Source organism: Dunckerocampus dactyliophorus, chromosome 8 (assembly GCF_027744805.1).
Source record: "Dunckerocampus dactyliophorus isolate RoL2022-P2 chromosome 8, RoL_Ddac_1.1, whole genome shotgun sequence".
NCBI classification, from domain to species: Eukaryota; Metazoa; Chordata; class Actinopteri; order Syngnathiformes; family Syngnathidae; genus Dunckerocampus; species Dunckerocampus dactyliophorus.
In genome coordinates, this window is record NC_072826.1 from 25,415,230 (window position 1) to 25,681,068 (window position 265,839).

At 41.3% G+C, this 265,839-nt stretch overlaps 12 protein-coding genes and 1 long non-coding RNA gene across 27 annotated transcripts; 7 read left to right on the forward strand and 6 right to left on the reverse strand.

The window, feature by feature from the left end:
* Window positions 1-601: 601 nt before the first annotated feature.
* Window positions 602-35,364, reverse strand: LOC129187063 (SPRY domain-containing protein 3-like). The gene is made up of 11 exons (XM_054785991.1): window positions 35,259-35,364; window positions 34,305-34,451; window positions 34,119-34,194; window positions 18,195-18,319; window positions 17,604-17,736; window positions 13,386-13,571; window positions 8,790-8,939; window positions 3,971-4,028; window positions 2,718-2,837; window positions 2,518-2,636; window positions 602-2,426 (listed from the first exon to the last, which is right to left on the reverse strand). The coding sequence occupies exons 2-11, from the start codon at window positions 34,430-34,432 to the stop codon at window positions 2,292-2,294; spliced, it is 1,230 nt and encodes a 409-aa protein (XP_054641966.1). The 5' UTR covers window positions 34,433-34,451; window positions 35,259-35,364; the 3' UTR covers window positions 602-2,291.
* A 2,434-nt stretch (window positions 35,365-37,798) lies between these two features.
* Window positions 37,799-40,965, forward strand: LOC129187064 (insulin-like growth factor-binding protein 6). The gene is made up of 4 exons (XM_054785992.1): window positions 37,799-38,278; window positions 38,436-38,464; window positions 38,542-38,661; window positions 40,117-40,965. Exons 1-4 carry the CDS (start codon window positions 37,969-37,971, stop codon window positions 40,216-40,218), a joined length of 561 nt encoding a protein of 186 aa, XP_054641967.1. The 5' UTR covers window positions 37,799-37,968; the 3' UTR covers window positions 40,219-40,965.
* A 763-nt stretch (window positions 40,966-41,728) lies between these two features.
* LOC129187061 (phosphatidylinositol 5-phosphate 4-kinase type-2 gamma-like) lies at window positions 41,729-58,421 on the forward strand. 4 transcript variants are annotated; one of them, XR_008572344.1, is made up of 10 exons: window positions 41,729-41,947; window positions 42,061-42,158; window positions 44,422-44,518; window positions 44,915-45,064; window positions 46,888-47,034; window positions 49,768-49,806; window positions 50,918-51,031; window positions 54,912-55,163; window positions 55,255-55,358; window positions 55,437-58,421. XR_008572344.1 is itself a non-coding variant. In XM_054785988.1 (10 exons), exons 1-10 carry the CDS (start codon window positions 41,798-41,800, stop codon window positions 55,515-55,517), a joined length of 1,236 nt encoding a protein of 411 aa, XP_054641963.1. In that variant the 5' UTR covers window positions 41,729-41,797; the 3' UTR covers window positions 55,518-58,421. The 4 variants fall into 4 exon arrangements, 3 of the variants coding, with proteins under 3 accessions (XP_054641963.1, XP_054641965.1, XP_054641964.1); XM_054785988.1 differs by having other exon boundaries at window positions 54,912-55,167; XM_054785989.1 differs by having other exon boundaries at window positions 41,813-41,951; window positions 54,912-55,167.
* LOC129187059 (arf-GAP with GTPase, ANK repeat and PH domain-containing protein 1-like) lies at window positions 58,212-96,023 on the reverse strand. Its single transcript, XM_054785980.1, has 20 exons — window positions 95,440-96,023; window positions 92,378-93,543; window positions 80,426-80,484; window positions 80,254-80,341; window positions 78,922-79,007; window positions 78,627-78,768; window positions 77,961-78,095; window positions 77,760-77,881; window positions 72,533-72,694; window positions 70,709-70,792; window positions 70,400-70,504; window positions 70,171-70,330; window positions 69,822-69,950; window positions 67,781-67,918; window positions 67,628-67,687; window positions 67,366-67,517; window positions 66,031-66,121; window positions 63,423-63,645; window positions 63,036-63,339; window positions 58,212-62,559 (listed from the first exon to the last, which is right to left on the reverse strand). Exons 2-20 carry the CDS (start codon window positions 93,480-93,482, stop codon window positions 62,278-62,280), a joined length of 3,627 nt encoding a protein of 1,208 aa, XP_054641955.1. The 5' UTR covers window positions 93,483-93,543; window positions 95,440-96,023; the 3' UTR covers window positions 58,212-62,277.
* A 3,982-nt stretch (window positions 96,024-100,005) lies between these two features.
* On the reverse strand, window positions 100,006-111,755 carry cdk4 (cyclin-dependent kinase 4). Its single transcript, XM_054785556.1, has 9 exons — window positions 111,609-111,755; window positions 111,413-111,532; window positions 107,593-107,823; window positions 107,381-107,516; window positions 107,116-107,283; window positions 104,619-104,728; window positions 102,845-102,895; window positions 102,638-102,773; window positions 100,006-101,446 (listed from the first exon to the last, which is right to left on the reverse strand). The coding sequence occupies exons 3-9, from the start codon at window positions 107,811-107,813 to the stop codon at window positions 101,345-101,347; spliced, it is 924 nt and encodes a 307-aa protein (XP_054641531.1). The 5' UTR covers window positions 107,814-107,823; window positions 111,413-111,532; window positions 111,609-111,755; the 3' UTR covers window positions 100,006-101,344.
* A 1,293-nt stretch (window positions 111,756-113,048) lies between these two features.
* Window positions 113,049-129,527, forward strand: LOC129186267 (E3 ubiquitin-protein ligase MARCHF9-like). Its single transcript, XM_054784352.1, has 4 exons — window positions 113,049-113,243; window positions 121,106-121,261; window positions 124,805-124,997; window positions 128,944-129,527. Exons 1-4 carry the CDS (start codon window positions 113,049-113,051, stop codon window positions 129,315-129,317), a joined length of 918 nt encoding a protein of 305 aa, XP_054640327.1. The 3' UTR covers window positions 129,318-129,527.
* A 10,180-nt stretch (window positions 129,528-139,707) lies between these two features.
* rbl1 (retinoblastoma-like 1 (p107)) lies at window positions 139,708-150,782 on the forward strand. Its single transcript, XM_054783657.1, has 22 exons — window positions 139,708-140,034; window positions 140,765-140,898; window positions 140,972-141,178; window positions 141,261-141,325; window positions 141,403-141,531; window positions 141,620-141,783; window positions 141,851-141,915; window positions 142,007-142,181; window positions 142,253-142,419; window positions 142,502-142,614; window positions 145,423-145,526; window positions 147,286-147,423; window positions 147,498-147,662; window positions 147,779-147,920; window positions 147,984-148,193; window positions 148,283-148,470; window positions 148,563-148,739; window positions 149,151-149,222; window positions 149,298-149,388; window positions 149,464-149,609; window positions 149,668-149,835; window positions 149,904-150,782. Exons 1-22 carry the CDS (start codon window positions 139,873-139,875, stop codon window positions 150,093-150,095), a joined length of 3,174 nt encoding a protein of 1,057 aa, XP_054639632.1. The 5' UTR covers window positions 139,708-139,872; the 3' UTR covers window positions 150,096-150,782.
* Window positions 150,783-150,910: 128 nt separating this feature from the next.
* On the forward strand, window positions 150,911-155,361 carry tmem74b (transmembrane protein 74B). Of its 4 annotated transcripts, none has more exons than XR_008572175.1 (5): window positions 150,911-151,048; window positions 152,237-152,433; window positions 152,504-153,140; window positions 154,258-154,312; window positions 154,775-155,361. XR_008572175.1 is itself a non-coding variant. In XM_054783670.1 (3 exons), the coding sequence occupies exons 2-3, from the start codon at window positions 152,287-152,289 to the stop codon at window positions 153,014-153,016; spliced, it is 660 nt and encodes a 219-aa protein (XP_054639645.1). In that variant the 5' UTR covers window positions 150,911-151,048; window positions 152,237-152,286; the 3' UTR covers window positions 153,017-154,182. The 4 variants fall into 4 exon arrangements, 1 of the variants encoding a protein (XP_054639645.1); XR_008572173.1 differs by having other exon boundaries at window positions 152,504-154,138; window positions 154,775-155,352; XR_008572174.1 differs by having other exon boundaries at window positions 154,258-155,361.
* On the reverse strand, window positions 155,057-158,215 carry psmf1 (proteasome inhibitor subunit 1). Of its 2 annotated transcripts, none has more exons than XM_054783669.1 (7): window positions 157,847-158,215; window positions 157,365-157,517; window positions 156,505-156,587; window positions 156,134-156,313; window positions 155,986-156,042; window positions 155,445-155,606; window positions 155,057-155,377 (listed from the first exon to the last, which is right to left on the reverse strand). In XM_054783669.1, the coding sequence occupies exons 1-7, from the start codon at window positions 157,973-157,975 to the stop codon at window positions 155,326-155,328; spliced, it is 816 nt and encodes a 271-aa protein (XP_054639644.1). In that variant the 5' UTR covers window positions 157,976-158,215; the 3' UTR covers window positions 155,057-155,325. The 2 variants fall into 2 exon arrangements, with proteins under 2 accessions (XP_054639644.1, XP_054639643.1); XM_054783668.1 differs by having other exon boundaries at window positions 155,445-155,609.
* Window positions 158,216-158,423: 208 nt separating this feature from the next.
* pigu (phosphatidylinositol glycan anchor biosynthesis, class U) lies at window positions 158,424-178,831 on the forward strand. Of its 3 annotated transcripts, none has more exons than XR_008572171.1 (12): window positions 158,424-158,586; window positions 159,947-160,011; window positions 161,856-161,915; window positions 162,374-162,436; window positions 162,675-162,784; window positions 162,876-162,976; window positions 163,044-163,141; window positions 163,213-163,367; window positions 164,854-164,997; window positions 165,080-165,204; window positions 169,404-169,666; window positions 177,105-178,001. XR_008572171.1 is itself a non-coding variant. In XM_054783658.1 (12 exons), the coding sequence occupies exons 1-12, from the start codon at window positions 158,457-158,459 to the stop codon at window positions 178,142-178,144; spliced, it is 1,308 nt and encodes a 435-aa protein (XP_054639633.1). In that variant the 5' UTR covers window positions 158,424-158,456; the 3' UTR covers window positions 178,145-178,831. The 3 variants fall into 3 exon arrangements, 2 of the variants coding, with proteins under 2 accessions (XP_054639633.1, XP_054639634.1); XM_054783658.1 differs by lacking the exon at window positions 177,105-178,001 and adding an exon at window positions 178,031-178,831 and having other exon boundaries at window positions 169,404-169,546; XM_054783659.1 differs by lacking the exons at window positions 159,947-160,011; window positions 177,105-178,001 and adding an exon at window positions 178,031-178,831 and having other exon boundaries at window positions 158,444-158,586; window positions 169,404-169,546.
* A 1,474-nt stretch (window positions 178,832-180,305) lies between these two features.
* LOC129185957 (cytochrome c1, heme protein, mitochondrial) lies at window positions 180,306-182,775 on the reverse strand. The gene is made up of 7 exons (XM_054783667.1): window positions 182,645-182,775; window positions 181,655-181,845; window positions 181,438-181,564; window positions 181,194-181,351; window positions 180,965-181,125; window positions 180,800-180,900; window positions 180,306-180,716 (listed from the first exon to the last, which is right to left on the reverse strand). Exons 1-7 carry the CDS (start codon window positions 182,723-182,725, stop codon window positions 180,612-180,614), a joined length of 924 nt encoding a protein of 307 aa, XP_054639642.1. The 5' UTR covers window positions 182,726-182,775; the 3' UTR covers window positions 180,306-180,611.
* Window positions 182,776-196,677: 13,902 nt separating this feature from the next.
* raly (RALY heterogeneous nuclear ribonucleoprotein) lies at window positions 196,678-238,877 on the forward strand. Of its 6 annotated transcripts, none has more exons than XM_054783660.1 (8): window positions 196,678-196,794; window positions 213,288-213,567; window positions 213,648-213,720; window positions 220,328-220,375; window positions 225,294-225,451; window positions 228,500-228,645; window positions 236,389-236,537; window positions 238,561-238,877. In XM_054783660.1, exons 1-8 carry the CDS (start codon window positions 196,684-196,686, stop codon window positions 238,640-238,642), a joined length of 1,047 nt encoding a protein of 348 aa, XP_054639635.1. In that variant the 5' UTR covers window positions 196,678-196,683; the 3' UTR covers window positions 238,643-238,877. The 6 variants fall into 6 exon arrangements, with proteins under 6 accessions (XP_054639635.1, XP_054639638.1, XP_054639636.1 ...); XM_054783663.1 differs by having other exon boundaries at window positions 228,500-228,619; XM_054783661.1 differs by having other exon boundaries at window positions 228,503-228,645.
* On the reverse strand, window positions 204,106-205,224 carry LOC129185960 (uncharacterized). Its single transcript, XR_008572176.1, has 3 exons — window positions 205,062-205,224; window positions 204,936-204,990; window positions 204,106-204,502 (listed from the first exon to the last, which is right to left on the reverse strand). It is a non-coding gene; the product is annotated as an uncharacterized LOC129185960 (long non-coding RNA).
* Window positions 238,878-265,839: the final 26,962 nt, after the last annotated feature.

The window sequence follows — 265,839 nt, forward strand, 5'->3', positions numbered from 1 at the left end:
ACTTCCTATGATATCACAGTGGGACTGTTTCCGGTGAATTTCTGATAATCCTATTGGCCACTTTGGGAAATTTGGAGGCGGAGTCTGCTTTCTATTGGCTGTAAACTTTCCAATGACATGTCACTCACACGCGAGGCACAAATGACAACATCGCTATTGAACACGCATAATTTGTGCCAGAATGTGTTAATTCCCAAACATTAGTCACGTGTCCAAATACCGTATAAATACATTTTGACTAGTAAGTAATTCAAAAGTAAATTCGTTTTTTTGTGTAAAAAGTCGCTCATCCACAGCTTCTACGAAATGCTTTTATAACGTCTCTCCGCTTTATTAGCAACACATTCGTTTTTCACAATTGATAATCACTTTTTATACGGCCACGGCATTTTCATAAAGGGGATTTTAAGTCTAAATTCCTATTACGCTAAAATGAAAAATCCACTTTTGACTTAGTGGCAAAAAACGTATTAATACAGCATGTAGCTATGTAAAGTATATGTGTGTGTGTATATAGATCTATGTATACACTGTATATATACTTTATATATGCAAAGTATATATATACACACACACACACACTATGTATTTTTACACTATGCTGTTGTGCATATCTGAGTTAAGACTTCAAAAACCAAAATATACAAGTATCATACAGTTTACCATTATTGTACAAGAACAGACACACATTCTGGTGAAATAAAATGTCATATTTATATCCGACATTGTTTTTGGCATGCTTGCATCAAATCTGAGGCATAGCAATGGACAACATTGCTTGAGGAGGATTTTAAAGCCATCACACATGAATTGAAAGTGCAGAAGGGCACAAAAGACATTTTTATACAGCATTGTGCTAAACGCATTACAGTACACACACGTGTGAGGACAGTGCGTGTTCACACAGGCACTTTGGTCAATGATTGGCATTGTACAGTTAAAGTATTGTTGTGAAAAAGCAGCCTTCAATCGCCAAAGTTAAAGCTGGTAATCCCATGACAGCATCCATACATTCAATCATTACATTTTTTTCTACATTTTCTGCCTTAAGGATGCAAAAAACAATGCAATGTAGGTCAAGATATGCTCAACTATGTGAACACATCATCTTAGCTTTGTGTTATAGGCAACAAGGTAAATTAGTGTCATATCTAATAACATATCTCATTAATTATCAATTGCGGTTTGCTCCTGCGGTACTCCGGCTTCCCCCCACATTCCAAGAACATGCATGTTAGATTAATTGGAGAGTCTAAGTGTCCATAGGTATGAATGTGAGTGTGAATGGTTGTGTACAGTATATGTGCCGTGATTGGCTGGCGACCAGTTAAGGGTGTATCCCGCCTCTTGCCCAAAGTCAGCTGGGATAGGCTCCAGCATTCACCCTAGTAAGGACAAGCGGGATAGAAAATGAATTATTAATGGCATTTTTTTGAAATGCCAGGGTCAATAAAAACAAACTGTGGGCCAAAATCAGCAGTTTGGACACTCCTTGCCTTACCCTGTTCTGGCTCATAGAGACGCTGGAACCTACCCCAGCATAGAGATATGGTGTTCAGTGAAGCTAACATGTACATTTTTGGACTGTGGGCCACCACAAAAATGTGACATTTGAACCCAGAGCCGCCTTTCTGTGCCTGCAGAGGAATAGAATTAAGGCCTGAAACCTAAAATTAAATTAAATCCGTAACTAATATTAAACTATTGATTAGGCACCAAAAAATTGATCCAAGACCCCAAAAAAACAAAAAACAAAACAAGCAAAGGACGTGCGTCTAGAATAAATAAATCATTTTTGACAAGTAAATATTCCTGAGATCGGTAAAAGTTGTTTATGGCTTCATTGTCAAGAACTCGAAATGAATTGTTTTGGTCATGAATTGATTCATATTAAAATGATTTCATGTATTCCCTTTTTGTTTTCAACAGGCTGCTGACAACTTTAAAAAAAATTATTTAGTATGCCTTCCAAATTCTTGGCATTTAATTATTTTTATTTACTTACCAAGAATTATAAAGACGGACTGGGGGAGGGGAAATAGGATACTAAAAAACGACTGCACTACCGCATCCGACCGCTAGGTGTCAGCAACACAGCAGTCATTGGACATGCGGTTGTACAGCGTGGCTAAATTATTTCTCATAACATGAATAAACCTACTTTGCTCTGCTTCTTTTTTTTTAAGTACAAAAAGGCCACATTATGATTTTTTTGAGGCACAAACACGTCAAACACGCTGCTAGCATGTTGCAGCAGCCCGTTAATGATGAGGTAATGTTGCCTGGAGTCTTCATCCACTAAGAGGGTGCAGGTCCACTCTAACTTTTTCCCCGGTGCTCATCATGCCAATGGTGGGGTAGAAACCTCCTGCAGGTAAGGCCACCTCCCTGCGGCCCACCACCTTTCCATTCCGGGTGAAGAACACCTGCTCGGCCACACGAGGGCAGCAGAGAGACTGGTTGTGAGTCAGGTAGCCCAGGAAGAGGTCCTGTCTGTGGGTTTTGGCAGCATCTCACCGTGACCTTAGATCCCTCCAAGTCTGCACCTTCATCGTCGTCGTCATCGTCGCTTGCATACAAGTCGTTCTGAACGTCACTGGGCTGTGGAAACACCTCCAGATCCCATCCGTCGTCATCTAAACAAAGTCGTAAGCGAAAGACGAGATGATTAGGACGACATCACAGAATGGGGGTTGGCATCATGTGAAAAGACTCGCCTCCACCCTGGTGGCTGAAGTCGCGTGGAAACATGATCCCGCAGCCCATGATGTCTCCCGCAAAGCAGCGCGGTCCAAAGGCGTCCCCGACGCCGCTGCCCTGGAACAACTTGCCGTCGTCTACAAAACCACCACACCGCTGCTTTGAGTCCAGGACCTTAAATGCTCCAATTAACGCCTCTGTTCAACTCAATCGCAGCGTCACAGAAGCAAATAACCGCCGGAGTCTCTTATTAGCGAGCGGACAAAAAACATTGGCACAACTGGTGTGGCTGTAGGCAACCGCGGATGTAGTTTTTAGTAACTCCACGAAATAGCACATTGGTTGGGTTGTGCAATATACTTAATTATAAATCCCCATGTGGTCAAAAAGAGCTAGGGTTTCCTTTCCATTTTCTCATGCACTCCAAATCATTATTTTAAGTTAAAAAAAAAAAAAAAAAAAAGATAACAGGGGTCTGAAACACGCGGCCAGCGGACTGGACCATATTTTGTGGCCCCCTACTTGACAAAGTTTATTGTAAGTGCGGCCCACACACCCCAGGGAGCTGGTCGGGGGTGGGGTCACTAGACAGAGCACTGACTGCAATCACGGCGCGAACACAAAAATGACAGCAGTAAATCCACATAAGGCGACTACGACTACGGGGAATAATAAACAACTAAGTTAACTCTAAACATGTAACCTGAGCAACTTGTTACAAAACAAGTGCCGCAAAGCATGCTGGGAAGCCGGAAGCCACTCCTCCTAGCGACGGGAGTGATGCCGCTGGCTGCCTACATCCGCCCCGTCCTCTTTGCGCTTCAGGTAAATAAAGATCCTGGCTATAATGAAGAGCATTTAGGGCAGGGGTCTCAAACTCAATTTGACTGGGGGCCAGTGGAGGTAGAGCCTGGGTAAAGCTGGGCCGCATCAAGTATTGGGAGTAGGTATGGGCATCTCAGGGTACCTCACGATACGATACGGCTTACAATACATCCATGTGATAACACCACGTTAGTTCAGTGTTGGTGTTTACTTGCCCCTGGAAGTGTGGAAGTAACACTGAGCTTGGCCGGATGTTGCGGGCTTCAGTTACACTACTCTTTGATGTCCTGTCGTGGGCCGCAAATGGCCCGCGGGCCGCGAGTTTGAGACCCCTGATTTAGGGTATTCATAACAATGGTACGAATCATTCTGGCTGCCAACATTGGTTGTAGAGAAGCGTTCACATGCACAATGACTAATAATTGTGTTTTTAAATGTTGCTCACCAGCATGATAAGCGATGGACCCTCTGCTCCAACCTGGATGTCGGTTTTTCGGATAATCCTGGAAGGCACAAGTTGGAAATTCGGTGCTGGAAAATTTGCATGGAATAATAAAATATGTACTTTTGCACAAACTGTATACTTTATAACAATCATGATGATAATAATAATACAGATCAGTGTTTTTCTCTTATGTACCTGTCTTTGTCTTTTTACATCAAGGCTGTCCAGCTGTCCTTTGATATTTATAATTCAAATTAAAAATTCTAATAAAAATGACATGCACATACATACATTATACATACAGTACATATACAGTACATTTCAAGACAAATCTTTATATTCTGTCATTTTGCTCTATTTTTCCACTTTTGCTGGGTTTTTGTTTAGTTGATTTCTGCAATGAGCCACGGATGGCCCCTGCGCCACACTTTGGATAGCCATGCGTGTTTTGCTAGGAAGGCGCGGTGCAGCGAGGCGACGGGGGATTGTGTCTAAACTCTGCCTTCTTGGCTTTGTCAGTCAGGGGCTGGGTTGCATTGTGGAGGGATTTTTACAACTTTCAGACGTGCATTGCACTGCATTACGAAGATGGAGCTCACTCCCGCTCTCCTGCTGAGTGAATTCTTCACCTTTGTTGATGGCTTGTATTTAATTACCGAATAAATACATGATGCAAAAAACACTAACAGTACATGCGCACCCTTAATTGTTAAATACAGTGTATATCAACCATGTCGCTATATTGTCAACATGGATCTTGTCTATGTATGAGGTGTGTTATGAAGCAGATGGTTGTCAGTGCTGGAAACTTTGGCGCTCTGTGATTAAGGGCGCTTACAATTACAAACATCCACGTGGGTTGATCTGACAAATCCTTAAGTAAAATTTGATCAAATGTAGAATTACTACAGCTTCTGCTTGGACACCAACAAGTAGCAAACTGCTGTTTAACGGCGATGGAAAAAACAGCCACATGTCACTCTGTGAGGTAGGTTGGATCGCAAGGTGTGCCTAAAGCACTTAATGTGCGCTTCCAATAATGCCTTGCACACTGCCACTTCCATATTACTGCATTATCATCCATAGTAGCCAAGCCATTCTTCACAGTCTGATTGGCTTCTGGCTGCCCTGTTCTCGCGATACAGCTTTTCACCACGTTTTACACCCCTGTAAAGAAGGAATCTTGCTTTGCGGAAATTCACTTATCACGGTGGGGTCTGGAACCAATTAACCGCTATAAACGAGGGATTATACTGATTCCTCGTTCTCATTCGTTTCTCATGTTATTTTGCATTGTTTTCTGCATGTACAAATATAATTATTCTCTATAAAAATGTACTGTTTTTGTCGGTGTGTGGAACAGATTAATTGGATTTACATTAGGGGTGTCTAAACTGTGGCCGGGGGCCATTTTTCTTTTCTTCTCTCTCCTTTCTCGCCTTGGTTGTTTTATTTTGTGATGACTGGGGGCACATTCCATTCTAAAAGCATTTAACAACAAAAAAAAAAATCAACTAACAACAACGGAAAAATCAGCAGTAATTTTACAAGAATAAAGTCAAAATATTAAGAGGGAAAAAAAAGTGTGTAATCTAACAAGAAAGTAAGTGATTTTGAATTTCACTAGAATAATGAGGAAAAATAATGTCATTTTAGTAGCATAAAGTTGAAATATTCAAGAAAAAAATACTTTTTTTTTTAAAAAAGTCGTAATATAATGAGAAACAGAGAAAAAGAATGAAGTTGTAATTTTTGGAAAATGAGGTTAGGGAAAAGTTATATTACAGTAATAATGTAAAAATATTATGGGAATATAGACAGAATATTACAAGAAGAAAATTCATAAGAACAAAGTTGAATTACTTGTGAAATTATTAAAAAACAAAATTATTAAAAAAACACTGAGAAAAAGTCGCAATTTTATGAGAATAAACTTGCAATATTTTGAGGGAAAATAAATAATATTACAAATATTATTACAAATAATATTACAAATAATATTATTATAATATTACTGTAGAAGAACTGCAATTTGATGAGAATAAAATCAAAATATTAAGATAACATTGTAGTCAAATGAGAAAAAAGTTGCAATTTTCCAAAAATAAAAGGGGGAAAAGGTCATTTTTTTGTAGCATTTCACTTATATGACAAAGCTTGAGATGCAGATGCACTATATATAACTTCTTAGCATATCAGTTGCATTTTTCATTTTTAACCATGTGGCCCTCGCTGGAAAAAGTTTGGACACCCCTGATTAGCATTATTTCCTACGGGAAAAATTGCTCGTTTCAGTTTTCGTCTGACCTTTTGAAATGAATTAATAACGAAAAGCGAGGTACCACTTGTACTTGTGTTCTATTATGAAATAATGTTTAAAAACAGGAAATCATGTAGCACGTTTTACCCGTTCGTACACAAACGCTGAAGCCTTTACCTTGGCCGGGGTTTTCCAAAAGCTTCCCAAAACAAAATGAAAGGAAAGGAAAAATATGCCTTTTTAAAATACCCGTGTTCATGTGGACACAGCGTAAGATCAGCGCTACTTAGGAGCAAAAGTTGTGGAATGACTGAGCAAATAGAAAGTGAGAAACGTGTGTCGCCCTGACAGAAAAAGATACTTTGTTTTGATTTGTGCAGCTCCAGCAAAGAGCATGACTGCTCTTTAAAAAAAAAAAAAAAAAAAGCTTCAGAAAAACCGCAGACACTCATAGAAAAGAAAAAACAATTCCAGGAAAAACAATCAGCAAATGACAGCTCTATTCTCCGATGCCGCCTGACCCCAGGGCGTGACACGCCCACGCACGGCATCGCCAGCACGAGTCAGGAGGAGATTAGGGAAGGTGCAAGACAAAGATCCACTGCCTCCCAGACGGCGAGCGCCGTCACACACAGCTGGCACGAAGACCCGCAGGCGTCAGTTAGCCGCCGCCAAAGAGAAAACAATGAGCGCATGGCGGAACATCTCCGTTTCGGAGGCCCCGCCTTCTTTTCTGTTATTTTAATGACACAACGCCTCCATCATGTGTAAAACATTCAGCAGCTCTTCTTTCAGGACGCAGCTCCCTTTCCACCACCACTGCCATCAAACAACACCTACAGGAAGTTTCCCCAACTCCGCTCCGCTTTCCTCGCTAATGAGGCAGATTAGCATCGAAGTGGAACAACCTGCTAGCATCTACATGGGAAAACGACGAGACATCATTCTTTCTGTTGTTTTGCTTTTTCCGCCCTCATCCATCATCAGAGCGGCGGTACGTGTGGAAGGGAAGTGACCGCAGCGTGTACCGCCAACTCAGGGGTGTCCGAAGTGCGGCTCGCGGGCCTTCCGCATGTTCTAAAAATAAAATGAATTCATTATTATTGAGATCTATTTTTAGATATGACACTAATGTGCTTTGTCACCTAAAACACAAAGCTAAGATTAGGATGTTTTGCTCAGTAATCTCTCGTTAATTGGTTCCAGACTCGGTCGTGATAAGTGAATTTCCACAAAGCATGACTCCTTATTTATAAATGGAATATTTTTGTAGCTGGATCATAGAAAACCTGTTTTAAACCTTCTAAATATGCTTTTTAACATTATTAAGGCCCTCTAGACATAAAATAAACACCCCTATAGTCTCCTTTACACTCCTCTAGTACCCAATATAGTAGACAAAATAAGACATAAATAAGACTTGTGCTCATGCGTGTTACAATAAATGTCTTCCATGTGGACAGGAAGTGGCGTTGGGGGTTCAGAGTTTTAGCTGGATTATGGCCACAACAGTAGCTCGTGTTGTTGTTATTAGGATTTTGATGATGATGATGATGATGATGATGATGATGATGATGATGATTATCATTACTATTGTGCCTGTTAATTTAAACCTGCAAAAAAGACTGTTGTTCCGGTGATCAAGTTTGGTGCTTGTATCGCCAAACAATTACTGACACCCAGTGACCAATGTAGGATGCTACATTCTCATTTTTTACAGCGGCTTCTTAATTCCTTGCATTTGTATTTTAATTCATTGAGCCATTTTTATCCTTGAATGCTTCATTTAGGCATAAAATACGTAACATTCATTTCAATATGCATATTTATTGACTAATAATATTCAAACACAAAACAGCGTGATTTATCATACGTATGTTTGGAAAACCGTGATAGAGTAAAGCTGCAAAATTTTAACTATAATGTGGCCGAGGGACGACTGTATTGATCTGCACTGCATTGCTTTTAGCATCTTTAATGTAGAAAATGTATCTTATATATGTTATTTATGTCTTATTTTCTAATAGGAGTGTAATGGTGACTGTATGGGAGTTATTACCTACGGTCGTAAAAAGGTTTTCTGCGCTAACTACCAAAATATTCAATTTATAAATAAGAAATCCTACTTGGCGGAAATGTACTTATTACGGCCGCGTCTGGAACCAATTAACTGCAATAAACGAGGGACAGCTGTATTTAAGCTTCACTTTCAACTATGGTGCATTCAAGGACCGCCAGACAAAGTGCGACATCTGGTAAAAACATTATCAGTGATGCATAAAGACATGAACGTGTAAAGAAATGATGGGCTGGTACATGTATGCTGTACATTTTATCATGTACTTACATGTAATTACTCACTTACAATGAATGAAATGTTTTCTTTGGAAACACAGCCTATTTGGGGGGGAAAAAACATGTTTTTTTTACCATAAATCTGCAAATTTGATGGGTGGCAAACGCCAAATTGCTCCCGCCCCGCCCCCACGCAAACCTAGGAGAAACACTGCCACTGCTTATCAAACATGCGATCACCAAGACCGCAAGGAGGCCCGTTACCTTGCGCGCCAGGCCCAGGGCAATGTAGCACTTCTCCCCGGCGTCGGCGATCTCCAACTCGTAGTAGTGGAAGCGCGTGTTGAGCGGGCGGAGCGCCTGAGCCAAGCCCACGTCCACGATGCGCTTTCCTTTCCCCACGTACTCCAGCAGCTGAGGAAGAAACACATTCACAAGTTCACGCTTCAAATATATACACTGTCGGAACTTAGGTGCTCATTTTTCACACGTGGATGTGAATAACTTTTGTGGCGCCCCCTATGGGTTGTTCTCAGTACGCTTGAGTACAGTGATTCTCAAGTGGCAGGTTGCGCTTTTTTCTGATTTTTTTTAATGCAGCGGAGTGTCGTCTTTTAAAACTCCTACAGGTGGCGACAACGCTCTTTAGTGCCGTCTGAAACCTGCTGTCATTGGAGAAGAAAAGGAGGTTTGTTAGTGGTCTACTGCCATTAACTCATTCAATACCAAAGAGGCATTTATGTGTTTTTATAAACCTGAACGCCTGATCTCAAAGACGTATTTATAGAGGCAAAATGCGGTGATGATGCAACTGCACACTGTTAGAAGTCACTGTCACTACATTTTTAAGCCATACAAACAGCCACATGGTGGCATAAGTGCATTTGATAAGAGCTCCACATGGCTCATTTGCATGTATTAACACACTCTACGGCAAGGAGGAAGTGGAAAAGCATAAATAAATTGTTATTTTGATGTAAAACAACACTTTTTTGTGTTGTTTCAAGATCCAAGAGAGTTTTATTGTCATGTGCATAGTACAACAGCAGTTATACCATGCAATGAAAATCTTATTCTGTTCATTCTCCCAAGAAAAGAAAGAAAACAAATGAAAGAATAAGAACATAAGAAACATAAACACATAAACATATATACCAATAAATTAAGCAACAACAACAGACGAGACATTAATACAAGTAAATAATACAAATAAATAAATAAATAAATAAAGTGCTATGAGTGTGTGCGAGTGCTTCGTTGAGGAGCCTGATGGCCTGTGGGTAAAAGCTGTTTGCCAGCCTTGTGGTCCTGGACTTCAAACTCCTGTAGCGTCTGCCTGACGGTAGGAGTGTGAATAATGAGTGTTGTGGATGTGTGCTGTCCCTGATGAGGTTGTGTGTTCTGCGTAGGACTCTAGATTTATAAATGTCTTGCAGTGAGGGGAGGGCTGCCCCAACAATGTTCTGTGAGGTCTTGATCACCCGCTGGAGTGCCTTCCTATCACGTGTTGTACAGTTACCGTACCAAACAGTGATGGAGGCGGTAAGGACACTTTCGATAGTGCATCTGTAGAAGCAACTCAGGATTGTGGTGGACATGCCAAATTTCCTCAGTCTTCTCAGGAAGTACAGTCTCCTTTGGGACTTCTTCAGAATTTGTTGGGTGTTGTGAGACCAGGTGAGGTCCTCGCTGATGTGTGTGCCAAGGAACTTGAAGGTTTTCACCCTCTCCACCTCAGTCTCATCAATAAACAGGGGTCTATGCGGCTCCTTTTCCCTTGTTCTTGGGTCGATGATCATCTCTTTAGTCTTATCTGTATTGAGAAGGAGATTGTTATCACGACACCAAGCTATGAGGTCCGCCACCTCTCTTCTGTATGATGTTTCAACACCACCAGTGATCAGTCCGATGACTGTAGTGTCATCTGCAAATTTAATGATGCTGGTGTTGTTCTGGGAGGCCACGCAATCGTAGGTGAAGAGCGTGTAGAGGAGTGGACTCAGCACACACCCCTGTGGGGTCCCAGTGCTCACAATTCTTGAGCTGGATGTGCGGTTGTGGACTCTGACTGACTGGGGCCTGCCTGTGAGAAAGTTAAACACCCAGTTACAGAGGGAGGGTGACAGGCCAAGTGTGAGGAGCTTATCTGTGAGTTTGTGGGGGCTGACTGTATTAAAAGCAGAGCTATAGTCTATAAATAGCATTCTGACATATGTGTCCTGGCCCTGTAGGTGAGAAAGGGCTGTGTGGATGGCAGTGTTGACTGCATCATCCGTGGACCGGTTCTGGCGATATGCAAACTGTAGAGGGTCCACGGTTGCCGCCGGGATGCTCTTTTTGATGTGGGTCATGACTAATCTTTCAAAGCACTTCATAACAATAGGAGTGAGTGCTATAGGGCGATAGTCATTCAAGCAGGTCACGTTGCTCTTCTTGGGTACGGGCACTATGGTGGTGGACTTAAAGCAGGTCGGTACAGAAGCTTGTGCAAGCGACAGGTTAAATATGTCAGCAAGCACATCAGCTAGCTCTGATGAGCAAACCCGAAGTGCACGTCCTGAGATGTTGTCTGGCCCTGCTGCTTTTCGTGGGTTTGTTTTGTTTAGAACCCTGCGCACATCAGCTGATGTCACCATGAGAGGTGAGTCCTGTGTGCTCCCCAGGTTCAGCCACCCTCTCTGCTCATCAGGAGTTTGGGTGTCAAAGCGGGCGGGTTTATGTTGTGGTGCAGTTGTTTAGATATTGGAGCTGTCACAAAAGCAAAGTAAGTTATGCTTGAAATGTATCTTTTCACAAAAAGCTGTTTTCCTCCCTTCTCTTGTTGGCAACTGATATTTTCCTGAAATTTACCTATGTTCTCCTGCTGATTACTAAAAAAAAACAAAAGAAACAAACTTTTTTTCTGATGAAAGACAAGAGTCTAATGTTTCTTTTGGTAGGTTCCATGTTTATACAGTATAGCCATAGAACACAATATTCTGTGTGCCTTGAAAAATCAGTCAAAACGGTCGATGATGAAGGGGTTGTCTTTTGAAAAATGGCTGGGATTGAATGAGCTAAGATGTTGAATGTGTCGGGTCCTGTCTCTTGTGGAACTTTAGGAAGTGTTTTGAAGTAGCTTACACCTATTCTATATCCGCTGTTTAAGTGGAATGTGCATCTTAGTTAGCTATTTAATTAGGGTGAGCACATGTCCACTTTTCCCAGGACATGTCCTGTTTTCAGAGGACATCTTTTTTCTTGTAATATTTCAGCTCTGGGCTACTAAAATTACATATAATATTTTTCTTCGTGATATAACGAGTTCATTCTTGTAAAACTGCAACGTTTTTTCTCGTTAGACTGCAGTCGTCCCTCACTATATAGATATATATATATTTTTTAACAGCGATAAACGATCGCTGTTTTGTGGTTGACTATTGCCTATTATTAGTTTAAAAAATACTCAAATATAAGTTACACAGTATGTATTGTGGTCACTAAGTATCAGTAATGTTATGAGACGTTTTTTTTCTCTCATATTACACATTAATTTTTTCTTTCATATTTACCCCTATGCCACTAAAATGACGTTATTCTTACTTACAATATTACAAGTTTATTCTCGTAAAATTGCGACTTTTTCTCCTGATAATACATTTTTTTTTCCGTAATATTTTCGCTTTATCATCCATTTCTGCTGTTGCTTTTTTAGTTTTGCTGTTGAATCATATTTTTTGAATGTTTTATTGCTTTTGAATATTTTTAGAATGTTAGAATCATATTTTTCGCAGTTTAGAAGTAAAGGCTGGGAAAAGGAACTTAATTGGTGTCTTTATTGAGAGCAGGTTTTTTTTTGTGAGCAGTGTATATACAGTATATAACGTCATATGAATAACATAGCAGTATCTCAGCCTGTTAGGACTACTCATTTTTTAACTGGAAGGTGGCAGACAGAAACGATTCAGATTATCTGACGAATAAAGGCTGGTTTGTTTTTTGTGTTGCGTTTTCTCCCCCCCAAAGTCCCCCAAATGACTGAGCAAAGGAATTTATCTTGCCTGGGGTGTGAAGATCCACAGAAAGGGCGTTATTAAATCATAGGGGCTGATTTGTAGAAATGAGAGCTGAATAAAAGGTGCTGGAGACGTGCGGGTTATTTGATGGTGCCCGAGGGTTACTCAGTCAGTGCACATCAGCGTCTGAGTCAGACCCAAAAACTGCAGTCTGGTCGTCTCCAAAGTGGGTGGGGATCATTAAAGTGGGGTAGGTCACCGAAAGAACTCTTTGGAACACATTTTATTGTGTCATTGATCATTTCCTATTAAGAAACGTCTGTATTTATATCTTTTTCCTGTCTCAAGTCTTTTTTGATTAATAATCTTCCCCAAATCATGATATTAGGTGGATGATGGCACCTCCCACCACCCAGGAAGGTTTTTATATATCGCCAGATCACAACAGCCATAATTTAAAGATACCATATTGTAATTTTATTTATTTATTTACAGTAATCCCTCGTTTATGGCAGTTAATTGGTTCCAGAACCAACTGTGATAAGTGAATTTCCACAAAGTAGGATTCCATCTTTATAAATGGAATATTTTGGTAGTCTAAACATGAAATAACAGCCGTACAGCCACTTTTACACTCCTATTACCCAATACAGTAGACATAATAAGAGCAGAATCCCCGTCACAAAAAAAAATGTTTCTTGCATTGGGAGGAAGGGGCGCATGCTGGGGGAAATTTGTGCGGAAGATCAGAATTTCCCTCATTTTCTCCTTATTTTTCTGGAACATTTCTGTTATTTTATTATATAATAAAAATTAAATAGCTTGTCGTATAAAGAGCTGGAACTTTCTAGTAGTAGGGTCTTACTGTGCCAGACACTCGAATGTCATGGAGGCGGCCCCAGTCGTCTTCATGGCTGTCCACTATCATCAGTCCGTCCTCCTCCTCCATGGCCCATTCAGCATGCAGGTCCAGCAGCACTTCCTCCCCCAGCGAGTGCATGCCCACTGCAGGGTAGAGCGCTTCAGACGCTGCCACGTCAAGACTGCCCACCTACACACATATTCATATATTCTTCTATGTCAAAAGAACCTGGACAACACAACAAATGATGTCTCAAGAATGAGGTTGAGGATAATAAGTCATGATTTAATTAAATTCATTAAAACATGAGTTCAGAACATTCGCAGACAGATTTCGCCTCCTAACGAAATCTGAGTTTTTGTTAGTAATCCGTAACAAATTCCACGAACACACACACACACACACACACATTTTGCCGTACGCTGTACACGCAACAGCAATAAACAGTTCCTCATTATCCACCAATCACGGTCACGGTGAGCGACGTGTATTGAACATGAACATCAACATCAAAATCATATTGTTTTTTTGGCTGGTTGCTATTTTGGGACGAAATCTGGATATTTTCGGTTATTATCAGTTTAAATACCGGCAGTTTCAAAAGTACAGATTTGGCCCTGGTATCAGATAATATGTAAACAATACCCAACCATAGGCGGGATCGGCCACGCTTCCACCTTCTTACTCTGCTATGAGTTATTTCTTGAATTCAATAGTGCTTCTCACCTTCTTTGTAAAACGGCTGGCACTCCCAAATTTTTTTTTTTTTTTTTTTCTTCCGACTGGGAAGGACGTATATGGCAGGAGCTCTGTCGAAGATACTGGAAATTTTAACTATTTTGGTGCTTTCCTGACTACACTTCAAAAACACAAGATCAGCACCGCTTGCTGAATCGCCCAACTTTAACTTGCATAGGCGAGAGGTACAGATTCCTTGACATAAACTAGTTCTAAGTGTTGATACCTTAGCAAATAAAGCTAACTGGCTAACTGCTGAAGTTCAAAGCGTTTGCCTAGCAACAATGCCAAATGTAAAGCAAAATGATACTGGCTCTGGAATTACGGACTCAAAATCAGAAATACGGTCAGTCAGGCTGTCGGAGAAGGTGAACGGATAAAGAAGCTGTCGGATAAAAAGACAACTCCTGAATTCGAAGATTCTCTCAAGAATAAGGCACAAGAGATTATTCTATTACAAATAGTGCATGGAATTGAGAATCTGCAAATAAAATCAGTGCACAATTCTGCAAATATAAGGATGGCTATATTGCTTCTGAAAGCAGATAATAAATGTAACTACAATAGCCTCTATGAAAGATCATAGATGTCCATAATGGTGTCACAAACATTGTGGAAGAAAATAGAGCAAAGAGCAAGGATACCAAAGCACTAAGAAGAAATCGAGGAGTTGCAAAATGAAAACGCGGACTTGCGTGCTGCTCTTAAGGAGGCTATAAACTCCATGGTAGGTGCCTTGTGCGCTGCTCTTAAGGAGGTTTAAGACTATGGAAGAAAATAGCGCATGATGCAATGATATCAACATTCTACAGAAATATATCAAGGCGCTATTGAAGGATAACGCTGCCTTTCGCACCACCCTTGAGGAAGAGAAAGAAGCAAAGGAAAATATAACGAAGCAAATGAAAAACTTAATTGAAGAGATGGATCAGAATGCACGAATGAACAATGTTACACCCGGGTCAAGAGACGTTCCTTCAATAAAGCAACACATTGCTAGCTTCCTACAATCAAAGGAGGTGGATGTAGATATCAACACCATCGACACTTGCGTCCCACTATATGGCAGAAACAACACCACACCTGTCATCATTGTTAAGTTCACCAACAGGGAATTCAAAAGTGCACTGCTGAAACAGGGAAAGAAGCCGAGAGGTCTACATGAATGAGCGTCTGACAAAACGCAACGCCGACATCGCCAAGAAAGCATGAGACTTGAGGAAGCAAGGAAAAATAGATACAAAGCACAAACGGTAAAATCTTCATCAAAGTAAATGGAGGTCGAGGAGAAGCAAAAATGCTTGTTGTCAAAGATATCAACAATCTGTATACATATTAAATATCATATTACTATGACAATAAGGATAATGGAGGATATAACCTACAAGAAAGAACCATGCAGCTAGAAGGATTACATTCAATAACAATGACCTTGATAAAATTGTTGCAAGGGCCAGCTCAACAAAGAAATAAAATCAGTGACACTCACAGGACAACACCAAAGACGGTAGGCTGTGGATATCAACATGTACAGTATGTACAGGGTCAGGCAAAATGATCTAACACATTTGTAGGTTACAGTAAATAAAAGGCAAAAAAAGTGTTTTTATTTTCGTACATATAATCCCATTTTTTTCATATAATGCCATTTTACTTTGTTTCTTTATAATGCCATTGTTTTTCGTTTCTTTTTCAGTTGCTGCCATGAATTGGACTGGTGGAAACGTTTATCAAAACAAACGAATCTGTAACTGCAACACAACGAGCGTTCCGTTTGCACTTCAATCTTGGTAGACATGATCCCGTAGCAGCTCCAAACACCATCTTGTTGTGGGTTACCAACTTCAGAGCTACTGGATCTGCATTGAGTGTGTGGACAATAATGGATCCCCTTTGACTGATTTAATTTTTAAAACATAATGAAACAGAATGGCATTATATGTACTTTTCAAAAATAAAAACACTCTTGTTTCTTTACTTTATTTGCCTTTTATTTAACCTACAAATGTGTCAGATCATTTTGCCTCACCCTGTATATACAGTATGTATACACTATGTATGTATGTGTATGGGTATATGGCAATTGATGTGATACGAAGAGGGGGTAGGATTGAATAAGCTCTGCTTCTTCCTACTCCTTTTCGGATGTGTGGAACTGTGACTCGTAACATGAAGCATCAAATGTATACTGTATGCATGTTTGAAATAAATTAAACCATAAACATGATGGCTTATTTAGAAGCTGCACTCAATAAAAAAAAACTAAAACATGGAGATTGAGTTATCAATGCATGAGATGCTTTGTTTGGGTGCTTGATTGAGCGGTATGATATACGTGCCACGTTGGGCCGTACAAAAACCCAGGCAGTGTACAAAAGCTGAGACGAAATTTCATCAAAAAAAAGTTCACCGAATACCGAGGTTTGACTGTATAAGTACAGGGGTGTCCAAGGTGAGGCTTCGGGGTCAAGTGTGGGCCACGGCTGTTTTTTTATTTGTCCGCAGCACATTCTGAACTTAAAACTTTAAAATAAAAACAGAAAAAAAACAGAAACAGCAAAAATGGAAAAAAAACAGCAGTAATTTTACAAGAATAAAGTCAAAATATTTAGAGAAAAAAGTTGTAATTTTATGAGAATAATGTAATAATAATATAATAAAATAATATAATAAAAACAGTAAAAATTGGGAAAAAAAGAGCAAAAAGTGAAGTTGATACTAATAATATGATGAGGAAAAATAACGTCATTTTAGTAACCTGAAATATTAAAGAAAGTTGTAATGTGACAAACAAACAACAATGATAAGGTTGTCAATTTTGGAAAATTTGGTTGCGGAAAAAGTTCTAAAGTTACAAAAATAAAGTCAAAATGTTATGGTAATAAAGTCATAACTATGATAAGAAAATTTACAAGAAGAAAGCTTAAAAAGTTGGGGGAAAAAAACAAAAAACAGCAGAAATGGAAAAAGCAGTTGTAATTTTAAAAGAATTAAGTCAAAGTATGAAGAAAAAAATGTTGTATTCCAATGAGAAAAAAGTAGCAATTTTACACAAATAAACTCACAATATTATGAGGAAAAATAATGTAATTTTAGCCACATAGAGTGAAATTATTAAAGAAAAAATATTATTTTTTATAAGTTGTAATATTATGAAAACTAAATAAAACACAATAAAGTCAAATTTTAGGATAATTAGGTTTGTTAGGTAAGTTCAATATTATGGAAATAAAGTCATAATCTTAAGAAAGTACATTTAAAAAGATGATTTAAGATGAAAGTTGAAATATTTGGAAAATTAAATAAAAAAAAAACAGTAAAAATTGGGGAAAAAAAAGAGCAAAGAGTGAAGTTGATACTAATAATAGGCTTTTTCACCTATATGACAAAGCTGAGACGCAGTTTTTTTCTTGAAATATATATATACATATATTTCGAAAATGTAATGTAATAATCGTTCTATACAAGCATGACAGTACTTACTTCTTTACCATTCTTGGTGAAAAACACAGTCAGCTGTCCATCATCAGATTCTAAGGATATTCCACAGCCGATTCTGTCCCCTCGGCTGCATTTGGGACCAAACTGTTGTCCAACCGTGTTGCCGTTATACAGCCTGCAGAAATACACGCCAGACACATCGCTCAGCTACCACGTCACGCCACCATTTTCAGAATTCAACAAGAAAACGCAGCAGTTATTTATTAGATATAATAAAGGATTTACACTACGGCTAAATGGGAGTTTATGTTGATGCAACTTATACTGATGCGTGTGCAAGATTGTGCTGTTGATTCCTCTCATTTCCCACCACTGTGAGACTTTTTAAGGGGAAGTGTGACAGTGGAGTATTAAACTCGCATTAATTCACAGCGCATGAAAAAAAAAAGGTGTATGAACATGTTGCACAATAATGGTGATGTGCAGATGTATCAGTAAATGTCAGTGCCTTAAATGTCAGTGGAACAAAGAAAAATTGTATCAATCTCGTCTAAGCTGCCGGGGCGATGTTATCCGTACTTTAGCATGACCGCAATGTATTCACTCCATGCATAACACGATGGTCACACATACTTGCCATCATCTGCATGCAAAGCCACAGAATTCGGGAGCCAGCCCGGCTGATGGTCCAACTTGTAGAGCTGAGGCACTAAACCCACAGCGATCATTCCCCTCACGCCTGTATCGATGATGGTCACCTACAGGAAGCAACAGGAACACATGTTATTTGAAATTATACATGTAAAGAAAAGGATTGTAATCCTACAAAGTAGCATCATGACGAATGAAGAAAATACACTCAGGGTTTCCACTACATGTAATGGATCAATAAAAGCCGCCACACCTTGGAAATTAGGCTTTTTTTTCTTGAAGCTGTGGTGGTGGGCTGCAAAAGAGGGCAGAATGCCGCCGCTGTGTCGTGCCGCTGCTGCGTTTGATGTTTTTTTTTTTTATTATGACAAATAATTCTTATGACTATTTATTTATTGACTTCTTTGACTTTTTTCAACAACCAGCAGAACATGATCCGAGAACACTGCAAAACTCTTAATTTAACGGCAAAGTCGCTGAGAGCACTCTAAAGTGAGTCTAAAATGTCAAGCCTCCTTGTGTTACCTGACCTATTTAGTCCAATAGTACTATGTGACTAGTACAAAAGTACATCCTTTTGTACTAGTCACTAGTACTATATAATATGTTTTACTTCAAAATAACATAACAAAATAAAATAACAATTTAAATATTTCTGTTACAGAAATGTGTCCTGTATAAACAGTATAAATTGAGAGTCCAGGGTTACGATAGCACAGGTGTATCCAGCTTGCAGCACTTTTACAGCTACTTTCACAAAATCAAAGAAGATGTGAGCTTTTTGTGTTTTATGGGACTGCCAAAGTTTAAATTGTACTTTATTTACAAAGCACATCTCCACTCAGGGTGCTAATTTGTCATTAAATACAGGCATCATGTTTGAATAGAACACTACGGAGGTGAAGCAAATATTCTTTGATGAACATCAGCCGGCGAGCTACTGCTAGCATACGAGCTACACGTTGGAGACCCCTGTGAAAAGGTCACTATTTTAAAAGGTGGAAAAAACTATGCGTTTATATTCAACAACTTCGACAAACAACCAGTATTTAGAAGACAAGCCGTAAGTATTACAGTATAATGATAACAAAAGAGCAAGATTGTTAAGTGACACTTTAAAAGAGTAAGTTGTGATGATGAGCGATGGTTGATGTATCCCATGAACATGAATAGCCACTTGTAGCTTGTAGACAGAAACGAGCTAGCGAGCTGCCGCCAGAGAGGGAGTGAGAGCCAGGCAAATTGTGTAAACAAAGATGCCAGAAAGTGGAATGAGACTGAAACATGAGCGATCACACACGCTGGCATAGATAGGCTTAGCCTGCGACAAGCTGTTGTCAATTTGCTACACATTTTACGGACTATTTTAAAACAAAGTGAACGTCTATCTGGTCACATGTGTGCAAGTGCTAACAGGGCAGACAGGCAATTCCGGCGCAGTGAATCATTTTTATGATATTTTAAATTATTTTCAAACTAATAGTGGTCAATATGTGCATAGATAATAATCTACATATATATCTATATAGCATATATATGCATTTAATACAATATATTACTTAACATTGTTTTCAAGTAAAAAAAACCAACTCATTTTTAAGGTGTGGCAGCTTTTATTTGATCAATTTTATCAATTATGTGTAGTGGAAAACCTGTATGATGTATTAGTAACAAAATGATGCCACATCATTTGATAGAAATGAAAATGATCACCCTATAGAGGGGGGAAATCAAAGACACCCCACTGAAGAGCACAGGGCACCAGTGGTGTAGTTGCCAATTCTGGTGGTCTATGGCAAATGCCAGTCGAGCTCTACGGTGCTGGGCAGGGAGCACAGGGCCCACTACAGGACGTCGGGCCCTCAGGCCACCCTCATGGAGCCTGTTTCTGATTGTTTGGTCAGAAATTTTGTAGGGCTCTGGCATTGCTCATCCTGTTCCTCCTTACACAAAGGAGCAGATACCGATCCTGCTGAGGGTTGAAGTACCTTCTATGGCCCTGTCCAGCTCTCCTGGAGTAACTACCTGTCTCCTGGAATCTCCTCCATGCGTCCAGGTACCGCACTGATGCCCTGGTCCAGATCTGGGAGGAGATCCCACAGGACACCATCCATAGTCTCATTAGGAGCATGCCACGACGTTGTCAGACATGCGTACAAGCACGTGGGGGGCCACACAAGTGAGTTGCTACAATGACATTTTGGCAAAAATGGACCAGTCTGCTGCATCATTTTTTCACTTTCATTTTTGGGGTGTCTTTGATTTCCCCCCTTTATAGGGTGATCATTTTCATTTCTATCAAATGATGTGGCATCATTTTGTGACTAATACATCACCCACTTATTGTCAGGAAAGATATTCAAGATCATTTTTCCCCCAGTTTAGATCTGATGTGTTTTCGAAGTGTTCCTCTAATTTTTTTGAGCAGTATATATATATACACAGTCAAACCTGTCTTAGCGGCCACCTTTATAGAACGGCCACCTGCCTATAGCAGCCAGTGAAAAATCCCCTGCAGCAAATTTACATGTTATAGACCCTGTGTAGAGCAGTCACCTGTCCAACGCGGCCAGCGGCCACCCATTTTGTCTCCCTTGGTCAATATCTGACTGCATATAGCGGCCAAATTACCAACTCAAGTAGAAGCTTCATGCATGAAAAAGTTTCATTTTTCAATCAATGGTCGTGTGTAGACTTTAATTACTGAGTCCTAGCTCAGTCACAATCATTCACAAGATCCACACAGACTGTCAGTTGTTCCACATAAAAAAGCCGTCTTCTTTTGAGCTTGCTATTTCCTGGTAAAACATGTAACTTTAAGAGCATTTGCACCAAAACATTACCGCAAATTAGGCTGGGAACAGGACGTGCTCCCAGCGACGCTACAATATAAAAAAAAAAAAACATACGCTAGCATGCATGCGGCAGCGGGAGCAAAACTGAGTTCGTTGTACTTAATTAAAGTATTTTAGAATGTATTCACGTTATTTTTCATCAATCCTCATCCACAAATCCATCAAAGTCCTCATCTTCTGTATTCTACACAAAAAAGGCGTCTTCTTTTCCGTTTGCTACTAGTCTGTTAACTTGTCAGTGTTATTCAGCTCCGAAGCAAAAAAGGAAACTTCTCCTGTTGCTTCTGCCAACTTTGTTTATTGAACGCGGCCACCAGACAGCAGCTCAGAACACACACATCTCTCAGCATTGTCTCTCCTTCCTGCTTGCCCACAAGGCAAAGGTTAAACAAGCCCCACTACATAGCTGTCCAGCCAAAGCCTGTAAGAAATGACACCGTTTATTTCCTGGTGTGCACTGCTCAATACTGTAATGCCGCTTGTTGTGGGGAAGGAGAGACTCACGTCGCCGATGCACTTTAATGGCTTTATTAACAGCGGAGAACACTGCAGGACTTTACATCCACGCCAACATAAACACACTTCCCAACTCTCTTGAAACTCACAGGCTCACAGGCTCACTCACTGAGCCTAGCTCTCCTGCTCGGGACGCTCACCGTCACTTCCCGTCACTTCCTGATGAACTAAAGCTGTAATGACACTGCCGTATAAAAAGTAAAATATTAAAAACAAGCGTAAGACATTACTAGCACAGCTTTGTTCTGTGAGTCGTGGATATATTCTATCAGTTATTATTAAGCCTCTAGCTTCCTTTTAGTAAGTAAAAACCTTGGCTATGATTGCACTACATTGTCATGTAGACCTACAAACTACACTTGGAAGAACAAGAGGTGAATAAATGTATTGCACCTGATGTGAAACTGATGAGGGGTAGGATTAAATAAGCTTTGCTTCTGCCTACTCCTTTTTGGACATACAAAATTGTGAATTGTACTATTTGATGTGCTACTGTTTGACTCATGCATGTTCAGGATTAAAACCATGAACCATGATAATAACAAGCCTAGTAGTGCTGTACAACTTTTATCCGCAGTCCGCAGTGCCCTCTACTGGTCAACATTATTATTATTTCCCCCCCCCCTTTTTTTTCTTTTTTTCCCCTCTACTGGTCAACATTCAAACTGGATGCCAACCTGTCTATAGAGGCCACCTGTCTATAGCAGCCACTTTTGCAGCCTCCCTCTAGTGGCCGCTATAGACAAGTTTGACTGTATATATATATATATATATATATATATATATATATATATATATATATATACAGTATGTCACAAAAGTGAGTACACCCCTCACATTTCTGCAAATATTTTATTATATCTTTTCATGGGACACCACTGAAGAAATGAAACTTTGCTACAATGTAAAGTAGTCAGTGTACAGCTTGTATAACAGTGTAAATTTACTGTCCCCTCAAAATAACTCAATACACAGACCTTAATGTCTAAACTGCAGGCAACAAAAGTGAATACACCCCTAAGTGAAAATGTCCAAATTGGGCCCAATTAGCCATTTTCTTTCCCCAGTGTCATGTGACCCATTAGTGTTACAAGGTCTCAGGTGTGAATGGGGAGCAGGTGTGTTAAATTTGGTTTTATCACTCTCACACTCTCTCATACTGGTCACTGGAAGTTTAACATGGCACCTCATGGCAAAGAACTCTCTGAGGATCTGAAAAAAAGAATTGTTGCGCTACACGAAGATGGCTTAGGCTATAAGAAGATTGCCAACACTCTGAAACTGAGCAGCAGCACGGTGGCCAAGACCATACAGCGGTTTAACATCACAGGTTCCACTCAGAACAGGCCTCGCCATGGTCGACCAAAGAAGTTGAGTGCACATGCCCAGCGTCATATCCAGAGGTTGTCTTTGGAAAATAGACGCCTGAGTGCTGCCAGCATTGCTGCAGAGGTTGAAGGGATGGGTGGTCAACCTGTCAGTGCTCAGACCATACGTCGCACTCTGCATCAAATTGGTCTGCATGGCTGTCATCCCAGAAAGAAGCCTCTTCTAAAGATGATGCATAAGAAAGCCCGCAAACAGTTTGCTGAAGTTAAGCAGACTAAAGACATGGATTACTGGAACGATGTCCTGTGATCTGATGAGACCAAGATAAACTTATTTGGTTCAGATGGTGTCAAGCGTGTGTGGCGGAAACCAGGTGAGGAGTACAAAGACGAGTGTGTTTTACCTACAGTCAAATATGGTCGTGGGAGTGTCATGGTCTGGGGCTGCATGAGTGCTGCCGGCACTGGGGAGCTACAGTTCATTGAGGGAACCATGAATGCCAACATGTACTGTGACATCCTGAAGCAGAGCATGATCCGCTTCCTTCGGAAACTGGGCCGCAGGGCAGTATTCCAACATGACAACGTATATATATATATATATATATATATATATATATATATATATACTGTATATATAGACACGCACACACACACACACGTATACTGTATATCAGGGGTCACCCGCGGGAACCAGGTAGCCCCCCACGACCACATGAGGTGCCCGCAGGCCTGCTTTTCATTCAGGTTTTCAGTTAATAATGTGAGAACACTAGAAAGAAATGTATTCTGAAACATAAAATGTAAGTTGTGGATACCAGCATTTTGTGAATGTTTTGGTAAAACAAGCATATTTGATTTGTTTGGGTTGAAATAAGGTACGAAAATCATTTCTACAAAAATGAGCAGCTCGTGGCCATTTTCATTTTCTAAAAGTAGCTCTCACAAGAAAAAAAGTTGGTGACCCCTGCTGTATATATACAACTTCTTAGCATATCTACATGGGTTGCGTTACAAATTATCAAAGTGGCAAAGTTGCATCTTGTCATTTTTCAGTATTTGCCCCTCGCTAAAAAAAGTTTGAGCACCCCTGCTCTAAAAGTAGAGAGGCATGCCCAAACAAGAACAGTTTCTCGCTTTGGTGGTACAAACCGACAAACCGACCGTTAAGACACGACAGCCATCTGGGTGGAATCACTTTGTGTGTTCCTGTTTATTTGTTAGAGGATAACTTATTAAATTTTTCTGGGAAGGGATGCGAGTTTTCCAATTTAGGAAGAAACAGTCTCTCTCCGAATGAACACCCACGTCCGCTTTGTGGTTTATACAAATAAACGTACGGATGGAGGCTAGTTAAACCGGCCTGACTAGCATCATACAATGTGCTACTCTATTTGTTTGGTTTTTTTTCCACCTTGCAGGATATCCAACTCATACTGAAACTACTGAGTCAAGCAATAACAAGGAACTGGCCTGTGCTCTTGTTATCACAACTAAATAGCGAACATGTGACATCATTCCTGGGAAGCCCTACACAAGTCGGAGCGCTGCTGGCAGACACAGGGCGAGCAGAAGAGGAAACTTCAAGTTCTTTCCCATGACCTCAACAGATCCCTCCAAGATCCCTTGTGATTGAGAAGGGAATAAATCTTTTTTTCCCCCAAAAGTGTCAGACGGCCCATAAAACCTGACATCAGATCTACAAGGAGGCAGCATCTCTGATTAGCCCTCATCCCCGTTGACGCAGATGGCGTCCCCCCCCTTTCTGTGCCTCCCACACGGTGAGTCAGAAGAAAGCAGCACACGCAAGTAGGAAGGTTAAGCGGTTTGGTTACTGTATCGCTACATGGCAGGTGGGTGTGCTCAGCAAGTTTGAACATGGTTTCCCTTCCACCAAGTATAGCGGAACCTCCAAACTAAACTTAACTAAACTCTTCCGGAAAAACATGCCTCAAAACTCAAACTAAACTTGAAGACACAGAATATGTTTTGCTTTTTCTCTTGCTTTTTCATGACGTCGCCACAGAAAGGTACCAGTGATGGCAAAGAGCAATGACAAAGTAATGAAAACCATAGAACTAGAAAAGGAACTTATTGTGATATAAAGTGGGGGGAAAATAAGTACAATAATCCCGCATAAACTGGTTTTGGATGCTCTAATTACGAAAATATTCAATTATTTGCAGCACAAAAATGTATACCACGCCAATATCGGTCGCCTGATATCAGACATCCCTGTTGATTTTGTACCTTACAAAGACAGTCCAAAATTTGTATGGTTTACTTTAACAGAGAGGCAGAAAAAATAAATTCATTTGTATTTGATTGAGTGAAATAAGTATTTGAACCCCTTCCAACCAACAACCATTCGGACTCCCACAGAGAGTTTATGTATCCATGAAGGACACAAATTAGTCCTGTCCCTTTAAGAAAGTACTCCTGTAACATACAAATGAATGAAAAATATTAATTAAATCAAATCAAATAAAAATAAACAAATGATTGAAAAAATAAAATAAACATACAAATGAATAAAAAAAATCGAATAAAAACATACAAATGAATGACAAATAAATAAAATAAAAAAAACGTACAAATGAATGAAAAGATGAATAAAACAAAAATAAATATACAAATGAATCAATAACCTTTATTTAACTCATTAAATACGTAAGAGACGTATTTATGTTGTTTTTTTTTAAACCGAACGCTCACTCCCAAAGACGTTTTTATACATCTTTTAAAGACCAATTTATATGTCTTTTACGTTTTTTTGCGCGAGAGGCAAAATGAGGTGATGGCGCAGACTAAACTGCAGACTAAAAGAAGTCACTGTCACTGCAGTTTTAAGCCATAAAAATGGCTACAAGGTGGCAGAAGTGCATTTGATAAGAGCTCGGCATGGATCTTTTACATGTACAGTAGACGCCCCTACAACGTAAATAATCCGTTCCGAGAACGTTTACGTTATAGGGTTTTTACGTTATACAATGCGTAAAATACATGTAAATAGCCTAATCCGTTCCAAGATCTTCCCAAACTCACCCCTTTGGCCCTTCAAAATATTCAAAGTCCACCAAATATGGTGGGAAAATATAAGAAAACATTAGCATAAACATAGTCCAGTAACATTCCAATATAAAATAAGGTAATAAATAAGATTACTGTAAATGAATAAAACTGAAAAACAAAAACAATCAACTAGTTTAAGGGCGATTACGATGAGGAAGGGAGGTTGAATGGAGAAGCCTGTCTCTCACACAAACTCACGTACAAGCTGTAAAAAAAACAGCCAATTTGTTGTTTACATATTTCAGCTGTCACAAAAGCAAACAATTTGTGTCAAATTGCAAGTTATGCTTGAAATCTTCTCACCAAAAGCGTTTTTTCTTCCCTTTTCTTGTTGGAACTGATATTTTCCTGAAACCTACCTATGTTCTACTGCTAAGTACTAAAGAACGGAAAAAGGTATAAACAAACTAGAGTCTAATCTTTCTTTTGGTAGGTTCCATATTTATATAGCCATAGAACACAATATTCTGTGTACCTTTAAAGATCAGTCAAATTCATCTAAAATGTACGGTACTGGAGGGGATGTCTTTTGAAAACTGGCTGGGAGTGAATGAGTTAATTGTTTTTTTTGTCCCCATTCTGTCGCTCCCTGTTACAATAAATCTGCCACAAAAATTCTACACTGTTCATTTCTTTCCAAGGAGGTAAACCTAAACAATCAGTAGTTGATGAAAAATGTATTTGCCCCACTGTTAGGAATAGGAAAGGGTCAATTCCTCAGCACAATATGACACAGTTAATGAATAAATATACATTTTGGACACAAATTTATTTGAGCAAGCATGTAACTGAGAGCTGAATAACTAATGACTAGCATGCAAAGTTTGCTACTTGTTACCCAATTCTCCGCTCATAGAAAAAAAAGACATGAATCATGTTCAAAATGGTGACATTATTGGCTTGCAAATGACTCCTCCATCGAGCCCTGTCGATGGCCCTTGTGCCACCTTGAAGCTCTGTTCGGGTCCTCTTTCTGGACCTGAGCAGTGCTTTCAACACCATAAAGCCGGACATCCTGAGAGACAAGCTGGAACGTTCAGGGGTGGACCATCACCTCACATACTCCACCAACTGCCCACAGTTTGTGAAGACCCGGGACTGTTCTCTGCAGTGTAGGGGCCCCCCAGGGAATGGTGCTGGCACTGCTGACTTTTCCCACTTGTCAGCCTCCTGCCACCTACAGACGTTCTCAGACATCGTTGGACTCATCACAGAAAGGGACTTTGTGAACGGACTGTGTGAACTGGTGCCAGTGAAACCACCTCCTGATAAATGCCAACAAGACCAAGGAACTTGTTGTAGGCTTTCGTCGGTGCCCTCACACACCCCTATCACCAGTGAACATCCAGGGAAGGGACATTGAGACGGTGACATCTTCTAAGTACTTGGGTGTTTAACTGAACAATAAGCTGGACTGGTCTGACAACATAAATGCACTTTACAAAAAAGGTCAGAGCAGACTATCTGCTCAGGAGGCTAGGTCGTTTATGATGCAGTGGGCACTCCTGAAGACCTGTCCTGGGATGTCCTCTGAAACAGGTGAAGGAGGTGGGCAAGAAGAGGTTAACAGCCAAGCTGTCCTCCATGATGGAGAAAGACTCCCACCTCCTCCAATACAAACACTCACTGCACTAAGGAGCGCCATTAGTAACATGGTCTTTCAGCTTTAATCTTGCAGCTTTCATAACAAAAACTGCTCCAAAAATCCTGTACAATAACTGTGCAACAAACCATGCAATAATCATGCAATGAACTGTGCAATAAACCGGTGGCTTGATCAACATGTACACAGCTGTAAATAGTGTATATAACTTCTTGATTTGTATTACCTTGATTTTGCTTTTCTCTGCTCTTGTACTTCCGCTGCTATAAACCTGGAATTTCCCTTTGTGGGACTAATAAAAGGCATATCTTATCTTATCTTGCATGACGCAAAAAACAACAATTAATGACAGATCATTTGTTTTCCCTGCTTTCTTGTATTATTTACATGCAGCCACAAACAATACAGATGATATTCTCAGACAATCCATCTGGGAAAGAGTTAGTTAAGATAAGAGGGGAAAAAAACTTGGAACTCTGTTTGATGGCAGGTCAGCATGACATAGTCATAGGCGCGCACAACCCGACTTGGAAATAATGGAGTACAACAACTAAAAGTCAGACATTGCAAGTAAGGCTGGGGTAAAATGATATCGTGAAAAATGTTCTTTGTGATTCTTTGATGAAACGGCTGCTATGAAAACACCCATGCTCGTATCTTCTGGGGCTACTATTGTTTACAACATAAGGATGCGTCCAAAGTCCAGCTCGGGCTCCATTTGTGGCCCGCAGCTCATTTTTTACTGGCTGGCGGCACATTCTGAACACAAAAATAAACACGGCCTCACATCAGAACAATTACAAACTTGCTTTGTCACCTATAACACTAAAGGGAGTTACATATATTCAACTGATTAGCAGATTTTGACCTGCAAAGAAGCAAACAAAAGCTGCACAATATGAACGTATGCGGCCACTGGGGGAGAAGTGAGACACTGCCAATGTCCATGTTCATAAAGACAAACAAACTCATGAACCTTCTTTCTTACGCTTAAAAAAAAATGTATGTTCTATTCTTTATCATTGGAATGGATGCTACTGCTAACGTTAGCTGCTAGACCTAGCTAACTAGGTGACGGCTAACTAAGGTTGCCAATCGTCCCTCGAAAAACAGAATTGCGCCTTATTTAGAAACAAAAGCACACAGCAAGAGCTGAAATAATAATGTTCATAATATCTAATAATGTGAAAACAGTATTTAGAAGGTCATGAATGGGTTTTCTATGGTCTAACTACAAAAATACCACATTCATAAAACCAACTGAAACCAACTGATTGTGATAAAAGAGGGATTACTCTACCACTGTAGTTAATATGATATTTATAACGCTGATGTTTATTTCATTGTTTGCTGTGGGACAGTTTGTTTCCAAATACAAATAAATCGGAGTTAAAACAGTTGTGGTTCTACTGTATTGTCAAGAATCCAAAAGATCGCAAGGTTAGTTCTAGCTTCTAGCCAGGAAGGTTTATTATTGGTTTATTATTGCACGATAGTGGTGGATGAGATCTGCCTGGAGTTCCTTAAGGGCCTGGATGCTGTGGGGTGTCTTGGATGACACAACTCTGCAGCATCGCATGGACATTGGGGGTGGTGCCTCTGGATTGGCAGACCAGGGTGGGGGTCCCACAGGGCATGTTTCAATCGAGGGATCACACTCCTCAGCATTCCTGGTAAGGTCTATTCAGGGGTTCTGGAGAGTAGTGTCCACTGGATAGTTGAATCTTGGATTCAGGAGGAGCAGTGTGGTTTTTGTCCTGGTAATGGAACTGTGGACCAACTCTACACTCTTGGCAGGTTCCTTGAGGGTGCACGGGAGTTGCCAAACACATGCCCAACTAGTCTACATGTGTTTTGTGGACCGTGTTCCTCAAGAAATCCTGTGGAAGGCCCTCCGGGAGTATGGGGAATCAGACCCCCTAATTCAGGCGGTTCGCTCCCTGTATGACCGGTGTCAGAGTTCTGCATTGCCAACAATAAGTCGGACTCATTTCCAGTAATGGTTAAGACTCCACCAGGGCTGCCCTTTGTCACTGATTCTGTTCATTACTTTAATGGACAGAATTTCTAGATGCAGCCAAGGCATTGAGGGGATACGGTTTGGTGGTTGCTGGATCTGCTTTTTGCAGATGATTTGGTCCTGCTGGCTTCATTGGGCTGTGATCTTTGGCTCGAACAGTAGCGGTTCGCAGACGAGTGTTAAACGACTTGGTTGAGAATCAGTACCTCCGGGTCCGAGTCCATGTTTTTCGCCCGGAAAAGGGAGTTCCAACTCCGGGTCAGGGATGAGATCCTGCCCCAAGTGGAGTTAAGTACCTCTGAGTCTGCATCTGCAGTGACGCAGACTCTGCATTGGTTCATACTGTTAGGATGTTCACGATAGCAAATTTTGCTGAACGATATGTCCTACAAATTATTGCCAATAAACGATATTATTGTCAACATTATTTTGAGACTATTTTTTCTATACTAATGCAAGTACATTGTATCAAAAGCAATAAAGTTAAATTTCTGAAGCATATTTACACATCTAATTGGAATGTCAAGAGCTTTTAAATAAAATTACACAAACAAACATAATAAAATAAACAACAAAAAAGACAAAAACACCCAGATGAAAATAAAAGCGTCTCTTTTTGCAAAAATTTCACTTAAATAAAAATCATCAATCAATCACAATATTTCTGATTTTGAATCGGTGTCACTTTTGTTATTGTCTGAATATTCAAAAAACAAATTGAGAAATAACCCAGAACATGTTCTTTCACATGTCAATTTATCGAAGGCATCATAATTATTGACCTGTTTTTCTTTTTATCGTTTGATCAATCAATTTATCAATCATCGGGACAGTCCTAGTGGCTGGGCTCTCTCCCATCGAGATAAGGTGAGAAGCACTGTCATTTGGGAGTAGAACCGCAGCTCCTCTGCCTTGAGAGGAGCCAGATGAGGTGGCTCGGGCATCTGTTCTGGATGCCTGCCGGATACCTCCCTGGGAAGGTGTTCAGAGTAAAGCCGACCAGTAGGAGGCCTCCAGGAAAACCCTGGACACTTTGGAAACACTATCTCTCTCAACTGATCTGAGAACGCCTCAGGATCCACTGGAAGAAGTTGGACGAAGTACCCCGGGAGAGGGAAGTCTGGGTTTCTCTGCCTAGGCTGCTGAGCCCGCCACCCGACTCGGATAAGCGGAAGAAGATGGATGGTCCACGATAATTATCGGGCCAATATGGGGAATTATGACAATGTACTGATAACATAAAAAAAAAGTAGGTGGATTTAGCGTGAGCAAATCAAGCACTCCTTTTCTGTGGAGTGTTGCAAATGGCCTGTCGTAGCTTCCCCTGAGCTTACTTGTGAACAAACACGGTGTAGATCATGTGGGACTTCTCACTGTTTCAAATGCTCTGCAAACATTCCGCAATAAGGGCAAAAACACATGGCGCTTCAACACATCAAACTTTATCAGCCACCTGAACCGCCAGCATTGCTGGGCTTGTTCCTATCGCTGCAGCGTTCGACAATTGTGAAAAAGTCTACAGAAATCTGTGATTTTATCATGGAGCTGGCCCTTGGAGCCAAGCTCTGTGCTATATTTTGTGTTTTAATAGTAGTGATGTCATGATGTTTAGTTAGGACAAAACTACAGGTACAGTTTGTCAAGTCCAACTTTTTTTGAGTCTTTCCTACCCTCAGGTGTGCACAAATTACAGTTAAATAAAAATTTCAAAAATAATACATGTATAAAGTTACTGGTTATTGGTATCGGATTGAAAGAAATACCATGCATCCCTAATAATTGGTATGACTCATGACAATGGAGACAGCCAATATCCGTGGCCTGTTACATCTCATCTCAGCATATAACCATGTCTTGAATCTACACAATGTGCAGATGACAGCCATATTTAATATTTCCTATAGATGTATAGACTCTGAAGGGGAAACACTCTGACAGTAAAGAACCCCCACCCACTCATGTAATTCACGGAAAAACTAAATACTTCATTAAAGACAATTGCGGACAGGTCATTGTTTAAGAAAAGTGCATTATTTGATGAGTTATCTCAAGTGTGTAGGTGTAGAAGGAAAAACGGCATAAATGTGGCTTAACATCTCCCATTGGGAGCTAATTCCACTTATATCTTAACATCCCTGACTGATTCACTGACAGCACTTCCGTGACCCAGGCTTGAGATCACGGGACTTCCAGTGCAGATGGCTCAGCCTGCGGGCCAGCCGTGTTACAAAACAGTAAGCTCTTTCTGCTGAAACACACCCCAGAGACGCTAATTACGGGCCTAACACCCCAACGCAAACGCTGGCAATTTCTTTGTCAGAGCAGCACGGTAAATACACCCCATGACATACCTACACGGTTTAGCGGTGTCACTATCCCATCATTATGACTTCATATTATTATACTATAGCTGCCACTACAGCTTGGCAAACATACCAAGCATCAGGAAAGCTACGTGAATACATTGTCACAAAATATGTAGTACCTAATGTACTTACCGTAACTGTGGGTGGGCTAATCATTAGTGTCTGTCAAAAAGATGAGATTTTGCACTGCATTGTATTTTCACAGCTTATTCTTACTTCATCAATCTGTTTTCTATTTTTACTCTTATATATATGCTGTTATCATGCATTAACAAGTACACTGATGATAACATGTAATGTCGTACAGTATTATGATGATTTAAAACATTATCAAAACTTCTTTCCCACGCGCATTAATTTCACATGGCCCATATACTGTAGCTAACGCGACTTCCGTCAACAACAGCAGCATAGACACAGTGACGACACTCGACGACACGAAATCCTTCGCAATACAAGTTGCCGATTGACTTTGCGATTTGCTTCGCCTTTTCCCAGTTGGGTGGAAAATTTGTTATCACCTGCTTGATGGTTCTCTGGTTGGCCTCAACTTCAGCTGGCTGTTTTTCCTCCTGCTTCGGGTGGAAACGTGCTATGTGGTTTCCCATATTTGTCGTGTTCACAAAATATTTTAAGATGGTATGACAAAGCTTGCATATTGTCTGGCTCTTGTCCAGCTCATTTTTACCTTCAACTACGTGAAAGTCAAAGTGCTTGTAGACGCTCGCTTTAAATCCAGCGGGTGCGGGTTGGAGTTTACGCTCAGCTATTTTGGTAGCGTCTTACACTTAGGTGCACCACCATAAACTGTCTGAGCGGCACTTCCACTTTCCATTCTGTTTTTTTTTTGTTCCGTCAGCATCGATTATTGACATTTATGAATCGATTAATAATCGTCAATGTCTGCATCATGATGCATCTAAGAATTGATTATTTCCCCCACCCCTACCACACACTAGCAAAGACGAATATAGACTGATGGAATAAAGTCATCAGAATTCGACAATAAAAAAAATTGCTGAACATACTCTGGAATTTCAACTTTCCACCAAGCATAACACAGCAGCAATGTCAAATTTGGCAAAAAATGATCAATTATTCATCTCAACAGCAGAAGCAGGTAAGCTAATTTCAACATGCATTTATTTTTTATTTCATGCATTTATTTATTTGTCAGTGTTTTACTCCTGTGTTTATAATTTATTTACTTATCTTTAATCTCTTATTCACTTATAGAGTGATTCAATCACTAATTTATTCACTTATTTACACTTCTCTGAATAAGCTATCTATTTTTACATTCTGTATTCTTTTTGCTACCTATTAAAAAATGATGACCGAAACACAGGGAGTGAACAAACTTTTGACTTTTTTTTAATTAAAAAAATGCAAATACAAGTTACTGTAAGTCTGAACATGTTAAAGTTTAGGAAAGTGTAGTGTATCTCTGTCTTGGCTGCTCAGTACAACATGGCTGAAGCAACAATAATCAACATTATTAATAAAGCTAAAATGGTACGCACTCCAGAAATTCAGCCTAGTTTTTGCCATAGCACAAGTCCTGGTTTACTTACTTTTACATTTGTATGACAGAATATAATGTTTAAAATCACAGAAAGTTTGTAGTTTGTTACAGTCTTTACTGAATTTTCACACTTGCATTGCAAATATTAAAATGTTAAAAACTGCCCATATTATAATAGCAAGAGTTTCATCCCCGGTAGTTCTATTTTCATTATTCACTGACCTCAGTTTTGTTTTTGTAAAATCTTACACAGAAGATTCTTTTTGCGAGGCTTACGTTCAGAGACCACCAGCATATTTTTGACACGTCTCAAATTTCTGCATATATTTACGTTCCAGCTCAAACATGATATGTTCATGGACCGCCAAAAAAAATGCAAAACGCTTGACGAAACAAACGTTGCCAGCGAAGTATAACAACATAAACATCTCTTTTTAACATGTATCCTGTATATTTAACCTACATTATCGCGTATTTATAAATGATTACCTACTTATGGGTAATCTTACTTTTGGAGAAAAAAATATAAGAATTTTTGGACCCAAAATCCACTCTATCTATAGTCTACAAACAACACTGACATTTTACAATTTATGTCAACTGCACTTCATTCACACTTACTTCAAAATAGCGACTTCTCCTCGACAACGGCCTGGCCGCCACAAAACAGCCAACTTCATCTGAGTTCCCGTGGTACCTGCAAACAGATTATAGCAACAAAAGACAAACAGCATTGAAAATTAGAGCAACTAACAGATTGAAAGTGAAGTCGGTACAAAAAAAAAAAAAAAAGTACAATGGCATTACCTGAGTACATCCCCATCCCTCAGCATCCTTTTCAGGCGCTCCCTGTATCGCACTGCTCGCACATCACGAATTTCCCGTATTCGCCTTCTCCAGTTCAAAAAGCGATAACGTAGGTTGATGTCTTCCATTAGTGAGAATCATCACAATCTAAATACCGAAGAAACAAGACACAAATGTAGAGAATTTGTATTCAATCCTATCTTTAAATTCACATCCACAGCTCAGATCATCACATACTGTATCATTTTTGTTTGCAAACGTTTCGAATTTTAACAAGTATCATCTTTATTGAGTATCATCTTTATTGTGTTTCATTTAAAACCAGGAATGTCCAAACTTGTTTCCATCGAGAGCCACATCGAAAAATGAGGCAGGGCAGTTTTATTTTTTTATTTTTTTAAGAAAATGGCTTAAAAAAAGTTTGTGTTGCTTTTTTTTGCTGTATTATTCCTGTATTTTGTTGTGTAATTGTATTTCTACAATGTGCCATGTCCACAAACGACTCCTGTGCTGCATTTTGAACACCCCTGATTTGAACACACTTTTACGGTCTACATTTATGATCGGACATAAAAGACTTGCAATGTCTGGTAAACGCAACCGAATGCAAACCTACCGTACTTGATATACACAGAGTGAGACGTTACAGTCCGTTGACAAAACCCCAGTGGCCAGTCTAAAACACACGCTCCAACATCTAATACTCAAAGTTTACCTGCAGTATATATATATATATATATATATATATAGTCCATGGACTAAAAAAGCAGTCAAGTCAATACTTTAGGTGACATATTAACGATGTCTCCAAACGCACCACGAGACACCCAACCAGTCTGCTGGCCGGCTACTTGCTACTTTCGCGGTGTGCGATTAAACCCGCTGACAACACATCGACACCTCAGTTCAGACTCCAACTACCGGTGTTCTGGTTTTTATATTCTGCTTCCTTACTATTTGACAAGCCGTAACTCGATGTTCTTCACGGCTTTCTTCCGATTTTAGGGAGCTGAAGTCTTCTACTCCGTGTCCAACCTGTGCTGCCGGAAGTTCCGCCTTCACAGCCAATCAAATCATCGGATTAATACAACGTGAGTATATGCGGCTGAAGTACATATAAATATGCTACATATAAGTAATACTTTATTATGGGTGACACTATGTGAATGGATAAATTCTTTCATCCATCATCAGTTAGGATATTTTGTTTATTTTCTCGTTTTTTTAAAAACCAAACAAACATAAATTATCTACAATGTAAAGCAGTTTATAGCTCTGTTTCCATTCATCCATTTTCTATACCGCTTCACCTCATTAGGGTCGTGGGGGTATGTTGGAGCCTATCCCAGCTGACAGGCGGGGTACACACTGGGCTGGTCGCCACAGGGCAGGGCACATAAAGACAAACAACCATTCACACCGATAGACAATTTAGAGTTGCCAATTAACCTAACATGCACGTGGGAGGAAACCCACACACGCACGGGGAGAACATGCAAACTCCACACAGAAATGCCCAGCAGAGATTTGAACCCTGGTCTTCCCGATCTCCAGACTGTGAGGCCAACATGCTAACCACTAGACCACCGTGCAGCCTATAGCTCTCTTAGTCTATACATATGTTTTTTATATTTTATATTAACTATGTACATGAACAAAACATTGAAAAGAGTAGCTTGAGCATCAACTTTTTTTGTTTTAGCATTTTGTTGATATTGTGCCACACTTACTCAGTCATATTATAAAGCAGTTTTACCTATTGCATCTTGATGCATTTGTTGCAACCATCTTCATCATTTGATATGAAAAAGTGGCAAGCCCTCATGTTCACCACAGAAGACATAGAAACGTGTTGTTTTCAGTTTCGTAAAAATGACTTGAATTGATTTAAAAAAAACCTTAAACTTTAACTTAAAAAACTTTAACTTCCTCCCTTTAAAAACACAATAACTTACATCTAAAACATGGTAGTAGCCAGTTTGGAAAGACGGATCATCTATTTCACTGATTCCCAAGGTTCTTGTCTGGGCGAAAAAAAAGATAATGTCATGTGATGTCTTTGAAGGCATCTCGCATTCTTGTTTGTGCTATTTACTTGCCACAAAATGCGTGCCATGTTCATGGGCGACTTTGTCAAGCTTGAGCAGGAGGGGAAGGACGTTGAGTGGGGGACTCAATGTGCGTCCATCCTCTCATCTGACACACAGCTGCAGATATCTGCTGGAGAGGAGCGCGCCATAAAGAGAGAGACAGCGTTTTAGTTTGAGTTAAAACATTTCTGCAATTTCGGTCACCGCTTGTCATTCAGGGGTGATGGTGGATCCTGCAGCCGAACCAGTTGAGAACCACTGCTCTATTTCATTGGATAAACCCCAACAAATCACTGGAAAGCCCAGGACGTCCTCGCCATGACAGTTGTTTAGAGGAAATGATAATACAGTTGTCCCTTGTTTATCACGGTTAATTGGTTCCAGGCCAGACCGTGCTAAGTGAATTTCCACAAAGTAGGATTTCATATTTATAAATGAAATATTTTTGTAGTTAGAATGTAGAAAACCTGTTGACGGCCTTCAAAATATGTTGTTTTTTTTTTACATGATTAGAGCCCTCTAGACATGAAATAACACCCCTACAGTCACCTTTGCACTCTTATTACCCATAATTGTATACAGAATAAGAGAAAATAAGACACATGCTCGTGTGTGTTGCCGTAAATGTGTTCCGGTGCTTGGGGAGCTGAGTGGGGAGCGGACAGGAAGTGATGTCGAGCCGCAACAGTAGCCCGTGTTAGGGATTATTGTGGCTAATGTGAGATCATTCAAACCTGCAATAAAAGTCTGTTGTTCCGACTGTCAAGTCTGGTGCTTGTGTGTCTCACCTAACATTACAGTAACATCACTGACATTTAGTGACGAGTGTAGAAAACTACATATCATCACAACGACTTTGTATTATACTTCATTTCGCCATTTTAATGCTTGAAAATGCTTCATTTAGGCCAAAAATACATCCAATTTGCTTAAATATGCATATTTTTGGACTGATAAAGGCCGTGTTCAACCACAAAGGAGCATGATTTATTACTTAATATACTTCTGAGAAACCGCATCAAAGTAAAGCCGCAAAATTACTGGGATTACTGTAATACAATATAGACACCAGCGTTAATTTTAGTACACAAACAGCCCATTTCTTGCTATGCCGTGCTCTGATTGGTCCGTTCAGATATATGACACTTTAACTGGGAAAAACAGAGCAAAGCATTAGCAACAGTCAGTGTTGATTTATGCTGGGCTTGAAAACATGACTATCCTTCAAGATGACAGACAGCAAATGGTATGAGTGTGTGTGTGTGTGAGTGTGCGTGTGTGTGTGTGTGTGTGCGTGTGACAAGGAGAAATGGGGTGTGCTCAGCTTTGTGGAAATGAGAGGGAAAACTAGCATTCTTCATCACGCACCCTCCCATACCTCTCCTCGCTGGTTTGGCTCTTTAAAAGCTGCTGCCGGTGGTATCTGTCGGCCTCATTATCACCATTTCTTGGTTCCAGCAAATTGCTATCCACTTTTCAAAGCTGAGTGGGACATAAACCAAGAGAGGCTTCAGAGGTCCTCGGAGGGAGCAGGCATCAACAAAACAAGCCCTTGGACAACTTTCACGTGTGAGATGCTTCTATGTCTGAATGTGCTGGGGCTGCTTTTCCTGCAGGCCGCCCTTTCAAGCCCCAGGCCGCTCACCACGCCGTCCAGAGGATGTCTGGGCTGCAAGGGAAAGCCTTCCCAAACGCCGGGAGATTTAAACATCAGCACTCTGGCTGCGGGAGAGCCGTGCGGGGTCTACACGCTCAGCTGTGCCAGCGGCCTGCGTTGTGCACCTGCGCCGAGCGACCCGCGGCCCCTCCGCACCCTGCTGGAGGGCAGGGGGGTCTGCAGCAACGTCAGTGTCATCAGTTGGACGGAAAAGAGCCAGACTGCAGGTAATGTTGAGGAATGAATGCATCAGTTCTTGTATTTGTTGATTTATATGTGCTGAAATTGACCATTCAGTGTTTTCAATGCTATTTGTCATACAAAAAGCATACATTTCCTTACGATGGTGCCTTGTTTTAATGATGATATTTTGTCTGTCTTTAGATCCAGCACCTACTGATGATCCGGAGGAGGTAATTATTATCTTCTGTGTGATTATCACAGAGTTACTGATTAGCCTTTCTTTTAAAAATGCTTTTCGTTCACACAGGCTCCATGTCGAAAGCTGCTAACAACACTTATTAGAGGCCTGGATACCCATTTATTCAAATCGCATCATGACATCTACATGCCTAATTGTGATAAACGCGGCTTCTTCAGAAAGAAGCAGGTGAGTTGTATAGTTTTAGCCTATTGTTAATATAATGAGACGTCCGTACGTCCCTGCACATGCTCAAGGCTCGAACCAGGGTCCACTGAATGAGCGTCGAGGGCGCTAACCATCGAGCTAAAAGCCCATGCTAGCAACTCAATGTCCAGGGTGTCTCTTCAGGTGTCAGGGAGTGACGTTTGACAACGTATGATCACACGGCTGCCCCATCTAGCTGATTAGACTACTTATTTGACTATTTAAAAAAATATTTAATATTTGAGTTTGAGATACTGAATTTGGAGTTCTTATTATCTTTTTTTCACATTTTGAGTGAACTACTGAAATAAATGAACTTTTCCAAGATATTCCAATTGACTCATATAACCTTGTACTGTATGTACTGTAATAATAGTAAATAACATTATATATTATAATTTTTTTACAAAAAATAATGATGTTTGGTTAAATGGTATACCTGTATATTCCAAATAAATGTCAAGAGAAATTAGGAGTTTAAAATGAAATAAAATTATGATGGTGAAATCCATAGAAATGGCTGGACCAGGGGTGCCCAAAGTGCAGCCCGGGGCCCATTTGTGGCCCACAGCTGTTTTTAATGGCCACTCAACACATTCCAAAAATACAATTAAACAGGTAAACTGAAAACAAAAAAACATCAACAGCAAAAGTGGAAGAAAAGAGCATTAATTTTTCAAGAATGACGTCAAAATATTGGGAGAGTGAAGTTATAACAATAAGAGTTAAACGTGGTAATCTTACGAGAAAAATTCATAATATTAGGAAAAGGAATTTTTTTTAAGCATAAAGTGGAAATATTAAAAAAAGGCCTTTTTTTCAAAAGTTATAATATCATGAGAAAAAAATTAAACAATGAAAAAATGTGCAATTGGGTTGAGAAAAAGGTTCCAAATATATAAAGTCAAAATATTTGGGGTTAAAATCATAATATTACGAGAAAAAAGATTCACAAGATTAAAGTTGAAATAATTGTGAAGCAGTTTTTGAAAATGCAAACATGTTTATTGTAAGGAGAAAAAGTTCATTTTATTAATACGAGTTAATAAAAAGTTTCACATGGACGCTGTGTTAAATATATTAACCTTTTTATATTTACATGGGTTGGTTTGCAAATGTAAAATGTCAAAGTCGCCCCCGTATTCTTTGATTCTTCAGTGCGCGGCTCTTGGTAGAAAAAGTTTGGACAGCCCTGGGCTAGATGAAGTCAAATTAGGCGGATCTTTTATGATAGCAAATTGCTTTGCCCGGAACATACAATATGACGTACGCAACACGGACTCGACCGGAAGTACAACGTAAGATTATTTTAAATAGCCAGAAAGAAAGCCTCCACGCTTTCATTGATTTTAGAGACTGTTTATGTACATTATTTCTTCATATATGTGTGTGTTTAGAGGTAGTTTGCATATCCACGTCATGTTATTTTGTGTGCAGTGTTGGTCCTCCCGAGGTAAACAACGCGGTCGGTGCTGGTGTGTGGACGAGAGTGGCATGCCAGTGACGTCACATAAACACAAAGGCAGTCTGGCTTGTTGATCCATCTCAGATTAAAGCAAAAAGAGACTAAAAGCTTTGTTGGTTGAAGAAAGAGGACCTGAAGGAATTCACCTCCCATACTCCATGAGCCGGATGCTGATTCATGTGCAACTTTGACTGTTGGCGCCCTCTAGCGACTACCCAGCGAACTGTTATGCTCAGGCAGTCGTGTGCACAGCAGTGACAGGCACCGGTCACAATGTTAGGTACACCTGTACAAACACATGAGATCCAATACAGGAACAGGGACGTCTCTAAGACTGAGGTATTATATTAGCAATTACCACTTGTAGTGGTAATATATAACTGTTTTTACAATGGGAAGTTTTTAGATTAGGTTAGATAGAACTTTATTGAGCACACGGCAGCAACATTTTATGTAGTATACATGACAATATTAGCAATAAAAAGTTAAATATTCAGCGTAATTTTAGCTCTAGTATTGGATCTCATTAAGATTGTGCAGCTGTCCCTAGAGAAGTGTCCGGTGTTTTTATTTTTGTTATTTTTGCCAAGTGTCACATTATAACAATGTAAAAGAATCATTTACCAATTACAAGAAAACGTTGTGTATTGTTTGCATATATCATTTTCTATAGCATATTTATACAAATCCATATTTTTACACCACTGCTATTGTATACATATATTTGTACTCTTATTTATGGTCTCTTTCATCCTTATTTAAGGCAGTACTGATAAGTAATTAAGGGGTTAACAAATGCTAATTTGCAGGCTAATAAAGAGTAGAAGCATTAGATGGTGGTATTTCTTTTTGCTCAATTTTTTCTTTTTCTTTTTTGCTGTTTAAAAAAAAAAAGTCTAATTTGTTTTTACAACATGAGCCAACCTCAACTTGGACACCCACGATCTAATGTATAAATCAGCAGTGTCTTGTCAGAGGGGTGCATACTGAAAAATCAAAGGAGGCAGGGGGGGCACTTTGATATTTTTATGTTGTTATTAATTTATTATCATGTTTTTATTTATTTCGTAAAAAGGTTAAAAAAATAAAATCTATATACATATATATTTCAACACAAAGCTTTGTGTTATTAGTATCAACATCCAGTATGTTCATTTTTCGACTAGCAGTTTTTCTTTCTATTATTAGTTACTAGTATCAACATTTTAGCTTTTCCTCTTTACATTATTCCTTTTTGCTCTTTTTTTTTTAAACCATTTTTGCTGGGGTTTTTTTTCTTAGTTTAATTTTATTTCGTCCACCTTTTCCACAAAAGAAAGGGAAGGAAACCAGATAGCAAGTCCTGATAAAGGCTCTACAAATACTCAATAAATACATTAAGTCAAAATTGGTGTATTTATAAATAAAGCACCCCACCTATTTTTCAATCCTAGAGAAGTCCCTGTGCCACAGCTCTAGGGGGAAAGTCACTGGCATAATTAAGAAAAAAAGGCACTTTGGATACTTTGGATCAGCAGGTGTTGCGTCACAGCGCCACCAACGTAGAGCAGGAACTTCATGCATGATCCAGACCTTCATCAGCCAGCCCACAAGGCAAAGACAGGACCTCGCCGGAGCAGAATAGTAATCTCATTGGGGAGAGAAAGCCTTCTCATGTCCTCTCCGAGCAACACCCTGGTCCCTGCGAGCGCCGTGGCGCACAAGAGGAAGACCAAGATGAAGCACTTTGTGCAGCAAAAAGTGGAGGTTTTCCGTGCCAGTCATCCCGTGTCGAGCGTGCTTGTGTGGGGAGTCAATCACTCGGTGGGTATGTGAGCTGCTTGTGATTTATTATTATTTTATTAATATTGCTTTGCGTGAATAAGAGGACGTATGTGTGTGTGTGTGTGTGTGTGTGTGTGTTTGCACACGTGCAGACGAACGACCTGAGCCAGGTGCCTGTACCTGTCATGCTGCTTCCTGATGACTTTAGAGCCAGCACCAAGGTCAAAGTCAGCAACCACCTTTTCAACAAGTACACACGCCCTCCTCAGTCTTCATCTTCTACACAGATACGTCATATAGCATTACTACCATGTACAATTCAGTGCAAACATTAATAGGATGTAAAGTCTTTAAAATGGGGTTAAGTTGTTCATCGGTAGCCACTTCCTGCTTATATCTCAATCTTGATTTAGGAATTAAAACATTTTATTCATGGAAAAACACAATGTCAAAAAAAAATGGGTGGAAGAAAGTCATCTGGATGCACATATTTTAGTATTAAATACGGTACTGTTTGTAATCGTGCCAGCTAACAGCAACAAGTAACCTCCTCGGAAAATCTCCCTCTGAATATTCTCAACTCCTGCCGTCAGACGGACTTGCAATGACCAGGATGTAGCCTGAAGTCCCGCGGCTGACGTCAGGGTGTCTTCTGTCCTCCACAAACTATTGGAGACTGACTCAACAGCGCCTCTGCTGGTTGCAGCCTAGTACTGCACCCCGTTCTTCAATTGACAGGATTCTCAACAATGGATTTTGTACATAGCGTACTCGGACAACGATGTGTTATGATAGATATCATGTAAACCGGGGGTTCTACTGAGGGCCGCACACTGAAAAATGAAAGGAGTTGGGGACCATTTTGAATTTTAATTTTATAATCGGGCTGAAAGCAATTCAACATATTCATTTTGGTGACAAAGCATATTATTTTGAATTAGTTATTATTAATTATTTTTGTCATTAAATATTATACATTTGTTATTATTAATTAATTATTAATTATGTTTATTAACAGAATAATTGTATTAAAAATAAGTATTAACTATTTGTATTATTAATAACTCATTAGCAGAAGTATTATCAACATTTCAACTTTTTTGCATTACGTGTCCACCTTTTTCCCCCCATTTTTGCAGGTTTAAGTTTCTTGTTTCATATTATATTTACAATAAAAAATAAATAAAAATAGAAATAAAAAAACGACCCCCAAATAACATGAAGCTACGCTTTGTACACCCCTGATGTAAACCATGCACATGATAGAAGGCCACTGGTAACTGGGAACATGCTTAACAAAGTTAAATTGAAGATCATCACAAGTTTACGCTTGCCCGAGCCAAGGTGTCCGAAAAGGAGTAGGAAGAAGCAGAGTTTTTTTGACACACTCTACAACAATTTCTCCATTTGTGTGTTATGAGAGGTACGACACAAGTCTACAAAACTGAGTAGCTTTCGATAATCTTTTAATCCAGTCAGGAATCCAGGCTGTGTAACAGTCTCGGGAAGTACAACAAAATATGTTTAGTCGTGTGATTTCAAACCAGAGAGGTTGAATAGGAGCCCGTTTAAGAAATAACACAAGCGTGTGGTGTTTAGAAGGCACAAGGAGTCTGATGTCATTGTCCAATTTGCATATTTGGCCATTGACACATTCAAACAGACAAATGTTTGCAAATACAAATGAACCTCTGTTGCTTTTTTGGTCATTTTTTTATGTCACAAACAAGAATTTTGATTCTCTTAAGTGTGTGTGTGTGTGTGTGTGTGTGTGTGTGTGTGGGGGGGGGGGGGGGGGGGGGGGGGGGGCTCATAAAGAGTGATACATGCTTTCATGTCAGTCTCCAAAAGTGTAGTGTCCAATAAGACCAGTTGCTTTCTGGAAAAAGAACATCTCGAGGGGTCTGATTACTCGCAGTGGAGCATGTTGGGAAAGAGTGCCAACTGCAGGTTACCCAGCATGCCTTGCGGTTTGTCGATAAGGGTGTCATTTTCCGCATGCTCATGGACCTTTATGACGTTTATTTTGATTTCCGAGCAGTGCATCATAGGTTCCACATGTGCCAACCCTGATAGCTGCAGATGAAGAGTACTTCCTTATGCAAGCTGTAGCTTGCCGCTGGCTAGTTCCCGTGCAACTCCAGCTCACCGCAAAACTGTAAAGTGGTCAAACCGGCAACATCGGCCCCTCTCGCCACGTCTTCTATTCTCCAGCGGTCCATACCGCCACCTGCCGTACGGCGTTGTAACGACGAGCATTCACAGACAGTCCCGTTATGATGTGTTCATGAGCGAGGGCAAAGAGGTAGCTTGTGGAAACTACCGCAACATACACAATATAAACAATGTTGTTACATGATTACCACTCAAACCAGTCCTCTAATGTAAGATTCGGTAGCGCTCTTTGGGTACCTAATGTTGGCACACACAATATTGTTTAACCTGCAAGCAGCAAGTTACTTTCTTGTTGAAGAAAGTGAGTGTGCATTCCTCCCATGTGCTTTCTGTGTCAGAGAAAATCTGCCCGGCCAGTTCAAGTTCAAAGAGTACTGCCCACAAGTCTTCAGGAACCTCCGCGAACGCTTTGGCATCGAGGACCAAGATTACCAGGTGCAGTTCAACGAGGGGGCACAAATCTGATTCAGCTCTCTCAATTCGCCTGTCTTTGTGTGAAATTTGCATCGCTGCATCCCTCAAAGCGCATTTTAGCTTCACACGGAATGATGTCATCCATTCTGCATGCACACAGAAGACGCTACCCTTCTGAATTTCCATTATTTTGACAGGTATGACTGTAACGTCCGTGCAACTTCACGCATCTTTCATTTCCCTTTACGCACTGTGGGAACATTTGCAGCAAATGCTGTGGTGTAGCGCAGGAACTACACTGTATCACTGCATAAAATCTCTTCCAAGTTTCCTGTTTGCAAGCATTTGCATTTGACTGAAAAGGATTTGCATTTTAAAAGCGCGTACGTCAAAGGGGACACGTGTTTTCATCGACAGGTGTCTCTGGCTCGCAGTCCTCCGCTCAGAGACGAGGAGGCGCAACGTGAGGGCCTGCTGCTCACCTCGTACGACCGCACATTGGTGGTCAAAGAAATTTCCAGCGAGGAGGTGGCAGAGATGCACAACATCCTGTCCGAGTATCACCAGGTAACGCCAACACGTCCTTTACAATAATGACTAGAAAAGCACGCGGAGAGCGCAGACCTTCCACCAAGCGCCACAGTTCCCCCCAATATTGTGATTCACCCCAAAATAATAATCCTACATTTTTTGGGCTCAGTCTTTGATATTTTCTACAAACTGTTGGGAAGTTTTTTGTGCACAAATGCCGAAAATGGTCCTATCTCACAATGTTAAAGAATCCTTTAAAAAAATTCCTGGATCCAGACGGTAATCCGGATCCCCCGCCCAAATGTAATCAATTGTTCCATATCCCATTTTTGACAATTCCTGAAAATTTCATCCAAATCCATTCAGAATCTTTTAAAGCTATTTTGAACGCAAACAGACAAACAAACAGATACACGCCGGCAAAAGCTTGCGCTCGGCGGAGGTAATAATGATGGATTAGATTTTATATAACGCTTTTCAAGGTACCCAACGCGCTTCACAGTGTAGTGAACCCATTAGTCATTCACTCCTCAGTCATACACTGGTGGTGGTCAACTACATCCGTGACCACAGCTGCCCTGGGGTAGACTGACGGACACGTGGCTGCCGATTGGCGCCACCGCTCCACGCTGCCAAGATCCGCTGGCAGACGCGAGCAAAGGCCGCCTGATCGACCGCCTTCAACCCGAAAGCCGCGAATCACATGCACCTCTCCACGCGTTCTTCATGAATGAGGGTTAGCGCACGAAGCGCAAAACGACAGTTCTGAAGCACACAAAATGTCACGAGACCAGAACCACAAATTAGACACATCTCTATATAAGCCGCAGGGGTCAAAAAGCTTATACATCGGAAATGATGGTACTTTGTATTTAAAGCCTTAAATATTTAAAATTGTTTGAAAAAGTTTCAAAATTGTCTTAAATGCAATTTTGAATGGTCTTACAAATGTGTTAACGGTGCAAATGCATAGGCTTCAGTCCTGCTTTTAAATGTTTTGATTTTTGAGAACACTATAGCATGACTACAATTTCATGGCTTCACTCTGTCACCGTTTAAAAAAAAAAAAATCATCACTGTTTTGTGCTTAAATACAGCCTATTATTATTAGCCAATAAATATGCATATTTAAGCAAGTTTTATGTATTTCTTTGCCTAAATGAAGCATTTTGAAGCATAAAAATGGCTAAATGGACTAAATTACATATATAAGGCATTCAGAAGGCGCATTCAAAAACGTTGCAATGATATGTTGTATTCTACACCGGCCACTAGGTGTCAGTAATGTTACATTAAAGAGACAATAGCCACTGCAGAACAGGAAGTAAACTCTTCCTGTTCCTCTCTTCCAATGCTAACATGTGAGTCTCTATTATGTCTTATTTATGTCTTATTTTCTCTTATTATGTCTATCATATTGGGTAATAGGAGTGTAAATGTGACTATAGGGGTGTTATTTAATGTCTAGTGGGTTCTGATAAGGTAAAAAATGCATATTTAGAAGGTCGCAAACAGGTTTTCTACAAATATTTGGATGTATAAATAAGGAATCCTACTTCCTATCACATTCGGGTCTGGAACCAATGAACCGTGATAAGGAATTACTGAATTTATCGAATACACCGGCTTGTGTGGTGAGTGCGGCGTGGGCCTCCAATTTTCCTTTGTCTTTTGTACTTTTTTGGCAGTACAGATGTGAAATCGGACTTAAATTGTGTTTAGTAAGTCTTCAATTGCAGCGACTGGGTTATATGATTATTCTACATATTCAGGGTACTTTATATTGACTTTATCAGCACAAAAAAATTAAAAATGAAATAAAAGAACACCAAATTATTCTGTTCTTTCTCATCATGCAGCATGTGGTCACTTGCCACGGCAGTACGCTGCTCCCTCAGTTCCTGGCCATGTACAGAGTGACAGTGGAGAGTGACGACACCTACCTGCTAGTCATGAGGAACATGTTCAGCCACAGACTGCATGTACACAAGAAGTATGACCTCAAGGTAACAGTTCACGTCACAGTTGGCGGGCGCTATTGTTCATGTAGTGGTTCACACAGGTGACTTTCATGCAACTGGACTCAAATCCTCTAAATGTTATTTTTCTAGTGCACGCTAAGCTTTTTTTTTGTGAGTCAACAATATCCATTAGACGCTTGCTGCGACGATAGCCATGTACTGCTCACAGCCACTAGGGGGCATATCTGCATGGTATCTGTATTGGCTGAGTATGCCAGGCAAGGGCAAACTTTATGAGTCGCAGGCCACAGTAGGTTCTGAAACGGAACATCTGCAGCATTGGGCTGTGTGATAAAACTGCACATTTGGAGTGCCATTTTATTGTGGCCAGCCTAAGGCACATCTGTATGTTATACATCTGTAATATGTACAATCATTTATATAATAGTAATAATATGAAGACCATGTGATTTTCTTTCTTTTTTCAGGACGAGTTCATGCATATTTTGACATGTGGCAGTTGTTTTGCATGACTGCATGCGTTAAATCAGGGATGTCCTCAGTGCATCCCAGGGGCTATTTGTGGCCCGCGACTTTTGTTTAATTGGCCTGCAACACTTTCTAAAAATATAATTGAACAAGAATACATAAAAAAAAAATCCAACAGCAAAAATGGAAAAATCAGCAGTAATTTTACAAGAATAAAGTCAAAATATTAAGAGAAAAAAGTTGTAATCCAACAAGAAAAAGTCATAATTTTAATAGGATAAAGTTGAAGTATTAAAGATAATCTGAGGCCATGGTTCTCAGTTGGAAAATGGTGGATTGCTCCCTCTGGGTGGGAATGAGGTCCTTCCCCAGGTGGAGAAGTTCAAGTATCTTGGGGTTTTGTTCACGAGTGAGGGAAGGTTGGAGCGTGAGGTTAAGCGTGAGGTTAACTGTCGTGGTGAAGAGAGAGCTGAGCCGGAAGGCAAAGCTCTCAATTTACCCATTGATATATGTTCCCACCCTCACCTATACCTATGGTCATCGAGAGGAGCCAGTCGAGGTGGCTCGGGCATCTCGTCCGGACGCCTCCCGGATGCCTCCCTGGTGAGGTGTTCCAGGCATGCCCAGCCGGGGGAAGGCCCCAGGGCAGACCTAGGACATGCTGGAGGGATTATGTCTCAGTTATGTCAAAGTTGAAATAGTTGGAAAATAAATTTAAAAAAAAAAACACCAGCAGAAACGGAAAAAACAGGTGTAATTTTACAAGAATAAAGTCAAAATATTAGGGGAATTAAGTCATAATTACAAGAAGAAAATTTTCAAGAAAAAAGTAGAAATAGTTGGAAAGTAAATTAAAAAACACCGTCAGAAACTGGGGTAATTTTACAAGAATAAAGTCAAATAGTAAGAGAAAAAAGTTGTATACGAACAACAAAAAAGTCGCAATTTTACGAAAATAAACTCGTAATATGAGGAAAAAATAATGTTTTAGTAGCATAGACTTAAAATATTATTATTATTTTTTTAATTCTTAATATTATGAGAAACAAACAGAACAAAAAATTATAAAATATATAAAATATATAAAATATTAAATGATAATTTTTGTAAAATTAGGTCGGGGAAAAATCATAAAAAGTTATAATATTATGAGAAAAAAACTGATAAACTTTATTTAAAAAGCACATTGAAACGTTTGGGAAAAAAAGACCAGAGTTGATACTGTACCACTACTTATGAGAGTCTTTTCCACCTGTATCACAAAAATGAGATGCAGTTTTTTCTTTGAAATATGTAACTTCTTAGCATATTTTACAAAACTATCAAAGTGGCCCTTGCATCCTTTCATTTTTCACTATGTGGCCAAAACAAATAGAATTTTCCAAGTTTTTACACAATAAAGCACCCAGAATGTGCAACAATAAAGGATTTGGAATTTACAAGTTGAGCTATGAAGTATAAAACATTAAACATGAAATCGTATGAGAACTATGGACCAGTATTTATTTATTTTTTGTTTTTTGGGAGGCGTCTTTACTACAAAGTGGGATTCATATCAGCTGCCTATCGACCTCCTCGACATGTTTGCGATCAAAGAACAACACGACAGGACACGGAAACAAACGTCCGATAAAATTTCACTTTTCTGTGGAACTCTGTCATATCGCGCTTGCTTCTCAATCCCACTTCCTCACGCAGTCTCATCCAAACCCCCACTCTACTTTGTATCAAAGCCTTGTCTCCTCTGAGCTGCTGTGACGCAGTGCCTCGCGTTACCATAATGATGTGTGTATCACTGGAAAGCGCAGAGCCTCTACTTTGAGAAACCGTTGCAATCATTTCAGCAGCGCAAATCGTGCTTTTGTAAAGGGATTTAATAAAATAATTCGGTAAAATTTACAGCTTAACAGGCCTACACTATGCGGAGATGCATAAAGCAGCATTATAGTCTTAAATTCATCTTTTTCCTTGGCATTTGGGTTCAAAAACAGCATTTCTCCTGCTGTAGGAAACCATGACAGTGACATGTTTCATTATGATGTTTTATCGCTGATTTGATTTTGATTTTATTGGCTGCAACTTCAAGGTTAAAGCAATCATAGAACGGTAAATAGTGTAAATATATGGAAACCGATGCAACATGTCGAGCTCCCAGTCCAATTAATTGACAAGACGGCTCATGAAATATGGATGTTTTGCCATCAGCACCATGAACTCATGTGTGAGGCAGGTTCTAATTGAGCTTCACTGTGATGAGGAGTAATCTTGTGCGGTCTTTCCTTTCCTCAGGGCTCCCTGGTGTCTCGCGAAGCAAGTTTTAAAGAGAAGGTGAGATCAGATGAGAGGACGTGTCAGTCCTGTGAGAATGTATTAAAATTCATGCATGCGTGATGATCCCGTCTTACCCTGTAGCATTTATTATCCGAGTCCGCTTGATTTGCCTGCAAAACCAGACTGCACAGCTTGTGAGGTATCAGGTATTGATTATTGTTTGGAGATAACAAGGTGAAGTCCAAGGAGAAGGAAGCAAGACATCACTAGGTGGAAAAAGCAACAGAAATGTCAAACAGAGATAGCATAAACCAGCATGGTTTGGGCTTAAAGCTCCGTTATTATGCAAAAGTGACGTTTAAATGATGTGCTGACAGTAATGTGTGTGCCAGGAGCCTGCTTATTAGCACCAAATGTAATCAATTTTGGAGTGGCCTTTTATTGTGTCGAGCCTAAGGCACACCTGTGAAATAATCATGCTGCTTAGGTGTGACCAGCGGCGTTTGGTCTTAAAGCTCCCTTATTATGCAAAAGTCACTTTTTAATGATGTGCTAACAGTAATACGCTTCCCTAGAGCCTTTTTATGAGCACCAAAGGTGAGAAAAAGAGTCAGGAAAAAAGGCGCTCACACATTTTATGACGACATGAGAAGAGGCTACGTCAAATATAGGCTTTGCTAAACGTCTTCAAATTCAGCCAACCTCTGCCTGCTTTCTGACAACTGGTCATTTTGTTCTTCTTCAGCCATTATGCTAACCTAGCATGCTGTTGCTGTTAAAATGCGAGTGTAATGTTAGCACTGCTAGCTCACACAGCTAGCATGCAAGTGCTGCTGATGTTTGACTTAATTTTCTTAAAGGGGATGTGAAGATATGATATACTTGAGACATATATTTCAGGAAATTTTGTCTGAATTCCAAATTGTACGGCCTCAGCCATGTTTCACGTTAGCGGTGCCAACCATATTCGTGAACAAGCCAGCAAAATCTTGTATCTTCGAAGCCTGCTAAACAGAAAAATTGTGACGTACGTTGAGGTTTCGTATGACATCTTTTGTCATTTTGTGCGACTTCAGTAGATTATTTAACAAAAATATAAGCAGGCTTCGCTACACATCTGAAAATGTCACTAATTCAAACACAAAAGTTACTGTCCTGTGTTTTTCAGGTCAAGGAGCTGCCAACCTTTAAAGATGTTGACTTCATGAATAACATGCAAAAGATTTATGTGTCTGATGAGCAGAAGGAGAGCATCATGGAAAAGCTGAATAGAGACATTGAGGTAAAATATACACAGATGTATTTTTGTAACTGCAAAAAAGAATAAGCAAGAGGAAATATCTCAAATCATGGTCAAAGATTCTTATTTTTGACCAACAAGATGTTTTTTCCTACTGAACACTTAAGTAATATGTACTAAAACCAGCCCGTCAATCGCAATCCACCAGTCGATCTTTGGGCCTTGCCTGGTCGATCGCTGTTGCGCCCTCATTATACATTTACATTTAGTGCAGGCACTGATCAGGGCAGACTATTGAAATGCGCGTTTATGTTTATGTATGTTAGTGTTGCTGATAATAGGCAATATTTTGTCATAAATTATACCCGCTGGATGAAAATCTGAACTGTGTATTAATGACTCTCCGACTGAAGAGGCTGTGTGGATGAGGTGCTCCGCTGAATTTGCTTAAATCACATACAGTCCTAGCTCTTCGTTAGAGTCATGAAAATATTAGAAAAAAATAAATGCATTATCACATCAGTGCCCTCCCCGACCGGAGAGTGACCAGCAGACATGCATTTTGATCACTGAACACGCCCATACGCCTTGCCACTCTCCAGACACACACCCAACCCTGGGCTCAGTCCCCAAAGCCTGGTCGGAGGTGCCAGCTCCAACCAATAACCAATAATAACACAAAGCTTTGTCTTTAAATATGTTATACAGTATATTCTTTGTAATTAAATTTTAAATTAAATTTGCAAAAATTACATTTATAGTTCATGGTGCCAGCCTTGACAAAGTAGCTCGCAGCTCTGCCTCATTTTTGGAAGTGACGACATCGGGGTGACACCTCTCAGTTAAAGCAGAGTAAACAAACGCTTCTCGAGGTAGATCGTCGACTTGGTTCAGTATATTTTTCATCAAAATAGTAGTCACGCCAAAAGGTTGTGTTGCTGCTGGATGTTCATAGTGTCCGAGTGATACTGTAAGATTGAAGACAATAGACAAAGCAAGTGCAGAGAACAAGAGACAGATGGACGCCCAACTCAAGTTCCTCACTGATGACTTCTTTGAAGGAACACCTTTACAAGAAGCATTTGGCTTGAAAGTCCGGTATAAACGCATTTGAATAGGGATGCTACATGCCGGTACACAAAACAAGGAAGAATGACCACTGCGTCAAAGTTGCCACAGAACAGAGTAAGTCATGTCTTGTTTACATATTATACCGGTATTCTAAACACTATTCCACGATAGCGACAAGGCTGCAAAGCATTATACACTAAGTCCCCAAATAACGAACATAATTGGTTCCAGACGACCGTTCTTATGTTGAATCGTTCTTAAGTAGGGGAAAAGGTAATATTACCAATGGTATAGGTACTACATGTACGTGTATACATATACAGTATATGTGTATGTATGTAAATATGAGTTTGGATGCAGTAGTAATATTAAACGAGGATAATTAATGAAAAAAACAATAATAAAAGTGATATAATAATACGCAATGATAAATGTTATTTACCTTTGAAGAGGAGTGGCCGAGCATACGTCGTTGTGGAAGAGTTGGAGGAGGAGTTATTGAAAAAAAGGACAAGTCGTCGTCGTCGTTAGACTCTTCTAAAAGAGGTAGTGTTCTGTGGGTGGTGTAGAATTAAGCAGGCCTATTAACTCTTCATAAACTTTAATCAAACACTCTGTCCGGGTTGTACAATTTAGCTTTTCATTTAGCTTTACACTGTATCTCCCCAGCGTCTAACTCTTCCTCTGTGGGTCTCATTAGCTCTAAGGCTGCATTAGCAGTGTCACAGTACCCTCTACTGGTCAAGCATGTACAGTGGCAGTATAAATACTGATTGAGCGACTGACTACAAGGCAAAATAAAATAAAATATAGACCAGTCGGCTTGTGTTCGTATCGGCGAGTGTTCGCTAGTCGGGTGTTCGTGAGTTGGGGACCTAGTGTACATGTTAAAGTATATAAACATCTTTTGACAGCGATTTGTTCCACATATTCAATCAAAAAGGCCATAAAAACCCCTTTACACTCATTAAGAAGCCAATTTAAAACAATAAAGGATAAGCAACTCCTGAGTAATTTACTCTTACCATTTCATGTTTCGAAGGCGACCAATCTTCATCTCCATGTCTTAAGGCTTAAGTCTGTGTTCTGCATGTTCTCTATTTCGTAATATCCAAATGTTTCTTCCTCCTCGAAAACTATTGACACATTGCTTAAATCTTCGCTATAATCACTGTAAACGTCCTCCGTCTCGTACACTGCTATGTTTGTTTACCTCAGTGATAATACCCCAATGGCGTCCCTTCTGGAAATGAGGCTGAATTGTGAGAGCTAGTTCGTCATGTCTGACGCCATGAACTATAAATTAAATTTATCGTTTACTTTCAAAGATCGAACAATGTAGAACATACAGTAATTGCAAACAGCATATAGCATAGTTAAGCAAAGTTGATTGATCATGTCAGGGACCCTTTAATAATAATTAATAAATACCTTCATCCACATAATTGAGTGTCAAATACTGTGGTACGTCAGACAACGTCCGCCCCGGTTAGCGTCGTTTTTGGTTAACATCCTAAATTTAAGCAAAGCTTGGTTTGTATTCGCCCGCATGTTTAGTGTGCAATGTTGTTTTTTTACACAAAATCTCGCGTTATATGGCAGCCTGTAAGGCATAGACATGCAGAGGCATCCGGAATCAAGTGGCCAAACAATGGACCGTCGGCGCTGATGACTCCTGTCCGTGCATTTTTTCATTGAGTGCGATGAACTCTAAAAAAGCTGCTATGAGTCCAAAGAAGGTTGCGAGCGACAGCAACATTCCAAAGAGAATGAAGACCACTATGGAATTCCAGAAAGAAGTCATCACAAAGTTCGAAGATGGTGTCCGTGTTGCCGATCTTACCTTCATGAAAAATAAGTACCAGCCTGGGGAGTAACGGTGCTCACAAAACGCAGACTGCAGACCATGGACGATGTTGAGAATTTGTTGCTGGTGTGGATCAACGGAGAACAGATAGCGTGAGACACTGTTTCAGAGGCGAGGCTGCTGCATGCGGATCTAACAAAGAAAACGCCTGCAACGAGTGAATCTGTTGACGAATTTAAGGTAAGCAGAGACTGGTTCCAAAAAAAAAAAAAAAAAGAACAGGCATACACGGCGTCATTAGACATGGCGAGGCTGCAAGTGCAGACAAACGTGCCTCCAAACTTCTCCATCCCTCCTCTTTCTGGTTGTTGTTTGCCAAAGGTGTCCGCTATAGGTCAAATTGTGTCAAATTGTGTCAAATTTTGATTTCTCCATTCATTTTGTGCCACCAGTGCAGTTACAGTTAATAAAAAGGGATTGCCCTCCAAGCATAATCTCCTCTCCTCCCCTTTTCCCTGCAAAACTCCACTTCAACCCTCTTCTCTCTGGATGTTGTTTGCAAAGGGAGTCAATACAAGGTGAAAGTGATGTTAAATGCTCAGTTGTCCATTAATTTGTGATTTGTAATTATGTTGGCATAATTTCCTGAATGTAAAACTATAATTAAAGTCCATAAAATGTGTTTTGTGATAAAATGTTTGGGTGTCTGGAGGATTTACATTATTTTCTATGGGAAAACTTGCCTTGATTTGACTTTGCTTAGGTTTGAGTCAGACCTTCTTGAACGGATGAATGACGCTAACCAACACTGTATTACAATTCAACTGTTCTTACGATATTTTTTCAATTTTTTCCACAGGAAATAATGTAAGCCCAATTAATCCGACACCCAAAAATATTCACAAAAATAGGGTTGAAAATCGAATCATAGAAAATTAGGGCATCCAAAACCCAAGGTGTGACTGTATTTTAAATGTGTTCCACTTGGTGTGTGGTATTTTTCCTTACCATATATGACACCCCAAACGTGGTCTATTTCCGTAGTTTCTGGCACGTATGAGGATCATGGACTATAGCCTTCTGCTGGGCATCCATGATGTGGAGCGAGCTGAGAGGGAGGAAGAGGAAATGGAGATGGAGTCCTCCGATGCTGAAGAAGATCCAGATGAAGGCAGCCAGGCCGTCGCTCCCGGCTCCACCTCACCCGAAGGCATCGCTGGATACATGAACTCCTTTAAAGCCATGGGCCCTGGCGAGTTTGACCCGTATGTGGACGTCTACGCCATAGAGAGCGCTGTAGGTGAGTCCTAAAGAAGATTTTTCACCAGGTGTGAGTGCATGCTATCATATATGCAGAAGAAAAAAACTGAAGCTGCCTCCCATGTAGGTGCACCGCACCGGGAAGTGTACTTCATGGGTCTGATTGACGTGCTGACGCAGTACGACACCAAGAAGAAAGCGGCTCACGCTGCCAAGGCTGTCAAACATGGGGTGAGAGTCAGCGTACAACTTATTCATATACTCTACTGACAGGTGTATTCAATGTGTGTGTGTGTGTATGTTTTGCAGGCAGGAGCCGAAATCTCCACAGTTCATCCAGAGCAGTACGCTAAACGCTTCCGGGAGTTCATCACTAAGATCTTTGCCTGATAGTGCAAACAGTCATCATGCGTCCGATTAAATAACATCCCTATAGTCACCTTTACATTACCCATAGTAGACATAATAAGAGAAAACAAGACATTTAAGACTTGCAGTGGTGTGAAGAAGTGTTTGTCCCTTCCTGATTTCTTATTTGTTTTGCATGTTTGTCACACTTAAATGTATCAGATCATCAAATAAATTTAAATTAGTCCAATGACAACACAACTGAACACAAAATGCAGCTTTTAAATTACTCTTTTTATTATTAAGGGAGACAAAAATCCAAACCTTCATGGTCCTGTGTGAAAAAGTGACTGCCCCCCTAAACCTAATAACTGGTTGGGCCACCCTTAGCAGCAACAACTGCAATCAAGCGTTTGTGATAACTTGCAATGAGTCTCTTACAGCGCTGTGGAGGAATTCTGGCCCACTCATCTTTGCAGAATTGTTGGAATTCAGCCACACTGGAGGGTTTTCCAGCATGAAGCGCCTTTTTAAGGTCATGCCACAGCATCTCAATAGGATTCAGGTCAGGACTTTGACTAGGCCACTCCAAAGTCTTCATTTTGTTTTTCTTCAGCCATTCAGAGGTGGACTTGCTGGTGTGTTTTGGATCATTGTCCTGCTGCACAACCCAAGTTGCTTTCAGTTTGAGGTCACCAACAGATGGCCGAACATTCTGCTGCAGGAATTTTTTGGTTGACAGCAGAATTCATGGTTCCATTTATCACAGCAAGTCTTCCAGGTCCTGAAGCGGCCCCAGACCATCACACTACCACCACCATATTTTACTGTTGGCATGTTCTTTTTCTGAAATGCAGCGTTACTTTTACGCCAGATGAAATGGGACACACACCTTCCAAAAAGTTCAACTTTAGTCTCATCAGACCACAAAGTATTTTCCCAAAGGTCTTGGGGATCATCAAGATGTTTTCTGACAAAACTGAGATGAGCCTCAATGTTGTTTTTGTTCAGCAGTGGTTTTCATCTTGGAACTCTGCCATGCAGGCTGTTTTTGCCCAGTGTCTTTCTTATGGTGGAGTCATGAACACTGACTGACCTTAACTGAGGCAAGTGAGGCCTGCAGTTCTTTGGATGTTGTTGTGGGGTCTTTTGTGACCTCTTGGGTGAGTCGTCGCTGCGCTCTTGGGGTCATTTTGGTTGGCCGGCCACTCCTGGGAAGGTTCACCGCTGTTCACTGTGGTTTGCTGGAGTCCTAAACCTTTAGAAATGGCTTTATAACTTTTTCAGACTGATTGATCTCAATTAATCTGTTATGTTTTAACAGAGGGGGGGCACAATCACTTTTTCACACATGGAGGCCTGGATTTTTTTCTCCCCAAATAATGAAAAATTTTATTTGAAAAAAGTGCATTTTGTGTTCAGTGGTGTTTTCATTGACTAGTATTTAAATTTGTTTGTTGATCTGAAACACTTAAGTGTGACAAACATGCAAAAAATTAGAAAATGAGAAATGAAATAGTATATACAAATATATGTAATTGTGTCCTGTCATTTATATTTCTGTTCATAAAATACAGCAAAAATGGGCATATTTCACACGAAGTGGCAAATGGTGATTAATCATGATTAATTAATTTGAAAATTGTCATTAATTTGATAAAAATGTTTGATCATTTGAGAGCCCTAATTTTTATGTCAGATTGGCTAGCGACCAGTCCAGGGTGTACACCGTCTGTCGCCCAAAGTCAGCAGGGATAGGCTCCAGCATGCCCCCGCGACCCTAATGAGGAGAAGCGGCATAGAAATTGGATGGATGGTAACTTAACCATAAAATGGTTTGATGGTCCCGCGACCCTAATGAGGATGAAGCGGTATAGAAAATGGATGGATGGATGGATGGTTTGATGGTGCTATCTGCAGGGTAATGCAGCTATCCAGCAGAGGGCGCTGTTTCACAAGTCAATTCACTCTTGTCCAGACGTGATGTTGTGTAACTGCACATTTTGTAAGTGGAACCAGCCTGCTTCACACTGCCCACGCAGGGGCTCGAATACCGAACCTTCGGAATGGGAGACTAGACCGCTGACCGATGGGCCAATATTTTCCCAAATATTTCAACTTTCTCTTTAATAATCTTTGTCCATTTTCATTTCGTGATATTGTGACTATGTTCCCATAATATTTTGACTTCATTCCAATAATATTATCACTTTATTTCCCAACTCAGTTTTCCCAAAATTACAACTTTATTTTGTTTAGTTAGTTTCTTATAATATTATGACTTTTAAACAATAACATATATTTTCTTTGATATTTCAACTCTGTGCAACTGAAATCACATTATTTTGAGTTTATGCTCATAAAATTGCAACTTCTTTCTTTTTTTTTTATTTCCCTCTAATTCAACTTTCCTCTTGTCAATTTTCTTCTCGTAATTATGACTTTGCTCCCGTAATATTTTGACTTCATTCTGGTAACATTAGAACTTTTTCCACAACCAAATTTTCCAAAAAGTACCATTTTATTTGTTGTTTTGTTTCTCATTATATTACGACCTTTAAAAAAACCCTCATAAACTGCGCCATTAAAATTATGACGTTGCAACTTTTTTCTCTTTATATATACATTTTTTGTTTACTTGTTAAATGATATCGTTAGAATGTGCCACGGGTCAGTTAAAAAACAGCCGCGGGCCGCACTTTGGGCACCCCTGCTGTAACGTATACCCAAGTTGACTTGATAATATTGTCCCTTGTGAAGATATAGTGTACTGTAATCAATTCTGAGGGGGGGGTCCTTATTGTGAGATCCTGTCTAAAGAGCAGAAAAGGCTTGAAATAGTTCAATGGCGGCATGAATTCAGAACCTTATTGTGGTTTGGTTGTGTGATTTTACGGCAGTCATGTCCAATTGTTTTCCTTCTTATTCAGAGTCAACTCCACTAAACAGCCGTGAGTAAAACTGTGTGTTTGGTGCCAGTTGTTTGCTTCCGTAGTGGAATCTTGACACATCTTTGCATGATAAATCATCATTAAGCATCTTCAGACGTCCATTAGCAAAGTGAGCGCGGGGTTCTGACCTAGAAAGAAGTAGGCCAAAGCCAACAGGGACCGTTAACAAAGAATCTGACTGCGAGATGACGGGTGTGACGCGATTCCTGCAGACGTTCAACTCCTCTGCACTGCAACATATAGAAGCAGATGATGCAACGTGTTTCTGTCACATCAATAGAACCTTGTTTGGACTCAATGAAAAGAGTAGAAAGCTGGAAGTATATCAATAATGAATATTTTATGAATCGTTGCATGGGTAAAAAAATACAAATGAATCGACTCTTACAGCACAGACATGAATACTCATCCACAGTCATTAGATGGACACAAAAATACATGGCGTACAGATGGATGCCTCCTATGCTACTCTTTTTAAATCTCCATGTGGGCAACATTCCTCTTTTTTCCACTTGGAAACATTCTTTCCGTCACTCACGTTGATAGATAAGTACATTTGAAAACAAGCTATCATGAATTATAAACAATACCTGTCATCTCCATGAGTCACAGCAGTTAGCATGTCCGTTAAAGCTGCACCTCTGCATCATATCTGGAAATACATTCAGTGGAAATGAAGGCATTTCTTTCACTTTCAAGGTTTTAATGCACAAATCAGACACAGCAGGGGTGGCCAAAGTGCGGCTCGGGGACAATTTTCGGCTCGCAGCTTGTTTTTTTTAATTAATAGATTGTAAAAATAAAATTCATTATTAATGAGATACAGCGGAACCTCGGTTTTTGTCTTTAATTCATTCCAAAAGGTCGGACTAAAACCGAAATACATCCAATTAATCTGTCCATGACACCCGAAAATATTAACAAAAAATACATTGTGAAATAATTATAAATGAGGACTGGATGGAACTTATTGTTGATGCGGACATCCCGTACATCCTGGTGACATTGAGTTTGTCACCGTCTTTATCAAGTTGCTGGCACTCGCAACTTACTTTGGCCCCATGGCGGGTTATTTAGCAGTCGCACTAGTTTGCAGTAATGTGCACATACTGTGGGAAAATCGAGGCAAAATGTTAGTAAATAAAAATGATTAAAAACAAATGTATTATTAATTTAAACAAATGCATATTTATATATAATGCGTTTATTAAATTATATATTATATTGGAAATATATAAAAATGTTTAATACATAAAAATTTGATTTTATATTATTGTTATATAAAATTATTACAATTTCAACAAAAAACGAATCATACAAAAACCGAGGTTTGACTGTATATTCTTAGATATTGCGCTAATTTCTTGCTTTGACATCGACAACACGAAGCAAAGATAGTTTTGTTCAGTAGTTTGGCATATATTAACCTACATTTGCTTGCTTGTAGCATCTTTCGTGTACAAAATGTATCAAAGCGACCCACCCCTGCATCCTTCAAGTTTGTGAACACCCTTGCTGTAGTTTTATGCCGCACACAGTGATACAAACATGACATAGAAATCTGAAGTCTTGAGCTTTTCAACAGTTCATTATCAAAGGAACACCAAAGCGATAATCTCTTTTGTACACTGAACCACCTATTGTACAAAAAGTACCATAACAGTGTTGGAAATTAAGCGCTTTTTTTTTTTAGATTTATAGAATTCTGTCATCGTATTTCTATATTTTCTTCAAAACAGCGGCGCAACTTTGAAAAGAAGCGACTGTTCGACAATATACACACCTGTGAAGTGTTTGACACAGCGGGGGAAATAACTATTTTTTGTCATTTTACCCACTTACAAGGATATGAACAGTCCAGAATTTTTATGGTAGGTTTGTTTTAACAAAGAGTAAAAATACAAAATGAAAGCCGCGTGTAGCGTTGAACTCTCCCAGCCCCACCGCCACTCGATGTTCATGTGAGTCGACGGGCATGCACGTTCCATTTCCTGTTGCCGCCGGGTGGCGCTGAGACGAATTTAGAAAGTGACCTATGCATAGCGTCGAGGTGTCATCTTCATCGAATGTACGAGTGATGATGAAGCTATGACCTTGTCGAACTGAGTTACCAACCGTTACAGTTTAGTCGTCATGTTGTTGCCATGCCCCCCCAACATTTCATGAAACAGCCTGAAATCCTTTGCAATATAAAATCACTGGTCTGTCTGGTATCTATGATTTTTATTTGGGCTCATTTGGTCAAAGTGCTGAGGACTAGCTCGCTGAAATACAACCCTTAATTTCTGCCGAAAACCAAAACGGACCGACTTCCTGTTTGTTTTGGAACAAGGGTTCTTGAGACTTCTTTGGAATCCTGTCATGATTGACAAATTTCGTGACGTTCTGTAAAACTGCTGTCAGGGGAAATATTTTTCAATGTTCAAAAGGGGCGCGACTGAGTTTTGAGTGTTTGTGTTCGGGACGCCTGAAATTTGAATGAGTTTACAAATGACTGCGCCTCAGGCGATCCAGCTGTGAAACTGCTGAAATTCGGAGATGACACCGGTGTCGTTGGTCTCATCAGTGACGGTGATGAATCTGCTTATAGACGCGAGGTGGATCAGCTGGTCTCCTGGTGTGGCTACAACAACTTGGAACTGAATCCGCTTAAAACTGGACTCCCCACCCTCACACCCTCACTGTATCTCCAGTGGACTCCTTAAGGTTCCTGGGCTCAACCATCTCACGGGACTTGAAGTGGTCCTCCCACATAGACACGATACGAAGGAAGGCACAGCAGAGGATGTACGAATTGAGACTGCAGGAGAAGTTCAACCTGCCTAAGGAACTGCTGACAACATTCTACCTTGCAATAATACAGTCTGTTCTCCGCACCTCCATCACAGTTTGGTTTGGCTCTGCTACCAAACGGGACAAGAGCAGACTGCAACGGACAATCAGGGCTGCAGAGAAAACCATCGGGACGAGCCTGCCCTCCATAGAGGAACTGTACCGGTCCACAGCCAGGAAAAGGGCACAAACAGTTCCAATTCCTCCCCTCCGGTAGGCGATACAGAGCACTGTTCGCCAAAACAACCAGAAACAAAAACAGTTTCTGCAAGAAAATTGTATAGAAACTATTTGTGCTTGATTTAGGGAAATAAGTATTTAATCCCTAACTACCAGCAAGCATTCTCACCCCCACAGAGCGGTTTTTATTTGAGTCCTATCCCTTTATGTATTCATAATCTCAACTCGCTATGTGGATAAAAAACACAAACACGTTCTACCCTTCGCACCTTTCCACCAGCATGGGCAAGACCAAAGAGCCGGGTGAGAAACAGAGCACTTCTATTGTTGCAATCCTTCGGAAACACCCTCGCAAAGATTTCACCTGGTGGGGTAAGATTGACTATGAGAAAGATGAGGAAGCAGCCCAGAATGACGAGGGAGGAGCTGGTTGATGATGCCAAGGAAGTTGGGAGCACAGTCAGTATGAAAAAGCATTAGTAAGACACTTTGCTGTTATGGATTGAGATCCTGTTTTTTGTCAGGACTTTGTCTTTTTCTGTTACAATAAACGTCCCATAAAAATTCTGGACTGTTCATATCTTTGTAAAGGGGGTAAACGTACAAAATCAGCGGGGAATCAAATACTTATTTCCCCCACTGTACAAACAGACCAATTCATAAAAAGCGTATTGCAGTTGTTTACATTTGACGTCCAGGCAGCTCTCCATTGTTGATTGAGGAGTAAACTCAAGGTGTCGGAATCTAAACGTTCCCAAACAAAAAGCATTTGTGTGTGTATAGTGTGTGTTTCACAGCAGCAGTGCAACATCCGGCCACACACCAGTCCAATCTCCGCATTACGACACGGCTCGTCTGGAAGTGCTGTAGCTGAAGCTGGTGCCGCCGCTCTTGTGCGAGATCTTGAGCGTGGTGGCCACTGTCAGGCTCTGTGTCATGGCGACGGGAAAACCGGGGGCGGCCGCCGATGCAAATCCGGCAGTGGCGGCGACGGAAGGGGCGGGTTCATTGGGACAGCCGTACTGCAGCAGGATGTCGGCGCACTCTTGGCTGCCCGCCATGCGAGCCAGGGTCAGCGCCGTTTGACCCTGAGCATCCCGACAACGAACATCACAGCCATACTGCAGCACCAAGAAGAAGAAGATCAAACAATGTGATTCGCATGAGCACTCACCAACCACACGGGAAAACAAGGCAGCGAGGACATAAGTTTACCGCCACAACTTCATTGTGTCAAACCACAATTAAAAAAATAAAAGTCTTCAGTCGTTAAAGTTCAAATGCAGGAGTACCTCGGTTTTATTTCATTAGTCCTTCCTAACAAAAGGTCAGACGAGGCAAAGACTGAGCCATCAACGCGTAGGATTCACTCCACGGAACGATACGCCAGCAAACAGATGAGTTTGTTAGGTGCAATATTGGGCCGTACAATAACCAAAACATATTTCTGGCAATTATTTTTGTCGAAAAAACGGATTCTACAAAAACCCGGGGCGTACAAAAACCGAGGTTCCGCTGTACTGTAATGTAACTTTGTTCAGCGCGTTCGGAGTAAACCCAACCATTTCAGTGAGACAAAGAGGAAAATGAAACGGACCCACACAAGAAGCTGTGTCATCACCACGTCAGCCTGCTGGCAGGCAGCATGAAGGGCGGAGCCGGGCAGTCGCAGCGCCAGGAGTGACCTGGAGGAGAGCGCCATGCTGGGGGCGCCGTTGACGTCGTCCTTCGTGCAGTGGGCCAAAAGCAGCAGCAGTTTGGGGAGGTTGTGTTCCATCGCCGCCAGCAGAAGACGACCCGACAGTGTGATGTCTGGACCTTCATTCGGGCTAGGAGGGGGCAATGGCGCCACGAAGAGTTTCTGCTCATATTTAGCCCGGATCCATGACTCCCGTTCCTCTCTGGAGAAAACACCAAGACAAGAAATAAACTCTGAGGGATCCAAATATGTCATAATGAGAAGTCCACATACTGGGCGTCTTACCGGGTGGCATCGGGCGTTGGTTTACGGTGGCCCATTGTGCGCGCCTCCCATATGCAGTTAACCATGTGGTTGCCAATGGCGCTGAGCACCAGTGTCAGCTCGCGGGGCAGATCATCCAGATCCAGAGAACGAACGCGGGACACGTGAGTCCCCAAGTTCCTGTGGATGCCCGAGCACTCGATGCAAATGAGGGCGCCCAGGTTCAAACTGGCCCACGTCGGATCTGAACAGAGGAGCGACACATTCTAATGACAGGCAATGAGAGATAATACAGCATAGTTTTGACTGTAACAACATGTTTATTTCCGTATTGACACAAATATTAAGATGTGCCGCCTCATATTCGGGGGCTAGAGATTTCGGGCCGTACTTGAGCATTCGGTACGACCAGTAAACCAAACTAACGCAACACTAATTTTCAGTCTACAGTAAGTTCCGAGTTACACAACAACGCTAAGCATGTTGTTCAGTGATTGACTCAAAACTGAGCATTGTTGTGTTTCTTGGTTAGTTTTGACATTTTGGAAGTGGGCTCCCCACCCCAACAAAACTCTCGTCAAATAGTCCCATTCGTTTGTGCTGCGCTTGTGCTGTTTTGTGCAATTAAAATGAACACTTGTGCTGCTTTCATTTTTGAACTATTTCAGTTGTTATAGGTCAAAGTTGGCCGCACGGTGGTCTAGTGGTTAGCACGTTGGCCAATACAGGAACAGCCTGGAGATCGGGAAGACCTGGGTTCGATTCTCCCCTGGGCATTTCTGTGTGCATGTTCTCCCCCGTGTGCGCGTGGGTTTTCTCCGGGCACTCCGGCTTCCTCCCACATTCCCAAAAACATGCAGGTTAATTGGCGACTCTAAATTGTCCATAGGTATGAATGTGAGTGTGAATGGTTGTTTGTCTAAATGTGCCCTGTGATTGGCTGGCGACCAGTCCAGGGTGTACCCCGCCTGTCGCCCGAAGTCAGCTGGGATAGGCTCCAGCATGCCCCCGCGACCCTAATGAGGATGAAGCGGTATAGAAAATGGATGGATGGATAGGTCAAAGTTCACCAACCCCCCACCCCATTTGCTTCAAATTAAACCAAAATACTCCCATTCGTTTGTGCTGCGTTCGCGCTGTTATGTGCAATTAAAACAACTATCTAAAATGACTATTTGACCATAGTTTTGTGTGGTCTGGGGAGCCAACTTCACACATGTTTTGATATCTAGTTGCAAATGAAGCCAAAACTGCCAATACAATATTCATGATTTAACTTTAATTGGCTTTCTTCCTGTGACGGAAACACGAAAATAGGACAAACACTTAAAACACTCAAAAAGTGGACGACAACTACGTAAGTCGCTGGTACCGGACAGGCAGCAACAACAAGACCATTTCCAGGCTATACAGCAGGATGTGACGTCATTGCCAGTGAAATCTTGCAATATTGTTTAAACCATAAATGACAAAAAAAAAAAATGCACAATACAGCACAAACAAATGAGACTATTTTGGTTCAATTCTGAGCAGGTCGGGGGCCTGATGATGTAATTGCTGGACACTTACTTCTTTAATAACTCTAAAAGTATGACAGCACAAACGGTCATTTCAATTGCATGAATGAATGGGACTATTTTGTTTCAATTTGGAGCAAATGGGGGGCTGGGTGAACTTAGGCTGACCTTTGTATACTGTATGTTTAATAACTAAAAAATTAACACAGCACAATCAATTATTTTTATTGCACTACAAACGAAGAGGGAAAAAATAGTTTCGTTCTGAGCATGTCGGGGGGGTGCGTATGTAATAGGCCGACACTTATATCTTTACTAACTCAAAAAGTATGACAGCACAGACTGTCGTTTCAATTGAACAAAACAGCACGAATAAATTTTGCTTCATTTTGGAGCAAATTGGGGGCTTGGAGAACGTTGATTGATCGATAAAATAATGTGTAATAGCTAAAAAAAAAAAAAATGAAAGCAGCACAAACGTTCCTTTCAACTGCACAAACGCAGCACAAATTAATGGGACTATTTTGGTTTAATTTGGAGCAAATGGGGGGTAAAATTTGATTGACCTATAAAATAATCTGTAATACAGTACCTCAAAAACGAAAGCAGCACAAACATTCATTTTAATTGCACAAATTAATGGACCATTTGACCAGAGTTTTGCGAGGGTTGGGGGACCAACTTATATACAGTAAATAAAAATGATCATATTAAATAAAAATTGCCATATCTATAAACCAAGAAGGCGTTTTATAGGACTTTAACTTGACTGGATTTAATAATTGTATATAGTCATCCTGTTCTTCATCATTGCATTTCTTCACAGGCAGTTAGAAGGCAGATGTTTTTGTCTTTATTGAGGAAAAGCAACCTTCCTCTCTCATCGTCTCAGTGGAACAATTAAAGCAGTGCTTGAAAGTAACGACATGCATTTTGGTCAATGCGCCGTCTCGCTGATAAAACCACATTTTTTTTCCTGCATTTGAGCGTGAGAAAGACAAATTACCCATGAAAAAACGGATAACATGTTTCCATTGCACACACTCAATGTTGTTACATTGAGATAAAAAGAAAGGTTTCGAGTGGAAAAAAAACCCAAGGAGCACACTCACTTGGAGCGTCGCAGTCGACGCAAAAATTGTTGCCCTTTGCATTGCGAATAGCCTGCAGAGCCACCGCCTCGCTCTGACTGTTCTTGCGAGCCTGTAAAAAAATACAACCATGTTAGCTAAAAAACATGTTAGTTTCATTGGAGACTGTATGAATGGTCACTGTTTCCCAGACATAGAGTGACTTTATACTGCGCTATATTTAGCGAGTAATCAAATCCCTCCAGATGCTCTTTTACAAAAAAGTGACTCCCGACAAATCGAGCAAAAAGACATGAAAGTGCGTATCAGCAATTCTGCCCTTCCCCCATCTAAAAAGCACTCGTAGGAGGCTCCATCTTGTTTGTGACATTTTTAAAAAACACCAAAAAGTAGAAAGACAAAAAAAAGTTAATTTGTAGTGTTAAACATATTTGTTTTTCTTTGCACGTTTTTTGTTGGTCACTTTTCGCAAATGCGACACGGCCAATTATGCAAATTCGACAACAACGTCGCCTCACCCCTTGCTGCAACCCACCACTGCCACAAACAGATTGCACACTGCTCTACACTACCCGTCAAAAGTATGAAGACACTTTCTCATAGAATAACATGACAAAGTGTCTCCAAACTTTAGAGCGGTGTTGTATATGTGTCCTGTGATGACTGATGACCAGTCCAGGGTGCACAAAGTCAGCTGGGATAGGCTCCAGCCCACGTGCGGCCCTAGCAGCTTTGCTAATAGCTCATAGTATGTACAGCCTTGACTGTTAACTACTACATAGTTCCATCAAAAAGATGTACAAATGTTTATAAATGCAATTGCCGTTGAGGTTGACCTTTCTGTTCCACATTAGCAAAGAAGAACTGCGTCTCTCAAACTGCTGCCGCGGGAGGAAATTACATTTTGAAGCCCTCATCCAGGTATATGTCCTTGCTGCAGTGCAGAGATATCAGCGCCACACAATATGGGATGATCAAATGAGCTTTTTGTTATCCTGTTTCTGCCATGAAATTCTTCTGAAAAGAATCAAGCAAGAGACATTTTAAAGCAATTTCACAGTCCAAACACACCACCGATGATGAGGTACAGCACTTTTATAAAAGTATGCCGACCAGAATATAAAGTAGTGTTTCCCCACAGGGTTGTAATCTATTTGTGGCAGTGGGGCTTGAAGATGTCATAGTCTAATTTGCGTAACTGGCCGTGACGCATGTGCATGTCACTTTTATCAACACTGTGGGAGACGAAAGGTCTGTTGCTTATTTCTGTGGGGGACTTTTTACGTCACAAGCAAGACGGAACCGTGAAATGCCAGTTAGCATCATTGAGTTTGAAGTATTGTTCGTGTTTGTCACCTTGTTTTTGCTGCTCTCGCAAAGCTGCAGGCTGGCCAGGATCTGGCTCTCGATGGCCTGGACCCAGGAGTCTCTCTCCTCCACATTCTGGGCTTCAAAGTGCCACGTCTGGCCCGAACTCGACACAATGAGGAAGTCGTTGTTTTCCTCATCTGGTATGCACGCAAAGAAAGTGTCCATCATAGGATGCACATGGAACAATTACATTGTTTTCTGCACCTTTTTGTGAACATCAGTAATAAAGTACCCAGCCAGGCATTACCTGCTTTGCTCACGTTTCTTAAGCTACCGAAGCTTTTCAGTTTCCACATTTTCCTCTTGGCTGCGCAGGAGAAAAACAATTAAAACAGAAAACATTTCCTGAATCACATCATAAACGATGCAGTTTGTTTTATTAAATGGAGACAGTCATCACCATCTGCTTGGCCAACGGTGGCGTCTCCTTTCTGGTTCATGCTCTTCTTCCTGCGATGCTTCTTTCTGTCCTCCACCGGGGACGTGGAGCCGACGTCTTTGGTGGAGGAGGAGCTGGACACGCCCTCAAATGCAGAGTCTGCCGACACCACCAAAAACACAAAACACATATGCTGCATTTCAAATAGAATGCTTCAATAAGTATACTGTGAACGCTGTGCGCTTAGTTCCCGAGGGGGCCGATTTTCACAGTGTATCACTGTTCCAAATCCATTAACATCTTTAATTAATAATGTATTTCTCAAAAACGACAATAACAATATTTACTCGCTTCTTCTTCTTCTTCTTCTCTCCTTTATAATAGTGAATTGCAACCACATCTTTTCCATCCATCCATTTTCTATACTGCTTCATCCTCATTAGGGTCGCGGGGGCATGCTGGAGCCTATCCCAGCTGACTTCGGGTGACAGGAGGGGCACACCCTGGACTAGTCGCCAGCCGATCGCAGGCCACATAGACAAACAACCATTCACACTCACATTCATACCTATGGACAATTTAGAGTCGCCTGCATGTTTTAGGGAATGTGGGAGGAAGCCGGAGTCCCCGGAGAAAACCCACGCACACACAGGGAGAACATGCAAACGCCACACAGAAATGGAGAATCGAACCCAAGTCTTCCCGGTCTCCAGGCTGTTCCTGTGTTGGCCAACATGCTAACCACTAGACCACCGTGTGGCCCGTTTTTCTTTTCTGTGTGCATTTTTTTAACAAAACACGCACAACATTGTTGTTCACTACTTAGCACCGCTAACGGTTGCTCCCCTGCCGCCATCATTTCAAGTTAGCCCCTCCCCTTCCGCTACATAGCCAAGACAGTGGGTAGTGAGGGTCGTACGTGTCCAGCACTGCATTCTAGTGATGGCAAACTGGATTCCTTTTATTGACTCAAATCACTTATGAGTCACTCCCTCACTCACAAAGTGCATGTGCAGAAAAGTCCACCCCTCCAAACCCCAGTGAATTGGGTCATTGATTCACCCTAGTCAGCCGTCACAGAGCGTACACGCAGAAACTCTCACATACACAAGTTGCACCTTGGTGAGTCAGTGAAACTCAAGTGTTCGTGTACCTGTGAGTCAGTGAATCTCCAGTCTTTGTTGAACCGTGAGTCAATAAAACGTTTTCGTCAAGTACCCTTGTGTCGGTGAAACTCAAGTCTTAATTGAGTCAGTGAAATTTGAGTTTTTGTTGAGTAAACATGAGTCACTGAAACTTGAGTCTTCGTCGAGCACCCACGAGTCACTGAAACAGGAGCATTTGTCAAGCAGCCTTGAGTCAGTGAAAAACGAGTCTTTGTCGAGTACCCGTGAGTCAGTGAAATTTGAGTTTTTGCCAACCCATGAGTCGATAAGATTTGAGTCTTCATCAACCCGTGAGTCACTGAAACTCGGGTCTTCGTCAAGTACCGGTCAGTCAGTAACACCCGAGTCTTAGTCGAGCACCCATGAGTCAATGAGACTTGAGTCTTTTGCAACTCGTGAGTCAGTGAAACTCGAATCTTACAGAACAGAGTAAACGTAAATTTGTGAGTTTATCAAGTGCCAATGTGACTTCACTGAGTACCCGTGAATCCTGAAATTGGAGTTTTTGTCGAGTGCTGTGAGTAATTGAAACTTGAGTCTTCGTCAAGCACCAGTGAGTCAATGAAACGTATGTTTTCGTCGAGTACCCTTGTGTCGGTGAAACTGGAGTCTGGAATTTCATTTTTTGTCAACCATCAACCATTGAGTTAGTGATACTCGAGTTTTTGTCGAGCACCCGTGAGCCAGTGAAACTCTAGTCTTCGTTGACCCGTGAGTCAATGAAACGTATGTTTTCGTCGAGTACCCTTGTGTCGTTGAAACTCGAGTCTTAATTGAGTCAATGAAGTTTGAGTTTTTGTTGAGTAAACATGATTCACTGAAACTGTTACATTACTGTTTTTTTTTAGTAACACTATCTTGCAGCCTACTAAAGAACTCCCGCCCTTTTTCCTCACCGACACTTTGAGCGTGGTTGGAGACGTTGGAGGCACAACGCTGCACGCCTCTGTTACCCCTCAGGAAGAGTGCGCCTCCCAGCCCGTCCATGTCATCCACTTGCAGGAAGCTGCTGGCGCTGACAGGAACTAAAGAAACGGTGACAAACTTCAATGAAACGCATGGCTAACAGCATCAGATACAAGGACTGTGCTCATAAAACGGTAAAAAAACAAAACAAACTCTAATATATCTAAAATGTCTGAATATAAGCAACATATTCAAGCTATTAAGGAGCAACCATGTGATGTTCTTGTAAAACATGTTCAAAACAAATAAACCACAACCGGACAGCAAATGTTCTCTCACCCAGGCTGACACCCTCAGGCCCCTGCCCATCTTTGACCCTCCCGTTGAGCCCGACTGGAGGCCCGCCGGCAGGTACAGCACGAGGGGGACGCTTGCCTGGCACCTTCACCGTCACTCGCAGCAGGTCCATTTCTTTCCCGGGGGTGTTCAGCATGTAGTCCTGCCAAGGCAAACGACATCCGTGACCACCAACAGCCGCCAGCTGATGACAACAAGCGCTGTGACTCACATTGACGCTTGCGTGGTACGACAGTATGCCGTCGCTGGACAGGGTGACATACTTCTTCTTCCACTCTTTGTTGAGCGAGTTGCCGCCACGCTTGAGCAAGAAGCCCTGATGGATGCGACAGAATGATGTCGTGTGTTGTCAGGCGGCCAAAAACACCCACAATGTACTCATCCCGCCAATCAGGGGGTTGTATCACTTCATCACGCCGCACTCTCTGCCTTCACACGTTTCATTACCCGGGACTGCTGCTGTGATGTCCACAGATGAAGGTCGTTAGATGGTTTGTTTATGCATCAAATTCAATCTTACCTGCTTGATAGGAATGAAGCGTCCACTGCCCACATCTCCTTTGCAGTCTGCACTTCGCCTGGCTGAATCACTGCCTCTGCGACCCTAAAAAAAGCACAAGGACACAAACCACTGGCTTTGTCTTCAGGGAGGAGGCTCAAACGACAACCTGGTGGGATTTCCACACACATTTTCCCATGGAAAATATACCTCGGTTTTCGTAGGATTTGGTTTTTGACAAAAATTATTGCCAAAAGTATGTCTAGGCTTTTGTACCGGCAAACAATGTGGCTAACAAACTAGTCCACGGAATCAATTGACCAAACAAAACATCCACCTTTTTTGTGACTCAGGCCCAGTGAAGAATGGACAGTGGTTCATTTAGAGTTGGGACACTATGGTCAGATTCTGGAGATGGAATCCTTTGATCATCGTCATTATTTGTGTGTGTGGTTTATTTGTTCATAAGACGCACACAGGACAATCAGCAACTCATATGTGTCTCCTCTCTTCCCCTTAATAAGCACTGCACGCACTGCACTGATGAGGCTCAAGCACACCGCGTATTTCTTTGTAAACTGACTAGAATGAAACAGCGTCAGCGTGGCTTTTCTGTTTCCCCCCACCAACAAGTCTTCAAGGTACAAGTCATGTTAAATGTCCCTTTATCTATTTCATTCATTTTTTATAATTATTTTGCTTTGTTTCCTACATAACATGTATTTTTTGTTAATATTTTTGTAAGGTAAGTAAGGGATTATTTGGATTTAAATCATTTCTTATGAGGAAAATTGCATACATTTTTGTAAGTTTTGGTTTTAAATCTGACCTTTCTGAACAAATTAATGACAAAAAACAAGGTTTAGAACCTTGGTTAGTCTGACCCGTTTAGCGTGTTTTTCGGTGACCGTCAAAACATTTACGCCACGGTTTGTTTGTATTCTCCGGTTAGCGTACAATATGGCACGCGTCTTGTCGTCTTAATACACTGCGTTGCGTCCAACTGTGTTGCTAATTTATTTATTTTTTAATCACAAAATGTCCTTCAACCAGAATGGCAACCAGAACCGGAAGTTACTGTATGTCCCCATCTATGATGTCATCAGCAGTTTATGCAAAACATGTTTTTAGAGTTTTACAATTTTGGTTTTACGTCCACAAAACTGTTTTAAATACATATTACATGTAAATGACAAATGAAGGGGTTAAATGAACATTTAGGGTTACTTTACTTTTACGTTTATTGAAGGCGTGATTCCTGACGTGACTGAAAACAGGAAGGTGATGGTTGTTGATCTTGCGGCCATATTGTGTCTTTGGGACTCATGTCTTCAATGAAGCTAAACATAACCTCATGTTGATTTATCCCTTTCATTCATAATTTTTATGCATTTCAAATTGTTTTCTGCACGTAAAACTATAAAAACGTTGTGTTAACTAAAATCAGATTAATTGCATTGTCAAAGGAGAGAAGCTATCAACATGAATGAATAGGTCGGAAGTCATTCACACCGCCGACACATTATAGAAATGGCACCTCCATTAGCTTCACACTAGCTTCACTGAAGCTATCTTGTGAAACGCTGCTAATTACAAAGCCAGCCTTTTCGAGGCTGCCTTTTTTTCAGAAAATCTTTTGACAAGCCTCCCAGATTTTGGCCCGATTGTGACGTCACCATGCTGCTAACTTACATAAGACCGTGTTTCTCTGCCTAATTATCTTCGCAAAGATCTGCCATTGTATTTTGCTGCTTGTCAAACGTTATTACAACACCTACCAGCCATACAGGACTTCAGAGCAAAGCGGAATGATTTAAAATCCGATTGTTAGTCGTATTTACTTACCGCAAATCGTGCCGTGCGTCTCCGGGTGGCGCTGCGGACCGAACCAGGAGTGCCGCTGTCCTGTTTCTCCCCTCTGGCTGACCTCCCAATCTCTTTATGGTTAATCACGGGCGTGGAGGGAAGTGATGAGGAGTAATCACTACTCTGACCTCCATTACTGGCCTGCAGATGATAGAAATACAGAGAAAGGCAACATTGCGTTTGTTGTTCGTGAGCCAAGTTGCTAGTAACAGCAGCACGCTTGCAGGTTTAAAAGACAAAAGGAAATTATATTATTTCCAAGAGCGTTCTTGTGAAAACTTAAATTACCACAGATACCCATCCATCCATCTTCTACCGCTTATCCAAGGTCAGATCACGGGGGCAGCAGGCTAAGCAGGGAAGCCCAGACTTCGCTCTACCCAGCCACTTCGTCCAGCTCCTCCCAGCGGATCCCAAGGTGTTCTCAGGCCAGCTGAGAGACAGTCTCTCTCTACCGGTCCTTAACACTTGCCCTTAACACTTCCCCGAGGAGGCTTCCGGGAAGCATCCTGACCAGATACCCAAGCCACCTCATCTGGACAGTGCTTCTCACCTTTTCTGTAAGGGAGAACCCAGCCACCCTATGGAGAAAACTAATTTCGGCCGCTTGTACCCGCTATCTGTCCTTTCAATCACTACCCAAAGCTCATGACCATAGGTGAGGGTAAGAACGAAGATCGAACAGTAACTTGAAAGCTTTGCCTTTCGGCTCAGCTCCCTTTTCACCACAAAGGACCGATGCAGAGTCCGCATCACTGCAGATGCCGAACCAATCCGCCTGTTGAGCTCTCGTTCCATCCTTCCTCACTCGTGAACAAGACCCCGAGGTACTAATACTCCTCCACTTGGGGCAGGATCTCATCTTCGACCCGGAGATGGCATTCCACCCTTTTCCGAGCAAGAACCACAGACTCAGACTTGGAGGTGCTGATTCTCATCCCAGCCGCTTCACACTCAGCTGCGAACCGATCCAGTGAGCTTTTAAGGTCAATGAAGCCAGAAGGACCACATCACCTCCAAACCGGAACCCCTCAACGATCGGGCTAGAAATTCTGTCCATAAAATTAATGAACAGAATCGGTGACAAAGGCCAGCCCTGGTGGAGTCCAACCCTCACTGGAAACGAGTCCACCTTATTGCCGGTGAACCAAGTTCTGACACCGGTCATACAGGGAGCGAACAGCCTGAATTAGCTACTATATTCCCGGAGTACTCCCCTCAGAATTCCTCAAGGAACACGGTTGAATGCCTTCTCCAAGTCCACAAAACACATTTAGACTGGTTGGGCAAACTCCCATGCACCCTCAAGGACCCTGCCGAGAGTGTAGAGTTGGTTCACAGTTCCACGACCAAGACAAAAACCACACTGCTCCTCCTGAATCTGAGATTCAACTATCCGGCGGATCCTCCTCTCAAGAACCTCTGCATAGACCTTACCAGAAAGGCTGAGAAGTGTGATCCCATGATAGTTGGAACATACGCCGAGGTTCTCCTTCTTAAAAAGGGGGACCACAACCCTGGTCTGCCAATCCAGAGGAACTGCCCCTGATGTCCACGCGATGCTGCAGAGTCGTGTCAATCAAAACACGCTCACAGCATCCAGGATCTTGAGGAACTCTGGGCGGATCTCATCCAACCCAGGGCCCTGCTGAGAAGCTTTTTGACAACCTCGGCAACCTCAGCCCGAGAGAGAGGAGAGCCCACCATGGAGTCCCCAAGCACTGCTTCCTCTTTGGAAGACGTGTTGGTGGGATTGAGGAGATCTTCGAAGTATTCCTTCTACTGGGCCACATTATCTCGAGTCGTGGTCAGCGGCACACCATGTCCACCATACACGGTGGACATGGCTTGTGCACAGCTTCCTCCTCCTGAGACGGCAGATGATGGTCCAGAATCTCTTCAAAGCCGTCCAGAAGTCGTTCTCCATGGCTTCTCCGAACTCCTCCCATGTCCAAGTTTTTGTCTCAGCGACTACCAGTGCTGCAGACTGCTTGGCCTGCCGGTACTGTCAGCTGCCAAAGAGGCCTGATAGGACTCCTTCTTCAGCTTGACGGCATCTCTCACCACTGGTGTCCACCAATGAGTTCTGGGATTTCGCCACAACAGGCACCGACCACCTGACGGCCACAGCTCCGATCAGCCGTCTTGACAATGGAGGCACGGAACATGCCCCACTTGGACTCAATGTCCGTCGACTCCCTCGAACATGGCCTCCCGGAGGTGGGAGTTGAAACTTCTGACAGGGGACTCTGCCAGACGTTCGCAGCAGACCCTCACAATGCATTTGGGCCTGCCAGGTCTTGCCTGGCATTCTCCCCTATAATCAGGGCCAACTCACCACCAGGTGGGGATCGGTTGACAGCTCTGCCCCTCTCTTCACCCGAGTGCCCAAAACATATGGGCGCAAGTCTGATGATACGACCACAGAGTCAATCATTGAACTGCAGCCCAGGGTGTCCTGGTGCCAAATACACATGTAGACACCTTTTGCTTGAACATGGTGTTATGGACAATCTGTGACGGGCATAGAAGTCCAATAACAAAGCACCCCTCGGGTTCAGATCAGGGGGGCCCTTCCTCCTAATCACGCATCTCCAGATATCATTGTCGCTTCCAACGTGAGCGTTAAAGTCCCCCAACAGAACAAGGAAATCCCTCGAGGGAGCACTCTCTTGTACTCCCTCTAGGGCAGACATGTCCAAAGTCCAGCCCGCAGCCTTTGTCATCAAATTAATAGCGTCTGGCCCGTAGCCTTGTAGACCAGCGTATAAAATACACGCTAAATGCAATTTCACATTTACCCACAAGAGGACAGCAGCACTCTGTCCAGCTCCATGACACTGTGTGACCCTTTCCGAACAGTTTCTAAAATGGCAACAATGAATAAAAAAAGGAAAGTTGACAGCAATGGCGACAATTCAATGAAAGGTGGAAATTTGACTACTTTTTCACTGAAATATGCAACAACTGTGTCTGCCTCATTTGCAAGGAGACTGTGGCTGTTTTTAAAGAGTTCAATGTCAAGAGACATTACTAAAACAAGACATGCTAATACCAACGAAAACATTACACTGAACGAACGCTGCAAAAAATAGAAGCAACTGGAAGCTAGTTTAATGTCACAGCAGACGTTTTTCACAAGAGCCCGAGAGTCAAATAAAAACGCCACAAAGGTCAGTTATGAGATGACAGCGCTGATCGTGAAGCACGGCAAACCTTTTACTGAAGGAGAGTTTATCAACGACTGTGAGATGACCATGGTGAAGAAAATCTGTCTTGAGAAGCAGCAAGATTTTGCCAAGGTTTGCCTGGCACGTAACACTGCGGCGCGCAGAATTGAAGAAGTGCCATCAGATATCAAGAGACAGTTGGGAGCCAGAGGAGATGAGTTTGACTTTTTTTTCTTTAGTTTGCGACGAAAGCACGGACGCATCTGACGCTGCTCAGTTACTTACTTTTTTGAGGGGAGTGGACAATGAAATGAATGTGACTGAAGAGCTACTTGACCTCCAGAGCCTTTAAACCCAAACAAGAGGAACCGATTTATTGTCTTCTGTTTGTGCCACCGTAGATGACATGAAACTTCCGTGGAATAAAATTTCCGGGATTATTACGGATGGCGCACCTTCCATTACTGGCAACACTAATATGCAACAAAGTCAGTGAAGAAAGTGGTAAAGCTGTAAAACTTCATTGTATAATTCACCAGCATGTGCCAAATATCTCAAATATGAACATGTTATGACACTGGTGATTAAGGCTATTAACTACTATATATCCGCTCCAAAGTGCTGTGCCACTGTCAGTTTCAACAGTTTCTAATCGAGATCCATGCTGAATATGGAGATGTTGTCTATCACACCGACGTGAGATGGCTAAGTCGGGGCTCTGCACTGCATCACTTCTACTCTCTTAGGCAGCAAATCGGAGAATTCTTGGCAGAAAATGGACAACCTATGGGAGAGTTACATGACCCAGTTTGGCTGGCTGATGCAGTCATAAGCAAACTATATTCACACATCAAAGCCTTTGGAACCAAGCTGCAACTTTTCCAAAGACACCTGTCACAACCCCAGCCCAATACCACACACTTCCCAGCGCTGCAATAAATCATGACCAGCTTCCCACAGAGCAATATCAGCGCGCAAACGAGGAAGTATGCAGCAGACATTTCATGTCTGGCTGAAGAGTTCCGGCAACACTTTCGGGATTTTGCAGCTATTGAGAAGGAGATCACGCTTTTTTCCTCACCTTTCTCCATGGACCCTGGTGATGCTCCTGACCAGTTGGAGCTCATTGAGCTGCAGTGTGACGCTGAGAGCCGCGGTTGACACCAGCAGCTCTCTCTCGCCAACTTTTACCGACAGTTGGATGAGGGCAGGTTCCAAGAGATTCAAACATTTGCTAAGAAAATGCTGAGCTTTTTTTCCTCATAATATTACAACTTTATTCTCATAAAATTATGACTTTTTCTTTTTCCATTTCTTATGTTTTTTGCAGGGGGGTTTCTTGTTATCCATCAGGCTTCTCAACGAAGCACTCACACACGCCACACGCAACACACACACACACTCATAGCACTTTATTTATTTATTTATTTATTTGTATTATTTATTTGTATTAATGTCTCTTCTGTTTTTGTTGCTTAATTTATTGGTATATATGTTTATGTGTTTATGTTTCTTATGTTCTTATTCTTTCTTGTGTTTTCTTTCTTTTCGTGGGAGAATGAACAGAATAAGATTTTCATTGCATGGTATAACTGCTGTTTTACCATGCACATGACAATAAAACTCTCTTGAATCTTGAATCTTGTTAAATTATATTTTGAGAACGTGCCACGGGCCAACAAAAACAGCCGGGGGCTACAAATGGCCCCTGGGTCACACATTGGACACTCTTGATTTAGACACAGCATCAATCAGGTCGAAGCCACTATTTGCAGAGTCACAAGAACCAAAAGGAGGGTCAGAACGATAATCGTTATTTTCTCCTTAGCTCCACTTTTCCAAGCATTAATAATTAAATACAAGCAAGAATTCTTCCAAAAGTGTAAACAACATGATGTTCTCTGGTCACGTGTGTCCTCACGGTATTAAAATGCAGATGTTTACACTTGAGCGTGAATGGAATTGGATAAATGCATGAAACCCCGTAGACAACAGTACTAGGAATGTGACATTTTTCTGGGACAAAAGAATTGTACCTGTCCTGGAAAGACACCAGACACTGGAGTGGAGCCTCCAGAATGACTTGGAGAGTTGGGAAGTGATTTACAAGAAGCGAGTAAAGCAGCTTGTTTCTTGGCAGCCATGATCTTCTGAGCAGCTGGAACAAAACAAATAGCCCCTAAACACTTGCACCAAAACACACACAGTGGTAGAATTGCTTTAGTCATACTGTGTACCATCATTGAAGACTCTATTGACGTTGAGCCCGTACGTGGCGCAGGTTTCATAGTAGGTGCAACGGCGCACATCCGAGCACAGCTGCCTGGCCCTGGCGTCATCTATCACCCTGGGGTTGCTGCTGCTGATCTTGTCTGGTAAAGGCACAAAGACCCAAGCCTCGTCATACCGCTCACGTTTTCTTTTGTAAACAAACCCCCATTCTGCTTTGTATCGAAGCCTATTCTTCTCGTAGCTGCTGTGAAGGAACATCCTTGGTTTACCATAATGACCTCTATATCGCTGGAAAGCGAGGAGCCTCTAGTTTCAGAAACCGCTGGAATTATTTCCATAGCGCAAATAAAATAAATCATCTGAGAGGTGTTTCCTGTGGTGTTAGAGTGTGTGATCTATATGTAGCCACTGTTAGAGGTGTACAGTATAGAAATTCATGATATCAGGTGTTAAAGGGTTTTAATAACATACACATTTACGTCACGGTATGTGTGTCAGCTGAGAGGTGATACTGTACCCTCCTACCATGTGTGATCTATATGTAGCCACTGTTAGAGGTACATAGAAATTCATGACATCACGTGTTAAAGGGTTTTAATGGAATAATTCTGAAAATTTGGGCAATAGACTTAAAAGTACAACTTTAAATTCAACAAGTGTGACGATCTCACCCTGTGTGCCGACCACTACGAAAGGTATCTCAGCGACAGGCCGGTGGAGAGCGAGCTGGTGGTAGATTTTGTACACTTCCTGGAAGCTGGCCTCGTTTTCCAAACTGAAGACCAGGATGACCGCGTCAAGCCAACCTGCAAGCTGGAGAGAAGTGTAGACGAGGAACGTAAGAACGCACAGGAGTCATTTGTAGAAAATGTAAAGAGAGTTGTAGCCTTAATTTCCCTGAGGGCACACCCCCAAAGGATCAATAAAACTGTCTCTCATCTAATTTAAGATCAGATCCCAAGTCACCTGGGCTCCTGGGAGTTCTGTCCCTTCTCTGATGATCAAGAGGTGGCTCTGTCCATCAACAAGGACATCCTTAAAGTACTGGCGCCCTGAGAAATAAGAATAATAATAAGATTGGAGAAACTGTGCTGTCTCAAATAGAATATTTCTGTCAGTACACTTCAATATGTATACAGTACTCTTTACTGGGTGCGCAAAATTTGACAGTGCAACGCTGCCCATTTCCTCAGGATGAACATGCATCGTGATCCGCATGAACTTCATCCATGAGCTCGATTCAAGAAACGACCAAGCTGAACCGGCATATAAACAAGGGGCATTTTTGGTGGTTTGGGGCCCCAAAATGGGGGAATTATAGTGTAGAATGAATCTTTCTGTGAACTCCAATTGCGCTAAAGAAGAGGTCAACTTGACCTGAGGTTGTTTGACAGTTGTTTTTTCATAACATGTGTTGCTAAATTGTAAAGTGTGAAGTGTATCCCTTACATAAGCTTGGGGTCTGCCAATAGTCCTAATGCCGTAGATGGAAGGATGTCCAGATAAAGAGTAACTTCTGGTAATGTCACGTCATTTGTTATCGCTGAGTAGGGGTGTCACAAGAGTTCTCATTCAGAGAAAAAAACTGTCTCATGGGCACTGTGCCTGCGACTATAACAAATTAATTAATATAATTTCTAGTTTCTCGCTTCTCCACGACATCCCGAATAATCCCAAATATCTTGTAAAAGTGGAATTTGTTTTTCTTAACTTGTGTTCAGACCAGCGCTTTCACAGGGAGAATGTCCACCTGGGTTCTTTTTTTCTAACAGCTGTGAAACGAGTGTACGAGTTTCAGGGACAGTTTACAATTTCATTCAAACAAGACTGGACACAAACAATTTCAATGCCAGCGTTGGAGAGCGCGATTAGCTGCCAACAAAGGTTTAGCAAAGTTCAATCTATCTCTGAAGATTATGACGTCTGTCAGAGAGGTGGTGCAATGGATGTAAACTCTTTTTTAATTGTTGGGATATTTTAAACTGCTACCAACGAGTCTTTGTTTGGACACCTAAGCACTCCTTAGACAGAGATAAGAAGGTGGCTTAACTATGTGTGTGTGTGTGTGTGTGTGCAAGATAGGTATGAGAACAGATTGTGTTTGTACCAGCCATGATGTCCTCATGATTCTGGATTCTGCTATCAAGAAGTCTTCACATGTCTTCTTCAAAGCAGAGGGGAAATATTCCATTCCTAATATTTGGATCTATTTAAATTTTGCAGGTGTATCTAATGTTGTTGAAAATTGCACTGATCTGTTATGGAAAAATACGTAGATAAAGAGAGCTGAAACCAAACCTTCAGCATTCTCCAGAGGCAGGTAACTTCCTGTCAGGTGTCTGTGGACCAGAGCGGACTTCCCACTGCACAGACCTCCCAACACAGCCTTACGCACAAACACACACACATATTAGGATGGTGAGTAAATATCATCCATTGGTGCGTTTATTTTGTAAGGAGATCATTTTACCAGGTGCAATTCTTGTGCAGTTTGAGTGATGGTCCATTCCTGGCTGCTGGTGCACGCCGCTGAAGCCAAACAAAGAAAATGAACAACACACGCAGTATAACACACTCAGTCATACATCAACGTCAGTGTTTTCCATACAGTCATTTATTTGTGGTATGAATGTTGTGTTGTTGTAGTTGCTTCGCTGCTTTTATTCCATAACATTTGCTAAAAATACATTTAACCCATGAGAACCCAGACCCAGCGAGCAATGCTGGACTGTTCAGGTTGTCTCAGAAGACGTTTATTCATTAGCATTCCGTCCAGATGTAATCATGGCCAAGGACCCACCTGAAACAAAGGTGGCTGTGCCGTGTTTATTTGTTAGAGTCTAAATGATTGAACCTTTTAGGAAGGGATGAAAGGACAGCATTGTGTGTGAGAGAAAGATGGTGTCGCGGACTTCCCCCTCTGTTCACAGATGGTACCTCAACAGTACTTGCTTTGTAAATATTGCTAAAGTTACGTGTTTAGAGTAACATAGTTGTTGTTTACTATTCCGCATATTAGGAGTAGTTGCCCTATGTGTGTTTACTTAGCTGTTCCATTTTCTGCTGTTATTTTTGTGTTGGCACAGTGATTGTAGGTAGTGTTCTGTCTGGTGACCCCACTGTTCATTTCACTGTGTGACAAGCTTACTGCGAGTTCAATGTTGGCTTGTATCCCTATCGTGCCCTAGACCACCCTCTGCCTTTAAACCCCCTGCCACCCTGCAGGGACAGCGGTACCTCACACTGTTGAAGAGTGCTGATCTATCATAATTTGGCCTTAAAAGATTCTTTATGAAAAGAAGAACTGCGTGATGATGGCATAATGTTGCAGATTTAAAGGAAAACTGCATTTAAAAAAAACAAATGTTCCCCATCATCCACTATCATTATGTGAAACATGACCACATGACCACATCTCTTTTCTGAGCGTTATAAAGAGAGAAAACTGCTAAAAAAATCAGCCAGCATGTGGGCGCTAACAATGCACGTAACGGTACACACCTATTTCTACTATAAAGCCCTAAAAAAAGCCTCCAAAAAACGTCAACAATGTTCTATATACATAACTGACCTGTATATAAACCAAGCGACACTGTTATAGTACCAGATAACACAAAGAACTATTCTTCTGCCGTAGTTATGCAACGTCTCACACCACTACCGAGCACTGCTCAAAACAATGACACCGATCTGTACTGACTAGGAAGCAAGCGTATGAACAACTACCAACAGACAACCAAATTATCTGTCAAGTCATGTTTATACACGGCTACACGGACTGTGTTGTGATATCGTGTGCATGTGCTCCATGTATCACAATCAATGCTCCATTCAAGTACTCCACTGCGTGGCTAGCTAGTAAAGGTCTTAAATAGGACTTAAAAAATAATGATGACCTCCTTGCACCCCTGATCTAAGCCCTATTGAGTACTTGTGGGCCCTTAAACGTAAGAATTACAGAAAAAAGGTACAGTATATGTGGGAGGCTTTGGCTGCTGCTGCACAAAAAGTTGATGGTCAAATGATCAAGAAACTGATAGACTACATGGATGGAAGGCTTTTCCGTGTTATTGAAGAGAAGGGTGGCTGATTTCTTTTTGGAAATGTCATAAATATTTATGTGTAAAGTTTGTGTTGTTTGTTTATCATTCTGACTTAAAAAAATGAAAATAAAGCAGTAGGATGGAAATATTTTTGTTTTTCTTTGAGTTGCATAATAATTGTGCACACAGAGATATTCTCAGCAAAAGCCAAAACCTCGCTTCCACTTCCTTAAATATTTAAGTTTGAGGTTTATTAACATTTTGGATTGACCAAGAGCGCTGTTATTGTTGATCAATAAAACTAATAATCAGTAATGCAAATCGCCTCATAATTGTGGACGCAGTGTAGTCGCGGCAGTGGGGGCTCTCACAAAGTCTGCCATGATTAGTATTAACAAACAGACACACGCTTGAGACGCTGCTGTTGTTGCTGGAAGTAGTACTAGATGTGAAATCAGTGCAAAGTTCTGGGAAAAAGGATCAAAATATGACAAAATACTGTAAGTATTGCATGTTATCGTGAATGTCCCTGTTATGCAGGGTCACGCCATGTGCACTACCGGTTTACAACACTCCAATTTCTCTGGGGGAGATAATGTTAAGATGGTCTGTCTCTCTTCCATTGTTAATTCCCTTTTTTCTTTCTATTTTGTAGCAACAAATTACTTTCTCCAGTACAATGCTCTTCACCAGGGTATAGTACCACAGTGTGTTCCGAACACTGTTTTTACGCAGACAGTGGAGGTAGCAAGTACTCCAGAACTTGGAACACCTGTAGGAATTAGCTGCACCAACTGTCAAGGCTTCATCCATTTCTGCAAAACAGCTTTAAATTGTTGACCCAATTTGTGGTCTTTTTGTGTAATTCTGAAATAGACATTATTTGTCAGTTTTGGGTAACCTTACATTTTCTTTCAGCCTCTGGCACTTCAGCACTTACCTTTGTGACATTTGAAGCTATTCATTGGACTTGAATGACTTGAATTTCAATAAATAACTGGAAAAATTGGTGTGTTTTGACCGGTAGTGTATATAAAACAATAAAATGTTGTTGGAGATTTTTTAGAGGGCTAAATAGGTGTGTCCCATTGACGTGCATTGTGAGCTCTTTCATGCTAACTGTTTTTCTCTCTTTAGAACGCACAGAAAAGGGAAAAACATGTGCGCTCATGTTTTCACATAGGGATTGTGGATAACGGGCAAAATTCCCAAAAAATGTGCAGTTTTCCTTGAAGGGCACAAGAGATCAAGCTGACTCGTCAGACACGTTAATAATAATATTTTGTCACAGTATAAAAGTTCACGTAAAAGCACCCTGGACAATTCTGCTTCAGGGATGAACCATTACGTGACCATGGAAACCATCGTTATCCGAGATGACTCACAGTCTGCGTGCACACACACACACACACACACACACACACACACACACACGCACGCACGCACACACACGCACAAAGACTGAAGATCTTTTTTCTGTCACGTTGTGCTAAACACCCACACTGTCATCCACTACATCAGGGACACGTGCTACCTCTAAACCCGCTTTGGAGGACTCTCCTTCCCCTGTTGATCATCCATCTTTGGGCAGTCCCCGCACATTCCCGTCTGTCGGCGTCACACCGCCGACCAAAAAACAATTCTCACAGCTGGCTGTTGCCATGGCAACTCCCTTTTGCAGAAGCCTCCAGCCGAGGCCGCTTTACAATGAACGAACCGTCTCTCTTGGAAGCAGCGATGTGTGCGAGAGGCGAAGCGAGGCTGTTGTGTTCACCTGTTTAATTCCACACGTGTGTTATTTATGACATAACAAGCGGAAATGATACGTGTAGGCGGCGTTTCAGTGTGTGGCGCCACGTGAATGCTGATGAACAGGCCGCACAGAGCAGGAAGTAGTGGGTTCTTCTCTGCATGAAGACAGCTCTGTGTCTCCCCAACCTTAATTATTCATGTCCCACTTACTCCTGACAAATTATTCAGCGCTTCCTTCCATCCTACGTTGTCGGTCACACAACTAGTTTAAGACGCCCGTATTTTCAAACCATCGATAGGATCAATCTGTGCCGTATTTCCTTATGTTGCGGTTTTTAACCCATAAGAGGCCATGATGACACAAAATGTTCTAAAATGTGTCCTATACAGCTTCGTGCTTGATTTGAACTCAGTAAGTCCTTAAAGCCTAAGTCACAACCGGACGTACGATTTTTTTGGTCGCGCGATTTTTGCCGTTCCCCAAATCGCTGCTTTTTTTTTTTTGTTTGTTTGTGGCGAACGAAGTTGTGGTGGCCGTAAAGGAGTAATATCTTGACACACACAGAGGACGTACAAAATTCAGCGTGCATTGGCTACACTAATTACGTATGTGGGGTGCACGTGTGGCGCACGACACACATAGGAGCCCGCCAGTTCTAAGTATGATAAAACTGACATTTTGCCCAAACCTGACACCAGCAAAACATACAACAGATGTTGGCCGTACAGACGATACAGGAAAATACAGGAAAATACAAAGTGCTTAAGTTTGTTATGCAACCTGAAAAAAAAACTTAAGCGCCCGTAGAGTTTGCTTGACATGACAAGGAACCTCTGCGGCCAATCTACGGCTCGAAAATCAGCACGTCACACTCGTGCCCTCTTGCGTTTTTATTTGCACGTAGACCGGCCGTACGAATTTTGGAATTTCACCCATCGCCCACAATCCCCATGTGAGACATGAACACATACTGTACATACATGTAATTTTTCAGTTTTTAATTTTTTATAAATCTGCAACAATTTCAAAAAGTTTTTTCACATTGTCATTATAGGGTGTTGTGTATCAATTTTTTTCTTTTCTGTGCGTTCTAAAGATATAAAAACAGATAAAAAGAGACAGCTCATTACTGCACGTATGGGAACCACTTAGTCAGCTTATAAAGTCTTCTGAAAAAGAGTCCAAAAAGCGCCAGCAATGCTCCCTTTAATGTGACATGCATATACCCAGGTTACCACGACATTGTTATTATTATTATTAACATTGTTACGGATCGAACAACCTTAATGGCGCAATGACACTTCGCCAGAACACACAGGCTAGCTACTAGCCTCAGACCATGGCAAAAAGGAAAAGTTAATGCTAGATGTAGGCAGTCGTTTCTATGTTCCTAAGTGAAATAAAGGGCCAAAATATGCAAGATACAGTAAGTATTACATGCTATCATGAATGTACCTGCTACTCCATGGCCACAGCATGAATATAAAACCATGAAACCTTGTTGGAGGTTTTTGAAGGTGTTTTAAAAGCGGTCTTTGTAGGCAGCATAGGTGTATCCCAGTAAGTGCAGCACTGAGCTGTCTATTTTCATCTGTTTTTATACCTTTAGAACGCACAGACAAGAGAAAGACACGTGTGTTCATGTCTCACATAAGGATTGTGGATGATGGGCAAAATTCCAAAAAAGTGCAGTTTTCCTTTATGGGAGGTATAGGAAACAATTTGGAGCGGTGGGAGTCTTGTGATTGTATTCTAGGCTATGGCTTCCTCAAAATGGCAGTGTGTCAGGTAAGCTAGCTATTTTCCAAAAGCATATTTTTTTGCCATTGAAGCTCATTTAAAGCCAGCGGCGTTAGCTTAGTTTAGCAGAGCATGCTAGAATTGGTGTGTGTGTGTGCGACTCAGGCTGGATGAGTGTGTTTAGACCGTGTTTTACGGCTTGCTAATGTAAAATGTAACCGAGCATTTTACGATGCCCACTGCTGTCGTGCAAGTTCTGAGTGAAATAAGGACAAGAGGCACATTTATCCTTGCTCCCAGCTCGTCTTAACTGTCAGACATTTGGCCAATGATGTATTGCATCAATAGATAGAAGGATTTTTGCATATAATTTACTGTCACAAAAGTACACAATCTATGCTTGTAAAATATGTGTAAAAGGTAGAAAATGGAATTCAAAAAAATTTAACGAAGAAAAATAAAACTGATTTGGAACTATATAAAACCGAATTCGATAAGCAGGTTTCATAGGGCCCTAAAGGTGTCAAGTTAAGAATACATTTAGCATGAACGCCCGCCGTAACATACACAGTGGTGTGAAATAGTGTTTGCCCCCTTCCTGATTTCCTATTTTTTTGCATGTTTATCACACTTAAATGTTTCAGATCATCAAACAAATGTAAACATTATTCAATTACAACACAACGGAACACAAAGTACAGTTTTTAAATAATATTTGTTATTATTATGGGAAAAAAAAAATCCAAACCTACACGGCCCTGTGTGAAAAAATGATTGTCCCCCCTTAAAACATAACTTAACTGAGATTAATAGAGATCTAACAGTCTGGAAAAGGTTATAAAGCCAATTCTAAAGCTTTGGGACTCCAGCAAACCACAGTGAGAGCCATTATCCACAAATGGCGAAAACATGGAACAGTGGTGAACCTTCCCAGGAGTGGCCGGCCAACCAAAATGAACCCATGAGCGCAGCAACGACTCATCCAAGAGGTCACGAAACACCCCACAACGACATCCAAAGAACTGCAGGCCTCACTTGCCTCAGTTAAGGTCAGTGTTCATGACTCCACCATAAGAAAGACATGGGGCAAAAACAGCCTGCATGGCAGAGTTCCAAGACAAAAACAAAAGGAACATTAAGGCTCGTTTCTATGTTGCCAGAAAACATCTTGATGATCCCCAAGACCTTGAGGAAAATACTCTGTGGTCTGACGAGACAAAAGTTGAATTTTTTGGAAGGTGTGTGTCCCATTACATCTGGCGTAAAAGTAACGACGCATTTCAGAAAAAGAACATCATACCAAAAGTAACATATGGTGGTGGTAGTGTGCTGTTGAAGACTTGTTGAAGAAATGAAGACTTTGGAGTGGCCTAGTCAAAGTCCTGACCTGAATCCTATTGAGATGCTGTGGCATGACCTTAAAAAGACGCTTCATGCTGGAAAACCCTCCAATGTGGCTGAATTACAGCAATTCTGCAAAGATGAGTGGGCCAAAATTCCTTCACAGCGCTGTAAGAGACTCATTGCAAGTTATCACAGACGCTTGATTGCAGTTGTTGCTGCTAAGGGTGGCCCAACCAGTTATTAGGTTTAGGGGGCAATCACTTTTTCACACAGGGCCATGTAGGCTTGGATTTTTTTCTCCCTTAATAATAAAAAGTTTCGTTTAAACACTGCATTTTGTGTTCAGTTGTGTTGTCATTGACTATTATTTGAATTAGTTTGATGATCTGAAACATTTAAGTGTGTCAAACATGCAAAAACATAAGAAATTCGATTCAGTTTTCGACAAAAAATTTTGCCTTGGTGCTCGTACAATAATACGAGTAAAAAACTGTTGTATTTTACCTTTTGGTAAATTGATAGCACTGCTTGTTATATCTTGGATCACACCCTACACCAAAATTGCCGATACTTAGTTGACACAATACTACGATATCCTGTGCGGCATATTCATTTGGCAAACTCAAATAAGATTGTTACACAAACTAGTCCGTTTTCCAGCGTATTATTCCGCGTAATCGATTGTCGTGTTATTAATACACTGTGAAAAAAACATCAAAAATGTCTATATATTACTTGCTCTTTCGTTGAATGGTTTAATTTTATGTGGACATACATACAGTGTACGTTTTATCCTGGTATACATCACATACTACAACTAGCAAGTCCATTCCATTCCATTCCATTTTCCTCCACTTATCCGGGTCCGGGTCGCGGAGGCAGCAGTCTTAGTAGGGAAGCCCAGACTTCCCGGTCCCCGACCACCTCCTCCAGCTCCACCGGGAGGACACCAAGGCGTTCGTTCCCAGGCCAGCTGTGAGACATAATCCCTCCAGCGTATCCGAGGTCTTCCCCGAGGCCTTCTCCCGGCTGGGCATGCCCGAAACACCTCACCAGGGAGGCGTCCTGGAGGCATCCGGACTAGATGCCCGAGCCACCTCAGCTGGCTCCTCTCGATGTGAAGGAGCAGCGGCTCTAGTCTGAGCTCCTCCCGGATGATTAGATGATTAGATCCTCACCCTATCTCTTCGGGTGTGTCCCGCCACCCTACGAAGAAAACTCATTTCAGCCGCTTGTATCTGCGATCTCGTTCTTTCGGTCACGACCCAGAGCTCGTGACCATAGGTGAGGGTGGGAACATAGATCGAACAGTAAATTGAGAGCTTTGCCTTCCGGCTCAGCTCTCTCTTCACCACGACGGTCCGGTACAGCGACCGCATTACTACAGACGCTGCGCCGATCCGCCTATCGACCTCACGCTCCAACCTTCCCTCACTCGTGAACAAGACCCCGAGATACTTGAACTCCTCCACCTGGGGCAGGACCTCATTCCCAACCCGAAGGGAACAATCCACCCTTTTCCGACTGAGAACCATGGCCTCGGATTTGGAGGTGCTGAGTCTCATCCCAGAAGCTTCACACTCAGATGCAAACTGTCCCAGTAAACGCTGCAGGTCACAGCTCGATGAGGCCATCAGGACCACATCGTCTGCAAATAGCAGAGATGAGATCCTAAGGCCCCCGAACTGGACTCCCTCGACACCTTGGCTGCGCCTAGAAATTCTGTCCATGAAAATTATGAACAGAATCGGTGACAAAGGGCAGCCTTGGCGGAGGTCAACGTTCACCGGAAACAGGCTTGACTTACTACTGGAAATGCGAACCAGGCTCCTGCTGCGGTTGTACAGGGACTGAATGGCAGGTAGTGGCGGGCCACCAATCCCATACTCCCGGAGCACCCCCCACAGGACACCGCGAGGGACACGGTCGAATGCCTTTTCCAGGTCTACAAAGCACATGTAGACCGGTTGGGCAAACTCCCAAGTACCCTCCAGTACCCTTGCAAGGGTGTAGAGCTGGTCCAGTGTTCCGCGACCAGGACGAAAACCGCATTGCACCTCCTGTAGCCGAGGTTCGATTAACGGTCATACCCTTCTCTCCAGCACCCTGGAATAGACTTTCCCAGGGAGGCTGAGGAGTGTGATCCCCCTATAGTTGGAACACACCCTCCGGTCACCCTTCTTGAAAAGGGGGACCACCACCCCAGTCTGCCAATCCAGAGGTACTGTTCCCGACTTCCACGCAATGTTGAAGAGACGTGTCAGCCAAGACAGTCCCTCAACATCCAGAGCCTTGAGGAATTCAGGGCGAAACTCGTCCACCCCCGCAGCTCCGATCGGCTGCCTCAGCAATGAAGGCACGGAATAGAGCCCATTCGGACTCAATATCCTCGTCCTCCCCCGGGATGCAGGCGAAGCTTTGCTGGAGGTGAGAGCTGAAGACTTGACCGACAGGTGACTCTGCCAAACGTTCCCAGCAGACCCTCACTACACAACTAGCAAGTCCACATGCCCAAAAAGAGTAGGAAGAAGCAGAGCTTATTGAATCCTACCCCTCTTCGTTTCACATCAATTGCTAATACATTTATTCACTTTGTATTCCATATGTGCCCCTCACCAGTTCCGAAACATAAGAAAATGATAAAACAATGTGTTCCAATGAAGTTGAGGTTTGTAAATCCATATAATGGTATTTCCCCCCATCATTTTTAAACACAAATGGGTCTGGGTTCTTATGGGTTAAACAGCACGTGTTCATCACTACCAGTCTGTGAACGACGGGGAAAGCCCGTTCAAACATTTTGAAAAAAACAATTGGTATTCCCAGGAGGGTGTCCCAATTGTGCTAGAGGAGCTTTTTGTTCACCGAATCACTTCTTGCCCGAAATGTTTGTCCAATGACGTGATTTCCACTTTCCCACGCTGCATCGCTCTATCTCATTACAAATAAGAGTGGCTGCTTATCCATAAAGTGCGTATTAAATGAGTTTTTTTCTCATGGTGGTGTTTTTTTTCATTTTCCGCACATGAGTCAGTTCTTTTAAGTTATCCTAGGTATCAGAAGATGGTATCATCTTATTTGAGGTACAAATACGATTTTAATGAATATTCTAAACACTACTTTTGCCACTGTCTTGTGTCATTTCCAGAGAAAAGATATCATTTTAACATACAAAAATGGACTTGCGAGATGGAGTTGCAAATGTTCATTAATATTTAAACTGAATGACTCCTTATTTAAATTCAGGCACTGTCAACACAATCAAACAGCTGATGCATTTTCCGCTATCGTGTTCCCGCAGTGGGCAGCACGGTGGATGAGCGGTAAGCACGTCTGCCTGCACAGGCAGGAGATCTGAGTTCGAACATCTTTGTGAGGGGTTTGCATGTTCTCCCTGTGCTCGTGCAGGTTTTCTCCGGGTACCCCAGCTTCCTCCCACATTCTCAAAACATAATTGGAGACACTAAATTGCCCATAACTGTGAATATTAAAAAACAGACCCCGGCCTGGATCAATCCCAATATAAGTCATATAAACACATTATTAGGAATAAGCACCTGACCATACCTCAACATTTGCATTATAAAATAAGGGATATGTTTCATTAAACAAGGGAAATTTTGATCCTCCATAATTATTTCCACCAGGGTTTTGCAGGTATGAAGACTTGCAACTATGTTATTTTACCAGCATGCTTCTTTTACTTTGAAGGCCTGACTTTACTAGTTACAGCATTTATTACCCAAATGTTGCCAGAGCGTTGAACAAAACGCAAAACATAAAATTGTTTAGCTTTTTGGTAAAAAAAATAGAACAAAACAACTGCAAACTAATTGTCCAGGAAAGAAAATTCTCAAATAAAAATCTAAAATTATTTAAAAATAAATATGCAGTCCTATTGGTGATTCAGCATTCCCTCGGCATTTGCCGATTTTGGGTCAAATTATTATTATTTTTTTTACATTTTTTAAATGTATTTTTTTCTCTGGAAATAGGATGTTCTGTCGGCAGAAAACACATCTCATTCATCCTAAGTCGGTAATAATTTCTGAATACGTGATTTTTTTACAGCATAGATAACAAAGTAACAACATGACATCAGTGCAAGATGGTGGCGCCCTGTGTGTTATTTACTAAAGTAGCACTAGCTTCTACAGTCAACTTCATTGAAATCCGGCCACAAAACTTGCCGCAAGGTGAACACAAGTTCATATATGATGCTAACAGGCAAGCAGTGTGGCTTATGTACACGCGGCTTCTCGAACAGCTAGCTGGGACGATGCAGCGGCCTGCAGAGCAGCGGAGCCTCGTACCACCGCTAGCTGCTTTGGGGTGAGATGGAGGCGGCGCCAAAAACAGCATGGTTGTAGTGCTAGCCTGACAACCAGGCTCAAGGCTAGACCATGACTGACATTCCATCTGTTCATAGTTACATTCATTATCATTCATTAGAGGTGAGTAGCTACACATTTTATACTTTAATGTGTTTGATAAGTGTGTCAGGCATATAATAATTACAACACTCACTTTTATTTCAAATGTTGATCTGAAGTGGGAAGAGAATATCAACATCAAGCTTAGCAGGAGGGTTTGGAGGGGGAGGAGCGAACCGTGTGTCAAAAACAGACATATTCATTGCCGCATTAATTACTCGCAATTTTTCGCCATCCACTGGTGGTCCCGGAACATGACCCCCACTTCTACTGTATTCTCATCGCTTGTAGATGCAGACGTTTCATGTCTTAAAGAGCATATGAACCTTCGCTAGATTATTGTGTGCATGTAAACACACACAGTAATCCCTCGTTTATCGCGGTTAATTGATTAGCGTGATAAGCAAATTTCCGTAAAGTAGGATTCCTTCTTTATAAATGGGATATTTTGGTAGTTAGAGCATAGAAAACCTTTCTACAACCTTCTAAATACAGGGTTTAACATTATTAGAGCCCTCTAGACATGAAAAAACACCCCTATAGTCACCTTCACACTCCTATTACCCAATGTAGTAGGCATAATAACAAAAAATAAGACATAATATAGACTCATACATTAGAATTGGGAGAGTTCCTTGTAATTGTTGTTTCTTTACTGCTTCTGGTTTCTCTGTCTCATCAATGTAACATTACTGACGCCTAGTGTAGAATACTACATATCATCACAACATGTCTTTGAATTTGTATTTTACTTCATTTACCCATTTTAATGCTTGAAAATGCTTCACTTAGGCCAAAAAAATCGGTAACATTTACTTGAATATGCATTTTTTTTGGACTAATAATAGGCCATATAAAAAAAAAAAAAACATGAAAGAGTGAGGCTGCGATTTCGAAGCACGAAGTGGCAAGGGATTACTGTATATGTGTCCTGTGATGGACTGGTGACCAGTCCAGGGAGTATCCCACCCTCTCGCCTTTCTGTGTCAGTGACTGTGGAAGAAAAGGGGAGCCACACTGCATGAATAGTGGGCCAATTAGAAGGCTACAGTGTGTGTTAAAAGACAGTTAAGAGAGCCATGTTAGTCAAAGAGACCAGACGAACTTACCCTCCTCCTCGCTGGAGCCCCTCTCCACAGCTGGATAGAGGGCAGATGCAGTGCTGACATTCGGGGGCACAGCTGCGCTTTTGCTGAAAATCCCACTAATGAACTTGAGCATCTTGCGGTCACGAGGAGGAGCTCTCTGGATTGTTCCCCCTTGGCCCTCCTTCCCTCTCCTGACATCCTCGGAGAGGCAATGTAGGTCGCTGTTGTCCAGGGTGCGACTTGTCCCTTTTCTTTGCGGCCGGTTCACATCGGAGGCGGCAGGTGCAGCCAGGGAAACCTTAAATCTGTCCTCATGGGCGTTATCCTTGTTCATAATCCCGGAATAGCCTCCACTGAGGGGAGCTGCAGGACGAATGAGCGTTCCCCGTCCGTCGCTGTCGGCCCAGGATGCCCTGTAAGGCCCCAGAGATGGAGCTGCCACCAGGGGGGCCGCCTCCCTGCGCTCCAGAGTCTTTGCAGAGTGATACAAGCTCGTGTTAGCATCTCTGGCGTCCCTCCAGCATGCAGAATTGGCCCCCGTGTGTGTCCTCAGCAGCACTTCAGGGCGCTGGCTCGCCTGAGGCGGGATGGAAAACGGGAGGCTAGAGCGCGTGCGATTGTTTAGCTCGGCTCCGTTCTCGCCCTTGAGGTAGAGCCTGGGAGGCTCCCGGTAGAGCTCCGTCTTGGGGCGCGAGACATCGGAGCGAGGGCCCTCTCTGCGGACGGTGGTCTCAAAGCTGCTTCCGCTGTACACCTTCACCATTTGCCTCGCCGGGGGGTGGGCGACAGAAGGGTCCTTGCTTTTAGCAGGAGGGACGATGTCTTTCTGGTCTCTCCGCTCATCTCTCCCCCAGTTCTCATTAGGGCCGCCATACTTCACCTGCACCTGCTCCACTACTTCTTCCACTTGGGTGCTCTCTTTATCCACCGCTTGTGGACCAACACGTACATCCTCCTCTCTAGGGCCTCTTCTCACCTCCTCCTCCTTCTTTCCTTCCCCCTCTGGAAGGGCCTCCTTCTCCTCTTGGTCCCTGGCTACATCCTCCTCCGGCAGAGCCTCAACCTTCACCAGGGTGAGGGAGATGAGGTAGGTGGTGCGTTTCTGTGGGTTGTCGGCGTTGTTCATTGGGACATCAGTGCTCAGCTCAGCGGCACCTGCTCTCTGACCAGGAGAACCTCAGTCATGGCTGGAGTAGAGGAGAAAGAGACTCTTTAAGATCAGCATTCTAAGCGTGGAGTATGCTTAGAATATATTTGAATGCATTACCCAGTGGCAAAACAAGTCTAGACTGCCTTTTTTTGCATCCATTAATCCACCTTCCATGCTGCTATAGTCAAACCTTGGTTTTCCAACACCCTGGTTTTCGTATGATTGTTTTTTCTTTAGAAAATTGACTCGGTTTTGTAACGCGACGGTTTTCGTATGATTCGGTATTCAACAAATTTGACAAACTTTTGCCTGGGTTTTTGAACGCCTCAGCTTTTGTATGATTTGGTTTTTGACAGAAACTTTCGCCAAAATGTTGCCCTGGTTTTCAAACACCCTAGTTTTCGCATGATTTGGTTTTCGACAAAAACATTAGCTAAAATTTGGTCTCGGTTTTCAAACGCTCTGATGTTTGAATGATTTGTTTTTGTTGATTTCCACCAAAATTTTGCTTTGGTTTTCGAACGCCCCAGTTTTTGTTTGATTGGTTTTAAACACAAAATGTTTCCATATAATTTCGTTTTCGACAAAAACATTCAACACAATTTAGCCTTGATTTTTAAACACCCCAGTTGTTGCATGATTTACTTTAACAAAAAACTTTTGCCAACATTTTGTCTCAGTTATTGAATGCCCCAGTATTTCCATATAATTTGGTTTTCTACAAAAATGTTATTCAAAATTTAGCGTTTTTTTTCCAATTTTTTTCGTTGATATGGCTTTCAACAAAGATGTTTGCCAAAATTTTGCTACGGAATTTGAACGCCACAGTTTTTGTGTGATTTCATTTTCATCAAAATCATTTTTGCCAATGTTTTGCCTGAGTCTTTGAACGCCCCAGTTTTTCCATATATTTTCGTCAAAAACACTCAACAAAATTTAGCCTTGGTTTTCAAACACCTCAGATTTTGTATTTCAACAAAGATGTTAGACAAAACTTTGCCTTGGTTTTCGAACACCCCAGTTTTTTGTATAATTTAGTTTTCAACAAAAAGTTTTGCCCCAATTTTTATATGATTCGGTTTTCAAACAAACCAGTTTTTCATACGGTAAGGTTTTTGACAAAAAATCTTTGCCAACGTTTTGCCTCTGTTTTTGAACATCCCAGTTTTTCATATCATTTGATTTTCGACAAAATGTTTAGCCAAAATTCTGCCTCAGTTTTGAAAAATACCCCAATTTTCAACAAAAATTTTCACCCAAATTTTTTTTTAGTTTTTGTACAATTAGGTTTTTGACAAAAAAAATTCCCCAAAATGTTGCCTCAATTTTTGAATGCCAAAGTTTTCAACAAAAAATATTTTACGTTTTTGACATTTTTGAAAAATGTTTTTGTACTACATTGCACAATATGTACAAACTAGTCCGTTTGCTCACTGTCCGTGTATTTTTTTTTATTGAGTTTGGCTGCTAAATATACCGCCACGGTGCCAAAGAAAGTTGCCAGTAACAGCAATTTGATAAAGAAGGTAAGAAACAGTTGATTCAAGAAAAAAAAACTCATGTTAAATATTCATTAACCCATTTCATTCATTATTTTGCCTTGTTTTCTGCATTCTCTATAAAAGATATTCTCATTTTTTGTTCATATTTTTGTGTGTCTAATTGGGTTTATATTATTTCCTAAGGGAAAAATTACTTCAGTTTTTGTACATTTTGTTTTTTGTCAGACCTTTTGGAACAAATTAACAAGGAGAGCCGAGGCAGCGTTGCACTTGTCTCTGCTAATTCATTCATGAGCCTTTTCTTGTGTGCAAATCTGACAGGTAGCTGGCATAAAAAGGCACGACATGAGCTTGCATTCTATTGCTGCAGTACAAATACAACATAGAAAACATATTGACAACATTTCCCTTCAATCGTGTTCACATCGTACCGTCATATATGTCGACCCCGTGCACGAATGAAGGATTCGGTACATCAGACCAGGCTGACAATTAAGAGACAATCGATCCAATAGGGAAAAAAAATAGGGAGCCTGGGGAGGAAAAAAAATGGAAATCATTCAGTTGTCACGATGCGTCTTGTAGCTGGAGCCTCCATTTGACAATGTCATGCGTAAAAGCACTGCTGGGTGATGCTGGGAGAAAGAAAAGAAAACATCTGTTGTTATGCACACCATTCCCAAAAAACAGGAGAAATGGGAAATAGCTGGCGATGCTTCCTCGTGTCTGTATCCTTCGTTCAGCTCCTCTCGGTCACCGCATCCTCTCCTCCGAGTGCCTCATCCAATTAGCAAGTCAATAAAATGTGTCTGTGAGGCAGAGGGAGGAAGCCCACCAGCTCTCCACAGCCCCTCCTCCTTTTTTTTTTTTTTCAAACCTTCCCCTGCCTTGCAGCCCCAACTCCCCCTCCCACTCCCCCCCCGCCACTTACTCTACCGTTATCCTGCAGCTCCTGCAGGAGAAGCTGTGTGTGGCAGGAAGGTGGGTCTTGCACACGTTCATCAGATTTTAATCTGTGCCAACACTACAAAAAAGACAAGAGGAGGAAGGAGGAAGAGGGGAGGGGGCGGGGATGGGTTGTGGGGGGGCAAACCTCCTGCCAGTGCATCTGCTCTGGGTGCCGTCTCTCTCCAAAGCAATTTATGGCCGCTCACATGCAAAAGAGGAGATGGAAAGCTGGAAGGACGACATCCTACAAAGAATAAGGATGATGGATGGATGGATGGATGGATGGATGGATGGATAAACTGGGAGGATGGAGAGGGAGGGGGAGTGGTTGTCATATTATTATAGGGTTTAGAGTAGTAAAAATAGGCTTTTTTTTTCTTTTTTACTTTTTATGGGTGTGTCAGTTAATTTGCGGGATGTAACCCTGAACTGTGAATACTGAACTGCGTAAATACACGTGTATGAAGAGTATACTGCATCGTAACAATTGCACATTTATGCTCCGATTGTACAATATAGAGCAGGGGTCACCAGCGTGGTGCCCGCGGGCACCAGGTAGCCCCCCACGACCACATGAGGTGCCCGCAAGCCTGCTTTTCATTCAGGTTTTCGGTTAATAATGAAAGAACAGCAGAAAGAAATGCATTCTGAAATATAAAATGTGAGTTGTGGACACCAGCATTTTGTTAATGTTCTGGTAAAACAAGCATATTCGCTTTGTTTGAGTTTAAAATAAGCTCTGAAAATAAAAAATGAGTAGCTCTTGGCCATTTTCATTTAGTAAAAGTAGCTCTCACAAGGAAAAACGTTGGTGACCCCTGATATAGAGTATAACAAGTATCGATAATATATACTATATACTTATATATGTATATTTATATACTGCTCAAAAAAATTAAAGGAACACTTGGAAAACACATCAGATCTAAACTGGGGGAAAAATGATCTTGAACATCTTTCCTGATAATAAGTGTGTGATGTATTAGTAACAAAATGATGCCACATAATTTGATAGAAATGAAAATGATCACCCTGTAGAGGGGGGAAATCAAAGACACCCCAAAAATGAAAGTGAAAAAATGATGCAGCAGACTGGTCCATTTTGCTAAAATGTCATTGTAGCAACTCAAAATGATTCTCAGTAGTTTGTGTGGCCCCCACGTGCTTGTACGCATGCCTGACAACGTCGGGGCATGCTCCTAATGAGACTACGAATGGTGTCCTGGGGGATCTCCTCCCAGATCTGGACCAGGGCATCAATGAACTCCTGGACAGTCTGAGGAGCAACCTGGCGGCGCTGGATGGACCTAAACATAATGTCCCAGAGGTGTTCTATTGGGTTTAGGTCAGGTGAACGTGGGGGCCAGTCAATGGTATCAATTCCTTCATCTTCCAGGAACTACCTGCATACACTAGCCACATGAGGTCGGGCATTGTCGTGGACCAGGAGGAACCCAGGTCCCACTGCACCAGCGTAGGTTCTGACAATGGGTCCAAGGATTTCATCCCGATACCTAATAGCAGTCAGGGTGCCGTTATCTAACCTGTAGAGGTCTGTGCATCCTTCCAGGGATATGCCTCCCCAGACCATCACTGACCCACCACCAAACCGGTCATGCTGAATGATGTTGCAGGCAGCATAACGTTCTCCACGGCATCTCCAGACCCTTTCATGTCTGTCGCATGTGCTCAGGTTGAACTTGCTCTCATCGGTGAAGAGCACAGGGCACCAGTGGTGTAGTTGCCAATTCTGGTGGTCTATGGCAAATGCCAATCGAGCTCTACGGCGCTGGGCAGTGACCACAGGGCCCACTACAGGACGTCGGGCCCTCAGGCCACCCTCATGGAGCCTGTTTCTGATTGTTTGGTCAGAAATTTTGTAGGGCTCTGGCATTGCTCATCCTGTTCCTCCTTACACAAAGGAGCAGATACTGATCCTGCTGAGGGTTGAAGGGCCTTCTATGGCCCTGTCCAGCTCTCCTGGAGTAACTACCTGTCTCCCGGAATCTCCTCCATGCGTCCAGATCTGGGAGGAGATCCCCCACGACACTACGGACACCATCCATAGTCTCATTAGGAGCATGCCCCGACGTTGTCGGGCATGCATACAAGCACGTGGGGGCCACACAAACTATTGAGAATCATTTTGAGTTGCTACAATGACATTTTAGCAAAATGGACCAGTGTGCTGCATCATTTTTTCACTTTCATTTTTGGGGTGTCTTTGATTTCCCCCCTCTATAGGGTGATCATTTTCATTTCTATCAAATTATCTGGCATCATTTTGTTACTAATACATCACCCAATTATTATCAGGAAAGATATTCAAGAGCAGTATATTATATATACACACTCTACATAGGAGGTTGTTTCCTTTTTTTTTAACTCCAAATTTTTATTCTGTCCTGCACTGTCTATAAATATGGCTGCTAGTAATTTCCTGCAATAAACAACTATCTATAAAGTATCTATCTACAGTAGTGCTTCTCAAATAGTGTTGGGGGGGTGGTTGGGGGGCGAGGAAGAGGCATGGGGGACTTACACTCCTAAAATTTCTTCAAGGTTGGCAGTCTTAGTGACAGTACGTAGTGTATGTATTTATGTGTGCTTAAACCAGGGGGTGTCCAAAGAGCAGCCTGTTTTGTTTTTTTTTTATTTTTATTTTTTTTAATAAATTGGGCCACAGCTAATTCCAAAATATAATTTTTAAGAACAGCAGAAATTACAAAATCTGCAATAATTTTACAAGAATAAAGTCAAAATATTAAGAAAAAAGTTATAATCTAATGAGAAAAAGCTCGCAATATTATGAAGAAAAATAATGTTATTTTAGTAGCATAAAGTTGAAATATAAAAAAATGTTATTTTTTAATATAAAACCTTTTTTTTTTTTTTTGCAAAATTAGGTTCTAGAACATTTTCTAATGTTAAGAGACCAAAGTAAAAATATTATGGGAATAAAGTCATCATTACGAGAGGAAAGCTGAAAAAAAGCAGAATATTGTAAGGAAAAACATCATTTTAGTCGCACAGAGTTGAAATATTAAAGAATGACTTTTTAACATGTAATGAGAAACAAAACTATGGTAATTTCCGGTGTATAAGCCACTACTTTTTTTCTTAAACTTTGAACCGTGTGTGTCATTTATGGCTATGTTATAATCTTGTGACATTTCCTTTACTTCAGAAGTACGACTAATCATTTAAATACTGTGCCGCTCGCGAGTCAATGAGGAAACAGTAACTCTTTCTTTGGCAGGAACCAATCACGAGCTAGAAGTGAACTCTGTTTTTCTCTCTGTATTATGAGAAACAAAACTAAATACTTTTTTGGAAAATTCGATTGGGGAAAAATTTATAATATTACAGGAATAAAGTCAAAATATTTTTGGAATAATGTTATATTACAAGAAATCATTTACAAAGATTTCTTAAGAAGAAAGTTGAAATATTTGGAAAAAAACACCCAGCAAAAATGGGGGGGGGGGAAGCAAAGTTGATACTAATAGGCTTTTTCACCTATATCATAGTGCTGCGATGCATTTTTCTTGAAATAAAATGGCATGAAAAATATCAAAGTTGCAGCCTTTCATTTTTCACTATGTGGCCCTTGCTGGAAAATGTTTGGACACCCCTGGCTTAAATTATGCTGCTGTCCCAATTTAGACAGTTATTTGTACAGACAAATTAATTAATATTAGAGGTTCTCAATAGTACAAATTGGAATCGAAAAATTTGTCCTATAGGGGGAGCATGACGTAAAATAATTGAGAACTATTAGTCTAAAATGGTGTGCATTCTTGGCTGCAATCAGCAGAAGCACTGTTGATTCAGTCTCAACTAGTTTGCTGTTTAGAAAAAATTAATTAGAATATATTAAAATTAAGAAACACATTTTAAATTATTTAGGTATAAAATGCAAATATATACAGTATAGATATTTTATAATTACATAATATATGCATTTCTGCCTGTGTCCAAACTTTAGGGACACCCTGTGTGATGTGTGATATTTTGTTAGAAAAAAAGCACAGTATATAAATTCATTTTGTGAGAAATATTTGTCTCTTTTATATTCATAAAGTCAACAAAAATGTAAACACTTTTGCTCCCATTTTTCTTGAGCCTGTGGCAGATTAAGATGCTGATTGGACAGCATGATTATTGCACATGTGCGCCTCAGGCTGGCCACAATAAAAGGCCACTCCAAAATGCAAAGTGATTGATTATAATTAGTATATTTTTGTCTAGAGTCTGCACTACATGTATTAATATAAGTTTTATAGAATAATATTCACCTCTAATGGAGTAATAAGAGTAATAATTATGTTTACTTGTTTTCTGTTAAGATCGGAAGTTGCACATGAAATGAACCAGTCAGTTGTGTTCAAGTGTTTTTATTTTGTGGTTGCAGTGCAGGTTCATTTCAGATGCTTTTCCAAAACAAACACAAAACAGCCATTAAAACTTAAAAACAAATGAAACCCACCTTATCAGTCCACCGGTTATTAATAAAAACTTACTTTTTCCCAAATTGACTTTTGAGTGTATTTGAGGTCATTATGTGCATTACTTGTCATGATTTAGATACAGTTCTGTTTCATCATCATCATCATTCACTTATTTCTGCAGTCGTTTTTTCTCTTGGGTGATAAATATCAACACAAATACAGTTACATGACTAAAGATCTGCTGCTCACACCCTCTAAAAGGTGTTGCATGTGTCTCCCGGGTGTACATGAGTGACAAGTGCACCACGTCATATTACAGTGCATGTGAAAGTATTCGCAGTGCTTCACTTTTTCCACATTACAGCCTTATTCCAAATCGGAATAAAGTCTTTTTTCCTCTCAAAATTCTCCACACAACACATATAATGACAACATGAAAAATGTTTTTTGAAATGATGCAAGTATATGAAAACTAAAAAAAAGTATTCACAGCCCGAGGTTGCAGCACAGCTCAATTTTCAACTTTATGGCAAAGGCTATGAATACTTATATACATGTGATTGCTTTTTTTTGTTACATTTTTTTTTCATGTTGCCACGCCACTATGGGGTATTGCGTGTAAAATTGTGAAAGGGAGAGGGGGAGAAAAAAAAAAGAACTTACTCCATTTTGGAATACGGCTCCAACATGAAGCACTGTGAATACGTTCCTCATGCATTCGACAATCCAAATATTGCCATATGACAGACACAAACTTAGTCATGCAAGTGTGACATTAACATGTGTTCCTCTTCAATGTGTGATTCCTTTTTCCAAAGTTGAAGGAATAAGATAATAAGATCCCATGGCAGCGGTACAAACTCCTTAAAAGTGAAATCTTTTGGCCAATGCTGGACCATTACCTCTCCCTCTTCTTGTTGTTGTTTACGGCAGTGGCTCAGCTTTGTGTCTGAGTCAATGTCTCCTGGTTGCAGAAGTACGGGTGATTTAGTGCATTTAGGGCAGATATTCGTTTGGCGGGGTCAAAGGTCAACATTTCCTGGAAAAGAAAGACGGAGCGGCGCATTACAAATGTCAAAACAAATCTTTGATTTACAATCTGCTGTGCAAACATTGATAGCTGCCATTTCACAAGATGTTTTTGCTCTGATCCTGGATGAGGCCAGTTGCCAGGCAACCGCAAGATTCTCATAAGTTTATGGCTGAAATATAAAAAAAACATAAAAAAAAAATCAAGTCTCTGATCACATGTTCACCGCACAAAATAAACCCGTGTGTGCCTTTCTCAATGCCACACTAAAGCGATGAAAAGTTAGACAAATTTCAAGCCAGAACGCTGCAATTTCCAATTTTTGCTAACGGACGCATTGATTTTGTTAGTCGATTTAGTTATGCAATATGTACTGCAAACAACGACCACAATTATAAACACATTGTTAAATCAATACCTCTCACAGCGTCAATAACAACTGCGCATTCTGTGCAAGTAGCACGTATGTTGTACAGTATATAGAGTGAGTGTGTGTTTGTGTGTTAAACCCCTGATCAAAATTTTAAGACTAGTTGAAAAATGGCAAGAATGTACATTTGACACTGTCGGATCTTCAGGAGGTTCCAAGTAGAGCTTCAATATGCAAAAAGATGACATGGGAGTGAGGCAAAAAAAGCAAGGTTTGCAGGAGAGCATGATCCCCTTCCTTTTTATCTGGAGTTTAACGAGGGGTAACAGCATGCAGCATATCATGCATCGTCTTCCTGACGGGGACCTCAAAGTATCCACACATCAAATACACAAACCAGCGATATTTTTTTTGTCTTCTGGTGAGATAATTGTGTCTGTCCAGCATGGTGGTGGTAGAGTCATGGTCTGGAGCTGCATGAGTGCTTCTGTGAGTGGGGGAGCAGCGGTTCACAGAGGGGGAAAGATGATTTCCAACATCCAGTGTGACATTGTGAAGCACAAAATGGGCTGCTTGGCAGTTTTCTGACATAAGGAGTCCAAACATCTCCATGATGATCAAGTGAGCGCTGCTCAATTCCATGCCCAAGAGGACTCATTTTCAGGGGCTAGTACAGCCATACTGCTATACAAGCTGCACACAGACTACTCTAAAGTATATCTGACTTTACTTTATGTAGTATTGGCCCTGGAGAAGATGCAATAAAAAAAAATGTTTTCTGAAAAGTGAAGGGCTTACACTGCCATGAGACACTCAAGGCCATGTCTTACCAGCAGCAGTCGTGCCCCCTGCTCATCTATCTCCGGAACAAAGTCAGTTGGTGGGCGGGCCGAGCAAGGGGGGAAGTGTTCCCTTGAAAGCGTAACATCACTTGGCCACTCCTCCTCTGGTGGCAGACCAATAACCCTGCAAAGACACACCGTTTTTCAGTCGCACACCAGCACACTGAGCTCATGCCGCATGAATGCATGACTCACTCAAAGATTTTCCCAAGTTGGTCCACTTCGGATTGTCCGCAGAAAAGAGGTCTGCAAATTAATTTGATGCAAAGTGATGAATGTATGCTTGATCGCTGGAGGTGTTGTTTGTATCGGAAGGCAGACAAAGGCAGAGATTAGCTAGCTTGGAATTTCAAGTGTAACACTGAATGATTGTCAGTGTCACTGGCGTTGCCAGTGCACACTGTGACACATTTTTAGCTCCACTTGGAGATGCTGCAATGCTCACATTGCTTTGGGGTTCCCATTGTGAGTACAGATGCTCGATATTGTCAAGCACTTTATTAGCGATATCGATTCCCTCAAACTAATGGCATGTAATGAACTATGCTTCTTTTACCAGATGCATTTCACAAATACACTTGTCCCTCGCCACATTACAAATCAAATTTTACACCTTCACTCCGTCAAGGTTTTTCCAAACATATTAATCAATCATGCTGTTCTGTGGTTCAACACGGCCTATTAGTCCAAAAATAAGCATATTTAAGCAAATTGTACATATTTGTTTGCCAAAATTAACCATTTTCTTAAGATTCAAATAGGTGTCAGGAATTGTTCAGTGGGACAATCACCAGACTTGATTGCCGGAACAGCAGGCTTTTATTGCAGGTTTAAATCATCTTAGGACACTAACAATCATCATCACGGCCACAATAAAACGGGCTACTTCTGCAGGCATAACCATGACAAGCTAAAACTCTACACTAAACCTCCGACGTCCCTTCCTGTCTGCCACCCATTCTGCTTCCCCTACTAGCACCGGAACACACTCACTGCGACACACACGAGCACAAGTTTTATTTATGTCTTAAATGTTTTATTTTCTCTTATTACGTCTACTACATTGGGTAATGGGATTGCATTTGATAGAAGCTCAGCATGTGAAGGAGGAAGTGGAAGAACATGGAGGGTAGCGTGCAGAAGGTTACGCATTGTAGGGAAATTTTAGCGCATGCACACGCACACGCACACACACACAGTTCAGTTCCAAATGTGAAAACTGTAAATAGTTCATGGTGTTATATTTGTAAATAAATTGTTATTTTGATATCAAACAACCCTTTTTTGTGTTGTTTATGATGTGGTATACTGTAGTTGTTTTGATATTTGAGTTGTCCCAAAGGAAAGAATGTATGTCAAAGTGAAAGTTATGCTTGGAATGTCTCTTCATAAAAAGCTGGTTTTCTCCCTTTTTTAGCCAGAAACTGTTACTTTCCTATGGTCTACTGCTGATTACTAAAGAACAGAAAAAGGTAGAAAAAAAACTTTTTTTCTGATGAATGATGGGAGTCTAATTTTTCTTTTGATAGGTTTCCATGTTTATATAACCAGAGAACATAATACTCTGTGTGCCTTGAAAGATCAGTCAAAATTGTCTGAAATGGCCGGTTGTCTTTTGAAACATTGCTGGGATTGAATTAATTAAATATGCCTTTTTTTTTTTAAACTAATAATAGGCCGTATTCAACCACAGAACAGCATGATTTATTAAGTAATATATTTTTGAAAAAACCTGATAGAGTGAAGCCGCAAAATTTGAAGCGCAACGTGGCGAGAGATTGCTGTATTAGATTGTGCAGGTGTACCTAATGCTGTGGAGATTCATCTATCAAAATAATAATGTGTATATGCACTGTATGTGCATATGTAGATTCAATTTGGCTTGGACCACTGCAGGAACTGATGTGGTATTGTGGTCACAGCGCAACAACTTGTGTCTTTTAATCCGATTAGCATTCTGCTGACTCACTTGCGTTTGAACATTTCAGCAAAGATGCAGCCGCAGCTCCAGACGTCCACAGGTGAGGCGTAACTCGACTGCAGCAAAACCTCAGGGGGCCGATACCACAGTGTCACCACCTCAGGAGAAACAAGTATGGAGAAGACGTCACTACAATACTAAAGCCCCAAAGAGCAAATAAGCACCGAGGTCTCTAATTAGTGCAGGGTCAAAAAAACATTAGCATAAACAAGATGTAAGCAACCTCCTGGTGGATTTTTAATTAACTCCAAAAGATGGCAACAGCTGCATTTGAAGTAGAATGAGTGGGCGTCAGCTTTATCTACCTCTGCATGTGCGTTCAAGCGTTGGTGTGTGCTACAGGACCATCGGTGCAGTTTGCTCTTCACCGCTGTTACATCGGTTGTGTTGCTGCTGTGTTGTGTAATATGCTTGTTAATATTAAATGACCCAAGTCAGGGGTGTCTAAACTTTTTCCAGCGAGGGCCACAAAGTGAAAAAATGAAAGGATGCAATGTAGATATGCCAAGGTATATATATATTTAAAGAAAAATCTGCAGCTCAGCTTTATGATATATGTAGGTGTAAAAGCCTATTATTAGTATCAACTTCACTTTTTGCTCCTTTTTCCCCCCATTTTTGCTGTTTTTTTTAATTGTCCAAATATTTCAACTTTCTTCTTAAATGATCTTTTGTAATATTAGACAGACCTAATCAACATAATCACTTCAAATTAAAACAAAGCAAAATAGTAGAGTTAAGAAAAATAAGAAACTAGAATAATAATAATAAATAAATAACAGATCACTTCAATTTCAATAATACATAATAATAATAATAATACATAATATTTTGACCTGTATCTGATTTTTTCATGTCAGTGTGAACAGCACAATTCCGTTTTTTTCCAAATGCAACTCAGGCCTCATTGAAATGTGGATATAAATCCGATATGTATGCGATGGCGACTGCAGTACAAACAGTCAGGTCACATATATCCGCCCTAGACGTCATCGAAAGGCGTGTATCGCCGTGCTTACCCAGACTTTAAAAAGGTACTCACGGATGTAGGCAATCATCGAAAGGCGTGGTTTATCGTGCAAAACTTGGATAAAGTTATTCACCAATGTAGGCAAAAGTTATTCTTCTCATCCAAAAATTACTTAAAATAAAAATTAAAAAAAATATTAAAAAAAAAAAAAAAAAAGGTATTAGTGAAGCAGCTCTCGTCAATGTCTCACCACTCCTGCCTCAGACATCCACCACATGCACCTTGGCACAGACGTGGCAGTAAGTTGTCTATGAACAGCCATAGGCCCAATTCTTGCCCTCTTTCTTCTTAATCTCCTGGATGCAATCATTTGGTTAAGGAAATATTGACTCTCGATGCACTAAATCCTTGAAATTGCCACAAACCCGTTGAGGAGAGGATGCTAGTAATGTGCTGATCGATACTGAAATATCGATACTTTCATAACAGCTCCTTCATGCCTCAGAGTTAATTCTGAAATCAAAATAGTGCTACTTCTGTCACTTCAGCTATATGATTGTGTCCTTTGTTTTTGCTGATGTTGTATATTAGCTTGGCTATATTGTAAATCACGTGATTTACAATATAGCCAAGCTATGGCTATATTAGTAGGGTACCCCACTACCTCAGTATACTTCAGGTTTTAAAATAAATCAATAAATGACTATGATGTCTTGTATTCTTTATGCTATGCTTTGAAAGACTGTACACCACTTTTTAAAATTTACCACACACATTAGGAGAATTTGCACATAGTATCAGAATAGGTATCGCCGATACCAGCCTCAATTTTTACCCAGTATCGGATTGGAAATGAAATCAATGGTATCGCACATTAATAGCGGTATCTTTACTTCCGTAAACACACGGAAATGCGAGTAATGTCGTGCTTTTGCGCATGCACGTCACTTTGCATTCACATTATCAAGTCACATTTGTTTGGTAATGTGAACGACCACATTAAAAAAAGAATCGGATTTGAACAAAATATCCGAATTGTGCATCACACACACTGCAGTGTGAACGTTGCATTTATTCCCATAATATAAATTTTCCCCAATCCAATTTTACAAAAATTACAATTTTATTTTGTTTCTCATACCAGGAAGACTTCTTTAATATTTTAACTCTATGCTACTAAAATGACATTATTTTCACTCATAACATTACGAGTTTATTCTAAAAAATTGTGACCATTTTTCCCGTTTCTCTTAATATTTTGACTTCTCATAAAATTCCAGCTGGTTTTCCCCCCCCATTTCTGCTAGTCCTAAAAACAGCTACGGGCTGCAAATGGTCACACCCCTGACCCAAGTGGTCAAGGACGAGGGCTGTACAATTCTGGAAAAAATATAAATCCCAATTCCCTTGCTTGGAATTGAGAATTCCCCCCCCCCACTCGTAAAATATTCAGGTATTTACGGTAATATGTCAAATATAAAGCAAAAGCAAACCCTTACGTGTTCTGGTGCTTACCACGGGAGTGAGGGCCATGTGGCAGCTATACATGCGGGCCAGTCCAAAGTCGGCCAGCTTCACCTGGCCTTGGCTGGTTACCAGAATATTCTCTGGTTTCAGGTCTCTGTGCATGACTCGGTTAGAGTGCAGGAATGCCAAACCGCACAGCACCTGTCTCATCAGGTCCTGCAAAAAAAAAACCCAACAACAACAAAACACAGCCATCAAATATAAAAACTGTACCAAATGTACAAGCGTATGTTCATTTTTGATTGGCACTGACTTTGATGCGTTCAGGGGCTAACCCCGGAGCTGGGGCTTTCTCCAAGTACGTCTTGAGATCTTGGTCCACGTGTTCAAAAACTAAAGTGACTTTGGTCTCCTGTTCTGACCTCGGTGTAGCGCAAACGTCCATGAGCCTAGCACGGAGGACAATGACTTGCGAGAGGGACGGTTGGTACAACAGCGGCACAAAAGGAGGTCTTACAATCTTACCTGAGGACGTTGGGGTGGTCAAACTGTTCCAGTCGTTTCAAGAGCGCCACCTCTCGGACGGTGGACGTGGGCAGGCCGTTGTTGTCCATCTGGACGCGCATGCTTTTTAGAGCCACAAACTGACCGCTTTCGATGTCACGGGCCTTATAAACAGTCCCGTAAGCGCCGCCACCGATCTCCGCCAGTCGCTCATACTGGATGGTGGTGGTGCCGTGGGCCATGGCAAACACACTGAGAGAGTAAACATCACAATGCATGATTTTTACTCTGTAAAGCCCACCATCTTGTGCAAAGGTATTTAAGTCTTTCTGGGTTAAAATACTGTAGATTAAAAAAACCCAATATATTTTAAAAACAGAACAATTCGATACGGTGTGCCAACGATACAATACGACTCTAACGGATGTAACAATTCATCCACTTCATCGATGTATCGATTTATATTCCGATGATTCAACTACATCAATCTGTGTTCAGCAAAAACAAGTGTACAGTCACACATCTGAGGTTGTGCTGGGACAAAAAAAGGAAACCAACCGAGGCAAGATAAACGGTTTTTGAAAGTAAAATATAAAGAAGTGTTTCCCATGCATTGATTTATTTGTTAATAATTATTTTTATTTATAAACTACACACACACACACACAACAAGAATGTCCTTATTTTGTGCCAGGAACACCAACCTGTCTAACTTCCTTGTACGTTTGTGGTTGAGCTTGTCGTACAGACCTGATCAAAAATCTTAAGACCAGTTGAAAAATTGCTAGAATTTACATTGTGCACATTTGGATCTTAATGAGGTTTTAAGTAGAGCTACAATATGAAAAAGCAAGAAGGGGGAGTGAGACAAAAAGCACATTGAAAAAGTCATTTATTGAACACAACAAACTGAAATAGGTTGAAATAGGTTGATCAAACGTTTAAGACCACAGGCTATAAAAGCCAAAATCTGCTCAAAATGTTCATTTTCTGTCAGGCATTCACACTGTCATGCCCTCCTGATGGATAAAGCTAAAAAGCTTTTTCTTTTTGAACGTGGTCGGATTGTGGAGCTGCATAAGCAAGGCCTCTTGCAGCGTGCCATAGCTGCTGAGGTTGGGCACAGTAAGACAGTCATTCTACATTTTTTGAAAGATCTTGAGCATTATGGAACAAAAAAGTCAAGTGGTAGTACTTTTTCAAAGTGCTTTTTGTCTCACTCGCCCTTCTTGTTTTTGTAGCTCTGCTTAAAACCTCGTTAAGATCCAAATGTGCAAAATGCAAATTCTAGCAATTTTTCAACTGGTCTTAAGGTTTTGATCAGGAGTGTAATTGTGACTGTGAAGTTCGCTGGACATTGCGAGTCCATCGTTTTCAGCAGGTTTTTAAATCCGTTTTTTCCACTGTTGCAACGTGGACCATATCTTAGCAATGTGATAGGACACCTCTTTATAATAGTACACCGCTTTGCTTTTCACACAGAGATCTTGTATGGCTTAAGCATTTGTCACCTCTGGAATAATGTTTTCCTTTTTCCTTTTCCATGCACTCCACATCATTATTAAAGTTTAAAAAATGAACTTGTTGTATACATAATGCTGAAAGGTAAACGTGACGCAATACCAAAGACTGCAGTGCCACAGTCATGGCCTGAAAAGACAGAATAAGCTGCAAAGTGTGGGTTTGTTGACTCATGCAACATTCCTGAAGTAAACCAAGCATACTGTATATTTTACGTAGAAATGTTGATGCTGGTCAAGTTTGAACACAAAGACAAGCCTGCGGTTGCTGGCGCGGTGGGAGAAATGACAAATGAAGGCAGGTTTCCATTATCCCGGGAGCAAGCAGCATGGAATGCACTTTCTGTTGGAGCAACCTACAGACTCCTGTATTCATTTTACTACAAAAAAGTACCCGACATCCCATAATGACTCGCCAGACAGTGAGGCAACATCCTGTCAAACGTCTCATCACTGGTTTGCGGTTCTGTAGATCAATTATTACCCGAGTAATACCAGCGAGAGAGGTGTATGCCGCTTTGATGGCGCTTCCAAAGCCCTGCTGTGTCCCAGCTTGTTAAACAGTTTCTGCAGGGCAGAGTGACTGAAGTGCAGGGCCAAACACTTTTTTCTTTGTTTTTACTGTGTGCACCTCTCGTTGCTTTCCAAAATCTAACAGCCTCAAAAGGCTGTCCAATCTTGTTGTTAACGGCATGACGGAATGCGACTTCAGCTAGTGAGGTTGCTTCATAAGGCAGGAGCAGAAGTCAAGTGTAATTTCGGGCTGATCGTCAATGGCCGGATCGTATTTAACGACCTTTCGGAGCATTTAGAGGCTGTGCTGGCTGGAATCCTTCTCAGATTTACAAGCAAAAGGTGTATGACTATAAATTATGACCAGATCGATGCGGTAATAAAGAATGCTGGCTCTAAATATTCCGTCACGGTGCCAAACCACAGTCATCGGGTCATCAATTTAAGTCAAACGCGCTTAAAGAGAGGAAGTGATGCTTCCTCATTCATGCTTGACAGGGCACTTTTTCAAGGAAGATGAGTCATCGTCCCATTAACCTACATTCATGATTATGTAGCGTAGAATGCATACGATACAGCCTTCCCTCCTGCCTCGCAACTTTGCTAAGTTGCACATTTGAAAATTCCCTATTTCCTATTTTGTATATACAAAATATTGCACTGACACTTTGCAGCAACACACTTGCACACTTACGAACGTGCATTGTGATCATCAGACGTTACTTCAAGAAACGACTAAGCTGTATGTCATCAATCAATGGTTTTGGGAGTTAAGAGGCCCCCAAAAGGGGGAATTATGGTAGAAGAAGCAATGAACACATACACAGTCAGCATTAGAGCTGCAACAATAGGTCGATGAACAAAATAAAGGTTGTAATTTTTGGACAAATATGTTGACAAGTTGTATTATGGGAATAAAGTCAATATAGTATGGGAATAAAATCATAATATTACAAGGAAAAAAGAGCATAGGCCGAAGTTGATACTAACACTTTTCACTAATGTCGCAAAGCTGAGATGTATGTTTTTCATGAAATATATACAGGTACATACCAAATATAAAAGTGGCCCATGCATCCTTTCATTTTTCAGTATATGGCCCTTGGTGGAAAATGTTTGGACACCCTTGGTCTAGGGCCTAATAGATGACTCAATTAATCAAATCAACCTTCAGATTAATCGACTAAGAAAATAATAGGTTGCAGCCATAGCTTGGCTTCTGCCACACCCGCTTAAGTAGTTCTCAAGCGAGTGTTGTGTTTACAGGGCAAAATTAAGTTCTTAATTCATGAGAACGTGTTCGGAACCACGGAATGTCGTAAACCGAGGACCAGCTGAAATGGATTATGTTTTATCGCCGCACACTCACCATTTGGGGCTGTTGAGTGCAACATCTGGGAATAACAGTGTACTGCATTTAGAGTTTTCAAGCTGAAAGTACATGTGCACTAAGTGCAAGTGTGGAAGTGGGAACACAGCACACATAGGAACACAGACACTGTCAAAATTCCCGCCATCATGACATAGTAGTATACTTATTTAAGTGTACTGCGGAAAGTGGGCGAATTGAAACACAGCAGTGGTGCTATTCAGGGCTTTCCTGAATCAAAAAATGGACACTAAAGTAACTCCCATCTTCCCTCATCCTCACCTTCACTGACGTGGCCAAAGCCAAGCTGACCTGCAAAAGCCACACGGACACACGCACGCGCATGTTACGTAAACGCCTCGAGTCTTGCGGCCTAAGTGCCACTCACATGGTTGGAAAAAACACACAAATAACACACAAACACTTCACTGTAGCTTACCTTCGTTTGTGTTTATCTACAGAAGCAGGTCTCCGCTTCCTTGGGAACTTTAGGAAGCGGACATGCTTCCATGCGGTGCCACGTTGACGTTCAGGCCGACACACGAGGCTCACAGGCGTGCTGCACGAGGCCAACGAACCTCCATCAAGAAAAGACACTCACTCGATAGGACTTCGACCACCACCCAACCTCTTACTTTTTTTCTTCTTTTCTTTTCAGTCCGTGCACTCTTTGAGGAGGGGGTTGTCACTTCCTGTTGCATCAAGAGACTCCAGTCAAGGAGGCGGGGCTTTACTGAGCTTCATAGCATAATGTTCACATTCAACAGGCTACAGAAGCCTCAAATCAAAATGGGCAAATTTACTTCATAACATTTTGGAGTGGTTGTCATGTGACAGGCACGTGACTATCCCAAGCTATGGCGCCACAAAATGGCATCATGTCAAGTAAACTAATTTACAAAAGCTTATTATCATTAAAGTTAATATTTAAAGCCATTTAACAATTCTAATGCCTTAAAAGGGTGTCAAATATTACAATTCAAATGGTCTTACAATATTTCTTGCATGACTTCATAAACTAGCTTGGAATATATCACGATTAGCCTTAATACTCATGTACAGAAATAATACTTATGTCATAAAACCTTAAAGATGCAGAGTAGTCATTGCTTCGAGAAGTCACGTGTGACGGTGTTTGATGACGACATAGAGCGATTCCGTCATGACTTTAAGACTTTTAGACTGAGGAGTTGGTGGGGGGGGGGGGGGGGGCAAACAGAGGACGTCAGCGCGCCTTCTAGCGGATGGCTGAGGAAATATCATTGCAACTGTTTACTAAGAGGTCTTCCAAGATTGTTTATTTTTGAGGAAAGAACAGAAGGTAATAATCCCCTTATTTTGAATTTATATGTTATTTCATTCAATTCAAAGTACATTTGTGGTATTAAGTACAAAAAGTGTCAGGTTAAGGAATACAATAATACAAATAATAATACGCTGTCACCTATAACACAAGGTTTTATCTTTGAATATGTATAACATCTTAAATAGCATCTCATATAGCATCTTTTATATGGCCCCCACTTCCTTTGACTTCAGGAGAGGTGTGTAACAGTATCAACAAAATACTATTATCCCCTTTTATTCAATAGTAAATAGTGAAGTCAATAGTGCACAATACAAAGCAAAAACTACTACTGGCTGGAGTTTTTTTTTACAATATGTAAGTATAACAATGAAACAATATAAACAAAACAACAGATATTTGTGAAAATTGACATACAGAGAACTGAAAACATTGATTTGATACTGATCCTGCCCATGGTATCGATATTATCCCCCCGAAGCTTAGGTCCCCAGAAGTCCAGAACTGTCCCTGCTTTTCAGCAAGTGGGCCTCCGGTGTAAAAAGTTAGGAACACCCGTGGCATCAAAGCTGCAAAGAAGCTCTTAGAAGACATCATCTTAAGAGATGATGAATCCACACGTTGTCTTTGTCACAATGTTGCACAACCTCCATCATCATGACCACATCACATCATCACCACCAAGCAGAACCTCTTGTATCCATGCATCCACCCCTTGTCATGTCTCACCATTAAAAGGTTTTCTCTGGAGCCTAGGACCGATACCAACATGAAGGGATTCTGCGGTGGGCTGTGCACCTGCTCTGGTCAAGGGGAGGGTGAGGAGGATGAGGACGGGGCTCCTCCGCCACGCAGCCTGGCATCGGTGGATAGAGAAGGCAAACAGGAGAACTCCATCCAGAGTCTTACAGAGGATGGACAGCTCATCCCCCAGTGTCGGATCTGCTTCCAGGGATCAGAGAAGGTATACTTTAATACTCCTTGATTTCACCTTAGGTTGGGGGTGTCCAAAGTGCGGGCTGGAACATTTTCAGCTCCATTTTTATTGTCCAACATTCTATATATTTCAAGTTAAGCACGAAACATGTTGGAGGATTAGGGCCACACTGAAAGCAGAACACGCGTAACACCTGGTCGTGGACACCCTGGGGGCCTTCTGTACTTTAGTTCCATTTGGAAACTCTAATCCTTAGCACCTCAAAAGGTCCAATTGCCAGGCTCTGCTTGACAGTGTGGACTATGGGTTTGGGTTTTTCCTCTGGTCTTTGTTTCCTGTTATGTGCACTTATTTTCTCCTCATATTTCCTGTTTTGAGCTGTTTAGACTTTATCTTTACTCTGGTCTGAGGAAGCTTCTGGCTGCAGCTGCTCTATTAAGAGTTGACACGTTTTGTAAAACTTTATTTCAATGCTACATACCCAAATCCTATTATTGAAGCTCATCTAATCGTCACTACCCTTTATGATGAGTCCTGATACATCATAGGTTAAAAATATATATACAAATCACTGAATAAGCACATTTAAAAAATAAAAGTGACTTGCCGTTATTTGTTTCTTTGAAATGGACGACATTTTCTGGACATATACTCCTGATCAAATTTTGAAGACCAGTTGAAAGACGTAAATTTGCACTGTTGGATCTTAAGGAGGTTCTAAGGAGAGCTTCAAAATGCAAAAAGAAGATGGGAGTGAGACAAGCTATTTGTAGCAAAGAAGCATGATGATAAAGGGGCTGTTCATCAGCTGATCAAAAGTTGAAGAGCACAGCCTTTAAAAGGCAAAGTATTCACACTTGTCATCTCTTGATGGCAAAAAAGCTCTCTTTAAATGCGGTGGGATTTTTGACTTGTTTAAGCAACACGGGTCCATCCTCGGCCCAGATGAAGGTTGTTACTGGTGCCAAGTGCAGTCCAAATAACTATCAGACACCAATCTGCCAGAGGAGGCTTTGGAGAATAAAAACATCTTCAAAGGCCTGGTCTGAATGCCACAAAATTGTCCGTTTGGAATTTGCACAAGAGCACCAAACATGGGACATTGAAAGGTGGAACAAAGTTTTATTCTCTGTTGAGAAAAAAATGTGACGGTCCTGATGGCTTCCAACATGACTGGCATGACAAGGTGATCCCACCTGAGATGTTTTCATACGGCACAGCGGAGGGGGCGCCATCATGATCTGGGCTGCTTTTCCTTCAATGGAAAAATGGACCACTGCACGGTGGTCTAGTGGTTAGCATGTACACCAGGGGTCACCAACGTTTTTTCTTGCGAGAGCTACTTTTAGAAAATGAAAATGGCCACGAGCTACTCATTTTTGTAGAAATGATTTTCATACCTTATTTCAACCCAAACAAATCAAATATGCTTGTTTTACCAAAACATTCACAAAATGCTGGTATCCACAACTCACATTTTATGTTTCAGAATACTTTTCTTTCTAGTGTTCTCACATTATTAACTGAAAACCTGAATGAAAAGCAGGCCTGCGGGCGCCTCATGTGGTCCTGGGGGGCCCTGATGTACACAGTAGCAGTCTGGAGATCGGGAAGACCTGGGTTCAATTCTCCCTTGGGCATTTCTGTGTGGAGTTTGCATGTTCTACCCGTGCGTGCGGTTTCCTCCCACATTCCAAAAACATGCATGTTAGGTTAATTGGTGACTCTAAATTGTCCATAGGTATGAATGTGAGTGTGAATGGTTGTTTGTCTATATGTGCCCTGTGATTGGCTGGCGACCAGTCCAGGATGTACCCCGCCTGTCGCACGAAGTCAGCTGGGATAGGCTCCAGCATAAAGAGGAGAAGCGGAATAGAAAATGGATGGATGGATGGAAAAATGGAGCTTCAGGTTGTGCAGGGGTGTCAAATGGCAGCTGGCTATGTGGAGATGTCGCAGGGGGCATCCCTCATGACTGAAGGCCCTCGTCTGTGTGGTAATGACTGGCTTTTTCAACAGGACAACACTGCAGTTCAAAATGCCCGCCTGACAAAGGACTTCTTCCAGAGGACCATCCTTTTGGACCATCCTGCGTGTTCTCCTGATCTAAATCCACTTGAGAACATTTGGGGGTGGATGGCAATGAAAGCTTAAAAAATTAACATTTTATTTCTTTCGTGGGGGGTCATTGGGGGATTTTCTGAGTTATGGTCAGTGGTTTTGATCAGCTGATGAACAGCCTATTTCACTTTAATGCTTGTTTTCCATAAATTGCTTACCGAAAATGTTTTTTGTCTCATTTCATTTCGTATTTTGAAGCTCTATTTAGAGCTTCCTACACGTTGCACATTGGGTGAGGGGCAGAAGTGTAACTGCTTCACAAAATAGTCAGTGTTCACTCAATAAACATTGACATGATTTCCGATGGGAAAAATTGCCCCGTTCTCGTACATTCCGTTTTTCGTCGGATGAATGAATAACAAACACCGAGCGCCGTATTCCAAATCCAAACGACAAGTTTTCCCCTTGGAAGTAATCCCAGGGGATTCTAACTCACTTTTCCCAGCCTTCTCTGTCATGCCTCCATGCACTCCTGGATGGATTCTTACGGAATCCTCCGCAGCTTCGTTGTCACAGATCACTTTGATGACCCCTTTGCTACAGCACGGTGATGTTCTTCTGGGCCACTGGGCCAGGAACTGTTGCGTTGCATATGTTGTCCTGCCACAACTATCGTCTGGCCCTGTGGCAAAATCTCACAGTGGACCGTACACCTCACATCCCAAGAATACCATCAACATCAACAGTCCGGAACTTTTGTCAGACGCCTCATACAGATGGCCCACCTCACCTTTACTCGTCAAGCATGCAAACAGCACAATTAAGTGCAAGTAGTTGATTTTGCATGTTAAAAAAAAGCGGTGAGCTATTGATGCAAAACACTCAGTTGGCAGCTGGTGAAATGCTGACACGTCATGCTAATAAAACGTATTGCACCGGTCTGAGCAATATGTTGCATGCATGAAGAATTAGCAACAAAATCAGTTGAAAAAGAACCCGCAGCTGCTTTGCAAACCAAATGATATCCAGAATGGAACTCAAGATGAAAGTGAAAGTGGGCAAGACAGGAAGCGCCACCGGTTTTAACTGTCAATCTGGGTTAAGACGACAGTGTACTGTAGACATGTATATATTAGACGGTATATAAAGGAATTCCTCATTTATCGGGGTTAATTGGTCCCAGACCAGACCATGAGTGAACTGTGACTCTTTTGTAGTTAGATTAGAAAACTTGTTTACAACCTCATAAATACGTTATTTAGAGCATAATTAGAGCCCTCTAGATGTGAAATAACACCCCTAAAGTCACCTATGCACTCCTATTACCCAATACAGTAGACACAATAAGAGTGTGTTGTTGTGGTCCATTTTCTACCTTCTGTACAGTACTTCCTGGTGGTGTCTATTCTATCTTTGTAACATCACTGACACCTAGTGACCAGTGTAGAATACTACATATTGCAACGTCTTTGAGTAAGTCTTTTGAATGCCATATATTTGTATTTTTACTTCATTTTGCCATTTATATGCTTGAAAATGTTTGTTAGGGCAAAATATGTAAAATTTTCTTAAATATGCTTTTTTTTTTTTGCTTAATATGCCATATTAAACCACGAACAGTATGACAAATATATTTTTGCATGAAGCCGTGACATTTGAAGCCCAAAGTGTCATGTGATTACTGTACACACACACACAGGGCAAGCGTGAATACTACGGGGGATTTTTTTTTAAACGTAGTACTAAACATGTAATTCTAAACTATTTACATCAAGGTGTCCCAAAGCATGCTCGGAACCCAGAAACATACCAGCGACGCTACAATAGACATTTCAAATTAAGAGTCCAATTAAAGGACGTATAGATCCTTGCATATATCCTCATAAATTGTAAATACATGGTTTAATGGTAGCACACTACAAAGGAAAAAGTGCTGCAGCTATGAATCCACAAAGTACGGCCCCGGGGCCATTTGCATCCTGCAGCACGTTCTACAAATATAATTAACAAGGACAAGAATTATAACACCTCAAATGGAAAAATCAGCAATTTTACAAGAACAAAGTCAAAATATTAGGAGAAAAAAGTTGTAATTTTAAGAGAATAAGAGAATATATAAAAATTTATATCCTTTTTTTTCTGAAATAGTGAAGAAAAAAAGACTTATGTATGTTGAAAACAAAATGAATAAAATTGTAATTGTTTGAAAAGTAGGCTGCGGAATAAGTTAAAATGTTACCAGAATAATGTCAAAATATGAGAATAAAGTAATTATTAAAAGAAAATCCACAAGAAAGTGAAATTTTATTAATTGGACAATTAAAAAACAAAAAGCAGAAATTGAAAAAAGCTGCAGTTTACCAAGAATAAACTTGTAATATTTAATTATGTAATATTTAATTACAAGTTGATGTCATTCTAGCAGCATTGAGTTGAAGTATTCTAGAAAAACATTTTTTTAGTTGGGAAATGTTTTTTTTAAAAAGCAGAAATTGAAAAAAAAATAGCTGCAGTTTGCAGAGAATAAACTTGTAATATTTCATTATGTAATTATGTATGTGTAAAAATATATTTTTATAACTTTAAGTCATTATGGGAAACAAAATAAAGTTGCCATTTTTGTAGGTTTTTTCGAGGGTCTCGAATGGGGTACCACAAGGGTCTGTGTTAGGCCCCATTTTCTTTTCAATCTATATAAATTATCTTTGCTATCATTTGTCACATGCTCTTTATCGTTTTTATGCAGACGACACAATAATTTGTTTTGCTTCATCTGTTGTGCAAGCTTTCATTCATTTACAGTCACCCTTTGATGTTGTTCAGGCCCTCCTGCAAAGGTTGAAGCTGGTTTTGAACAAAAGACGAAGGTTATGCTAGTTTTCCAGGGCTACTGTGCAGTCCCAAAATGTGTCAAGGCACAGCCATTGAGTTGGTCTCATCCTACAATACCTGGGTTTCCATGTCGATGAACGTCTTAACTTTTAAGTATCATATTGCAAGCTTAGTCTCTAAACTTCAGGGAAAATTGGGCTTTTACTTTAGGAATAGAGCTTGCTTTTCTTTCGGGGCCAGGAAACGCTTTGTGTCAGCAACCTTTCTTCCATTGCCTGACTATGGTGATGGACTGTATATGCATGCTCCTGCCACATATCTACGTTCTCTGGACATTGTGTATCATTGTGCTCTGAGGTTTATCACTGGATGTAAGTTGGACTCATCGTTGGACTTTGTATAAAAAGAACGGTCATCCCTGTCTGACAGGAGTTTGGCTGACTTTTTTTTTACAAGGCTCTACTCCGGATGGTCCCCTCATATCTCGGATCCTACCTTATTAGGAATCATGGATGTTACAGGCTACGATCCACTGGCTTTTTTACTCTGAAGGCTTTTCTTTTCGTTTTGCTGCTCGCTTTTCATGGAACTCTCTGCAAGATAAAGTAAAATTGGTGGACCTGATCCCCCTTGATAATTTTGTTAAAATTCTTGAAACAAAGGAAATCGAAATCATTGTCACTGTTTTTAAATCAAATGTTACAACTCTTAACGTATCCCTGATCATTTTACTTTTGTATTACTGTTTTTTTATTTGTATTGTTGGTATTTGCAATGTTGCTGCCTCTTGGCCAGGTTGCTTTTGAAAAGATTCTATATCTCAATAAGCGTCACCTGGTTAAATCTAAAATAAAGTACCGGTAGGTTACTGCTGAAACAAGTCATATTATGAAAAGAACATTCACAGATTACACTGGTCTACACAATGTTTGAACAAAGAAGAAAATATCTCCCCCTGGCTAATTTTGGGGCGCTGAATTAAAATCTGGTATCCATTATTTAGTATGAGCCTTCATTTTTGGTAATATTACGCTCACTCTCCCTAAAAAGCTTAAAAAAGCCATATAGGAGACACAACATACACAACTATAAGCACCATAGTTTCAACATAATAATCCTACATTTTTTGGATCAGTCTTTGATATTTAGTAGAACCTGTTGGAAACTCCTGTATTTTTTTTCCAAGTGCTCTGACCATTTTTTGTGGAGTTATATGAACAAATGCTGAAAAGGATCCTATCTCGCAAAGTTAAAGAATTCTTTTAAAAAATTCTCGATCCAGACGGTGATCCGGATGACCCCCAAAATTTAATCAGTTCTTCCATATCCCATTTCTGACAATTTCTGAAGATTTCATCCGAATCCAGTTATTTGGAACATGGATAAACCTCCGCGCTTGGCAGAGGTAAAAAGTAAAGCAAACCAATTTCTGATCTGCCTTCTGTAGGCTAGATTTGCAGCTGTGAAGGCCAGATTCTTGCTGAAACTGCTCAATTTGCATTGGTTCACTGGTTCATTTCACTAGAGGAGTGGTATTCTATTGTTGAGCTTCACTTCTCTTGGCAGTCGTCAAAGGGCAAGATTTCACCAAGACATAAGTGATGGGAAATAGGTATCAGGGGACATGGAATGCCAGTGTGACAGCAGACTACTGCTGGAGTTTGATTCGTGAATCTTGGGATGCGGAACTCTCCCGTCATTCTAAAAGAAGGAAGCTGTTACCATAAAATTATGTTCTAAGTAATTTTATTTCCTCTGTGCTTAATTTATGCCATACCCATCACTTAGTACCTGCTTTTGTCTTCACGGCTTCATATTAATTCATGCATTTCAGCATGCAACAGTAAAAAAAATACATCACATTTTGGGGAAAAATGTGACCTGTTACGACAAAGCCAAAGTCATTTTTTAAATCAACGCCCTCAAATTTGCTAAAAAGCATGCTTTTGATTCTTGTTCAAATTTTGTAGACCTGTGTTATTTAAATATATACATATTTGCAAAGTACATGGTTCATGGTTCATGGTTTAATTCATCTTGAACATGCATATAAGTCAAACAGTAGCACATCACATAATACAGTTCACAGTTTTGCATGTCCAAAAAGGAGTAGGAAGAAGCAAAGCTGTTTTAATCCTACCCCTCATCAGTTTCACATCAATTGCAATATATTTATTCACCTCTTGTTCTTCCAGGTATGCTTTGTAAGGCTACATGACAATGTAGTGCAATCATAGCCAAGGTTTTCACTTACTAAAAGGAAGCTACTGGCTTAATAATAACTGATAGAATGGTTGAAAGCGTGTTTGATTGATAATGAGTGAGTACAGACCATGTACTCACCACAATGAAGAGTTAATAGTCAGTGTAGTAGTGGTTAGATATTGTATTGTATATACACAGTGGTTCAGGTCTCTTCTTCTTTGTATTTTGTGAGCATCAACTCCTTGTACTTTTTCTTAAAATGGCTCATTGTTGTGCATTGTTTGAGTCCCTTACTCAATCCGTTCCACAACTTGATTCCACATACAGAAATGCTGAAAGTTTTCAGTGTTGTCCGTGCATAAAAGTGTTTTAGGTTAAATTTCCCCTCAGATCATATTTCCCCTCTCTTGTTGATAAGAATTGTTTTACATTTTTCAGTAGAAGGTTATTGTTTGCTTTATGCATAATTTTAGCCGTCTGAAGGTTTACTAGAGCCGCAAATTTTAATAATTGTGATTTTAGTAGCAAAAATAGGGGAAAAAAGAGCAGAGACCAAAGTCAATAGTAAGACCAATAATAGGCTTTTTTGCCTATATCACAAAGCTGATATTTTATATAAAAAAAAAACAAAAAACTATCAAAGTGGCGAAGTTGCATCTTTGATTTTGATTTTTTACTGTGGCCCTGCTGGCATTTTTTTTTTTTTTTTGCTTTGATCGGTGCGTCATAATTCGCTTTTTTCCTACTGTAAACATGTGGAAAGATGTACTACTACTGTTTGTGTCCTGCAGGGGGAGCTGGTGAGCCCCTGCCGCTGCGATGGCACTGTACGCTACACTCATGAGGCTTGCCTTATCCGCTGGATCAGTGAAAAAGGTTCCTGGACCTGTGAGCTCTGCGACTTTGAGTACAGGGCCTATTCGCTTTGCACCAAGAACCCCCTGCAGGTACGACAACGTCTCCACCTTGAACGTTTGGACTTACAGCCGGTCACAAAGTTTAGCAAAGTGATGCAGAAAAATGTGATGGTGGTTAAGGAAAGGAAGCCAGTTCAAGTAAAAGGCCACCAAGTAAAAAGCAACATCACACACAGGGTGGAGCGACAGAATAAAAAGGAAATGCTTAATTATTGGCTTTTTTGGCTAATTAAAAGACGTATTACACTATTTTTCAACAATTTTAAACTCTTAAGGGGTTCTACAACAGTACAGTGGAACCTCGATTAGCGTGTTTTTTTATTTACGTTGAAAAAATACTACAGAATTTTGACAGTGTTGGCGCACGTTTTCCTGTTAGCGTACAATATGGTGCTTCCATCAATTAGCTTGCTAATACATGGAAACAGGAAGCGGAAGTCAGCTCAGTCGCCTGTCGATGCCATCAATGGTTGACGCTGTAGTCTTTGCTTTTACGCCACAAGTCTCAAATGTTAACATATAACACGTTTGTATAGTTTAACATGCCGAAAGCAATTCTAAAGGCATATAAATAAGGATTGAAAGGGTTAAATGAACATTTAAGGCTTTATTTTCCAACAAAAGTAGAAACAATATAAAATAATAGATAGAATAAAGAGAATATAAAGAATAAATATAAAAATAAGACTTGTGTAAAAAATAAAATGAGTTAAAAGTGTAAAATTAAGTGTATAAAATAAAAATGACTTAAGTGTAAAATAATACAAATGTCTTAATATATAGGTAAAAAAAAAGGCAGAAATAAAAATGTGAAAAATAAAAATGAAAAATGTAAAAAAAAAAAAAGTCTCATAGTTGAGGTTTTAGCGGAATGCGCATGCAGATGTCGGCGTGCTTGCAAATGGACGGAACAGATGTACTACAGGAGTACATCAAAAATTTTAATGAGGGTATCATGGGAGTACAATCCCCTTCTGCATTGTGTAATTGTCCATCCCTCCATCCCTCCACCCATCCACTCATCCACCCATCCATCCATCCATCTTCTACCGCTTATCCGAGATCGGGTCGCGGGGGCAGCAGCGTAAGCCGGGAGGCCCAGACTTTCTTCTCCCCGGCCAGTTGGGAAACGTAATCTCTCCAATGTGTCCTGGGTCTTCCCCGAGGCCTTCTACCGGTCGGACTTGCGGAGGAGTAGCTCTCAATGCGGAGGAGAAGCGGTTCTACTCCGAATCTCTCCTGGATGACAGTGCTTCTCACCTTATCTCTGGGGGAGAGCCCAGCCACCCTATGGAGAAAAATCATTTCGGCCGCTTGTACCCACGATATACTAATTGTAATTTGTTTTTCTTTTTGTTTTGTGTTTTGCACTTCTCGACTACAAAGATAAACCAAAAAAGGAATGTAGCAACTCCCTGGAGCTGATTGGTCCAAATGTTATCACTTCCTATAACTCTGGGATTTGGTACATTCCAACTGTAATTTGTTTTTATTTTTGTTACCATGTTGTGCACTTCTCGGCCACCTTATCTCCGAAATGAGTGACTGCTTATCCATACGGTCTGTATTACGTGTTTTTTTTTTCTCATGGTGTTTTTTTCCCAACATAAATCATTCCTTTTAAGTTACCACAAGTACTTAAAAATGACTTTGTACTTTTAAGTCGCAACTGAATGACCACTGGAAAATCTGGGTCACAGGTTGAGACCATTAGGGGTCTCAATCCCTCGACTATATTTTGTGGTGCCCCCACTTGACATTTACAGTGGTGTGAAAGTGTTTGCCTCCTTCCTGATTTCTGATTGTTTTGCATGTTTGTCACACTTAAATGTTTCAGAAACAAATTTAATTATGAGTCAATGACAACACAACTGAACACAAAATGCAGTTTTTAAATGAAACATTTTATTGTTAAGGGAGAAAAAAACCCAAACCTACATGGCCCTGTGTGAAAATGGGATGCTCCCTAAACCTAATAACTGGTTGGGCCGCCCTTAGCAGCAACAACTGCAATCAAGCAGCATAACTTGCAATGAGTCTCTTAAAGCGCTGTGGAGGAATTTTGGCCCACTCATCTTTGCAGAATTGTTGTCATTCAGTCACATTGGAGGGTTTTCCGGCATGAAGCACCTTTTTAAGGTCATGTGACAGCATCTCAATAGGATTCAGGTCAGGACTTTGACTAGGCCACTCCAAAGTCTTCATTTTGTTTTTCTTCAGCCATTCAGAGGTGGACTTGCTGGTGTGTTTTGGATCATTGTCCTGCTGCACAACCCAAGTTGCTTTCAGTTTTTTTGGCAGACAGCAGAATTCATAGTTCCATTTGTCACAGCAAGTCTTCAAGGTCCTGAAGCAGCAAAACAGCCCCAGACCATCACACTACCACCACCACATTTTACTGTTGGTATGATGTTCTTTTTCTGAAATGCTGAGTTATTTTTACGCCAGATGTAATGGGACACACACCTTCCAGAAAGTTCAACCTTCGTCTCATCAGACCACAGAGTATTTTCCCAAAGGTCTTGGGCATCATCAAGATTTTTTCTGGCAAAATTGAGACGAGCCTTAATGTTTCTTGTTCAGAAGTGTTTTTTGTCTTGGAACTCTGCCCAGTGTCTTTCTATGGTGGAGTCATGAACACGGATATAAGTGAGGCAAGTGGGGCCTGCAGTTCTTTGGATCTTGTTGTGGGGTCTTGTGTGACCTCTTGGATGAGTTGTTGCTGCTCTCTTGGGGTAAATTTGTTCAGCAGTGTTTTTTGTCTTGGGACTCTGCCATGCAGGCTGTTTTTGCTCAGTGTCTTTCTTATGATGGAGTCATGAACACTGACCGTAACTGAGGCAAGTGAGGCCTGAAGTTCTTTGGATGTGGTTGTGGGGTCTTTTGTGACCTCTTGGATGAGTTGACACTGCGCTCTTGGGGTCATTTTGGTGTTCCGTGTTTTCGCCATTTGTGGATAATTTGTATTACTGGTTGGCTGGAGTCCTAAAACTTTAGAAATGGCTTTATAACCTTTTCCAGACTGATAAATCTCAATCACTTTTTTCTCATTTGTTCCTGAATTTTAGATCTCGGCATGATGTCTAGCTCTTGAAGATCTTTTGGTCTACTTGACTTCATCAGGCGGGTTCTATTTAAGTGATGTCTTGGTTGAAAACCGGTGTGGCAGTAATCAGGCCTGGGTGTGGGTAGAAAAATGTACCTCTGGTGTGATAAACCAACAGGGGGTGGCAATCACTTTCACACAGAACCATGTAGGTTTGGATTTTTTTTCTCTTAATAATAAAATGTTGATTTAAAAATTGCATTTGGTGTTTAGTTGTGTTGTCATTGACTAATATGGACATTTGTTTGATGATCTGAAACAAGTGACAGACAATGCAAAAAAATAAGAAATCCAAAAGGGGGCAAACAATGAATCACATCACTGTATATTAATATTTAATATATACTGTGGCAAACTTTCCCCACAAGAGCAACTTGCTTAAAGGAAAAGAACAACATGAAAGCATCATAGTCCACCACCAATAACAAAATGACTAACATGTTCTGTTCTTTAAACTCTTTCTGCAGTGGCAAGCGGTCTCGCTTTCCATAATTGAAAGGGTACAGATATCAGCCACCATCCTGTGCATCGTGTTCCTGCTGACTAGTGTGGCTTGGATCCTGTGGTCCCTCTTGAGCTCCTCTGCAAGATGGCAGCGGCAGGACTTTATATTTCAGATATGCTACGGAATGTACGGCTTCATGGACTTGGTTTGTGCAGGTAAGATTAACACAAATCTCCCTCTCTGCAAGATGTTCTTGAATTATGTTATCGTAACATGTACGTTGAAGCACCACGTAGCCACACGGTACAAGGTAGATGTATGTACCTGTATAGTCAAACCTCTTTTTCACTATTCATATGATTTGCCTCAGTTCTTAACATTTTTCTATCAAGCATTGACATTTCCAACTTTGCTCCGGGATCCTTGAACACACCATAGTTGCCACCATAAATGCATTTTAAGTGTGTAAGGCATAATGGGTTAAACCTGGTGAACAAAGGCAACTGAAGAAGGGGAGGGTTCTGTAGCTGAATCTGATAATATTGAATAGATAAAGTAATTTTACAGGAATCAAGTCAAAATATTAAGAAAATAGCTGTAATCTAACGAGAAAAGTCAGAATTTTCTGAAAATAACATAATATGGGGGAAAATGTCATTTTGCTATCATAAAGTAAATTTTTTTTTAAGTAGTAATATTTTGAGAAACAAAACAACAAGTTGTAATTTTTGGAAAATAATCTTTTGTATTCTAATGAGAAAAAATGCTGCAATTTTATGAGAAAAAACATAATACACTCAACGAAAATATAAACGCAACACTTTTGTTTTTGCTCCCATTTTTTATGAGACGAACTCAAAGATCTAAAACTTTTTCCACATACACAATATCACCATTTCTCTCAAATATTGTTCATAAATCTGTCTAAATCTGTGATAGTGAGCACTTCTCCTTTGCTGAGATAATCCATCCCACCTCACAGGTGTGCCATATCAAGATGCTGATTAGACACCATAATTAGTACACAGGTGAGCCTTAGACTGCCCACAATAAAAGGACACTCTAAAATGTGCAGTTTTGTTTTTTGGGGGGGGAGGGGTTAAGGCTACCGCTCACCCACACGACGCCACACACGCTGTCTGCCATCTGCCCTGAACAGTGTAAACCGGGATTCATCCGTGAAGAGAACACCTCTCCAACGTGCCAGACGCCATCGAATGTGAGCATCTGCCCACTCAAGTCGGTTACGACAATAAACTGTAGTCTGGTCGAGACCCCGATGAGGACGACGAGCAAGCAGATGAGCTTCCCTGAGACGGTTTCTGACAGTTTGTGCAGAAATTCTTCGGTTATGCAAACCAATTGTTTCAGCAGCTGTCCGAGTGGCTGGTCTCAGACGATCTTGGAGGTGAACATGCTGGATGTGGAGGTCCTGGGCTGGTGATGTTACACATGGTCTGCGGTTGTGAGGCTGGTTGGATGTACTGCCAAATTCTCTGAGACGCCTTTGGAGACGGCTTATCGTTGAGAAATGAACATTCAATACACGAGCAACAGCTCTGCTTGACATTCCTGCTGTCAGCATGCCAATTGCACGCTCCCTCAAATCTGTGACATCTGTGGCATTGTTCTGCCTGATAAAAGTGCACATTTCAGAGTGTCCTTTTATTGTGGGCAGTCTAAGGCTCACCTGTGCACTAATCATGGTGTCTAATCAGTATCTTGATATGGCACACCTGTGAGGTGGGATGGATCATCTCAGCAAAGGAAAGGTGCTCACGATCACAGATTTAGACAGATTTGTGAACAATATTTGAGAGAAATGGTAATATTGTGTATGTGGAAAAAGTTTTTAGATCTTTCAGTTCATCTCATAAAAAATGGGAGCAAAAACAAAAGTGCTGGGTTTGTATTTTTGTTGAGTGTATGAAGAAAAATAATACGGTAGTAGCACTGAGTAGAAATATTAGACAAAAAAAATTATTTAAAAAACATTTTATATGAGAAACAAAACAAAATAAAGGTGCAATTTTTGGAAAATTAGGTTGGAAATTAGTTATAATATGATGGGATTAAAGTCAAAATATGGGAACAATATATATAGATATTAATATATTCCTATTTAAAATATATATATTTACTTCTTAAATAATCATATTTTTCTTCAAAATATGGGAATGATATATAAATAATATAATGCTCAAAAAAATTAGAGGAACACTTCAAAAACACATCAGATCTAAACTGGGGGAAAAACATTCACACCAGTGGCCTGCTGGAGGTCATTATGTAGGGTTCTGGCAGTGCTCATCCTGTTCCTCCTTGTACAAAGGAGCAGATACCGATCCTGCTGAGGGTTGAAGGGCCTTCTATGGCCCTGTCCAGCTCTCCTGGAGTAACTACCTGTCTCCTGGAATCTCCTCCATGCGTCCAGGTACCGCAGTGATGCCCTGGTCCAGATCTGGGAGGAGATCCCCCAGGACACCATCCGTAGTCTCATTAGGAGCATGCCCCGACATTGTCAGGCATGCGTACAAGCACGTGGGGGCCACACAAACTACTGAGAATCATGTTGAGCTGCTACAATGACATTTTAGCAAAATGGACCAGTCTGCTGCATCATTTTTTCACTTTCATTTTTGGGGTGTCTTTGATTTCCCCCCTCTATAGGGTGATCATTTTCATTTCTATCAAATTATCTGGCATCATTTTGTTACTAATACATCACCCACTTATTATCAGGAAAGATATTCAAGATCATTTTTCCCCCAGTTTAGATCTGATGTGTTTTTGAAGTGTTCCTCTAATTTTTTTGAGCAGTGTATATTGGTGGCCCATGCTGGCCACACAGCAGATCTGGAAGATCTTGGTTCGAATCTCCGTTGGCATCTCTGTGTGGAGTCTGCATGTTCTCCTCATGTGTATGTGGGTTTTTTCCAGGTACTTCGGCTTTCTCCCACATTCCAAAATCATGCATGTTAGGTTAATTTGCCCCCTTCCTGAGTTCTTATTTTTTTGCATGTTCGTCGCACTTAAATTAAAATATTAGTCAATGACAACACAGCTGAACAGAAAAATCTGCTTTTATATGAAACTTTTTATTATAAAAAATCCAAACCTACTTGGCCCTGTGTTAAAAAGTGATTGTTCCCCCTGAAAACATAACTTAACTGATATTAATTGAGATCTATCAGTCTGGAAACGGTTATAAAGCAATTTATAAAACTTTGGGACTCCAGCGTACCACAGTGAGAGCAATTATCCACAAATGGCAAAAACACGGAACAGTGGTGAACCTTCCAAGGAGTGGCCGGCCAATCAAATTTACCCCAAGAGAGCAGCATCGACTCATCCAAGAGGTCACACAAGACCCCACAACAAGATCCAAAGAACTGCAGGCCCCACTTGCCTCAGTTATATCCATGTTCATGACTCCACCATAAGAAAGACACCGGCATTCATGGCAGAAATCCAAGACAAAAACCACTGCTGAACAAAAAGAACATTAAGGCTGGTCTCAATTTTGCCAGAAAACATCTTGATGATCCCCAAGACCTTTGGGAAAATACGTGGTCTGACAGGTGTGTGTCCCATTACATCTGGCGTAAAAGTAACTGTTCATTTCATCATACCAACAGTAAAATATGGTGGTGGTAGTTCAGGACCTGGAAGACTTGCTGTGATAAATGGAACTATGACTTCTGCTGTCTACCAAAAAATCCTTAAGGAGAATGTCCGGCCATCTGTTCGTGATCTCAGTGATCGAAAACACACCAGCAAGTCCACCTCTGAATGGCTGAAGAAAAACAAAATGAAGACTTTGGAGTGGCCTAGTCAAAGTCCTGACCTGAATCCTATTGAGATGCTGTGGCATGACCTTAAAAGGCGCTTCATGCTGGAAAACCCTCCAATGTGGCTGAATGACAACAATTCTGCAAAGATGAGTGGGCTAAAATTCCTCCACAGTGCTTTAAGAGACTCATTGCAAGTTATCACAAACGCTTGATGGCAGTTGTTGCTGCTAATAATAATTAAAGTGCATGCTTTATTTTTTTTAATGTGTGGCCCTTGGTAGAAAAAGTTTGGACACCTCTGATCTAGGGTATTTACTACATTCTGATTTATACAGACGCCTCTCATACCTTATTTTTTTATGTACAGGACTTCTAATCCATGAGGGACCGGCTGTCATCCAGATCTTGAAGCGTTGGCTTACGATTAACCATCATTGGAAGGTGCTTGATTATGAGAAAGAGAAAGACTCGGTCTTGGCAGCTTGCGGTGACGTGGCAGGCAGTGAGGAAACTGCAGACGACGGCCAGGAGGAGACTAAGAGAGTCAAGACCTCTCTAATGCAGCGCTTTAGCAACACCATTTCCAACGTTCTACACCAGCTACGGCCCAATAACCGCGACAACGACAACGGCAACACCAACACCAACACCAACACCAACAACAACGCAAACGCTGATGTCATCGACAACGACGACAACGACGACAACGAGGACATCGTCGTGACAGTGACCACCATATGAAGCTTTTAAGGCCTCACATGTATCAAAAGCACCCAGCATCTTGCATACACAAGCACAGCTTTTGTATGGCAACTGTTCCAACATAAATGGTTATATGTCAATTATTTTTCTCTGTCAGGACCAAATATTGAGCAATTCTGCAATTCTTTGATGAAGAAAGGGATGTTCTGATTTCTGTATTGTCTGCTTTGCTTTTGGATCAGCCATGAAAACTCCAAATTAAATCTTAGACCTTGACGACACAGTGGTCTTAAATATAGCTTCAATGTGTAATCTTTTAATGGCATTTCAAAATCTGAAAGATTTGCTTAGTGTTGTAAAAATCTACAGGAGGTCATTTGTGTGGAAATTGCACGTGAATGCTGACGCGCTGAAATGTGGAATCAAGTATAGAAATATGTATAGAGTATATTTAGACCGCCAATAAGTGAAGAAAAGTATAAGAATAAATATGGATGCATTTCACAAATGAAGTTCAAATACTACAGTAGGCACAGTGCAGTACAATGCAATATAGAAACATTTTGTCTCAACAGACAAGTTGGTCTGAAATTCACAAATAAATGCTAGTATTGTGAGCACTGGGACCCCACGGGGGTGTGTGCGGAGTCCGCTTCTCTACACGCTCTTCACCTATGATTGCGTGGCCTCCCAGAACACCAGCATCATTAAATTTGCAGATGACACTACAGTCATCAGCCTGATCACTGGTGGTGCTGAAACATCATACAGAAGAGGTGGCGGACCTCATAGCTTGGTGTCATGATAACAATCTTCTCAATACAGATAAGACCAAAGAGATGATCATTGACCCAAGAACAAGGGAAAAGGAGCCGCATAGACCCCTGATTATTGATGAGACTGAGGTGGAGAAGGTGAAAACCTTCAAGTTCCTTGGCACATACATCAGCGAGGACCTCACCTGGTCTCACAACACCCAACAAATTATGAAGTCCCAAAGGAGACTGTACTTCCTGAGAAGACTGAGGAAATTTGGCATGTCCACCACAATCCTGAGTTGCTTCTACAGATGCACTATCGAAAGTGTCCTTACCGCCTCCATCACTGTTTGGTACGGTAACTGTACAACACGTGATAGGAAGGCACTCCAGCGGGTGATCAAGACCTCACAGAACATTGGGCCTCATTCACGAAACGTTCTTACGCACAAATCTGTTCTTAAAGCCTTCTTACGAAGATTTTTGGCATTCATGAAACGTGTTCTTAACTCACAGTTCTTAGATCTAAGAACAAATTCTACGAACGCTCAGGAGGACTCTTATGCACAAGCAAAGCTTGCACTTTCAATGCGCAATCACCCTCATGATGGATTTTGCAACCTGATCCCAAAAAATGTAGTGCAAATAAAATATCCCAACAATTATTTATCATCAAAACAACTAAAATATACTCCATGGATAAATATATATTCAAATCCCAATTCATCAAAAAAAAAAAAAGTAAAAGACCAAATACAAATTAACGGAGTGGACATTGAAAAAGTGGAAGAATATAAATTCCTGGGGGTCATAATAGACGAAAAAATGAGTTGGAAATCTCATATTAAATATATACAACAAAAGGTGGCGAGAAATGGTACAGGGACACGAGCAGGATCAATAGACTGATCAGGAGAGCGAGCTCTGTCCTGGACGGTCCTCTGGACTCCGTGGAGGAAGTGGGGGAAAGAAGGATGTTGGCTAAGCTGACATCCATCATGGACAACACCTCTCACCCGCTACATGACACTGTTGTTTCCCTGGGCAGCTCCTTCAGCAGCAGACTGTTACACCCACGGTGTAAGAAGGAGAGGTTCCGCAGGTCCTTCATACCGACCGCTGTCAGGCTCTACGACACCTGCACCACCTGAACCATGTTGTAGTCACTATGCTTTCTTTACACTGTACTCTTGTTTGCTGCTGTAACAAGTGAATTTCCCCGCTGTGGGATAAATAAAGTACAAATACAAATACAAATATCTCTATATTGAATAAAGCAAAATATGTTCTTGATGAAAAATCACTCCACACTCTTTACTGTTCCTTAGTATTACCATATCTAATGTATTGTGTGGAGATATGGGGTAATAATTACAAAAGCAATCTTCACTCACTCACTGTACTGCAAAAAAGATGGGTGAGGATTATTCATAATGCCAAGTATAGAGAACATACAAACCCTTTATTTTTAAAATCACAGATATTAAAATTTGCAGATTTAGTACACTTTCAAACCACTAGAATAATGTATAAAGTTAATAACAACTCGTTACCCAAAAACCTCATACAGTATTTCTCAATCAGGAGGAGAAATATGATCTTAGAGGAAAATTAAACTTAAAACACTTATATGCGAGAACTACGCTGAAAACCCACAGCATTTCTGTATGTGGAATGAAATTATGGAACGGATTGAGTAAAGAACTCAAACAATGTACAGAGATGAGCAAATTCAAAAAACAATACAAGCAGTTGATGTTTGTTAAATAGAAGACAGAAGAGTCTTGATCATTACACTGATTGTTCTGTCAGGTTTGTTTGTTTTTTTTAAGTTTTGTTTTTTTTATTTATATTTATTATATATGTATATATATATATATATATATATATATATATACTGTATATATATATATATATATATATATGTATATATATTGTCTTCTTACTGTTACTTATTATGTATTATTATTATGATTATCATAGAAAACATGACATGAAATGCAGGAAATGAACAACAGGTACTGTACTAGATGTGGAATAGATGGGGGGTTGGATTAAATAAGCTTTGCTTCTTCCTACTCCTTTTGGACATGTGGAACTGTCAAAGAATGATTCATGAGATGTATTCCATTGTAACCTTCATGTTCAAATAAACTAAACCAAACCAATTTATTGGTATTAATGTTTATTCTGTTCTTGTTGCTTTTAATTTATTGGTATTGATGTCTCTTCTGTTCTTATTCATTTTCTTGTGTTTTCTTTCTTTTTTAGGGAGAATGAACAGAACAAGAATTTCATTGAGTGGTATAACTACATGTTTTACTGTGCATATGACAATAAAAGTCTTGAATCTTGAATAACATTTGGAAAGCTGCACATTTGTATGTGGCACAAACATCCATATAAGACAATCAGTGAAACTGGGCTCATTCAGCACCGCTGCAGGTGATTCTTCCTAAGGTGTGAGATTACAAGTAAAGATGCCTTATGCCCCCCTCACAGGACTTTACTGGTGAATATTTACAATACGAAGGCAATCCAGACAGGCGGCCGCGGATATACTGAGCATGCCGATATCAATATCGGCAGTAGAAGCAGAAGTTTTTATGCCAATATCGTCAAGTAATACTGGCCATGTAAACACTAAGAACCCTTTTGAATATTACCCATGGGTTACTCCTTTTCTAACCTGAAAATCAGGTCATGTATACGCCTGTCGGGATGCCCTGATCAAAAGGAACATTAATTTGTGTTCTCTGCATGTTCTATTGGAAATAAATCTTGTGTCTTTGGCAGGAACTACTTGTAAACATGGCGACACAAAAAACCTTACACTTTTGGAGCGAGGCGGAGACAAGCCACCTCGTTAGTATGGGGTCAGTCTGGCTCAATTCACCCAATAAAATTGCAATTTGAACACTCATATCTTCAAATTGCAATGAAACTTGGTACATAGGTAAACCATACCCAAAAAAGCCAAAATCTCAAATTCCAGCTTCACCGGATGAACGGTTTCTGAGATATCGCAACTTCATTTTTTCACTTTTTCGCAAAAATGGACGTGGCCGCCGAATTTCAATTTGCATTTACTCAGCAACTACTGGTCCGATCTCAACAACCAAGGTATCTCTGGGAAGGGGAAATCACAAGGAATCCAAATCTGGCATTTATTTTTGCATTTGAGTACATTTGGGATGAATGACCTTTTGACCTATATTTTGACCTTGAAATTGACAATGGACACGCCCAACCTCAATGTTGTGTATACATCACATACATTTATACACACGTAAGTCCATAAGGATACACAAGAAATATATTGCCGATCACACAGTACTAAACATGTTAAAAGTCATTAGAAATGTCACACCTGTCCCAGTTATAAAATTAGGGTAGACACATGTACAGTCATTTACTCCTTGTCTGCGGGCCAGTTTGAAAAGTGCTTTGAAATATATTTGATATTTTGTAAAGTAGATAAGATAAGAAGTTACATATATTTCAAGAAAAACTTGCATCTCAGACATAGGTGGAAAAGCCTGTTAGTATCAACTCAGCTCTCTGCTCTTTTTTTCATTTCATTGTTAATCTTCATTAATGTTCTTTTCATAGTGTTATGACTTTATTTCTATAATATAACTTTTCCCCAACCTGATTTTCCAAAAATTATAACTTTATCATAACATTACTCTTTTATAATTTCATATTTCAACTCTATGCTAATAAAATGACATTTTCCCTCAGATTACAAGTTTATTCTCATAAAATTGCAACTTTTCTTCTTGTTACAACGTATTTGTCTTAATATACTGACTTTATTCTCGTCAAATTACAACTGTTTTTTTTCCCCATTTCTGCTGTTTTTTTTTTTATTTACCACAATTTCAACTTCCTTCTTGGAATTTTTCTTCTTGCAATAATGACTTCTTGCAATTATTCTAGGGATGTCCGATATTGGCTTTTTTGCCAAAAACCGATATGTCGGTATTGTTCAACTCTCAATTTCCGATTTCGATATCAACCGATACCGATATGTGTAACATCACATATCTTTTCCTTGAGTAATGCTGTTGTAAAGTAACAATACTCTTAAATGAGTACAGTTGTTTGGTTGGCTACTCCACCCATCTCTGAGTAGATAATTCATGTATTACAAATTTCATATAAGAATACATTTATGTTTCTTGTGCCTGTCAGGCTTGGCGCACGCCAAAGTGAAAGTTTGGATCCCAGCGCAGACAAAAGAGACAAAAATGATGAAGAAAATATTTAATGCAACAAAGGGTGTCCACGAGGGAAAAAGTAAAACACAAAACAGGAAAATCCACAACGGGTAGAACAAACGGAAAGCGCTGACAGCAAAGGGCTGACAGGATAATAACTAGTACAATTGTAACAACAAACACTGCAGGCAAACCTAGGCAGGAAACTCATACTAACAAGAAGCAGAATACAAGATTGGTTATACCTCACGGCAAAAATGAACAGAGCCAGAAAGTAGGGAAAAGGGTACAGGAGCCGGACTAAGTGGTAGCAGGTAAAAAGGTAGCAGGAAGTACAATCTGGCACCGAGGTATCGCTGCTGCCTCGCTTAAGGGTCCCAGGTGGAATTGCCTGCAGGAGTCTCCGCCTTCATCGGCCGAGGTGCACTGCAAAGGCAAAGGCAAAGAGCAGACAGGCGGCAGCAGAGCGTGACAGTGCCTTGGTTAATGTTATTTTTGAAAAGACTAAATTTATCTTTAGTTAAAGGGGTTAAGGGGTTCTTATTTTATTGCATTAAAACTATATATATATATATATATATATATATATATATATATATATATATATATATATATATATATATATACACACATACATACATACACTGTGCATATACTACTATACTGTAGACAGGTGGCCACTACAGACAGGTTGGCGGCCATTTTGAATTTGTGCGTGCACATATTAACATGTTCACAAAAATTAAAAAATGCAGTGTTTAAAAATAATTTTAAAAATTAAATCAAAGAAGGTAATAAAATTATAAAAATATAAGTAGCGGAGAAATATTTTTAAAAATTAATTTCCATCTTTGACTTTTTTTTTAAAACACAATTTTAAAAGCAAGAAATAAAAATTTTAGTGAACGAGCCTGAGGAATGGGATCTAACAGGATACGCGTGAAGCAGTCATGATTGGGTGTGTACGAGAACAATAGAGTGCAGAGGAGGTGCGAAGATCGTAGTAAAGTAACGATACCATCTGTTAGGGAATGGCGAGTGCCGTGGATTGGATCCCAAGATGCGGTAGTCGACGTGTGGTTGGAAGATGTTTATTCCAAACCAGAAAAGTACAAAATGAAAAGTACAACACGGGTGCAAAAGTACAACAAAGGGTAATTACAACAAAAGGTGACCCGGATGACACACGGGAAAAGGAGCAAAGAGCAAAAAGAGCTACCGAAAGAGTAGAGTAAGACTAACACAAAACACTACTGAAAACCAAGCAGGAACAATAGCAACGCTGCCGGAGTAAGCCAGGCAGGGAAAAAAGAATAGTAGACAGTGGGTAACTGCTGAACTAGGAGAGCCTGAGTCGAGGAGCGAATAGCAACGATCTGGAAGCAGGTGAAAGAGCGCTTGCGTCTTAAGTATCTGCTGCTGATCGTCTCCAGGTGTTGTCAATTTGCTCTCCATGTGTAGGGTGTACTGCAACGAAGAGCACAGGAGAGGGCAGTATCGCAGCACACAGCACACCATCGCTCCTTTCTTATTAAATGGGCTTCTAATCTCTAATTAGGCGGCAATTAAGTAAAATTTTCGATGTTTTATTCAGGTGCTTTGGACATTTTAGAATCTATTCAAGGTGGCATTGCAAAGTGGGAAGATTACAGTTTTGGCCGTCATTGAATCTTTTCAGGGCGGCATTGCAAAGTAAGAAGACGGCTTTTTTATGTCAAACTGTCGAACAACTGTCGACAGTTTGTGTGGATCTTGTGAATGATTGTGACTGAGCTAGGACTCAGTAATTAAAGTCTACACACGACGGCTTCATTGATTGAAAAAACAAAACTTTTTCGTGCATGAAGCTTCTGCTTCAGTCGGTATTTTGGCCGCTATATGCGGTCAGATATTGACCAAGGGATACAAAATGGGTGGCCGCTGGCCGCGTTAGACAGGTGACCGCTATACACAGGGTCCACAACACGCAAATTTTCTGCGGGGGATTTTTCTAGTGGCCACTATAGGCAGGTGGCCGCTAAGACAGGTTTGACTGTATTTGCTTACAGTGCAGCCTTGCCACATCCAATATGGCGGCGACGCACGGCTCAGCGAAGCGGCGTCTACGTATATGGTTTTGGCATTTCCCAGCGTTCTTTGCTGTGCTGTTGTTGTAAATAGCCGCTAAATTACATGTTAAGAGCTCACATAGTTGTCGGTTCTTCTGCATTATTTGTTGGTAGTGTCTTGTCTGTTGTTATCTACCTTATTATTATGTTGCTATGTGATGTTTTTTTCTGGCTCTTTCTTTAAAAAACACAGTAAGACTAGTGTGTGGAATGGTAACCCCCCTGCCACTTCTAAGGAGCTGGTAAGTTCATTGCGAGCTATGTTGTTACTCTCCCTGTTTAACTATAGAGTTACCTTATTCTCACAGACTTGTGAGCAGCACAGTCGTAACTTCATGACACAGCAGTGTTGCAAATGTGTGACGTTGGCGCTAAAAGCTGTGTATCAGCTTTTATTGTAGGGGGAAAAAAAACTATATCGATGTTGGCCGATATCACATTTTTATGCCAGTATCAGCCCGATAATTATTGGTGGCCGATAATATCGGACATCCCTACTTTATTCCCATAATATTTTTGACTTTATTCTTGTAATATAACTTCTTCTGCAACCTAATTTTCCAAAAATTCCGCCTTTATTTGTTGTTTCTCATATTAGGACTTTTTAATATACTGTACATATATTTCAACTTTATGCCATAAAATTATAATATTTTTCCTCATAACATTACATTCTCATAAAATGACAACTTTCTTGTTAGATTACAACATTTTCCTCTTAATATTTTGACTTTATTCTTGTAAAATTATTGATTTTTCCATTTGTGCTGTGTTCTGTTGTTTTTTTTAAGTTAACTTATATTTTCAGAATGTGCCACGAGCCAATAAAAAAAAAACGCTGTATTCCGTAAATAGCCCCTGGGCCACACTTTGGACACCCCCGAGTTAACGTTATGTACTTACATGGATGCTAGAAGAATCCGTGCTGTGAAGGGTGAAGCCGTAAATGGACACCTCGCCCTTCAAATGCGTTATTTTAATATACATACTTAGTGAAATTTTAAGGTTTATTCCTCTCCAGAGGAGGACCTTCACTTCTACACCGTCCTGCAAAACAAGGCTCAGTCTGTAATGTCTGCTGGTTACATTTACACAAACAATAGCTAGAGCAGCAGCTACCTGAGCAGTATGTATCACATCAGCAATGTTATAAAGTCATTTCATCAACAAAGGAAAAAAATTTGCTTACTTTCTTTAAAAAAAATAATCCCCATGGGTACAGAGGCCCACAGTGTCTTGATCATGCGGACTGGTCGCATCTAACAACTCAAGGAAAAACACATTTAAACATGAATGAAGAGAAAAAGATCTACGGCACTACTTCCAGGAGTGTATGTTAGATTTTTTTGCCCAATCAGATTTCAGCTTGTGTGTCACCATGTCAATCTAATCTGCCGAGGGCCTTCAGAATCAGGAGTGCTGGCCCATGTCACTACACTATTGGCACTAGTAACTATTAACACTATTGGCATTGGGGCTGTTTCTTTAACCAATCGAATTTAAGATTCGTCTCACAGAGCCAGCTAGCTGGCCCGCAATAACATCAGCATTTCTTCGTCTTCTGATTGGTTGGTCAGAGCAAAACTTTTCGACAAGCCAAGTCACACCCACAATGGCTGATGGAGGACGAAAAATTGACAACTCTCCATATTTTATTTAAATGTTTTGTTTTTGTCAAATAATTAGATAAATATTGTGTTAGAGTTCATTACGTTGGCGCTTGGCACAGAGGTTCAAATTTCAAACATCAGGATTGTAATGTAAAGGTCAGAACCTTTAACACAGGGGTGTGCAAACTTTTTCCAGCGAGGGTCATACTGAAAAATTAAAAGATGCAAGGGACACATACTGTATATATTTTGAAAAGCAACACATGTAGATATGCTAAGAAGTTGTATATGTTTCAAGAAAAAAAACAGCATCTCAGCTTTGCGATATAGGTAAAAAAAGCCTATTAGTATCAACTTTGCTCTTTTTTTCCTCGTTTTTGCTGTTGTTTTTTTTCCCAAATATTTAAACTTTCTTCTTAAACTTTGTGAAAAATTCTTATGACTTTCTTCCCATAATATTTTGACTTTATTTCCATATAACCTTTTCCTCAAACTAATTTGACAAAATCATTTTATTTGGTTTGTTTTGCATATGACTGTATTACGACTTAAAATATTTTTCTTTAATATTTAAACTCTATGCTACTTAAATGACATTATATTTCCTCATAATATTACGAGTTCATTCTCAAAAAAATGTACATTTTTTGTCCTAATGTTTTGACTTTATTTTTGTAAAATTACAGCCGTTCTTTCCCAATTTCTGCTTGTTTATTTTCCAACTAAACAGTTCTCTTCTTGTAAATTTTCTTCTCATAATGACTTTACTGTATTCCCGTAATATTTTAACTTTATTCTCATAACACAACTTTTTCCACAACTTTATTGCTTATGAGGAAAAACTGCTTTGGCTTTCGTACATTTCAGTTTATCACATTGATGACAAAAACCGATGTTCCTCTCTATATTTATAATATAAAAGGCAGGATATAATGGCAGCAGTACGTTCGAATGCTGGCGCCCTCTAGGCAGCTGGAGGAACCACTGCAGACAGTCTCTTTAAGAATTACTCAGTTGTGGAGTAACAGCGCCCTCCAGCGGTTAAACACACAATCTCCTCAAATGTGTGGAGAGAACGTCTCCGGAATGTGGAGTGCTGCTCCCATCACCTAGCATAGCAACCACGTGTGGCTACATATTAGCATCCTCTGCTTATTCGGCGTATTTACTCATAATATCTACATTCTCGTGTCGCTTAGTAACAAAATAACAATCTCAAGGCAATTTACATCGCCATGAACGCACACACATGTCCACCAAAAGGTAGAGACAAAGTCTCAAAGATTTCTATGCCGCTTTGTCGTCATTAGTCCGTGAAACAATATTCAATTACAGATTTTGTCATTCTTACGGAGCCCTTTTAATGAATTGTAAATTGTCAAAGAAGAACAGCAGTTCGTTTACGTACCTTCTCGTTGAGATGCCAGCTCAGAAATGAGTTACATGCGGTACATGCGGTTCAAACGAGTATGTGCCGCCGGTATGCCGTAAAAGTCTTTCATGTTGCCGACTGTAGGTGTTATATTTATTCGTACCCACTCGGATTCCAAACTCGTTATAAGACACATGATTTCGACCTTTTTTCCATTTTGCTTATATGCTTTTTGACATTCACACGGTAAAGAACATACTCGTGGGTTGTACGCGAGGAGGTTGCTTTAATGGTTACAGCAGGTGGGGGAGGGGGGCTGGGTGAAAAGCCCTCGTGACCGACACGCCCCTCGCCTCTGATTGGTCCTCCCGCTGCAGTTTTGGCGCCACTCGCTAGCGGAAGTGGTGCTAGGCTGTCTTCGCTGCAGGAGGAGCTTCTACTTGTTTTGTTTTGTTTAGTCTTTTATTGTCCTAATTTCGCCCACTCGAAACCCGCCCGCAACGTCGGCGGTTACCTCGGTCCGATGCGGGGGGAAGAGTCGTCCGATTCGGAGTCGGGCCGGATGGAGGAGAGCGTCGTCCGGAGGATTTTGGAGACGTTATGTCAGGAGCTCAACATGGACGAACACACGGCCACCGAGGCCATGGAGAACTTCACGGCCATATGGAACACATACACGCTGGAGGTGAGGTCTGCCCTGCAAACCTGTCTGCTTATACGTGTATTAATTCTTAATAAACAGCAACAAAGACTACTGTATGCGCAGTGTGAGTATTATTCACTTCTACGCCTATGAAGGTTTCACTTGCGGTCATATTCCTATGAATACACACGCCCTTTTAAACCGGAGTCAATGACGCAATACATGTTTGCTTATTATGACAACGTGCATCTGAAATCACGAAATACACAAATACATTTAACGGGAAAAGTTAGAAATGTTCCTAACTTGACTCACCATGATCATGACGCCACTGCAAATACTGTATGTAGAGTTCAAATAATCACATTTCTATTCCATATTTACATTGCTACTGTGTTATGTTGCTGTAATTACACATTATTCAATACTCCTGCATTTATTATTACATATTCATCTATACTCAATCTCTTTGAGTTATTCCATATATTTATTTATTTAGCTTTTTAAAAATTCTTTTACCTTTTAATTTATGTTTTTTTTGCGCAAACTTTCAACTACTCTTTTAATGTTACATACGTATGTGTAATATGTTTTTTGGCATAACTGTAAGGTGCTGGATGAGGCTGAAAAATAATGTAAATTGCAAGAACGCTATTTGTTTCTACTGCTGACCTCGTCCCTTTAATCGGCTTACTTGTGATGTTGTCACTGGTTTATGAACAAGGTGGGGGGGTTTTGTTTGTTTCTCGGGCATGGTGCTACATCTGCATAGGGCGATGTGGTCCACTGGCTGGCGTGCTCACTCTACGCGGCCTGCAGGAAAGGATCCACGCCCACTGTGGGCAAAGGCCTGATGGAGGGGAACTGCGTGTCGCTCACTCGGATCCTCCGCACATCCAAACTCAGGTGAATCACCCAAACAGTTGAACATCAACTGGTGGGAAGATTGTTACCCAGCTTTTGTGTGCTCCTCTTCCAGTTTAATCCAGTTCTTCTCCAAGATGAAGAAGTGGGCCGACATGTCCAGCCTCCCTCAGGACTTCCGTCTGCGCATGGAGCAGCTGGAGCGCAACTTTGAGGTCTCCACGGTCATATTCCGCAAGTTCGAGCCCATCTTCATGGCCATGTTCCAGAACCCGCAGGGAGGGGACCCGCCGCCTCGCCAACCTCGCAGCAGGAAGCACAGGCACGCCGCATTTGCTCGCCATCGCCGGTGTTGCACATTACTGCCAGCCGTGTTCACACGTGTCCTCCTTCCTCCTCTGCAGGCGGCTGCCCTGTCACATCAGCGACGTCTTCAAGTTCTGTTGGACCCTCTTTGTCCACACCAAAGGTACCAAACTCACCGCCCCACACACACACACACCACCACGAGTGACGTCACCTCAGAGTGTGTGTTTGCGTGTGAAGGTAACTTCCACATGATTGGTGATGACCTGGTGAACTCGTACCACCTGCTGCTCTGCTGTCTGGACCTGGTTTTTGGAAACGCGCTGATGTGCGCAAACAGGAAGGCGCTCATCAACCCCGCCTTCATTGGTGAGAATGCACATCTTCAACGCGCTTTGAGTCACTGTGCTAGCGAGCGTCTGCCAGCAAATGAGCTAACAGAGCCACCTGGTCGCAGGTACGGCCCCCATGATGGGCGCCGATGGGCACGTGTCGGCGGACGAGCCGCCTCCGTGCGTGCTGGAGCGGTTGTGTGAGCTGCACCATGGGCTGGTGGTGGAAGCCAAGGGCATCAAGCAGCACTACTTCAAACCGTACATCCAGAAGCTGTTCCACAGACAGGTACACACATACACACACAGAGGAAGGAGTAGCTGATTTTATATTGTCGTGTTTCTTTGCTGATCAGATCCTGAAAGGCAACGAGGAGCTTTTGACAGAACTGTTGGACCCTCAGAACTTTCTTGACAACAAGTGCGTGCAGCCACAAGTCCCAGGTCACGCTCCTTCCCTGTTTTCTTCTTGTGGTGTTTTAAACTTTAAACATGTGCCGTTTACATGACAGCAAAGCCTTAAACAGAGAGTACGAGGAGTACGTGTTGACGGTGGGAGATTTTGACGAGCGCATCTTTCTGGACGCCGATGCCGACGAGGAAATCGGAACGCCGAGGAAAAGTTTCCACCAGCCCTCCGCCAGCCAGACGAGCGTTCAGAAGCAGGTGCAGCATCACGTGGAGAAGGTAAGTGCACACAATGCATCACTTTGTTCTGTTCTTGTCCGCCCTTCAATGATGGACGCAAAATTCTACAGTCTGTCTCTCTGGCGCCCTCTACCCCGCTGACGGGGCGTGTCTACCTGAAGGAGAAGGACTTGCTGGTCACGCCAGTTTCCTCTGCAACGCAAAGTGTCAGCAGGCTGCAGAGCATGGTGGCGGGGCTTAGGACCGCTCCCAGCGAGCAGCTGATGCAGATTTTCAAGTGAGTTGACTCTTTCACCCCACCCTTTTTTAAGTGTCAAATGTGTTGTAAGAAAAACTTCTCAAACATGTTTGGATTGAAGGTCCTGCTCCAGAGACCCAACAGAGTCCATAGTGAGCCGAGTCAAGACCCTTGGAAAGACGTTCAAAGAACACTACACCAGTGACTCGGAGGACTCGCAGGGGTCTCACATAGGTACACACACACACACACACACACACACACACTTAAAGTATGTAGAGTAATCCCTTGCCACCCTGCGCTTTGGATTTCATGGCTTCACTCTATCACGGCTCTTTAAAATATACACCGGTGGACAAAATTGTTGGTAACATTCGTTCAATGAAAGAAAAACTCTCACAATGGTCACAGAAATAACTCTTAACTCTTAAATAACTCTTTGAAATTAACCAATGAATGTCAGACATTGTTTTTCAACCATGCTTCAACAGAGTTATTGAAAAAAATAAACTCATGAAACAGGCCTGGACAAAAATGATGGTCCCCCATAACTTAATATTTTGTTGCGCAACCTTTTGAGGCAATCACTGCAATCAAACGATTCCTGTAACTGTCAATAAGACCTTTGTACCTCTCAGTTGGTATTTTGGCCCACTCCTCATGAGCAAACTGCTTCAGTTGTCTCAGGTTTGAAGGGTGCCTTTTCCAGACGGCATGTTTCAGCTCCTTCCAAAGATGCTCAATAGGATTGAGGTCAGGGCTCATTGGAGGACACTTTAGAATAGTCCAGTGTTGTCCTCTGAACCATTCTTGTGTGTTTTTAGCTGTGTTTTGGGTCACTGTCCTGTTGCAAGACCCATGACCTGCGACTGAGACCAAACTTTCGGACACTGGCCAGCACATTTCTCTCTAGAATCCCTTGATCGTATTGAGATTTCATTGCACCCTGTACAGATTCAAGACACCCTGTGCCAGATGCAGCAAAGCAGCCCAAGAACATAACAGAGCCTCCATGTTTCACAGTAGGGACTTTTCTTGATCTGCTTCATTTTTTCGTCTATGAACATAGAGCCGATGTGGCTTGCCAAAAAGTTCAGTTTTTTCTTCATCGGTTCATAGGACTTTCTCCCAGAAGCTGTGTGGTTTGTCAACATGTAGTCTGGCAAAATCCAATCTGGCTTTTTTCTGACTTGTTTTCAACAGCGGTGTCCTCCTTGGTCTTCTCCCATTAAGTCCACTTTGGCTCAAACAACGACTGATGGTGCGATCTGACACTGATGTTCCTTGAGTTTTTCTGGGCTCTTTTGCTACTCTTTTGCTACCATTCATATTATCCGTCTCTTTGATTTGTCATCATTTTTCCTCCTGCGGCCACGTCCGGGGAGGTTGGCTACAGTCCCATGGATCTTACATTTCTGAATAATATATGCAACTGTTGTCACAGGAACATCAAGCTGCTTGGAGATGGTCTTATAGCCTTTACCTTTAACATGCTTGTCGATAATTTTCTTTCTAATCTCGTGAGACTATTTTTTCTTTGCTTCCTCTGGTCCATGTTGAGTGTGGTACACACCATGTCACCATACACCACAGTGACTGCCTGTAGTCCTATCTATAGGCCCACGGACTGGTTACAAGGTTGTACACACCTGTTAGTGGACACACTTTGAATTAACATGTCCCTTTGGTCACATTATTTTAGGTCTTTTCTGGGGGTACCCTCATTTTTGTCCAGGCCTGTTTCATGAGTTTATTTTTTTTCAGTAACTCTGTTGGAGCATAGTTGAAAAGCAATGTCTGATGTTCATTGGCTAAATTTCATAGAATTTTTATCTATTATTACTTTTTTCAGATTCAAGTTATTTCTGTGACCATTGTGAGTTTTTCTTTCATTGAACGAAGGGTACCAAAAACTTTATCCACGTGTGGACGTTCCTCAGCTCGCCTCTATTTTGGTGTCTATCTAAAGTTACTTGGTAAACTTGATTCATAAAGTACGCAGTGCATTTGACAAGACAGCGCTGTGCAGGTTTGTGTTGCGTCACTCACTTATGCAACTCAATTGAGTCAGCATGACCGCTTTTTTCCTTGAAATGTATCTTTGTCTTATTCCATGAAGTCATCATAATACAGGCGTGCTACTTACAACATAACAACTGTGTTCATTTTCAATTGGCAGCACACAGACAGTAGTAACAGTAACCTGCATTGACTGGCCACAACATTAAGTACACCTGCACAGCTACGTGCATTCAAACATTCTGCCTGTATGGCTATCATGCTACATTATATACATAAGCGGGGTAAAATATTACACCCCTCTCAATACGTTGCAATATGCACGTTGCATTCTTAAACTTGTTTGGTAATGTATTCGGTGCATTTCACAAGACATCGTGCCTCAGTCACTGCCGGGGTTTTTTTTCGCCTTCTTGCTTAGAATTTTGCTGGTGATATGGAGTCCGTTGAAAAACTTTGCTTGTAATACTGAACGCTGTGCTTTTGTCATTAATGGATTTTTGCGTGAATCACCAACTTCACACAGATCATTAAAAAAAACTATGAAATAGTAAAGTTTTACAGATGGCTTACACATACACAGTACACATATACTGTAGCTGAATAATAAACAATAAATATAGCAACTTCTGATCAATCCATGTCAATTTCAGGCTTAAAAGAATGTACCGATTTAAGCCCCACCCATCTCTGGTTAAACCATGCCCATTTATGGTTTATGCCCTGCCCACTCCGAGTACAGATACGGATACAGATCATTTAAATGGGTGTACAGATACAGATACAGATACAGATACAGATACAGATAGTGGTGTACTCACTCAACCCTACAGTATTTACAAGGTCGTAAACAGGTCTTCTATGCTCTAACTACCAAAATATTTCATTTATGAGTAAGGAGTCCTACTTTGCCGATCTGATTTACCGCATAAACAAGGGATGACTGTACACACACACACACACACACACACACACACACACACAGTACGCACACAGACAATTTATGAATGCGTTTTGTATCAGACTTTGCAGAGAGCCGCCTCAAGCTGGCTGAGATCCTCTTCTACAAAGTCCTGGAGAACGTCATGGTCCAGGAGACCAAGAGGCTGCACGGCAAAGACATGAGTGTACGCAGGCACAACACACACACACACACACACACACACACACACACACACACACAAGTAGATCATACCAGTGGATCATGTAGCACGGGGTCGCTGGAGGTAAAGTCTGGATGAAGCTGCGCTGCATCAAGTATCCCACCAAAAAGGGTTTCATATATTCCAAAAAAAGTACAGGTCATCCAGTTTTATGAATAACAGTTCTGAACATGAAAAGGTCTTTCAGAACATGAACGATTCTTCAAAACTAGCGATGCTCCCATCTATTGGCCACCTATCAATATCTGCCGATTTCTGTGAAAAAGCATGTGATAAATGCCTTGCAACGCTGATTACATAAGCAGATCACCTCTGGCTTTCCTTCACACTGTGCAGGCGTGGCAAACCCAAAACAATCATGTCTGCCGTGTGGAACATGCCTGCCGTTTCTGAGAGTGATATAAATTTTGTACCCTGCAAAACATGCCACGAAAAATACGTTGCTGTAGCACGTTAAAAAAAGCTTGAATTTAATACGGCATTTGGGGAACAAACACTTAACGTAGGATGGTGAGTTTTCAAGGCTCACGATGTGATCATCAGTCAAACGGCAGCTAATGCTGGACACTCGCACGTACAGTATGTGTGTGACAATCAGAAGTCTAAAGCAAATAACCTGAAAAATAATTGAATTAATCGGACTAGATGACCAGCCTCTCTCAGAAGCTTTTGATCAGCTGATAAACAGCATTTTTCAGTTTAATTGTTGTTTTCAATAAATTACTTTTTCAAAATGCTTTTTGTCTCACTCCAACTTCTTGCTTTTGCATATTGTAGCTCTACTTAAAACCTCATTAAGATCCAAATGTGTAAAATGCAAATTCTAGCAATTTTTCAGCTGGTCTTAAGATTTTGATCAGGAGTGTATGTGTGTGCGTGTGTACAGTATGTGTATTTGTATGTAACCCACCACCACAGCATCAGAAAATCCTAGGGTTAAACCCTGCCTTTTTCTCCCTACTCCTTACACAGTGTCGCTGAGAATGCTTCTGGCTTCCCAGCATGCCTTGCGGCACTTATTTTGTCAAACGTTGCTGAAGTTATGTGTTTCGAGTTAACATAGGCGTTATTGTTCACCATAGTGTAAGAGTTTCCCTGTGTGGATGCGTGTTTACTTAGTTTTTGTGTTTGCACCGTGATTGTAGTCGGTGTTCTGTCTAGGGACCGCCCCCTGATACCCCTAGTTGACAGTGTGACAAGCTCACTCTTGCGTTGCCCAATTAAAGCGCCTCTTTAAGCAAGCTGACGTGCCTCTGACCATCTCTCATGACAATTAGGTTTGCCACAATATATATAATTAGGGCTGTCCGATAACATCGGCCCACCGATATTATCAGCTCGATGTTGCCATGAAAGTGTAATATCGGTCAATATCTGTAGTGGGATTTTTCCGTATAATGAAAGGCGATAATAAACATAATGCTTTATATAGGCCTGTGGGCACCTATATTTTCCGGCGCACATATGATGACCTCATCAAACCACCTCTCAATCGTGTAAACAAACGTGGGTTGCTAGTAGCAAGCTAGCTCGCTCCTTCCATCCATCCATCCATTTTTTATGTCGCTTATCCTCACTAGGGGGCCACAAAAATGCAGCCTGCGAGTTTCAGACCCCTGATTTTAACATCCTCAATATGAGTAAGTGCTTTCTAATTGCTGTCATCATTGTCTAAAAGTAGTAGTCATGTGTGTTTGTGTGTGTGTTTGTGTGTGTGTTGCAGGCGCTACTGGAGCAGGACATCTTCCACTGCTCCCTGCTGGCGTGTTGTTTGGAGGTGGTCTTGTTCTCTTACAGCTCCCAGAGGACATTCCCGTGGATCATCAACGTCTTAAAACTGGCCCCCTTCTACTTCTTTAAGGTGACGCATACACACATCTAACCGTGTCTGCTGTGCTGGAGCGCGTTGACCTTTTTCTCTTCACGCATGTGCAGGTGATCGAGGTGTTCATCCGCTCAGAAGAAGGTTTGTCCAGAGACATGGTGAAGCATCTGAACCAGATCGAGGAGCAGGTGCTGGAGAGCCGGGCCTGGACGTCAGACTCTGCCCTGTGGAGTGCCTTGCGGGCCGCCGGGAACACCGTTCCCACCGTGGAGGAGGTGAGCGCACCAGCAGCCATTTCATGTGATTTTTACTTTCACTTTTCTTTTGGGGTCTTTAATCGACTTGATTTGACTCGACGTGGACACATGGCGTGGCATGTTTGTGCCACCAGGTGAACTTCCCCTCCAGCCTGGACTTGGGGGCTTCTGCTCCCACCGGCGCCGCTCAGCCTCACCTCCCGCTGGTCGCCCTCTCTCCCGTCATGCATCCTCGCATCAGAGAGTTCCGATCCGGTCTGGGCAGCGCACGTAAAGGTGAGCCGTCACACCGGCTGCATCTTGTTTATTCGCTCATCATCTTCTTCTGCGTCCCGGCAGATGTGCCGCCATCACCTCTGTCGGTGCACGACCGCTACAGCTCCCCAGCCGCCGGCAGCGCCAAGCGCCGTCTCTTTGGCGACGACCCCCCGGCCCCCATGTCCAGCCCCCTGCCGTCGCCAGCAAAGCGCCTGACGTTCAACACTAGCAGCACCTTGAAGATCGGCGCTCAGGGGACCCAGACGACTGTTCTGAGCATCCCACTGCAAGGTGGGGGTAATCACGTGACACCAGGAGGCAGCACTAATCAAATAAATCCAAAACTTTGAATTAAAGTGTGCAAAATGGAACCTTGTCAGGCGGGAGCAATGAGCACACCATCACGCTGATCCCGGTTCAGCCGTGCGACTCCTCGGGTGCCGTCACCGCCCAGTTCCTCCTGACCGCCTCCCCGGGCCGCCCCGCACCCCCACCCGTTACCTCAGAGCCTCAGACAGCAAACGGGCGCCCGCAACGCACCGGCTCCCTGGCCCTCTTTTTCAGGAAGGTACCAGAATCATCAGCCGTGATGCTTACATGTTGGACGTGTGAGATGATGTTCTGATGGCGCTCCTCCTTGTGTGCGCGTGTGTGTTTCAGGTATACCACCTGGCCAGCGTCCGTCTGAGGGACTTGTGTGCCAAGCTGGATATCTCGTCTGAGCTGCGTGCCAAAATCTGGACGGGCTTTGAGCATTCTCTGGTCCACTCCACTGACCTGATGCGGGACCGCCACCTGGACCAGCTGCTCATGTGCAGCATTTACATCATTTCCAAGGTACTGCTCACTTGAATTAATCTACAGTACTGTATACTGAAGCAGTGGAGGTTGCAGTCATTGCTGCAACCAGCAGAGGGCGCCATCCATTCAGGGCTGCTGGAGCAATCATATCAGAAAATCGTTTTGTAATTTGTCATAAAAAATGTCATTTATGTAAATGTTGTAATGTATGTATTTGTAATTTAAATTCTGATTTTACACTAACAAAAAACAAGGTAAAAATGAGATATCACTTGATTTCAGTATCGTTTTTTCTGCCGATACTGATATAAGCGTGAGAGTGATGACGTGCTACACATAGCAACAAGCTTGCTAGCTCAGACGTGTTCAATGGGATTTTTGCTGATGTATGGATCAGAATCTGACCTAAACATCCTGCTTCCCTCCCCCCTATCCCTCACCCCGCAGATCTCCAAGGAGACGCACCCCTTCCAGGACATCATGAAGTGTTACCGCAGCCAACCACAGGCCAGCAGCCACGTGAGAGACACACCCACTGCAGGACACGCCCCTCTCTAACACTATTGCCCAGGTAACCTGTGTGTGCATGTGTAGGTGTACCGCAGTGTCCTCCTGCAGCGTGCCCCCACGCAGCCTCCGGCATCAGATGAGAACATGGAGGTGGATCCCGCGTCGGGCGCCGAATGTAAGCGAGCCGCGTCAGCCGACGCCGTCTGGGCCTTTCAAACAATCAGATGACATCCGTTGTCGTTCTTTTCAGCTGCGGAGAAAGTCCGCCCCGCCTCGGGAGGAGGAGCCCACCAATCAGGCGAGGAGGAGCGAGGCGACCTCATCCAGTTTTACAACAACGTTTATGTCCTGAAGATGAAAAGCTTCGCCATGCGCTACGCCACCCACGATAACAGAGTAAGACGCCCCCTGGTGGTAAACGTCTCCATTGTACCAACATGTGTGTCTGTCTCAGGTGGACGCCCCGCCTCTCTCGCCCTTCCCATCCGTTCGAGCTCAGCCGCTCTCTCCTCGCCGCATCTCGCAGCGCCACTCCATCTACGTGTCGCCGCACAAAGGCTCTGTCGCTGGCTCCTTGACGCCAAACTCCCTCATGTACCGCATCAACAGCAGCCCCTCCAAGGTGAGCGCGCATGTGTACATGCACAGCCCCGCCCCGTGACGCCACTAAACACATACCTGCTCACGCAGGAGCTGTCGGACATCAACAGGATGATCCGGCAGGGCTGCGCCAGCCGCAAAAGAGCCTTCAACATGGAGGGTGACCTGATGCCATCAGCGTGCAACTCGCCCAGCAAGAGGACGTGTCCGGAGAGCAGCAGCAATCCTGACGTGCTGCTGAAGCTGTTGCAGGACGTTGTGTCGGAGAGGCAGAACCACTGATGGACCGCTTATGCTAACGTGACTAGTGGTTATGCAGCTATGCTAACATGTCAACATGACAGACATAAATAGTGCTATCATGCTAACGTGAGTAATCATTATAGAGCTAGCCTGCATATGTGGTCTGTTGTCTGAGAGCTGCCGCTAACCGTCATGTGACTGGTCGGTAACAGGCTAATGCTAGCATGCTTGACGTTCAAAGCCAGCGAGGATTTTCGCAGACTCTTTTAAGAATGATTTTAAATTGTCTTAAAGGTGTTGCCGAAAACTGCATTCGGCACCAACTCTTTGTAGGATTACTGCGAATTAGCGCGACAAGTAAGTGTTTTAATTTGGTAGGACTGAAAGAGTTAACTGCGAGATTGGCCTTTGTTATCATGGAACATGTTTGTCAGATGTTTTAAATGACTTTACTGTTTTCATCTAATGTGCGTCTCAACTATTTAATGCTGTAAAAATTCATTGTTAGCGGGAAGCTGTGTTTGTTTGTTTGTATGTGTGTAGCATCTACACGCTTATTTCACCAGAGTTTATAACCTTGCCCTCCGTTGTGTCTTAGTAGTTTTTGTAAAATACATTAAGAGTGTATGTGAGTTGAAGTGATTGGAAGGGCGGGTGTATTTCCTTTGAAAAAAAAACACACACACACTGAAATGTGTACTTTATACAAAAGTTCCGCCACATTAAAACTTTAAGAAAAATTTCCCTCACGTCACCTTATATTTTTGATGATTTTAAACTGTGTATCTAGTATTTATTTATGTCTAGCTTTTTAAGTTTATTTTCTGAATGAATGCTGTACCACTAGAAGTGAATGGCGTTTTCCCTGTAGCGACGCCCTCTAGCGGTCATCTGCCAGCAGCTGCTTTGCGCATGACCGTTCTACTCCGGTCCTCTCTCGCATCCTTCAGTCTCCATCACTCCAGCCTCCCGCCAGGTCGCGGCACTGCCAGGTAAGACCTCTTCCTCCTCATAGATGATTGACGTCTTCATGTTATCGATTCAAGCACTCGATCATATCAGTGATTAGTCGTGTGATTGATGCTGTCTGAATTGCTTCGTCTGACCGCCATGCGTGGTTCCTCTTCGGCCCCGCTCATCCGCCGCCCGACCCGGACGGTCGGTACCAAGTAACTCCATGTTCGCCAGGCGCGGCCCGACGCATCGCACGCGCTCGCACGAAGGGATGTGCTTGTCGCTACAAGGTCGCGCGCACGTTGTCACTTGCCGCCGTGCGCGTGAGAGGTGACAAACCGTCCTCTTTTGAGCATGTAAATAGAAATAATCTGTTCCAGAGTCAAACTGTGGCGACCATTAAAGCTTTATTTAGTGTACAGGGGATGTTTTTAGTCACATTTTAACATTCTTATGAAGTGAAGCACTGCATGATAATAAGATGTAAATACGAAACAATATTTAAGTAGAACATTATCTGTTCCAATGTCAAGCTGTGGTTTTATTAAGTGCACAGGCAATGTTTTAAGTCACCTTTTACCATTTTTAAAGCACAGGCAATGTGCTCTAACAACGAAAATATTCTCTTTATTAATACTGAATCCTACCTGGTGGAAATTCGCTGGTCGGATCTGGAACCAATTAACCGCAATAAACGAGAGACAGCTGTATAAATAGAAATAACCTCTTCCGGTGTCAAGCTGTGGCTTTAGTAAGTGTACAGGAAATGTTTTAAGTCACAGTTTAACATTCTCAAGTGTCATACAAGTGCAAAAAAGAAGCTAACCACTACAAAACAGGAAAACAAAAACAAAAGACATTATAAATAAAAGTAATCTGTTCCATGATCAAACCATGGCTGCTGTTAAAGCTTTATTATTTGTGCAGGCAATGTTTTAAGTTGCATTTTAGCATTTCACAAGTGTAAAAATAAGTGAAGCAATGTAAAATAGCAAAACCTAAGAACTAAGCAAGACGGGAATAGAAATAATCTGTTCCAGGGTCAAACCGTGGCCATCATTAAAGCTTTTTAAGTGGACAAGCAATGATTCAAGTCACATTTTAATGTTCTTAAGCAGCGTACAAGTGTAAAAAGAAGCACACTGTATAATCATATGAAACTGCAAAGCTGGAGTCCATGTAACTTCCTATTTACGTTCTCTGGTGGTAATGATGATGATATTCAGTGAGGAGACGATGCTGAGAGGACGACTAGTGACGTCATGATCTGACGTCCATGGACCGGTCCCTCAACACCGTAGAGCTCCAAGAGCTGCGCAGCACCGGCGGGGGCTTCCAGAATGCTTCGTACCAGCCGGACCATGAGGCGCTTCACCAGCAGGGGGCGACCAGCTGCCCTCCCTCCACCTCAGGAAGCTGCAAGGTAGGACCGCCTTCTTCTTAGAGTAGAATTCAGCAGAAGCAGAGCTGACATCATTCTTTGCTTCCATCAGGAGCTCGCTCCTCGCTCGTGCGACGAGGAGGCCGGCCACGTCGAAGATCAGGAGCCGACCGAGTTCTGTCGCCATGACAACCGTTCCGGTGACTCGGGCTTCCTGGTGGCCCTGGTGCTGCTGCTGAGCGGCATCGTTCTGGTGGTGATCGCCTACACTGTCCCGCGGGAGGCCAAAGTGGACCCGGACTCGGTGTCGGCCCGCCAGATGGAGCAGCTGGAGATGTACTACGCCCAGCTGGGCTCCCACCTGGACAAGTGCATCATCGCTGGCCTGGGCCTGCTCACGCTGGGCGGGATGTTCCTCTCCGTGCTCCTCATGGCGTCCGTCTGTCGGGGACATGTGTACCACCGCCATGCCGCCTTTGTGCGACCCAAGAGGACGTACGGCTCCATCAACCTGAGGATGAAGCAGCTGGCCACGGGGGAGGACGCGGAGGCGACGGCCACGGGGGAGGAGTTTCCTCATGACATCCCGTCTGGGCCCCCAGAACGGGGAGATGTCGGCGAGTGAGACCACTGCTGAGGGGCTTTGCAAGGCCGCGGAGGATGCTAAACAAAGCACAATCGAGATTTGCTTCCTCATCGGCTGCGAGGCTGAGCCGTCCTGTCACGGTGCATCATCACTTCCTGTGCAGGTAATGACCTTCACCAGCAATACAGAGACAAGAAAGGACAACCGCTGAGAAGATGAGCCAGCATGTGAGTTAGCTGCTCGAGTGAAGGAAGTAACCTTTAAGTACACGCAGCATACTTTATGACATTGATATGTAAACGTGTCGTTCATGTCTGAGTACATTAAGCCTTAATAACGAGTAAACACACTGTAACGTGTCTTCATTAACTAAATGTTTGTGTATAGAGCTGCGTAGGCAAGAGTAATGTAACCACGCACACACACACCCACACACACACACACACGCATTTTTACTGGTGGATGTTGTTAATTCAAGTCAAACAGTCGTTAAATAGAGGAGTTGGAGTGCTAAGAATGTCTAAAACTGACCATTTCCTGTATCCATGTAGCCCGCTCAGTGTTGCCAGATGAGAAATTATCCTACCAGAAACGTTAAATGATCCAATTTTGGGCAAAATTGATGTCGATCAGGACCATCTGCTAAAGTAAAATGTACTTTAGTACAAACAGTGTATAGTATAGATTATAATGCAGTTCTACCTTTTAAATATACTGTTAAAAAACAAAACAAAAACACTGACAAAACAGCGCCCCCGTCAGGCCGTAAAATGTCACATGAGACTGCACAACATGAGGTGCAGTGAAGGATGAACATTGGTTGTGTTTGATAATACTTGTAGCACGCAATAAATATGAAGTGGTGAAATTATCCTACATTGTTTTTTTTTAATTATTGATTGTACAGTGGGTGAAATTATCGTACATATACAATAATGATTGAACATCTGGCAACGCTGATACCGCTGCCGTCTCCCACCCATGATGCATTGCAGCTAAAAAGACAAGATGGTTTAAAAGTTATTTTGAAGAAATCTTTTTGTGAGAATCATTGTAGAATCTCACTAACATGTTGATGTGTTGCATTGGTTGGTGAGGAGCAAGCGGTAGCAGGCCAGCTGAGCATGCTAACAGATAGACGCGTGATGGCGGCCATCTGGGGTGTGTAAACAAGCTCTCGTGATGATTGCGAGAATGAAGTTTTAAAAAATGTTGACAAAATGATTGAGTTATTTTCTTTCTTTCACACTTTTACGTGTCTTAAAATGGGCCCTTTTCAGGTTGGCAGTTGTCATGTGACAGGATATGGACTCCCCCAAAATGGCAGTGTGTCAGGTAAGCTAGCTTGGGTCCAAAAGGTCATTTTTTGGCCATTAAGTCGTTTTAAACCAATTTATCAACCTTAATACTGTAATAGGGTGTCAAATACAACTGTTATCGTTGCTATCAAAAATAAGCTATTAAAATATCGTTATCCAGCTTTTAGCCTTACAAACACTGATGCTAACTAGCCACTTCATTTATTTTGAATGGATATGTAATAGAACATATGTAACATCACATCTTTGATGTTAGTATTAGTATTTTACAAACAAAATCTGGAAACATATTCTGTGTGTTCCATTTGGTCTGTGGTATATTCCCCATCATTTTACTTTAAGCACAGATGGTAATGGGTTCTTATTGGTTAAAGGGGGCGGAGTCACGTGACGTGCCGCTCCTGGATGTTGGGACACCAGTGCCTCTAGAACACCTTGACCACCAAGCCACTGACGATCAATCTTTGTTGTGCTGCAGCAGAATCGCTCTATTTATAGAGCACCTCCTCTCACATGTCACACAAAGACCTTGTGAGGTCCCAGACAGAGGACGACATCCCAGTGGACAGCCATGCAGGTCTAAGGTCAAGAGCAGAGTCTCATCCATCATGCTGCAGCTTCTGGTAGAAGCTTGAAATATGACTTAACTTTTGGGCGGGCTGATGTCATGTACTCACCACCTTGTTGCAAGGTTACCAACACAAAGTAATCTATTACTCTGGATGTGTGTTGCTCGCATGAATGTTAGAAGCATCACAGCTGCGACAACTTTTTTTATTTATTCTAAATCTAAAACAGACATTAAAAAAAAAAATCCAAAGCAGACAGAGCTCTTTTTTTCAGAATAAATGACAATTTCGTTAAGTTCAAACGTGGTTGAAGAAGCGAAACAAAGTGTTGCAGCGTTGCCATGTTTTCATCACAAATCCTCTCTGAAGCTGAAGATGACAATCAGTCCATGAGGAGAAGCGCTCTGATTGGCTAGCGGACAGGAAGCAGTGAGTGGCACACTGGAAACGGCAGGGGGCACTACATAAACATGTCATCATAGCCTGGGGGGGGCATGTGGTCCGGATCCGGCCTGAAGAACACATCGAACCTTTGTGAGCTAAAATGAGATGAGAGAATTCCCAAAGGGCGTGTCTCACCCAGGTCTGTGGCGTCCGATTGGGCCGAACGGGTCAAAGCGGGCCCCGGGGGGGACCGCTCCAGGGGGCAAGATGTCCGGGATCCCGCTGGACGGGTCGAAACCGGAGCGAGGATACCCTGACCGCAGCGGGTCTATAAGCATCCCACCGCCAGTGCCGGACCTGCTAGGTCAGGATGGTTCTGTTAGCATGTGTCATTTGGTGCACTTCTGTACTTACACTTAACATTTTCAGTGCATTCATGATCAATGTATGGCAAAATGCAGTGCACTGTCAATACTCAGTGGTGCAGTCAAAAATGTGAATGCTTCCATCAGTACACTTCAATAAGTGTACTTAAAGTGTATTGCTGTCCCCAATCTATTACTGTTGTCAAAACTTGCTCACTCAGAAACTAAGTACAGTGCACACAGTATACTTATTGAAGTGTACTGATGAAAGTACTCCATTTCAGTAACAGCACATGTTTATTTGTAACTCTCAGTTCTTTAATGCGATGCTAGATGACGATCAAAGCAAGGTTGTCAGCGAGTGGACTCACCCCAGTGGATCCAGATCCGCCCCTCCCACAGAGAAAGGTGGCGCCACGGCATCAGGCCTGAAGGAAACACATGCTGAAACACTGCTGGGGTCGTCACCAGCACGAACACACAACAAAGCCTTTTCACAGTTTGTCGCTAACTGCTGACCAGTGAGCCTGTGCTCCGTGGCGCGGGTGCCTGCTGGGGACGCGGAGAGGGTCGTCGTCGTCGTTGTCCTCTCGCTGCGTCCGCCTGCTCCGCTCCGTCTGTGCTTGTGTCCGCTTGTCCTGTGACGGCAGCAGCTGGCTCCTGACCTTTGCTGTCAGGCCGCCGACGTCCTTAAAGACTCTAAAATACAAACAATGAAGACATCTCTCATGGTGACTTCATGACACTGATTACATGTTGATACACTGTAGTGTATTCTTATTATTTTGATTACAAGAATACACTACAGTGTATTGCTGTGTGCTCTTGGAATCATATCTACTATGTACATGGTGTTTGTGTACATGTCATCAATTGTTTGTGGCACCCACCTGTCAAACGTTTGCAAGTGGTCCTTGTCCACGTGCTCGTTGAGGTTGACGATCAGGTCGGACCCCTGCTGTGTGCCGCGGTTCTTCAAACACAATGAAACACAATGATGAGACGCAAATGAGAAACAAAAATGAGATATACGCATTGATGCAAAAAAAAAAAAAAAAAGACAGATGAGATGAGACCAAAAAAAATGAGCTACATAAATGAGACACAATGATGAAACACACAAATGAGACACACGACGATACAAAAAATGTGCCACAAAAATGAGAAGTTAAAAATGAGATCAAAAAAATTTGATGCATAAATGATAAACAAAAATTTGAAATAAAACAACAACAAAAAAGAGACACAATGAGATAAACAGACACATGAGATGAGACAAATTAGATTACCACAATGAGAGAAAATTGTGACAAACATAATAACGAATGAGATACATAATGCAAAAAAAATGAAACGCATAATTGGCACAAAAATTTGAAACAAAAAGACATGAGACATGATGAGAAACAAACAGTGAGAAACAAAAATGATGAGACAAAAAAAACAAACAAGACACAGAATGGGAAATAAAAATTTGAAACAAATGAGACAGAGACATAATGATGACAAAAATAAGAAACAAAAAACAAGACAAAAATTAGACACGTGATGATGAAAAACAAATATGAGACCAAAAATGAGACACACAATGAGATTCAAACATTGACACAAGAGATGAGACACAAAAATGAGATACACCATCAGACACAGTGGTGAGACACAAAAATGAGACATACAGTGACGCATCTCTGCAATGTGAGCATGCTACCAAATGCAAAGACGCAGGATGTGGGGGCATGGGGTGTCCTACCATCAGGTTGAAGATGAGGGCCGAGTCCACCAGCAGCGCTTTGAGTAGCAACTGGACGTCTCCGACCTCAGACGTGTACCTGAGCGTGTACTCCACCTTACTGCTGCTCCAGTCTGACGGCAACAACTCAGACTTCTTGTCGCTGCCTCGAGGCTGCCACACAAAACAGACAAGCAGGCTCAGGAGAACATAAAAGCCTGCAAGTTCTTATGTACGATGCAAATACGCCCTCTAAAGGCCGTAAGCACAATATGCTGAGTAAGTGCTATCATTTTCTGAAGCTGGACAGAGATGAATAACAGTCACTAGTCATGACCGAACATCACATTTGCTTCTTTGGGCCTTTACAAATATTAAAAAAATGTTTACTACCACTAGCATGTTTGCTAGAGGCAGGCAGGAAAACTAATCACCTTAATACAAAATCAGGTGTTAAAACAACAGCATGTTAAAGCGAGTTACGAACTAATAACGTTGCTCACCTCGTCCCCGGAGCCAACGCACTTGTATCCGCTTTTGATGATTTCCCAGTGAACGAGACACACAATGGCGTCTTGGGGACAAGAGATGTTTCCACCACAGCACGAATACAACAGCTCTAAACCCGCCATGGCTCCTCCAGGCACGACCAAAATGAAAGTGACGGCTTCGGGACGCCCGCACTTCCTTTTTGTGGGTGTCAATGTAAAAGCACAAGGAATAACAGCTAGTAACTACTTTTTGAGCTTTAGACAACACAGTGAACTGGAAAAATCAAATACAATGCAATTACTAATCGACTGTCAGTGTCGTAGTGTCTCTCTAACTGTGCTAGCTTCGTCGATTGTGTTTTGATCCCGACACCTAACATGTCCCCCTGAAAACATCAACTCACACTATTGTTCTGCACTCGTTATTATGTAAGTAAATATTGAAGTCTTGTAGCATGGAGTCAATGAAATACGCTATTGAAACAATTTAACCAAATTTTACGCTGAGTAATTTAAAATCAGCGCTTTGTTATGTATTTGTGTCTTTATGGTTTAACATAAGCGATAGTTCGTCACAAGACTCCACTTCCCAGCATGCCCAGCGCAGGGTGGAGATACAAAGATGGCGGCACCATTGAGTCTGCTGCTGATCGCGGCTGTCACCGTTAGAGCAGCTCTTTTTAGGTCGTCTTTAGCAGATTTAATCGCCGAAAGGGTGGAAGTGGTGTCTCCGATAACGGCTTGGAAAAGAGGTAAGTAGGTGTTGTTTTCGTCACTCCGATTTCCTCTACTGTGATGCTGCCCGGCCGGCTTTGTGTCAAACTGGTCTGACCACTAACCTGCTACGGTGTTATCATCCACACATTCAAATGGAAAGAAACAACAATAATAAGGTCTTGAATGTTTTTATGTCGTGCGTCATTACCTTTTAGCTACAAGGTTTTTGCTACGGTATTGCTTTTTTTCCATTCATTTACTAAGTGACCACCAAAACAACTACACAACTTAACAGCTTTGATGGACATCATAGCAGACTGTCTATTTTTGAGTAGGCCTAAAAAAGTCACAAGTTATAAAAATGTGAAGCTGTCTTTGAACTGTTTATCTTAGAGGCGTGGTTGTGGGTTCTTTTGAAAGTTAATAAGCTAATGTTTTATCCCTCATAAGCACAATCTGTCTCAGTGCTACTGACATTGAGGAAAGTGAGTTTGAATACAATGAAAAAGTTACTATTTTTACGTTCGCCTACATGCACGTGCCTTCAAAACAACAGGATTGGAGGTATGGACTGGAAAACACAATAAGACCATATCTGATTCAGATTCAAGAGTTTTATTGTCATATGCACAGTAAAACAGGTAGTTATACAATGCAATTAAATTCTTTTCTGTTCATTCTCCAAAAAATGAAAGAAAACACAAGAAAATAAGAACATAAGAGACATTAATACCAATAAATTAAGCAACAGCCCGTTGAGAAGCCTGATGGCCCGTGGGCCATCTTGACCTAATCCCATTTCAAATTTGACAGTGATACTCCCAAAATTTTGTATTTTACATAGGCTTTTCTAAAGTTAGGATCAGGCATTCCAAAGGGGTGCTGTTTAGAGACCCTTGGTTATTACCCTTGGTCAAAGTCTTCCCTAGCTTTATGCAAATACAGCTCCATGGCTTCCTAACATTTTATCTTGTCTTTCAAGACCAAAAAAAAACCTTCAAAGGCACACCATTGACACACTGCATGTTCCATGGTTTATGCAGGACTCGCTTGCTTTCAACAAAAGCCACCTATCGACCAGTATGTTGTTGTTTTCTCAATTTCATTGGCTATCCAATGTGTCAGTCATCATGAAGATTGTCTGAAACTGGCCAGAGAGATGTTCGTCAGAAGAGGGTGCTAACCAAATTTAAGGTCAATAAAATTTGCAGTTGGTATACTGTGACGCTTCATCTGTGAGTTGCATTTAGTTTTGTGTTTGTGACTGGTCTAACATTAGTGTTTATCGAGCCTGCAGTCATAATTGTATCCTGGAATGATGTCAATCACATCTCCAGCCAAATTCCTCATGTATCTTTCAGTGACATAACTTATTTAGTGTGATTGTGATTGCAGTGATTGAAGGTTTGGCTCTACTCGACTTGGGAATCTCACCGTATTCTGGAGATGTTTTCCATGAGGTGAGAATAGAATATTTATTAACAGTTTGAGCGATGGCGTGGCTGTGGCCTACAGCAACATCCAAGTGCTCCAAACACAGAAATGATTGAAAACCCAAATCGCACAAACACAATAAAACATTGCAACAGGGCTGCAAAGGATGAATGCTGCAATCACATAAATGCTGCAAGATCGAAACAAATGCAAAGGAAAAATGCTGCAAATGCCAAAAACACTCACAAACCCTAAAAACATTGTTTAATTGTTGTTTTTGTAAAGGCCATCCAGAGGACGAGCACTGCAAATTAAGAATGGCCATAAGTGATATCGTATATGACATATAACATGTATATACCAGGAGAGCCAGGTGTGAGGGATGTCCGTCCTTACAGACTTGAGCGGGATGACCAGAAGAAAGGTTTGCCGTAATATTTTACATTGTTATAGCGCAACCGATTAGCTGATGCTAGCCAAGTTAGTCAGCCAACTTCCTCTGGGCGTCCCGCTCATGTCTGTAAAGACGAGACACCCTTCACCTCTGGCGCCCCTGGTAGCCTTCTGTTTACTTGTAGTTCAGTCAACTTGCAACATTTCTCTTCTGCAGTTGTTTTTGGGTTTGTGTGTAGGCCTGTCACGATAATAAATCTATTAATTGCATGATAAATAAAAACAGTCATTTTGCCAGCCTCGATATTTTGACATGGTACGCGCATGCGTTTTCCTCCTCTCTACCAAACTGGCTGGAATACACTACATTTGTCTCAACACCTGGGCACATCGGTTCTATAGCGGAATGAACCGATTGAGTCAGTCATTCAGTCTCTTTATCCATTGGGGAGAGGCGGGGCTGCAAGCAAGCGCACATACACTCCCTAGCTGTGTGTGTACTACACGATCAAATGCTATCTTCGTGCCTGTTGTGTAAAAAAACACGATCTGATGTCAAGTTCAGCCCGTTTGCGCATCGCTGTTTTGTGACATGAAAAAGTTTGTGACAAAGACAATTAAATAAATAGTTTAGAACAATGAAGTCCAGACCACAGTTGCTTTTGGCTGCTCCAAGAGCTAATCTTAAATCTCAGGGTGATAGGGCCTTTTCTGTCGCACGTCCAAGACTTTGAAATAACCTGTCCCTGAACTACAGAGCTGCACAAACACTGGCGCATTTTAAATCTTTAATGAAATCTTATTTTTATGGACTGGCTTTTAACACAGGTTAAAAGTAGGCATTGTTTTGACTGTTTTGTATTTTTTTACTGTTTTATTAGTGTCATTATTTTTTGTTGTTGTTTTTTGTTTTTACTGTGGTTTTTAATTGTACTTTTTAAAAAAAAAATTGGGTATGTTTTGTGTTTTATTGGCTGCTGTACAGCACTTTGGGTAGTTGAACTGTTGTAAATGTGCTATATAAATAAATTTGACCTTATGTTGTGTGTTTATTTTATTTAAAAGCTCTTGACATTCCAGTTACAATGTTAACCACGCTTGAGAAATTAAAGTCGCTTTTGATACGGTGTAATTACATTATTATGCCATATATTATCATTACGTGAATGAAAAAATAGTCTCAGAATAATGTTGGCAATAATATTGTTTATCGGCAATAATTTGTGGAATAATCATCCAGCAAAATTTATCGTGACAGACCTGTGTGTTTTTGGCATTTGCATCTTTTTTTGTTTATGATCCTGCGGCTTTTATATGATGTCAGTATTTTCAATTGGCAGCATTTCTGCGTTGCATTTGTTTTATGGTGTTTGTGTGGTTTAGGTTTTGGATCATGTCTGCATTTGGACCTTGCTTCACATTTGCACCTTTCGGCCATCGTGATGATGCTTCTAAATGTCTTTTTTTTCCTCCATAGACTCCTCTCATTATCTACCTCTTCCACTTCCTGGTGGACTATGCAGAGATAACATTCATGGTGAGTAATGTATGCATACTTATAGCCGGTAAAGAAAAAAAAAAGACTGTATAATAAACTTTAAATAAATCAAACTTTGTCTTTGCCGTCACTGGTACACTTTTGTGGAGCCATCATAAGAAAAACCGAGGAAAAAGCAAACATAGTTGTCCCTGTCGTGTTCTGAATATGTCGTGAGCTACTAAAAAGCCACCTGTGAGCCACAAGTGGTCCTCGACCTGGACTTTGCACACACATGCCTTTTTGCACACACATGCCTTTGCTCGGTTGTCACGTATGATGATGATGATGATGATTTGAAGCATATTGTCCCACACGTTTCTTAAACTCTCAACAAACTCAACCACGTTTGGGGAGTTTGACATTAGAGGGTCCACAAAGGCCCTCTGGTCCTTGCCCTGCTGGTTGAGACTTCCTGTTTGAGCATCAGTGACAAAGACGCTTTGTGTCTTCTCTAGCTGGCCGACGGCATCGTGGCGGTGGCGCTCTACTATGCCGTGCAGGACTACAACAAGCAAGTGGTGAGAAAGCAAAGTGAACATGTTTAGAATGTATACAGGTGCATGTTATTACAATTACAATAAAAAAGAATACATTCTTAGAGTATTTCAGTGTGTGTACTGTGTCTGTAGAATATAGTTTTTGAATTGGACCACTGAAATAATGTGTGTGTGTCCCCTTCTAATGTATTGAAATGAACATCTATGTGTCGTAACTTTGTAAGCGCCACTTCCTCCTCAGTATACAGTATGTGTTCAGTTCAGGAAGCAGAAATACGCACTGGAAGCAGACCGCTACCCCCCCGACTGTCATGAGCTGGTCCGAACCCCCAAAGAGATGCACTACATCCCCCTAAAAGTGGCCATGTTGTAAGTACAAACTTTGCATCGCAGTCCATTGCGGAGACAATGAAGTAGCCACTGAGTGAATATGCGCCCCCCACTCCTTTCCCACCCGCAGCTACCTGCTGAACCCATTCACCATCCTGTCCTGCGTTGCCAAGTCCACATGCGGCCTGAACAACGCTGTGGTGTCCCTCTTCATCCTGTCCACCATTAAAGGTAAAGTCTGACCCCAACTGCGCCAGTATGTTAGTGTGACACGTTTTTCTTTTTTTCCCCATGGCAGGAAACGTCTTGCTCAGCGCCATCTTCTTGGCCTTGGCCACGTACCAGAGCATCTACCCTCTGACTCTGTGCATGGCCGCTCTGCTCTACTTAATGCAGGTTTGTTAGCCGTTCACATTCTCCAACATGGTTGACACCTGGTGACTATATGTGTGCGTGTGTGTGTCCAGCGCCAGTTTATCCCCATCAACATTCGGCGGGTCAGCTTCTGGTGGTTTGTGGCTCAGTACGCCTTCATGTACCTGGGCAGCCTCTTCGTCATCATCTGCCTCTCCTTTTTCCTGCTGGGCTCCTGGGACTTCCTGCCCTCCGTCTATGGCTTCATGTGAGAATATTTCATTCAATTACCAGGCGTGTTCTGGAAGTTCTTAGCCTTAGTCCAAATGAACAAAAAGTCAGATTTATACCTACGATTTACACCTACGCCCCCTTCAGGTGCAGCAGAGTACTGTCACCTGAGGGCTTTTTGATGCCCTTTATTGACGGATCAGCAAAGAGTTATGTCATACTTACGTTGGAGACATTACGCTGGCTGTTGAAAGTCATGCTGTAGAATTATAAAGCTTGATGCATACATGCTGGAGACAGAAAGGGCCATGCAGACCACTGGTTTCGGCCTTGTATTTGATCGGGAAATTCCCAAATTCAACGATTTTGTATTTTTTTTACTAGAGATGCTGAATATTGCCTTTCTTACCGATATTGTCCAGCACTTTATTAAAAATACCGATATCAACCTATACTTATATCGGCAGCAGCGCTTCCCTCAAACTAATGAATGAATGCTTGCTTCTTTTGCTGTGATCACAAATAAACACTATAGAACAAGTGCTTATTTATTTTAAACATTTCTTGACAGAAGTGACACATAAATCATGGTAACATGTTTTACTATCAACAATTCATTTACAAATAACAATCCAATAAACATAATGCTGGCAGCAATACAATTTAGAAAGTTGCACATTTCTATGTGGCACAAACATCAGTTTAAAAAAAAAAAAACAAAGTATGAAACTCTGGACTAATACTAATAATCAGTGAATTTATATCCTACATACCTTTTTATCTTGTCCTGAAGCTCCGATCCATGAGTTTGAAAGGCTTAAAGTTGGACTTAACATTTGAAGCCGTCGTTTGACTCGAAGTGGTCCAACACTCCGTGTAAATCTGATACAAAATTGAAGAACAAACATTTATATGATTGAAAATACACCTGATATCTTATGAAAAAGCAGCATTTTCATGGACGATTCTCTTAATCGAGCGCGCACGCACACAGTGTCAGATTTACCGTCGCTTACTTCCGGGAATTGTAACATTCCTACTAGTGAGGATAAGCGGCATCGAAATGGATGGATGGAATGGAAGGAGTGAGATAGTTTGCTGCTAGCCACCCACGGTTGTTTACACGCTTGAGAGGAGGCGGTTTGGTGAGGTTATCATTTGCGCGCCGGAAAATACACGAGCCCATAAGCCTATATACAGCATTATGTTTATCGGCTTTCATTATAGAGAACAATCCCAATACCAATATTGACCGATATTCCATTTTTATGCCAATATCGGGCATAATATCGATAATATCGGCCCAATCTATTTTATATATTTTCCATGAGGAACGTCACTCAGGGCTCAGGTTAAGGTCCATTACTAATGAATCCCATGGTCATGTGATCTTTGTCGCCTCAAACATCAATATCTGAAGGATTAAAACGTCAAGGTTGCGTTTAAATGAAGTGGACCGCCACGGGTATGTCCCAACACTACTGATGATGGTCATGTGATGATGTTGTTTGGTCTCGCTGCAGCCTCACCGTCCCAGACTTGACCCCCAACATCGGCCTCTTCTGGTATTTCTTCGCAGAGATGTTTGAACACTTCCGCCTCTTATTCCTCTGCGTCTTCCAGATGATTGTCTTCTTCTACACCATCCCTATGTCCATCAAGCTCAAGTGAGTCGCTCTGCCATGGAAGTCTGATGATGTTTTTGTCCCTCATAGCGTCAGTGTGTGTGTGCGCGTGCATCTCTTCTAGGGAGCATCCAATGTTTCTGATCTTCATGCAGCTGGCGATCATCTCCATTTTCAAATCCTACCCCACGGTGGGCGACATTGCCCTCTACATGGCCTTTCTGCCCGTCTGGAGTTACCTATACAGATGTGAGTTATGTACACACGTTGCAATATCATGTGTTTGTCCTGCTAACAAACAGACTCCTTACTAGAGAGGCTCGATATTGGCTTTACCGATATCCGATATTCGATATTGTCCAGCACTTCATCACCAATACCAGTATTGGCAGCAGCTCTTTCCTTAAACCAGGGATGTTCAAACCTTTTCCAGCGAGGGCCACATAGTGAAAAATGTTGTAAAGCATGCTAAGAAGTTGTGTATATTAAAAAAAACAAAAACAAAACAAAACTGCATCTTATCTTTGTGATATACAGTCATGGAAAAAATGATTAGACCACCCTTGTATCTTCGGCTTCTCTTTCATTTTAATGCCTGACACAACTAAAGTACTGTTGTGTATACAGGTATGTAATATACTGTAATACGACAATGACAAGAAAAATAGCTCATAAGAGTTGAATTATTTTGGCAGTACAATGCTATAGCTATTCATGTAAGAACTTAGATGATTTTGGTTATTATCAAGAAAACCATAGAAGTTGCTAGATATCAGCTCTTAAATGAAACTCTTATGATCTATATTTGTTATCATCATCATATTTGTCCATACAAATGTACCTTTAGTTCTACCAGGCATTAAAATGGATCAATAAACTGAAGAAACAAGTGTGGTCTAATCATTTTTCCATGACTGAAGCTGAAAAAGCCTATTATTAGTATCAACTTCACTCTCTGCTCTTTTTTCCCCCAAAATTTTTCTATTGTTTTTTTTTTAATTTCCAAATATTTCTACTTTATTTTGTTTTCTTTTTCATAATAGTATGACTTCTTAAAAGAAGCATATTTTTCTTTAATATTTAAAATCCATGGTATTAAAATTACATGGTTTTTACTCATAATAATAATAATAAAAAGTGGGGTACGGAGATAGCCGTAGGGCGTACGTGAATAAAATTAAAAACGACTTCACTACATTAGCGCCAAACACTGTTCATTTATCTTACCAAATGTGCTTGAACGCCTCGTGTTTACGGCCACAGTGCAGGTACAGTGAAGAAGAAAGGTGACAGCATGAAGTTGTTCATTGTTGTGTGTGTGTTACATGAACAAATAAGTTTGATGATGATGTTGTGCATTAACATTGTTTCATCTTAACGTGGATGTGCTAAATGTGGATGTGCTAAATGAGAGCTGGTCTTCTTACATGGTGCTGTGACTTATTTAATGTCTCCTGAGCTGAGCCTGTCATTTGTTTGTTGAATGGATGCACTGACTTCTTCGGGTGTTGCGGTCGCTCTGTTCAGCGGTCCTTGAACACACCATGGGTGATGCAGATTGAGACTTATGTGTACGACTTTCTCCGCCGCTGCACAGACAGAAATGTATTTTCTATTCTTCCGTTCACCTCATCCTTGTTCTCAAATGTTAATGCTGTGTGCAAATGCACAGAGGTGAGGTTTAATCATGTTAGCTCTGTGCTGCTGTGCGTTTTGGCTTGGTGCCTAATCTCATGCCATATGTGCTCATATGTCCATTTGGCTCAGTGATAAGCCTTGTTTTGAATTAATTGCCGTATTGATTCCTGTAGGTCAGGGGCGTCAAACTCCTTTTCACCGTGGGTCACATGGCAGTTATGGTTATCCTCAGGGGGCCACTTTTTAGAATTCTATTTTAGAAATTCATTAATAATTGTTACATACATTTTTCATTAATAACTAATAAAGAAAATTGTCATTTTAAATTGGATTTGACAACAAAAATATAAGGTTTTCTGTCAATATTGACAACAAATACATTTTGATTAAAAAAAAATGTTTTTGTTAGTAATATTTTGTTTTTACTTTCATATATTATTTTATTGTTTATTGTAAATGTAACAGTAAATGTTTATTAAATTATTGTAAAAATATGTTTTAAATATAACTTTTTTAATATTGTAAAAATATTTCTATATTAAAATTTTGTACTTACTTAAATATATTTATATTAAGTAAAAAAAAAATACAGCATCATATCAAAATACAATTATATAAATACAATTTTACAATAGTATAAAAGTAAAATAATGAAAAATAAAGCTTAAAAAAGTAAAGACAAAATTACAATTACTATATATATATATATATATATATATATATATATATATATATATACACACACACACACACAATACACACAAATGTTTTTTTTAAATAATATTAAACCTTTTGACATGTATTATTTCAAGGCTTTCGTGAGCCTCATAAAATAATATGGCGGGCCAAATCCGGCCCCCGTGCCTAGAGTTTGACACCTGCGCTGTAGGTTATGTGCCTTTTGTGTTCATAACTACAGTTATTATGAACCATGTTGTTGCACACAAAGCACAGCAAAGGAGCATAAAGGTCGCAGTTCACCACAGCTTGTCACCATTTAATATAATGTAATATATAATTAACAGAAGACAACACTAAAAGTCTCCGTTTTAAATGAGTAGCCTATGTGTGCAGCTGGAAAATAAGACACATGATTTAAAAAAAAAATAGAATGTCATAATATATTTCATAATAATATATGAAAGATGTTTGTGTGGTTTGTTTTTAAGTGTGCAGGAGTAGGTGTACATGACTTCCAGTCAGATGTCTGAAGGGGTACTCGACTGTGAAAAGTTTAGAATTTTCTTCTCGTCATCACTTCACGAGACACACGATACACCAGATTGGGTCTGCAAGAACGAGATGAGAAGACATTTCAACATTACCCTTAAGAAAATTACTATGAACAAATGTAAACAAATATATACACTACTGTATTGGTCAAAAGTTTTAGAACACACCTCTGGAGGAAAAAGCTACAATTTTACTTACCCTTTTTTCTTGCCATATTGGCAGCAACAAATGACTTTCTCCAGTACAATGCTCTTCAACTGAAATTTTTCCACCAGGGTATAGTACCACAGTGTGTTCCGAACACTGTTTTTATGCAGACAGAGGAGATAGTAAGTACTCCAGAACTTGGAACACCTGTCAGAATGAGTTGCACCAACTGCCAAGGCTTGATCAACCTCCATTTCTGCAGAACGGCTTTAAATTGTTGACACATTCTGTGGTACCTGAAACAGACCTTTTTGTGTAATTCTGAAACACACATTATTTTTCAGCTTTGGGTAACCTTACCTTTTTTTTTTTTTTTACCTTTGGCACCTAAGCTCTTACCTTTGTACCATTTCAAGCTATTCATTGGACTTGAACGACTTGCATTCCAATAAATAACTGGAACAATTGGGGCGTTCTAAAACTTTTGACCAGTAATGTATGACGACAATACATTGCAATCTACTAATTTAATTTCTACTACGTTACTCTTTTGCACGGCCGTGCCTCCACCCATTGAGACAAACAGACTGTATGACTGATAAAAGGGCTCACTCCGTTCATGCCGTTGTTCTGTGGAACAAACGCGCCAATGAGTGAATCCGGGAGACGAGAAAAACACACGCATGCACATGGAAATACATTCAAATCAGCAAAATTGAGTTCTTTTGTTGAATTGATTAATTCATTATCATCCCGGGCTGTTTTGATCTCACAAGATCTACTTTATTCCCATAATATTTTGACGTTATACTCGTAACTTACTCCATAACTTTGTTTGTTTTTATACTATTACGAGTTTTAAAGTCTTTTTTAAAATATATTTTAATCTTATGCCATTGTTTTTCATAATATTACTTTTTGTCGTTAAATCACAACTTTTGTCTCTTAATATTTTGACTTTATTGTAAAATTACTGCTTTTTTATTTTTAATTTTTTTAAAATATATTTTTCAAATGTGCCGCGGCCAATTTAAAAAAAAAAAAAAAAAAAAAAACACACACAGTGTGCTGTGGATTGGCCCCAGGCTGCACTTTGGACACCCGTGCCTCAAACTAATGTTATGTAATGAACACTTAATGCTTCTTTTACTGTGATGCATTTCACACATAAACGCTGTTTGTGCAAACCGTTTGTGCAAGATAAGACAAATACTGCAATGCAGAATGCATGTACTATATAGTATTATATACTGAGGCCGCCGGTTATCGGGCATCCGTAGTCCTGACTGAACATCATGCAGCTCCACCAACACATTGTTATTTAAAGGTTCTTAGTCCTGTAATTGGAAAGTCTCAAACACATTTTAGCTGACTAAAAATCATACCACTTGTAGTGAAAGCTCAAATTGTATTTATTTTTGCCCACACAGTCCTGAGGAACATCTTCCTGGTGTCCTGCATCATGCTAGCCTGTTCGGCACTCTTCCCGGTCCTCTGGCACCTTTGGATGTACGCCGGCAGCGCCAACGCCAATTTTTACTACGCTATCACGCTGCTGTTCAACTTGGCTCAGGTATGACCGCTTTTCACAAGCCCGACGTTAGACATTTGACACTTTGTAGCGGCAAACACAACCATGCAGATGGTGAAATAGAGCGAATAGTGGACACACCATTAAAAATGCCTATTAAAGGTTGTAGGTTCCTAGTTACGAAGCCTTAGCTTGACGCTCCCAATTCTTCCCTCGTGCTCCTCTGCTATCAGCAGCATGCAAAAAAAAACACTCCAGAAAACTCCTCTTGGTTTGGTTCACTTTACTTCCAAACAAACATTCTATAGTGACAAAAATACAAAACGAGAGTTTCTAAAGGCAAAAAACAACGAGAGCGAGATAGAGAGAGAGAGTGAGTGAGGTCAAAAAACTGTGTGGCTCCGTTCCACTATACCTCATAATTCCCTTCCAGGTTACATCACCTTGTAGATACTTCCGGGTCAACGCAATTAAAGATGTACATACATTACATAGGGAAGTCAAAACATTTCTTCAATATTAGAATGCTAAATGAAATAGTACACCTTAAACTATCCACACACGAAGTACAATGAATTAACCTTTAACTTACTGTATATTTGAACTATCATCATTTCGCTTGTAAATAATGTAAATAGCCAATTTTTAGCTGAATAAACCTAAATCGCCTTTTATCCTAATATCATTTAACTTGGAGTATTTAGGCTCCTACATTACCGGCCCCTAATTGTTATCAACGTCCTTGAAACAATTACTTAAAAGTGTTAACTTAAATTAAAAGGTGCCTAAATAATATTACTACTACTTATCAAAGAAGCTTGTATGTCTTTGTCCCATGAGGTCCTTGTCTGGTCACAGTCCATCAGTTATTCTCCGATTCTTGAAGAAGACATAGCTTTGTTATTGGGCGACAAAGCTCGCTGGTCTTGGTCTTCACTTTAACCTGACGAACAAGGCTGTCTCCACCAGGAAAAGTCTCCACAATTCTTCCTAATGGCCAGGAATTTCTGGGTGATGTGTCGTCCACTATCAGCACCACGTCGCCGACACGGAAGTTCCTTCCAGGTGAAGACCACCGCTGACGTTCTTGAAGTTGTGTGAGGTATTCCTTACACCAACGTTTCCAAAAGATATCCGCGAGGTACTGCACCTGTCTCCATCTGCGATTGGTGTATTGGTCATCCTCATGAAACACTCCTGGAGGTAACACAGGCTTGACCTTCAGCAACAACAGGTGGTTGGGTGTAAGGGCCTCTAAGTCGTTGAGGTCTGATGATGCCTTTGTGATAGGCCTGCTGTTTAACACTGCCTCGGCTTCACATAATAAGGTATGTAAACCCTCTTCATCCAGGAGCTGTTCCTTCACAGTGACGCTCAGGACCTTTCTCACTGAACGGATCAGCCGCTCCCAGCTTCCTCCATGGTGAGAACCTGCTGGTGGGTTGAAATGCCACTGAACACCTTTCTGTTGCAAGTGTTTCTCAATCCTTTTGGTGTTCCATTCCTTGATCGATTTCCTCATCTCGCTGTCAGCTGACTTAAAGTTGGTTCCGTTGTCTGAGTACATTTCTCTGACTTGTCCTCTTCTGGCGAGAAATCTTCTGATTGCATTGAGACATGCGTCCGTGTCGAGAGAAGACGCAACTTCCAGATGTATGGCTCGTATAGCAAGACACGTGAAGATAACGCCGTATTTCTTTACTTGTCCTCTTCCTCTCTTCACGAGGAATGGACCGAAGTAATCAATGCCGACTCTTGTAAAAGGTGGGTCGTCAGGCAGGACCCTGCATGTTGGTAGATCCGCCATGAGTTGCTTTCCAGCAGTTCCATGAAGTCTTTTACAGATTACACACTTGGACAGAAACTTTCTGATGGCTCCTATGGCTCCCGGTATCCAAAATCTTTGACGCAGATTAGCCATCATGTGATTCCTTCCGGCATGAGCTGTAATGTCGTGAATGTGCCTCAACACAAGATTTGTGATGTGTGAATTCTTAGGCAAGATGGCTTGCTGCTTGGAGTCCTCGGGCATTGCTGCACGGATCAACCTTCCACCTACTCTCATGACTCCATTTTGTAGCACTGGATTCAACTTGCACAGTGAGCTTCCCTTCTTGACTCTATGATGTTCCTCAAGTGTTACCAACTCTTCCTTGAAACTTTGCCTTTGATAAAACTTCACAATTTCTGTTTCCGCTTCAGTTAAGTCATCACAAGTCAGATGCTTTCCTTTGGCATCTGCTTTGAATGCAGATATTTTGCTTTCTTCACCTAATGCTTTCAATTCCTTTCTCTTTTCCTTCAGCTCTTTCAACAAATCTTTCATCTTCAGAAACCAGGCTACAGCACGCTTCAATGCTGTCCAAGAAGAATAGTGGTTCATCCACTGGTTCATGGGATCTTTAGGCTCTTGTACCTGAATGATGTTTACTTGAGTCACTCCTTTGACCTCTAGATCATCGACATCCAGCATTCCAGGATCTGGATTTTTAGGCCACTGGTCTGGTGAGCTGAGCAAGAAACTTGGTCCTGAAAGCCAGCTCTCATTTTTCAAAAATGATTCCACAGTTTGTCCTCTTGAGACATGATCAGCAGGATTCAGTGTGGTGTTGACATATCTCCACTGGGATGTCCGAGAATGCTCCAGGATAGCTGCTATCCTATTTGCAACAAACGTCTTGAATCTGGTGCGTTCACTATTCAAATACTTTAGCACAGCCGTGCTATCGGTCCAGAAAACTGATTCCTGGAGCTCCAACTCCAGTTCTTTCCTCAGAAGCTTATCCATCTTTATTGCAACTGTGGCTGCGGTTAATTCCATTCTTGGAATAGTTGGAGACTTCAAAGGCGCGACCCTTGTTTTGGCTAGGATCAAGCTGGATTGAGCTTCGCCAGTTGAAAATCGCATCAGCAAGTAGCTCGTGGTTCCATATGCATCTTCACTCGCGTCAGCAAAGTGATGAAGCTGCGCAAAGGTTGGCACACCAAACTGCTTCAACTTGACACATCTGTCAACTCTAAAATTTTCAAGTTGTGACAAACTTACGATCCACTTTTTCCAACTCTTTACCAAGGTGTCAGGCAGGTCTTCATCCCAGCTATATTTCTGCCGACATAAGTCCTGCAGTATTCTTTTGGGTGGCAATATTATTGGAGCGAGAAAGCCCAATGGATCAAAAATTGAACTTACTAGGGAAAGCAGGCCTCTCCTAGTGTGTGGTCGATCTTTGGGGTTGATCTTGAACTTGAACTGATCAGATTCGGCACACCACTGAATGCCCAACGTTCTTTCCATTGGCAGGTAGTCCTCATCCAAATCCAGATCTTGAAATCCCTGTGCTTTTTCCTTTTCTGGGATGGAGTTAAGCAACTTCCTGCTGTTACTTGACCATTTTGTTAGCCGAAATCCTCCCTTTGCCAACATGTTTCTTAATTCAGCACACTGGGTAATGGCTGTATTCTCGTCAGAAGTAGACTTAAGACAGTCGTCCACGTAAAAGTTCTTATTGACTGACCTTGCCGTCTCCTGTCCATACTCATCCACAAAGTCTGTTGCACACTTTTGAAGTGCAAAGGTTGCAATACTCGGTGATGATGTGGCACCAAAAATGTGAACTAGCATTTTGTGTTCAACAAGCTCCAGATTGTAGTTCCCATCAGGCCACCAGAGAAATCTGAGGAGATCTGTGTCTTCATCATTAACTCTGACCTGGTGAAACATGGCCTCCACATCAGCCATGACCGCCACAGACTCTTGACGGAACCTCATCAGGACCCCTACTAGTGAGCTTGTAAGGTCAGGTCCCTGTAGAAGTTGTTGGTTCAATGAAGTACCTTGAAAGCTTGCGCCACAGTCAAAGACGACTCGAAGCTTCTGTTTGGTTGGATGTCTCACTCCATGGTGAGGCAGATACCATGTTCGCCCCTCAGCGGGTTTGCGCTCATCACCTTCGAGCTGCACTGCATAACCCTTTCTGAGAAGGTCGTTCATGAACGCCACGTATTCTTGATAAAACTTGACGTCTCTTGAAAATCTTTTCCGTAAATTTAATGCACGTTGCTCCGCAACTGCCCTGTTGTTTGGCATGCACAAAGGCTTCTTCCTCACTGGAAGGCAAACATTGTAGTGTCCATCTTTAAGTACTGCGGATTGAGACACCATGCTGATAAACTGACGGTCATCCTTAGACATCTCGATGTCTTCATCTTGTCCAGCGTCAGGAAAGTCCTGCTTGAACTGCAGCTGCCAAAGTTCTTCAAGCTTTACGACTGAGATTCTGTTTGCAGTCATTCCTGTCAATTTGTTTGTCGCCATCCAATTACTTCCACCTCGGAGTGGTCCATTTACTGTCCAGCCTAATATTGTCCTCACGGCGTATGGTCCATCATCCACACTGTTGACCACTTGTAGCGGTTCCATCGCCTTGGGGACATTTACTCCTATGAGCAATCCCACTTTAGCTTGAACAGTAGGTATTCGCACCTCCTTTAGGTGGGGCCAATTATCAATATCCTCTTGGCGGGGAATATTGTCCTTAGCTACAGGAATGTCCTTCTGTGCATACACCTCCTTTAGTTCAACAAACTGGTTCCCGTCCAGGCTGCTGATTTCCAGACCAGTCACAATACGTGTTTTCACGACAGAGTCATTTCCCATTGTCCGCAACATGATGCTGACATTGGGTCCATCCATGTTCAGTTGGTCTATCAGTGACTCTGTAGCAAAAGTAGCTGAGCTACCAGGGTCCAAAAAGGCGTATGTTATCACTGTCTTGGTTCCCTTTTGCGCCTTGACACACACTGGAACGATGGAAAGAGCACAGTCTTCTTTACCGGCCCCAGTGTCACCACGAGTTTTGCTTGTTTGTACAAGGGCACTTGATATGGATTGTTGTTCACACTTGTCTTTTGCATCCTCTTCTCCTGAATCTTTGTGGTGAATGTGTAACAACGTGGGATGCAGTCTGGAACATTCTTGACAGTGAAGCTTCTGTTTGCAACTGCTACTCATATGGCCATGCTTTAAACATGCAAAACACAGACCTTTGCTTCTCAAGTAGTCGATTTTGTCCTTGTGTAGCTTCCTCTTGAATTTCTTGCAAACTGTGAGGCTGTGTTGCTCTCCGTTACAATACACACAAGGTTTGCCGATAGCATCCACTGAGATAGGTTGTGTTGTTGTTATGGTCTGTTGCTCATTTTCCTTCTTGGGGGGCACAACGACTGTTGTGAAGACTTTCTTTGATTTCAGTCTTTCTTCATATTGTGGTTTTGATTTCTGTCTTGCAGTATCTTTCATGGTCGTGGTGGTTTCCTTTATGTTCCCGTAGAGTGGATGCAAAAGATATTTAACTTGCCGATTTACGAAGTCGACGAAATCCTTAAACTTAACTCTTTTCTTGGTTCTTTCTTGCAGGTCGCAGGCGAACTTTCTCCAAGATTCCTTGAGTTTATATGGAAGTTTATTTGCCAGTGCCTTTATATTAGTTGTGTTGTCCAAGTCCTCCATGTACTCAACATCCGTCATCGTGTTAGAGCAGCCAGTCAGGAACAATGCAAAAGACTGTAGTGCTACACCGTCCTCTGGCTTGATTGTCGGCCAATCCATGGCTTCCTTCGTGTAAGCTTCTGCTATTTTGAAGTCATCTCCAAAGAACTCCTTTAACGTTTGTTTTGCCTTAGCATAGCCTGCTGATGGTTGCATGTGGATGCAGCTCTTGACCAACTCATGCGGTTGTCCACTTGTGTACTGCAGCAAAAACTGCAGTCGATCACGACTGTCATCAGTGCGACTTTCAATTCCATGTTCGATGGCCCCAATAAAGGATTTGTACTCCAGGGGGTCACCCTTGAATATTGGGATGGAAAGATCCGGAAGTAGAGATGCATTGTGACTCTTCATGAGATATTCTGTGATGTTGGCTTGTTGTGAGATGGCTTGGTAAAGTCCATCAAGCATTGGTCCTTGTTCCTCTGTAATTTCGGTCTTTGGTGCCAATGTAGTCGTTTGACTAATTGTGGGTGGAGCATTATGTTTAATGCGAGGCGTTGGTAAGGTGGGTGGTGGTGGTAACTGCGTGGTAGTGTTTGGAACTGTTTCACCACCCTCCTCAACAACTACACTGAAGCTATTTTCTTCTTGCATGTTTTCGTACCTTTGTAAGACCTCCATTTTCGCATCAGACTCAGCGAGCGCTGTTTGCATTGCATGCATTTCTTTCTTTGCTTTTACTGCAGCTTCTTCCTGCTCTAGGGCCAACTTGTGTTGTAAAGCTGCAGCCTTTGCCTTTAATGAAGCACGCTCCATCTCTGCCTTTAATCTGAGTGAAGAAGATGACGAGAATGAGCTTCCTGTAAGTGAGGCGACCTTGTTTTGACTTCTACTGGTCACCTTTGTTGATGTAGACCTACTGTCTGCAGGTGATACTTGCTTATTGGATTCTTCAGCCTGCTCAGCACGCTTTGAAACATCTTTCATCCACTCCTCGCCTTTCCAGAAAAACTCATCCAACAATATATTTTTTGGATCAAACCAGCTGTTTTGATCATCCACAAATTCCTCCTCAGACATTAATTTCTGAAGACCAGCATTAAGCTCCAAAAATTCTTGCTGCAAGCCACTAAAGTCCACACGAAGCTCATTTTTTACAACATCCACGTTGACATCATTCTCCATTAACTGCTCAATATGCGTCATCAGGCGAGTCAATTGAGATAGCTTGTACCTGCGTGCGTGCATCTGTCGAGCCTTGTGTTCTTCTACAGCCTTTTCAGTCATTTTTACTGTTCGTTTTCCACTGTCTTGTGCATCCATGACAAGCCAATATTTCCACAATGAATCAATAAAAATGTGCAAGCACTGTAGCGTCTCACTTCGTCACTCAGCTGAACAACGATCTTCCTTTCACTTTAAGGCAGCGCACTCACGTACTTGGCGCGTCCCTCGTAGACTGCGGTCACTTAACGAGCCTTTCCTATTTTGCAATCCGCTTCCAGCCAGGCTTTTCCACGTCCAGTTAATCCACACAGAGCAAGTTTTTTGACTAAATGTAGGTTCCTAGTTACGAAGCCTTAGCTTGACGCTCCCAATTCTTCCCTCGTGCTCCTCTGCTATCAGCAGCATGCAAAAAAAAACACTCCAGAAAACTCCTCTTGGTTTGGTTCACTTTACTTCCAAACAAACATTCTATAGTGACAAAAATACAAAACGAGAGTTTCTAAAGGCAAAAAACAACGAGAGCGAGATAGAGAGAGAGAGTGAGTGAGGTCAAAAAACTGTGTGGCTCCGTTCCACTATACCTCATAATTCCCTTCCAGGTTACATCACCTTGTAGATACTTCCGGGTCAACGCAATTAAAGATGTACATACATTACATAGGGAAGTCAAAACATTTCTTCAATATTAGAATGCTAAATGAAATAGTACACCTTAAACTATCCACACACGAAGTACAATGAATTAACCTTTAACTTACTGTATATTTGAACTATCATCATTTCGCTTGTAAATAATGTAAATAGCCAATTTTTAGCTGAATAAACCTAAATCGCCTTTTATCCTAATATCATTTAACTTGGAGTATTTAGGCTCCTACAAAGGTATTTTTAATTCTAAAATGTACGGATACTCGCCACTGATGAATGATGATGGATTGGAAAACATGGAATCAGAGGCACGGTCCGGCCTTTAGCCTGGTCACCAGGCCACCACAACGGCCGCGTTTTTGTGTTTTGTAGTGCCGCTTATGCGGCTAGCGGTGGCACGATGCTCCACATGGTCGTTCCGGCTAGCAGTCCCGAGATGATGCGGGCGTTCCTCCAATGCCGAAGATGCGTGAAGATGTCATTTTCCTTGCTAGCGAGCGACAGCTGACTTATACGGAACCGCTATTACGTCCAAGCCGAAAGCTAAGCAGAGCTGCAGTGTTTTTGGATATCCAGATCATCACCTTCCAGCTCCTGTCGGGGGAGGGAAAGCTTGGTGTCTTGAGTGTTTTAGCTGCCTTCTGAGTCAATATGACGCCGGAACCAGCTGTCCGTGGCAAAGCTCCATAACTACAAGTATTCAAAAAATGATTACAGTCTGTTTCTTAGCCATTTGGCACAAGCTAACACTAATAGTTGTTAGAACGTCATGATGATTAATTACATGCAGGATTATGGGCGTTAACTTTCTGGAGTACTAGCAATCCTGCTGTATCGAGAGCTTGGAAACTTGAGTTTCTTTTTGCTCTCGGTTCATACTTGTATACGATGTACCGCTGTACTTTCTGCCAAATATTTGTCATTGTAATGCAAAACCGTATTTGCAGTAGAGGGGGACGGACAGGAAACCGGCTGCTCTGAGCAGGGCTGTTTTAGAGTGGTGTGTGTGCTGTAGTTCTTCATCCTTGGGGTATCATGGCTGACTAACATGTGGTGATTCTAGAGAAGAGCGGGCAGCGTCAAAGCGTCTGTTCATTCTGAGCCTCGACATGGTTGTGATGGTTTCTAACCCCGCCCACCTACATCCCCCGCCCTTGCAGATCTTGCTGGTGTCGGATTACTTCTACGCCTTCTTGAGGAGAGAGTACCATCTCACTCACGGACTCTATCTGAAGAAGAAAGACGGCTCAGAGGCCACCCTGATCCTCAAGTAAACCTCCTGCGTGCAAGCCTGGATGCGGGGGGACAGGGAGTGGGCGGAGCCACGCCCTCATACACAAACTGACTAGGGTCAAAGATGCCCCTAGACCAGCAGTCTGCACACGTATGGACGCGTACAAGGAACAGTGTCACGCGATTATGTCGTCATGTGACGACACAATCTTTGACCCTCGTGGACCTCCTTGCTTCTGCAGGGCTCTTATTTTGAAGGGGGATCTTTTTACTGTCACTTCAGTGTGTCAGCTCTTTTCCTCCCTTTGCCATATTTAATTTGTTAAGATCACGTGATCACAAGTCCTCAGAGACGATGACGAGGAAGTCTTCATCCGACTGAGCTCAGACTTTTATTTTTGCGGGTCACCGTAAAGTGAGGCAGCGATGCACGACGACCACGTCATTCATTAATGGACTGTAGATTTGATTGGAAATGAGTCGTTTAAGACAAATTTTAGTTATGAATGCTGATTTGGGAAGTTTTTCCTGCCATGTGACAGGAAGTTAACGTTCCTTTGAATCTTTTCTAAATAAAACCGTATGGAAGATAACTTGATAAAATACTGATTGTAATTCATGTTGTGTTTTTTACGGAGGAACTCTCACTTTCATTTTGATGCACTGTGACACGTTCATGAATGAGTTTTTGTTCAAAAGGGTTTATGTATTATTTGTTATTCATGATTAAACATGTTAATTTAATCCTGTTTGCTTGTCTTCTTTGCAAAACAGACTTTCAAGGAATATGAAGCTTGACGTTCTTTGATATAACCTTCACGATTTTTCCATCTATTGAACTTGTGAGTTTTTCGAGCGTTTCTGCTTGAACTTCTTTGCAAGACGCCAGTTTTGTTGTGAACTGCCTCCCACCCTCCATAGGCCTTAAACTGGGTTGAGGTCAGGGGAATATGGGAGCCACACCGTAAGTACGGTTACTACCGTTCTCCCACAGATGCCTTAACTTTTTCCAGCGAGGGCCACATAGTGAAAAACGAAAGGATGCAACTTTGCCACTTTGATATTTAGCAACACACGTAGATATGCTCCAGTCCAGGGTGTACCCCGCCTGTCGCTCTAACTCAGCTGGGATAGGCTCCAGCATACCCCCGCGACCCTAATGAGAAGCGGCATAGAAGATGGAATGATGGATGTAGATATGCTCACCAGCCAATCAGAGGGCACATATAGACAAACATTCACACCTATGGACAATTTACAGTCGAGTCTCCAATTAACCTTTTTGGAATGTGGGAGGAAGTCAGAGTACCCGGAGAAAACCCACGCACACGCAGGGACAACATGCAAACTCCACACAAACGGAGATATGAACCCAGGTCATTCAGATCTCCTGGCTTGCTAACATGCTAACCACTAGGCCATTGTGCATTTTCTCTTAATATTCTGAGTTTATCCTTGAGGATTTACTGCACAGTTTTAGAATGTGCCGCAGGCACGAATGGCCTCCAGCCCGCACTTTGGACACCTCTTTTATGCCCATAGCAGTCAATGACAGAGAAGTAATGTTTGCATCATGAGATGGTGTACTGTCATGCATGAAGTTCATTTTACTACAGAAGGTACGGTTCATTTTGTACCATGGAAGAAAGCAGTCGGTCAAACTCTTTCCTGAGGTCATTTTCATACCTTCAGGTACCATAAAGGGAGCTACTAGTTCTCTAACCATGATTCTCAACCAAAACATGACTCCACCTCCATGCTGATGTCACAGCCTTGTTGGGACATGGTGGTCACCCACAAACCCCCCACTTCACTAACTGCATGAACAGTCCTCATTAAGCCGTTGCCGGCTGTGCTCTGCAATCAGTCACAAACTTCTTCACAGTAAGATCATCACGCTTAAGTTTTTGTTCAATACTGAATGTCTTCATGCCTAGTCCCAGGCATTGCACTGTTTGACAATCCTTTTTCTTTCCCATATGGTTTGAGACCTGTACCATGCTTAATAATTTCTTCAGTAGTTTTCCTTTACTTGGGTTCAACTAGCAAACTAATGACAAGGTTCAGAGATCGATACCAGTAATCCGAAGAGCCCCGAGACACCATGCCATCCATGAATTTCATTGAAAAACCAAATATGTAATGTTTGATACTAAAATCCTATTTGCATAATTTGGAATGCAGTGTAAAGAGACAGGAGTGCTAAGCAACAACACACCGAGTTTCCTTTCATATAATTTATTTTATACAGTAAAACAGAGGTCTGATCCTCACATGATGGTCGAGTATTTAACAAACGGACAATCAATCGACCAGATGTTGACACACGTCGACTGGCGCCAGCAGAAAAACAAAACTGTGAAGCGCACAACTCGTTCCATACAAGCGTGCACCTCAGCGCTTCACAAGTTGTTTCTGGAGGAATACACTGAGAAAGGCGTGTGTGTGTGTGTGTGTGTGTGTGTGTCCAGCTCCACCCTCAGTCTCCACATGGTGGGGTTGTGTGCCTTATTTGGGCGGCCTGTAGGCGATCTTTCTGCTCTTGAGCACAGACCACCTGTGTCGCTTCATGTAGTAGATGAGTGGAACCAAGATGGCCGACCCCATCAGCAGCTGCACCACAAAGAGATGAAACATATCATTCAAGCTGTCATGCTCATTCACGAGTGTGTGTGTGTGTGTGTTTGTGTGTGTACCTTGAGTCCCATGCGTTTGCGCTGGTCGTGCTCCGGCTCCGCCGCCCACCTCAGGAAGGTGCACACGTCCTTAGCAACCTGGCTCATGGTGGCGGGGGTTCCTATGGCAACAGGATTGGTTGTTTGTTGCGTTGGCATGTGTGCGAGACATTGATGACGTCTTACCGTCTTCATACTCCAGAATCTCGTTGTAGATGGGCGGCGCCATGCCAATGGCCTGACCGGGGAAGTAGGGGTTGTAGTAGAGCCCCTCCCTCACAGTCACACCTGCCGGGGGCTCGCAGTAGCCTGTCAGGAGGCTGAACACGTAGTCCTCACCTCCGTGCCTGAGGGAGAAGGAGTGAGTCGTCATATATGCGTTCTGAAACCTTCCTGTTGACGCTCGGCATGTTACCTGGCGTTGACGATGTAACTGAGGTCTGGCGGGAGAGCGCCATTGTTGGCTGCCCGGGCGGCCTCGGGGTTGGGATAGGGCTTGGGGAAGTAGTCGGACGGCTTCCCGGGTCGGGTGAACATCTCCCCGGTCTCATCGGGTCCATCTACCACCTCCACCTGAACACGGGAAGTCATGTCACGAACGCTGCCAAAATATCAAACATGGTTTTTATGGACTTAAAATGACTGAAACCAGAGCTCACTTCCTCAGCGATGGTCTTGACCTCGTCCTCCGTGTGCGACACCCCCACCAGGTTCCTGAAAGCCAGGTACTCCATGCTGTGACAGGCCGAGCACACCTGCTTGTACACCTGGTAACCACGGCGAATGCTGCAAGCACGCACGCACAAGATGGCAACACGTTATACACAGCGACTGGGGCGGACCTGTAAGTCAAGTCACGTGACCGCGCAGCTCAACCTGGCGTGGTCCAGAGACGACAGGGGTCCGGCGTGGCTCCACGGGTAGTTAGGTGGGTGGAGCTCCAGGTCTGAGGCTTTGACAGACTGGTGCAGCATCATGGCCAGCCCCGCCCCACCAGCGGTGACCACGCCGAGCGTCGTCAGGGCAACTTTCTTGCTGCGAGGCAGGCTGGCAAAAGACATGTTGGCCTGTGTGGGGGTAAAAGCACAGAAACAATCCTATACTCTTGAACACATCAATGTGATGCCATTGTGATTTGATACTGAACAAGCCAGGGACTATCAAAATATACTGATATCAACTTTAATCATTAACCAGCAACAACCACGTCATTCATTCAAGAAATACGTGCCGAATGACCACTTACCCCCACAATCATATACCACAACGTGGCAAAAAGCGTCCTTTCACATTAAAATACGAACTAATACGCCAAGCATTAAGAAAAACACACTAAAAACAGAGCGAGGACGCGCACGTACACGCGGCTGGCTGCTAACCGGAAGTCCTCTCAGTCCTTGACATGCTAACCCGTTAGCATTCAAAGGCTTAGCACAGCAATGAGCGCAACCAGTCCCAGTCTATGTGCCCTAAAGTCGGGATCTACACACGCATAATCACCGCAAACAATTTCCTTGTGTATCTAACATCGCCGGAAGGAGGAGATTAAAGCCAAGCTAATTGATATTGAACGCCAACAAATCAGCTACCCGGTGCGATTGGTAGGTATGGTCAGCCGTTATTATTACACATCGGTATCCTTTATATGAGAGCTACTACTGGACGATTAAGATCTTCATTTAATCATACTTCATTTAAGTTGATGTCACATTAGTATGGTGTGTCATAACGTGGGTGACCTTGTCTTCCCCGCCGGTTGCTAACCAGGCTAGAATTAGCTCGTAGTCAGGGCGCCCCACGGCGATACTAACCGCAATTTATCATAAACGCGCCATGCAACTTCTAAATACTGCGGTGTGTGTGTACCTTTGGGGTCTTGATGGTTTTCGGAGTGCCGAGGAGGGCTCTCCCACTGCTGGAGAGCACCACGACTCGTAACGCCGCCATCTTCTCTCTGCAGCTCTCTGAACTCTGACAAATTACTGCTCTTCCCCACACGCCGCATTTCCGGTTGAGACCTTCAAAATATAGTCCACCGACTTACTGGAGCTATTCGCCAAGACGCCCCGGGTCAAGACTTTCGAAATAAAAACTAACGAAATACTGCCCCGTTTTGCAATGCGTACCATATCAACTGTTAAATTGAGAAGTTCACAGTCGTCGAGAGACCGGAAGCAGCTATGCTTATACAGTACTGGACATTGCAAGCTTTATACAACTATGTTTTGTAACACTTTCCCAAATCAAGGTGGAGCGTCGATAAAAGCTATTTTTGTCACTACAGATGTCATGTGTCTGTTTTCTTTAGAGAACACATTTCACACATTCGGCAGCAAAGTGGTTACATTTGATTTGAGGTGGCTTTAAAACATTTGTTTTACTGGTAGCGTGTGGGTTTGATACTGAGCACGTCAAGCAAAAGAAATAAATCAAGTGTGTAAAAGCACTTTTGGTAAGAATAACAACACTAAAGCTACTAACATTGTAAAAGTTTCCAGCTGGGGTGAGCATTGAGCTCTGCATTCCCCTAAATCACCAACAAGAGGCGCTGTTGACCGACTGAACTTGAAAAGTAAGACTGCGTCTCAATTGGTGCACTTCCGCATGTGCACTTTTTGCCTTCTGAGTGCATAAGTGCGCTTACACTGGGCTGCAAGGTGTATGTACCCGGGTGTTTGGCTCAAAACCTCCACAATCGTGATTTTTAAATTCATTTTAATTGAATGTAAATAGTCAATACCATTAAGGCATAAAGAAATAACAACTTGTAACATAAAAATAGCCCATAATGTTGAGTGCGCAGTGCTGGACCACACTCAATTGGTCCTAAATTAGGGACTTCTTTACTAGAGAAATCCAAACTCCATATCATAATTGCTCTCTTGGGATCAAAATAAAACAATCAGAACAAATAATCTAAAACCTATTCTTCAAAAAACAGTGGCGGAGTCAGAAATTTTTCATTGGGGTGGCCAAGGTGAGACCATTACTCACATAGGGGTGACAATATTTACATTAATAAACAGGGGATCCGATCGAGAGCAAACTGGATAGAAGAAGGGGAAAGAAATTCGGCTTATTTCTGTCCACTAGAAAAAAGGAGGCAGGAACAAAATACACTAAAGAAGCTCATAATTGATGACAAGGAATGCTTGGATCCTGCTAGAATTTCAAAGGCAATTTTCCTGTTTTAGAGTCAACTGTACTCCTCTTCCTATTCTCATACAGATGCAGAGGCTGTTTTTCGGTCTATCAAAGGACAGATACCTATGTGATGCAGAAATCCGACCGGAGGAGGTAGAAAGAGCTTTGAAATGTTTAGCTTTAGACAAATCCCCAGGCTCGGATATGGCCTCACAAGTAACTTTTATAAACACTTCTGGATTCATCTGAAAGATCTAATGTTCAATTTGCTAAAAGAAATCTGCACAACGTTGATTTTACCAACTACAATGAAGCAGGGAGTCATAACACTAATTCCCAAACCTGGCAAGGACCCAAAGCTAATAGACAACCTCCGCCCCAAAACTCTAGTAAAAAATGATTAAACAAATTCTCAGCCATTTTTATGCAAATACATTAAAAAGCGGTATTGAAGATATTATTTCAGACACGCAATCAGGTTTCATTAACGGATGCTCAATACACAACAATATAAGACTTATACTGGATTTACTTGACTACAACCACCTAATAAAAGTTGGTGGCTTTATTTTGTTTCTAGACCTTTTTTTAAAAGCCGTTGACACGATTGAACACAAGTTTATGTTTCGGACTTTAGAGCTAAGCTATTTAGCTTATACTAACAGTACAGTTGTATTACCACATGGTACATCCCCAAGGTTTTTAATTGATAAAGGGATCACTAATGCAGTTTTTACTATTCATTGTAGCAGCAGAGATGCTCTCTATTCTTATTAAAAACTCAAATTATGAAAAACTAACAGTATTGGGAAACAGATTAATAATAATACAGCAATTTTTATGAAAAGCTGTGATCAACTCTCTAAAATTCTTGATACAGCAGTTTTTTAGCCCTAAAGCGTCTGGACTAAAATTAAATCTCAATAAATGTGAATTACGACCTATTCATAATTCCCATCAGTCAACTATTGACAACATTCCTTTTAAAACCACTGTCAAGTATGTAGGCATACACATAACTAAAGATATGGACCCTTTACTAAACGTAATATCTGGAACAAGCTAGAGAAAAGCAAAAGTCATCTGAATTCTTGGTCTCCGAGAGACATCTCCATCTTAGGTAGAATTTTTCTTCCAAAAGTGGAATGCATTTCTTTCTTTATCATTTATCTATCCAGCTTACTCATTATCAATACCTAAAGGCGTAATTAAGGCCATTAATCTGGTCGATTTCAATTTCATCTGGAAAAGGAAAACACTACATTGAAAAAGGTACAGTGGTTCAAGAATATAATGAAGGAGGCCTTAAGGCTATAGACTTTGAGAGTATTAATGGCACAATCATAATAAACGGGTTAAGACACTATATTAAACATCAACACTAATTTTGGTTTTATATTCCTAATGAAATCTTTAGGAATTTAGGAGGCATTGAATTTCTCCTGGGCCGCACGGTGGTCTAGTGGTTAGCATGTTGGTCACACATGCTACCTGACCTGGGTTCGATTCTCCCTTGGGCATTTCTGTGTGGAGTTTGCCTGTTCTCCCCGTGCGTGTGTGGGTTTTCTCCGTGAACTCTGGTTTCCTCCCACATTCCAAAAACATGCAGGTGAGGTTAATTGGCGACTCTAAATTGTCCATAGGTATGAATGTGAGTGTGAATGGTTGTTTGTCTATATGTGCCCTGGCAATTAGTGCAGCGTGTACCCCGCATCTCGCCCGAAGTCAGCAGGGATAGGCTCCAGCATGCCCCTGCGACCCTAATGAGGAGAAGCGGCATTGAAAATGGATGGATGGATGGATGAATTTCTCATCAAATGCGACTATGACCTAAAGAAAAAGCTCCCCGACAAACAAACATTGTCAGGTTTTGTTATATTGGAAAATGATTTACAAACACAATTTCAGTCCCCCACACTACAATATGTTTTACATAACCGCAAATCTTTATTTTTAGAAAACTGGCTTGAAAAAGGCAGATGGTCTATAATTGACTTGATGGATCATACAGGAAATGTGGTACCATTTGAGACTTTTAGTTCCAAATTGAGCATAAATGATAAAAAGCAATACAGAATGGTGGTTGATGCAATACCTCAAGTTGTTGTATCAATGGCATACCAATTATATACAAATGGTGTAGATCCAAATCTCCCCTCGCATTTGGTGAATGGTAAAAACATATCAGACTTTAAACAAACCAACTTTATCATTCGACATACACTTAACAAAGCATTTTACCCATTTCGTCCTCCCGAAATTCAATTCTATTTTTTTTTTTTTCTAGAAAAGAAGCTGACCCCGCCTCTCGCCCAAAGTCAGCTGGGATAGGCTAGAGCATGCCCGTGACCCTAGTGAGGATAAATGCCATACAAGATGGTTGGATGGAAGAAACAGAACAACTAAGATCCAAATTCTACAAATTTCCCATTACACCAAAAGCCAAAGAGATTCATTTTAAAGTACTCAATGGAATATACCCTTCTGCTCATTTTCTATGTAAACGTTTGGAATTTGAATGCAATAATTGCTAATGCTGAAACCCATTTGTTGAAACTACAGAGCACATATTCTACGAATGTATGTGCACTAATGCCTTTTGGGAGGATCTACACCATTGGTTATCTAAACATATTCATATTCCCCACTTTAAATGGACAATGTTATGTACGGTTTCATTGGAAAAAACTTTTTGCATGATCTGGTAATTAACTCTATTGTTGTTTGGGAGTTTTTTATACACAAAAAGAAATTCCTAAAGACTACACCAAACTTCATTGCCTTCCACAAAGAACTGTGCCTCTTCTTTTCTTCATTGAAACACGTGAAAACAAAGAATGCTGTGAAACTCCTCAAGATGGTAGAAGACTTTAGACTCATGGAAAACCACTAACGTTGTGTCTAAATTGAAACATTTAATTAGTTTTGTTTCTCTAGACTTTATTTTTGTATATCCCCCCTCTTTCTTTTCATTTGTTATTCGTATTTCTTGTTGTTGAATGTAATGTTATTGACTTTAATAAAACTGTTATCAAAAAAACAAAACAAAAACAAAACTCTAGACTCCATGTGTTAACAGATTTATGTGCTGAATCAGCTTCAGTATTGAATTAAAAGTCAACATAGTGAGGAAAAGTAAAAGTAATTGTGGAAAACTTACCTACCGCTTGCAGTTCATGCAAGACGCGGTTATTATTGTTTGTTGTCTCACAGCTGTGGGGGTGGCCACTGGGGTGGCCGAGAGTGACCAAGGGTGGCGACGGCCACCCCTGGCCACCCTGTAGCTCCGCCACTGTCCCCAACATTCCAAACCTACTTGACTTCTCTTTAAGTGACACAATTTTTCGGACTCCAAGAAAAGAAAAGTAATATGAAAATATAATAATATATCCATCCATTTCAATTTAGAGTCGCCAATTAACCTAACATGCATGTTTTTGGAATGTGGGAGGAAACCGGAGTACCCGGAGAAAACCCACGCAAACTCCACACGGAGATGCCCAACAGAGATTCAAACTCAGGTCTTCCTGATCTCCTGACTGTGTGGCCAACATGCTAACCACTCGGCCACCGTGAGGCCCTGTAATAGTATAATATAATATAATGTAATGTAATGTAATATAATATAATATAATATAATATAATATAATATAATATAATATAATATAATATAATATTTTTCAATCACTAATGTAGTTTTTAAAAAACCAAACCATCCTTCCCCACCTTTCATCACAAAGGCCTCTCCACTTCTTTTCATCTGTAAAATTGATGGACTAAAAATCAAGCTGTGGAATTGTATCTTATTAGTAACCATGTGAATGTTTCACAAAACCCTTAGTTTGTTATTAAATTATTAAATAAAGATTTTTGGCATTCACAAAACGTGTTCTTAACTCACAGTTCTTATGCTCAGGAGGACTCTTACGCACAAATACAGCTTGCACTTTCAATGCGCAATCGCCCTCTTGATGGATTTTGCAACCTAATCCCAAAAAATGTAATGCAAATAAAATATCCCAACAATTATTTATCATCAAAACAACTCAAATATACTCCATCGATAAATATATATTCAAATCCCAATTCATTCATCCATTTCCCTACCTCAATCGCAAACGGTATCACTCAATTAATATCCAAATAATCTCAGATTCGCGACAAGATTCTGAATGTTGTTGCAAGTTTCCCTTGAGGTACACACGACTCCTACATTTTCCGAAATTCCTCCGTGGGAATGCGCCTGAGTCATGGCGCAGCATGCGACGGATGGTTAATCGGTGCATAAAATGTTAATTTCTTGCCTTTTGCATGTTCTTATGTGGCCATTAACTTATTTTACAGGTGATCGAGGCTATGCCCTGGCACCTTGGCTCATGACACCATTGAATAATCCGCAGACCCCAAAAGAACAAATGTACAACCAAAAGCAGACACGTACACGCTCCTGTGTGGAGCGCACCATCGGTATACTCATGGATGTGTTTGGACACTGCAGGTGGAAGGCTGCTCTACAAACCAGAAAAGGTACAGTAGGTTTTGTAGTATTTAATATTAGGTTTTAGTTTATTTATGCTTTGGAATGGCAAAAAAATAAGAGGCAAACATTCTGATTCTTTGTGAAGGCTCTCATTAATCCAGGAATTCTCCATTGCAAATATGTTTTATTTGGTCAACTGGATAAATAATTGATTCTCTGTTGTTGCAGGTGTGCAGGATCATAATGGCCTGCTGCGTCTTCCATAACATCGCAATGAAACGCGGTGTGCCTATTGCGCACGTAGTACCCCCAGATAAGGACATGCGCCCCAGCCACGTCTTGAGCTAGAGCACGGGGCTGCTGTATTAATTAGGCAGCGTCTAATCAAATGTAACCACAGAAAAAATAAATTGTCACACACAAACTATGTATTTTGACTTTATTTTTCCATCATGATTGTGTAAATATTTTCGCCTCCAGCTGCCTGTTGCGCACGGCACATTTTTCACCTTATATAGGAAATAATAGGCGGTGACCTATGCAAATTAGGCCTCACATGCACGTGCATCCCTGTTGGCATTCATCAACCTAAGAACACCGGTGCAAACGATTATCCCTACTTAAGAACGTGTCGTGAATGTGGCGCAGTTTCCAACCCGCACCTTCTTAAGTACACTTCTTAAGAAGACTTTTAAGAAGATGTTCGTGAATGAGGCCCCCTATGTTCCTACCATCACCTGTGGTCATGAGCTTTGGGTAGTGACCGAAAGGGCAATATAGTGGATACAAGCAGCCGAAATGAGTTTCCTCCCTAGGGTGGCTGGGCTGTCCCTTAGAGATAAGGTGAGAAGCACGCTGCTCCTCCACATTGAGAGGAGCCAGATAAGGTGGCTCGGGCATCTGCTCAGGACGCCCTGGGGAGGTGTTCAACGCACGTCCGATTGGTAGGAGGCCTCAGGGAAGACCCAGGACACTTTGGAGAGACTATGTCTCTGAACTGGCCTGGGAACGCCTCAGGATCTGCCGGAAGGAGCTGGATGACAGAGAGAGAAGTCTTGGCTTCCCTGTTTCAGCTGCTGCCCCCGCGATCCTACCTGCGATAAGTGGAAGAAGATGGATGGATTGACAGATCAAAATAAGAAACATCCTCAATAGTTGGCATCTCGGCTACTTAGCGCATATAAATTGAACAACAGAAGAAGAAGAAGAAGAAGAAGTGTGTAAATATTGCGATCATTATTTCCAGTAAGTGCATAATGACAGTAATGGATTCGGGACAGCACTAGAATGTCAAAAATGGCGCCCTCAGGAAGCAAGTACACAGTAGAATTAATTGAAGTGTAAGTAAACACAGCCACTGTCTACATCTTCATGCTTTCATCATCATTCTGTCTTCTAATTGCCTCCTAAAGTCTTCCTTCATCCTTCATCTGTCTGCTGAGGACCTTCCAGATGTCTTCTTTCAGTGGGGGAAGGCTTTCGGAGCAAAATGGAGACAAAGGTGGCAAACAAATTGATGAAAAAATGTGTTGGCTTTGAAGAGCACAGAATAATAATCATAATATTATTCAAAGGTTCACTTGATAAGAGTATGGCAGCGTCTTTATTATATTTACTGTTTTTCCTTTCAAGGCTCTCATCTTCTTCTTATGTCTGTGGAGTCACGGGAGTGCAGCCTGAAAGTTCCCAAATGGAACAAATGGAAGACGACATTGCGCATTTTAAAGCTTCAATAGAAAACAACAGTGAGGAATGAGGTCAGTGTGTGTTTGTGTTGCATATATGTTTATTACTCTTGTGTGTAGTGCTTGAAGTGAAACTTTCTTTGCTTAAGCTAAAGCTGCTGAACTGCTTTGCAGTGTTTTCATTGCAGCAAAGACGATCTTTGTTATTTTATCTTTGAGGTCAAAATGTTGTCCCGACTTGTGCTGCTCTTCTACTTTTATTTTAATTATATTTTTTAAAGTAAATTTTAAAAAATGGGGGAAAAAAAATTCAGCTAATTAAAGGTACAGGCCATACACTTACTCTCTTGCTCTCTCTGTCTCTCACACACACACACACACACACGCACACATGCACACACGTACACACACTATCAGTATGTGTGAAGGCTCCTCAGGGAACATTCAATTACACATGCTGTAAGCAATTAGCAGCGGCGCTATAGACAACAAAGTGAACGATGGTGCGTGCGCACACACACACGCAGATCAATAGTCTGATTGAGAAGACAGTTGCTGGAGTTAACAAACCTGCTGATTGGTGTGTGTGCGTGTGTGTGTGTGTGTGTGTTACACAAAGTTAAAACCCACTCTTACTCTCACTCCTGAAGTCAAAATCCAAAATGTCTCTTCCAGCAACAATGTGCTCAAACGCAGCAACCACACACACTAAAAGCACACTATTATTTTTTGTTAGTTGCCAGGCAAACATTTGTGTCCTGCCCACATACCTGTTAAAAAAAAGCCGGTCCATACAAGCAAGGCAGATGGATCCACTGCCCCAGACAGCAAAGCAAGGACATGGAGAGTTGGCAGTGAGACACTACAAATACGTCATTTACTATTCATGGTAGCTACAGTATGTTCACCACCAGAAAGTAACTGAGGCGCCCATAAAAATGTGTATTTTTAACAAATGGCTCGCTCATCCCCCTCCAAATCCTCAGATTTCAAACAACATTTGCAATAAAAGTGACTGTTGTGATTATTAGATTAGATTCCGCTCCAGAACTCTCTCCTTCTCTCTTCAATTACCATTGTTCACTCTTTACGTGTTTATGTGTCATAGTCTCTCAGTAACTACTCTACTCATTAGTTCCTCAGTAAGAAGTGTAAATTTATGTGCCTTAGTCATTAGTTGCTCATTAGTTTTTCATTAGTTCCTCAGTAACTAGTCTAAATTTATGTGCCTTAGTCATTAGTTCCTCATTAGTTGTTCATTACTTTCTCATTAAGTAGTCTAAATTTATGTGCCTCAGTCATTAGTTCCTCATTAGTTTTTCATTATTTCCTCAGTAAGTAGCCTAAATTTATGCACCTTAGTCATTAATTCCTCATTAGTGCTTCATTAGCTCTTCATTAGTTCCTCAGTAACTACTGTAGTTTTGTGTAACTTTTTGTAACGTGTGACCTATGGCGTTAATTGGTTCCAGACCCAGTGTAAATTTATGTGCTTTAGTCATTAGTTCCTCATTAGTTTTTCATTAGTTCCTCAGTAAGTGGCCTAAATTTATGTGCCTTAGTCATTAGTTGCTCATTAGTTTTTCATTAGTTCCTCAGTAAGTAGTCTAAATTTATGTGCCTTAGTCATTAGTTCCTCATTAGTTGTTCATTACTTCCTCAGTAAGTAGTCTAAATTTATGTGCCTTAGTCATTAGTTCCTCATTAGTTTTTCATTAGTTCCTCAGTAAGTAGCCTAAATTTATGTGCCTTAGTCATTAGTTCCTCATTAGTTTTTCATTACTTCCTCAGTAAGTAGTCTAAATTTATGTGCCTTAGTCATTAGTTCCTCATTAGCTCTTCATTAGTTCCTCAGTAACTACTGTAGTTTTGTGTAACTTTTTGTAACGTGTGACCTAGGGCGTTAATTGGTTCCAGACCCAACCGTGATAAGTGAATTTTTGCAAATAACACCCCTATAGTCACCTTTACACTCCTATTACCCAATATAGTAGACATAATAAAAGAAAGTAAGACCTAAATAAGACTCATGCGTGTGTGTGTTGCTGTAAATGTGTTGCGGTGTTAGGGGAGCAGAGTGGGGGGCGGACAGGAAGTGACGTCGGGTGGTCAGAGTTGAGTTTTAGGGATTATTGTGCCTGTTGTGAGATCATTCAAATTTGCAATAAAAGCTGATCAAGTCTAGTGCTTGTGTGTCTCAGCGAACATTACGGTAACATTACTGACACCTAGTGACCAGTTTAATAGGACATATCATTGTATTTTACTTCATTTAGCCATTTTTATGCTTTAAAATGCTTAATTTAGGCATACAATATGTCAAATTTGCTTAAATATGAATTTTTGGATTAATAATAGGCCATATTGAACAACAAAACAGCATGATTTATTAATTATTGGTAATATACTTTGGAAAAACCGTGATATAGAGAAGCCGCAAAATTTGAAGCACAAAGTGGGGTGGGATTTACTCTATGTATTCAATATGACACCGAAATGTTGGTCTTTTCCTTACCGTCCTCTGCAGGTTGGTTTTGGTGGGGCACCGCCCCGCTTGCCCTGCTTGCCCCGCTTGCCCCACATGCAAGTTGTTCACCGGTCTTTATCAGCCCGTTTGTCACATTTAAACCATGTTCCCGTGTCATGATGTGACGATTGTGACGAGGAGTGCTTCTGACACCCGCAATGAATAATCGATGGACTGACGCCATTAGTGTCATCTCGTCATGAGCGCGACTGCTCTGTCAGAGGATTTGGTTCATTAAAAGATGACCGGCATGATGGCTGTGTGCGTACGACACAGCTCAACGAAGGAGGACGCTGAACTCGGCTGTCCTCTCCCTGTCGTCTTGTGTTTTACACTGGACTGATGATGGAAGGACGCTCAGTGGACTTTATGCAAAGGCTAAGAATGACTTTACAGATGATCAATTCTATTTCTAGCACACTTTCACTCTAGAAACAGAATGCTGGGGTCCTTGTAGGAATGGTGAACAGGCTGGTGCACTGATTGGGTGTGTGCGTGCGTGTGTGTGTGTGTGCTTACTCACACAGCACAGTGACATTTAAATCATTGACTTTAAGGCATTGGTTCACATTTAAAGGTGCTGTGTTTGCATGCTAAATACCAGCTTCTTATCTGCTCAAAGCGGAAGACTCCAGAGACACCAAATGCTGGCTAGGGGGCTGATTTAGTAAGTTTACCCCCTTATAAAGATATGAACAGTCTTTCGTTTTTATAGTAGGTTAGGTTATAGTAGAGAGAGAATGTAAAGAAATCCAGAAAACATTAAATAAAGCTTATAAAGTCATTTGTATTAGAGCAAGCATTCTGACCCCCACAGACCAGTTTTTATTTTAGTCCAGTCCCTTTAAGAAGGTACTCCTCATCTCAACTCATCATGTGGATAAAATACACCTGTCACACAAACACTCTCTTCCATTCAAACCTGTCAAGATTGTAGATTTAAACCAGATTGGAATGGACTACAAGACCATCAACAAGATTGTAGACCTGTCAAAGACTGGAATGGACTAAAAGATCATCAATAACATCGTAGACCTACACAAAACTGGGATGGACTACAAGCCCATCAACAAGATTGTAAACCTACACAAGACTGGAATGGACTACAAAATCAAAAGATTGCAGACCTGCAGAAGACTGGAATGGACTACAAGGTCATCAGTAAGACTGTAGACCTACACAAGGCTGGCATGAACTACAAGATCATCAATAAGATTGTTGAGCTACACAAGACTTGGAATGGACTACAAGAACACGAACTAAATTGTAGACCTGCACAAAACTGGAATGGACAACAAGACCATCAACAAGATTGTATAACCGCACAAGACTGGACTAGAGTACATGGCCATCAACAGGATTGTAGACCTATCAAACACAGGAATGGACTCCAAGCCCAGTAACAAGATTGAAGACCAACACAAAACTGGAATGGACTACAAGATCGCAGACTTGCACAAGACTGGAATGGAGTAGAAGAGTATGAAGAAGACGCTTGGCGAGAAAGAGAGCACTATTGGTGCAATCATTGATAAATGGAAGAAATCCAAGCTAACAGTCAATCACCCTCACTCTGGACCTTGATTGTGAGAGAAATTAGGGAAACCTAAAAAAAAAAAAAAGGGAAGCCCACAATGACAAGGGAGGAGCTGGTTGATTATGTCAAGGGAGTTGGGAGCACAGTCAGCAAGGAAAGCATAAGTAAGACGCTTTGCTGTCATGGATTGAGATCCTGCAGTGCCTGCAGGTCCCCCTGCACAAGAAGACACATGTACAGTACAGACTCATCTCAACCTTTGACATGAAAACACCTGAATGACTCACACAAGGCTTGGGAGAATGTGATGTGGCCCCCGGTCCGCACTTTGGACACCCCTGTTCTAAGAAGTAAGTGGACGCGAAAGGGATTTGTATTTTTTTGAGCAATTATTAATGAAGAGGAAGCGAAGGAAGTGCGTTTAAATGAGAGGATGTTAGAAGAAGTGCAGTCCAGCAGAAATGAAATCTTCTCTGACTGAATGACTGCTGAAGTTCACTCATGTCCCTGAGCAACACCACAGTGACACTTTACACTCCATCAGCGCGTGTGTGTGTGTGCACATGTGTGTGCGTGTGTGTCCTGTGGTACCAATAAGCCACCGTGAGATAAGCTCAGATGTCTGCAGCCTGCAGCTTCTTGCTCTCAACACCTTTTGGCACCGCTGCACAAAACAGACGACGCTCTGCTCGCACGCCAATCGCATGGCCCCAGGAATAAAATGCTTAGGTAATTAGAATAAGCAGTACTTTGTGCAAAGATGGATACCACAACAATAAAGTCGTCACCCTCGATGTGAACGTGACATCACTTTCCTTCGTGAACAAACATGCACTGAGCTTATCCGCGTCGGGTTCAAAGACAGGGAGGTAATTAACACATGCACACGCACGTTGTCTGCTCTTTGTGCACAAAAAGGAAACTTGTTTTTATCATAAACATCTGCCTTCTTTGTTCAACAGTTTCATTGATCATAAGTCTCCTTTCTAAACCCATAAGTCATTTCAAAGCAGGGAGGTGGGTGTGATTAGAGCTACACGCGATGATGGATGATGACTGTCCACAAGCACATGACTAACAGAAAGCGCACTGTACTGCGTCAAACTCTGTAATATTTTGACCTTCTCACATATATCTGTACTTTGTATTTGCTATGTGGAAATTGCTATGCTATGCGGTGATGTATTAACCCTTGAGGCCCCTTAAAAATGGCGTTTTTAGTCTTAGTTACCGAAATTATGACTATTAGGGCCACCTGAAAAAAGAAAACTTCAGAGGAAAAAAGTATTCCCGTAAATTTAAGACAAAAAATCTTGTAATATTGCGAGAATAAAGTCGTAGATGTACGACTTTATTCTCAAAAGCTCAGATTTTTTTTTTTTTTTCAATGTGGCTAATACTCGGTTGTACAAAACGGTCCCTCTCCTTTTTATGTTTTATGCCTGTTTTCTCATAACAGCCCTTGATTTTTTTTTCAATGGAGAAAAACCCAAAATGTGCAATATTTGCCAAACACTAAGTGAAAAGATCAATATGTGAGGTTATTTTACAGCCTTGACTGGGTCAATCATTGATTTTTGCTTGATTTTTTATTATTTTGGACATTCACAAAAATTTTTTTTATAATGGGCGTATAATGGGAGATATACTGTAATTGGTCCCGTGGGTAAGGAGCGGAGGCATACGGTATCGAAAAAACTCCTTTTTTCTCCATCATATTTAAAAAATAATCAGAAAAAAACAAATACTGACACGTTTAATACAAATATTATTTTATTTTTACCATATGCTGCGGGCCATTTAAAAAAACATGCAGTGGGCCGAAAATGGCCCCTCAGGGACCAAATCGGACACCAGGGTAAGGAGTGCAGGCATACTGTATATGAATGAATATTAAAGTCTCCTTTTCTTTACATCATTAAATTTAAAAAATCAATAAAAAAAACGAATACTGACCGTGTTTCATACATTTGGTATTTAATTTTTATCATATAATGAGTGCCAATAAAAAAAAAAAAAAAACTTTCGACACCCTTGCTATGTGTAATTTAAAAAAAAGAAAGTTGTACAGGTCGTATTTTGTCCCCCACCCCTGATATCAAATACAACACAATATTGAAGAATGAACCCCACCCAGTAACCATGGCAACCGCCTCAGTAACATCTTTATTCGCAACCTCAGGTTGCTGCACAGGGCACCGTTGGGACAGTAAAGAGAAGAAAAGCTTCTGCCAATCTGCTTGTCAAAAAGGTACTAGAAGCTTCCACCTGCTTGACATTTGCACGCAAGTTGGACCTGCTCCTCGGCGGAGCCCCCAGGGAACACTCCTCCTCCAAAGCGGCACCTGTTTGGACGGCACGCGTCCAGGAATGCGTTTAACCTGCTGCACGTCTTTTGTTGTCATGGTGACGGTCATGGAGGGATGCAGGTGGAGCCACCGAGGACTTGTCAACATATGTCAGCGCGGCACGGGAGGGTTCCCCACTTCTGGTTCTTGTTGCGGTCCAAATGCGCTGACTGTCAACGCTCCAATGACGCATGGAGCCGGCTGGCCCCTCCTCCCCGCATCCCTCCATCACTCCATGCACGCGTTCACTCATCAGAGGAGCAGCACTCCTCCTCTTCATCTCCTCTGTGCAAAGGTCAGTCTTTCCTCTTCTTTCTCTTCTAATATTTTAGCGACTTTATTCCTGCATGAACCTTTGTTTACTGTATGTATCATACAGTATGTAGCAAAACGCCATCTTTTTATAATGTGTATATACGAATATAAGCATATGCATATCCAGTCATGCATTTTCTTTACAACTTATCCTGTTCAGGGTCACATGAGCTAAACTTACTTGGAGTGCAAACAGAAACCCAAAATGACAACAAACTAACAAACTTCCTTATGTAATTTCCATGCCGAAATTGGTGTATTCAACAAATAAGAGTTCGCATTAAGTAAAGACTGTGTTCCACAAAAAAGTATTGTGCACTTATAATGGAGGTGGAGGTGTCTTTGAAAGCCACTAAAAGGCCTGTCAGTGTGATAAGTGGACATTCCACTAATCTTCATTACAGGAGAAGAATACCGGTGGGAGCCATTGAATACAATACGGAAATAAAAAAGCACCAAGCGTCTATATGTTCTCATTTGGAGACATTCATCCCCTTCCAACACACAAAGTGTTGCTGATCCAGCAAAGCTCAGGAAGCTCTTGCAGAAGATTGCGCCTTGTTAATTTTCATTACAGAATCACAACTTACCAGAATCATACCTGTAGGAAATATCATTGCAATTATACACTCCTGATCAGAATTTTAAGACCAGTTGAAAAACGGCATTGATGTACATTTTGCACTGTTGGATTTTAAGGAGGTTCTAAATAGAGTTTCAAAATGCAAACAGAAGAAATGGAAGTGAGACAAAAAATGTTTGAGTAAGTAATTTTTTGTAAAAAAAAAGCATTCAAGGCTGTTTATCAGCGAATCAAAAGTTTAAAACCATAGCTAAAAAAACAAACTAAAATAGAAAAAGAGCCCCTAAAGTAGAATTAAAAGGAGTCAGTAATGAGTAGCTGCACCATTCTTGTTCATCAGTTGAAAAATGACTTTGGGCATGCTTGATGCCAGTGTTTCCAGGCTAGTGGGAATGTTGCTCCATGTGGTGAAGATGGCTTCACGGACGGCGTCCACTGTCTGGAACTGATGTCCATTTTTTGAAACTTCTCTTGCCATCCATCCCCAAATGTTTTAGATCAAGGGAACATGCAGGATTGTCCAAAAGAGTGAGCTTAATCCTCTGGAAGAAGTCCTTTTGAAAAAGCCAGTCATTACCACACAGACGAGGGCCTTCAGTCATGAGGGATGCCCCCTGCAACATCTCCACAAAACCAACTGCCGTTTGACGCCCCTGGACAACCTGAAGCTCCATTGTTCCATTGAAGGAAAAAGCACCACAGATCATGATGGCGCCACCTCCACTGTGCCGCGTGGAAAACATCTCAGGTGGGATCTTCTTGTCATGCCAGTAACGTTGGAAGCTATCAGGACCGTCAAGGTTACAGTTTTTCATCAGTTTTAAATATCCCATGTTTGTTGCGGCTGCTCACCTGTTCACGTTATGAACACATCACCCCTTTGCTTCCTTCACTCCACTGAGTGCCTGTTATTTTTAGGATTCATTTTAAGATTTTATGGCTTGTTTTTAAATGCCTAAATGGGCTAGCTCCCTCTTATTATAGTGATTTGCTGACTTTGCACCCTCCTGCTTGAGCACTGAGGTCTTGCAACCAGTCTCTTTTACATTGTCCCAGGACTAGACTAAAAACAAGAGGAGACAGAGCTTTTGCAGTCGCAAACCCTAAACTATGGAACTCCCTCTCCTTGCAACTCAAAACTGATCCTTCTGTGGAGTGTTTTAAATCAGCACTAAAAATGCACCTTTATACACTGGCTTTTAAGACAAGCTAATTTAGACATTCTTATCTGTTTATTTATTTATTTATTTATTTGTCAAACGTTTTAATTGTTCTTCTGTTTTTTTAAACCTGTTACATGTTTCCTATTTTAGCTATTTTATTTACATTTTTATTTTCTTGATCTGTACAGCGCGTTGGGGCAGCATGAACTGTTTGTTTTAAATGTGCTTTATATTGCTCTCGTGCAAATTCCCAACCACCAGCTTTGTGGCGTTGAAGGAGACCAGGCCTTTGAAGATGTTTTTTGTTCTTAAAAGCCTTTTCTGGCAGATGCCGTTTGATGATTATTGGACTGCACTCGGCACCAGTAACAGTCTTCATTTGAGCATCGTCCTGTGTCTTGACAGACAGCCAAATAGGGTCCTCCAGCTCAGTGTCAGTGACATTTTTTTGGGTCTACCACTTGACTTTTTTGTTCCATAACCTTCAGGATCTTTGAAGAACTTTCAAATGACTGTCTTACTGCATCCAACCTTAGTAGCAATGGCACGCTGCGAGAGGCCTTGCTTTGCAGCTTTGCAATCCCACCGTGTTCAAAGAGAGAAAGCTTTTTTGCCTTTGCCATCAAGAGATCATGACACTCTGAATACCATCCATCCATCTTCTTCCACTTATCCGAGGTCAGGTCGCAGGGGCAGCTGTCTAAGTAGGGAAGCCCAGACTTCCCTCTTCCCAGCTACTTGGTCCCGAGGCGTTCCCAAGCCAGTTGAGAGACATAGTCTCTCCAACGTGTCCTGGGTCTTCCCTGAGGCCTCCTACCGGTTGGACGTGTCCTGAACAGCTCCCCAGGGAGGCGTCCAGGAGGCATCCCTCCTAGATACCCAAGCTACCTAATCTGGCTTCTCTCAATACGGAGGAGCAGCGGTTCCACTCCGAGCTTCTCCGGGATGACAGTGCTTCTCACCTTATCTCTAAGGGAGAGCTCAGCCACCCTATGGAGAAATCTCATTTGGTATTTTCTTGTCCTTTCGGTCACTACCCAAAGCTCATGACCATAGGTGAGGGTAGGAACGTCGATTGACCAGTAAATTGAAAGCTTTGCCTTTTGGCTGAGCTCCCTCTTCACCACAACGGACCGATGCAGAGTCCGCATCACTGCAGACGCTGCACCAATTCGCCTGTCGATCTCTCATTCCATCCTTCCTCTCTCGTGAACCCTGAGGTACTTAAACTCCTCCACTTAAGGCAGGATCTCATCTTTGACCCGGAGATGGCATTCCACCCTTTTCCCAGCGAGATCCATGGACTCGGACTTGCTGACTCTCATCCCAGCTGCTACACACTCAGCTGCGAACCGATCTAGTGAGAGTTGAAGGTCACGGCTTGATGAAGCCAGAAGGACCACATCATCTCCAAACCGGAACCCCTCAACGCCCTGGCTAAGCCTAGGAATTCTGTCAATAAAAGTAATCAACAGAACGGTGACAAAGGGCAGCCCTGGCGGAGTCCAACCTCACTGGTCCGACTTATTGCCGGCAATGTGAACCAAACTCTGTCACCGGTCATACGGGGAACGAACCGCCTAAATTTGGTACCCCATATTCCCGGAGTACTCCCCACAGAATTCCTTGAGGAAGACTAGTTGGGCAAACTCCCATGCACCCTCAAGGACCCTGCCGAGAGTGTAGAGCTGGTCCACAGTTCCACGACCAGGACGAAAACCACACTGCTCCTCTCCAGAACCCCTGAATAAACCTTACCAGGAAGGCTGAGAAGTGTGATCCCACGATAGTTGGAACGCACCCTCCGGTCCCCATTCTTAAAAAGGGGGACCTCCACACCGGTCTGCCAATCCAGAGGCACCGCCCACGATGTCCACGCGAAGCTAAAGAGTCGTGTCAACCAAGACACGCCCACAGCGTCCAGGGCCTTAAGGAACTCCAGGCGGATCTCATCCACCCCCGGGCCCTGCCACTGAGGAGTTTTTTGACCACCTCAGCCACCTCAGCCCCAGTCTGAATACCTGACACAAAATCACATTCAAACCACATTTTTGCAAGATTTTGTCTTTTAAAGGCTGTACTCTTTGACTTTTAATGAGCTGATGAACAGCCTATTTCACTTGAATGCTTTTTTGTTGTTGTTATTGTTTTGTTTCACTCCCATTTCTTCTTTTTGCATTTTGAAGAATACTTAGAACCTCCTTAAGATCCAACAGTGCAAAATTCTTGCAATTTTTCAGCTGCTCTTAAAATTTTCATCAGGAGTGTACAGTATATAATGTATAGCAGGGGTGTCCTGGAATACCTTTTTGTTCATTAAACACACAAAAATCAATCCAAAGCAGTTCAAGACATCAGAAAAAGTTTAATCGTATAAATAAGAATCTGTGCTTTGTGTTTCGAGGGTTAAAGGTCAAATCAATGATGCTGAGTTTGCTGATGATTGCTGACATTGCTGACATCTTCATCCCGCTTCCCCACTGTGTGTGTGTGTGTGTGTGTGTTGCCTGGACCAAAACAAAGACGTGGATAAGCTGACAACACGCATGATTTAGTAGCATGAAGGGCAGCTTATCATTCCACGTATACCCAGGAGAATATTCATGTATTTGGCCAGTGAGCGTCCATCAGAGTGTCACATATTCTCCCGGAAGACATCATCAGAGTGGGTTGAAAAGGTCAGCAAGGTGAGGATGTGGGGGGGAGGGGTCCACACATTAAGGACATTAAGCTAAAGCTGAAGCTAATGCTCCTCATCCTGCTTGCTGCTACTTACTCCCCAGGAAATAGGATGTCTGGGACCAAGCAGGAAGGACTAGAGGAGGGAAGGAGGCGATGGCAGGAAGATGGAGGAGTGTCAGGGTGAATGAGATTTACAGATGAGGAAATTTCCATCCAGCCATTTTTGCTGACCGTGTTGTGATTTCTTTGTGAAAGTAATGACGTTTGTCTGTCAGAGATACACAAAAAGGGCAGCAGGGAGCGTGATAAACAGCTTTAATAGAGAACACGGCCCCTTGATGGCACCCTCCCCAGCCTCCAAGAAAGTCGAGGTAATTTAATGACATTTTTATTTTATTTGTTCTATAGTACCAAATCACAACAAATGTCATTTAAGGATACCTTTCATAAATAACTATTAATAGTAATATTAAGCAAACTAAATATCCTTATCTTATTTACATGATAGCATTCATTTCTGTCTCGACATGTTTACAATCTTCGTACAGCGTGCGAAGGAGCAATCACATCAATTAAATGACACATTTATTAAACTATTTTAAATAAATATTATATATATATTATTTATTTTGACTTTGTTGACTACTTTGGAGTCTTTTTCTGATGAAGAGACTTTTGGCCACTGACATGGACACATGTTTCGCTCTTCTCAACGAGCAGCAGGTGCCGCTGTGGGCCCCTCCCCCACCTAAAAGCACTCACAGATGGCTCAGTTTTGTTTTTGACCAAAAAAACGACAAAGTGTTTTGCTTTTTATGTTTTTTTAATGCAAAATTGATGAGGACATCGCCGCTCCCCAAACCTCAAATAGATTGCAGCGCTGTGGGAAAGACTGGAATCACTGACGTTGTGAAAGGCAAGCTGCTGATAATGTGATGTTTGGATTTAAAGGCACAGTATGCAATGCTGACTGACATGAAGATGGTGTCGTCCTCAGTGAGATTCTTTGCTGCATGACCTCTGATGTGACGAGAGATGATCAAATAGAAGAGAAACAAGACATTTGCGTCTTCACTCTGATGTTGAAAGCATGGCAGATTTCATGGCGATGAAAGCCTCTAATGGACCAACAAGGAGATGAATCAAAGGAGCATTTTTGTCTGCATTTGAGTGACCTTTCCTTTAATGCTCCTGCTCAGAGCAAAGGAGGGACAGTAACGTCTTTGTTGATTGTTCCTTCCTTGTTTCACGACTCATCCACGTTTCAGTCAGTCGCTCTTCAAGATGGCCGCCCATGTTCACAATGATGCAGAAGTGACTGCATGATGATGCAGAATGACCCAAAGGAAGGAATGACCTTCTTTCCTCAAGACAACAAGCAAACAGCTGTTAAAATGCTTCTTTCCCCAATGGAGTTTTGAATCGATGGCTACTGGTCTCTTCAGATGGTCTTTGGAGACGATTCGCCTCCCATCCGAGCAGGTTGCATCAGTTCCTGCCCAAAGACTAGGTAGACTGACTAGATCTTTGAGCAGCTCTAGTCTGTCTTTTTTGTCTAGAGCTGTTAAAACTAGGTAGGACATCTCTAGCCTGACCAGATAGGACAGCAGATAGGACAGTCTGTCCAGAGTTCTTGTCTGCTAGCAGGATTCATCAGTTACTGCTCAAAGACTAGGTACGACAGAGCTAGTCTGGCTAGATGGGACAGCTCTAGTCTGCAAGCAGGCTTAATCAAAAACTAAGTAGGACAGCTCTAGTCTGACTAGGTCAGCTTTAACCTGACTAGATAGGACAGCTCTCATCTGACTAATCTGTCTAGTCTTTAGTGTGTCTAGAGCTGTCCGTCATCAGTTCACTCAAAGAATAGGTAGGACAGCTCTAGTCTGACTTGATCGGCCAGCTCTACTCTGTCTAGTCTGTAGTTTGCTCTTAGTTTGTTTAGCTGTCCTGTGCTCAAAGACCCGGTAGCAGCTGTAGTCCGACTAGATAGGACAGCTCCAGTTCTGTAGTCTGTCTAGTCAGACTAGAGCTGTCCTGCCTATTCTTTGAGCAGGAACTGATGAAGCCTGCTTGAATGAGAGGCAAAATGTCTTGTAAGACAAAGTGAAGAGTCCAGTAGGAATCGATTCAATGGTGTGAGAATACAATGGAGGTGAATGAATGAGAATATTGTTTGGACTTGTGCTTTCTGCTGATTTTGTTGCCTCGCAATGGAGGTCTTGAATGACACCCTGATGACCGGCTTGTGTTCCCACAAATCTCCCGCGGACCGGGGGGGTTCGTACATTATAGCGATCTAATTTATCTTATTTATTATGTATTGTGTAAAACTAAGACATGAACAACATCTGAATGCAGACCCACCATCCACCTGTTCAAGCCTGGAGTTTTTCCAGAGAGATTATTACATCGCTGCTTGACGTATGTGGTACAAGGCAGTGTGCTAGCATGAATTAACTTGAGACAAATGTCACATTAGCTCTCAATAAGTCATCAAAACTTACCTTTATGCATTCCCACATAGTATCAGCATTTGAGACCAAATATGAGGTGAAAGAAAAATGCTAAAAATACAGTAGTAGTCTATCTGTGCGGCGAGAGAAAGTTAGCACACGCACAATGGACATGCGTGCGAAGGACAAACATCATGAAGAGAAAGTGACATGTTGTCTTTTTTTGGTAACTTAGTTTTTGTTGAATTTTCAAACAATTGCACATATTTCTCAGTGGCTCGGAAGATACAGAAATTTAACATAAAAAGAAACATAAATAAAAAAAACTAAAAAGCATGTGGGAGTTAATATTAACAAATACTTTTTGCACCCTCCGTTACTTATAATCATCCTATGTGTGGCGGGGAGGGTGAGGGAATAATGAAGCTAAGGCACCCAGGTAAGCTTACCTTGAATGAGGCGACAGAGACACTGGCTCCATTTACAATATTTATTATGCTTATTATAAATCCTTAAAACAGACGTTTATTTCAACTTGATTAAAATAGTGGCTCTTGTCTTCTAAAACATTTGGCGCCAATAAACTCACACGCACACACCCACATACACTCACCCTCAAAGAGCCAGGGAGCTGGAGTTAGGCTGGACGGATGGAGCGAACTAAAATGGGGCAACCTAAATAAAGCAACAAAACACAACAAAACCACTACAAAACCAAAATCAACTGAAAGTGCTTTGCAAATATATACAAACAAAGTTACCACCACCGAACGACCACCACCACCACCACCATTTGACCCGCAGCTCCTGGGAAATAAAACACAATTTTTACAACATAAACATTTTGGTGCAACGTAGAGCAACAGTTCAGTCGGTTCTGACTTCACTCAAGTCAACGCGAGCGGCACAGTTCGTGGTTTGGTGAGGGGAAAAGCGTTCCGTAGAGGGGAGTGGGGTAGCTCCCGCAGAAAGCCCCAAACGTAGCCCCCAGCTAGTTGTCGACACTGGAGGGTCGCTCGCATCTACCAAGCGTGCCGTAGCCGCGGTAGAAAAGTGGCATTTACAGCAAGCAGATGGGACCGGCGGACATGCAGAACCGGCACAACAAACATGCAATATATGTCAGCTCGAAACTTTGCACACGGGCAAGACGGCAGCGTCTACCAAAAACAGAAAAAAAGGAGGAATAAATCACATTGGAATAGGACAGCTCATGCACCAGGAAGACGGACACACTTACCACCAGACATCAAGCTTGTCGCTCATTGAGAGGCGAGAGGCGCAGACACGGGAGCCTACAAACATAGCATAGAGGCTATAAGCTAAACTAAGCTATACGCTACACCGTAACCAGGGGGAATCCTACCTTAAGTTCAGTTGCATGCGGCATGGGTCCGCGAGCGGCATTAACCCCGTTTGCGCAGCAGCTGTCTGTGCTGCCGAGAGGCACGAAGCGGACGCGGAAGTGAACGCCGAAGGGCACCCAGCGAGAGGTCAAAGGGCAAAAGACAAAGCAGCAGGCACTCTTATAGGACGCCACCTAGCGCTATCAACCAATAAGAATCGGTCCAACAAGCAGTGCACGCGTCTTCTCATATCACCACATCTACCCCCCCGGTCTGCGTCGGCGGCCCGCCGATTACCTAAGATGCTTCGCACCTTGTCCCAGGCACTCAACCACACGTTCGCTCTACTGTCCTTTAACTAACGGTTTACAGGTTGGGGAAGATTATGCGGATTGCTGTGTAGGCCGGCCGTAGCCCTAGCAGTCCGACGCAAAGACCCGGGCTCAAGGCAAAAGGCCGTAGCTGGTAAAGCAACCGGTCTACCAACAGATAAAGCAGGAGGAACCGCTGGCAGCGCATTAACCCTCAGCACCGGAGGCGGCGGAGAAAAGGACTCCGGCAAGGCTGAAGGGGGCCTGCCTGCCGATGGACAAGCTGGCTGTCTCAGAAACAAGTCAGCATCAAAGCACTCCTCTTCTGGAGGCACCTCCTCCGGGGGAGCCAAAGGGGGAACCACAGGATCGGACGGACCTGGTGCTTCACTGGAGACCAAGGCCTTCAACAAGGAACGGTGCACTTTCTTAACCTTAGTCTGTTCACTAACCGGGGCTATAGTGTACACCGCTCCACCGTCACCTGGAGCCCGCACGACCACATGGGCGGTTGGACACCACAGATCTTGAATCTTCTGACGACCCTTAGTGCCACAATTACGCAGTAATACGAGCTGACCTGCCTTTAGGGGAGCTTCCCTAACGTGCTGATCGTAATTGGCCTTCCGACGGGCAGCAGCAAGTCGCAACCTCTCACGTGCACCGTCGAAGGCCACACGCAGACGGGCCTGATGCTCTTGCACCCACTCGTGTACACTTCCCCCCACGGGGTCCTGGACTTGACCTAGCAAGAAATCAATGGGCAGGCGCGGTTCCTGCCCAAACATGAGAAAAAATGGTGACTCTCCTGTCGACGGGTGCGGGGTGGTGTTGTAAGCAAAAAGAACCTGAGGCAAACAAACACTCCAATCTCTTTTACGAAAGGTGGGCAGGGAGCGCAAGAGATTGTGCAGCGTCCGATTAAATCGCTCACACTGACCATTACCCGCTGGGTGGTACGGTGTGGTCCGTGACTTTCTGATGCCATAAAACCCTAATAACTGCTCGATCAACGAGCTTTCGAAATTCCGAACCTGGTCGGAATGGATGCGGGCCGGAACACCAAGCCGGGCAAACCACTCCGTAACCAGGACCTGTGCCACGGTCGAGGCACGCTGATCGCGAGTGGGAACCGCAAGTGTGTATTTACTGAAGACGTCGGTCATAACGAGGACGTTCTCCAGGCCGGCGGACGTCGGTTCAAGCAAAGTAAAATCAATGGCTACGATATCATTAGGTTTTGAGGCCATCAGATGGCCCATAAAAGCATGTGAGACGGGGTTATTGTCTTTAGCAAACTGACACCGCTCACATGCCTGGCACCACTGAGTGACCTCCTGAGACATGCCCGGCCAATAACAACGGTCGCGTAGCAAGGACAAGGTCCGCTCCACCCCTTGGTGGCCATGCTCATCATGGACCTGTTGGAGGGCCGGTTTAACGAGTGCCCTGGGTAGGAGAAGCTGGTAGACTGCTGCGCCACCATCTGGCCGAAACACCTGCCGGTACACAAGACCATCTAACTCAACCAACCGGTTCCACTGACCCAACAGAAGCAGGGCTGGGGGAGAGAGAGTACTGCGCTCCGCACGAGTGGGCTGTCGGTTTTGCCGCCAGAAGGATAAGACCTCGCCTAGAACCGGATCAGCTTGTTGCAGATCATGGAGATCAGCAGAACCAAGCGAAGGAAAAACGGTCACCACCGACTGCACTGCCCGCGCCTGTAAACCCTGCAACCTTTCCTGTAGTGACTGGGGCACAGAAGTGCCCAAAGCCACCGCTGCTACCTCTGATGGAGATAGCCCTGGCCGACGAGACAACGCATCTGCGTTTTTGTTACACCTCCCAGAGCGGTACTTCAACTCAAAATCGAATGAGGCCAGCTGGGCAGCCCAGCGTTGCTCAACGGCTCCCAATTTGGCTGAGGAGAGGTGGCTCAAGGGGTTGTTATCAGTGTACACCACACACTTCTGCCCTAGTAAATACTCGCGAAACTTTTCTGTCATTGCCCACTTAAGGGCCAACAGCTCCAATTTCATGGAGCTGTAATTGGACATGTTCCGCTCTGTGGGTCAGAGGCCTCTACTGGCAAACGCAACCGGACGGACTTTCCCTCCCTGTTCCTGGGAGAGAACTGCTCCCAAGCCTGCATGGCTGGCATCAACTTCCAGTATAAAGGGGAGGGAAAAGTCAGCGTAAGCCAATACTGGGGCAGACGTGAGTCGGGCCTTGAGGGCCTCAAAGCTCTGCTGGCATTCTTCCGACCAAGGGCCGGCATGGCCTTGGGCGTCCCTCTTTGTCCGTTTCCCTGTCAACTCAGCTACTCTGCGGTGTAAAGGAGCGGCCAACTTTGCAAAACCCTCGACAAAACGTCGATAGTAGCTCGCGAACCCCAAGAAGGAACGCAACTCTGTAGCCGTGGATGGAACCGGCCAATTAGCTACTACCTCAATCTTGTCAGGGTCCGTGGCCACTCCCCGATCAGAAATCACGTGGCCCAGGTAGTGAACCTCTCGCTGAAAAAAACGGCATTTACTCAGCTTTGCCTTAAGCCCCTCGCTCTGCAACCTCCCTAGCACCACGTCCAGCCTGTCCAGATGCTGCCTCACCGTGGACGAGAAAACAACAATATCGTCCAGGTAGAGAAGGAGAGACTGGTGTTGCTGGTCGCCAAAGATCCGCTGCATCAGTCTTTGGAATGTGCTGGGAGCATTGCAGAGCCCGAAAGGCATGCGATTCCACTCAAACAGGCCAAAAGGCGTACAGAACGCCGTCTTGTGCCGGTCGCCCTCTGCAACGGGGACTTGGTTGTACCCGCTAGCCAAGTCCATAGTGGAGAACCAGCGTGCCCCCGTCATAGCATCAAGCGACTCTTCTATGCGTGGGAGTGGAAAGGCATCCTTCCGGGTCTTGATGTTAAGTTGACGATAGTCAACACACAGGCGAATACTGCCATCCTTTTTGCGGACCAGAACAATCGGTGACGCATATGGGCTGGAGCTCTCTCTGATCACCTGTGCTTTCAAGAGCTGGTTAATATGCTCTTTGACCAACTCGTACTCTGATGGAGGGATACGACGGTATCGCTGACGGACTGGGGCCTCATCCAGCAAGGGGATGTCGTGAGCAATCAGGCTGGTGCAGCCCAGGTCCTGGTCATGTGCAGCGAAAACAGGGGCATACTTGCTCAATAATGACCGCACCTCCTTCTGTTCCTCAACAGAGAGGGGAGATAGGTCAACATCTGCAAACTGGCCTGCCGCTGGGCAGGAAGCACTTTGAGAGGAGATACGCGCAGTTATGGAGGGCACTTCAATCACTCCGGGTGGGAGACTCACTACATTAACGTTATCCAAAGTCCCGACCAGTGTACGAGGATACAAGAGCACATCACTGTCACCGACATTAACGATGGGAACATAGGCAGTACCCTTAACCACTTGGACCAAGGCAGTTGAAGCCAGCAAGCCTGCTGGCAAACCACGCTCCATTGATTCAAAGAGAACCGTAGTCCCCGAAAACTGCGAAGAGCAGGTGGCCGGAACAATTACCATCGCACCACAAGGTACGCGAACTGCCCTCTTCCCTTGAACACGGGCCCTACCCGGTTGCTTTAGAAGGGACTGTAATTCCGCAGCCTGACATTGTTGGAAGGCATCGAACAATGGAGTGGGGGATGCTACAATAGAAGCACTATCAAACAACGCTTCCCCATACTGCCCGAACAGTTCCTGATAACATCTGCGAATCACATTCATGCCGAGGACCCCAGAAACCTGGGAGGATAAGTTTCTTACAGGTGGGTCCTTCACCACCAAGACCCCACAATGTTGCATGACTTTACTACAGAGCTCAACTGTTACTTCTAAATAACCAATGTAGGGGATAGAGAGGCCATTGGCTGCTCTAAGCTGAAGCCAATGACAAGCTTTTAAGCGCTCTTCCCCCCATGGCTCAAACTGCTCACGGAAAAAAGTCTCTGTGATCGTAGTCACCATTGAACCTGTGTCCACTAGACAGGGCACGGTAACACCGGCCATACAAACATCAATGTGAGGACACGAGGCGATCAACTCTGGAACTTCCGCAATCTCCTTACAAACACTGGTTGAGCCGACTGTTGCCCCACCCGAACTTTGGCTCTGAAGTGCGGTGGGCACTAGTTTTCCGACGGTGGGGGGTAGCGCGCCTGTGCTGGAGTTGGGGAACGCGGAGGCTGAGGGACACGAATGCCATCACAGTCTCTGGCGATATGGCCCGTTTGTTGGCAACGAAAGCATGTAACTGAGCCACGACGCGGAGGATTGCTGCGTTGCGGGCCTGCTTGAAGAAGAGAAATACTCCGAGTCAATAAATCAAGTTGTTCCTGTTGTTTCCTTAAAAGCTCCTTCATTTCACCTACCTCAGTCCGAGTAAGCCCGGTCTCCGTCCGAGAGCCACTCCGCATAGCGTATTGCAATCCTAATGCTGAAGGCACCGAGTTGCTCCTGCCCCGCATCCTAGCTGGCAGTCCCTCAAGCTCCCACCGAATTGCCTCTCCCCTGACCTCAAGCAAGGTTGCCCTCACATTCCGGCGCACATACTGTTTTAGATCGCGACGCAACGCGCCATCGCGCACATGTTCAATAAATTGGTCACGTAATAAAACATTAGCATTTGGTATGTCCCCAGGAGCCTGCAATTTAACCTTCTCCATCAAACCCAGCAAGGCGAGGGAGAACTCCTGAAGAGTCTCCTCCTCTTGCTGTTTTCTGGAGAAAAAGGCCTCCTGTAGCGCAACATAAGACTCTGTGCACCCGTACAATTCTTGGAGTATCGCAATAATTTTGGTAGGGTCCCCGCGCTCTGCGCTGGAGCGGAATTTGATTTCTTCTCTCGCCTCCCCCTCCAAGTGGTCCAACAGAAAGAATGCTTGGTCTGCTGGTACCAAATGTCGGGCCCTCATACAGGCCTGCGCCTCTTCAACCCATTCCCCTACACCAATCCCTGTACGCCCCCGGAACATCGGACATTTGCGATCCCTGGGGATGAACACTAACCTGTCAGTCACAGGGGCAGTGGGGGGCACAGGAACCGATGAGGTTCCAGAACCTGAGTCAGATGTAACAGGTGCGCACTCTGTGCGCAACCTCTGGTTGTCTGCCATTAGCTGAGCAACTTGATTCCTCAATTCCTGCAGCTCTTCCTCCATGGCTACAAGAACACGTAAAAAAAAACTACTCAGCGGTGAACAACTGCCGTCTTGCCCTTACAAGTGAACAAAAACTCAGTTTAAATAGGACTGTCTCAATGAATTCGCAACACAGTGACAAATCAAATTCAACTTTAAAATGCCTAACAGTAAATGGAACAGGTCTCTGCCTCCAAATAGTAATCCTGCCGACAGCGCCAAATGTGGCGGGGAGGGTGAGGGAATAATGAAGCTAAGGCACCCAGGTAAGCTTACCTTGAATGAGGCGACAGAGACACTGGCTCCATTTACAATATTTATTATGCTTATTATAAATCCTTAAAACAGACGTTTATTTCAACTTGATTAAAATAGTGGCTCTTGTCTTCTAAAACATTTGGCGCCAATAAACTCACACGCACACACCCACATACACTCACCCTCAAAGAGCCAGGGAGCTGGAGTTAGGCTGGACGGATGGAGCGAACTAAAATGGGGCAACCTAAATAAAGCAACAAAACACAACAAAACCACTACAAAACCAAAATCAACTGAAAGTGCTTTGCAAATATATACAAACAAAGTTACCACCACCGAACGACCACCACCACCACCACCATTTGACCCGCAGCTCCTGGGAAATAAAACACAATTTTTACAACATAAACATTTTGGTGCAACGTAGAGCAACAGTTCAGTCGGTTCTGACTTCACTCAAGTCAACGCGAGCGGCACAGTTCGTGGTTTGGTGAGGGGAAAAGCGTTCCGTAGAGGGGAGTGGGGTAGCTCCCGCAGAAAGCCCCAAACGTAGCCCCCAGCTAGTTGTCGACACTGGAGGGTCGCTCGCATCTACCAAGCGTGCCGTAGCCGCGGTAGAAAAGTGGCATTTACAGCAAGCAGATGGGACCGGCGGACATGCAGAACCGGCACAACAAACATGCAATATATGTCAGCTCGAAACTTTGCACACGGGCAAGACGGCAGCGTCTACCAAAAACAGAAAAAAAGGAGGAATAAATCACATTGGAATAGGACAGCTCATGCACCAGGAAGACGGACACACTTACCACCAGACATCAAGCTTGTCGCTCATTGAGAGGCGAGAGGCGCAGACACAGGAGCCTACAAACATAGAATAGAGGCTATAAGCTAAACTAAGCTATACGCTACACCGTAACCAGGGGGAATCCTACCTTAAGTTCAGTTGCATGCGGCATGGGTCCGCGAGCGGCATTAACCCTGTTTGCGCAGCAGCTGTCTGTGCTGCCGAGAGGCACGAAGCGGACGCGGAAGTGAACGCCGAAGGGCACCCAGCGAGAGGTCAAAGGGCAAAAGACAAAGCAGCAGGCACTCTTATAGGACGCCACCGAGCGCTATCAACCAATAAGAATCGGTCCAACAAGCAGTGCACGCGTCTTCTCATATCACCACATATGGATGCTTTCATAAATGTTTTCTACATAAACTGTCCACGTCAGCCATCTTTTCTTGAACAGGTCTTCCCTCAAGAGTAATTTATAATGTCCAGCCACTGGTTCCGGGCGGGAGTTTCAAGTTTATACCAGTTTCCACTGATGGCTTTCCTAGAAGCCGTAAGAAGCACCTTAGCCAACAGCGATCCTGTGGATCTTATATCCCAGCACCTTGGCCAGCACTTCCCAAAATAATTTCAGCTTCTCACAACTCCAAAAAATATGTGCACGATGTGCATTTGAGGAACCACATTGTCTCCAGCAGGCTGGGGTATTGATCATCTTTTACTGCGGCTCTCGGGCGTGATAAAAGAACGAACCACGTTTTTTCCAATTAAACACCCTCCATTGTTGTAAGCTAGTGGAAGTAAAATGGGTTTCACCAATGTTGTACCAATCGTCAAGTGTCATTTCCACTCTTAATTCGTTTTCCCATTTTGATTTCAGATACAAGGTTGAATTGCCTTTATTTTCTAAATATATCTCATATAACCTGGAAATAACTTTGGAAAATGTGCTATTAGGTTTGTACGCACTCAGCATCACATCTATCGCTGGCTTTACCTCTTGCACTATGCATTCTTACTTCCCTGTTGTAGTAATCCCTAAATTGAAGGTACCTAAACAGGTTGCTGTTTTCTAAGCCAAACTTGTCTTTTAAAGCTTGGAAACTCTGCAATTCTTTATTTTCAGTGAGTGCACCTACTGTATAGCCTTAATACCTTTCATTGTCCCCTGTTTGAATGCAATCCCACCTGACCGCTAACTCTTCATTCAGGTGCGTACGTTGTCTGTACTCACTCATTATTAAAGTGTTTCTGTTAACTATGAACCCTTTAATGAGTTATTATCTACTTGGTATTGTCATTAAGCCTGCTATATACTGTAATTTCTTTGCAGCAAGTATAAACCTTGACTGTCATTGCACTACATTGTTATATTGCCTTATCACTTCCTATGTATTCACAACTGGCAAAGACTACATTTGGAAAACAGGAGGTGAAAAAATGAACTGCAACTGATGTAAAACGGATGAGGGGTAGGATTAAATAAGCTTTGCTTCTTCCTACTCCTTTTGGACATGTGGAACCGTGAACTGTGATGTACTCAGGTGTAACCTGTACATACTGTATGTTCAAAACGAATTAAACCATAACCATAACCATAACCTCCTGGCTCAAACTGCGTGTCAAAGGCTATCCATCTGAGCAGTTTCCTCAAATTAAGTTGCTTGACTAATTTAAACCAAATTTCCAGTGTGCTAGCTGACATACTGTCTTTGTCTCTCTGCAGGTGTCTCTGGCGGAGTGGTGCAGGATGTCGCTGAAGGTCCAGACCAGCAACGTGACCAACAAGACCGATCCCAAGTCCATCAACTCTCGGGTGTTTATCGGCAACCTCAACACGGCGGTGGTGAGCAAGTCGGATGTGGAGAGCATCTTCTCCCAGTACGGCTGTGTGCTGGGCTGCTCCGTGCACAAGGGCTACGCCTTCGTCCAGTACGCCAACGAGAGGCAGGCCAGGGGCGCCGTCTCTGGAGAGAATGGTAGGGTGCTGGGCGGGCAGATGCTTGGTGAGTCACCACAACCTCAACAAGTTGGAAAACGTCCATTTTGTCGTGAATGAATGGACGTGTACTCGTCTTTCTGTCAGATATCAACATGGCAGGAGAACCCAAACCCAGCAGAGACAAAACCACCAAGCGAGCGGCCTCTTCGCTCTGCAGGTACGCCAGCTTTGGATGTCGCCCACATGGTGTTCACCTGTAACAGGTTTAGTGCACCTCCAACTAATTCATCATTATTGGTGATGTCAGTAGTGGCCATAATGATGACTAATCACTACTAGGAATTGTGGTTCTGATCAGGGCTTGTTTTCTTCCTGGCCGCTGCATATTCTAAAAATAAAATGAAGACGTGATTAATGAGCTCTATTAAAGGCGGCGTTGTTTCCTTGGTTTTTGTACGTTCCAGTCAGTTCCTGTTTGTATGTTGTATGTTTTCATAGGATTTGGTTTTCGACAAAAGAACATCTCGGTTTTATTTAGACATTTTTTCTTACTTTAATTACTCTTATTCTTTACTTACCCATTTAAATTTGATTAAACATCTTTTATTAACACTTTCATTTTCCTTCTTTTTCTCTCATCACTGTGCAAGTTATATTCTCTCAGTTTTTTTTACTTCAGTATTTATTAATGTGTCCATGTTTAATCTCTCGATTGTTGAATTTAGGTATCGATTTTATATTTATTTAGATATTCTTATTAATTCTTATTTTAATTACTTATTATTTATGTATCCATTTGTATTTATTTTAAAATTTTCTTTTTCCTTTCTTTTTCTTTCATCGCTGTGCAAGTTATTATTCTGTCAGTTTTTTACTCCTGTATTTATTAATTTATCTATGTTTAATATCTCGATTTATTAAACGTATTTATTTTGCATTTATTTAGACATTTTTATTAATTCTCACTTGAATTACTTATTATTTTCTTCATGTTTTTATGTTTAATCTCTTGATTTATTTAACTTATTTGCTATTTGTTTAAACATTTCTATTAATTCTTATTTTAATGACTTATTTGCGTTTCCATTTTTTTTAACACTTTCTTTTTCCTTCTTTTTCTCTCCTTGCTGTGCAAGTTATACTCTGTCAGTTTTTTTACTCCTGTCCCTCCAATATACAGCGGCAACGGACGCCACTGTATATTGCATTCATAGGCCTCACCAAGGCTTTCCACCTTGCCGTAGCCGAGCTGCTGAAGAAGATTGGCTGGCCTCCTCAGCTGCTCAGCATCATTGCCTCCTTCCGTGACGACATGAGGGGCTCTTTCAGCTTTGATGGCGCATCATCGCAACCCTTCACAATCAGGAGCGGTGTAAAGCACGGTTGCGTCCTCGCGCCAACATTGTTTGGCATCTTCATCTATCAGGTGCTGCATTTTGAGATGTTTACCTGCATACCAGAAGCGACGGGAAGCTGTTCAACCTGTCGCGCCTCAAGGCCAAGCCCAAGGTCCGCACAGCTCTCATCAGAGAGTTACTGTTTGCAGACGATGCAGCCCTCTCGCGGCTGATGGACAGGGTTGCCCGTGCCTGCAAGGTGTTTGGGCTGACAATCAGCATCAAGAAAACAGAAGTCACAGGCCAGGACGTCCCCGCACCACCATCGATCAGCATCAATAATGACGAGCTTGAGGTCACCGACCACTTCACCTACCTAGGCTCAACAGTTGCCAGTAATCTGTCACTCGATGTCAAAATCTCCAAACGCATCGCTAAAGCCGCCGCCGTCATGACGAAGTTGAGCAAGAGAGTTTGAGGCAACAACCAGCTGACGGTGAACACCAAGGTCGAAGTGTAACCAGGCGTGTGTTTTTAGCACTCTGACAGTGAATCCTGGACCACATATGCCAGACAGGAGAACCGCCTGGAAAGCTTCCACCTTCGCTGCCAACGACGCAACCTGGGCATCACATGGCTAGAGAAAGCAGGCTCCCTCAGCAAGCACCCAATGCACCCATACCAGCGCATTCGGTGCTGGCGTGGGCATGTTTACCACATGGAATGCCATTCTGGAAGGTGAGCTAGCCTCCGGACGCCGTCCAATAGGCCGTCCAGCATTACGCTTCAAGGATGAATGCAAAAAAGACATGAAGCTGGCAGACATTGACCCAAACCGTTAGGAACTAGTAGCAGCTAATTGCAGCTGCTGGCGGCACAGTGTGCATGAGGGGGCAGGGGAGGTGAGAACGAAGGAAACAGAGACAGGCGTTTGCCAGGCGTCTGTCCAGTTTGTGTGCCACACCTGCGCCAGAGACGCCAGAATCGGGCCGCTGAGCCACACCAGACGCTGCTCTCCCCAAGTCTGATTATTGACCAACAGGGGCGCTACCATTGTCTGTCGAGACAGAAGGATGCCAGAGGGATTACTTACTTTTCCATTTTTATTTATTTTTCTTTTTTAACACTTTTCTTTTCCTTTTTTTTCTGTCCTCGCTGTGCAAGTTATAGTCTGTCATTTTTTTTTACTCCTGCATTTAGTAGTTTATCTATGTTTAATCTCTCAATTTATTATACTTATTTTATTTTTTACGTATTTTACTTATTATTTACTTAATCATTTTTATTTGTGTTTTTAAACTTTTGGTTTGTTCATGTATAATGTTTAATCTCGCAATTTCTTTAACTTATTTTATTTTATTTACATATTTTAGTTTTACTATTTTAATTTTAATTTGAACTATTTTAATGTTAAAAATGTATTACGCTTATTATTCAGATATTTATTTTAATTTTTTATCTTTTTTAACACTTTTTTCCCTTTGTTTTCTGTCATCATTTGTGCGAGTTTATAGTCTTTTTTTTCTTCTGTATTTATTAATTGATCTATGTTTAATCTATCAATTTAACTTATTTTATTTTCTATTTATTTACACATTTTCCCTTTTTTTCCTTCATCACTGAGCAAGTTATATTCTCTCAGTTGTTTTTACACCTTCTTACTTAATTAATCAATTATCGTCACTGAGTAATCTATATTCATCTATTGCTACACATTCCCTATTTCTTTCTTACTCTGTTCGAAAATGGAGACACCGTAAACGAGCAAACTTTTCCATGAGATGATTAGAGTGGACATTGTGAGGCCAAAGTGTACTTTTCCTCATCTAAACACAAACGCTGACGTTTTGGAAAGGCTTCATCCTGGGTGGAGTTTTCCCAAAAACCCCTTGACACAAATCTACAATTCCGTGTGGACCAAAGCCAAAACACATAGAAAAATGTGTTTTTATGAATATCAACGTGTTTTTGTGGACTCAAAGAAACCACTTTAAGGCTTTATAGACCAGGGAAGCAAATCTGGCAACGTTCTTTTAAGCCTTTAATTATCGGTACAGTAGATCAGTACAGCACAGCAGAGTGGCATGTTATTGGTGCAGGGGTGTCCAAACTGTTTCCAGTGAGGGCCAAACAGTGAAAAATGAAAGGATGCAACTTTGCCACTTTGATATTTTGGAAAGCAACACATGTAGATATGCTGTATTTCCAGAAAAAAGTCAGCTTTGTCATGTAGGTGAAAAAGCCGATTCCGATCAACTTCACTATTTGCTCTTTTTTTCCCATTTTTGCTGTTTTGTTTTTATATTCTAAATATTTCAACGTTCTTCTTAAATAATCTTGGTGTGATATTATGACTAGGCATTGGTCCACATGAGATTCGGATGGTGTGCTAACCTTGGGCCAAAACCTCACAGTTTGACGGCTCGACGGTATTTTAATTACAGCTCTAAAATGTGTTATTTTTAAATATTGAGAAAAAAAGCCAAGTCAAAACAGTCGTTGTTAATACATAATACAACACGATGAAAGGGGAACCAAAAATAACTTTCTAAATAAATAATAAATAAATAAAATGCAGTTCTCAATGCAATCTACTGCGGCTAAAACTGGAACTCAGGTCACAATAAATATTTTCTCAGTAAAAAGCAAAATGCAAAAAATGCAATCAAGGTGACAACATAAATAATAATAAAAAAACTTTACAATATTCCGTTATTATTTTATAGTGGCAGGTCGCACTTTTCCACACGCTTACGATTCTGGGTCATGTGACTGCTGTTAGCAACTGAGACGTTGTCAAATGGTTGTTGCTTGTTGTTCGGCGGAGAATAAACACCTTATACCGCTTATCCTCCGCCGCTGTCTTCTTCTGAATCACATCTCTACATTTGGTGACCCTCCAAGTGAGTAATACGTCGACCGTCAACGGCGACAACAACGAGGCCGGAGCGGCGACGCTCAACACAAACGAGGCAGCTCATGACTTTTGGCAACACATCGCAAGGAATATTACGTATTTCCACGCAGTGGCCGAGCTGGACCTCCACTTTCTCTTACAGTATATCGTAGAAACGGTATGACGCACAAGTTTAGTGGTTTTGAAACCGTGACGTTATCATACCGTGGTATACCTTGAAACCGGCCCATGCCTAACTATGACTTTAGCACCGTAATATTTTGGCTTTATTCCCATGACATTACTTTTTCCCCAACCTAACTTTCCAAAAATTGCAACTTTATTTTGTTTTCTTTCTTTCTCATAATATTACAGCCTTTTTCTTTAATATTTCAACTCTATGCTACTAAAATGACAGTATTTTATAATAATATTATGAGTTTATTCTCATGATATTGCAACCTTTTTTCTCGTTAGAAAGCGACTTTGTTCTCTTAATATTTTGACTTTATTCTCATAAAATGACAGCTTCTTTTCCACTTCTGCCGTTGTTTTTATTTTATTTTCCAACTTTCTTCTTGTAAATTTTCGTCTCATAATTATGACTTTATTCCCATAATATTTTTACTTTGATTCTTGTAACATTATAACTTTTCCCACAACCCTGTTTTCCAAAAATGACAACTTTATTTGTTGTTTTGTTTGTTTCTCATAATATGACGACGTAGTCATTGATCAGAAGACAACCCCTTCAGTACCGGCCATTTTAGATGATTTGGACTGATCTTTCAAGGCACACATAATATTGTGTTCTATGGCTATATGAAGATGGAACCTACTAAAAGAAAGATTACACTCTCATCTTTCATCAGAAATAAAAATTTGTTTCTACCTTTTTCCGTTCTTTAGTAATCAACAGAACATTTCAACGTTTCAGTAAAAATCATATTTCAAGCTTAACTTTCACTTTGACAGAAATGTTTTGCTCTTGTGACAGCTCAAATACCTCAAACACCTATACCACAACATAAACAATACACAAAAAAGGGTTGTTTTACATCAAAATAACAACTTATTTACAAATATAACACCATAAACCAGGGGTGGGCAAACTACGGCCCGGGGGCCACATCCGGCCCACCAAGCGTTTGAATTCGGCCCGCCAGTTGCTTCCAAAGTATTTAATTTAAATTTATAACATTCAAGCTGGCATGATGTGGTCTGATGGTTAAAGTGCCCTGAAAAAAAGGGACACAAGCACATATAGCAGATTGTACGACACTTTTACTGCTAAAATATGACAAATAATTCCAGGTGAACTGTTAGAATTATAAGCTTGATCTAGTGTGCGTGTATCAAATATATAGCCAATTTTGTTAACTCAATGAGGCCCGCAAGTCAAAAAGTTTGCCCACCCCTACACATAAACTATTTACAATTTTCACATTTGGAACTAAACCGTGTGTGTGCACGCGTGGGCGCGCATTTGTGGGTGTGCATGCGTTAAAATTTCCCTACAATGCGTAACCTTCTGCACACTACACTCCTCCATACTCTTCCACTTCCTCTTTGCTGTCGAGTGTGTTTTTACATGCAAAAGAACCATGCCAAGCTCGTATCAAATTTTAATTTGTCAAGTCGTTTTTATGGCTTAAAACTGCTCTAGAAGTGACATCTTTTTGTGTGCAATTGCATCACCACCTCTTTATGCCTTGCATGTGAAAGAAGTGTAAGTACATCTTTGGGATGGGGCGTTCGGGTTTATAAATATGTATAAATATGTCTTTGGTATTGAATGAGTTAATGTTACAACTTTTCGCTACTAAAATTACCAAATTTTTCCTCATAATATTACGATGTTATTCTCATAAAATTACACCCTTTTTCTTGTTAGATTACAAGTTTTTTCGCTTAATAGTTTGACTTAATTCTCATAAAATTACTGCGGACTTTTACATTTTTTCTAGTATTCTTGTTAAATTATATTCTTAGAATGTGCCAATAAAAAAACAGCCAAGGGCCACAAATGGCCCACGGGCTGCACTTTGGACACCCCTGTTACAGGGTTTAGAGTATGAAAAATAAGCATCCTTAGGGGGAGTTTGTCGGTTTTATTTGCAGTTTTTTTTCCCAGTGTGAATGGCAAAAATATGCAAAATGATCTATTAAAGCTACAGTTACACAACATTGTGTCTTGTCAAAGCATCTTCCTGCCGGAAAATGTGGAGTGAATTGACTTGTGAGATGGCGCCCTCTGCAGGATTTGTAGCACTCTTTTTTCCCCATCAAATCACTTTCTATTTAACTTACCCTTAAAAATATATATACATATATATATATATATATGTATATATATTTACAATTTAAAGCAGGGAAAGAAATCCGTGAACACTGTATACGAGGGAGCAAAAGCTGAATGGTAAAATTTTTTTTTGTCATAAAGTGTCTTTATTCATGCTTGAACCATGCAGGTGCCAGCAAGTCTTGCAGTAGTTTGTACAGATGACTAATAATCAGGACTGACTGAGTTACAGAGTTGTGGCTTCCTTGCCTCCAGCAGCTCGTTGACATGTCGCCTTGTTGTCTTTCAGTTCCTACGACTTGGACTACGAGTACTTAAGAGACGACTTGTACGACAGGTGAGATGTGCTGTTAAAATTTCCCAGTCTGACACGTAAACGTATGCAAAAACACGTGGACCCCTTCTGAAACCCAAGCTGGAGTGATACATTCCCGCCCCAATCCAGCAGGTGGCAGCAGTAACCCAGACTGCCACAAGTCTCTTTTTTTTTGCTGCTGCTGCCCCAGTGCAAGTGGACTGTAACCGCTAAATAAATTCATCAGCCTACACCAGAGATGTAAAAACTGCATCCTGGGAGCCATTTGTGACCCGCGGCTATGGTTTTATTGGCTTTTATTGAAAGACGAGAAAAAAAAAACAGCAAATGCAAAAATGGAAAAGTCAGCAGTAATTTAGTCAAATTACGAAATAATAAAGTCAAAATATTAAAAGAAAAAAGTTGTAATCTAATGAGAAAAAGTTGTAATTTTACAAGAATAACGTCATAAAATTGTGAGGAAAATTAACGTCATGATAAACAAACAAAACAAAATGTTGTAATTTTTGGAAAATTAGGCTGGGGAAAAAGTTATAATATTATAATATTATGGGAATAAAGTCATAATATTACAAAAAGAAAATTGACGAAGATTGTTTAAGAAGAAAGCTGAAGTATTTTGAAACTTTAAAGAAAAGTGTTACCAGAATAAAGTGAAAATATTATGGGAATAAAGTCATAATTACAAGAAGTACATTTTCAAGAAGAAAGCTGAAATTGTTGAAAAACAGCAGAAATGGAAAATAAGCTGTAATTTTACAAGAATAAAGTCAAAATATTAAAAGAAAAAGTTGTTTTTAATGAGAATTTTTTAAAATAATAATAATAATTTTAATAACAATAATTGTAATAATAATAATATAATAATAATAATAATAATAATAATAATAATAATAATAATATTTTAGCAGCACAGAGTTGAAATACTAATGAAAAAGTATGTTATTTTTGAAAAATTACTATTATGAGAAACAAACAAAAAAATATAGAAAATTTAAAAAGTTAGGCTGGAGAAAAAATTATAATGATATGTTAATAAAGGCAAAATATTATGAGAAGAAAGTCATAATATTCCGAAAAGAAAACTGTTGAAGATTATTTAAGAAGAAAGTTGGAACTATTTAGAACAAAAAAAACACCATAAATGGGGAAAAAAGAACAACGAGTGAAGTTGATACCAATACAGTGTGTCCTCGCTACATTGCGGTTCACCTTTCACGCGTTGTGTCTGTCCTGATTGGCTGAGGGACTGTAGACCATTGTCAGTCGATCTCATCCGTGCCTTCCTGTGCAGTACAGAATGCGTTCGGCTTGCCAAATTGACATAAAAGTTTAATCGCTAGCAGTGTGACTCTGAAGTGCTGTATGTTTGCATATTTTATCCCCGACAAAATGCACAATGTCGATGAAACGTTCTGCACCGTCAAAGGCACCTGTGGTCACGGCCAAAAGGCAGAGGAGGATGCTAACCATCGCACAAAAAGTTGGACTTCTGCACATGCTGAAAGAAGGAAGAAGTTACGTGGCTGTAGAGTGCCATTACGGAATACTGTAAATGAATCTTTGGTTCATGGAGGACGAGGAGGAGGAGTAAAATACGACGACAGGAGCAATATGTTTTAGCAAGGATACAAAAACGCTACAGCCAGGACGAAGAGTCACGGTCAGAGGACTGAAATACGCGTGAGTCACTTAATAATTTATTGTTGGTCATTAAAATTCAAACTAAATTTGAACGAGGATGTTTAAACAAGAGAGAAATGTGAGAAAATGTTAATGCCTGTCTGAGGAAAGTGTACAAAGTGTATGGTGAGGGGTTTTACAGCCTTAGAATATATATAATAATTGTAAAAAAAAATAAAGTTGGCTACTTCGTGGATTTCACTCGTTGTAGGGATGTCCGATAATATCGGCCCACCGATATCATCGGCCCAATATTGGCATAAAAATGTAATATTGGTCAATATTGGTATTGTTGTGTTGTCACCAGCACCGCTGGTGGTGGGGGAATGTGGAGGGGTGCGGAGGTGGCGGCGGGCGGACGCGGTGCTGGACTCCTCGGCGGAGGGTGCGCGGCTTCCGGATTTCTCGGGGGTTTGCTCGCGCGAGTTGTGCAGTGTTGTTTGCGGCCACGTCGAGAAGGTAATTGCTGATGCTGTATCCATTGGCTTTGCTGCAGATGTGTGTTGGATGGCTGGATGGATAGAATAGGTAATAAGTCCAGCCCTGACCAGTCCAGTCCTTCCACGGCAGGCGATATGTGATGTTACACACTTCAGTATCAGAATTGGACAATATCGGTTATCGGCAAAAAAGCCAATACAGTGTTGCCTCGTTTATCGCGGGGGTTAGGTTCCCAAAATAACCCGCAATAAGTGAAATCCGCGAAGTAACCAACTTTATTTGTTTACATTACATACATTATCATATATGTTTTAAGCCCGTGAAACCCCTCACCGTTACACGTCATACACTTTCTCAGACAGGCAATAACATTTTCTCACATTTTAAACACTCTCAAAGTTCAAATTTCATTTGAATTTGAATGATCAATCTACTAGATTGAACACAATAAGTTATTAAGTGACTCACCATATTCACTACTCTGACAGTGCTTCGTCCTGGTGCCGTTCGGCTGTCGTGTTTTACTATCCTTGTCATAAAACATATTCCTTCTGCCGTCGTCCTCCTCCTCCTCATGCTACTCCTTGAACCAAACATTCATTTAGTCTGTTTAGCTTCTTCGTCTTCTTCTATTGTTTACAGCTCGCTCTAATACACCACAGGGATGGAGAACACAATGCGTGTTCACATGCTGTTAAAAAAATATTCAAAATTGAAAAAAAACAGCGAAACAGCGAGTCCGTGAAAGGTGAACCGCGATTTAGCGGACATCCCTAACTTATTGCGGGCTATTTTGGGAACTTATCCCCGGCGATAAACGAGGGAACACTGTGATAGGCTTTTTCACCCATATGACACAGCTGACATGCAGTTTTTTTCTTGGAATATATACAACGTCTTAGCATATCTACATGTGTACATGCATGTAGATATATATGCTACATGCTTTACACAACATCAAAGTGGCAAAGTTGCATCCTTTCATTTTTTTACTATGTGGCCCTCGCTGGAAAGAGCTTTGGACACCCCTGACCTGCACCTACACATGTGCCTGGTGGACACAATAAAAACCTTCAGTAGCGTCTCTATTTGGATCACAGTCTTGGACCTGCGAGCGGAGAATGGAGGCTCAGTCCAGCTGTGACCAATCAGCGGCGAAGCTTCCAGATGTTTCCACATGTGGCAGGCGATCTGGAAAAGGGGAGAGATTTTGCTTGACTCTGACAATCACGGACGTCCCCGTCAGAAGACCTGCAGACAGCGCAAAGTGTTGCGTTTCACAGAGAAGAAGAAAGACAGTGGTTGCTGTCAACGGGTTCTCATGTTTGGAAGACGATGCGGAGAGGAAGCATAACCGCGGGAACCGCCTCTCCCTGGAGAGGAAGAGCGCTTTAATCCGCTTAAGGATGTCAGCTCTTGCTTGCCGTGACCTCCTGAGCGAGGCGACGACCATTCCTTTGCTCCCAACGTGCTGCATCCATCTTTGACCTGCGTGAACTTTGACCGGTGGATGAGGGGCTTCATTGAAGCCACCCACCTGTCCTGGCTCATGTATTTCAGCAGGGGGCGCCCACTTCACATCCAACACACACGGAGAACTTCAATTATCTTTTTTTTCATGGCAGTTTAGCATCATAAAAGCTTTTTTTTTTTGCTCCCATTCCTAAATTGACACGCTAGGAAACGTGTGGAATGCACAAATATGTGCATTAAAAGACTCCAAAACGCCAAAGTGCAGATTTACTACCTGGAAAAAGTAACTGGACAATAAAACGAAGTAGTGAAATACATTTTTCAGTTTTATTGAGTTTGTTTCACGGTTCAGCTTCTTTCCTTTATTGTTAACCACAGTTCATTATATATCATTATATAGCAGTATCTTGGTTTTTCTTATGAATTTGTTCCAATTAAAAAGGCAATTTTGCTCTGAAGAAATGATGTCAGTCCAGACAGACAAAAACATAGTAAAAAAAGACATTTTATAGAGAATAATATAGTTTTACATGCATAGCATCTAAATAATATATCTAAAAAAAAAAAAAAAAATCTAATATATCTATCCATCCATTTTCTATGCCGCTTTTCCTCACTAAGGTCACAGGGGTATGCTGGAGCTTATCCCAGCTGACTGTGGGCGAGAGGCAGGGTACACCCTGGACTGGTCGCCGGCCAATCGCAGTATATAAGATATATAAAACTAAATAAACACATAAATATGAAACAACATCACATTTAACAGAGCAACTACCTACTTTCTGAGGGGTATGCAGACACATAAATGGGTGCCCTTTTCCTTTTTTAAATGTTTATGTGTATAAATCTTATTTATTCATGAGCTTATGAAATATGAGACTTTTATTTTAAGTGATATATTACAGCATGTGACCAGCACTATCACAAACAAACAAAATATAAATTATATATGAATCTAATAAATATATAGAAATCTAAGTCATATTTAATTAAGTACTTTAAATACATGAATAATATAATTACAATTCTAATTATATAGGGAGGGGTGGGGAGGGGAGGGGAATTCTATAGTGTTTCTCAGCTTCTTTATCAAATTGCTGGCACGCACAGCTTAGCTTTCTTTGGCCCCATGGCAGGTTATTGAGCAGTCACACTCAATAAACAAATGCGCGGCTGGTGAGTCAGCAACGTGAAGGGTGCTTTGTTTGGGCACTCGGTTACATGGACTGGCAAACGGACCAAACCGAATTCTACGAAAACGGGGTGGTTTGAAAACTGCAGTTTGACGGTATAATGTCTTACAATATGGACACTGCCTCAAGTTTTGCCTTTTTTCCGCCAGGTTGCTGGCATACCGTGGTCAGGTGTCGCAGGATGCCCGGGTGGTGCCCGTCAAACGCCCGCGGGTGGCTCCCCCTCTGGTCCACCAGCTCACAACTCTTCCGGTCAAGCTGCTACCGCGTAACGCAGACGTTGTTCCAGGCAGCAAACACACACTACGTGAGTTCCAACATGGCCTGCTGATTGTTTTTGTTCACACTTCCTGTTTGCTGTTTTTTTATTCATTATTTTTATTCATCCATCCATCCATCTTCTTCCGCTTTATCCGAGGTTGGGTCGCGGGGGTAGCAGCCTAAGCAGGGAAGCCCAGACTTCCCTCTTCCCAGCTTCTTTGTCCAGCTCCTCCCGGCGGATCCCGAAGCGTTCCCAGGCGAGTTGAGAGACATAGTCTCTCCAACGTGTCCTGGGTCTTCCCCGAGGCCTCCTACCGGTTGGACGTGCCCTGAGGCATCCTGACCAGATGCCCGAGCCACCTCATCTGGCTCCTTTCAATGCGGAGGAGCAGCAGTTCTACTCTGAGCTTCTCCCGGATGACAGTGGTTCTCACCGTATCTCTAAGGGAGAGCCCAGCCACCCTACAGGAAAAACCCATTTCGGCCGCTTGCACCCACGATCTTGTCCTTATTAAGTGACTACCTTAAGCCACCACCTTATCATAGCGGAGGAGTTTGCGTGTCCCAATGATCCTAGGCGCTAAGTTGGAGAGCTTTTATGCCCCTGGTAGGGTCAAGCAGGTCCCAGGGGAGGGACCAGAAAAAAGAGTGGCTCAACAGATCCCATTAAAGAGACACAACTTTGGAAAATGTCCCTCGCCCGGATGTGGGTCACCAGGGCCCCCTTCTGGAGGCACGCCTGGAGGTGGGGCACGACGGCGAGCATCTGATGGCCGGGCCCAGCCAAATGAGGTAACGTGGGTCCCTCCTCCCCTGAGCTCACCACTCGTGGGAGGGGCCAAAGGGATCGTGTGCTGAGTGAACTGGGAGGTGGCTGAAGGCGGGAGCAGAAGCCAGCTCTTGGCACGTGGAATGTCACCTCTCTGGTGGGGAAGGAGCCTGAGCTGGTGTGTGAGATGGACAATTTCCGGCTAGATATAGTCTGACTCACCTCGATGCACAGCAAGGGCTCTGGAACCAGTCCTCTTGAGAGGGGTTGGTCTTTATTCCACTCTGGTGTTGCCAGCAATGAGAGGCGACGGGCAGGGGTGGCAATTCTTGTTGTCCCCCAGATCACGGGCTGTACATTTGAGTTTTACCCAGTGAACAAGAGGGGAGTTTCCCTCCGCCTTTGAGTGGGGGGACGTGTCCTGACTGTTGTTTGCGCTTATGCGCTGAACAGCACTTCTGAATACCCACCCTTTTTGGAGTCCTTTGAGGGAAAAAAATAAAAATATTATGGGAATAAAGTTTTGCTATTATCAGAAGAACATATACAAGAAGAAAGTTAAAATACAACAGCAGAAGTGGAAAAAACAGGTCTAATTTTACAAGTATAAAGTCAAAATATTAAGAGAAAAAAGGTCCTATTCAACAACAAAAATTCACAATTTTAAGAGAATAAACTTTGTCATTTTTTGTAGCATAGGTTTGAAATATTCCAGAAAAATTACTATTAAGAGAAACAAACAAAACAAAATCAAGTTGTAAATTTTGTTAAATTAGGTTGTGAAAAGTTCTAATATTATGAGAATAAAGTCAAAATATTAAGGGGATACGGTCATAATATTACGAAAAAGAAAATTTACAAAGATCATTTAAGAAGAACGCTGAAATATTTGGAAAATAGAAAAAAACAACAGCAAAAATGGAAAAAAGAGCAAAGAGTGACACTGATACTAACTAATAATAGGCTTTTTCGCCTACATGTATATCACAAAGCTGAGGTACAGTTTTTTTTTAAATGTCTATATTTTCTTAGGATATGTAAATAAATACAAATAAAAGTGGCAAAGTTGCATCCTTTCATTTTTAACTATGTGGCCATTTTCCTTTTCTGCTGTTTTTTTTTTAATTTTTCAACTATTGCTTTCTTGTAAATTTTCTGTATGACTTTATTCCTTTATTAATAAAGTTAATGTTTTTCTTTATTGTTTTTCTATATTTTTATTTACTGTATGTTCTTTTATATAATATATTTTTAGTTCATTTTAATTTGTATTTACAGTAATTATTTATTTGTAATAAATAAATCTAAAATTAGTACAGTTGTTTTTGTTTTTTGTACTAATTTAAGGATTAATGATAATAGCAATAGTAATAATTTCATTTTAATGTTTGTATGGACTCTTTACTGCTTATAAATATTTGACCGTCTCATCACATGACCAACAAATACATGCAAACATTTAATAAGCAAACATTCTAAAACCACAATAAAACCTAAATGTGCATGTTTTTTTCTTGAAAGGCTTCCAAGTTTTTCTATTAGTCCTTTTTCTGTGTTTTTATTTATACTTTATTTACTTTATTATTTAGCTATTTAGATATTACGTATTATTATTACGTCTGTTTTTTTTATTCATCTTTATTTTTTTTGCAATGATTTGTAATAAATAAATATAGAACAAGTACAATTGTTTTTAGTTTTTGCAGTAATTTTATTATTGTTAATAATAGTAATAGTAATACAAATAATTACTCATAATTAATTTAAAATTTTTGTCTGCAGCCTGAGAAAAAAAAAGCTTGACTTTCCCATCACGTGTCCAATGAACCCACATAAACATTTATGAACTTTTGCAAACATTATACAAGCACAATGAAACCCAAATACTGTACTTTATGTGTGTGTTATTACTTGAAAGGCCCCCAAGTTTCCAAAATGTCTTTTTTTTGTTCCCACAAAAGCCGTGAAATGAAAACAAACGTCACGACAGCAGACACTCGGTACGGTCTGGTTGTGTCCAAAGCCAAACAGACTTCAGTGTCCTGTCAGGGACGTCTGAGAGCAGCTTGCTCTGTCAAACACCTCAAGCAGAATCCCTCCCAGAAGTCTTTGTGCTTCTCCTCACATCTGACTTTCATTGGGATGTCCAAAAGAAAAGGTAATCATTTTTGAAGTGCCACTCACATGTGCACGCGCTCCCGCGCTCCCTCTTTGTCAGTGCCAATCATTACTTGCTTGTGTGTGTGTGTGTGTGCGGTCCAAGACTTCTCTTCTTTCATTTGTGGACCACACTCATGTCCACTTATGTCCTCCTTGTCCTCAAAGCAGTCAGAGGAGCCCAACTGCGGGCCATCAAGTCCCAACTGACTCAGATTAAAGACCACATTGAAGCTTTGCTGGGACGACTTGACCGCTTCGCTGAAGACACACACATCAGCCGCACAGGTGACGCACACACAACAGAGAGACAGGTAACGCAGATGCTGTGGTGCACGTGCACACTTAAGAGTGTTCACACTGAAAATGCAGTACAATAATCCCTCGTTTATCGCGGTTAACTGGTTCCAGACTAGACCGTGACAAGTGAATTTCTGGAAAGTAGGATTCCTTATTTATAAATGGAATATTTTGGTAGATAGAGCATGGAAAACCTGTTTACAACCTTCCAAATACTTCTTTTTACCATTATTAGAGCCCTCTAGACATGAAATAACACCCCTATAGTCACCAGAAATGTTACAAAATTTTTAAATTTGTAAAATCAAGTCTGTGATTAATTCTATCTGATAAAGCATGACTTGAACTTTATCATTCACTTCTCTACGCCAAATATTAAAGAAGTTAGAGCAGATTTTATACCCAAAAATAGTGCCTTTGGTCCCCATCGCTTTAACATTGAGTAAAGACAAAAGCTGTGATCGACCCAGCGGACCTTGGCAAGTTCAACCGTACTACAAAAGTGTCATATTTTTCAGCTAGGTCTAGCACTGCAGTGCAGCAGCAAGTTTTGTATTTGTTTTCAGATTTTTTCATTGCTAAAATGTGAGTTTTGTAACATTACTACCCTCCCATTACCCAATGTAGTAGACATACTAACAGAAAATAAGATAATATAGACTCACTAGAATTGAGAGACTTCCTGGAGTGCAGTGGTGTCCAAACTGCGGCTTTTGGGCCATTTGTGGACCAGCATCAGCAAAAATGGAAAAACCAGCAATCATTTTACGAGGAAAAAGTTGTAATTTTTCAAAAATAATGTCATACAATTATGAGGCAAAACAATGTCGTTTTAGTAACATAAAGTTGAAATATTAAAGAAAAAAGGTTTTTTTTTTTAGAAGATGTAATGCTATGTCAAACGAACAAAACAAAATAAAGTTGTAATTTCTGGAAAAGTTAGAATGTTATAAGAATAAAGTCAAAATATTATGGGAATAAAGTCATAATTACCAGAAGAAAATTTACAAGAAGAAAGTTGAAAAAAACCTCCACAACATCAGAAATGGAAATAACAGCTGTAATTTCAGGAGAATAAAGTCAAAACATGAAGAGAAAAAAAGTTGTATTTTAACATGAAAAAAGTCACAATTGTACGAGAATAAACTCGTAATATCATGAGGAAAAATAATATAACTGTAATAACATAGGGTTGAAATAGAAAAAAATGATGTACTGTACTGTACTGTAATGTTGTAAAGTTGTACTATTGTAAGGTCTTTCAATGGAACTGAGTCCTGAACCTAGCCAGCTGCAACAAGCACCAAAAAGGAAGATCGATGTATGAAAACCTCAGATCCTGTGGCCATAATCCTGCCAGAAAAAGGAGTTGGTAACCACCGACACAGATCTAGTCCATCTTCTCGGAGGACTGAAAGGAGACGTCAAAAGGAAACTGGAGAAGAGATCATCTACACGTACGGACTACGTGAGATTTGGAGTAAAAAGCAAGAACTGCATTGCACAGAAGAAACCATCAGCCCAGCCAAAGTCCAGAAAACAGCAAGAGCTTGAGTGCCTGGCGAAAGAAAGAAGACGCCAGAGAAAGCAGTAGAAGAAGGCAACAGAAACCAAAAGGATAGTAGTGCAGGTGTTACAGGCTGGTATCAAGCAACGCCATGCAACACTGCAAAGGGCAGAATACCTGAGAAAGCAAAAGAAAAAGAGAGAGCAAATGGGGACTGCCTTCTACAGAGACCCATACAAGTTCGTCAGGGACCTCTTTGTCAGGAGAAAACAGAAACCCTAGAAGTACCTGTAAAGGAACTAGAAAGACACCTGAAGAAGACCTTTTCGGACAACCAGAGGATTTAGCCTGTCATCATTCCTGATTACATGCTACCAATCCAACCAACTGAGCACCAAATGGAAAAGAGGCCCCCTACATGGAGCGAAGTAAAGAATGCAGTAAAGCATGCCAGGATGGCATCAGCCCCCGGGCCCAACAGTGTTCCATATAGACTATATAAGAATGCATGGTATTTCAGGTGCCTCTGGAAAGAGCTATGAAAGTGGCATGGCAAAAAGGCACCATAACAAAGGCGTGGTAAAGAGCAGGAGGGATCCTGATTCCCAAAGAGAAGACTTCTGATTCCCAAAGAGAGACATCAACCAGTTCCTGCAGATTAATCTTCTTAGTGTGAAGGGATACATCTTCTCCAGCATCGTAGCCCAAAGACTCAGGCTCAGCATTCCTGCAAAATAACAACTTTATTGACACATTGGTATAAAAAACAGGAATAAGTTGCTTCTCAGGATGTCTGGAGAAAGCAAACATCATCTGGCGCCAGAGGGAAAAGAAAGATCTACATGTGGTTTTTTTGGACCTCGCCAATGCCTTTGGATCAGTGCCTCATGAGGTGTTGTGGGAAGCTTTTAACTTCTTCCAAGTCCCCGGGAGCATCACAAAACTGGTCAAAGCCTATTTCAAGGATAATCAGTTCTGCGTAATAACACAGACTGGCACAACTTCATGGCAGAACCTGGATATAGGCATAATGGCAGGCTGTACCATTTCTAAACTGGCTTTCATCATGGCAATGGAGCTCAATATCATTAATCAATATCAATAATCAATATCAAAAAGCATCTCGATGAGTGGTTGGAGGGGAACGGCAAAAGAGTGGTCTACATCTTCCTTCTATCAGAGCAAACATGGATGACATGACGATTGTAACAACAACAAAGGCATGCACCAGACGTCTCCTGAACAAGCTTGACTCAAACATCAGATGCGCGCGAATGGAGCTTAAACCTCGAAAGACCCACAGTGTTTCCATCATCACAGGCCAACTGTCCAAAGAGAAGTTTCACTTAAATGATGAGGCGATACCAACGATACAAGAGAAGTCCATCAAAAGCCTTGGTCACCAATCTCAAAGATACCAATAACGTGGAACAACCCAAGGAGGATACCATCACTGGCCTGAGGCATATGAACAACACTGCTCTCTGAAGCTATGGTGCTTCCAGTTTGGACTACTGTCTCGTCTCATATGGCCCATCACCATGTATGAGGTCACGATTATCCCATGTTAAAAGACTGGAGCGATTGGTAAATGCGCAAGTGAGGAAGTGGCTAGGACTGCCTAAATGTTTTAGTAGCACAGGCCTCTATGGCAATGGAACTCTCTCACTGCCAAGTTCAAGCCTAGTAGAGGAGTAAAATGTACTAAAGCAAGACTTGAAATGACACTCACAGAATCTTGGGACCCATCCGTTAGAGATGTTGCTCTCGCTCTCGCGACTGGAAGGAAATGGAGACCAGATACAGCTGCAGAACAGGCACAGGCCACGCTTAAACATCGGGACATAGTTGGGCAAGTCCAACATGGCACAACACCCACATGGCAGAAGGCTACTCCAGTTGAGCATCTGGTGTTGGAGCAGGTGCGGTGCCAGGAGGAAACAGCCAGATGTGCCACTGCAGTGTCTCAAATCAAGCAATGTTGTTGGATGAAATGGGAGGCCGTGTATAAATGACCTGAAGCGAGCGGTGCAGCCCAACAGAATCAGTTTTATCATCGCAGTTCTATGACGCCCTATCTTCTCCAGCCAACTTCCATCTCTGGTTTGGAGAGGATTTAGCTTGTTTCCAGTGTGCTGCACCAGCAACACCCAAGCACATCTTCTGGGTTGCAAGACCAGCCTCTCCCATCCCAAGGTAGATACACCTGGCGTCACAATCAAGTGCTAAAATGCTTAGCAGTGGAAGTAGAGAAGAAGAAGGTAACCACCAGTGCCTTGCCCCCAAAAACCCACACGACATTCCAACGAACATCATTCATTCGGGAAGGAGAGAAGCAGTGGACCAACCAACTCCTTCAGAATCAAGCCCACTGGATGCAGCCCGACATTGGGAAATCCAATGTTCACCTCGGTCAAAAGCTCACCTTCCCTCCTGAAACTGAGGTGACTAACCTGCACCCAGACCTGGTCTTCTGGTCTAAATCCTGCCAGCAGGTCTTCATCATTGAGCTGACAGTCCCTTGAGAGGAGGCGATTGAAGAAGCTAACAAAAAGAAAAAACTGTGATATGCCAACGTGGCAGCTGCTGCGGAGGGTCGGGGTTGGAATGTAAAAGTTCGCCCAGTGGAGGTGGGCTGCAGAGGCTTTATAGCCAGTTCCATCATAAGGCTCCTAAAGGAGATCAGCATCAGATGGAAGGCACTACAAAAGACCATAAAGGAACTCACCAACATCAAGACCAAGCAAGAAAGTTAAAATGATGAGAAACAAACTAAACAAAATAATCCTTGTCCATCGTTTCATTTTTCACTATGTGGCCCTTCCTGGAAAAGGTTTGGACACCCCTGGGTTGACGTTTGGGAAAATGACAATGATTGACCAAATATGGGGGGGAAGCTGCAGGGATTGGACAAAGTTGCAAGGGTGCGCATAATTGTCGGGTATTGTTTGAATTTGCATGGATTGGCGCCATAGCAACACTGTGAAATCCTGGCAGGTCTGAATAACTGGAAAAATCATAAAAAAAAACCAGTTGGAAGTTGTTTGGAATATTTATTGAGCCAAGAAAACTAATGGACAATTGATTCCATGTCATGATATACGATACAATTAGGCTGTTTATGATGCTGAAAAAATAAGAAAGGAGCACTTTTATGGCTTCATTCTCGTGTGATGGATGCCACATGTTCGCCGCTCAACTTCTTCTCTGTAATAAATCAGTAACACTTTACAATAAGGTACACAAAATTACAGTAGTTAATGAGGAACGAACCTACTGTACCTAACCCTAACCCTAACCCTAACCACTACTCATTAGTTCTTCATTAGTTCCTCAGTAACTACTGTAGTCATTAGTTCCTCATTAGTTGTTCATTAGTTCCTCTGTAACTAGTCTAAATTTATGTGCCTTAGTCATTAGTTCCTCATTAGTTCTTCATTAGTTCCTCAGCAACTACTGTATTTTTGTGTACCTTAAGTGTGACCAATGTATCCAATAAAATACATAAATTGAATGTGAAATTGCATGTATTATACATACATACTGTATTTGTGTGGTTGGTATTTACATATATTTCAGATATTTATGCTAACTTTGTTAGCTACATGAGAGCCTCCATATGTTAGATTAGATTTGGTGCTACCTCTTTGCCCTCGCTCATAAACACATAATAACAGGACTGTCTGTGAATGTAGCTTGTCATTACAGCTCCATACATCAGATGGCATCATAACTCTGCTTCTTAACACGCCAGATACGCACATGCTCTGCCAGAGAATAAGAAGACGTAGCAAGAGGGATCAGTGTTGCTGACTTTGTTGCTATGTTTAGTATTTAGACCCCTTTAGATTCTCTTTTTATAAAAAAAAAAAAAAAAAAAAAAAACTGGGGGTGTCCAAACTCGCCCCATGCCAGTTTACTTCGGCACCTGCTGGGACTGGTCCAAAAACTTGAAAAATGAAACAATGCAGGGGACTTTTTGTTATTTTGTAAGGCAACACATAGATATGCTAAGAAGTCTTTTTTCAAGAAAAAGAAAAAGTATTTAAAAAAAAACTCCAGCTCACCTTTGTCATATAGGTGAAAAGCCTATTGTTAGTATCAAATCCCTCTTTGGTCTTTCTTCACATTTTTGCTGTTTTTTCCCCAAAATATTTAAACTTTCTTCTTAAATAACTTTCTTTTTTTTTTTTTATAAAATAATATTATGACTTTATTCATGTAATATTAGGACTTAATGTCTTAATGTCTGTAATTTCTCCAACCTAATTTTCCAAAAATTAAAACTTACATTTTTTTGGTTTGTTTCTCATAATATTGCGACTTTAAAAAAAAAATGTTTTTTTTCTTTAATATTTCAACTCTTTGCTACTAAAATGACATTATTTTTCCTCGTAATATCACAAGTTTATTCTCCTAAAATTGCTCCTTTTGTTCTTAATAGAATTTGACTTTTTTCTCTTAATATTTTAACTTTACTGTCATAAAATTAAAGCTGTTTTTTCCATTTTTGCTGTTGACTTTTTCCAACTATTTCAACTTTCTTCTTGTACATTTTCTTCTCATATTAGTAAGACTTTATCCCCATAATGTTTTTACTTTATTCTCGTAACATGATATCTTTTTACGCAACCTAATTTTCCAAAAATCCCCATTTTATTTTTATTTTTGTTTCTCATAATATTGCGACTTTTAACAAAAATAACATATTTTTCTTTAATATTTCAACTCTATGCTACTAAAATGACTTGTAATTTTCCCAGCCAGGCTATTCTCCTAAAATTGGCCCTTTTTTCCCTTAATAGAATTTGACTTTTGTTTTTTAATATTTTGACTGTTTTTTAAAAAAAAATCCATCTATTTCAACTTTCTTCTTTTAAATTTTCTTCTCATAATTATGACTTTATTTTCATAATATTTTGGCTTTCTTCTCATAACATTATAACTTTTTCCGCAACCTATTTCTTCAAAAGTTACAACGTCATTTGTTGTTTTCTTTTGTTTCTCATAATATTATGACTTTGAAAAAAAACCTTCTTTTTCTTTAATATTTCAATGTTATGCTACTAAAACAACGTTATTTTTCCTCATAATGTTATGTTTGTAAAATGGATACTTTTTCTCATTAGATTACAGTGTTTTTCTCTTAATATTTTGACTTTATTCTCTTAAAATTACACCTGATTTTTCCATATTTGTTGCTGTCAAAATTTTTTATGTTAAATTATATTTTTAGAATGTGCCGTGGACAATTAAAAAAACAGTCGCGGGCCACAAATGACCCCTGCGCCGCACTTTGGACACCCCTGCTGTACAGTAAGGGGGAGAAAATGCAAAACGTATGTTTTTAAAATGCTTTTTTAAAAACAAATGCGAGCAGGTAATTCACCAAAAATGACTAAACATAAAAAAAAACCAATAATTAAAAAATATATATATAAATATTAGATAATATACAGGTGCAATAAATTAGAATATCTTTGAAAAGGTAAGTTTTTTCATTAGTCCAAAAGTTAATTAATCAAAAAGTGAAATTCCTATATTCTATAGATTCGGTGCACACAGAATGAAATATGTATTTCTTCATTTCTTAATGATTAATTCCAAATAAATCAATAAAACCATTACACCCGTACTCTAAATGTACGCTTTGAGTGTTTGTGATGGAAAAGGTGTGAAGTTTTTGACGCCAGTCAGATGTTGCGTCCGGAACCCATTCTCATGCTTGTCATCGAGCCATGATGTTGATGATGATGATGGTGATGATAATGATGATGATAATGATGATGATGTCCCACGGAAAAGTCGTGAGGAGCCCCCACGACGTCCGCGCTGAAAGCGTGAACATCCATCACTGTGAGTCCGCTTTAGAGGCGCACCAGAACACCGTTGCCTTCCTTCTATGTGCTTAGTGGGCAGGTCGGGGATTATCCCTGACCTCGCTTGTGACGCCGCACACGCTAGAATCAATCAAACGCCCTTCAAAGAGGCCGCTGTCAGACCTGAGAGAGGTGTTCTTCCACACCACACTCCTCCAAGCCTTGTTTTGTGCACTGGGAAGAGGAAAAAGCATACAATGTATCCAACATGTCCTGATACGATGAAGAATGAAGATTGTGGGACAACTAAGGAGTTTCTCCAAGCTCTCATTCACGCATTCATTCATTCACTCAAACCTGTGTCCCAATGCCTGTGTCTACATGGTGTATTTGACACACACATTGTCATTGTTGGGTTTTTGTGCTTGAAGGAAAGAGGGTGTGGTCGCAGCGCTACAGCGAGGAATCAAGCTCCGACTTGGAGGACGCTCACGAGGAGGCGGATGGAGGCACAGATGAGGAGGCGCGACTGGACAGCGAAGCTGACGAGGAAGAGGAAGTGCAGGGTGACAACCACATGGTGCGTCCAATAATTGCCGTCCTATTTTTGGTTTGGAGCAGGGGTGTCCATCGTGCGGCCCGGGACGCATTTGCAGCTCATATTTCACTGGCCCTCGGCATAATGTCAAAATACAGTGATGTGAAAAAGTGTTGGCCCCTTGATTCCTTATTTTTTTGCATGTTTCAATGAAATGTTTCACATCATCAAAGAAATGTACATATTAGTCAATAACAACACAACTGAACAGAAAATGCAGCTTTTAAATGAAACATTTTATTATTAAGGAGAAAAAAATCCAAGCCTACATGGTCCTGTGTGAAAAAGTGATCGCCCCCTAAACCTAATAAGTGGTTGGGCCACCCTTAGCAGCAACAACTGCAATCAAGCGTTTGTGATAACTTGCAATGAGTCTCTTACAGCGCTGTGGAGGAATTTTGGCCCACTCATCTTTGCAGAATTGCTGTCATTCAGCCACATTGGAGGGTTTTCCAGCATGAAGCGCCTTTTAAGGTCATGCCACAGCATCTCAATAGGATTCAGGTCAGGACTTTGACTAGGCCACTCCAAAGTCTTCATTTTGTTTTTCTTCAGCCATTCAGAGGTGGACTTGCTGGTGTGTTTTCGATCATTGAGGTCACGAACAGATGGCCGGACATTCTCCTTAAGGATTTTTTGGTAGACAGCAGAATTCATGGTTCCATTTATCACAGCAAGTCTTCCAGGTCCTGGAGCAGCAAAACAGCCCCAAACCATCACACTACCAAAACCACATTTTACTGTTGGTATGATGTTCTTTTTCCGATATGCAACGCTACTTTTACGGAAGTTGTAATGGGACACATACCCTCCAAAAAGTTCAACTTTTATCTCTTCAGGACCACAAAGTATTTTCCCAAAGGTCTTGGGGATCATCAAGATGTTTTGTGGCAAAATTGAGACATGTCTTGGTGTTCTTTTTGTTCAGCAGTGGTTTTCGTCTTGGAACTCTGCCATGCAGGCAGTTTTTGCTCAGTGTCTTTCTTATGGTGGAGTCATGAACACTGACCTTAACTGAGGCAAGTGAGGCCTGCAGTTCTTTGGATGTTGTTGTGGGGTCTTTTGTGACCTCTTGGATGAGTAGTCGCTGCGCTCTTGGGGTAATTTTGGTTGGCCGGCCACTCCTGAGAAGTTTTCTCCATTTGTGGATAATGGCTGTGGTTTGCTGGAGTCACAAAGCTTTAGAAATGGCTTCATAACCTTTTCCAGACTGATCGATCTCAATTAATCACAGTTATGTTATGTTTTAACAGGGGAGGCAATCACTTTTTCACACAGGGCCATGTAGGATTTTTTTCTCCCTTAATAATAAGAAGTTTCATTTAAAAACTGAATTTTGTGTTCAGCTGTATTGTCATTGACTAATATTTATGATCTGAAACGAAATCGAAGTGTAGTGAATCGAAGTGTGAACACAAAGCTACAATACAGATGTTTTGTTCAGGTAGCGTAGCACAAATCAGTGTTTCCCACACGACTACAATCTCTCTGTGGCAGTGGATTTTGTGGGGGGCGTGATGACATTTGCATAACTGGCGATGACGCATGTGCATTTCATTTTAAACGGACGCTGTGGGAGACAAAAAGTGAGCAAAAAAAAATGAAAAGCAAAACAAATATGTTATGTTTTTAATGTCACAAGCAAGACGGAGCAGTATTGGCTGTTTTAAAATGTGCTATGTAAATAAACCTTGAAAGTCCCATTATAATGTGTTTATGAGTGAGGGCGAACAGGTAGACCCAAATCTATTATTTAATAATGGAATGTATGGGAAATACTGGATATTGACCTACTGTACATTGGACTGGATTTCGCATCTTTAAATTACAAAAAGCTGCTGCCTATATCGTTATCGGCTGATATCGGCGTCGGTAATGAAGCTCTGGACAATATCATATTGTCCAGCATATTTGGCATCCATACACATCTGCAGTGGGAATGCTGTCTACTGTCCCTAATAAAGTGGGTGTATGCTGTGGTATTAATGAAGGCTCACTTTCGCAGGGTCGTGAGGTTCCGTGAGACGCTGCTGCTGCTGCTGCTGCTGCCGCCACCACAGAAAGACACAGGACAAAAGTTGATGTAAATAAAACGTTTAAACACAACTCCATTGTGTTTATTGTCATCTTAGCCCCACCCACGCTCGCTCATGTAGCCTCTTTTACTGTCGTGGATTCCAACTTTGACCTTCCTTGGGTTTTTTGGAGCCAAGCTGGAACGTCCCTGGTAAGACTCAAACATCCAACCTCATACGTGGGTTACATATACAGTACGTTACATATGCATTACATATACTTAATGTTACGTGGGTTATATATACAGTACGTTACATATGCATTACATATACTATATGTGACATGTGTTACATATGCATTATATCTAACATATGTTACATATGCGTAACATGTGTGTTACATGTGCATTGCATACACAGTCGGCCCTCGCAATATCATGGTTTGATTATTGCTCCCTCGCTATATTGTGTTTTTCAGAAATGAATTCATTAATGATTGCTGTTTTGTGGTAGACTATGGTCTAAAACATATTGAAGTACAAGTGGTATGTCGCATTCTGGTCACGAGGCGGCAGTAATGACACAAAACATTGCAACATTACCTTACATTGCATTACCTTAACACTGCATGAAGCCAGCCATGGCATGTCTGACATGATTGAGTGAAAAAAAGTTTTCCTCCGATCCTGTGTGGAAGTGGTAAGTTTTTGGCTTCTTAAGTTTAAAAGAAGTACATTTGAGGCTAACAGGTTAGCTCGCTAGCTTGTTAGCTCGCTAGCTAGCGACTGTCTCGAGTCCCTGCAACATAAGAGTTGCAATGTGTTGTAAACAATGAATGATAGGAGTGTAAAGGTGACTATGGGGGTGTTATTCCATGTCTACAGGGCTCTAATAATGTAAAAAAAAACGTATTTAGAAAGTCATAAAAATGTTTTTGATGCTCTAACTACCAAAATATTCAGTTTATTAACACTGAATCCTATATCGCGGAAATTCATTTAATGTGGTCGAGTACATTTATGAATATAATAATAATTCATAAAATTGATTATATTACATTTATATAAATATTTAATTCAATATTTGAATGTGATTTATTAAAAATGACCTTTTCTTTTAAAAAAAAAAATCTCAGCAAAAAAAAAAAAAAAAAAAAAAAAAACTTTTCTTGGAAAAAAAATAAGCTTTAGTAAATTACCCATTTTGTGGAAGCCATATCCTGGGACAGTCACATGACTGTCACATGACAAGAACTCCAAAATGTTTCCTATACATCACTTAATGAGTCAGAAGCTTATTTAAAGATTCAAGAGATTCAATAGTTTTATTGTCATGTGCATGGTAAAACAGCAGTTATACTATGCAGTGACAATCTTATTCTGTTCATTCTCCCAAGAAAAGAAAGAAAACACAAGAAAGAATAAGAACATAAGAACATAAGAAACATAAACATATATACCAATAAATTAAGCAACAACAAAAAGAGACATTAATACAAATAAATATACAAATAAATAAGTAAATAAATAAATAAATAAATAAAGTGCTATGAGTGTGTGTTGCGTGTGGCGTGTGTGAGTGCTTCGTTGAGAAGCCTGATGGCCTGTGGGTAAAAGCTGTTCGCCAGTCTTGTGGTCCTGGACTTCAAACTCCTGTAGCGTCTGCCTGACGGTAGGAGTGTGAATAATGAGTGTTGTGGATGTGTGCTGTCCTTGATGAGGTTGTGTGTTCTTCGTAGGACTCTAGTTTTATAAATGTCTTGCAGTGAGGGGAGGACTGCCCCAACAATGTTCTGTGAGGTCTTGATCACCCGCTGGAGTGCCTTCCTATCACGTGTTGTACAGTTACCGTACCAAACAGTGATGGAGGCGGTAAGGACACTTTCGATAGTGCATCTGTAGAAGCAACTCAGGATTGTGGTGGACATGCCAAATTTCCTCAGTCTTCTCAGGAAGTACAGTCTCCTTTGGGACTTCTTCATAATTTGTTGGGTGTTGTGAGACCAGGTGAGGTTATCGCTGATGTGTGTGCCAAGGAACTTGAAGGTTTTCACCCTCTCCACCTCAGTCTCATCAATAAACAGGGGTCTATGCAGCTCTTTTTCCCTTGTTCTTGGGTCGATGATCATCTCTTTAGTCTTATCTGTATTGAGAAGGAGATTGTTATCACGACACCAAGCTATGAGGTCCGCCACCTCTCTTCTGTATGATGTTTCAACACCACAAGTGATCAGTCCGATGACTGTAGTGTCATCCGCAAATTTAATGATGCTGGTGTTGTTGTGGGAGGTCACGCAATCGTATGTGAAGAGCGTGTAGAGGAGCGGACTCAGCACACACCCCTGTGGGGTCCCAGTGCTCACAATTCGTGAGCTGGATGTGCGATTGTGGACTCTGACTGACTGGGGCCTGCCTGTGAGAAAGTTAAACACCCAGTTACAGAGGGAGGGAGACAGGCCAAGTGTGAGGAGCTTATCTGTGAGTTTGTGGGGGCTGACTGTATTAAAAATATTATTGTATGTATTGTATGTATTAAAGTGTGCATTGTGTCATATCATAATTAAATGGAGTGAAATGTAACATATTGCATGTTAATCCTTGCATACTGTTTGGGTGACAGCAGTAAAAATATCCTAAACGTCATTCTTCTCTATTCAGATGGATTTGAAATCTTCCAGGATGGATGAAAGAAAGGAAAAGGAAAATTTTATGGACTGTGTGACATACGTGTCGTTTTTGGGTGCTTTTTATATGCAAAAGAGAGTTCAAGGGAACCTCACCGCTGTCACGACAACTGCCTCCTAAAAACATTTGCCGAGCTTCCAAGTTATGGCTTGCTTGCAATGCATGTTATGCTTGGAACACGCAAGTTCGCTCAGGGAAGCCAACTGGTGGAACTCCAGAGAAAAATCAACTGAGAATCAAACTGTTGAACTGAGAAGACACAATATCACCTGCCATCACTTACTTATATCTCATGAGCTGCAGCGTCACGTGGACGCCCCTATTGTCTTATACATGCCCAAGAAGAACAAAAACATCATCCTTAGCCGCCAAAGTGGCACCCTGGGTGAGATTTTGCATGGCAAACATTGTTGTTTGTTCACCCAATTTACGTGCTTAACTAATTACAAATACGTACAAAAAAATATAAACTATAAAAAAACCCTCACCACAAAATAAAAATCCCATAAATAAGGGAATACAGTACGAAATAATAACAGTAATACATGATTATATACAACATTAACATCACTACAATAACTACATACAAAAAACTAAATAAAATAACTATACAAAAGCTATATAAAATACCTACTATGCTTAACTATGAACAAAAATGGTGAGGCTCTTTTTTTAGATGTCAATTGGATCGTAGTAAGTGTTAACTGGTGTCTATTGAATTGTTATGTGATATTAATTGGAGTGTATTATATCGTAATTAGTGTTAATTTGACTATATTGTATTGTAACGAGATTGGAGTGTATTGTATCGTAATGAGATAGTAATTGGAGTGTATTGTATCGTAATGAGATGTAAATTGGAGTATAGTGCATCATAATAAGATATTAATTGGAGTGTATGTAATGAGTGTTAATTGGTGTGTATTGTATTGTAATGAGACATGAATTGGAGTATGTTAAATCATAATTGTTTTTTATTGGAGTGTATTTTATCGTAATGAAATATTAATTGGACTATATTAAATTGCAATTAGTTTTGATTGGTGTTTATTATGCTATAATGAGATATTAATTGCTGTATATTAAATAATATTTTTTTAATTGGAATGTATTGTATTGAGATATTAATTGGAGTATATTATATTGTAATGAATGTTAATTGGAGTGTATTGTATCGTAATGAGATATTAATTGGAGTATAATGTATCATAATGTGATATTAATTGTAGTGTATTGTATTGTAATGAGATATTAATTGGAGTACATTGTAATGTAATTGGAATGCATTTCTATTGTAATGGGAGTGTATTGTATTGTAATGAAATATTAACTGGAGTATAGTGTATCATAATATGTATTGTATTGTAATGAGATATTAATTGGAGTACATTGTAATGTAATTGGAATGCATTGTATTGTAATGAGATAATTGGAGTGTATTGCACTGTAATGAAATATTAACTGGAGTATAGTGTATCATAGTATGATATTAATTGTAGTGTATTGTATTGTAATGAGATATTAATTGGAGTAGATTGTAATGTAATTGGAATGCATTGTATTGTAATGAGATAATTGGAGTGTATTGTATCATAATGGCATAAATTGGAGTAAATTGAATCGTAATGAGATATTAATTGGAGTGTATGGTATCGTACTAAGATATTATGGTAATTGGAGTATACTGTATTATAATGAGATGTTAATTGGAATGTATAGTAATGTAATGTAATGAGTGTTAAAATAGTATTGTAATGAGATGTTAATTGGAGTGTATAGTAATGTAATGAGTGTTAACATAGTATTGTAATGAGATGTTAATTGGAGTGTATGGTATGGTGCGACATTGCGTGAGGAGTATAGCTGTGTGTGTGATATCTGGCCGTGTTTGAGCAGGTTCGAGGTCTGAGGCTGACAGGAGCAGCGCCATATGGCCGTCGTTACAACTTGATGCGGTCCATTGAAATTTAAAGCTGCATGAAATGATTGCATTGACTTATTGAATGAGAAAGTGCAGTTTGACAATAAACCATGTTTTCCCTAAGCTGCAGCACATGGCGGCCTCGCAGCCAATTTGACAAGAGATTTCTTGAAGCAAACGTGAAAAAAGTTAAGACAAAATACGTCTGTGTGAGATATGGAGGCTATCAATCATGCGGGCCAGATGGGAAGCATCCTGCTGGTGATGCAAGTGTTGGCTCAGTCGCTGATCTTTGAGAATCTTTGTGGTGTGGGTGGCGTTGTTGCCAATAACCGTCTCAATCCAGCTCGAGTAGAAGCACATTAAGACACACAGCTTTTACTCATGACACAGCATGGCCGCAAAAACGGAAGGATACACTTTCATATTCAATCTCCTAATGTCAGTCAAAATATGCCAAGCACTGAACTATCATTCAAGAAAAAATACAAACTTAACCACATGTCAGGGCATCACATTATTACCAGTTTTCTGTTTTACTTTTACTGTCAAATGTAATCTTTTCTACAATTAGAATTCAAGGTTTTGGTGATAATTAATTAACATTTTTGGACAGCTTTAAAATCAGATAGGATGTATATCATGTATATACAAGTCAAATATAGAATGAATACAGAATAAATACAGAATGAATACATTTTCCTTTTTTATACTGTTACAGTCAAATATGATCTCTTAATCTACAGTTATAATTAATTATTTTGTTAATAATTGAGATTTTTTTTGTAATTTTTTTGGACAATTTTAAAATCAGAGATATGTGATTGATTTTAATCTTTGATTTTCTTTATATATATATATATATATATATATATATATATTTATATATATATATGTATATATATTTATATATACAGGTATATATATATATATATATATATATATATATATATATACTATATATATATATATATATATATATATATATACATATATATATATATATATATATATATATATACAGTATATATATATATGTATATATATATATATACATATATACAGTATAATATGATATTTTCATCTAAAAATCATAATGAATTATTTTGGTCATAATTATATAAAAATGCTTGTCTTTTTTGTACAGTTTTAAAATCAGCGAGCAGAGGTGCTGGCACGTTTTCAGCCTGCAAGCTACTTTTAAAATGACGAAGTCACAAAGATCTACCTCCTGCTAGAAATATAGAAATATATATTTATTAGATTTATCAAAAATATATGAGTACGCATTTATGTGCGTTTAACATGTACAGTATGTCAGGGGTGCACGCACTTTTTCAGCGTGCAAGTTACAAGTCAAATTGATCTACCTCTTTCTATTAAACATAACATATATAAAATCTAACCGGTAAACTTTGAAATACTGTTGTAAATATTAATGATAAGTATTTCACATTCACATTTTCAAAGTGAGTTCATTTTCAGGTAATCAAAGTAGTCGATATCATAATTATATTCAATGTGGAAATAAAGATACTAATAATAATAATAATAATTCCTCAGTAGTTGTGTACATAACCTGAGTACTCGTAATATGTCAGTCAAAATAGCTACGTAACGTTCATCAGGTCACACAGTTCATGTATTACATCCAGTTAGCATTTGCTATCAAACATTACCGATATGCAAGAATTGCAAAATGAATGTGCAAATGACAATGCAGCCGATCCATTTCAACCATTTTATCATGAAATAAAAGTTTAAGAAGCGGATGTGTAGAAAACACTGATTTCTGTAGTAGAGTTCATGACGCCAAGCAAAGCCGTCAAACAATACGCTTTTTTTCTCCCATAACTAGCAGCTACAAGAGAACAGATAACAAAACAGATAACAACAACAAATTTTGGAGTTTGTTTATCTGTAATGAGAATAACAAAGATGAAAGTTGCATCTCCGTGTGTAGCTTGTGACATCTACAAAGTCACTTTTACGTGATCGGTCCAAACTACCTTGGCGTTCTATCGGCAGCTCGACCTATTTTTTTCACTTTCACAGTAAAATATGATCTTTTAAATTTAAAATGAATTATTTTGGTAGTAATTCATCGTTTTAAAATAAAAGATATGTGTAGATGGATTCATATTTGTTATTTTTAGTTATTTAGTCCACAATTGAAATGAATGAATAATTATTTCTGATTATAAATATACTCCAATAAGCCAATGCATTTTTTTTTAATCTGGTAATTAATTTTTCTTTTTGTATTTTTTTTATTTTCAAATATTTCCAGATTTATGTAACTTTTGTAATTAAAAAACATGTTTCATGTATTTTTGTATTAAAATTAATCCTGAATATTCAAATTGAGGCATGTTTTTAAATTTTTATGGTGTATTAAATACAGTATTATTAAATTGTTCTGAGCCACTGGAAAACACTCACAGAAGATTTTTCACGTGTAAGTTGTCTTTGATATGCATATTCATGTATTCATCTTGTTTTATTATTCATTCCATGTTATTATTAGAAAAGTAAATAATACTAATAATATAATAATACTAATACTACTAATAATAATAAATAAACACAATTACTTGTGGTCTGCAACACAGGCTTCGACGACAGGAAGTGTCCGTTAAAGACAGGAAGTGTCATCTCATGATGAGAGTGACAGGAGTGTATTAGCTGCAAAGCCATACAAGAGGACATTTCCGTCCGTCCCACTGCCTCAGGTCCACATAGCTGTAATCCAGCGTCTTCGTCCAAACACGCATGCTTGCAGAAATCCACCTGACCCCGTGACCCCTGGCACCTGTAAAAACTTTTAGGCTTTGAAGCACTTTGAGCTCCACTTCCAAAATCTCAGCTGACGCCCAAAACAATGTGTGAGGAGTGGAAGGGGCTCAACCTGAGACGTTTCCTCAAGCGCGCACATCAAATATGAACATGCAGACCACTTTTGTAGCCAAATAAAAGCACACCATTACACATAATTGTTATTTTCAATTCAAACAATGGGGAGAAAAATGCTTATCATAACACGGTGTAGCTTCAACATATATTATAATATTCTTACAATTTAAATTGTTTTCTTTCTTTGGCGGCAAAAAAATGTTATGGTCTTTTTTCTTTTCTTAAGTCCCTGTCACACCTTGACGATTTAGCCAGCGCACGCCCGACGTGATCATTTTGATGGCATACGTTGAACTTTCAAAGTTTTTTTCAATTTTGGGAGTATACTTAGCGTATTCATAACGAGTTCGACGTATACATGACGTATTAGTAACTTATATGGAACGTTTCTATAACTTATAGACAACTTATACCAACGAATGCGTAGCGTGTTGCCGGCGTTCACAACTTATGCCCAACACCAGTCTAATTATGCAAACCGCACGGCAGCGTATGGCCGACCATCACGTGCCGTAGCCTATAAAAAGGCTGCCACTTGATGACTCACCTCACTAGACATCGCAGTGTCAACATTACCATCATGCCAAAGAAAATTTTCAAGAAGTATCAGGGCAGTGACGGAAGGATCCATCACCACCCACAGCCTCCCCTCCCACTCTCACTCTGATGGAGATGACGCAGGTTGTAACGCCTCTCAGGCATCGTCAATGGTATCGGAAGCTGCTTCCCCAGTGGCTTCCATCTCCTCTCAGCCAACTGTAGCCAAGAAGAGAGCCAAGAAGTCATAGTTTTGTCTCAAGGTATGTTGACGTATTACGACTTGTGCGTAACTTACAAATAACGTGTGTGAACGGGCGTCAACGATTGCATAACTTATTGCCCGCGTATGCGGAACGTATGAATCATACGTTGACATACGTCAAAAAGTTTTGTGGACTTTGATTTTTGGACGACTTGGACGTACTACGATGTATGCTCTTAACTTATACAAAACTTACCCATAACTTATTCGACGTACGCCAGCGTATAGGCCAAATTTTTCAAACGTTGGCGTACGCTGGCTAAATCGTCAAGGTGTGACAGGGCCTTTAAATGGCATATCCATCCATCCATCCATCCATCCATCCATCCATCCATCCATCCATCCATCCATCCATCCATCCATTTTCTTTGCCACTTGTCCTCACTCGGGTCCTTAAATGGCATATTTAAAAGATAAATGCTTTTCATTGGACGGTGACAACATGATGCAGCTTAAAAATAATAAAACATTTTAAAATGTAATGTTTTTGTTTTTTATTTGAGCCGAGAAACAACTTTTCTTGATTTTTCTTGGAATTTTTGTCTTCCTTTAAGTAACAGCATTAAAAGAAAAGGCTTATCATGAGACAGTGTAGCTTAAAAATATTACAACAATACTCTTACATCTTAAATTGATGTGTTTTTTTTTTATTTATTATGATTACAATTTTTTTTTCACATTTTGGGTCTTTTTTCTTGCCTTACATGACATATTTAAGAGATAAATGCTTTTCATTAGACAGTGACAACATGATGATGCAACTTCAAAATAATATCTAATTATTAAGTCTTAAAATGTTATGTTTTTTCTTTATTTTATGTTTTCATTATTTTTTAAATAAACATATCATGTATAATATTATTAAATAGTACATATTTTATTATAAAATTATTAAAAAATGTTTAATAGTATTCAATATTCAAATGTTGAATGTTGTTTTTTTTGGTTTCTTTTAGTTTTCCTTGAATGAACAAAAGGAGGAAATACATGCATAAAATCATGAATCCATGAATCCATATTCTTCCACTCATTTGGAGTCCGGTTGTGGGGGGCAGCAGCCTCCCTCTCCCCGACTGCTTGGTCCAACTCCTCCCGAGTTATTCTCTGCAGGCCGGTTGGGAATCTGTGGGTCGGACGAGATCAGATGCCCGAGCCTCCACATCTGGCTCCTCAGTGTGGACCAGCAGCGGCTCAACTCCAACTTCCTCCCAAATGACATAGCTCCTCACTCCAGGGTAAAGATTTAATATCATCTTTAAAATTTGTATTTTATTATTAAATTGTTAAATCATATATCATATCATCAAATAATAAAATGTGATTTTTTTTTTGGTCTTTTTTTTCTTTATTTTGAGGCAAAGAAAGACTTTGATTTAAGTTCTGGATCATAATCCATGACTTCAAATGTGAAAGATGCTGTATTACTGTGTTCCTTTACACTCGTGCTGCTGTTTATTCATTGGAGGTCAGCAAAGAGCACCACATTCAGCTTCAAAATATTAGAATATTATTACCACTCTGGTGGTGAGGAAGATGAAGAGGACAAAGACAGAGCAGAGGACAAAATGGTGGAAGCTGAAAAAGGAAGAGTGTTGCATGACTTTTAGGAAGGAGTTAAGACAGGCTCTTAGTGGTCAGGAGGTGCTCCCAGATGACTGGACAACTACAGCTAATGTGATCAGGGAGACAGGTAGGAGAGTACTTGGTGTGGCATCTGGAAGGAAAGTAGACAAGGAGACTTGGTGGTGGAATGAGGAGGTACAGGAGTGTATACAGAGAAAGAGGTTAGCTAAGAAGAAGTGGGACACTGAGAGGACAGAGGAGAGTAGACAGGAGTACAGGGAGATGCAGCGTAAGGTGAAAGTAGAGGTAGCAAAGGCCAAACAAGGGGCTTATGATGACTTGTATGCTAGGTGGGATAGTAAGGAGGGAGAGACTTATCTATACAGGTTGGCAAGACAGAGAGACAGAGATGGGAATGACGTGCAGCAGGTTAAGGTGATTAAGGACAGGGATGGAAGTCTATTGACAAGTGCCAGTAGTGGGATGGGAAGATGGAAAGAATACTTTGAAGAGCTGATGAACGTGGATAATGAGAGAGAACAAAGACTAGAAGAGGTGACTTTTGTGGACCAGGAATAGCAAAGATTAGTCAGGATGAAGTGAGGAGGGCATTGAAGAGGATGAAGAGTGTAAAGGCCGTCGGTCCTGATGATATACCTGTAGGAGGTTTGGAAGTGTCTAGGAGAGGTGGCAGTAGAGTTTCTGACTGGGTTGTTCAACAGAATCTTAGATCATGAAAAGATGCCTGACGAATGGAGGAGAAGTGTGCTGGTGCCCATTTTTAAGAACAAGGGAGATGTGCAGAGCTGTGGCAACTACAGAGGAATAAAGCTGATGAGCCATACAATGAAGTTATGGGAAAGAGTAGTTGAAGCTAGACTAAGGGCAGAAGTGAGCATTTGTGAGCAGCAGTATGGTTTCATGCCAAAAAAGAGTACTACAGAGGCAGTATTTGCTTTGAGGATGTTGATAGAGAAGTGCAGAGAAGGCCAGACGGAGCTGCATTGTGTTTTTGTAGATCTGGAGAAAGCTTATGACAGGGTGCCCAGAGAGGAACTGTGGTATTGTATGAGGAAGCCTGGAGTGGCAGAGAAGTATGTTGGAGCGGTGCAGGACATGTATGAGGACTGTAAGACAGTGGGGAGGTGTGCTGTAGGTGTGACAGAGGAGTTCAAGGTGGAGGTGGGACTTCATCAGGGATCAGCTCTGAGCCCCTTCTTGTTCGCTATGGTGATGGACAGACTGACAGACGAGGTTAGACAGGAATCTCCATGGACTATGATGTTTGCAGATGACATTGTGATCTGCAGTGAGAGCAGGGAACAGGTGGAGGAGAAGCTAGAGAGGTGGAGGTTTGCCCTGGAAAGGAGAGGAATGAAGGTTAGCCGCAGTAAGACAGAGTGCATGCGTGTGAATGAGAGGGACCCAAGTGGAAGAGTGAGGTTACAGGGAGAAGGGACAAGAAGGTGGATGATTTTAAGTACTTAGGGTCAACAGTCCAGAGCAATGGAGAGTGTGGAAAAGAGGTGAAGAAGCGTGTACAGGCAGGATGGTAAGGGTGGAGAAAAGTGTCAGGTGTGATGTGTGATAGAAGAGTTTCAGCTAAAATGAAAGGAAAGGTGTACAAAACTGTGGTGAGACCAGCGATGTTGTTTGGTCTAGAGACAGTGTCAATGAGGAAAAGAATAACAAAATAAAATAATAAATAACAAAATTTGAATATAAACATATCATGTATAAAATTACAAAATTAAAAATATTTTATGATTACATTATTAAATATTCAAATGTTATTTGTTGAATTTTTGTTCTTTATTTTGAGCCAAAAATGTTTTTTTCAGTTATTCATTTTTTACCCCGAAATAACAAAATGAGGAGATGAAGGTTTAATATTATGAAATAGTACGTATTTTATATTGAAATAATGTATAATATTACTAAATATAAAAGCGAATATAAAAATCAGCGTATGTGGTTGAGGTGGATCCCAGGATGCAGTGACAGACAGCAGTAGGCGGTTTACAGTCTTTATTTATAGCAGAAAAACACAAAATCACTGGCAGGGAGGAAAAAACAAAGTAGCCGGGAAAAACCTTGGAAAAGGCCCCAAAAAGGCAGCCTTTTTAGTTGGGACGCACAGGTACACGTGGCTGGATATGAGAAAACAGATACCTCGGAGTAATCACGTCGAAGGTCAGCACACGGACTGAAACGCGAGTGCGCTCCTGCAACCACAAACCGTGTGTGAGCAGCTAAAATAGAGAAACTAATGAAGATAGCAAACAGGTGCGTCAAGTGGGGCCGCCCACGACAGGAAGTCAGGGATCTACGGGATCTATAGACACAAAATAAGGGTGAAATGAGAACACACAGGACCAGAAGCAGAATGTTACAATACCACCCCCGTCAATGGACGCCCCCTGGGGGCCTACCTGGTTTATCCGGAAAACGGGAATGGTAATCAGTATTCAGAGAGGGGTCAAGGATAAGGGTATGAGAGACCCAGGAGCGCCTCTCCTCCTCTTTCGAGTTAATTATGGACCCAACTGTCAAGGCCGGATCACCATCAATAAACCTAGGGCGGGACGGGGGCTTGGCTGGAGGGCTCAAGGGGCTGGAGGAAACTGGTTTGAGTCAGGACATGTTGAAGACTGGATGGATCTTGAGAGATGAGGGTAATCAAAGCCTCACTGCGTTGGGATGATTACCCGCTCCACAAAATACAGTAGGGGCCGAGCAACCTTCTTGGAGGAGACCGCCAAGGGGATGTTGCGCGAGGACAGCCAAACGCGTTGTCCAGGTTGGTATGAGGGAACCGGGTGGCAGTCGGTGATGATCTTATTGCATTCTGCCATGCGAGACAGTGCTGCAAATTCGAGTGTTTTGCCAGGCCTGGCGGGCACGGCGGACATGATGTTCCACGGAAGGGACGGCCATGTCGGCCTCCAATGAGGGGAAAGTGGGAGGCTGGAAGCCATAGGCTGCGGAGCTGACCAGAGTATTATGAGAGTATTCCACCCAAGGTAGGAGGGCAGGCCAAGCAGACGGATTGTCGCCTCCAAGTCCTGATTGGTCTGCTAGTCTTAGTCTGTGGGTGGTAGCCGGAGGGCAGGCTCCTCACCGCTCCAAGCGCTTTGCAAAATGCCTTCCACACGGTGGACGTGAATGGAGGTCCACGGTCGGAGACAATATCCACAGGGATCCCATGAAGCCTGAAAACATGGAGCACAAGTAGTTTGGCTGTTTCCAGTGCCGCGGGGAGCCCGGGAAAATCGATCAACAATCGTGAGAGTGGCAAATCTGTGATGAAGGGCGGGAAGGGATGGGCAGAGGGCGGAGGAGACCAGCAGGTGCTTGCAACCAGACTTATTACGTGGGCAGTCCTAATTAATTAGGACACGGATGATTCCATACTGTTGTATTTTGTTAGTTAAAGACAAAACTACAGTATGACCAAGGGCGGATCTAGCTTTTTTTGAAAAGGGGGGGTGTGGAAAAGGTGGGGTGTGGCCGAGGCCGTAGGCCGAGGAGCTGGAAATGGAGCGGGGCCTGAAATTTGTTTTAAATTAGACCTCATTTCCTGCAATCTGGTGATATCTGAGGCCAATTTTATGTCCTTAATTTCAAGAGTTTGTTGTTATTTTTATCCTTGGAATATATCGTTTAAGCCAAAACATTCTATTTATAAAATTAGCGGTACTAGGAGAAACCCATTTTAGCGTTTTATTGTGGTTAAAAAAATCGTGGGTGCCTCAAAACGGGGGCGGTGTACACCCTCCACACCCCCCTCTAAATCCGCGCCTGATGACAATTTAAAAGCCATTTTGGAGGATAAAATCCTAACTGTACTTACAAAAATAACTTATATTATATAATAGTAATATTATCATCATTATTATTATTATTATCATGATTTCTATCATATTTTCTCATGACTGAATGCCCTGCCATTGTGTTTTGTAACACACAAACATTCAAAGTGATTAAGTCAAGCTACTTATTCAGTTCATGTTACAGTACATTAACTTTTTAGTTTTGAGTTGAGTCAAGTCTTCATTAGTTGGAGGATTTTGACTTCAGGAAATATTTTGCGTCCATCTGCTTCCGCTGAAATGTATTTTTCCCATAAAAGAGGCCAATATTCCAATCATTTTTTTGTTCAAAATAGAAAATACAATACAGTTGACAGGAAAATTGCAATTCAAGGTGTTGTTAGTTTCATTTATTTGTAGTAATATCCTAAATGTGTGCTACATTACATGCTTGTTTTAGAGGCAATTATTTTCACGTTGGTCCATTTGAAGGGTGAAGGACCCCTCCACGTAGATTTTCTTTCACAGTGGAGCTGGTGGATCAGCTGTAGACACTTAGCCTGTGATTCTTTCTTATCCCTTCCTGGCCTTGAAGGATCTTCATGCTTGAAAACATCTCTGCTACATTTTCTTCTTACATCTTGGCGCTCGTTTGATCGTTTGATCTTTAAACTGTCATTTCCTGCCTGAGAGAAGAAGATAGAAATGTGTTACAGCTGGGAAGGAGCTTTCCCCCCCGGCGTTTCATCACCACAAACAAAACGTGACAAACTTGGCCTAGCTTGAAATCTAACACTTTCACTACAAGCGTCATTTGGCTACCGATAAAACTCACTGAACAAACGGCTTTCACTGCTACCAAGTAGCAAAGAGATCTACTTTTTGTATATCTACAGTAAGCAACAAGCTCTCCCCTTTACTTTAGCACAGTATCATCCATCCAAACATGATTTAGTTTGTCTTCTTCCAGCAAAATGACCCAGATGCTAAACAATGCTAAGCTCAGGATGTCCAAAGTGTGGCCCCCGGGACCATTTCTGGCGCACACATTCTACAAAATATATAAAATATAATTTAACAAAAAAAAAAAACAACAACAGCGAATATATTAAGAGAAAAAAACAAATATTACCGAATATAGACGTTATTTTTTAAAAGCCATAATATAATGAGACACACACAAAACAACAAAGTTGTCATTTTGGTGAAATTAGGTTGCGTAAAAAGGTCTAATGTTACGAGAATGAAGTCAAAATATTATGGGAATAAAGTCATAATAAAAAAATTACAAAAATAAAGTTGAAATAGTTGGAAAATGATAAAAAAAACAATATGTATATGTATTCTATTCTCTTCTATTCTATGTATTCTATTCTCTGTAGTGAAAAAAAGTTGCAATTTTACAAGGATAAACTAATGTGAGGAAAAATAATGTCATTTTAGTAGTATAGAGTTGTCATGAAAAATGATGTTTTTTAAGTCATATATTATGAGAAACAAACAAATGAAGTTGTAATTTTTGGAAAATTAGGTTGGGGAAAAAGATGGGAATAAAATCATAATTATGAGAAGAAAATTTCTAAGAAGAAAGTTGCAAGTGGTTGGAAAAAACCCCCCAAAAAACAACAACACCAGAAATAAAAAAAACAACAACTAATTGTCCAAGAATAAAGTCAAAATATTAAAAGGAAAAAAAGTCATGTTCGAACCAGAAAACTCTCTCACAGTTCTGGAAAACTTACATTAATTAGTAAATCATGCAGTTAGTCAAAAAAGATGCATATGTATGCAAATATTACATATTTTTTCGACTAAACACAGCATTTCCGATTTTGTTCTGGAAATCTCAGATTTTTTTTTTTTTTATTTGGCCCTAATACCCCGTCGTAACGGATGAAATGGATAAATGAACATTTAACTTACTTTAGAGTGTTTAGAGTGTTCACAAAGACACAATGTGGCAGCGAGACACAGCACGGACACCATCTTCCTGTGTTGTTATGAGTTATTTCTTGAATTCAACTCAATTCAATAGTGTTTTTCACCTTCTTTATCAAAATGTTGGCACTTGAAACTTTCTTTGGCTGTTTTTTTTTGTCATCAAAATATGGTAAATATGAATATTTTTGGACTGTGTTATAAATGTATTTTCTGTATGATTCTAACCATATTTTCTTAAGTACAAAACATTGAGATTTGTACTTAAATTCAGTGCAGAAACATGAGACGACGCTGCGGCAAGCCACACAGGCTGAATGCTGACCGAAACGACATCCAGATCCTTGTTGGAGCTTACATTAATCCATGCAGAACATCACTCACTTTTATTGCTCATTTGCTCCGAAACCGCTCCTATTTATATTCCTGTAACTGCTCAAATTTTTCTTTGCCGAGACGCTCCTCAACGTACGTCATTGTTTTTGGAGTTTTTAGGCGGACTTCTTGGCACTTTCACAGGAGGGAAAAAACAGAAGTGATGTACTTACAAAAAAGCTGACCAATGACAGCTCTGTGGTTAGTGTTGGCCTTGATGAAGGTTACAGTTTTTTAGAGGGGGAGGAGCCAATCTGAAGCGTGATTCCGGCTTTACGGCGCAGCAGAAGCAAACCTCTGCACTGAAAAAAATGTGAAGTGACTTTTTCCACATAGACAATCTAAGTAAATATTACAAAGGTCATTTTCATGTAAACTATACATCATTCTCAAGTAGTTGCTTTTTAACAATGATTTAAAAAAACATCTTAAGTATCATTTATTAGCATATTGCTTTAACTCATAAAACTTCACTCGAAAATTTGTAGTTCATTTTACTTAGACTGCTTGCAAATTACTTCCATTTTTTCAAGTAATCCCTACTTGCTTATTAAAAGCTTCCTACAAAAATGTAATTAATATATACTTATAATAATATATACTATATTATATATACTATATTAATATATACTTGTATATTGCCATACCTCATAAAAGTTTACTCTAACAGCTTTAGTTATTTTAATGTGACTTTTTCTATTAAAAAAACAGGGATTTAGCCGCAAATGTTCAAAAAATGATGCACTGGTTTCACACTCCCGATGCAGACTGGTGTCGTTTTGAGGCCTCATCTTGCATCTCTACGTCTCTTCAGGTGCTGGCGACCTCCAGCCTCCCCCTTACTATTTCAGACTTCACCAACAACCCAGCTGTAAAACACACTTTTAGAACATGGTCCCAACTTAGAAAGAATTTTGGCCTGAATAGCCTTTTCCACATCAGTCGAATAATTAACAATCATCTCTTTCCCCAGGCTAAATCGGACTCTGAATTTTTTCGCAAGCGGGAACAGGGTATTTGCAGGTTTAAAGACTTATATAAATAGTACCTTTGCAAGCTTTGAAGACTTATCAATTAAATTCAACCTCCCTAGATCCAGCCTATTTCGGTATTTCCATATTCGCCACCTCCTTCAGTGTAGCGATCCAAATTTCCCATATGCATCGCCTGTATCTGTGCTAGACAAGCTTCTGGAAAGTCCTCTAAACCCTACAAAAATGATTTCAAGAGTTAAGGAGTGTATAGCCTCTCTTAAAGATGTAACTGTTCAAAAGATTAGGGCAGACTGGGAAAACGAGCTGGGCGTTACCTTGGAGGAGGATGTCTGGAATAGCGCACTACAAAGAGTAAACGATAGCACTTCTTGTACAAGATTAAGTATAATACAATTTAAGGTTTTGCACCGCAGTCACTACTCAAAAGCAAGATTGGCAAAAATATACCCAAATATAAATGAAAGTTGCAATAGACGCCACACGGCCCCTGCACATTTAACTCATATGTTTTGGTCCTGCCCATCTCTGACAACTTACTGGTCCATGATCTTCAAAACTCTGTCAGAAGCCCTACATACTGACTTTCAACCCCCTGCTGCAGTGGTTATATTTGCCGTGGTAGACGAGAATGATCCTACAATTAGGAGAAGCCACAAAAACATAATCGCTTTTATAACACTACTCGCACGCAGAAGGATATGACTCCATTGGAAATCAACAAAGCCGCCAAAAGTGTCTCTGTGGATGAGTGACCTAATGCAATTTATCCAGTTTGAAAAAATAAAATACTCACTCGGGGTCAGGAGACAAATTTTTTTCTGTCTGGAATCCAGTACTGACATACAGTACTTGCGTAAACTCAAAACTATCCCCACTTGACAGGCTTGGGTGGCCCATATAATAAATAGAGTGAATTCAATTCATGTAACTCAGTGAGGCGTGTGCAGCTTTATGGTACAGATACTATAGATACTGTATCTTATATCCACATTCTTATCGTTTGCATGTATTCATTCTGTCTCCATTGTTTTCTTGTTTTTTTTCCTTCTCTCTCAATTTAGTTTCTGAGTTTCCCTCCTATTTGTCTTTTATTGGGGGGTGTCCATGTTTTTCGTGAGTGGGGGGAGGGTGCGGCACGCGTCTCGCCTGTGTGTTATAACACAAAAAGAAAAGAAAACCTGAGCACTGTTCCAAAATGTGTCTACCCTTGATTGCATGTTTGTATGACTGCATGTAAGTTCATGTACATACATTGCTGTTGCAAGATGGTACCCTCCGTGGCAGACGTCTCTGTTGCACTCTTCCGTTTGAAACTTAAAAAGAGGGATTTCATGTTATTTCTACCGTAATTTCCGGTGTATACTGTAAACCACTACAGTACTTTCTTCTTAAACTTTAAACCCTGCGGCTTATACAGCGGTGTGGCTAATTTATTTACATCTCATGACATCTCATATACTTCAGAACTATTACTAATTGTTTAAATACTGTGCCGCTCGCAAGTCAGTGAGGAAGCGGTAGCTCTTTCTTTGGCAGGAGCCAGTCACAAGCTACAAGGGAACTTATGGCGAGCTTGTCAACCCTTTGGAAATCGCAGGGGGTCATTACTCAACATAACAGTTTGCCTCACGCTGACATCTAAGAAAGAACGCTAAAATCATCACACAGCAACTTCACACGCAACAGGCAGGTAAGAAATATACCACAACTAAACAACTACCAATACGAGCGTAGAATAAAAAACAACAACTCTCATGCAAAGCAAAGTTGAGTATGAGGGAAAAAAGGCACTTACATGGTTACATGATTCCCTCCACAAATGGTGCAATTGACGAGCAGGACCACAGATGTCTGTGCTCATCCAATTCATTGTGACTATCTCAAGGCGAAGTGCAAATATGAACTTTGTTGTAGATATTACTTGCTATTCTCAAAATGTCATGCTACTGATCCTCAGTAAATGTTATTAAAGTATCATTATTCAAATGCGCATAACAAAAACAATAGGGGTGCTCCGATCGATCGGCCACCGATCAGTATCGGCCGATTTCCGTGAAAAAGCACCGTATCGGCATATGCCGATACTTGCCGATCACATCTGCCGATCACATCCGCCCATCAGCTCCGCCCCCATTGCTGCATCCAGCCTATAGTGACCGTCTCCCACAACACTCTTCCAAAACAAGTGTGGCTGCTCTGCGTGACTTACCAGTCGTTGTGAGAGTGATATAAGTTTTGGATCCTGCAAAACATGCCGCGAAAAATGGTGCGTGAAAAGCTTTAGTTTGGTGTGGCATTTGCGGGGCGAGCAGCGCGTGGTGAGTTATCGAGGATCGCGATAACGGTGGGTAATGTAGCCGGAGGTCTAAGGCGGACAGCCTGAAAAGTGGTTGGATTCTGCTGGACCGCCATCAACCGGATCTCACATCCAAAGTCTCCTTAAAGAAGACGCCTGATCCTCTAAGTTTCACCAGGGATTTTGAAAAAGTAAGTCAAATATGTTTTTGTCAAAATTTTATGGCGAACATACAGTAGCCAAGGGCCCTGTTCATGTGTTCTTTTAACACAAAAAAGCAGGAAAGGCAGCCTCGAAGGCCCCTAAAAATATACTGTACAACCTTGCACAAAATTAGTAGGCCGTGAACAGAAAGAGAGAATAAAGTTTAAAAACCCATGTATGTCAAAATGCCAGATATTTATTTTTGAACAAAAACAACCCATCATCACAACAGATTTCATTAATACAATCTCACACACTCACCTCTCTCTCTCTCTTTGAAGTACATCTATATTGTTGTCCATGTTTTTCATTGCATAAATGTCAAAGAAAGAAAGTCCTACTTGTTGCTGGAACTTCTCACTGGACTTCACACATTGGTGAGGTGTTGCAGCGCCAAAGTCAGCATCATCCAGTAGCGGACTGGAACTCGACTCACAGCCCACAGTAGTTAGCGCCTACTGTTTATACTGTATAAACGCATAAAATATGATTATAGCGCATGCGCAAATCCTGAAGGGGTACAAATTTGATAGGGGTCCATATTTTATCCGACACCGGCTCCTTGACATTTTTTCCTACCGACACCATAAAAAATCTTGAGACCTTCGATAATGAGGCAATATATTTTTGGCCGTCCTCTCGCCATTTCCCCTTCTCGGACCCGCGCTGGTAAATTCGCTTCATTTTAAGTAGCTTCCCACTTGGCTTCTCGCAAAGGCACTTTACCGCCGTCATCATAGAACAGTCCATTGTAGTGTGGGGTAGGGAGGGGGGGCAGATAATATGAATATAGCTTTCAGGTGGCTTTCTTTTTTGTTCTGTTATTTGTTTGTTTAATATGCTAACATAATTATACATGAATATAGTTGGGGGTGCTGCTAGCTGTGGTGGCCCCGGCCCGTGCTGGTTGGGGGCCCCCTACTGGTTGGGGGCCTAAGACAATTGCTTACTTTGCCTTAATGGTATAGCCAATAGTAAATTAAAAAATGTACACTTAATCTATGTGATCGGTATCGGCCGATTTCACTCATGGATGATTTGTATCGGCAGCAGAAAACTCAAAAACAACATGCAAAATTTACTGCCGCATACAAAGTAAACACATTAATGTTATAGTATTATTAAGTTTTTTAAATAAATACATGAACTACAGTTTAGTCATATGGTTTACATGTATAACCAAAGCAGTGCTTTGCTAATACTGGGGCGGGCCCCCCCGGGGTGAGCGTGAGAGGCAGGGAGTACTTTCAGTGTTACTGCAGACCTGCCAACATGTACAAATGTATTGTACTAAACATACAATTTGACTCTTGAATACGCTTGTATGCTTCACTGCCCTCCATTTTGTTGCATTTTCCTGGTTTCAGTTTCAATTTCAGTCTGTACAGTATAGATAAATAAATAGATAGTATCAGTTTCTTAATAGTATTTTTGGGCCTGAAAACATTTCTGTAAATAATTGAGAACCACTGAAGTATAGTAACATTTACTGTGACAAAAATATAATTTTTTTCTAGTGAGTGCCAAATTCTTTCAATTGACTTTCTGTTTGTCGCCAATAAAATGTTGCAGGAACATTTATTGTACAGTAATCCTCGTTTATTGTGGTTAATTGGTTCCTGACCCAACCATGATAACTGAATTTACGCCAAGTAAGATTCCTTATTTATAAATGGAATATTTTTGTAGTTACAGCTTAGAAAACGTGTTTACAACCTTGTAAATACGGGTTTTAACATTATTAGAGCTCTTAAGACATGAAATATTGGTGCTGGGCATCGTTTGAATTTGAGTGATTTTGATCCGATTCCTCATTTTGATTCCAGTTCCTAGACTCATAAAAGTTTCCATGGTTTCAATGAGGGCGTTACCCAAAGTTCTTGGACGAAATGTGTGAATGCCTCCATGCCTCCACGTTAACGTCAGATCATTTGTCTCTGAAAAAGTACACAGCCTTACAGTATAAAGTAGAATTTGTTTGCTGCTTCAATGTTGGCATAAGATCCACGTAATTTATTGTTTATTTACCTGACTGGTTGGAACAAGCGCATCAAAAACAGGACACTCTGTACACCGTGAATATGGAGGTGTTTAATCATAGTAGTGGTGCACCTTCCTCTGCATGATATGATGGCAGTGCGCCGACCGTTCATTTTTTTGCAGCATTTCAGCCAAACTTTCAAGCGCCGTCGCACACTGTCCATGGTTGACATGGATGAACACAAATGCTTCCTGACGTTGGTGTTCGCCGGCTTCTTGGTTGGCGTTATGTTATGTTCCGGTCGGCGGGCTGGTCAATCACCGAAAGTAGGCATCGAAATTTTAAAAAAACTAATGATTCCGGGAGAATTGCAATGTTAGTCGTGGTTCCCATCGATGCTCAATGCCCAACCCTACTACCTATTACCCAATATAGTAAACATAATAAGAGAAAATAGGACGTAATACCCAAAGGAAATAAACAAATGCAGGAAAGTACTATCTGTAGTGGATGCCAGCCAAGTGTACGTTGGTAAACCTCACTTCCTCTGCCTTGAGAGCTGCGCTGAACACGCGGTCGACAGTCTGGACTTTTGGCCGTGTGGTCAGCGCTCTCGCCTCCCATTACGAAGATCCTGTGTTCGAGCCCCGGTGCGGGTGGTGCGAAACAAGGCGGGTTCCATACAGGTATATCCAATCATGAAAGAGCACAGAATCTGAAATATAAGCACATCATTGGTTGTTGACAAATTATACATTTTTGAAAGACAGCAAAATAACACCCTGGCTCTTTTGATTTACGTACATATCCGCTATGCAATGTACACATTCAAACTACAACTCCTTCTTGTTCACTGACCCAGTCTTGTAGCAAATGTGTCAATATGCTGTGTTTTTACGTAATCTGCTTGTCTTTGTCTTGTTATGAAATCACTGTTTCTATTGCATTTTGTGTGGTTGGCCCCCTCCACCTTCCCCAAAATGTAACATTTGTCTTGTTTACACATTACAGATCCCAGAACATATGGTTAGCATGTATACTTTAAAAATAGTAACCTGGAATGTGCGTGGCTTTTTAATTAAAGTAATTAATCATTTAGCAAAACTGAAGGCTGATATTTGCTTTTTCCAAGAAGTCACATAACCCAAAATAAATCTCAACAATTACAACTTAGACTATGTGACAAAATATTCCCAGCAACATACAATAGCAAACAACTAGGAGCATCCATTTTAGTCAATAAAAACATTTCATTTACGCAACACTCAATAATCACTGATCCTGAAGGAAGATTTGTCATTATGAATGCAACAATGAATAACACACAATTGACTTATGCCAATATTTATGGGCCAAATATTGATGACCCAATTTTCTTTCATACTGTCTTTGCAATATCCATCCATCCATCCATTTTCTATACCGCTTCTTCCTCATTAGGGTCGCATGCTGGAGCCTATCCCAGCTGACATCGGGCGACAGGCGGGGTACACCCTGGACTGGTCGCCAGCCAATCGCAGGGCACATATAGACAAACAACCATTCACACTCACATTCATACCTATGGACAATTTAGAGTCGCCAATTAACCTCACCTGCATGTTTTTGGCCGGAGTACCCGGAGAGAACATGCAAACTCCACACAGAAATCGAGAATCGAACCCAGATCTTCCAGATCTCCAAGCTGTTACTGTGTTGGCCAACGTGCTAACCACTAGACCACCGTGCGGCCTGTCTTTGCAATATTACATGATAAAATAAACATTATTTTGGCTGGAGACTTGTGTGCAATTATCAACTCCACACTGGACCGTTCAAACTCATCTGGTAACACAAAACATACACACTCATCAGAAATAATTAAACAGTACATGCAAAGTTATGGCCTTAACGATAGTTGGATAAGGAAGAACCTCACTCAACTAGAGTATACATACACTTCCCCCCACCATCAAACGTCCTCCAGGCTGGATTTATTTCTCATCAGCAACTCACTCACCCAGCATAAAATAGAAAACATTATACGTCCTATAATAATTAGTGACCATGCCCCAGTATCTCTAACAATATCTAACCAAACCAAAATAAACAAGCCACGCTTAAGATGGCGACTCAATACATCTCTCCTGGAAGACACAGATTTCACCACACTTATACGGAGAGAGTGGACATCCCTTCTAGAGATGAACGACTCTCCGGGAATCTCCCCATCACTTTTATGGGTAACTGGTAAAGCAGTCATCCGAGGCATAATAATATCATACTCATCACACAAGAAAAGAAAACAACTTGAACTGGAGAACACATTGGAACTTAAAGTTAATCAACTAAGCAATCAATACAGGAGTAACCCAGACGAACAGACACTACAGGAATTAAAACAAGTTAAAAGTCAAATTGAAAACATTTTAAACAACAAAACAGACTTTATAATTCGACAACTAAAACACAAACAATTCCAGTATAGTGAGAAATCCTCTATAACTATTATCCAACCTACTGCAACATTAAAAAGAAAAGGCAACAGTCTCAGCAATGCAGAACAAATCAGGTGTTACAACATATAATCCACAAGAAATCAATGATATCTTTCAACAACATTACACTGATTTATACTCCTCTAACGGCACTCCCAGCACCGTAGAAATAGAAACATTCTTTGACCGCCTTGACCTTCCAACACTCTCATCTGATCAGGCACACATGTTACACACACCACTCGCCTCAAATGAAATGTACAAATGTGTCAATAAAATGCCAAACAACAAATCGCCAGGACCAGATGGATTGCTAGCAGAGTTTTATAAACAATTTTGGGACATCATCTCACCACTACTATAAAGAGTAATTGCAGAAATCAAAACAACTTCCATAATACCACCATACATGAACACCGCCATTAACACACTCACACCAAAACCTAGTAAAGACCTAACCCAGCCAGCTAATTATCGTCCACTTTCATTGACAAACACAGACCTCAAAATTGTAACCAAAACACTCGCAACCCGGCTAGAGACAGTTATTCCATCACTCATTCACCCAGACCAAACTGGCTTCATAAAACATGGACATTCACCAGATGACCTCCGTCAACTCTTCACTTGAATAAACATAGCAGAACTGGACAAAAGGAAATCTGTCATTCTCTCTTTGGACGCGGAAAAAGCATTTGATAAGGTAAATTGTCAATTTCTCTTCCACGCACTCCGCAGGTTTGGTTTCGGAGAGTCGTTCATCCATTGGATACAGACACTGTACACTTCACCTAGAGCCATAACCACCAATGGGATCACCTCATGGATGCACTCTCTCCGTCCCTTTTTGCTTTTTTCCTCAAACCACTTGCAACAACAATAATAATATCAAAGGAATCCAAGATGGAAAAAAGGAATCTAAAGTTAGTCTGTATGTCGATGATTTATTATTGCACTGAGAAAACCCGTACACGTCAATGCAAGAATCATTCTTACTTTCTCCACCCTTTCCAATTACACAATAAACTGGTCAAAATCTACATTACTCCCACTAACCCAAGACTCATGGGATCCCGCAGTCCAAGCATCCTTTCCCCTCCTACACATCGGCAATGTAAAATACTTGGGTATTAGCATTTCCTGCAGGCTGTCAGAGCGCTTTCATTTGAATTACGCCCCATTACTCAAGAAAATAGAAGACACTCTCAGAGGTTGGAAAAATGTTCCACTCCAACTAACTGGACGAATTGCTGCAGTAAAAATGAAAATCTTACCTCAAATGACTTACTTGTTGACTATGATACCTACCGCTCCCACTGATAACTGGTTCAAATCACTTAACACCATAACCACTCAGTTCATTTGGAAAAACAAAAAAACCTCGCATCTCTCTCGCAACCCTACAAAATAGCAAGCAACATGGAGGCCTAGAAGTGCCAAATTTTATTCACTACTTTTTGGCAACCCAACTACAATACCTGTTTTTTGGATTAACAAACAATACCGCAACAAAGCATGGATACATTTAGAACACAGTCAGTGCCGGAACACACCCATTGCAGATCTCCCCTTTTTGCACCAGTCAGTCAAAAAACGGAAGTATTTCAAATCCATCACCATATCTGACAGCTTGGTGGAAAACTATAAAAATCACTGATTCTCCAATAACACCATGTAAATACACACCCAAATGGCACAACCCTGACTTTAAACTGCACAATTCGACAATTTATTTCCCACTTTGGCACCAAAAGGGAATCACTCACCTTCACCACTTGTGACATTAATCCAGACATTAATCCAGAAGCACGGGGTTGGGAGAGACGAATTTCTCCACTATCAACAAATCAAACTGATTTGAAAATGATTTAGGTATACCTCCCAACCCCCACGTCTCGACAGACATAGGCATAAATATTTATTCCATGTCAATAAACATAAACCTACAACTGATGCAATATAAAAGTCTTCACAGATTTAATTTAACACAAAGTTGATTGCACAAAATGGACACTTGTTCACAATGCACTTTGGGTTGCACAGATAATTATTTGCATGCCACATGGATCTGCACACCCGTACACTCCTTCTGGTTATCAGTAACTAACAACCTACAGTATCAACCATCTTGGGCTGCGGGATCCCATTAAATGCATCAACCTTCCCAATAAATATCATAACGCCCTCCTCATCTCTCTAACTATCGCTAAGAAAGTCATTTTTAAAAACTAGAAAAACAAAAAAAGCATGCAACATCACCCAGTGGATCAGTTTAATCAGAAAAAACATAGCTCATAAGCAGAAGCATATAACAGCTTTCAATGAAATATGGACCCAATTTATAGATTATTTACACTTATCAATACTTCACTAAATTATCCACATAACATTATTATTTGTTATTTCTTTTATGTTGGTTTGTTATAATTATTATTCTGTTTTTTGCATCTTTTTTGCAGGTTTATTACTTCTCTCTTCATTTGCTTTCAGCCCAAGTTATTGTTTCTTTTATCTCGTTTCCTAATTCTAATATCATATATACATACATATACATATATATATATATATATATATATATATATATATATATATATATATATATATGTATGTATATATATATATTATTTACACTTACCAGTAATACACTAAACCATCCATATAACCTGAAACAAAGAGAGAAGAAATAATACTTTTTTTGTTATTTGTTTCTTTGATCTTATTTATTATTTATAAGATCATATCGACATACATGCATTTATATACAGTAGATGTATATACATTTTTTTGTTTGTTTTGTTTTGTTTCGCTATGGTGTGCTTTGGCCCGCCTCGGCTGTGGGGTTGGGGCTCCTCCCGACATTCCTCCTCAGCACTGAGCTAGCCGCTAGTGAAAGCAATGCCGCCTCACGTACCCGACCACTCTTTTTAATGCACGACATATGCACAGGCATACAGAACGGGACGAAAGAAAGAAGGGAAAAAAAACATGAAAGGATAGGGTAAGCGCAGTGCTTATTTTAATGCACAACACGCAAATGCACGGAGAAACAAGAGTAAGGGGTAAAGCAAGAATTAGGATTGGGGTGGGGGGCGGTGGGCTGGGCTCACTAAGGGTTGAAGAGCAAACAATATCTGCCTCTCAGTCAACCCGTTATTTATTATTAATATTTCAATCAATATTTTTGTTGAATTTTGTTTAATTTAATCATATTTTTATTAATCTTATTTTATTTGAATATACCCTTTTTTATTATAATTATACACTTAAGTGCAATATTTTTTTGGATTATCTCTCGTTCTCTCTCCAAT

What these genes read in the sequence shown, in the direction of transcription:
- LOC129187063 (XM_054785991.1), bottom strand. Translation starts at nt 34,432, where the DNA reads ATGGAAGACATCAACCTACGTTATCGCTTTTTGAACTGGAGAAGGCGA. An exon ending in AGGGATGGGGATGTACTCAG is followed by an intron (nt 34,195 to 34,304) that starts GTAATGCCATTG and finishes ATCTGTTTGCAG; the next exon opens with GTACCACGGGAACTCAGATG. An exon ending in GTCCATCGCTTATCATGCTG is followed by an intron (nt 2,838 to 3,970) that starts GTGAGCAACATT and finishes GTGGTTTTGTAG; the next exon opens with ACGACGGCAAGTTGTTCCAG.
- LOC129187064 (XM_054785992.1), top strand. Translation starts at nt 37,969, where the DNA reads ATGCTTCTATGTCTGAATGTGCTGGGGCTGCTTTTCCTGCAGGCCGCC. An exon ending in GGAAAAGAGCCAGACTGCAG is followed by an intron (nt 38,279 to 38,435) that starts GTAATGTTGAGG and finishes GTCTGTCTTTAG; the next exon opens with ATCCAGCACCTACTGATGAT. An exon ending in CTACTGATGATCCGGAGGAG is followed by an intron (nt 38,465 to 38,541) that starts GTAATTATTATC and finishes TCGTTCACACAG; the next exon opens with GCTCCATGTCGAAAGCTGCT.
- LOC129187061 (XM_054785988.1), top strand. Translation starts at nt 41,798, where the DNA reads ATGTCCTCTCCGAGCAACACCCTGGTCCCTGCGAGCGCCGTGGCGCAC. An exon ending in TGTGGGGAGTCAATCACTCG is followed by an intron (nt 41,948 to 42,060) that starts GTGGGTATGTGA and finishes GCACACGTGCAG; the next exon opens with ACGAACGACCTGAGCCAGGT. An exon ending in AGCTGAATAGAGACATTGAG is followed by an intron (nt 51,032 to 54,911) that starts GTAAAATATACA and finishes CTATTTCCGTAG; the next exon opens with TTTCTGGCACGTATGAGGAT.
- LOC129187059 (XM_054785980.1), bottom strand. Translation starts at nt 93,482, where the DNA reads ATGAACAACGCCGACAACCCACAGAAACGCACCACCTACCTCATCTCC. An exon ending in GGGCTCCAGCGAGGAGGAGG is followed by an intron (nt 80,485 to 92,377) that starts GTAAGTTCGTCT and finishes GTTTGGCTTCAG; the next exon opens with CGGCGTGCACCAGCAGCCAG. An exon ending in TGACACAGCTTCTTGTGTGG is followed by an intron (nt 62,560 to 63,035) that starts GTCCGTTTCATT and finishes TTGGTGCTGCAG; the next exon opens with TATGGCTGTGATGTTCGTTG.
- cdk4 (XM_054785556.1), bottom strand. Translation starts at nt 107,813, where the DNA reads ATGGCCCACGGCACCACCACCATCCAGTATGAGCGACTGGCGGAGATC. An exon ending in TAGCCCCTGAACGCATCAAA is followed by an intron (nt 107,284 to 107,380) that starts GTCAGTGCCAAT and finishes TTTTTTTTGCAG; the next exon opens with GACCTGATGAGACAGGTGCT. An exon ending in AGGGGGCACGACTGCTGCTG is followed by an intron (nt 101,447 to 102,637) that starts GTAAGACATGGC and finishes TTTCTTTTCCAG; the next exon opens with GAAATGTTGACCTTTGACCC.
- LOC129186267 (XM_054784352.1), top strand. Translation starts at nt 113,049, where the DNA reads ATGAAGGGATTCTGCGGTGGGCTGTGCACCTGCTCTGGTCAAGGGGAG. An exon ending in GCTTCCAGGGATCAGAGAAG is followed by an intron (nt 113,244 to 121,105) that starts GTATACTTTAAT and finishes TGTGTCCTGCAG; the next exon opens with GGGGAGCTGGTGAGCCCCTG. An exon ending in GCACCAAGAACCCCCTGCAG is followed by an intron (nt 121,262 to 124,804) that starts GTACGACAACGT and finishes CTCTTTCTGCAG; the next exon opens with TGGCAAGCGGTCTCGCTTTC.
- rbl1 (XM_054783657.1), top strand. Translation starts at nt 139,873, where the DNA reads ATGCGGGGGGAAGAGTCGTCCGATTCGGAGTCGGGCCGGATGGAGGAG. An exon ending in CCCCCTTCTACTTCTTTAAG is followed by an intron (nt 147,424 to 147,497) that starts GTGACGCATACA and finishes ACGCATGTGCAG; the next exon opens with GTGATCGAGGTGTTCATCCG. An exon ending in ACGCCACCCACGATAACAGA is followed by an intron (nt 149,610 to 149,667) that starts GTAAGACGCCCC and finishes TGTCTGTCTCAG; the next exon opens with GTGGACGCCCCGCCTCTCTC.
- tmem74b (XM_054783670.1), top strand. Translation starts at nt 152,287, where the DNA reads ATGGACCGGTCCCTCAACACCGTAGAGCTCCAAGAGCTGCGCAGCACC. An exon ending in CCACCTCAGGAAGCTGCAAG is followed by an intron (nt 152,434 to 152,503) that starts GTAGGACCGCCT and finishes TGCTTCCATCAG; the next exon opens with GAGCTCGCTCCTCGCTCGTG.
- psmf1 (XM_054783668.1), bottom strand. Translation starts at nt 157,975, where the DNA reads ATGGCGGGTTTAGAGCTGTTGTATTCGTGCTGTGGTGGAAACATCTCT. An exon ending in CACTTGCAAACGTTTGACAG is followed by an intron (nt 156,314 to 156,504) that starts GTGGGTGCCACA and finishes TTTGTATTTTAG; the next exon opens with AGTCTTTAAGGACGTCGGCG. An exon ending in ATCGGACGCCACAGACCTGG is followed by an intron (nt 155,378 to 155,444) that starts GTGAGACACGCC and finishes TGTGTTCTTCAG; the next exon opens with GCCGGATCCGGACCACATGC.
- pigu (XM_054783658.1), top strand. Translation starts at nt 158,457, where the DNA reads ATGGCGGCACCATTGAGTCTGCTGCTGATCGCGGCTGTCACCGTTAGA. An exon ending in CTGGAGATGTTTTCCATGAG is followed by an intron (nt 160,012 to 161,855) that starts GTGAGAATAGAA and finishes TTTCCTCCATAG; the next exon opens with ACTCCTCTCATTATCTACCT. An exon ending in CTGGAGTTACCTATACAGAT is followed by an intron (nt 165,205 to 169,403) that starts GTGAGTTATGTA and finishes TTGCCCACACAG; the next exon opens with TCCTGAGGAACATCTTCCTG.
- LOC129185957 (XM_054783667.1), bottom strand. Translation starts at nt 182,725, where the DNA reads ATGGCGGCGTTACGAGTCGTGGTGCTCTCCAGCAGTGGGAGAGCCCTC. An exon ending in AGTTACATCGTCAACGCCAG is followed by an intron (nt 181,126 to 181,193) that starts GTAACATGCCGA and finishes CTTCTCCCTCAG; the next exon opens with GCACGGAGGTGAGGACTACG. An exon ending in GCAAACGCATGGGACTCAAG is followed by an intron (nt 180,717 to 180,799) that starts GTACACACACAA and finishes TTTGTGGTGCAG; the next exon opens with CTGCTGATGGGGTCGGCCAT.
- raly (XM_054783660.1), top strand. Translation starts at nt 196,684, where the DNA reads ATGACGCATGGAGCCGGCTGGCCCCTCCTCCCCGCATCCCTCCATCAC. An exon ending in TTCATCTCCTCTGTGCAAAG is followed by an intron (nt 196,795 to 213,287) that starts GTCAGTCTTTCC and finishes GTCTCTCTGCAG; the next exon opens with GTGTCTCTGGCGGAGTGGTG. An exon ending in TGCAGGGTGACAACCACATG is followed by an intron (nt 236,538 to 238,560) that starts GTGCGTCCAATA and finishes TCACTTTCGCAG; the next exon opens with GGTCGTGAGGTTCCGTGAGA.